A 254,932-nucleotide genomic window follows, 5' to 3' on the forward strand; every position below is an offset into this window, starting at 1 on the left:
AACTGAAAAAGAATAACCGCAGGATCAGAAAATTTATTGGCAACTGCACAGGGAAAGATATTTCCCTATGTTTCTTCTGGAACAAGAAAATATAGGACATGTCACTGAGCACTTGAGTATGGGACACCTGGTTTTTTTCAAAGCAATGCTGCTGATACAGACAAACGTAAGGAATAGCACCACCGAGCTAAACTATTTAGAATCTGCATTTTCCAAGCCAGCATGTATTTGCATGTAATACTGTAAGCGACAATATTTAATGTTATATGCAAAAGCAAATGAAAAAAAAAATGACAAAAAAGAACTACAAAAAAGCAAAAAGAGGTATATTTTCCTTCAGGACTTGCAATCCCCTGCAACAACAAACATCACCAAATTTAGCAAGTACCCCCCTCCCCCTGACCTGTTTCCATCCTGCAAGGGGGTAAGAAGCACTGCACATTGTAGGAGGTGGATGTATCCTAAAGGGCTTTTTCCTTCCCTGGGCATGTATCACGGATGGCGATAAGAGCGAGCCCTTTGTCCTAGAGCAAAACCCAAGAGCTTCTTGTTTGTTAAGAAAATGTTCATATGATGTGAAATAATGCAAGGGGGAAGAGTAGCTTATACTCATTGCTAATTCAAGTAGTAAATTCCAGAGGAAAAGACAGTACGAGGGCAGCAAGGCTGGCGTTTTATTATGTGGACATTGAGGAAGTAGCTTGGCGGGAATATAAAAGGCAGGAATTTGGTCAAGCTGGGAATAAGACATTGAGAAATGCTGTACTACAATCCCTTGTATATATAAAGGTGTTACCTTTAGCTGATATATATTTTAGCACAGGAATTCTGTTTCATCAGAGTGGTGTAATACCCCAAGCGGCGTGTTCCTTTTGTAGATGTTATCTTATTGGAGGCTACCAATCTTCAGTGCCTCAGCTTCCATTCAAAACCTGTTTTCCTAGCAATTAATTGTAGGAGAAAAATTAAGCACCTCAACGTGGTTCAAAACTATACACAACCAGTCTGGTTACCTTTTTTTTTTTTTAGTGAGTGATAAGATTTGCAGATTTGCACAGCTCAAGTTTTCCAATGAATGCACTTTTGAGGAATGCAAAATACCATGTTTTGCAAGATGCTCAGGACCGAAGAGGGAACTGTTAGCAGCATGTTAGTTTCTTGAAGTTTTTAAAAAGAATTTCTTAAGTCTACCCATCCTGTGGGCATAGTTCTGGAGTTGACTGTACCAACAACATATGTCACTGGCAGATTGATTACTTTGGCAGCAAAATATATCTGGCGTGTTATCAGAGTGTGAATTAAGTGGGGAGATTTGTAACTGGAGCAACATGGATCATTCCATAGGCAGTCTAAAAATGTAGCTTTCTAAGGCCAAATATCACAAGTAGCTGAAGCAATAGTTGTCCCACTATCATGTATTGTTCTGTTGCCTCTTGTTGGCAGGCTTTTCATTGACAAGCTACAAGCAATGAATGGCACAAACCAAGCTATTCTGTGAAATATGGTCAGTCAGCAGTGATCTGACTGTTTTATGTTATTGGTCCATGTAAAGTCTGTGAGCATGACTAAATGCATCACACCAACTTCAGTATCTAAATGGCTTCTTAGCAAAGGGATAGGTATCTCCATTAAGTAATTTTCTTTATGACCTTATGGTTAAAATAACCAGCACCAGTTACATACTGGTGATATTAGATACATATCATTATGCTGGGTGGGTGTTCAATGCCAGAGAGCTAAAAAAAATTATCTGAAGGACCCTCTAGAAGCATTTCTAGTATAGATTTGGTTGGTTGGTTGGTTGGTTGGTTGGTTGGTTGGTTGGTTGGTTGGTTGGTTGGTTGGTTGGTTATATTGATGATCTGCCTTTCCTTCTCTTCCATAGCATTTCCAAACACCCTACAAAAATGTGATGGTACAATTTGTAATATTCAGTAGAAAAAATAATTAAAACATAAATTGCTTTTCTTTTTTGTTAGTTGTATTAGAAAAAATATATTGTTTAGTTTAGACTAGCATTTTTTTTAAACTTGGCCATTTTAAGATGTTTAAGATGCTGACTCCCTAGTCAGCAAATCTGGCAGTTGAGGTCCATATTTAGTAAAGTTGTCTAGTTTGAAAACACTGGCTTAGAAGACCATGGGTATCTAAACTGATTTTTCTCTCTAGCTAATGGCTACTACATATTAATAGATCAAAGGAACTAACATAGTAAACAGTTGAGATAAAACAATATAGACTTTTCTGACATGCCATCAGATCAAAAGAATTCATGATCTAGATCCATTATTTCAATTGACAGTTGAAAAGGCCTTGTTTTCTTGAAATATTTGTCCTAATGCCCAATCTACATCTGCACTTGTAAAAAAAAAGTGCTAGTCTTCACTATCAGAGTGGCAAATGGTTGAATAAAACAAGGATGATTAAAAAAAACTAAAAGTGAAAAGAGGAAAGATTGAAATATTTATGGACAGAAAATAAATGGAGACAAAAAAAGTATTTGAGTAATACTGTCTCTGCTTAGTGAGATAACAAACACATAGATTCTTTTTTTCTCCTTTTTTATTGTTTCATAATACAAATGTGGAAATCTTTAACCTTCCTTCCTTCCTCCCCTCCCCTTCCCTTCCTTCCTTCCTTTTTTCTGTGAACTAGTCTCTATGGAGCAAAAGTTCCTAAATTAGTGTAGAGATGGAAATAAAAGTATATTTTGGGTTATGAAGCTATGTTTGTATGAGTGAAAAGAATAGCTAGTGTCTTTTCTTAGTCTATTTTTTTAAATTGTTCCCATTGACAATATTTTTTGACTGGTCAGATTTATGGAAGGGTTTACAATATAGTCATGGTTGCTACATTTGTGTGGGTATGGTGTTTTTATAACAATAAAATTGGTCTCCAATAGATATGAAGAATATCTGGAATTGATTCTGGATTGAAATAATTTAATATATATGAGATGCAGTGACAATTGAATGAATATCCATTAGATTCAAATGGAATAAAAACTGTTTCACCTTGCTTTGCAAATTTATAGTTGCAAAATCTTTAGGCTTGTTCGCTGATTTCCTTTCCTTTTCCTGCACATGAGGACCTCTTTAACCCACTTTTTGAAACTAACTATGGATCCCCATTATATCTCAACTTGTAAATCACAGTTGTTCTTGATAGACTTTGTTAAAAGCCTTCAGATCAATTTAGATGTGTGATAGGAAATTGTGGTTTGTTCCAAAACACGGGATCAGAGCTCCCAGAATTTACAATGCAGAATGAGGAAGAGAAATGATGCAAATCTCATTGTACACAAAATATTTTGTCATTACAACTGAATCAAGCAGGATTTTATTGAAATAAATATTTTTTAGTGTATTTTGATAGCATAGATAGATAAGGCTGCAGTTTCTACATAAGTAAGAAAACACTAAATACAGTCTTTCAGTTTCTACAATTTGTTCTTCATCCATAAAGTTATTATTCCTAGATGTAATGTATGTCAATTAATGTAGCATAATACCATAATTAAATTAGCTAAGATTTTTGGTAGAAATAGTTATTACTGTATTTTTAAACTCCCGCCACAATTTCTATTTCAGCATAATTAGAATCAAGAAATAATAAAACAATAAAATTAAATTAATTGCCCAACATAGTATATTAAAATCCCTCAATTAAGAAAAGTTATATGGCCAATTGAAACAATATTGTCCTGAAAGACAATAAAGATGAAAAGCATTTTAGTATGTTGATGAAATAACCAAAAAAAATCCTGCCACATGTATTCATTTCTCTGCTGCACATCCCCTAAATTAAATGATTTCACAGGAAACTATATCACTGAATTAATCCAATGTAATTAATACTTTAATCATAATTTGATTTAATTAATCAAAAGTCAGTTCCAAAGCCCTCTATATTTGAAGGCTGCAAGTGATATTATATGTCACCAAAATGTCATGCCAATAGCAAGCACATTTTAATTAAAAATTTTGATCCTAATATAACCAATTAAAGACTCCACTTCCTTGTTTTTGTAGTCTAGGATGCTTGTTAAGAAACACACACACACACAAACACAAACGTTTGTGTGTCTGTATGTGTGTGTGTGTGTGAAGATGTTTGGGTTTCAACTCCCAGAATTCCCCAGCCAGCCAGAATTCTGAGAATTGAAATCCACACATCTTCAAGCAGCCAAGGTTCAGAAACACTGCTCCAGAGAATTTAGAATTAGGTTCCCAAAAGAATGCAACTAGATTGAGATAAATATGGCTGCACCTCTGTTTACCAAGAAAATTGGAGTTTGAGGGAGCCAGACTGTCTTTTTCTTCTAGCAGAAAAAGAGGGTTTGTGTCTTCCAGTACAGCTAAAAACATCACAAAAAGTGTTCTGGCAATGAAAATTGCCCTTAAAATCCATGGAGGTTTTCTCACAATATTAAATACCAGCAATGACATATAAAACCTAGGTTATACTGAGGCTATAAACTTTGTCCATAGCATTCCCCTTTAGACTCTTTAGGACACCATAAAAAAAAAAGAACAAAGAAGGTTTAGCACCCAAAAGAACTAAAGCAGAATTCCTAGCCAACTACATTTTGTGCATCTTAGATTTCTATTTGCAGGGGAATGTTTCCTGTAAAAAGTAATTCTGTAGCACAAAATCAACACTGATGAAACTACCCAAAATTGGATTTGATGCTAAGAAATGAGACAATTTGCTCTGAAACGTTTCTTTTTCATTAAAGATTTATGTGTCCATACAAAAAGAGAAGGGGGAAAAAACCCCTTCAGCAGTCCACCACATCTAGTCAAACATACCCATCTTACATACTATGCAAATATTTTTGTGGGTGCCTGTTTGAGCTCACCCCCTCCCCAGACTTGCACAGTTCAAAGGATGGAAGCTCTTTATGCAATGATTTCTATGCAAAATAAACAAAATAAAAATATTAAAAAGTGGCTGGATTCAAGAGGGCAGTTGGGAGCATAGGAAAAACATGGAAAGGATGAATTAATGCGGATGACTATTTTTTTTAAAAAAAAAGGTTTCCTTTTGTGGTGCATATTCCACCAATCTGCTTCCAAAATGGGGACAGTTCAGCTGGTCATATTGACCTATATATCTCTTTGAAGGATATGTCGTTTTGTATGTATATTATAGTTAGATTGTGGAATGAAGAAGCTTTAAATTTAAGAAAGAGGTGGTCTTGACAAAAGCTGTGATTGGATGCAGTACTATCTAATATGTACTGTAAAATAAATGCATTAAGTGAACACTTATAGGATTGCATATTGTCTATTTTTTCCTTTTCCATTAATATGACCATTTTGTCTTCTCGTTATCTGGATGTTCTGAATGACTAAGAATAAAAGACATGCCAGTGGGCTTTCTAAACCAGAGATTCCAATAGCAAAGGCTTATGTACAGATCATGTTTGCATTAATTGTAGATTTTCTACCAAGAATTCTTCTGCCTTTAAAAGCTGGATGCAGAAGAGGATGGGGCAGGCTCCTTTAGGATTTCTACTCTGTTGGAATTTAAATCCCAACACAATCCCCTTCCCACCCCATTTAGTAGGGTCAAAGTGCAACTTCCTTTAGCAAGAGTTTCATTTATTTTAATTGCTTTAATTTGTATACTTTGATTTGGCTGGTTTGTCAGAGTTGATTGACGTTGATTGAGTTTGCATAGGACAGTTTGTGTGACACAGTTCTCCTGGATTGTACCATTTCAAAAGATGGGTTGGTGGAAAGGATGTTCCCCAGGCTTGTAAATTGCTAACCTCTCTGGCTTGAACAACATGGTCAGGGCAGGGGAATTTTGGAAATAGATTAAAATAAGTCCTTGATTTTTTTCCTGATTATATTAGTAATATGCATGAGAATCTTAGCTAATAATATTTGTTAGGGCTTAGTAACCTGTCTGAATTTGATCTGTGTATTTGAATTCAAGCCCATATTATAAACTATTGTTTGTAGAAAACTAGCAAGTCAGGTAAATAAACTAATCTATAAGCTTGACATTGGAAAGACAAAGTTCTTACTGCAGTCAAGAATTCTGTAGCCCTCTTTGCATTCAGAACAGGGATTGGCCCAAGAGAGTCATAATATCTGTCTTTTACAAGTAAATAATTGGCTCTGAATAAGAATCTTGAGATTACATATTTGTAGAATTGATATGGGTGAATCATAGTACCATTTAAAGATCAATATCACTTTCTCTTATGTCATTTCTTTTCACTCTTCCTTTGCAGTATTTTCTTCCTTCACAAGATGAAAAAACACCTATTTTGAATGAAAAATTATGTTAGCAACATAAACATTGCCTTGCTTTTCCATTTCAGATATTGTCATTGGAATAATGTTCTTGCTTGTGGTTTTTGTTGTTGTTGTTGTGTTCTTGAGAAGTTATTGGTCACATATGTCCATAGAAACATTTTGAGCCTTCTCAAAATGTTTGGATGTCTTTTAAATGAGGACACTTGTGGTTGCTTAATTCACTATCACTGAGGCTGAATTTTCATTAAAAAAAAAAACTAATTATATCATGCCTATTTGCAAGAAATGAAGCCAGGTTTGAGAGATTTTTTTTTAACTATTCCAAATCATGGGGGGGGGGGGGGGGAGAAACTTTTCAAAAGGAAATAATCTGGAAATGTTAAATATCAGTTATATTTTTCATGTGCGAAATACTGATATCACCTCTGACCCTCTATTACAATAGAAACATACATTTGAATTCAAATATAAGCACAAAGTAAAAAAATCATGAACTTTCTAAGTGCTTTTTCTGAGGTGTTTAGAAAATCAGTGAGTTAAATGACAGCAGCAGTTTTAATAAACCATTTTTAAACTTGCCACATCATGCTAATTTTTCCATTTTTCATCTACAAGAGACTCATTGCTGTTACAAAAATTTGCAGTTACAAATGAAGAAGATTGGATATTTAAGAATATGAAGGATGTCGCCATTCATTTGAAGAAAGCCTTGCAAGCATTTTCTCCATCCTTTTGGTTTAGAGAAAAGATGTAAGGGGGAGTGGGATGAGGAAAACTGGAATAGTACTAATGAATGAATTAGGAGGGGGTTCCAGTTATAGTGGATCTTCAGAGAAATATGCTACTATGAATTCACAATGTTTAAATCATGGATTTAATTGTACTTTGAAAAGGAGTGAATGTTCAACCTGTGCAATTTAATTTCTACTTGGATATCTGTGTAAGCAGTGGTGGGATTCAGCCAGTTCGCACCTATTCGGGAGAACCGGTTGTTAATTTTCTAAGCAGTTGGGAGAACCGGTTGTTGGAAGAAATCTCATTTTGTTTTTTTCCACTTTACAGGGCTAATCCTGTAAGGAAGGCAGGAAGGAAACATTCTGGTGTTATTTCTAGCCTAATCTTAATTGCCCTGCTTACAGAAACTGCCTCTCCAGTTAACCCTTGTTACATTGTAACAGCTAAGGCGAAGCACCCATCAACATGAGTGACGTTGAGGTGGCACGCCTACCCAGTCACATGACCACTGAGCCACGTCTACCCAACTGGTCATTAGAGCAGAGAATTCAAAATTATTTGAATCCCACCACTGTGTGTAAGTGTTTGTAATTACTGACATATCAACCATATGTTTGTGAACTGCCTTTCACTTATGAATGCATAAGTCTTCTTTTTGATCAGAGTTCGTTGCTGTTGCGTCAGAATCTCATAAATAATTCCTCTGTATAAGTACAGAGTGCACTAATAAGAATTGCCAATTTCCCGATTCTCCGTTTTCTTATAAAAAAGGGAAGTACAACCTACATTGGGTAGGCAACCATGGGCCATTTACAAGCCAGGGATTTCAATTCCCAAAATTCCTGAACCAGCCAGGAATTCTGGGAGTTAAAGTCCACAGGTTGTAAAGGGGCCATAGTTGCCCATCCCTCTCCTATATGATGAACCTGTAAGTTGTAAGGTTGGACAATCTGGCTGAAGTAATTATGTTTAGGTATATGCAGATGTTTTAAGTCTGGAAGAATGTCAGTTTTCTCCCCAGGCTCCAATTTAAGATAAATACCTAGAAAGTGTGTGTCATATTGAACATACAGAAAATGACAGTGACAGATTTTCCCCTTTTTACATAGATGGATAAATAAATGGGGAAGTAGCTAAAGTCTGAGCCAGAGTGAAAGCAGATGTCATTTTCTAGAAATTTGTCTTATTCCAAATTATGATTGCAAGAACAGAAATCTGCAAGGGAAATGCATTCTGCACACATTCAGAGGTATTCTTTATTCCAGTGATCTTGCAAGAGAATAAAGAATTGGATTTAAAAATAGAGAAGCACCTACTTAGGCAAAATAGAGCTCCAGGAAAGCCCTCGTGTGAGTTGTTTACATTCCTTTGTCCATTTTTATCCTCAAAAATCATCAGATAGTCAGTCTGAAAACAGCCTAACGGTTGAAGCCTAGAACTTTGATCTTTGAACGATATTTCCTCCAATCGAAAACTTCTAGAAGAACCAATTCAATCCAAAATTTATTTTTTCCACTTGAACTTCTTTTTATTTTCACCAGAGATAATGTTCAAACCAAGAGATGCCCTTCACAGTCACTGATGTAACCCATGGTCCTCTTGCACAATCTTTCATTCACACGTAGCGTTCAGATGGCATTGCAGCTGTTAAATGGGATGATAATGTAAGGTGGGTACTAAAGGATCTGTCCATGCATATTTGGATCTTCCACAGGTCTGCATTTTCCAGCTAGCACTTTGTGGCTCAATATCTCTGAATCCATGCATTTCTAGCCATTTCCCACCCAGTCGAAAATCTGTTGGTGTTGAAGCAGGAAGAATTGTAGTGATCTTTATTGTATGCTTGAATGTGCTGCCAGAGAAACTGGGCTCCAGCTAACTGATAACATGTAAGGTAAAATCAAGCCTTCTAGGGTGCAATAGCTGGCCATGAATGACTAAATTTTCCATACAAATCAATATTTATGAATGTCTTAGATGTATATGTCATCTGAGAATGGAAGTGTTTTGCTAAATTCCATCCCTTTGTAGCCAGATTAGCCCTAGCTTTCATTTTACCTGATGGGTAACATTTACGCCTAGTACTGTAGTAAATTAAAGTCACAACCAGAATCTGTACATGTAAAAGCCAGGCTGTTTTCTTTAGCTCTGTCAATTGCCTGCTACATGGGGGGTGGGGGGGTGGGGGGGGAACCCTGTATTTGTGTGTCTGTGGAAGTGACTGGCTGGCTGTGTCTGCTACAAGACAATCTCCTCCTCACCTTTTCTTGATGCCTGCCGTTAGAAGCATTCCCACAAAACAGATAGTAGGAAGTAGACGTTAAGTGATGAATGCCCTGCTCTTGCAATCTTTAGGGATAATGTGAGAAGGAAGGATAGAGGATATGGTTAGAAGAAATGTGATGTATTCTAGCAATGTCTTTCCAGCAATGCTTCTCCCCATTGTTGTATGAAATTAGGAGCAAGGGTGGGAAAAAGGTAGAGGAAAGACGGGTGATTTTTGACTCAGGAAAGATTGGGTTTGGGTGGGTGGGAAGTGAAAATGTGATTTTTGGCCCACTGCTGGTAGGGCGGTGAGGCGTAGATTTGGCAAATGTTGCTGCCAAAAGTTGTTGATGAGGGGTAGGCTCAGGGACGATGGGGGAGGGACACAGAACTATTTTTTCAAAACAGATGTATTATAGTGATTATAATTTTAAAAAATGGAAATTGATGCTATTTTTTCATAAATCCCTTTCCCCCTGTCCAGTTACCAGAGAAATATTTTTAAAAAAACAAAAAACCCTGTAATGGAGGCAAAAGGATTTTCGATGGGGGGCAGTCAAGGGGAGGAGAACCATGAAGGATACAGGTGGTGAAAGCACAGAGTGGTCTTTTTTTGCATATATATATGAGATAGTTTGCATATATATATATATATATATATATATATATATATATATATATATATATATATATATATATATATATATATATATATATATATATATATATATATATATATATATATGAGATAGTTTTCTTTGTGATTTCCGCGGTGTTTTTCTCCCAAATGAAATTATATCTTCTGCTCACAATGAGCAAAAATATTAAACTGGGTCAAGAGGACAAAAATGTTTTATAGTTTTTCTAATTCAAGAAAAAAAATGAAACTATTAACTTTTACTCCCTGAAAATGTACAATTTAAATAATACTTATCTATGTTTCATTCCCTATCAGAAGCTTTAATACAGAAAGCTCTATTTTAATGCCTTGAAACTTGAATGTACATTTTACTTCCTTATTCAATGTAGGTGATACAGAATCCTCCAAAATAAATCATGTTCCAATCATTCAATTTCCAGAAATGTCAACCTTTTTAAAAGGAAGAATTTCTTTCATTATTCTAAAAAGAAATTGGGCGGGAGGGAAATTAAATATGGGGATAGTTAATTGGGACAATTAATGTTTTTTCTTCTAGAGATGCAAATGTCTGCTTGATATCCCATGGTATTTTCTTCCTTCAAATAGAATTGATGTACCAAAAATGTTTAGAATTCTTAAATGTTAAATTATTAATTGTTGGGGAGGGGATTGGTGAGTCAAAAGAACAAAATTCAAGTTTGTATTAATGTATTGGATCCTCTGTTTTGTCCCCCACATCCTATTATCTGTTCACCCCTCACATACCCCATAACCCAGTATCCATTTTTCTTCATCCTAGAGAAGTAACCATGTTCAATTTTTTTGCTAAACAGAATCTCATTTTTATGCCTTTAATATCATATCATAATTTAAAGTGAAGATAATTGCAAATTCATATTGGTTATATTTATGGTGATTTAGAAGATTGGCTTCCCTAAATGTATTATAGTTTGGTATAGATTGTATGTTTCCACTTTTAGAGGATTACAAATTCCCTGCTAAATATTTAACTTTTTTAAATATCTGATCTGGATATGATCAAACAATGTTATTGTAGCAGTGGCTTTCGGGGGTAGTAGATTATCACTTCAATAAAATCGTTTAACCTTCAGGGTGTCAGGTGAACAATTTCCATCATTGCTGTACAGAAGTCCTTACCATCTACTCTCAGCTTCTATCAGCTTCTTGAGGAGACTTCATACACTCTCAAATCATTCCAGGTTCCAAAAAGAGGTACAACATATGTTCTTTCCTGCATATTCCAGTTTGCCTTGAAGATTAAAAAGAGAATGGCCAGAATATCTTTTTTTTTAAAAGATAGAAAGAAGTTGATGAGATCCAGTTAGATACTATGCAGCTTCAGTCCAATTCATTTCAAAGAATATACTTCTCAGAAGATATATCAGAGAAACAAGACATGTTTCATCGGACTAAGAACATACCTATCTTCTGTCATGTTCAAACTGAGTCAATTTAGTTCCTTCTAAGCATCTGCTCCATGTGTTTAGTACCATTGCCTGCAAGAGACCTCTTAATAACAACTTCTTGGTGCTCTCTGAGCTTGTTTGTTCTCTTGCAGACATTTCATTACCAAACTAAGTAATCTCATCAGCACACTGATAGTTCTTCTTTCATGACTTCCAACAGTTTAAAATAGTGCTGAGAATTATAGATCAAGCATAGCAAAATAGAGTCTCCTTAGGAGAAGCATGTCTCTTAACACATTACTGGCTTGGGTTTATGATGCATTAATTTCTGGGTAATATTAATTATCCCAGTCATTGTTCCATAATCACCACTCAAACTTGAGGCAATACCCAGAGCCCATGCATTTACGCACAGTTCAACACATCTATGCAAAGCCTGGGCTGATGACTCATACATTTGCCCACATAATATTGAATTACATCATCAGGACCTATTCACACTCTAAACTTAACTTGTGTTATGCAGAGATTTGCTGTCACAGCATCTTTCAAAGAATTCTGGGAGTTATGACCTTATACGAATGCTAATCATGTTTTGTTCAAAATCTTACCATTCATAGTGCTACCATTCTCCAATTTCTCTAGAGAAAAGTAATGACTATTGAATTAGGCTTCAATTCTCGGATGTTGAGCGTGCCCTTGTTTTGCACATACATGATCAAATGGAGGAATGGAGACGTATGTGTATCTGCATGTATACACAGAGTAAAAATCAAAGAGAGTAGGAAGCTATCTTAGGTTGACTTTGTCAATGCTTTGTTAATGCTTCTCAATCAGTGTTGTTGACCTTGGATGATAACCCAGAATTTGCAGCAAGGGTTCTCTCACACTGCTTATAGCTGTAGGAAGTGGATATGGATTCTCCTGCATCACAATGTTGCGCTCAATCACTGAGCTCTAAGCTTCACAAAAGCACACATGTTCAAAATGTAAATTATATAAGTCGATGCATATTCATACAATTCAGGCCATCAGTTCCCTATTTTGCTATTGTCATCAACCATTTAATGTTCCCGGCTGCTGGGCTATAAGGACAGGAAGGCAGCCATTTTGGGCTGCATTTCAAGAAGTTGCTTTTGGCCTTCTTTCAAAGACATTTATACAGCCTGTTATTTGCCAAACTCTGCACTTGCTCTCTTAAAAGGAGAAATACCTCTAGGTCAATCTCATACAGAAAGCAATAAAATCAGTCCCCATCATCAGCCCCTCCAGATAATAGAGAAGCTTCCGGAATGCAAATGTGGATTCACATGTTTTGCCTTGTGGTGACAGGACACATGGGGCACCAATCTTTCAAAAGCCAGCTAATCGTCTTTCACCTTAGCCAACTCTCTTCCTACTTCTCTCCCTCCATTGTAATTTAAAGCCAGAGAAGCTAGTCATTCTAAGTAAAAACTACTCCTTATTCTCTTCTTTCCTCTCATTCCAACAAACACATTTTCCTGTATCTTGGCGACCAATCCGTCAAAAAATTTTATTCTCCATCAATCCCTTCTATATTTCATAACAGTGTTCTTTATCTTTTAGTTAACATACATCAGCATATTGAGATGAAATGTACCTGTTAAGCAATAGTAAGAGATGCAGATATCACTAATTTAAGTAGGGAGGCCATGAGGGTAATGTTTGATAATTTACCACATTATTTTAGAAATGCAGATAATAATTTCTATCTATCCACGCTAATATTCTCTAAAGCTTATCAGTTTATGATCTCCAAATCCAGATATCAATGGACATGCAGGGCAGATCAACATTTATTTATGTTTTCATTGTGCTCTTTTTCCATCCTGCTTCATCAGCCTGTGATGCCAGCATGAAGCAATAATCCATCCACTGTATAATGTATACTGTAAAAGATCCATTTTTCTTTTGCCGCTTTTCTGGTTTTTCATCACCATCTGCCTCTTCCCACCTGGATGCCTCATTGGTCTTCAACTTCAATTTGCCCAGAGAGGAAGGAGAGATTAACCAGCAAAATCCAGACCTCTTGAAACAAGAAAACATTGGGCCACTTGGTTTTAGCTGCTCGCCGTCACCAACAACCCTTCCATCTTTTCATTGCCACTCAACTCTGGTGCTACAAGGGATTCCTGGATGAGGGTTGGGGCTACGTTCTTCTGAAAACTTCTTAAGATCTGGCCCTACTCCCATTCCTTTGCCTCTCCCCTTGAAGGTCATTGAGAAGGAGGTGCAGTTCAGATTCTTGTTAATTTTGCAAAGAACTTTGTTATATATCTCATTGTTCTGTTCCACTCACTCTGCTTTCTTCCTTCTTAGCACATCATCTTCTCCTCCCATGTCTCCCATGTCCTCTGGTCTTCAATCCTGGGACATAGTAGTGTCTGCATGAGCTGACATGCCGAGGTTACCGCATGTAATAAAATTATTTCCTTTTCATTTAAAACTTTCAAAAAAAAAAAAACCCAATCAACTACCAGATGTATTCAGAGTGTTATTCATTGGCTGAAGGTGGGAGGGAGGGACACTGGGCTTACCTGATGGAACAATGAAGCTACTCTCTAACTCAAGAACAAATCTTAAGCAGCTGGAATTGCCAACCATCTGTTTGTCCACAGAGGATAACATGCATCACTGTATTCAGCCATTTCTCTGGAATGTATGGAGGGAAAGAAGTCAAGGAAAAGGAGCAAAAGACTTGGTGCCTACATATGTCATCATTAAATTTTCTTGCCTTAATGATGATACTCAAGCTACTACTTCCAGGGAAAGGCTGAATATTAGCGCATTTGAAACAAATGGTATTGGAAGGGAAGACCCTTGAGCCTTTCCCCCCCAGTAGGATTAAAAAATGGAGTTGGACTGCACCTGCTGTGAGTCTTGAGGCCCTTCTGGGCAGGGGGAAAATGTTCGTTATGTGCTGTTACATCTATTACCAATTCAGTATCTGTGGCATTATACAAATCTTAATGAAAACAGTTTTGCTACTAAGGAGACCAAATTGTGTTTGTAGAAGGGCGGGGGGGGGGGGGAATGAGGGCTGTGAGGAAAGCATAAGGCAAAATGGCAACTCTGTTCCTTTTTTCCTTTTTCAATCTGACCAAACTGGCAAACTACGATGGAAGGTTTTCCTATCTCAATTTGTAAGGCAAGTGCAAAGTCAGAGAAGCCAGCCAATTCATACCAGGAGAATTGAGTCAGACATGGAAAAGAGGACATTTTCAGAAAAGAGACTTTCCATAGGGCCACTGTACAAGGGCACAGCAAGCGATTCAAGCTGACCTGCTCACATCTCAGCACTGCTGACTTTAAAATGCAGAGGATGCCCCAGGAGACAATCAGTGCCCCTTCCTGACCCTAAATAGACAAACACAAAAAGCAGCATCCAGTTACTGCTGCCCTCCTCCCTCTCTCTTGATTGGCATTTCAAAGGTCTGAGGTTTCACATTCAGATATCAGCTGCAAAGCTACTAAGGCTCCATTTATTAAAACAGCAAATTAAATCCCATTAAACTATAATACAGATAGTCCTCGACTTACAATCACAGCTGCGCCCAAAATTTCTGTTGCTAACTAAGACATTTATTAAGAAAATTTTGCTCCATTTTATGATATTTCTTACCACAGTTGTTAAGTGAATCACTGCAATTATTAAATTAGTAACATGGTTATTAATTGAATCTGGCTTCCCCATTGACTTTGCTGGCCAGATGGTCACAAAAAGTGATCACATAATCCAGGGACATTGCAACCATCATAAATATGAATCTGTTGCCAAGCATCTGAATTTTGATCGCATGACCATGGGGAAGTTGTGTGAAAAACAATCATAAGTCCCTTTTTTCAGTGCTGTTGTAACTTTGAACAGTCACTAAATGAACTGTTGTAAATCGAGGATTATCTGTAGCTTAACATCTGAGGGGAAAAGACAAAGTCCAAAAACAGGAGCAGATAAAGCAAAGTTCTTGACAATGTGAAATGCCCCATCTCCAAGATTTGCAGAATTTCAGCATTTCTACTAGGAAACTGAAATCGGTCCAAGGGAACTGGGAAATCATTTGGCTCCATTATGAAGGAAAAATGAAGTTATGCGACTACATGAGTACAAACACAATCTTGGAACAGTGCAATGCCATACATGTCTTGAGTCTGAAACATATAACATTATCCCTGATTTATCAAAGATTCTGCCTTTCTTAAGCTTGGGTTTTTCTTCATTGTAACAGCTCAGAAATGTCACCAGTATTTAGATCACTATTTCTCAAGTTTTAAGACGTCTGGACTTCAACTCACAGAATTCCATAGCCAGAAGTTGAGGTCTACACATCTTAAAGTTGAGAAACACTGATCTAGAATTGACAATAATCAATTCAAACAATGTGCAAGAACCCCAGCTCACGTGTAAATGAATAGTGACAAAGCTGGCTTGTTAGAACAGGATTCCAACATATTTTAATACCACCCACATTTTCCAGGCACAATAAAAATTTCAGTGAAACTTTGTGTCCTTGTTTCCACACAGCATGTGTCATACTGTAAGTCCTCGATTTACAACAGTTCATTTAGTGACCATTCAAAGTTACAAAGGCACTGAAAAAAGTGACTTATGACCATTTTGCAAATGATCGTTGCATCAAAATCAAAATGTGATCAAAATTCAGATGCCTGGCAACTAACGCATACTTATAACATGTTTTTTTTGCGACCCTCTGACAATGTCAATAGAGAAGCCAGATTCATTTAACAATTGTATTCCTGACTTAACTCTTAAGCGTGGCAAGAAAGATTGTAAAATGGGGCAAAACTCACTGACCAAATGTCTCTCTTAAGAACAGAAATTTTGGACTCAATTGTGTTTGTAAGTTGATGACTACCTATATTTGAGAATCTAGGATTACCCCATGTGCCCCTTGGACTGAGAATATTCCAATTCTGCACTGTGACCCAGGCAGCCTGGCTCGTTTACCCCATCCTACACCACCACCCCCGCCAAAAATAAGAATTCCAGAAAGAAGTTTGTCCAGATTGAGAAAGGAGAAGTGTGCAGTTAACCACTTGACACAACTCACTCCCCCTTCTTTCTTTGCGCAGGGGAGGGGGCAAAGGGAGCAGGTTTGTCAAATGGCTAGGTCTGTGCTCTCCTTTTGCCTCAGGGAGCGCAGGAAACCATCTGGCCAAATTCCCTCCCCTTTCTCTGTGGAAGCTGCACAGGCAGAGGGAGGACAAATGTTGAGAGAGGACTAAAGTGAGCTTCCCTATCATCGCCTGGGCAAACCTGATAATCATGACTTTGGTCTAGTTTAATTGCTTGAAAATATGGTACCCACTGGTTGCTGATATCCTCACTAGGAGTGATGCCCGCAGAGAAATGCTAAGCAGGCCCGAAAAACTGCACACATGTATTTTTAGCAATATCATCCTACCCCCTAAATTTGAGAGGTCTACGAATGGCAGAATTCGGACAACTGCTCGCAAGACTTTTGATCTGAATTGTCATCAAAAACAGCAGAACATGGTCCTACTTACATTAAAAAAAACAAAAAACCAGCCTTTAGCCATGGATGGCTGGTTATGAACTCAATAAACCTCCTTTGTGGGGATTATGGCAGGAGAAACCAGAGGCTGTCAAGAAGCTAGCAGGCCATAACACATGTCTCGCGGGAATGAATAGCTTTTAATCAGTTCTGATTTGAGCAAACTACAAATAGCTTTTGCCTCATCTCTATGTCACTTTCAGCCGACTGATTGCACATAATTGTGAAGTTCCAGATCAGGCTGGTTTTGCACTATCTCGCTTGATTGCCTGAACTGAGCAATGAAAAAAAAAGCCAGAAAGCTTTCTTACTAGTGTTTTCGTTGGCTCGCATAGAAAGCTGATAAGACATTTTACAAAAATAATAATAATAATGATATCTTCTTATTCACCATGACTGTTAAGCATCTCACATTACTAATATTCTCTTAGTCAACATTCTATTCCAATTATTCCTGCCTTTGTTATCCTGCAACCTGTCTGTATCTCTGCAACTACTTATCCCTGCTTCCTACTGATCAGGGACCACTAAACTGCCTGCCATCTGAGGCTACACCCATAAATACATGATCAATTGCTTTAATTGGTGTGACTCCTTTCCAACGCCATCATAGACTTCTGAGATACATAATTTGGTGAAAATATGGAAGAGAATTTAGATACATCAGCACAACCCACTAGCTTCTGTTTGAGGTTGCTTGGATAACTGTTCTTGAAGGGCATGCCTACCTGCCATAAAATTCCTTACACACACACACACACACACACACACACACACAAACACACACACGAAGGCTAACTAATTTTATATTTTTCTAAACTGAAATTCAAGTGTTCTCTCCATCTTCTCTCAACACAGGCCTTACTACAGACTTACAACCACAACTGAGCCCCGCATTTCTGTTGTTAGGTGAAACATTTGTTAAGTGAATTTTGCCCCATCTAACGACTTTTCTTGCCACAGTTGTTGAGTGAAACACTTAACTTGTTACGTTAGTAACACAGTTGTTAAGTGAATCTGGCTTCCCCGTTGACTTTGCTTGTCAGAAGGTCACAAAAGATGATCCCATGACCCCAGAACACTGCAACCATCGTATGAATCAGTTCCCAAGCAACTGAATTTGGATCACGTGACCATGGAGATGCTGCAGTCATAAGTGTGGCTGTAACTTCGAATAGTCACCAAATGAACTGTTGCAAGTAGAGATCTACCTGAATTTGCATGATGTGTGGCACATGATAACTAGGTTCCTGATCAGACAAGACTAGGATCAGTCCAGTTCCTACAAACTAATTTCAGTTATTCCAACCCGTCTTTCTGGCCCTCCAATTGCCTATTTCAAGTCAAGCTCACTTCCTACTTACTCCTACTCCCTCAGAACTTATAAATATCCAAATTAATAGCATTCGTGGATGTCTGCCCCTTGGTTTGGACAAGTGGGCTTTGGTTTCATTGTCATTCATGCTCTCCCCACCATCCCCCTGCACATACAGATACATTTTGAATTATAACAACTGTTCTCCCAGACAAGATGACACTCTTGTGTCGAACCAGGTACAGGTGGCCATTTAAAGTTTCAGCCAAGAGCTTGTTGGCATTTGGTGAAAGAAGTCAACTGGTCAAAGCAAGAGTGTCCACCTGTATTGGCCAGTGGCACTTCATACAGGGTGGAGATACAAGTCTTCTCAGGAAAGACTGCAGATGGAGATGGAAAGAGCACTTAAATGTCCCTCTGACCAACCAGCGATGCATCCTCAGATGGCATCTTTGCGTGATGGAAGGCAAATCCGTTGTCCCTTTTTGTTCCTGAGCCAGCTTGTTTTATGCCTTAATGAATCGGCACCCCTGTTAAATGGACTCTGTGTCCTTTCAAGGAGCCCTGATGGGATTTTGATGCCTCAGTGGTTAGCAAAGAGGCTGGCAGGAAGAGAGAACTGGATGCTTTCCAAATCCCTATCTCTGTGCCAGAGATGCTCCCTCAGCACTGGCCTGCACAAGGATGCTGGCCAAGAAAAGAGCAGACAGATTGTGGGGGAAACAGCAAGGATGAGGGGGGCGGATGGAATGGATGCCCTCCAAGGAAGGGAAATGCAATAGGTTGTTATTGACCAGACTTAACTATTTCTGGGTGACTAAGAACATGTGCGAACATGTAAACAAGATATTTAAAGGTCCCTGAAGCGACTTTACTTTTATTGACAACTGTCAAGCAGGGGACTCTTAGCTATTCTGTGAAGAAATCAGAAGATTCACACTCCATCACGCTCAAGTAACATATTCTATTGATTAATTCCTGTACAAAATTTAAGTTAATTCCACTTTGATTCTCTTTGAAATAAGATTTCAAGGGTCTCACATCAGTGCTTATATCAATAAGTAGAGTTCCAGGATTTCTTGTAGAGTTCATTTGTAGACCTGGCTGCTTTTGGAAGGCTGATCTCAGTCTAGACCAGTGTTTCTCAGTCTTGGCAATTTTAAGATACATGGACTTCAATTCCCGGAAATCCCCAGTCAGTGAATGCTGGAGAATTCTGGGAGTCAATGTCCATATATCTTAAAAGTTGCCAAGGTTGACAAACAGTAATAATCTAGAAAGCCTGACAATGTTTTGACTTCCCTTTCCCTTATATCAAAGAAAGTAAATCTTTAGTTTGTTGTGTCTTGCTCATTTATTCTTTTCTCTGATGGTCTTCACATTCTTTCTCCAAGGAATTCCTGTAGTTCTCGGCATGAGCCTACCAGCTCATATATCTGACCAAGGGCCAGGGGGAAACATAGAAATAAACCAGCACTGAAATCCGCTTTTGTCCTCCTACATTGGCAGTATCCCATGGATTAAAAATAACATCCAATGATGTTATTTTGTGATGTGATGCTGAGCTTGTAACCTATCTGCTCCTTTTAGAAAGAAGAAAGGAAAAGTAACTTGGTGCCATGGTGCCTGAACCTTAGCAAGTAAAGAGCAGGGATATGATATGTGGTTGAACTGTATTCCATTGGATACTGACCAACCTAAAACTCTTGAGTTATGCTTTCTAAACTGAATTTTCATCCTCCTGAGCTGTACCAAAACCAGATGTTAATAGGCCCAAATGCCCAACGAAGTATGACGGTCAAGAATATCTGTCCATTTGGAGGGGCCAGGTGCCCAGAATCTGGAATAGCTGCTTTGAATGCAAAGGGAAAAAATGCATCTTAAACCTGTGTCATATGCCCACCATGGTCATGCCCACCCCTGGCCAAGGCCACCTTCTGGCCATGCCATGCTCCCCCCACAGCCCTCCAAGGTCAAACACAACTCTGATGCAGTCCTCAATGAAATCGAGTTTGACACCCCTGCCCTACAGCATATATAACACTTTTGTCCTCTGTAGCTGCTTATTAAACAGGTTGCCTCTCAAACTGATCCCTTTGTGAGATGATCTGATTTTTATTATCCAATACATTATCACACGACAAAAAGAGACAGAGTCCAACTTATATGCTCATAATCCAGCTTCGGACGACTTTTCCAGGCTCTCGCAGAATGCCAGATGAGACATAAACAGGCAACTGTTTGTCATGGGGACGGCAAAGTGTTATTGAAGTCTGCAAGGAGTATAAATCCTTTCACTCCCCATCATCCTGTCAGAGACGAAGAAGCTTCTTGGAGAAGAAGAGAAACATCTTCAAAGAAAACCCAAAAAGTCCAGTTTCCTCTTGAAAAAGCACCTTTGGGACAACCATGACCTGGATGACTTAGAATCTCGGTAGACAAATTGCTAGGCATCTTTTAAGAACAATAAAGAACTCCATCCCTAAATAGCTTTGTTTTCAAACTGAATAAGACAGAGATGAAAGCTATAGAAGAGCTATAGAATAATAATTCCAGTGAACAAAAACATTAACATTCAGTAAGGGAGCTGAGGTATAACATTCATTCAATGATGTGGCAACTTGTTAATTTATAGGGGAAAAGTATTTGTGAGAACACTTTAACTGGCTTTCTGGCTACAGCTCAACTGCATCACATTGAAACGTCTGCCTATATAGCAAAATGTGGCTGAGCTGTAGGGGAAAGAAACATGGGGAGAACAAATTTTTCTCCCTGATCAACAAATCTTCCATCTTCCTGGAGGCAGAAAACAGGAAAGCAGTTTATAGCTTCCTCATTTTATAGCTTCCTTTCTTCTCCTTTATAGCTAATTAAATGCCTTCACCCTGAGAGGTTGAGTTAATGAGAGTTGAGTGCACCGATTCCCTAGAGCACTGTTTTTCAACCTTGGCAACTTTAAGTTGTGTGGAATTCAGCACCCAGAATTCTCTAGTTTGCCTGGAGAATTCTGGGAGTTGAAGTCCACACAGCTTAACATTGCCAAGGTTGAGAAACAGTGCTCTTGGAGCATCCTGGCTGGGGAATTCTGGGAGTTGAAGTCCACATCAGGGGTGGTTTGCAGCCGGTTTTACTACAGGATTACAACATGTGTGTAAAGCATACACGCATGAGCAAAGCGAAAGCATATGCGCTGTTCAATGTAAATTGTTCTTTGCTCGTGCGCAAAACAATTTACAGTGAACTGCGCACGTGCAGTCACAAAACCAAAATGGTGGAGGCCCAGTGGCAACGAAGGAACCCGTTCGGGGACATGGTAGGCCTGGGGCGTTGCCAGTTCTGTGATCGAGGTCTGAATTCCAGTACTGGTTCAGCCAAACCAAGCCAAACTGAGAGCAACCTGCCTCTGGTCCACAGAGCTTAAAATTGCTAGGGTTAAGAAACACTATCCTAAAGCATGCTGGCTGGAGAATTATGGAGGTTGAAGTCCACACATCATCACATTACCAAGGTTGAGAAACATTGCCCTAAAAAGGAATCCTGATAAGAGTTTTCTCTTTGTATTTTGCACACCTAGCCAATACTGTCAGTTGAAATCTATTTTACATTACAAGAAAAAGTTGATATTTATTATAATTAGGTACTCTTGTACTTTTCTTCCAAACTTTTTCTTCCCATGTATTGGGTTGCTATAGATGCCCAGTCTTTTTATTTCAAAATTCAGGGCTTCATTTTACCTCTTAATGGAGATGCCAATTCTATGAATGCCACCATTTTGAATAGACCGCATTAAGATCTGTTTGGAGCTTGATTCTTCCTTCCCTAGTTTGACCTGGTGTTTCTGTCAGTCAAAGATAGTTTAAGAAATTGAGGATCTCAACCACACTTGGAGCCTATCCCCACCTCCAATATACAATCTTAGATTAATATGGTATTAGAGATAGTTTCCTGCAAAATGAGATGGAGGAGAGGACAGTGGGTTTTTTAGAAAAAACAATCCTCTGTATTGACTAATCTGAGAAGAGCAAAGCACAATTCACCACACAACCTTAAAAGCTAGTATGAAGAGTGAAACACTGGCAGCTATGTGCCTCTTCGTTTGAACTTGTCATTAGAGTAAGGGATGGGGGAGGTGTTGATTATGAATGTGTTAGTTGGAGAAACGAAACTTCTACAGTTTCATTGAAGCTTGTGAGAGTCTGGAAATTTTTCAAGGATGTCTTAATATGTGTGAAAAAGAAGGCAGATGGTTCCCATGAACATGGTCTACATGTTTAATACTGTGAACAGGTGCCTGAGAATTTTAGAATTAGTATTACACCACCACCACCCATTACCATGCAATGCATTCAATAAACAGTAAGCTGTCAGAGTTCCAAATATCATGCAGAAATAAATTAGAGTCCAAGGCAAAGCTTTCATCAAAGTTCCAGTTTAATAAGACAGACATGTTGGCACATCTGTGGAAAATCCCAAATCTCAGAACTTCCTGGGATTTCACCCAGTTGAAAGTTCATGATCTTATCCCCACACCCATAAATCCATCACATGGTCCAATCTTCTTCAGCCACGCTGGCATTTCCACCCATCTAGTTCCGGTCAGATGCAGAGGTGCTGAGACAAAAGATGACCTTGGGCTTCTATAAAAGAATGACAACAACACATTCCACAATTGTAGCAGGCCAAAGATCCTAAAAAGGAATATAACTGCAGGCCTGACAGGCGGCCTCTCCTCAGAAGAAAAACATTTCTTGAAAAGAAAATAACATAAAAGTTAACATAACACAATTAACCTTCCCCCTCAGGGGGAGCCTCAGGGGGACTCTTTGGCTTATCGGGAAACTTCTCATGGAATTGTTCTACTAACGTCTTCACTTTTAGGTTCCAGCTTTTCATCTAAGTGGCTTCAGATAAAGGGTGACCCTTCCAATGCACTAAATACTGTAAGCGACCCCTATTCAGCCCGGAGTCTACGATTTTTTTCACCTCAGATTGTTTCCCCTTCTATCACTATAGGAGGAGAGAAAGCTTGGGTGGATGGTCTTATGCTAGACCCAATTACTGGTTTCAACAAGCTACAATGAAATTATGGGCCAATTTTCCCTAGACTTCTGGGTAGATTGAGTTGAACTGTAACTGGGTTAACTATCTTCACTATTGGGAATAGACCTAGAAATTTTGGGGCCAATTCCTTACTAGGCATTCTTAATCTTATGTATTTGGTAGATACAAAAACTTTGTCCCCCACACGAAAGGGCTTTTGGAGCGAGCGGCGTTTATCAGCTTGCTTCTTGTAGACATCTGCCACATCTGCTAGAGCTTTCTTTGTATTCTCCCATCATTTTTTAGTGTGTCCATCCATTCATTCAAAGACATGGAGGAGGGAGGTTTTCTAGGCAGCTTAGGCATGGCAACAAATTCCATGCCACTGGTAATCTGGAAAGCCGTTAATCCCGTGCTTCTGTGGACCGCATGGTTGTACACCACTTTGGCGAAGGGTAGCAAGTCCGACCAGTTGTCTTACTGATAGTCCACATAACACTGGATGTATTGTTCCACCACCGCATTGCTGCTCTCTGCTGCACAGTTCATGCCAGGATGAACCTCTGAGCTCAGTTTTTGTGTGGACCCAATGGATCCCAGGATGTTTCTCCAGAATTTGGCTGTGAACTGGACCCCGCAGTCTGAAATGATCCTCTTGGGTACTTCGTGCAGGTGATAAATGTGTTTCACGAACATTTTCACTAATTTCTTTGCAGACGGCAACCCTGAGCAAGCGATGAAGTGCACCTGCTTGGAAACCAAATCAATAACTGTCCAGATTACTCTGTTCCCACTGCTGTCTGGGAGTTCGACGATGAAGTCCATTGCAACCTCTTCCCATGGTCGGTTAGGGCTGGCCACTCGTTGTAGCAGTCCATGGGACTTCTCCGGCAGTGGTTTCATCGTTGTGCAAGTAGCACAGCTTTTTACGTAATCCTCCACCTCCGATTCCATTCCACAATTCTACTCCTTTCTATTCCCCCTCCCAATTATTACACTAATGAAACAGTATAATGAAATAATAGAGAGTGTGGCAGGCCAAAGATCCTAAAAAGGAATATAACTGCAGGCCTGACATAAGCTTTTTCAGAACTGAAATGATCCTGGAGTTTTATTAAAATACTAAAGCTGGATATTGACAGCCACACAATGCTGTCATTTGAAACTACCTATTGGTTAACCCAAAAGTGTCTTAGCCCATAATTGGAATTTGTGCTCCATGAAAATCCCATCAGCCCAGTCAACCTGCCAGTTAACATAGACCTGTGTTGATCAAGGAGTAGACCAGCTCACTGAGAGCCAGTTTGGTGTAGCAGTTAAGGCATCAGATGGAGGTTATGTGTTCTAATCCTGCCTTATGCATGAGTGACTTTGAGCCAGTTACTTTCTCTCAGCCCTAAGAAGAAGGCAGCGGCAAGCCACATCTGGAAAACCTCGCCAAGAAGACTGAAGCGACTTGTCCGAGCAGTCTCCGAGAATCAGACATAATTGAACGGAAGAGGAGGGAGTGGAGACCAATCCATGAAGACATTTCCCTTTAGGTACCTTGCAACTCAGTTAGTGTGTGAGATTTGAAGTAAACATGAGTTCTTCTTCTCTCTGGAGCAAAGTGGTAAAGGCGGAACACAAAGCCTCTTCATTTGCTGACCTCCAGATTGCTTCCCAGAAGCCACACTGCTCTTCTGCAGCTACAGTATGATGCCAATCGAAAGGCAGAAAAATCCGGACAATTAAAATTATATTTCTATTCCATGGACAATGATATCCTTAACAACATTTTGCTTTCTTTTCAGGGCACCCATGTCCAACTGCAAGAATCTTCTTTCTCCTTTGCCCAGAGTGTCTATGAGGAATCAAAAAAGTCAAGACATTTTGCCACACCACCCCTTCCCTGCAGCCCACCATATCTCTGCCTGTTTGATGGTTTTCTTTATATATATAGGATTGTGCTGTCATTTAGTTGGACACTAAGAAATCGGCAGCAAGTACGTGTCAATCTAACTGGTAGAGCACTTAATAATTTCTAGCAGGTCAGCAGAGACCTCAAACTTCTAATTGCTTAGTTATAGTCGTAACAAAAATTATTCTTTCCCTGGCCCTAAAGCACACAGACACAAAAGAAGCAATTCCAATTATTCAAATGACATGAAAAATCCTTGGAGAAATAAATGGGTATATTTCTAGGTATGAAAAAAAAAATCTATGAGCTTCATTCAGTTTCATTACTCAATGTAATGTTGTACAGATATATATTCTAAATATACCTTTTGGTAGCAGGCTGTAGTCAGTAGCTGCCGGGGAACCCATTAAAAAAGTAGGTCCCGTAACTTTGAAGAACATTCTCCCCTGTTAAATGGTACAAACAAGAACCAAGATAGTTTAGCGGTTAAAGCAGTTCTTACCCAAATGGCTGTCCTTCCAACATGTTCAGGATGTCAACGTTTTTCAGTGTCCTGAGAGTTGAAATCTGTTTGGACAGCACTATAGTGTGGAAGGCTGGTTTAGGCAAATGGACTGCGCCAGAGGGGAGACAGGATCAAATCTGTTTGAATTAGTCACTATCATTCAGTCCAACATACCCCAGAGGTTTATACTGAAAATAAAAAGGGACACGAATTATTATATATGCCTTGATTTCCGAGGATAAAACTTGAGAATAAATAAATACGGGCCATTCCATATTATTAACATTAATAATTGTTATTAATATTAATTAGTAATATATTGATGACAATCCAAATATGGATTATTTAAATTCACATTAAATAAACAGAGAGACAAAACCTGCAAAAACCTAATGACTCTTGCACCAAATCCTTTCCTTTAGGCTTAGAGCTTTCCCTTTTAATAAACAAATGTTGTTCATTCTTTTACATTGTTTTATTTCTAGTTCTAAGTTTTTTTTAGTCTTCGAAATCAGTGTTTTTCAACCTTAGGAACTTCATTTCATTTCATTTCATTTATTTCATTTGTATGAGGACTCAGGGCGGCTCACAACTTGACCAAGGGAAAGGGGATACAGACAGTTTGACACCAACACAAAACAATACATAATTTAAAAAGCGCAACAATCATACCATTCGAGATAGGGGCAACAGTTGTTTAGCCCCAGGCCTGTTGGAACAGCCAGGTTTTAAGGGCTTTGCGGAAGGCCTGGAGGGTGGTGAGGGTGCGAATCTCCACGGGGAGTTCATTCCAGAGGGTCGGAGCAGCCACAGAGAAGGCCCTCCTCCGGGTAGTCGCCAGTCGACACTGGCCAGCGGATGGAATTCGGAGGAGGCCTACTCTGTGGGATCTAATCGGTCTGGTGGAGGTAATTTGAATATATGTGTGCTGGGGAATTCTAGGAATTGAAGCCCACACATCTTAAAACATCTCAGGTTGAGAAATACTGTTCTAGAGGAAAACGATAAAGAAGAATAAATATATGAGATATATAACATCTAATATAGATAGATTTATGAGGGATTACATCCTGAGCATATGCAGAATGCCCCCAAGGGAACACTTTTTTATTTATAAAGGTAAAATGAAACTTATGAAATGTAATGAATTGTCAACCCTGAAGATGACATATGTGTAGCCATATTTTATTGTAGCCTTTGTCTATTTTCTCTTAGCTTTTAGGTTTGCAAGTAAAGGAACTTAATGGTGTTTCAGGCTCCCCACTCTCTAACTGTTGAAAGGCGGGTTATAGAGATAAAGGGGGAATGTTATGTCTAGGAGGCATTCCTTCCCATGGGAACAGAGAAGATGTCTGCACCTGGAGGAAGGTGGAGTTTTGGAATCACCAGACTGGTGGACTGAGAATTGATTGGAAATTGTCACTCGGGGGAAAGTTTCAAACTTTTGCTTTTATTGGGTGTAATTCCAGATCCTGGCCAGAATCGGAATTACATTAAGTCCTTCCCAATTTGATATGTTCCTAATAAACAGACCCTAATGGAAAATGGATGCCTTGGATTTTATTTCAGGGGACATATTATTTGGAAGCTTGACATGAATAATGACAATACGAATGTCCAAATGCACTTTCTCTGCCAACCCAACTTGCCACAATTTGTGCAGTCAACATCTGGAGCTTAGCATGATTGGTAGCACCGACGGAAAGCAACAACAGAAGACTTGGCTGTCAAGGTCAATTTTTAGTGCTCTTGACAAACACATGATGGAAGTCATCTTCCCTTACATTCTTGACTCCCAATCCAGTCTACAGCTCCAGAATTTCCTAGTCATCTCCCATCCATGAATTAGCTGTGGTGGTGCAGTGGTTAGAATACAGTACTGCAGGCTACTTCTGCTGACTTCCAGCTACCTGCAGTTTGGCAGTTTTATTCTCACCAGCTCAAGGTTGACTCAGCCTTCCATCCTTCCGAAGTTGGTAAAATGAGGAAGCAGATTGTTGGCAGAAATAGGCTGACTCTGTAAACCACTTAGAGAGGGCTGTAAAAGCACTGTAAAGCAGTATATAAGTCTAAGTGCTATTCCTATTGCTAATTGGGCAGGAAAGATCCTGCTTAGCTTTGAGGGTTGAACCATAGTCATCTAGGTACACACTGTACATGTTCCCAGCTTGGATAAAAATATATTTTTCTCCTGAGACTCATAAAAGGACCATGGATTCAGAAATAAAACCCTTCTGTTAGGATAGTGATGAAAGGGGAGGTTCAAATAGTGTAATGCAGTTTGCTCGGCTGACCTAGATTTCCTCTAGAAAGACCTCAATGCAATTTCTTAAAGAAAACATAAGTGTTTTTTTGAGGCAGGAAAGAAAGTCTCCCTTCTCAACCTAGGAGTTTTCTATGCCAGAATCACCGTTTCCTTTACCATTTTAGGAGCAAGATGGAAGGCACTCAAGAATCCATGTCAACCGGCTCACAACAGCCTCCTAAGAGTATGTCACCACTGTACACACATTTTATATAAGGAACAACTGAGGCAGAAGGCCAAGGCTGAGCACCATTTAAAAATCACTGCTGCTTATATCAGAGATATAAGCATTGCCACTCTGCTCAGAAATTGCCCCATAGAATTCAATACTGCTCAGAATTCAATATAGGTAGTCCTTGACTTACCACCATTCTTTTAACAACCATTTGAAGTTACAATGGTGCTGAAAAAAAGTGACTTACAGCCGATCCTCACACTTATGTCACAGAATCCCCATGGTCAAGTGGTCAAAATTTGGGGGCTTAGCAACTGACATGTGTTTACAACGGTTACGGCATCTTGGGTGTATGTAATCACCATCTACAACCTTCCCAACCAGCGAAGTCAATGGGGGAAGCCAGATTCACTTAATGATAGTGTGATTCACTTAACAGTCATGGTGATTTGCTTAATGATGTCCACGACAAAAAGAAAAGGATTGTAATACTGGATCCCATTCACTTAATCACCATCTTGCTTAGCAGCAGATGTTCCAGTCCCAATTGTGGTTGAAAATCAAGGGCTACCGATAAGTTAAATCTCCCTATAAAGATGTCAACAACCTAAAGAGAATTTTCCCATTTCAGACAACTCATACGAGTTAAGATATATATTTTTGAACTGAAAGATCTCTTGATGGAAAGAACATCAAGTAATATAGACATGCCATGTGTTTGAAACTGTATCTTAATATGGCCTATAGGCTAATCAATCAATATATATATTAGGAGCAATTAGGATTATAGCCATCACCGTCCTAAAACCTACTTTAAGAGTAGAGGGGTTATATTTCAGAAACCATCTATTTGTTTAAGTAATAGTTGACTGCTAATATTGTCTTTCCCCCACCCTAATTGTCTAAACAGGTGTTCAAGTCATCTGTCTTATTTCATGCTCTACATACCCTAAGCAAGAGACTTCGGACAAAAACCAAACTTTGCCACCTCATATTTCTAAATATTTGTCCCTTCTTCATTTCTGACTCATTTTTTTTCAGGATGGACACAATAAAGGATCCCTGGTCAGAAGATTTAGCAGGCCGCCTTCCCTGAAAGAGAGTGAGACTAACTAACCCTCTTTTGAAGGCAGTGAATGAATAATATACCTTACTAGCTGAATACCCATGCTTTCTAATCCTTTCTAAACGAGAACCTAGAAGCCAAGAAGAACATACTTGCCATGCTCCACAGAAACCTTCATATCTTACATCCTTCTCTTCCTCAGGCTCCTCTCCAAACTCCCAGCCAGCAGGCCAGATGAGTCACGTGCTGGCCACGCCCAAGTGGCAGTTTGAACAGAAATATTTTCAGGTGGGGAAGGGGGAGTAGAACTCCTTAGCATCAAAGTGTGTTAATAATAATAATATAAGGTTAGGTTAGGTTTATTGGACTTATATGCCGCCGCCCTTCTCCCAAAGGACTCAGGGCGGCATACAACATAAAAACACAAATTACAAAAGTTAAAAGAAAGATTAAATAGAATATCTCAAAAACCCAATAGACATTTACAATGAGATTTAGAAATTAACAATTAAAATTAATAATTTCTTTTATTCCGGCCAGGCTGGCTTGCTGGAAAAGCCAACTTTTTAGGGCGCGCCGGAAGTACTGGAGGTTGGGAATTATGCGAAACTCCAGGGGCAGCTCATTCCAAAGGGAAGGCGCTCCCACAGAGAAGGCTCTCTCCCTGGGGGTTGCCAGCCGACACTGCCTAGCCGATGGGACCCTGAGGAGACCAACTCTGTGGGATCGTACTGGACGGTGGGAAGCTACCGGTGGCAGTAGTAGGTGGTCTCGCAAGTACCTGGGCCTAAGCCATGGAGCGCTTTAAAGATGATAATTAACACCTTGAATCACACCCGGAAAACAACCGACAACCAGTGCAGGCCGCCTAAAAGGGGTGTAACACGGGAGCACCTAGGTACCCCCATGATAACCCGCAAAGCCGCATTCTGGACCATCTGAAGCCTCTGGGTGCTCTTCAAGGGCAGCCCCATGCAGAGAGTGTTACAGTAGTCCAGGTGAGAAAGGATGAGGGTGTGAGTGACTGTGCACAGGGCATCCCGATCCAGGAAGGGGCGCAACTGGCATACCAGGCGAACCTGGTAAAAGGCCCCCCTGGTCACGGCTGTCAGGCATTCTTCTAAATTAAGCCGCGTATCCAGGAGGACTCCCAGATTGCGGGCCCTCTCTGAGGGGGGTAAAATTTCTCCCCCTATCATCAAAGATGGAACAAGATGCACAAATCGGGATGACGGGAACCACAGACATTCAGTCTTGGAGGGATTGATCTTGAGCCTGTTTGTCCCCATCCAAATCTGTACAGCCTCCAGGTATCGGAACATCACATCGAGGGCATTGTTTGGGTGGTTTGTGGTAAAGATGAAAAGTTGGGTATCATCAGCATATTGATGATACCGTACCCCAAAATCACAGATGATCTCATCCAGTGGTTTCATGTACACGTTGAACAGAAGGGGTGAGAGAACCGACCCCTGGGGCACTCCACAAGTGAGGCATCTCAGGGTCGATCTCTGCCCTCCAGTCAACATGAACTGCAATCGATCCAACAGGTAGGAGAACCACCGCAAAACAGTGCCCCCTACTCCCAATCCCCCGAGTTGTTGCAGTAGAATACCATGGTCAATGGTATCGAAAGCTGCCGAGAGGTCTAATAGGACCAGGACAGAGGAACAACCCCTGTTCCGTGCCCGCCAGAGATCATCAACCAACATGACCAATGCCGTCCCTGTGCTATACCCGGGCCTGAAACCCGAAACTCGTCCAGGTACTAGGGAAGCTGACGTGCTACCACATTCTCAACAATCTTCGCTACAAAGCGAAGGTTGGAGACCAGACGATAGTTGGCTAAAGAGGCTGGGTCCAGGGAAGGCTTCTTAAGGAGGGGCCTCACCACCGCCTCCTTCAAGACGGTGGGAAAGAACCCCTTTCTCAATGAAGCATTGGTAATCGCCTGGAGCCAGTCTCGTGTCACCTCCCGGGAATCCAAAACTAACCAAGAGAGACAAAGATCCAGCATTTTTTTATTTTTTTTTGACATTTTATTAAGATTTATAGGCCGCCCTTCTCCCTAAGGGGACTCAGGGCGGCTTACAATCACAGGGAAAGGGGTGCAATACCAAAAGACAAACAGTAAGTGAACAAAATAAAATAATAAAACACAACTTGCATTCAACAGTCAACACTCGGGCGGGTAAATTGGGAACCTATCCCCAGGCCTGCTGGGAGAGCCAGATCTTAAGGGCCGTGCGGAAGGTCTGGATGGTGGTGAGGGTACGAATCTCGACGGGGAGATCGTTCCACAGGGTCGGAGCTGCAACAGAAAAGGCTCTCCTCCGTGTAGTCGCCAGTCGACAATGACTGGCAGATGGGATCCGGAGGAGGCCCAGTCTGTGCGATCTAATCGGTCGGAGGGAGGTAATCGGCAGAAGGCGGTCTCTCAAGTACCCAGATCCACTACCATGGAGTGCTTTAAAGGTGGTCATCAGTACCCTGAAGCGCACCCGGAGATCGACAGGTAGCCAGTGCAGCTCGCGGAGGATGGGTGTAATGTGGGCGAACCGCGGTGCGCCCACTATCACTCGCGCGGCTGCATTCTGGACTAACTGCAGTCGCCGGATGCACTTCAAGGGCAACCCTATGTAGAGCCCATTGCAGTATTCCAGCCTAGAGATCACAAGGGCTCGAGTGACTGTTGCGAGAGCCTCCCGGTTCAGGTAGGGCCGTAACTGATGGACCAGGCGAACCTGGGCAAATGCCCCCCTGGTCACAGCCGACAACTGATGGTCAAAAGTCAGCTGTGGATCCAGGAGGACTCCTAGGTTACGGACCCTATCTGAGGGGTATAAAATTTGACCCCCCAGCCTGAGTGTTGGAATATCGGCCAAATTGTTGGGAGGGAAACACAACAGCCACTCGGTCTTGTCCGGGTTGAGTACCAGTTTGTTAGCGCTCATCCAGTTCTTAACGGCCTCAAGACCCTGGCTCATCACGTCCACCGCTTCATTGAGTTGGCACGGGGCGGACAGATACAGTTGCGTATCGTCCGCGTATTGATGGTATTTTATCCCGTGCCTCCGAATGATCTCGCCCAGCGGTTTCATGTATATGTTAAATAGTAGGGGGGATAAGACTGAACCCTGCGGCACCCCGTATGTTAGGGGCCTCAGGGACGATCTCTGCCCCCCGACCAACACCGACTGCGACCTGTCCGAGAGGTAGGAGGAGAACCACTGCAAAACAGTGCCTCCCACCCCCACCTCCCGCAGTCGTCAGCACACAAGTAGCAGCACTAAGTCTCCCCATAACCCTATCCATGCCCTCGGGAGTCACAGGGTCAAACTCATTCCAGATAGTTTCCACAAGATTCATCCCCATCAACTTGCTCGAATCTACCCAGTCAGAGTCCAAGCCTATCCGAATCGGAGCAATTTTATCCTGCAGATACTGAACAAATTCCTCAGCCCTACTATGCAGGGGTCTTCCCGAGTTCCTTGGTTAAGTAAGGAGCGGGTCACCCTAAACAGGGCGGCTGGGCAGTTATCTGCGGACATGATAAAAGTGGGGAAATGTTGCCATTTTGCCACTTTTATCACCACTAAGCAGGATTTAATATGAATACTTATTAGTATTCAGTTGGATTCGGACTGGATGGCCCTCCAATCACTCTCTAGGCATCTTTTCCAGTGTTTCATCTCCCGGAACTCGTCAGTAAACCAGGGAGCTACCTAGGATCAGCACTGGGTCAGAGGCCGCAAAGGCACAACAAGGTCCAAGGCCCTAGTGCCGTCCTATCCCAGGCTTCCGCTAGGGCTTCGGTCGAACAATGAGCAAGGGATTCAGGAAAAATCCCAAGCTCCATCAGGAACCTTTCAGGGTCCATTAGCGCCTGGGGGAGGGGGGGAACAAGCTAATCAGTTCCACCTCCCTGCAGCGAGGGGTGGCAGTATGGAAGTCAAGCCTAAGGAGGAAATGATCCGCCCATGACACGGGTTGGATAGAAATATCCTCTAAATCTAGATCATTAATCCACTGTCCAGAGATGAAAATCAGGTCGAACTTGTGTCCCCCGTTATGAGTGGGATCTTAAATTAAGTGAGTTAGGTCCATAGTCGTCATGGAAGCCATGAACTCCTGAGCTGACTCAGATGTCTCGCCAATGGAAGGCAGATTGAAATCCCCCAGGACCAAAAGCCTGGGGAAATCAACCGCCAATCCGGCTAACACATCCAGCAACTCCAGCAGGACCGATGAAACGTAGCAGGGAGACAGGTACATAACAAAAAGGCTCACCTGGACTCCAAGGCCCCACTTCACAAAAAGGGACTCACACCTGCCTATCTGAGGCACAGTGACCTGGTTGGGCCATGAGGGGGGGACTTTCCCTAATAACCACCGCCACCCCCTGGACCCTGCCCTGGACTCTCGGCTGGTGAAACACCCGGAAGCCTGGTGGGCGTAATTCAATGAGGGGAACACCCCCCTCATGGCTCAACCAGGTCTCCGTAATGCATGCCAGGTCCGCTCTCTCCTCATGTATGAGGTCGTAAATGAGGGGAGCCTTATGTACCACGGACCTGGCGTTAAGCAATACCAGCCAGAGACCCGGGGTGCGAGTGGGGCAATGAGGGTTGGAGCGCGCAATCGCTCTTAAATAGCAAACCCAAATCCCCCAGACATAATTTGGCCCTAGGTCCTCACCATATCTGCCCCTCCCACATATAGTAGAGATGGCAAACCCTACCCCCCAATGGAATGGTTTAATGTCTGATGGTCGTTTCGAAAAACCTTTCTAAGCGAGCACCTAGAAGCTAAGAGGAACATACTTGCCACATTTCAAGTTTGTAGGCTTTACAGTTTTGGAGATTTCGTGATCCAGCATAAGTGGTTTTCACTTTTATATATATAGTCTTTACAGATAGCAATCTAAAGAGGGGGAACTGTATCAGAATTTTAAACAAAGAATGAGGGAGCCATTTCAGGCAACAAAGGTGTAGGAGGTCAAAAAAGGCAAGATGTCAGTTTTGGTGCTGTAATTGGAGCTCTATTTCATTTAAAGGTGCAATGTATTTTAAAACAGGCAGAGCTACATTGAGGCCTCCATCTTGACTTTTTTTTAAATCTGACTCGATAGACAAGATGGCCCCTCTTTCCAACTATTGTTGCCATATGAATATGCCAACTGAGGAATTCTTCTTATTCAGTGGCAAACCTTGTTTGCAGAAAGGAAGGCCTGCTGGTTGTTTCCTTCCGCATTTCATAAACAATTTTGGGACAAGGCCTTGAAAAGGCAGCATGGAGGGAAACTGCCCTTTTGTAAGCCACCTGAGCGTAATAACTGATGTGCCCAGGACACAAAACCCCTATGCTAGCTGTAAATTTTGGTAAAATTCATTAATCCAGTGTGCCTTGCCCAAATAGTCCAAAAGGTAGATTAATATCTCTTTATCCATGCATCAACAAGGGGAGGAATCCCAAACATAAAAGCTAAGGAGAAAAGTAGGATGTCACTTTACATATAGTTTATATACAGTCCAAACATATTCAGTTTGGAATGAATTCCTTTATTGGTTAGCATCATTTAACATGCTCTGTAGCTTTATATGTACCTGTAACATTTTATAGCATCTCATAATATTCTTAATGTGGTTTTATTAATGCTCATCCTCAGTTTCAGTGGTGTGATTTTTACATTATAATGGGGCATAATGAGTTTGCAGTTCACTAGGACTCACATTTTTGAACTGCCACAAAAAAAAGAGGGGGTCAAGCTATTCTCCAAAGCACCTGAAGGCAGGACAAGAAGCAGTGCATTGCTGATTTCCTGACAGTGAGAATGGAAGTCAGTGGAATGACTTGCCTCAAGAAATTGCAGGTGTTCCAACACTGGAAGTTTTTAAGAAGGGATTGGACAACCTATTTGTCTGAAATGGAATAGGGTTTCCTTCTTGAGTAAGGGGTTGGATTAGAAGACCTCCAAGGTCCTTCCCAACACTTTTATTTTGCCCAGTCCTTGATTTTAGCAAGTTATCAGAATCCAAATTCCACATGGAGAATGTTGTGTTGCTTGAAAGAACTGGAAACCCTAATCAAAGACACTGAAAACTGTTCTGGCTCCCCTCCGTCCAGTAATGAACACAGCCACAGGCTTAGCTGTTTGCCATTCTTTATTCACAGCAATTATAATCCTGTTGGCTGAAAGCCCAGACACGATTCACTGGCAAGATGTTGGCAGCAACCCAGACTCCAACAGACATGGGAACACAAGGCAGACCAGACAAGGAATTCTCCAGATTACTACAAAAGGTTGTGTCCTGCAAAAGGACTCCTCCCAAAGTCTCTTCTTATATACTCTCTTGGGAGGGGCCAAGCCACAACCACCTGGGCTTGATTATCTCTTATGAGTCTGTCTCTGTAACTGCTGCCTCTGTTTCTCCGCCCTTCGTTGCCTGGCTTCAGGGACAAATTCCCTTTGATCTTCCCCACTGCTCCATGCCTCAGGCGCCACCTGGTGACCAACCAGTCTCTCTGGTCCCTGCTCTGAGTCTGAACCCTGCCCAGGGTCCTCCACATCTTCCATAACAGATTCAGAGGGTTCCTCGCTATCGGAGTCCATCAGCAGCTTCAACGGCTCCTGCTGGGCCACAACAGAAAACTATTACTCCAAGTGGGCATTCTCTCCTCCTCCCATCACCTGTGCCCCTAACTGGCAGTGGCTGCACCTCTGTGTGCCAGCATTTACTTCAGCAGGCTCTAAACAGAGTGGAGTACCTCAAAGAAACTGGGATGCCCATAGCAAAATAGGATCTCCCTTCCCGCAGAGTACAGTCATCTTGATATAGGATTCCCCCCCCCCTTACCTCTTGTAGCAAAGGGCCTTGGATTGAGCCCTGCCCAAAAGGCCAAGGAACATGTTGCTCTTGGAGGCGTATTTGTCCTTTAAAGATTTCAGCATCAAAGCATGGCTTACTAGGGCATGTCGAATTGTTCAACTTTTTACTTCCAAACATTAGGGGTGCTCAAAGGTTGTGACATGCCTTGGGGGTTGTAAAGATATTTTTGTTTCTTTAATAAAATCTAGATGTGTTTGGTAAGTAACTATATAAATATCATAACTTTTTAATATTTTGTTTGTTTCATTTGGTTTACATAAGTGAGGCAACACATATCCAGGACCAAAGGACCAATTGAAAAGTTGTTGCAAAGAATCAGCTATGCAGCATTATGTTCCTGTATTATTGAAAGATAAACTAGAATAATTTTAGTATAAAAGAACGTCTGTTGCTAAATAGATCACTTGTTCTTATTGTATAAGGTTCTAGATCTGTTGTTCCCATCTTGATTTAAAGCAGAAGTAGCAATTTGTAGCCCCTAAAATTCTTATTTTGAAATCTCTGAAACCCTTTTATGTCACTACAGATGAATCTGGTGGCATGACTTCCTGTCATTTTGAAGCAGGAAATTTTGAAGCAGGCAATGAAAAAATATCCACACACCCCTAACTCCAGATGAGAATTAAAGTCTTGAAAATTGAAGACCCACCAGTTTGTGATTCAGCCCCCATTCACTTGGCATCATTGCACCAAGCAGTGTGACCCTTAGTGCTCACCTATGAAAAAATGCCAGACCCCGAATCAAAGATTCCCATTTAAATTGCTGGAGAAAAAAAGTCTCACTGTGTCTGCAGCCAGGAAGGACAACATGGGAGAAGTTGTAGGAGAAGGAGATCCATGTTCATCTCTAGTACCAAAACATCAGGAGGCGTTTGATAGCACCTTTTCCCATTAAATAATTTAGTACCTTATGCCTTTTAATGAAATGTGTCAGTCAAAAAAGGAAGGGATGAGCGAACCACACAGTTTAATCTTCCTCTATTCTGCCCCCAAGTAGCTGAACTTGGAAATTCCCCTGCTTTCATAGGCTACTATATCCTCCACACTTCAATCTGCAAAATACAGTATAACAGTTCTCAGAGCCACTTGTGTTCTTGCTCTCTGGTTTGTGTGCTTTGAACAAAACTGCAATAAATAACACAAATGCACTTCCCATTGCTTAGCACCCATAGAAAAACCATAAAGTAGAACCTTGGACCTCACAATCATGCTTATACCTGTTTTATTTTTATCCTGCTTTTCTTCCTTCCATCCCATTTTTTTCCTTGCGGGAATCTATGTGAACACAAAAATAAGCTGACCATGATTTAACTCTAGAAGAACCCATGATGCATTTATTTATTTATTTTGCCTATCACATTCTAAAAATAAATAATCCTTTCCACCAGCCACTTATATTGTTTGCATAAGCCGGCCTGAATCTCTTTAAGTGTGCAGTAAGCAGATAATACAGTACTGTATATACAAGTGTGAACTGGTCTAGCTTCTCAACCTAATCAGACCGTTTTTGTTCTTTCTATCAATATGCTAATCAGGGACATCTGCAGGGGGTCAAAAAATAGTCAAGATGCCAGGCTTTTGACTGCACAGATGTAGCAACCATCTTGACTTTTTTAAATCCTCCTTCATGTCCTTGCTGTAAATCTTAATAGCTTTGCTCATATAATTTTATTCCTCAGCTATTTCAAGGAAGAACTTTGTGTATCTTAAGGATTTGCTTCTGCCATTTTAAATACCACCTTGACCCATAAAGATTATGTTCCATTTATAATTAGGTTTGCATAGATGTTAATGTATATATTCTGCCACAATAATATTTTTTTAATCATTGCAAGGCAAGCTGGTTTCATTAATGTACTTTCAATGGGTTGAGAAAGTAGGAAAATGTGGAAACCAGGGAAAGGAAAACTAAGGTTTTCTTTGATCTTTGTACCAAATGTTATAATTTTTTTTAAGATAACAGAATGACAGAATAATAGAGTTGGGAAGGGACCTTGGAGGTCTTCTAGTCCAGTGGTCACCAACTGGTGGTCCGTGAGAAAATTTTAGTTGTCCGCAGAAAAATTGTTTGCATTTTTATACTGCACTAAATACTATTTACCTTTTTAAAAAAATTATATTAATGGTCTGCAGGATTTAAAATTATGAATTTAGTGGTCCCTGAGGTCCAAAAGGTTGGTGACTTCTGTTCTAGTCGAACAAATAGCCGAAACCAATTTTAATTCTGAAAAGGCACGTAACAGCTTACTGCTTTCCCTGAATTTGGAGAGATAACAACTCCCATCATTATTAGACTGGAGATCAGATTCAAACTGTCACATAGCAATTACAATTGAATTTACACACAGTGCTAAAGTTAAAAATAGAGCTTAAGGTTGATTTTATATATGGTCTGTTGTGAGATTCTTCCCCCCCCCAAAAAAAAACTAATAAATCCTGATTTATAGTTTAATGCACTATCTATTCTAAACCCAGACAGTTGTGGTTCCTGAACAAACCAGATTTCCAATGGTACATGAATTCAATAATTGTATTCAAGGGAATGCTTTCAGTTTACTCTTCAGGGTGAAGAGGATTTTAAAAAGGGGAGAAGCACCATATATAATGCCAGGAATATCTTGAAGAAAAAGCAGGAGTGGAAGGCTAAAATAAATTATTCAGTGCATCTGGAACCAGCGTTTCCCAACCTCAATAAGATGTGTGGATTTTAAGTGGCTGGGGAATTCTGGGAGTTGAAGTCTGAACATCTTTAAAGTTGCTGTGGTTGAGAAGCACTGATCTAGACTACAAGAAGATCTATCGCCCTCAAACTGGTGCAACGCAGAAAGTAAGACTGAAGGTTTGAACGTTCCCCTTTAAGAAAGCTCTCAGTCTCACTGCAGTTCAGTCTGATAGAGCCTAAGATAAATACATTTGGCTTCCTTCAATTTCTGTTGTGCTAGATGAGAGGCAAGAAGATCTCTATAGTTACTAAAGCTGGGCTGCGCCTTCATCTAGTGACTATTTGGATTTTTGCAGCCCAATTACCTTAGCTGTAGGTTTATATCCGTTCCTGGAACTGAAATGAGGTATTTGTACCATTTACTCCTGATTCCCGGTATTTACAGGAACGGCAAAGCAGCTGGGAGCATTTGCTGAGGAAAATTGTACTTTTGACTGCTGGTTAGGGAGGGCGAACGGGGACGTTACTGTGGAAACACTTTGAAGAGAGAAAATAATTTATTGGATGATGGCTAGCAGTATCGGACAGGAAGGAAAAAAGGCGGCAAGATTCCCTAATATTGTTCAGGAGAGAAATTGAGTATCCTATTCTCTGGCGTTCTGGAGAGAATACTCTCTCCTGTAACATACGTGCAGGAAGCTATGGTATTTTTAAAAAAATGGTCTAATAGCTTATACCTTTTAATAAGATTTGTTAATCAGAAAGGGTGCTATCAGAGTCCTCCTATAATATATAAGAAAACAGGTTGATGTAACCCAGGATTTTTTTTTTTTCAAATGCAACAGCAAGCACTAGAGGAGCACAGGAAGAGAAGCCAAAAGATAGCCCATCTGCAGGGTTGTAGAGATGCTTTTATTCCCAACTAACTGCCTCCTGATTCTCCATCCTCCTCCACCCCCCCCACACCTTAAAAATCCCAGTGCCCACTGCTAGGTATTTCAGCAAGAGGAAGGCATAGAAGCGCAAGAAAAACACAGCAGCCAGCCAAGCTTCGTGATCCTGGACAAATTGCCATTTAGTACTGCATCACCAGCTCCCTGCATTGCTCTCCTGCAGTGCTTGTGGGCGGGGGGGGGGGGGGGGGGGAGCAGATAGAAGCAAGGAGAGCAATGCTGCATTCACTGCAGTGGAATCTGGTTTGCTGCAGAGAAGCTGGAAAATGTACGCTCCTGTGGCCGTTATCCTTCGCTCATGGTGGGGGGGGGGAAGGGTCAGCAGTAATACATAATGATTTTGCAGAGACCCAGGTTTTCACTCTCTGTAGTACAATTGGGCTACATCAAGAGACTGCAGACATCTCCCCCCCCCCACAGCATCAGGGGAGAACACCCCCTGAAATCAGCCCCCTAAGGGGATATATCCCCTACACTTCATTCCATCGGTAACACCTGTAACTTAGGCAATGAAAACCCACACGATCAATGCTTGTTGACTTGTCAAGTATGAAAATGGGGTGAATGTTTCTTATCACAGCATGCCACAAGTGCCTAGCTTCCTCTAGATCAGTTTTCTGGAGCCATTTGGCTTTCTGTTCCTCCAAGCTCTGTCTTGGCCCACTGCTGTGCTCCATCTGAGGGAAATAGGTGTTTTAGAAACATGAAGTATAAATAACAACAAAATAGACCTTAACAGGTAAGTGTACCAGAGACTGAGAATCTAAGTATGATCTGACTTGGAATGTACTGGGGTGGTGGACCACCTTACCATCCCAACAAGACTGCTGACTGGAGTAAGTATTTAAAAATTCCCAGAAGGCAGCTGTGGCCTACTATATTCTGCACCATTGTCCAATAACTCCAAGGGACAGGCTTTCAAAGTTCAACATTGCTTTTCTGAGCAAAGTTGAGAATTCTCGAGATTCTTCTAAATAATCAGAAAACTCTTGATTTTCCTGCAAGATCCAACTCATTATCCCACAAAGCTAGGAATTAAATTCTTCCTCCATATTTCAAGGCAACATTAAAAAAAAAAACCAATAGGAACTTCCATCCCTATCTTACTCAATGGTAGATACCAGACTCAAAATCTGGGTAGAACCAGGGAAGATTTTTGAAATTTTGGATAGCCGCTAAACCCAGACAACTTGTAGTCTGCCATGAATTCTACCCAGATTGACAATATTAATGTGAATTGTAATTCAACATCTGGAGCATTCTCTTTAAACAATGCTGTTTGATGGATCGATGATCTGACCAGATATGTCAATCACTGCTTTATCTTTTGAAGATAATTCATAATGGAAGCTGCCCCAGTGAATCTATTACTTCTAAATATAGCAGCCTAATAAAATGATTTAATTAAATTGGTAGTGGATTCCTCATTGGGGGAAGAAAGCAATATGGAGACAGAAGTCAGCAATGATGGAATTACATGTCAAGGTCATAAAGTCTCCTCTGCAAACTATCAATTACACCTTAAATATAAGATGATCAAACCACTATGGCTCCCATCAATGACTTTTACTCCAAGAGGACAGAGTTAATGAAATGTGTCAATCCCCTACCTTTGGATTGGCTTCATGTTGAGAAAGAGCTAGATCAAAAAATACAATAATCATGATTTAAAAACTCCAGCTACTGTAGTTTGTATTAAGATGTCACTAATCCTTTTGTATTGTAGAAAATACATCAACCTGATCATCCTTTTGTTTACAGTTTTATTCTCTATTTGCTTTCTTTTGTATCTATGTCTGTTCCTAGTTTGTGTTTACATTTCATGCATAGATAGTTTGGATTGAATTGCTGACAGGCTGTGTTTGCAAGATCTACTTTTCATTTTAAAAAAAAACTTAAGGGAGACAGTTGATGAGGCTGTGAATCTCACAATCTTCTTTACAGTAATCCATAATCACACTGGTTTAAAAAGAGCAGCGCAGAAAGATAAGAATGAATAACTGTCTGTTCTGGAAAGGCCTTGCACCATTCTGGTAAAGGGTGGCCTCCGAAGACTCTTTCTTTTTATTCCTCCTCTCTCCAGTCTCAGCCCACCCAGGAAAAATAGCTCAGGCCAAGCAATGTTCGCCCCCCCCAAAGAGCTGCACACTCAAAAGAATGACATAATACTTTTAATGTGTTTTATAAAGGGGGAGGGAAGCAAGATAAGGACCAAGAAAGACTGTTTGGTGGGAAGGAGAATAGTCTGCGTATGCACACAAAGCTTCAGATCCATGTGCCTGCTGGATTAGAGAGGCACTGAAGAACGAAGTCTGACATCCTTCCTCAATGTATTGCAGTTAGTTTATAATCATGTTTTAAAGAGAAAGCAGCAAGCAGGGCATGAGATGAACCTCCAGCCGTGGGAAGGAAGCACAAGGCAGCATATCAATAGGAATTCCTTGGCAAAATACTAAATAACTTAGGAGTTGGGCCTTCTAGCCTCAGTCCTAGAAATCACTGATTCTGCGTTTTGCCCAGAGAGAATATCTCTGCAATATTCAGTTCTCCACTGTTCTAATCAGCTTTCCTGCATTTTTGTTTAGCGTATAACTTGGGCATCTCCCAACTAAATTCTGTAAGTCAAGGCAGAGGCTTCAAATCGGCAGAAACAATAGCTGCTGCCAAAAAAACTGAATCTCAACATCTAAAACTGGGGGGGAAAGGGAAGATAAAATGTTGCAAGACAGGCAGCAAAAACAGAAATTAGGAGGTTTGGAATACAAATCACTGGGACAACAGCTAACTAGTCTGCTCCTTTCTATCCTTTTATACAAACCAAAGCGAAAATCAACTTCGGGCGAAGACCTGGGACTCTTCAAGGAAGCCTTATGTTACGGATAAAGGCACACTGTGCACACTAAGCCCACTGGCTGTGATTGAGACTTGATATTCCTACAACTATTTGAACTCTAGGAAGAAAATAACTTTGCAAGGCCCCCTGACCTGCCTCCCTCCTAGCCCACCCCCTGCTCTGATTAAAGTGCTTGTGTTAAGAAGATGGTTGTGGCGGTGTGAGTTTTTCACGGAGACAGGCTCTGAGAGGTGGGGGCATCCTCCGCAGGCAGGATTTCGATGCTGCTGTCCGGCTGGCTTGGGGAGATGCTGTCGGTCAAGTCCATCTCCTGCACCTGACTGGGCGACAGTGGCTGTGGGGAGCTGGCTGTGTCAGTGCTGGAGGTGGGAGATTTGCTCTCGGAGAGGCCCAGCAGCTCCTGGACATTACGTGGTAAATCCTGGCAGAGAGAAAACCCAAGACTTTAATAGGTAGATTTTTCCTGATCAGACCTCCCCTAGTCTAGTATGCTTAGGTTCTATACAGCTTCCACGGCATATAAATACCCCAAAAAGGTCAGTGGCAAAGGCCCTGCTTGAAATGTATAAATTCTAAGCTTCAAATCTTGGCTCTCCCATAAAAGGGTCAAGTAGGCTGTCTTTTGTGTGCTTAAATTTTAGGCTGGCACGTAATGAATTAATACAATGCTACATAAGCCACCATTCACAGTCACCAGGTATGTATGTAATCGCCATTAGATTTGACAGCCCTAAAAAGGGATTGAAGTATATTTTTATGTATTACTTCAGGATGCTATAAACAGAGATTAAGGTATCAGACTAGAAACCTGGAGACTGGGACTTCTGGTCCTATCTTGGGTCAGTCACTTTCTTTCAACCCAAGAAAGGCAATGGAAAACCAATTCTGAAAATCCTTGCCAAGAAAAACACAGGGATTTGTCCCTGAAGGCGCCAGGAGTCAATAGACTCAAAGACACAAGTTATCTATGTGTGTTGGGTTAAATACATAACATCTTGATTTGTACTAAACATCTACCTATCCCAGATCCTTGGGAAGGACTCAAATAAAAGGGAGATAAAATGCCAAATACAGTCTGAACATCTGGTTGACTGTGCAATAAACAACAACAACAAAGATGATGATGATGTGCCATTTGCAGACAAAGCAAACAATCACCTGCTTATAAGAACTTGGAAAAAACACTCAAGCAGCACAAGGGCAACTGAGGATATTCAGTGTCCACGTAATTCAGACCCTGAACAGAAATTCTCCTTCTTGCAATATTTTGCAATTAGATCTTGCAAGCACTATTGTTTTTTTTTTTTTTTTGTATTTCAACTTTTTTATTTTTCTTTAAAAAAAAAAAAAACACAAATATGTCATCATTTGTCAATCATTAAGACATTGAAGTACAATTTTTTTTTTTGTTGTGTGTATCCCTCCCTCCCTCCACCCCCCCACCCCCCTCCTCCTTCCCCCCCCCCCCCGACTTCCCAGAACCCGTACACGGTATGGATTTTTAACTAACACAGTCTAAAATCTATTGAGAAAAAAGAAATAAAGAAATTAATGACATTCTAGATTGACCTTAGCTTCTTCTTACTGAACTGACTTTTAACAGTTTAAATCATTTCTGATCTTAAGCATAGGCTAACTGGAATTTCTTAGTCCCGTATTTATTTTGTATATAGTCAATCCATTTTTTCCAGTCTCGTTTATATCTCTCATTTGAATGATCTTTGAGATATGCCGATATTTTAGCCATTTCAGCTAAGTTTGTTACTTTCAATGTCCATTCTTGGATTGTAGGCAAGTCTTCCTTCTTCCAATATTGCGCCACCAACAGTCTTGCTGCAGTTATCAGGTGCAGAATCAAATTGGTCTCTACCACTGTAAAATCAGTACATATACCTAGTAAAAATAACTGAGGACTAAACTTTATCCTTCTTTTAAAAACATTTTGCATGACCCACCATATTTTTATCCAAAATGCCTTAACCTTTTGGCAGGTCCACCATAGACAAGCACTATTGTTAATAACCACACACGTTAACTACATATGACAGATGGAGCACTTCTTTTGTGTTTTTGGGAGGGCAACACTCCACCTAGCCATTTCAACCTCCCAATTAACATCAGGGGGTTCTTCATTTTGCTCAGCATGAATCTCAAATATAGGAAATGCTCAAAGTGAAAACCAACAGCTATGCTAGCTAGAAATATGGGGCCAGTATTTAAGACATCCAGTTGGGGAACATTTTTTTCAATCCAGTGAAAGTTGGATCATTATTTCAGCAGCGTTTTACACATTCCTCTTTTTGAGAATGTCTTGACTATTGACTACAGAAAGGAGTCTGCAGTAGGAAAGCATCATGCCTCGTTGGCAAAAACTCACTGGAGTAGAAACAAGTTGCCTGTAGATTGCCTCAGCCCGGCATAAAATGTCCTCCACGCTCATCTTCATGGTCAGTTCATTAATATGCTTTGGGAAGACACAAACAAAAAGAACACACTCTGCTAAACATGAATGTAAAATTCAACTAGACAGAAGGGAACGGAGTGGACGGTGTGAAAAATGTTACAGAAGAAGGTATTTTCCTGTAAACCAGAACGTATATTCTGAGTTTGGGGAACTGTTATAAATGACATGTAAGAATTATGGATGTAAAAGCCAAAGTGAGAAACTTCTAGAAAATGAGTGAGATATAGTGAAATAAATACATTACTCCTTAGCCACACAAAGCAGCAAAAACTTTGCATAACAGCAGGGGGCACAATGACAATCTGAGCAGAAAAAAATATTAATTGTTCCCCAGAATATACCATTCACATTTCAGAACCAAGCCACAAGCATAATTCAGTATTTGTTCCTGTAAACGTGAAACTCTGAATGGTACATGTTTAGAGTTCAAACACATACCTATCTTTATGCGTGAGAGGTATGAGAAAGCATTCACCTGCTTGGCCCTCACCTTGAGAATCTCGTTAAAGCCAAAACCAGAGTTCATAAGAGCCTGTCTCTCTGCATCCAGAATGGCACAACCCACCAGCAGGTGAAAATTGGGGCAAGGCAATTCTGTCCATAACACCTGGAATGAGAGGTACAAAAACAATTTAGACCGGTATCAACTAGCAGTATTATTTATCATATTGCCTGATTAAGCACAATATTCTGTCTTTTCCAACCATCAGCTGGACCATCCTATTCCTGAGATGAACCTTGTTCGGTGAAAAACTAGATGTAGCTTGGCTGGTTCTATCATTTGATCTTCCCAAATCACTCTGAATTTATTGTCACTTTTACTCAACTCCTCAGGAACTTTGCACAGTTCTCTCCTTGCTAAGTTATTTTATTTTATTGTTTACCAAGCGAATTCATTTGAGTGAATTCAAATTCACTCACACAGGTGAGTCCAGGCAGCTTACAACATTAAAAATCCACAAGATGAAAACCGTAAAACTCTTCCACCATCATCCCCATTCACATGGCAGCAGCAACCCAATGAGGCTGATCAAGTGGTTGGACTTATCTAAGATCAATCTAAATGCGGATCTTTATTATGGTCAGATCACTGCCTGGTCATTTTTTATGCAGATCTCCAATTAAAATACTCCAGCCTAGAAATCTTACAAATCAAGTAATTTCCTGCAGATGCTTGGGGTATTTATGGAGTGATCTACTACAGCAGGTAGTTCCAATGTACATTCATCCTTGGAACTAAGGAAATAAGGGGGCCACTGGACATGACTGCTTCTGAGAATCAGTTCTGAGGATCCTTTTGGCTTATGAAGAAGCTCTGGTAGGAAATACAGGTAGCCCTTGGGTTATCGCCCTTTGTTCAGCAACTGTTCAATGCTACGATGGCACTGAATGAGGGAAATTTATGTTAGGTCCATGAAGTGGCAGCCATTGCAGCATCCCTGCAGTCATGTGATCGCAAGCTAGGCGCCAGGTACCCAGATCACAATTACAGCATCACAGAGCTGCAGTCATTATCAGCCTCCTCCACCAGCCTACCTTTTTGTAGTGCCCAACTGCATCTCTTTAATTGCCAACCTGCTTGCCTAGGATTCTAGCCACATGAGCTCCAAGATTGCCAATTGCTAAGCAATGCAGTCACATGACAGTATGCTTTATGACTGCATTGCTTAACCATTTCAATCCCAGTTGCCATCATAATCCCGAGAACTACCTTTACACTTAGAGAAGTGTAGAGAAGTGATGGTGAAAGGAAAAGACCTACTGTATTTTTCGGACTATAAGGCACACTTTTTTCCCTCAAAAAAGAGGCTGAAAATCTAGGTGTATCTTATATACTGAATACAGCATTTTTGCCTCCCAAAACCTCGCCCCCTTCACCAAAATGGCCGTGCAGAGTTAGGAGGTTTCCAGATTGCTATTGGGGGCTGGGGAGAGCAGAAATGAGCAAAAAATGGGCCATTCTTTGGTCAATTTTGTCTCCCCCCCCAGCCCCCAGAATTTGCTCACGTTTGCCCCCCCCCCAGCCTACAAACCTCCTAAAGGCTATTCACGCCCTCTTTTTTTTGGAAAAAAAACAGGCCCATTTTTGCGAAAAACAGGCCATTTTTGGGATTTCTGCAGAGTGCAAAAACTTTTGTTTTTAATTTACCTCTTCAAAATCTTGGTGCTTCTTATACTCCTGTGCATCTTATACTCCAAAAATACGGTAAGCCAAGTACAGATGCATATGTGGTGATAGGAAGAGAAACACCGTTTCTCCAATGATAGAATAGTACATTGCAAGAATTACAGCAATAGCACTTATATACCGCTTCATGGTGCTTTACAGCAGGGGTCCCCAACCTGTGGCCACAGCCAAGGGGTTTGCAACTGGGCGGAGGAAACAGCTGACGGGTGTGTGCACATGCGCATCCTTACTTGCACAAGCAGCAGGCAAGAGAATGTATGGGCTTCATTTGCGGGAGCAGCAGGCACGAACGCACGGATGCCGTTTGCACAAATGGAGCTGCATGCACAGGTGCACGTTTACCAGCCACTTGTGTGAACTATCCCCTCCCCATCCCTGCCAGCCAGCAAAGCCAGAAATCTTGGGGAATTCTACTTTACAGCCCTCTCTAAGCGGTTTACAGAGTCAGCATATTTGCCCTCAACAATCTGGGTCCTCATTTTACCCACCTCGGAAGGATGCAAGGCTGAGTCAACCTAGAGCCAAGATGGCGAACCTATGACACGTATGACACAGGTGGCACGCGGAGCCATTTCTGAGTGCATGTGAGGCGTTGCTCTGTCAGCTCCAGGGTGCATGCGCCTGCTGGCCAGCTGATTTTGGCCTTGATTTTTGGCTGTTTTTCGCCTGCCGGAAGCTTCCTGAAGCCTCTGGAGGGCAAAAAAAGGCCCAAAGCGCAAACTGAAAATCAGAAAACAGGCAGTTTCTGACCTCTGGGGGGCCTTCGGAAGAGAAGGGGAGGCCATTTCCACCCTCCCCAGGCCCCAAGAAAGCCATGCACGCATGCACGGGGCAGCAGGGCGGGTGGTGTCATACACATATGCACAGGGGCACAGCACCAGGGGGGAGGGTTAGCAATAGCAATAGCAGTTAGACTTATATTCAGCTTCATAGGGTTTTCAGCCCTCTCTAAGCGGTTTACAGAGTCAGCATATTGCCCCCAACAACAATCCGGGTCCTCATTTTACCCACCTCGGAAGGATGGAAGGCTGAGTCAACCCTGAGCCAGTGAGATTTGAACAGCTGAACTGCAGAACTGCAGTCAGCTGAAGTAGCCTGCAGTGCTGCATTTAACCACTGCGCCACCTCGGGTTAAATTATGGGATGGGCACACAAGCGCACGCAATAGCACCAGTGCATACTTTTGGCACCTGAGGCAAAAAAAGGTTCGCCATCACTGACCTAGAGCCTGGTGAGAATCAAACTGCTGTTATGGGCAGAGTTAGCCTGCAATAATTACATCCAGTGGCCTAATTCAAAAGGGCTCATTTCTCATTGGAGAGGAATGACCAAGGGGACTTTCATGCAGGCCACATCTGCCAATAAAACTGCTCACTCTGCACTTAGATTTAGACTCCAAATGAGCAGATCCAGGCACTGCTGTACTGTCTTGCAATGTGTATTTGGGATTCGGTTCGGCTTATCACGTTCCTCCAAGGAAGGGTTCTCTGCAGCACGAGGACAGACAGCTGCATGTTGAGATACCATCTGGGAATGGTATACATGAAAATCTAAACTTGTTGAAGGAATGGCTGGGAAGCATTCCCACAAGTCTGTCTTTCTAACTCTTTTTGCATCTGTAAATCTCCCTCAGACCTCAACATAATGCAGTCCCAAAACTCTACTTTTCACCGGTCTATTTTCTCTGCTCCTTCCACCAGTCCCCAAAAGGAAATGAATTATTGCCCAGGTCTCCTCTAACCCTCCTGACATGAGTAAGAATTATTTTTTTCCCAATCTCACCTCCCAAAGCTGTAGAATTTCAGAGAAGGGAAATTCTCTCTTGAACCAGATCAAGATCCATCGGAAACAGAAACATAAGCTGCCAGATTCCTTCGAGTCTTTGGGAACCAGGAAAAACAGGGCAGAAGCAAAAGAGAAAAGACGGAATTATGTGGATAGGTATTCACTGGTGTAAAATATGTTCAAAAAGTTTGAGTATTTGTAGGTCAAATTAAGGAAAAAAGCCCCTGAATAATGAGACTTAATAATGACACTTTTTGTTCTTAAAGAACAAAAACATAGACATCTCCACAGAAGTGGAATCCCTTAATTTTTAACTTCCCTACACCTGTAACACCTGTAATACACCTGTACCTAGGAAGTCACAGAGTGGGGGATCCAGCACTCTAAGAAGCAAGGTGAGCTGGGAAAGCTGGCGTTTCATGGACTCCTGGCTTTCTTCAAAATTGTGGTGCTGCAAGCAGAAAACAGAAGACCATGAAAAAACCGGTGGGGAGAAGTAATTATTGTTAAGTAAATGTATACAGCTAGTCCTCGATTTACAACAGTTCATTTTAGTGACTGTTCAAAGTTACAATAATACTGAAAATATGATTTATGACCATTTTGCACAGATATGATTGCTACGGCATTTCCATGGCCACATGGTCGGAATTCAGACACTTGGCAACTGACTCATATTTATGACGATTGCAATGTCCCAGGATCGTAGGGTCATCTTTTCTGACTTTCTAACAAGCAAAATAAACAAAGTCAGATTCACTTAACAACTGTGTTCCTAAACTAATTGCAGTGATTCACTTAACAACTGTGGCAAGTAAGGTTGTACAATGGGGAAAAACTCTCTTAATAAATTTCTCACTTAGCAACGGAAATCTTGGGCGATATTGTGGTCGTAAGCCAAAGACAACCTGTATGTCAGCCTCTTCCCTAAAAGTAGTCTTCAAGGCACTTGTTAAAATACAAAAGAAAAGTTTATAATCCAAACACATGATTTTTTTAAAAAAATGAAACTAGTAGCAAGTCAGGTCAAAGATCCACAGCTTCCTTGAATTTCATGCTGTAACTTCGTTTGAGAAATGTTTTAAAATGAGGCTGAGGATATATTAATTAATTAATTACGGTTAGAAAGAGTAACCGTAATTTTGATCCAGACAGCATACTCACCACCAGTTCCATAAAACCACAGAAGCACCAGAAGGCGTCGACTTCATTCTGGGTGATATAGAGAATGGGGGACAGCAGATCACTCATTCCTTGTACATACCCTGTTCAGGCAAGCAAAAGAAATAATGAATGAGACTGTTAATTTCTTAATTCGAGGTGATTTTTTTTTTCAAGCTTCAAGTTACTGCTTGGTCTTTTCTGTGATGACTCTTTAAAAGAACATGCACCTTTTCCTGGGCTCAGGCGGTTCCAGGAAACACGTTGAGAAGATAGTGATGAACACAAAGACACATAGTCTTGGCAGTGCCTCATTCAATCATGTCCTAAGCCACATGGCTGTTGCCTCAGCTTCCCAGGTTTGTGCCTTGTTTACAGAAACACTGACAGTTATAATAAGATGCTCATATTCCCTCTGAAGCACTCTTTTTACATCCATGTGGCTCAGTGAGTAAGACACTGAGCTTGTCGATCAGGTCGGCAATTCAGCAGTTCAAATCCGTAGTGCCGCATAACGCGGAGAGCTCCCATTACTTATCCCAGCTTCTGCCAACCTAGCAGTTCGAAAGCACATAAAAAATGCAAGTAGAAAAATAAGAACCACCTTTGGTGGGAAGGTAACAGTGTTCCATGCACCTACGGTGTTTAGTCATGCTGGCCACATGGCCACGGAGACGTCTTCAGACAGTGCTGGTTCTTCAGCTTTGAAACAGAGATGAGCACCGCCCCCTAGAGTTGGGAACGACTAGCACATATGTCCGAGGGGAACCTACCGTTACAGTAGCTGCACATCATTACATTGTATCTATTCCTTTCTACCAATTCTTCTGCCTCCTTCTATCTTTGTCCACTAACAAGAAGGCAATAGTTTCAATATGAAGCAAAAACCAAGAACATGGGGGCATGACCTCAAACAGACAGGAGGGATGTTCAAAAGTAATGGTAGAAAGTATTACTTCATAGAAAGAGTAGTAGAAGCTTGCAACCAACTTTCAGCCGAGGTAGTAGGTCAATCATCAGTAACTGAATTTAAACATGCTTGGAATAAACACACGTCTATCATCTGACAAAAATAAAGATAAATAAAATAAATAGAAGTAAAACATGACTACAAATAAAAATAAATCAATGATGGACCATTTAGTGTTTTTCTGGCATCAGTTTTCCACGGTTCTAAGAGCTCCCTCTTAAGCCATGACGATTTGGACTGGTGTCCTTCCTTGGAACTCACCTAGATCAAAGTTGTACATGCAGTATGTCATCAGCACATCATTCAAGAGTACCAGTCCTGGATTCTCACTGCCCTCATAGAATTTGTTGTTTCTATCTGTGCGGCTGACATCTCTTTCTGCAAAGGCACAAATACAAGCTTCTAAAACTCACCTGTACTGCCCCCTTGCAAGGGACATTCAGAAGGATGACTTAGGGAAGGAATTCATTTTTTTAAAAAAGGGCAAACTAAATCAGGAAAGTAAAACAACAAGGAAAAGTGGAGGCATTGTATCCCAAGGAAAGAATAAATGCATACGCACAGCTTAGACAATTTAGATGAGAAAAAGAGTGTTCTAAAACATTAGGACAAGCACTCCCTGGAGGGATTCAATAGAAATCAATAATCAATCATCTTGTGAATGAGGGTGCTGAGAAAACAGAAATAGAGTTGAGACTCATTGTCTTATAGTGAGCTATGGTGGCACAAAGGTTAGAATGCCATTATGTAGGCTGACTCTGCTCACTGCCAAGAGTTCAATCCGGACCAGCTCAAGACTGACTCAACCTTCCATCTTTCCAAAGTTGGTAAAACGAGGACCCAGATTATTGGGGCAATATGCTGATTCTGTAACCACTTAAGAGAGTATTGCAAAGCACTATGGAGCGGCATATAAGTAAGTGCTATAATGCAGCACAAGGATCCTCTAACCCAGGTCCATGGACCGGCACGGGTCCAAGGCATGCCAGAAACAGGGCCGTGCAAACAAGCTAAGCCCCATCCATGGGGTGTATGCAGAAAACGAAACCAAGCCCCCTCCAGACCGTGGAAAAAGCTCTCTCCACGGAACCAGTACCTGGTGCCCAAAAGGTTGGGGGCCGCTGATGAAGCATAAAAAACTTGGAAATCGCTCACTGAATCTGATTGGCAACAGATTCAGGTCACATTCAAGAAAGCACTTATTTATATAATGCATAATTAATTCATACAATGTACTGTCGGAAGTAGTGGTGATGGCTGCTGTCTGGGAAAGCTTTAAAAGATTCTGTCTTCTGTGCACTGATTATTAACTATTAACCAGAGCAGATAATGGGAGGAACCTCCACATTAAAGGGGAGGCATGGTTTGCAATATTAGATACTGGGAAACAATAAAGGAAGAAAGGATTGTCTTTGGAAGCATATGGCTGTAATAGGAGGGTGGCAGTAGCTCAGCATGGCTAAGAATTCCAGGAGTTGTGAATCCAGCCATTGGCAAAAAAAAATGGACAAAAACAAATCAGCCAGGTGCTGTTACAGAATGAGAGTAAACCTCAAAACCAGGGGTGGGTTCCAGCTGTTGCTACTGCCTGTTTGCTCAGGGACATGCTGTGTGCGCGCTTGATACATGCTACGGACGCATGCGCAGTACTAAAAAAATTGTTTCTGTGCATGCACAGAAGCAAAAAAGAGAATCGGTTCAGGGGTGTGACGAGCCAAGTTCCTATCTATTTGGCCAAACTGGTCCAAACTGGTAGGAACCCACCTCTGCTCAAAACCAACAAGTAGAATTTATACAAACCAATAAGGCTGCGATAACCCCGCAGTAAAGAGTTCCGCAGTTCCTGTTCTTCGCTGACCGACTTCCACTGTAACTTCATGCGGAAGTACTCATCTCTGAGGAGAAGGTAGAAGAATGGATGGAAAAAGGCTCTGACTCAGGTCCCCTCTGCAGACCCAACAGTCCTTGCCAAGCCCCAGGACTAGCTCCCCTTCAAACAGGCCCTGATGAAGAATTAGGCTTACGTTTTCCGTCTCACTTGCGCCTTGTTCTCTTCATTGCTGTTGCCCCAGGAATAATAGCTCAAAAGGTACTTCCACACTTCCTTACGTAATGACATGCTGAGTCCCTGAAAGGGACAAATACATAAATAGTTCAAAGAAAGGAAGCAAGTTATTATAGAACAAAGCACCTACCTTGCTTCAATTCCAGGGCTTAAATCTGTGGTAGGAAACACAGTTATAGGTGGACCTCAACTTATAAATGTTTGATGTTATGACAGACCCGCAATTCAAAGTTCAGACAGCCTGGCAGCCCTTGCAGTCACATAATCACATTTTAGGCCCTGGCAACCAGCCTGCATTTACGGCTGTTTGCATTGTCCTGCAGTCACATGACCAGGATTTGTGAAGAGATTTGGGGGTTGTTGTTTTTTTTGCCAGAAACTGGCATTTACTTTTATGTTTCCGGCAAAGTAAGGCCAAATATGGACAACGGGTTTTCTATACAACAGTGCTCACTTCACAACCATCAGATTCATTTTACGACCATCATAAAAAAGTTGAGCACTATCCAATATCGTATTACTCTGTCCAATTCATATGGACATTCCGATAAACAGCCATAATAATTTCCTCTTGTTTTCTATCCCAGAAACACAAGGCATGTGCTGGTCCAGCTGCCCTCCGCCCCACAAATCTCACCCCAGCAAAGATCCTCTTCCTCAATCCAATGGGATCCAGTACACGTCCATCGGGATCCAGATGCTGTTCCCATTCCTGCTCCGAAACTGGGCTCTCCCTTTGAACAGAGGGCCGTTCTCCTAGTTGTGCCTGCTGCTAAGAACAAAGTAAGCTAAAATATCAATTGTATCTAAAAAAGAAAAGTTCCTTAAGAGGAAGGAGGAAGAAAGGACAATGATAAAAACTTTCCTTCTTTTGAATTAGAGGGACACTGTGAAGCTGAAGAGCCTAAAGAATTCTTCCTATAGTCAAATGTGCCTACATATTGCAAATTCTTTTCACACTGAAAAGTTCTAGAAGCAACTTCCCAGTTTCTTTGCAGTAGATCTAGCAAACAAAGGAGAAATTATGTTGTGAATCTGTTAACTACTGTGGTGGTTACCTCAGTACTCATCATTAACTGGTTCCAAGAGGTGCAACAAATACTAAAAACAACAAGTTCCCAACAAACCACAAAATTAACATGTGATCCTTTGTTTCAGTTGGAAAGGGTTGTGACTCACAAGACAGCTGACACCGACAAGTTCTAGCTTGCACGAGTACAAAACAAATGATAAGCACTGGAACAAAATGTTCGTGTCAAAATGCATTGAGTACCAAATTCGATGAGTTTTAAAGGAGTAGAGAAACGAGGTACCACTATATCTTCATTTATTAGATCATTTTAAGTTGCTTTTAAGAGCATAATCTTTTGAAGGAAGCTTATAAACATATTAGCATAATATAACTAATATTCAACATAGTTAGCTCTTCAAACCAGTTCCAAGTATGACACCCTTTTAAAACACCCTCAACAAATATCATTCAGTTAAAATTCAGAAAGCACAAATGTAAGGTTTAAAATCCTCTTAAGATCAACCGCAGCTGCCATTTTTGCTGGAAGAAATCTGTAAGTTAAGGTTTATCACTCAGAAGCTGAATCAGATCCTCAGTCCTACAAAACTTTGTGACTTGGAATCTCCAATAAGTTCCCATAAAAAATGTCAAGATACCTTGGACGTCAGCTACTACTACAGCAGTTTCACACTGGGGCTGAAGTTTTTTTTTAGTCCTCATGAATCATTTGTGTAGTCACTTTACTGATGGGAAGACCAGATACACAAATATATGAAACTGACAGATGCGTGTTTAAACATGAAAAGGCAGTACAAGCCACGCTAATGAAGTAGCTGCCACTCCTCCTACATATCATTTCGCCAGATTTGTTCTAAGACTGACATAGGTCCATTTAAGTTTCTGTGTTTAAAGACTGGCTGGCTGCTCTTTGATCAAGGGAGAAGGATTTCCTTCAAAGAGTTCGCTTGAAATCTGCTCCTTCTACAGTGTCCTACTTGTTGCATTTCTACAAGCCCCCCTCACAATATGACCGCATCTTCAGTAACTCTACGACAGTTGGAGAAAATGGGTGGCAGAAGGGATAACCAGCCATTTCTTGAGCCTGAAAAACACCTCTTCCCACTTGGACTGGTTGCCATCTCTGCCAGCTTTCAAAATTGCCTATTTCAACACTCACACAGGTGATGACTTCAAAGCCTGTCTCTTCCTCCACATTGGCAGCCGCTGAATCACCAAGGGAATGGTGGGTGAGTCCATCTTCCTGGTGCAGAGCCCCACGGAAGAAATTGGTAACTTTGGAGAAGCCACCAAAGGTGGCAGCATAAGGATCCTGCAGGAATCGCTAGGAGGAAAAACCACCACAACATGTTTATAGTTACAGGTAGTCCTCACTTGCTGTCTCATTTAGCAACCGTTCAAAGTACAAAAATAAAAAAAAGCTTTGCAGCCAACAAGCATTTACAATCACTGTAGCATACCAGTCATGTGATCACCATTTGTGTGCTTCACAACTGGCCTGCAATAAGCACATTTAATAGAGAAGGTAGAAGTAAAATAGTTAAGTCACAGTCACATGATGCTTTGCTTAGCAACAGTGCCCCTTGGCAATAGAGCTGTCAATCCAATTTTGGGTCGCTAAGGAAGGACTACTGGTTAAACCTCACTGCATCAAATGCATATTGCCCATTATTCATAGCTCCTAATTCATCTGTGGTCTAGGAGTGTCCAACAGTACGCACGTGTCCTAAACTCTGCAGTTAGTACTCAGGATATAATTGCAGCCCTCTCCAATCTAGTTTACTTTCTTCCAGTGTAAATAGCTGCTAGTGGTGTGAATAGCTGATGAAGTAGCTAAACCTCTTTTTCAACTATCAGTCTATAATCCGCTTCTTGAAACCTGAACTCAAATCATGTTTGCCCAGAAACTGATGGTGCAGCTTTACACTCTCAATTATTGCTGGGAGAAAATGGCAAGACGGTGACAAGCAACAGGGAGAAAGCAGAACTATTTATTTTTTGCATCTGTCTTTACACAAAGAGATAAAACAGTCCAACCTATCAAAAACAGCACCACAAAAACCAGATTAGGAACACAAATTGAAATAGGGAAGAAAATGGTAAGTGAGCACCTGCCTACCCTAGACAAGTTCAAATCATCAGGACCAGACGGATTACACCCCAGGGTTCTGAAGGAATTGGCAGGTGAGATCTCAGAACCACTGAACTATATATTTCAGAGATCCTGGAGCACCAGGGAACTGCCAGAGGACTGGAAAAGAGCTGATGTGATTCCCATCTTCAAAAAAGGAAAAAAAATACATCCAGGAAACTACAGACCTATCAGCCTGACCTCAATACCAGGAAAAATTCTGGAAAAGATAATCAAGGAACGAATTAGCAAACACCTAGAAGTAAACAAAGTAATAGACAAAAGCCAACGTGGGTTTGTCAAAAACAGATCATGCCAGACTAATCTTATTGCATTATTTGACAAAGTGACAAAATTAGTGGACCAGAGGAATGCCATCGATATAGTTTACTTGGACTTCACTAAGGCATTTGATAAGGTAGACCATAACCTACTACTAGATAAAGTAGAAGAATGTGGGTTGGACAGCATCATCACCAGATGGATTCGTAACTGGCTCACCAACCGTGCTCAATGTGTAGTTCTCAATGGAACTGCATCTACCTGGAGGGAATTATGTAGTGGAGTACCCCAAGGCTCTGTTTTAGGCCCAGTACTCTTCAACATCTTCATCAATGATTTGGATGAGGGAATAAATGGGGAACTCATCAAATTTGCAGATGACACCAAGCTAGCAGGAATAGCCAACATTCCAGAAGACAGGCTTAAGATACAGAAGGATCTTGACAAACTTGAACATTGGGCACTATCTAATAAAATGAAATTCAATGGTGAAAATAGTAAGGTTCTACATTTAGGCAAGAAAAATGAAATGCACAGGTACAGTATAGGTGGTACCTTGCTCAATAGAGACTCGGTGCTGCCACTTGTGTGCTGACCCATGTCTCTCCCGGGAGGTGACATGAGGCTGGCTCCAGGCAATTATCAATGCTTCATTGAGAGAGGGGTTCTTTCCCACTGCCTTGAAGGAGGCGGTGGTGAAGCCCCTCCTTAAGAAGCCTTCCCTGGACCCAGCCTCTTTAGCCAACTACCATCCGATCTCCAACCTTTGCTTTGTAGCGAAGGTTGTTGAGAGTGTGGTAGCATGTCAGCTTCCCCAGTACCTGGATGAAGCTGCCTACCTGGATCCGTTTCAGTCGGGTTTCAGACCTGGGTACAGCACTGAGACGGCGTTGGTCGCATTGGTTGATGATCTCTGGCGGGCCCGGGACAGGGGCTGCTCCTCTGTCCTGCTCCTATTACACCTCTCGGCGGCTTTCAATACCATCGACCATGGTATCCTACTGCGACGACTCAGGGGGTTGGGAGTGGAGGGGCACCGTTTTACGATGGTTCTCCTCCTACCTGTCGAATCGGTCGCAGTTCGTGTTGATGGGATGACAGGGATCGATCCCGAGGCGCCTCACTTGTGGGGTGCCCCAGGGGTCAGTTCTCTCACCCCTCCTGTTCAACATATATATGAAACCGCTGAGTGAGATCATCCGTGGTTTTGGGGTACGGTATCATCAATACACTGATGATACCCAACTTTTCATCGCTACCCCTAACCACCCAAACAATGCCCTCGACGTGATGTTCCAATGCTTGGATGCTGTACAGATCTGGATGGGGACAAACAGGCTCAAGCTCAATCCCTCCAAGACTGAGTGGCTGTGGTTCCCGTCATCCCGATTTGTGCATCTTGTATTAACTTTGATGATAGGGGGAGAAATTTTAGCCCCCTCAGAGAGGGCCCACAATCTGGGAGTCCTCCTGGATACGCGGCTTAGTTTAGAAGAATACCTGATGGCCGTGACTAGGGGGACCTTTTACCAGGTTCGCCTGGTATGCAAGTTGCGTCCCTTTCTGGATCAGGATGCCCTGTGCACAGTTATTCATGCCCTCGTCCTTTCTCACCTGGACTACTGTAACGCTCTCTACATGGGGCTGCCCTTGAAAGCACCCAGAGGCTTCAGCTGGTCCAGAATGCGGTTGCGCGGGTTGTCATGGGGATACCTAAGTGGTCCCATGTTACACCCCTTTTAGGTGGCCTGCACTGGTTGCCTGTTGTTTTCTGGGTGCGATTCAAGGTGTTAATTATGACCTTTAAAGCGCTCCATGACTTAGGCCCAGGATACCTGCGAGACCACCTACTGCCACCAGTAGCCTCCCACCGTCCAGTGCGATCCCACAGAGTTGGCCTCCTCAGGGTGCCGTCGGCCAGACAGTATCAGCTAGCGATCCCCAGGGGGAGAGCCTTCTCTGTGGGAGCGCCTTCCCTCTGGAATGAGCTGCCCCGAGAGCTTCGCATAATCCCCGACCTCCGGTCTTTCCGACGCGCCCTAAAAAGTTGGCTTCTCCAGCAAACCAGCCTGGCCTGAACAAAATAAAATAAATGATTAATTGTTAATTTTAATCTAATTTTTAAATTTTTGTTGTTAATATTAATTGGGTTTGTTTTGATACTTTATTTAATTTTCTTTTTAACTTTTGTAATATGTGAGGTTTTTTTATGTTGTATGCCGCCTTGAGTCCTTCGGGAGAAGGGTGGCATATAAATCCAATAAACAACAACAACAAAAAATACAATAGTAGTAACTGTGAGAAGGATATTGGAGTCCTAGTGGACAACCATTTAAATTTGAGCCAGCAGTGTGCAGCAGCTGCCAAAAAAGCCAAAACAGTTCTAGGCTGCATAAACAAAGGGATAGAATCAAGATCATGTGAAGTATTAATACCACTTTATAATGCCTTGGAATACTGCATTTAGTTTTGATCGCCATGATGTAGAAAAGATGTGGAGACTCTAAAAAGAATGTGGAGAAGAGCAACAAAGATGATTAGGGGACTGGAGACTAAAACATACGAACAACGGTTGCAGGAACTGGGTATGTCTAGTCTAATGAAAAGAAGGACTAGGGGAGACATGATAGCAGTGTTCCAATATCTCAGGGGTTGCCACAAAGAAGAGGGAGTCAAACTATTCTCCAAAGCACCTGGGGGCAGAACAAGAAGCAATGGATGGAAACTAATCAAGGAGAGAAGCAACTTAGAACTGAGGAGAAATTTCCTGACAGTTAGAACAATTAATCAGTGGAACAGCTTGCCTCCAGAAGTTGTGAATGCCCCAACACTGGTATAGATCTGTTTGAAGAGGGGGTTGAACTAGAAGACTTTCAATTCTGATGATGTTCTATGTTCTATATATAATTTCTAGTTCTGTGAAATCTTTGTAGATATTCTTCTTATATACCATTTTTGGATGCAGGGGTTGAAAAGCATAGTACAAATAAAAATATCCAGTCTACTTGAGTTTTCAAAAGATCAAAGACCCAATTCTGGATTCTCACTTGCTGGCTTATCATTCTAACCCAAGTGTTTCTCAACCTGGGCAACTTTAAGATATCTGCACTTCAGAAAACAGTCTTACCGATACTAGATTTGATGAACTGTCATCAAACAGTTGAAGCTCATCAAAGGAATGAGAAAGGGCATCTGAGTCATGTGTATAAACCAGGTAGAGCCGAGAATCTTTGGGGGAGCTATAAGAAAGAAAACAAAAGGAAATAAAAATGATTTTTTTAAAAAAAATGGAAGAGGGTTTCAACACCGCGATAAATTGTAGGGCACATTTTTTATTGTTTACAACAATTAAAATCATCATAGTATAGAAACAAAGATGAAAATAAAGATGACAGGAAAATTTGGAAGAAAAAGGGAAAGAAAGCTGTAGGGCAAAGGAAAATGAAAACATTGACTTCCAACTTTTTACAGTACAGGAAAGTAGACCTCGACTTATGATTACAATTGAACCCAAATTTTCTGTTGTTAAATGAAACATTTGTTAAATGAGTTCTCGATCACACAATCATAGGGATGCTAGAAAGGTTGTAAGTGTGAAAAATGGACATAAATCACTTTTTTCAGTGCTGTGCTAACTTTGAATGGTCACTAAATGAACTGTTGTAAGTCGAGGGCTACCTATGCAGTATAGAATTACAGTCTCAACTTTTTACTTTACCAACTTAACAGGCCATTTCTATAAAAACGAACTATATTAACTGGCACCAAGAGTTCTTTTTTTTTCTGTCTTGAGCACAAACTCTAGATGCAGTTTCCAAGTAGGAACAACACTGGATATGTTTATTAAAATAGTCAGTTTTGCCATCTCTGCAAGCACCATAATTTTTCCATCCATTCTTCAGTTTTGGGATTGGTGCATCTTTCCGTTTCTGTGCATACTGTCAAACAAATATTCCAAATCTTTTCTTCTAACCACTGTTGTGTCCATAATATAGTATAAAGTCCTTCTGGAACTATTCTGCTTCTAACTACAGCTGGAGATTCCTATATTTTAACTGCTCTTTGCAACCACAAAGAGAACTAGCACATTGGAGAAATTACTTTTGCTTTAATATTACCCTTAAATACTATAGAGCAAGGTCACTTTAGTTTAAACGCAGGAACAAAACTTTATGTAATTAGATGCTTAGAAACTGCATTTTTCTTGTTAAAAATTCCATAAAGTGTGTAGCATGCTATCTTCTCTACTGATCCGGAGCTACATAGAATGGTCTGTACAATCTAAGACTACTTCTTATTCAATTGTGAAGAAAGCATAGTCACCAAAGCATGGCAACTTAATGATGCCCATCAGATAACTAAAAGAAATCTCGAACAAACCAGGTTAATCAGATTTCTCTTGCTGTTGCTAGATATCTGGGCCTTACATGAAACTTAGCCAGAAATTTGCTCAAAGCATCTAATGAGACAAAGAATAATGTTGACCTTGACTCCCAGTAACTTCAGGGACAAATTCAAATAATTTCCTTGCTAACAATGTAAAGATGATTTACTACTGCTTTCCTCCTGGATTTTTTCCCCTCACTTCCTAAATTAATCTACAGCCTTGGAATATCTAACAAAGGCTTTCAAAATTCGCTTTCAGAAGACAACATTAGAAAATATTCCCCTATTCCACGCAACAAGTTTAAACTAGATGGAATGACTGCATCTTATTTCTTTAATGTAACAGAGGTTGTGATGTAATCTCACTCACGTGGCTAATATAACATATTTGCAAAGAGCTTTGAGAAGGGCCTTCGTGCCTCCACGGTGGAAATGCAGAGCTTGAATGGAAATGCCTTCTTTGGTGATGAAGATGAGATATGACCAGCCGAGGCCTGGTTTACTCTTACGGATGGATTTCAGCTCAGACAAGCTGAGAGAGAAGGCCCACTGACCACGAGGGACTGGAGATTTTGACCCAGAAACTGGTAGGGGAAACACAGGAAAAGCATAGTAACAAAGGCAAAGGAAACAAAACCCCACAATTTCTAGCTACTCTCTTTTTCTCATCCCCATGTTTCATTCCTTATTGCAACTTCATCAGTAAACCTAAATGTACAATACTGAAATTCATAAAAGGAAACTAGTGCTTCCTTTTTCAATTCACCAGCTGTTTCCTCCTGAACCCGAGACCTTGTCCCCACTGTACTGATTACGGCCCAATCTGGTTCATATCCTGGATCAAAATGTTCTTCCTCAGCTTGGGAGCCAATGGTATCCTAGTAAAGAGAAAACAAGATTAGAGGACATTTCAATGTTTTTAAATACGTCCCTCATAGTGTCTTTAAGGCAATGCTCCTTTAGGTCCTGTTCCAAATTGCATCCATAGCAAACTATTGATTTGCTTAATGACTGCTGGAAAAAGGTTGTAAAATCATGAATTTTGTGTGACTGACCCATTTTACAACTCTCACAAGTTACAACCATGATGGGCAGGCTCCATTACAGTCATAACTCAAGGACTACCTGTACAATAATACTAGGAGAATTTAAGACATGTACAATTGAAACTCTAGCATTGTTCTTTATTCTTGTAACTATTTTCTTCAAGAGACTGAAGGTTTTTTTTAACTTGTATATAAACTACAAGGATATTACTCTGCAAAGAACAAGCAACTTGATTAAACAAGAAAACTACTAATCTAAAGAAATGTATTTTTGCTTCTGCCAAAATATAGAGAGCAAATATACCACAGAATTTAATACATATAGGTTGATGATTAAATCAGCAGAAAGCCTTACCTTTTTAGTGTACATGATTTGAGCAGTATCTGAAGAGTCGTCCACAGGGGTCCATTGTAGTAAAGTATCTGAACCCTGAATAAAAAGGAAGCAACATTACAATAAAATATTCCAACAAAATCCCTCATCCCAAGAATTGGTTTTTAAATTTTGAAATTTAAGTGATCAAATGAGTACTGAATTTCACGTTTCCTTCTTGAAAAGCAGCTGATGAAATACTACTCATTCCCCACTTTGTTATCTAAAATATCATCACAACCTGCCTAATGCTTTTTGATGTGCACTTCTTAAATCATAAATTATGGGAAACTTAAAATTTCTTCTGAAATATTTAAAATGTTTATGTACTACATAAACTACTACTTGTGCACATGCATTAAGCTAGCATACAGATAGTCCTCATTTAACAACTGCCTCATTTAGTTATTGCAATTACAATAGTGATAAAAAAGTAACTTTACAACCAGACCACACATTTATAGCTTTCTCAGGTCTGCAAAGCAAAGGAAAACTGAAGCAAGATCATAAACATTGCAATGTTTACTTAGCTTAACGGCCGAGTTGCCAGTCCCAACTGTGGTCATTTAATGAGGACAACTTGTATTATGAACAAACTGTAGAAACTCTTGGACTCAAATACAAAGCTTCTGCTATTCTGACCAGTTTTGTTCAAATTAATGCTAATTACCTTTAACCATAATGTCACAATTAGACAATATTACAAAGCTACAAAAACCTCAAATTCTTCCTCCAGCATCCAAAAAGCAAGAGAAGGGGAAAAAATCTTGAGCCTGTTTGGCTCATTCATTTAATGGTAAATAAGACTGAACAGGATTTCCCCCCCCCCAAATGTAACCAATACAATACTCCAACACCCAGATTTTCTCACCACGACCACATAGCCTCCTGCTTCAACCCAATGGACAATCTATCTTGACCCACCTTCTCAATGATGCGGATAACTCCAGGTATGAGGGAATCCTGGTCAGGATGCCGCTTTGCACTGGTGTGTAAATAGACCCCATCTTTCTCAAAAGCAATCTGAAAAAAGTCAGAAGAAAAGAAATGGAAGGGGCAAGAAAAGGACCAGTATCCCACTCCTCCAGTTCCCCCACCCCCCAAAGTGCAGCTCAAGTAACAAGATCCAAACTTCTTTAATGGTTTATTGTCAAAGCCTCCAAACAAGTCCAAAACAAAAGGGGAAAGAAACCCATTTTACATAACCATAACGCTGGTAACCAACTTCTACATACTACCAGGGGAAGGATTCTCAATGTACGCCTCCCTGTAACTTCCAGGGCGGAAGAAAGCACATTTCCCCATTTCTGCCAAACCAGTTTCCATACGGAATGACACAGCCGGCCGTCGGCTCCCGGGGAATCATTTTCGGCTCATGCTGGGGAAAAAAACCCTCAACCCTCTTTCCTTTGAGAGCCCATTTTTGCTCTAGGGAGCCCAAGGAGGATCACCCTGGAGGATAAAAGGCCTCTCTTACCCTGCAGCCCCCTAACTCCATTCTGCCTGACAGCTACTTCCTGAAAAACAAATACGTCATTTCCTGCTCCGATCGACCCCGCCCTTTTCATAGAGCAGTTTTCTCTGTTTTTAATGTTTCGTGAAGCCACCATCATTGTTTCTGGCGCGGGGGGAAAAAAACTCAAGCTGGAATGGTTGGATGTCTTGTTTGGACACCCAGGTGAAGCTTTTGGCGACATCTTTGGAAAGGTCAAAATGACTAGATCTTTAAACATGACATTCTCGCCAGTGTGCAAGCAATGTTAAATAATTATGCACCGGTTAAGCAATGTTTACACATTCGGATAACTTAATAAGGCATGAAACAGAAAACATATTTTATGATTTAACTAGGGAGGCTGGCACGTGGAAACATCTGGATGATTTTGGCCTCGGAAACTAAGCTGGATGAATTATATATTATATAATTATATAGTCCAGGATTAATTATAATATGGTTGGGAGACTTTTAAACAATATCAATACTGGATATCGGGTGCGGGGGATTAATGCCAATAAATTATTACCAAGAAAATTATGTCCATTAAATATTTGAAGCTCATCTAAAGTTTCTTGCAATTATTACCAAGGGATCCCTCTCTTGGTGCGGGAAAAGTGAGGGAATTTTATTGAATGAAATAATATATGAAATTAATCTTGCAGCAGAAAGAAAGTGAATCCTTTCCCCATCTTTATATATATGGGGGGGGGGTTTCTATCAATAGACAAATAACTTACAAACTTTAGAGCAGTTTCCGAGTGGGATGCTTCCTGAGACTTCAACTCCCAGAATTCATAGCAAAGTGGCCATGTTGGCTGGGGTGTTCATACAATACTTAGAAGTTGATAGGCTGTAAAACTCTGCTTAATAATATCGTATTTTAGCAATATAAGTGTTTGATGTTAATGATTATATATATATATGTTATATTTGTGCTGATAAATAAATAAAGGGAGACTAGTATAGATCTAAATCTTCCTCCCATATTTGGGCATACCAGGGGTTGTGACTTTAAATATATGTATGTATGTATGTATGTATGATGTATGCATGTGTGTGTGTGTGTGTGTGTGTGTGTGTGTATATATATATACACACACACACACACACACACACATTATATATATTATATATATACATACATACATACATACATATATTTAAATATTTATATATTAATTAAATTTATATATATATAAATCTTTTCTGCTAAGCACCATCAAACAAGACACACCTATCTTAGGTCCTAGTGAAGAGCTAGATAAAAATGCCAAATCCAGTCTAAACATCTGGCTGGCTGTACAATGTACCCTAAGAAATGCCTCCCAGCTCCAGGGATTATGGACAGCTCACACAACCAAGCAAATAAATCAGAATAATATCAATAATACAGTAGAAAAATTATAGCAAGCATGGTGAAGTGAGGGATCTCAGAGACTCCAGACTTCCAGGTCTGACCAGGCGATGGCAGCAAATAGCTTAGAGCACGTTTTATCAACCTTAACTATTTTAAATTGTGTGGCATTCTGGGAGTTGAAGTCCACAAATCCTCAAGTAGCCAAGATTGATAAACGCTGGCTTAGAAGCTTCTGCCTCTCTTTGCTGCCATCTGCTGTTCTGTAGAATATCTGCAGCATAGCAACATTTTGCTTTAGGGACGTGAAGGGTTTTAGTCATCCTGCCTGTAGCAACCCGCTAGTGACTCCTGGCGGATATGGTTTAAATCGCGGGCGGAAATTCTCAGCCGAGAATTTGCCATGTTTTAAACAGAGATTCTTTTAAACTTGAGGTTCTTCAACTTTCACGTGGGTACCTTGAGATACTCTCTCGCCTCTTCCTTATAGAAGTTCGGCGGGTTTCCTACTAAGTTCATAGTCACATGTAGCTTTTCCCCCACTCTCTTTTAATATGCTATCTCTAGAATGATAGGTATCTCCTCTCCGCCATTCGGATTTTGGTAAGCCCTCAGAATTTAAACATAAATAATCGAATGAATTTAATATTTAATGTGAACTGGGTTCCCATAAACAACCACCACGCATGCGTCTGAGAAATCGCTCACCCTTGCGATGCCATCTTTGGGTAGGGTAAAAGAAAACCAATGGACGTTCTCGACTCCTCCCCACCCCCGCGACGCCCTCCTTTGTTCCCCGCCCTCCATCTTTGAAAAGGGCAGCGTGTGGGCGCTGCTCTCATGTCTTATAAGGGCGGTCGGAGGAGGCGGAGCCTTGGGGGTGGGTAAGGGGAGGTGGCGGTTGTTGTTTAGAAGAGGAGGAGGAGGAGGGGGCGGCATAAGTGTCCTGGGAAGGGTTAAAGGTGAGAGGTCAGGATTCCAGCTGCTGGACCCCCAAGGGGGCTGGGAGGGGACGGGTCTCCGGTGCTTAAGCGAGGAGAAGGGGGGGGAAAGGAATAAGAGGTAGGAGAAGGTAATATGCGTCACCCTCCCCTCTCGCCGCTTCCTTTCGGAGCCCTGCTTGGGGAGGGGAGGGGGTGCTGGGGAGAGAAAGGAAAGGTTTGTGCCGTGGGGGGGGGGGTTTCTCTTCTTCCAGTGCTGTCTGTCTGTCGGTATGTGTCCACCCACCCCCCTTTGCTTTTATTCTAGGGCTGTGTCCTTTGCTTTGGCTGTGCCCCTCTTTGGCTGTGCCCTGTTGAAAAAGGGGGCTTTCCCCCCTGCATAGCCTTCCCTGCATCCCACCACCACCACCACACCCGGTGCATGCTCTTTCCAGAGCAGCCTTTATCCCGAACCCCACTTTCTGCCCTGCAAGCTATGGTGGTTTGTTTGACTTTTGCAAGCCCTTGCTCTGGCTGCTGCTCTCCAAGAACCCAGAGGGCTCCAGCTTCTTTGGCTCCTCCAGGTGTGCTTGTGGCTTCTCTTGGTTTCCATGCAGGCTGTTGGTGGTGGCTTCTTAACTTTTTCTTTTCAACTCCTGCTCAGTGCCAGGTGTTATGAATTCAGGCTCCGGTTACGCTGCTAAACTGAACTCCCTCTCGGAGGCAGACCAGGTTCCCTCTCTGAGACAGACCAAGTTTCTTGGCCTTCTGGCCATTCCTGGTCTCTCCTAAAAGTGGCCCAGGTTGAACCTGGGCTGTGACATTAATTGGTTAGGCAAATTGACTCAAAGTATTTTGCTTTTCGACTGGGCAAAAACCACCATAAGTGGCAGAAGCTGTCTTTAAAAATAATAAAAAGAGTCATAGTGTGAATCTGAATGCCTGTTGCAGTGCGGTATTTGTGTCGCTTAGAAACAGGTGTTTGTTTTCTTCCTGTGAATATTTAATATTTTCATCAGCTCAGCTTTTTAACTATGGATGAGTTCTGTTCCACTGTGCAATGGTTTAACCTCAGTGTCCTTCTTGTTTTGTTTGCCTGCAGAATGACAGATATGGCAGATAATCATAAAGAAAATTGGGTAGCCCTGGTGGCTGCAGCAGAACAGTACCGGCGTCAAACAGGCAACGAAATTGTTTTGCTCACAGCCTTCCGGGCACCACCCCCTGGCAACTACAGCTATGTGCAGCATGGGAGTGGGGCTCTAGCAGATGCTGTTCAGCGCTACCTCGAAGATATTGCAGTGGTTCATAAAACCACTGCTTTCACCTATATTGCCCGCCCTCCCTCAAACCCTCATCCACCTCCCCCACAAGGATCCTATTCCCAAAATTACCTTCCTACTTATGCTCCAGATGAACCTGCCCCACACAGGACGCCTGCCTCCCAGGGAGGCCTGCCTCAGGCTTCGGGAGGCCAAGAAAACGAACATGAAGATGAAGATGACGAAGGTGACAGAAACACATTGACCGAACTGGAACAACCGGGTGGGAGAAACCTTCCTAGTGACGCTACTGGTATGTCTCTGTGCAACAAGCTTGCATTTATAGCTTGTTTTTCTATAAATTGTTTCAATTAGCCTGCAATAAATATATGTCAGATATCAACCCAGTAGGCTGCTCATCCCAAACCTTTACTTGAAAAGCCAGGCTTGGACAATACTGTGGCAATTACTGCGTAGAGGTAGAGAGAGACCTATGCCTGTAGATATGCACTGCTTTTAAAAAAAAAAAGTTCTCTAACAGAGGTCAACCTTCCCCAGTCAGGTGTTCTCCAGATGTGTCAGACTTTAATTCCCAGGACCTGCCAGCCAGCATCTGGATAGAAGGCCCAGGCATGTTAAAATCCAACCCCTGGATGCCTGAATGTAGGTCCACAATAAATATTAAGAGTGTAGTGGACTACACTATACAGGTAGTCCTCAACTTATGATCACAATTGAGCCCAAAAGGTTTTGTTGTTAAGTGAGAGATTTAAGTGAGTTTTGTTCCATTTTACGACCTTACATGCCACAATTGTTAAGTGAATCACTGCAGTTCTTAACTAGTAACCTGGTTGTTAAGTGAATCTTGTTTCCCCATTGACTTTGCTTGTCAGAAGGTCGCCAAAGGTGATCACATGACCTTGGGACATAGCAACAGTCATAAATTTGAACCAGTTGCCAAGCATCTGAATTTTGATTGCATGATCGTGAGGATGCTACATAGATTGTAACTATGAAAAATGGTCTTAAGTCAGATTTTTCAGTGCCGTTGTAACTTTGAAAGGTCACTAAACAAACTGTGATAATTCAAAAACTACCTGTATTTTAACTGGATCTGTTCAGAAAAGCAACCTGATTCACACATTGTGCCAAACCTTGACTGGCTTAAACATAGTTTTAGAAGAAACAGTATAGACTTGTACAATAAGAAAAGCCACATTGAGTTAAGGCTTAGTAAGATGCCTGAAGGCACTAGCTTCTCATCACATTCTTTAGCAGGATAAACACTTAACTCTGCACTAGTAGCACTTTTCCTTTCCTACCGTTACAGTTGTGACAAAACTTGCCTCTGTTGAAGTGAGAAGGCACATCCCAAGGTATTAGGCTTGACAGAACAGAGGGTAGCAGTTTGGGAATGAAGTGAATACATGATTATGCATGGTCCCTTTCATTCATTGCTCCCTCCCTTTTGGCCTTTATATTTTATTTTTCTGTTAAAAAGGACTTGCAAATCAGCAAAAAAATTTAATAGGGTAACTTTATTATGACTAATAAGCCAATGGAAGGGAAGCAGAGTAACAAATTGTTGGGGTGTTAGAGTTTGAAAGGGAAAAAAATGAAGTCATATCATTTTTTTTAAATGAAAAGCAATTTCTTAATAATAATGGAGAGCAATTTCATTTTGGGAACAAAATGAAACTCTGGATGAATGGGTTTTCTGGAATTGGGTATCTTCTGCCAAAAAGCCCCAATTATTTATCTGCTGCAGCTCACAGCCAAGTCTCAGCTGATAGGATCTCACATTGATAGGTTGATATATAGAAGTATAAAATTTGAAATTGGTTTTGTTTTTTGAAAGACACAGTACAGCTATTTTAAGTCTGTGAATTTATCTAGTCACAATAATTTGTATCAGATTTATAGATGTAATAAATTACATTTAGATATCACTTTTTCAGGTGATGAGAACCATTTCATGTAGCTTAATTTAAGAATCCTCAGAATTCTTAAAGGCATTTCACTCATATTTCAGAAAGGGATTGGAGTAAAAGCCACTTGTGAGCACATGGCTGAAAAAGGAGATGGAATCCTTCCGTGGCTTCTAGTCTTAGCTACTGCTTCCAGTGGCTCTTTGTTGGGTGTTTCTTTGTACCTTGCCCTTTGAACCTTTAGCCTCTCTTGCTGTGTGTTTAATGCACACAACTGTCCCAAATGAGGCCTGAAGGATACAGAAATATATATTTTAGCTTCATGGCTTAGGAGAACCCATTTGATACTAGCTTGGATTGTTGGGTTGTGTGAAGAGATGTGTTGGCCTGCAAAGTACATTGTCCCATGTCTCCTAGGCTCCATTTTGAGTCACTGAATCTATCTTGTGGAGCACAGCTAATTTCCTGCAGGCTGCAGCCAGGTTTCAAGTCTTCTTCAGTTGGCCTGAATGCTCTTAGCAGTGCCAGCAGTGGAGGTCCTCCATATGTGCTGGATGGCAAGAAGGAAAGTTTATCATATACATGATTACAAGTAATCTGGAGGACATAGAGCAAGACACTCTGAATTAAATAGCTCTGCTATGTGTCTCTGCCCTGTCATATTCCTGCCTTCCCTCAGGAGTGATCTAAAAGTATCTGGTGTAGTTTCATCTCTCAGCAAAACAAACATGAGTGTAATGAATGCTTGCCTGGATACATATGTAAAATTATTTCAAGGGAAGTTTTTCCTCATGCTGCTGGTGTGGGCATGGTTTTATTCTGTCCTTCTTTCAAGCCAATTTGGTGTCCTCCTTCTACCATTTGTTTCGATTTATATTTTACATTTCCTCTCATAAAGCACTCAAAAGGCCAGAACACCTTAAAAATCTCATAAAAACAATTACAAGAATTATTTTTAAAAAAATCTGAAGGGAAAGTTCTGGATTCCTTTCATAAAAGTGGAAAGAGCAGGAGTTGAGTGTGATTTTCTTTGAAGTGCTTTCTACAGTTTGGAAATAAGATAGAATGGAGCTTGGAAAACGAGGCCAGAGGGATATCTTTAAGAAGGCCTCTTCTGTTGACCTTAATGTTCAAACAGAAACATGTGGCATTGGGAGTGTGTGAGATATTAGGACCATAATTTGTTTAGAAAACAATCTACCGCAGCGGCTGTTGTTATCTTCATTGCACTCCTTTGAGATAGGCTAAAAGGCAATAACTGAGCTAAACAAGATTTGTGACTGAGGGATGAAACTATAGTCTCTCTAGAATTAGATCTAACAATACAGTCACACTGGTTGACAGTATATTTTGACTTGCTTGAAAAGTAGGTCATTATGTGTACAAAGGCTAACGTCCCAAAATATTCTGTTCCTCCTCCAAACGATGCTGATTCTGGTTGTTCAGCAAGTAGCTGTGGAGCAATCCAGAATAGCCAAAGTCCAGACAAGGAACAGAACGTTTACTGCCTGAGAACATTAGGTTGTGCATGTATATATCATATGTGAAAGGCTATCCCCAAGGAAGCCTCTCTGGCCTCCCCTCTTCTTTTAGAGTTTAAGTAAGAATTAAAAAAAGAATCTTTTTGCTAAGCCTTTTAACTATAGATTTTGATTTTATTGTTTTCATATTTATTCAGTGGCTAAGACGCTGAGCTTGTCGATCAGAAAGGTCGGTAGGTCGGTGGTTCGAATCCCTAATGCCACAAATGCCCCGCTTCTGGCAACCTAGCAATTCGAACGCACATAAAAAAATGCAAATAGAAAAGTAGGGACCACCTTTGGTGGGAAGGTAAACGGCATTCTGTGCACCTTTGGTGTTTAGTCATGTCGGCCACATGACCATGGAGACGTCTTTGGACAGCACTGGCTCTCCAGTTTTGAAACGGAGATGAGCATCGCCCTCTAGAGTCGGGAAGAACTAGCACATATGTGCGAGGGGAACCTTTACCTTATAGCTTTATAAGCTGCATTTAGGGGTTATAATGGATAGTCCTCAACATATGACCACAATTGGAACCAGAATTTATATTGCTAAGCAAGGTGGTTATTGAGTCATGCCTGTATTTATGATTTTTTTTTTGCCATAGTTGTTAAATGAATGCAACTTCTCCCATTTATTTTGCTTGTCAGAAGTGCTCTGGGAAGATTGCAAACAGCAATCACAGGATCCCAAGACACTGCGAGCATCATAAATACCTGTTGCCAAGTGCCCAAATTTTGATAACATGACTGTGGAGATGCTGTGACCGTTTTAAGTGAGTGCATTGGTCATAAATCATTTTTTTAGTGCCATTCAAATTTTAGAATTCTTTATTGGCCAAGTGTGATTACACACACAAAGAATTTGTCTCCAGTGCATAAACTCTCAGTGTACAATAGTGATAGATCATTATTATAGTCATTGTAAAATGGTTCCTAAATGGATGGTTGTGAGTCAAGAGCTACTTGTATAAGCAGGAATATATGCTATAACATTATTTGACATAAGTTAAAGGTAAAGGTTTCCCTTCCACATATGTGCTAGTCGTTCCTGACTCTAAGGGGCAGTGCTTATCTCCATTTCTAAGCCAAAAAGCCAGCACTGTCCAAAGACATCTCCATGGTCATATGGCTAGCATGACTAAACGGCCTGAAGGCACACAGAAAGCTGTTACCTTCCCACCAAAGGTGGTTCCTATTTTTCTACTTGCATTTTTTACATGCTTTCGAACTGCTAGGTTGGCAGAAGCTGGGACAAGTAACGGGAGCTCACTCCAATATGCGGCATTAGGGATTCGAACCACCGACCTACCGACCTTTCTGATCGACAAGCTCAGCGTCTTAGCCACTGAGCCTTAAAGGTGGGATATTTGACATATTCCATCTTTATTTTACACGTAATATAAAATACATTGATATAGCATGCATAATTCTCCCATTTACCATTTCCCCACCACAACAATCTTGTAAGGTAGGTTAGGCTGAAGAGATCGTCTAACTCAAAATCCTCCAGCTGACTTGCATGCCTAAGGGAGGACTAGAATTCATGACTTAACACTTTCTGGTTTAGTATCTTAGCCACTGCATTATCCTGGCTCTCTTTAATACCCTCTAATTAATACCTTCCTTTTAAAATTCGATTCTCATATCTGAAGTGAATTCCTTTCAGATGTCTTATTGTCATTTGCTGATATGAAAGAAGTCTGTGTGAAGGAGAGGTCTGCAGACTCATTTAGTTGCGATAATGTAAACGTTAATCCACATTTACTAACCAGAGCAGACCTATTCAGCTATTAAGACATCTTGTTCACAGTGTACTTATTTTTCTTCTCAATACAATACATAGCAGAGTTAGAAGGGACCTTGGAGGTCTTCTAGTCCAACCCCCTGCCTAGGCAGGAAACCCTATACAATTCCAGACAAAGGGCTATCCAACATCTTCTTAAAGACTTCCAGTGTTGGGGCATTCACAACTTCTGGAGGCAAGTTGTTCCACTGATTAATTGTTCTAACTGTCAGGAAATTTCTCCTCAGTTCTAGGTTGCTTCTCTCCTTGATTAGTTTCCACCCATTGCTTCTTGTTCTACCCTCAGGTGCCTTGGAGAATAGTTTGATTCCCTCTTCTTTGTGGCAACCCCTGAGATATTGGAACACTGCTATCATGTCTCCCCTAGTCCTTCTTTTCATTAGACTAGATATACCCAGTTCCTGCAACCATTCTTTATATGCTTTAGTCTCCAGACTAAAACATCAATTCTATATTGCTCTTGCCTGGAAATTTATAAATTAAAATAAAAGGTAGGACCTTCAAGCAGCCATTGATGTAGGCTGTGTTTCTGGTTCCAAGTCAGTTGCTGAAATCTATTGAGCATGATTGGTTCTAACTGGTTTTAGTTTTACACACACACACACACTTGAGCTGTATTTAGAAAACCTTGGTATTCATCCAAGCTTGTTGATATCTTCCAATTGTGATGGCATTATTTTTGAATACAAAAAGATTAATTCTAAAATAAAAATGGTGGTATGAGAAAGACAGCATTTCCATTCACCTGGTATGATAATCAGCATTTATGTGGAGGGACGGGGGTGTATCATGAGGGATCTTGTATGGACAGCCACTGTCACTCTATATTTTAAGATAACTATCAATTTCTAGGTCTGTTTGTGATGGATGAAGATTCTCCAAGCCAAGATTATGAGCCTTTTTTTGATTCTGATGTGGAAAGCACTGACGGTGAGTGGAGTAGCACTGTGTAAGAGAGACAATACTGAACCCAGATAATCCTTTGAGTTACTCCCTATTCTTCCTGTGGAGTCCATCCTTCTCAGACTGATCAGTCCAAATTTTTGATTTCAGCTTTTTCCATTAAGTCCTCTTTTGTTGTAACGATCTTCTTGATAAGCCCAGTGAGGTTCAATTACAGGTAGTCCTCGACTTACAATCACAATTGCGCCCAAAATGTATGTTACTAAATGAGACAGTTGTTAAGTGAATTTTGACCCATTTTATGACCTTTCTTGCCACCATTGTTAAGTGAATCACTGCAGTTGTTAAGGTAGTGTGACATGGTTGTTAAGTGAAACTGGCTCACCCATTGAGTTTGTGTGTCAGAAGGTCGCAAAAGGGGATCCCATGACCCCGGGATACTGCAAACGGCATAAGTATGAGTCAGTTGCCAAGGGTCTGAATTTTGATCACATGACCATGGGGATGCTGCAATGGTCGTAAGTGTGAAAAACAGTCGTAAGTCATTTTTTCCGTGCTGTTGTAAGTTTGAACAATCACTAAATGAATTGTAAATCGAGAACTACCTGTACTCACGAAGGAAGGCAAATATATGATAAAATAGAAGACAGAACCTTTGATCCTGGTGACCGACCCAGATTGGATCCTGCAACTACCTGTAATGTAACCAGCATAGTTTTAGTGGCTGAGAGAATAAAAAGGAAATTTGCTCAGCCATTCACTGGATGACTTCGGCTAGTCTAGCATACTTTGCAAATTTATTGAGAGAAGAGAAAGAAAGGCGGGGGGGGGGGGACTCCTTTGTCTGTTCCTTGGAGAAAAGATACAAATGTGAGGGATAATTAAAAAGAGATCCACCTAATACGTGTGGCTTTGTCTCTTCTACCCAGTAGGCTCCCTTAATTGCTTGGTCTAATTAGTTTTTAATGAGAGTGCTAGGCATGGTTAAGTGGATCCAATTTTCTTTGTTGGAAAAGCTTGTTCTCAATTTTTTTCCCTTCTGTTTAATGTCATTCACTACAGTTTGTATATTACACATTATAACTCCTCGCTATTTATACTTTTGACACTTTTGTAAATAATCTGTATATTATCACTTGAGGTTTTATCTTGAGTTTTCAAAAACTAGAAACTTTACGACAGCCATCTCCCAACTTAACAATATTCAATCCAGCAACCAGGATTTCCTATCTTTGGCCATGCAAGCTGGGAATTCTGGGAATTGTAGTTGCAATATGATTGGAAGATGCCAGATTAAGGGAGGCTGCTATAAATGGAAACTTTATTAATTGACTATAGTGGTATTTGAAACCCCAAGGAGTTGCTTCATTTCATTTGTCTTTTCTAGCTCTTCCATATTTTCTTTGGAATTGACACTGTTACAGGGAGAGAGGAAGTTTTAAATTATAGATTAAAGGTTACTTTACTGATGAATCAATCTCTGGCTTTCTGGGATTTTCAGGAAACGGAATATGGAGAAGTGCTGAATGGGAGTAGCCTCGGCCAGGTCTCAAAATGAGCATTTCGGGTATTACTTGATAAAAAATATCCTCAAGAACATATAATCTATGCCAATATAATCTATACACTTGGAAATTTTTTTGAATAAAGTTTAGAGAGAGATGGAGGATCTGAGGTAGCTTGCAGTCATGGGTGTGTTGCTAGACCCCTCCGTTGTTAGACCCCTCCTTCGCTACCCACTTTTTGAAAGAGGCTTGTCCTAAGAAAAAAGGAAGGCAACATGCTGCACAACGACGCACTTGCCTTCTGCTTTGTATCTATTTGCAGGAATCCCCTTGAGCTTATCAAGCCGTGATAGAGAACATCCTAGTAAATGAGTGTTTTGTGACGGGCCATGAAAGTAAATCTACCACATTCTGCCAAAACCCCAGATGTGCCTTTGTTTTAAGAGGTTGCCCACCTCTGCTCTAAATATTGTCGAATCGTAACTCCCGGTAGCCTCAGCCAAACGTGACCAAAGATTAATGATTCTGGGAGGTGTAATTCAACAAAATGAAAGGGGTTAATCTAAACCAGGCAGCTCCTGCTTTTGATCAGGCTTTGGATGCTCACAGCTCGCTGTTTTTTTCATGCTGCACAGTTGGTCTAAGCTGCTTCTTCCCCCCCCCCCACCCCGAATTTCTCCATTTTCTCTCAGATGGAAGTCTAAGTGAGGAGGCTCCAGGACAGACAGCTCCTCCACCCCCAAGCCATCAGTATGCCAAATCCCTCCCTGTCTCCGTGCCCATCTGGGGCTTTAAAGAACAACGCCAAGAGATGCGATCCTCCGATGAAGAGAACAGTAAGGTGGGTCAAAGTTAAGGACGTGCACCTTGAGAGGCCGTCCTCTGCGGAAGCGAAACGGCTCTTGGGGCTCTTTCCTTCTCCTTGGGTGTCATTGGAGCCTTGCTGACGAAGTACGGGTGGTCCTCGAGTTATAGCCATTCATTTAAAGACTGTTCAGAGCTACAACAGCACTGAAAAATACGGCTTATGGCTGGTCCTCGCGCTTATAACTTCCCCAACATTCCCATGGTTAGTGATCCAAATTCTGGCTACCGGCATGTATTTACAATCATTGTAATGTCCCGGGGTCATATGATCCCCATTTACTCCTTTCCCAGCCGGCTTCCAACAGACAAAATCAGTAAAGAGAGCTGGATTTATTTAACAACCACAAGTTGCACTTAACAGCAGTGATTTGCTTAACAACAATGTGGTCAGGAAAAAAAGGTCATAAATCAGGCACATTTCATTTCACCACCTCTCTGCTTAGCAATCCTTGAGGGAGAGTTGTTGTGACTGAGCCGGTCTCAGTCTGCCAACTGAAAGTAGAGAACAAAATGCTTAAATGCTTTTAAGGAAGACTTAGAATTTGCAATACACATTAAAGGAGGTTGTTCAGCCACTAAATTACATATTTGGAGAGAAACTGGAGGAACATTGTATATTTGTGAAAGAACCTAAAAGAATATTTCACAAAAAAAAAGATTAAAAATCTGTTCTTCATCTCCCAAGGATGGAACCCAAGAAAATGCTCTCAGGTTACAGGAAGACAGATCAAAGCAGGCAGACTGAATTGTGTAGAAGATTTTCTAAAAATAAGAGCAATTCAAGCCAAATACCCAGAGATGTTGTGGGCTCCCTGCATTAGATATGTGTAAAGAAAAGTCAGGCAGCAATTTTGTCAGCCATGCTTTAACTTGGGTTCCTGGACTGAGCAGGGCATTGGGCCCCATCAAACTCTCTATTTTTCATAGTCCATTGAAGTTTGGAATAGCAGACACACAGAAATTCAACATGCTACTGAAAAGTTTTCCAATCTTGGCAATTTCCAAGTTTATAGACGTCAACTCCCAAAAATTTCACAGCCACCGCATTTTTGAGAATTCTGGGAGTTGAAGTCCACTCCTCTTCAGTTTGAAAGGTTGGCAAATGCTGATCTAAGGTTTGGCTCTTTCTCCACTGTTTTTTTTGGCAGCTGCTGCACACAGCTGGCTCATATTTAAATGTTATCCACTAGGACTCCAAGATCCCTTTCACAGTTACTACTGTTCAGCAAGGTACCACCTATACTGTACCTGTGCATTTGTTTTTCTTCCCTAAATGTAGAACCTTACTCTTTTCACCATTGAATTTCATTTTATTAGCTAGTGCCCAATGTTCAAGTTTGAATATTGGGCACTATCTAATAAAATGAAATGAGTCTATCTTCTGGAGTGTTGGCTAGTAGTAGGTTATGGTCTACCTTATCAAATGCCTTACTGAAGTCCAAGTAAACTATATCAATGGCATTCCTCTGGTCCGCTAATTTTGTCACTTTGTCAAAGAATGCAATAAGATTAGTCTGGCATGATCTGTTTTTGACAAACCCATGTTGGCTTTTGGCTATTACTTTGTTTACTTCTAGGTGTTCACTAATTCGTTGCTTGATTATCTTTTCCAGAATTTTTCCTGGTATTGAGGTCAGGCTGATAGGTCTGTAGTTTCCTGGATCTTTTTTTTTTTTTTTTTTTTTTTTTTTTTTTTCGTTTTTTGAAAATGGGAATCCCATCAGCTCTTTTCCAGTCCCCGGTGGCAGTTCCCCGGTGCTCCGGGATCTCTGAAAGATATAATTCAGTGGTTCTGAGATCTCATCTGCCAATTCCTTCAGAACCCTGAGGATCCGTCCGGTCCTGGTGATTTGAACTTGTCTAGGGTAGGCAGGTGCTCACTTACCAATTTCTTCCCTTTTTCAATTTGGGTTCCTAATCTGATTTTTGTGGTGCTGTTTTTGATAGGTTGGACTGTTTTATCCCTTTGTGTAAAGACAGATGCAAAAAATGAGTTAAATAGTTCTGCTTTCTCCCTGTTGCTTGTCACTTTCTTGCCACTTTCTCCCAGCAATGGACCAATTGTTTTCCTTAACCTTTTTCTTGTTTTTAACATGTTGGAAGAAGCTTTTTTTGTTATTTTTTACTTTTGTGGCAAGCCTTTCTTCATTGTGAGCCTTAGCTTTCCTTACTTCATCTTTACAGGCTCAGGCTATTTGCTGATATTCTGCCTTAGTTATGTCCCCCTCTTTCCACTTTTTATACTTAACGTTTTTGTCTTTCAGTTTGTCAGAGTTTTTTATGCAGCCATGCTGGTTTCTTTTGGGAGCTGCTATTTTACTTCTTCATTGGTATTGTGCTAGACTGGGCTTTTGTAATCTCATTTTTTCAAATTTCCCAAGCTTGAGTTGTTTTCCCCTTGAGGATTCTCATCCATGGAATTCTTCCCAAGTTCTCTCTAAGTTTTGAAATTAGCTCTCTTAAAATCCAAGATTCTAGTTTGACTTTGCTCTATTACTTGTGTTTGCATAATGTTGAATTCCAATATTGCATGGTTACTTGCCCCCAGGGTTCCTATGGCTTCAACACCTTCTATCATTTCCTCTCTGTTAGTGAGAATTAAGTCTAATATGGCCGATCCCCTTGTTCCCTTCTCTACTTTTTGGGAAACAAAGTTGTCTGCTAGGTTCATTAGGAACCTGTTGGATCTTCCACTTGGTGCAGAGTTTGTTTCCCAGTTGATGTCAGGGTAGTTAAAATCCCCCATTACTATTGTGGTGTGCTTCCTACATATCTTAGTTAGCTGACTAGCAAAAAGTTCATCTACTTCCTCTGCTTGGTTGGGTGGCCTGTAGTATAGACCTATGGCAATGTCATCCCCCCCCCCCCAATCTTTAATATTGACCCAAATGCATTCAAGATAGTTCTCATCATTGTTGGGCTCTATTTCTGTAGAGATGTAGTTATTTCTTATATATAGTGCACCTCCACCTCCTCTTTTATTTGGTCTATTTCTTTTAAACAATTTAAATCCTTCTAGCTGTCTTGGCCATTTAACTATGCCTCATTCAGTTGTGACTTTTGGCTTTGTTTGTTCTTTCTAAACTCATCCCTACATTGTTTACCCATAAAGCACTTAGGTAGGTATAATGATGAAAAGGGAAATCTTACAGTTAGATACTTCAGAAGAAAAGAGTTTACAAAAATGGGTTTGAAACCAGTTTCTGGAGAAAAATCAGAAGTGGCATCCAGTTCCTTAAACACATTAGAGCTTTCATCCTTCTGAGCAGATAATGGAAAATGGCATATTTTGATTTACAATCACATTTAAGACCAGAATTCCCATTGCTAAGCAAGGCAATCAAAAACTCACACCCAATCTCACAACCTTTTTTGCCATGGTTATGCAAGTCACTGAAGTTGTTAAGTGAATTGCACAGTTGTTAAATGATTCAAGCTTTTCCCACTGTTGGAAGCCAGCTGAGATCGTCACAACTGGCAATCAGATGACACATACACACACCCAGCTATAACTATCTGTTGAATAGCAACCAACTTTTGATGATGTGACGTTGGGGTGCTGCAACCGTTATAAGTGCGAAAACCAGTCATAAGTCACTTTTTTCAATGCTGTTGTAACTTTAAACGGTCACTAAACTGATGGTTGCAAATTGAGGACTACCTGCAAGGAGCATGTTGTGTAGCAAACCAGCTTTCCAGATTGGTTCTCCTTACCTTCTTAATTGAGAGTATAAACAGGTATAGAAGGAATACAGGGAGTCCTCGACATACGACCACAATTTAGCCCAAAATTTCTGTTGCTAAGGGAGAGATTTGCTAAGTGTCCCATTTCTTTCTTGTCACAGTTGTTAAGTGAATCACTGCTGTTGTGAAGTTAGTGATACAGTTGTTAAGCAAATCTGGCTTTCCCCATTGACTTTGCTTAACAGGTTGCAAAACATGGTCACATTACCCCTGACACTGCAAACGTCATAAATACGAGTCAGTTGCCAAGCGTCTGAATTTTGCTCATGTGACCATAGGAATGCTGCAACGGTCATAAGTGTGAAAAATGGTCACACATCCCTTTTTTCCAGTGCCTTTGGAACTTCGAACGGCCACTAAATGAACTGTTGTAAGTCGAGGACTACCTGTAATGGTGGAAGAGAAGTCAAATTCATAGGGGTAGCTTCTCATGATCAGAGACAGCAGGAACAAGGGAAGGAGTCGAAGGAATTTGGGGAGGCGGGAGGGAAAGCGAACGAGTTCTCCGTTCTCTCACTTCCCTTCCTCTTTTTGCAGCATTCGTCTCCCGACCTGGAGAAGATTGCCGCCAGCATGAAAGCTCTGGTGCTGCGGGTTTCAGACGGCACAGAGATGTTTGGAGACCTGCCTCGGCCACGCCTGAATACGAGTGACTTCCAGAAGCTGCATCGGAAATATTAATAGATCTGGCCATTGGTCCTACCGCCTCGGCGCCGTTTTTCTCCACTACCAAAAATCGGTAGACAGGGTTCAGAGCCCCTCTCAAGCCATACTGTTCAAATTCTGTCCTCCAGCCTTTGCTCCCACAAGCTTTAATTTAAAATGAGTAACCTCAGTTTCACACTACAGATGGGCTGGAGGGGTTAATTACCTCTCTCTCTCTGTCTCTCTCTTTTTTTTTTCCAAAGGGAAGCCTCCTCTTCTTTGATTTGACTACTGAGATCAGTGTTTCTCAACCGTGGCAACTTGTAAGGTGTGCAGACTTCAACTCCCAGAATCCCCCAGCCAGCTGCGGTTGTAGGAGTTGAAGTCCGCACACCTTGAAGTTGCCATGGTTGAGAAACACTTCCTCAGCTGTAACAGCCCTTCTGAGAGGGGCTTCTTGTCAAGGGACACCTTGACAAAAACACACCCACGTGCACACACACACACAGGAAGACTAGAGACACCCTGACAAAAGAAGTTCTACCACCATGCCCTGCCTCTGCCGCGCCAACCCACTCCGATTGATCTTTCTTCAACAAGCTGTTGGAAATTCTCCGCCTCCATGTTTTCATCCCCAATTAAGTGTCTTAAAGGAAGATCCTTTGCACACAAAGTGGGCTTGTTTATACTTTGGTTTAAATTAACTTTCCCTTGGAGGAACAGTAAATGGAAGGAGGGTTCTATGCCATTTTGCTGTTCTTCGTTTGTTTTTTTCCTCCCAGATGTAAATCTCCCCCTATTTCCAGGAGTAGAATTTCAGGGTCCTTTTTACTTTCGGAGAGTTGGTGCAAACGTGCCCTTCCACCCTGTGGCAGGTGGGATGCGAAAGTGGGTCTAGGGGCCATGTACAGCCTCGGACTGATCCCACACCACCCCAGCCTACTTTTGTATCAGATTTTCAAGAGCTGTTTCTGGCTCAAACCCTCTATTTTTGTCCAAAGACGATTGGTGAATTGGAAGAGAGAGGATATTTTGTGGTCCTTCCTGCCAGCCTATAAGCCAATAAAAATAATAAAAGTTGTCTTTTACAAGCTCCTTTTGCTGTATTGTCTGAGTTTTTAGGGTGGAAATCAGCTATCTTGGCTGAAGTTCTGAAGTGCAAGTTGGAGAAAGATAATTTAAATAGAAAAAACACCAGGGAAGTTTCCAGAAATTTAAAACACTGAAACTGCACCCCAAGTAATGTAGTCCTCAACTTACAACAGTTCATTTAATAACCACTTGCATTTACAACGTATGGCCATTTTTCACTCTTACAACCATTTCAGCATCTCCATGGACACATGATCAAAATTCAAATGCTTAACAACTGACTCATATTTATGACGGTTGCACTGTTCCCGGAATCATATGATCCCCTTTTGTGACATTCTGAGGAGCAAAGTCAATTGGGACGCCAGACTCACTCAACTATGTTACTAACTTAACAGCTGCAGTGATTCACTTAACAACTGTGGCAAGAAAGGTCTTAAAATGGCAAAAATCACTTAACTGTCTTGCTTAGCAACAGAAATTTTGGGCTCAATTGTGTTCATAAGTCGAGGACTACCCATAATATGAAAAGACAAGAGAGTGACTTCTTACAACTGCCTAACATTCAACAAGAATTTTGTTCAATGAAATACTGCCACTTTTCCCATTATTTTTAAAATCTTCAATGGGAACATTGCTTTGTCATTAAATTCATTTGTGATGTCAAGGAAAATGGGATATGAATAATTCTTAAGAAGTTTTTACCTTCCAAATCTCCAGTTTTTATTTTCTCAACCTCCCAGACTTTTTAAAATCCAGTTATAAGTACGACTAGATCATAACACAAACCAGAAATAAAAGATACCAAATGCAGATTCTAAAAGATAAATACTGTTTTATTGGTGCTTGTTATACTTTTGTTATATACAAGGCAGGCAATTGGAGGGGCTACATAATAAAATATAGAAGTCAAGATGTAAAGAAGAGATTTGCTTAGGAGTTAAACTTATGGACAATAGAAACAGAGATGAAGTTCTTCAGGAGAACTGGTTATTCTGGGAAGAGAAGGCCCCTCCTGCATGCATGGTATGAACCTACCAAGCATCAGAACTGGCTTTCGCCTGAATAAGAGAAACGGAAAAAAAGATGTGGGAAGAGACCAATGCAAAAAAAAAACAACCTCCAGAGGAGCAAAAATGCTCTTGATCCACCTGCATCTCATGTCCCCAAAATTGAAAGGACAAAGGAGGGACTTGGATGGAGTCAGTCGTAGTATTTCTCTACCCTCCGAACTTGGCAGTACATCAGCATGGAGAACACGATGCCCAAGACCTAAAGGAATAGAGAAAGATTTACTCAGAAAAAGTACAAAGGCACGCACACACACGCACGCTCACATTTTTGGCACCTAACAACAAAAAGGTTAGCCATCATTGATCTAGGGGAAGACTGCAAGCCCATTTTTTGCTTGTTCCTCATTCAACTGAAAATAGTGTACTCAGATTTGCAGATGTAATTTTGAGAAATTCAACGGGGAGAGTGGGGGGGGGGGGAGCTTCCTAAGCGGTTGGGAGAGATGCTTGCATTCCCTTGTTGTATGTAAGAGGTGAGGAACGATGGCCTCTTTTATGACTTGTGGACCAACTCCCAGAATTCCTGAGTCAGCCACCTCCCCCACACCTACTCACTTTATGTGGTTAGAATAGAGATCTTCCAAGGAAATCTTGCTAGATATCTAGTACAGTGTTTCTTAAGCATGGTGATTTTAAGATGTTTGAACTCCCAACTCCCAGATTTCCTCAGCCAACATGCTGGCTGAGAAATTCTGGGAGTTGAAGTCCACATATTTGAAATTTACCAAAGCACTGGTCTAGGGTACGCCATCAGCCATTGCTGCTTTGACCATCTTACCTGGACAACAATGATACAGGCAGAAAAAATGCCCATTGCAAAGATGTTCTCTGCTAGCCAACGTTTCACCTTCTCGTAGCAAGGCTGCAAGAAAAAGGACAAAATAAACAGAAGCACGTGAAATAGTGGTTAGGAAACCTTGGGAGGAATGTCCCATGCAGTTAATTCTCGATTTACAGTCATTCATTTAGTCCCTGTCCAAATTAAAGAGCCAACGTGGTGCAGTGGTAAGAATGCAATACTGCAGGCTACTTCTGCTGACTGCCAGTTGCTTGCAATTTGGCAGTTCGAATCTCACCAGGCTCACGGTTGACTCAGCCTTCAATCCTTCCAAAAATTGGTTAAATGAAGACCCAGATTGTTGGGGGCGAGAGGCTGACTCTGTAAACCGCTTAGGACTGTAAAAGCACTGTGAAGCGGTATGTAAGTCTAAATGCTATTGCTATTGCTACAGCAGCACTGGAAAAAGTGACTTACAACCAATCCTCACACGTAACACCGCATCCCCATGGTCACATGATCAACATTCAGGCATGTGGAAACCAACATGTATTCACAATTTTTGCAGTACCCCAGGATCATGTGATTGCCATTTGTGAGCTTTCCAGCTGGGTTTCAATAGGCAAAAGTCAAGCAGAATTCACTTAACAGCTGCAGAGATTCACTTCACTGCAGTGATTCATTTAACAACTGTGGCAAAAAAAGGTCATACATCAGGCGTGACTCACCTAACAACCGTACTGCTTAGCATTAAAACTTCTGGTCCCCTTTGTGGTTAAAAGTTGTGGACTGCTTATATACGGGTAGTCCTCGACGTACAACCACAATTGAGCCCCAAGTTTCTGTTGGTAAGTGAGATGGTTGATGTGCATTTTGCCCCATTTTATGACCTTTCTTGTTAAGTGAATCACTGCAATTGTTAAGTTAGTAACACAGTTGTTAAGCGGAACTGCCTTGCCCCTTGACTTTACCTACCAGAAGGTCTGAAAAAAAATGATCACGTGACTCTGGGACACTGCAACCATCATAAATATGAGTCAGCTGCTAAGTATCATGCGGTCAAGGGGAGGCTGCAAGGGTCGTTAAATGTGAAAAATGGTTATGTCATTTTTTTTCAGTGCTGTAGTTACTTTAAACAGTCATTAAATGAACTGTTGTTAGTTGAGGACTAACTGTACTATAGTATTGCCATTAACTCTGCTCCTGGAAAAGATCAGCAAATAATTTCCACTAATGTTTTTCAGGTCTTCCTTGAACATAGAGGAATTCTACTTTGGAAACCACTGCAGGAAAGGGAATTCCCAATAATCGCCACGCACTGATGACGTTACCTAGTTTGGTAATGAAACGCCTGCAAGAAAACTAACAAGCTCAGAGAGCGCCAAGGACTCCGCCATTCAAGCCTAAACTACAAATATTCTCTTCTATCAGTATAAATAATCTTCAGCACAATCCTTTGTTGCCATCTCACCTCTTTCCACCAGCTGGTACTGTCCCTTTGACAATCATCGCTTCGCTGTAAGCAGCACGACTCAGGAACCCAAGTGCTATTCCGCACGTCAAACCAATCGGTGTAGTTCCGTACCCCGCAACAACGGAACTGCAAAGCAAAAAGATAAGAAGGAAGGGGGAGGTGTATGTGTGTGTTTGTGCCTGATGTTAGGAAAAAAATTCTCAATGGTTTCAAACCAGGTAGGTACCATACAGGACAGGTTTTGTTTTACGCACTCACCTCATTTTGCGCCAGGTCCCATGCTTTGGTTAACCCCATGTTGTCATCTGTGCCATAGAGCTTGAGTCCTTCCTTGAGGTTAGACTGGGCATATTGATCAAACTGGAAGAAAAACATACTACATGCACCAATGGATTTATTTAGTGTCACAAGTAAATGTTTCTGGGTAGGGGGAGTATCAATGAACCAAGTTTTCCTTCCTTACAGTGGTGATTAAGAAGCCTTCCCCCTCCAAAATGGAGGGAAGTTAGAATGCTTCATGCCAGTGACGGCTAACCTTTTTGTCGTTGGGTGCCAAAAATGCAAGCACGTGCGTGCGATAGCACATGCATGTGCCGGCAACAATAATGCAAAGCACGCCCCCACATGCCCATGCACGCACAACCTCCCCCAGGGTCCTCCCCCCACTGCACTGCTGGTGCGCTGCTTGCCGCCAAGCTGAGGTTAGTATTTCCTCTGAGGGGGCGGGGAAGGCCATTTTTGTCTTCCCAGGCTCCAGGAAAGCCACCGGAGTTTGGAGAGGACGAAAAACGGGTCTATGGAAGTTTGGAAACGGACTGTTTCTGGCTTCTGGAGGGCCTCCAGAGGGGGGGAGCAGTGGAGGGCAAAAATGGCCTCCCCCTGCCATCGGATCAATCAAAGCTGATTCATGCAACTGTCATGAATATGAATCCGTTGCCAAGTGTCTGAATTTTGATCATGTGACCACGAGGATACTGCAATGGTCTTAAGTGTGAAAAATGGCCATAAGTCACTTTTTTTCAGTGCCATTGTAACTTTGAACTGTCATTAAATGAAGAGTTGTAAGTCAAGGACTAGCTATACTTAACACTTCGGTCGGTTTTTTTAATGTCACCTTTTACATTACTAAAATTCCATTACCCAGGAACACAAACATCATGTAATTTGATCAATGGGAACTTTTATAGGATAGGGAACTCCAGCAAGTTTGTGTATGGACATGGAATGGAGTATCCCATAAAAGGGCACCTTTGCTGGCTGGGACATCCTACAACAATGGGTACCTGGCTGGCTGAGAGAATTCTGGGAGTTGAAGTCCACATACTGTTGAATTTGAGAAACCCTAATCTATACTCAGATGCAAATATTCCAGTTTCTTAACTGATTTCTTAGACCCACAATTGGAAAATAGGAGAGGTTGAAAGTAAACCTGCATTTTTTTTCTCTCTCTCTCTTAATATCATTATCATCAACAGTTCTGGACACATTAAGATAGGAATGGATGGCTAGTATGACTACATTGGAGCACGACTGTTAAATATTGTATTTTCTGACAGATGGCATCAAACTATGTATGACTGACATGCTCTCTTGATCACGTAGAAGCAAAGAAGGTGACTTAGCCTGTACAAAATTGTTTCTCCCCCAATTATTTTATTTTTTTTTAAAAAGAATATATGCCCTAATTCTTCAAAGGAAATTTTTTGAGGGTTGCCTAGTGCCAGAATTTTGATTATGTGACTGTGGATGCTGCAATGGTTGTAAGTCTAAGGACTAGTCGTAAGTCACTGTAACTACAAACAGTCTCTAAAGAATGCTTGTAAGTCAAGGACTATCTGTGTAATTGAGATAGACGTTCAGTCTGTATTACATACCTCTCTTTGGATACTTGGAATTCATATTATGATACACATTTCTGATATTGGTGATGTCATAATAAGCAGTAATGCAGAACACTGAGAATTTTCTTTAAGCAATCTCCTTAGCAGTTTACCCCATTCCTTCTAAAAAATTTTTTTTAAAATATATATGGAAATAAAGATCCTTACCTTATCCCGGCAAGTGAAAAAAACTAGCAACCCAACTAGTTCCAGCAGAAAGAGGGTAGAAAGCACCACGAAGAACTAAAGATAAACAGACAAGATGATCAATCCAGGATGAAAAGGTTTATGATTAAATCCAAGTTTTATATTTTTACAGGAACTCCTTGACTTACGACTGTGACTTATGAGCTCAAAATTCCTGTGGCTAAGCAAGAAATTTGTGAAATGAATTTGCCCCATTTTACGACCTTTCTTGCCACGACTGTCAAGCGAATCACTGCATTGTTGTTAAGCAGATCTGGCTTCCCCATCGACTTGGCTTGTCAGAGGGTTGTAAAAGCTGATCCCATGACCTTGGACACTGCAACCATCATTAATGACTCAGTTGTCAGGAATTTGAATTTTCATCACATGATCATGAGGCTGCCACAACAGTTGCATGTGTGAAAGTCATAAGTCATTATTTTCAATGTTGTTGTAACTTTGAATAGCCACTTAATGAACTATTGTATGTTGAGGACTACCTATGTACACTTACGTACTTATCTCAGCTACAGTGATGGGTTCCTACCAGTTTGGACCGGTTCAGCCGAACCAGTAGTGGTTTGGCAGCTTGAGTTGCTGGAAATGGCAGCCATGGCCCCAGTGGTGGGTTTCAAAAATTTTTTGAACCTACTCTGTGGGTGTGGCCTCCTTTGTGGGAGTGGCTTGCCGGCCATGTGACCTGGTGGGAGTGGCTTGCCGGCCATGTCTTTTCTCTCTCTCTCTCTCTCTCTCCTTCCTTTTGTCTCTCTGTCCCTTTTTCCTTTTTTTCTTTCATCTCTCTCTCACTTTTTCTTTTTTATTTATTTCTTTCTTCCTTTCTTTCTCTTTCTCTCTCTGTGTGAGTCTGTGTGTGTGTGGTGGGTTTCAAAAACTTTTGGAACCTCTTCTGTAGGTGTGGCCTGCTTTCCGTGTCCACTGGTGGAACCTCTTCTAACCGGTTCGGTAGATTTGACGAACCGGTTCTACCGAACTGGTGCGAACTGGCAGGAACCCACCTCTGCATGGCCCCGAACAGATTCTCCGGGTGGCACCGTAGGTGGCGCCATCTTGTTTTTTGCTTCTGCACATGTTCAGAACAATACACTACAATAGCAGAGTTGGGAGGGACCTTGGAGGTCTTCTAGTCCAACCCCCTGTCTATGCAGGAAACCCTATACTGTTTCAGACAAATGGCTATCCAACATTTTCTTAAAGATTTCCAGTGTTGGGGCATTCACAACTTCTGGAGGCAAGCTGTTCCACTGATTAATTGTTCTAACTGTCAGGAAATTTCTCCTCAGTTCTAAGTTGCTTCTCTCCTTGGTTAGTTTCCACCCATTGCTTCTTGTTCTGCCCTCAGGTGCCTTGGAGAATAGTTTGACTCCCCCTTCTTTGTGGCAGCCCCTGAGATATCGGAACACTGCTAAACTAGACATACCCAGTTCCTGCAACCGTTCTTCACATGTTTTCGTCTCCAGTCCCCTAATCATCCTTGTTGCTCTTCTCTGCACATTTTATTGTACTGCGCATGCAGCATAGCATGCATCAAGCACATGAGCAGCCCACAAGCAAACCGGCAGTAGTGACTGCCAGAACCCACCCCTGCTCAGCTAGGATTGTTTCCATCATGTGAACTTTTCTGCTCAATATTTTCAATGGATTCACAGGATTTTTCTGTTAGAAAAATACCTTGGAACATAACCTTCCTCAACCTGATGCTCTCCAGATGTGCTCCCTACCTGCCAATTACATCCAGACTTCCTTGCACATAACCAACATCCCAAAAGGGCACATTTTTAAATTCTTTTATTAATTTATTTCATTAAAGCCTTTACACCCATTTTCTACTTGAAACAATCCCTACTGTATCAGGAGGCAACTAGACTTTCTGGTTTTTCTATGAAGATGTTTCACTTCTCAACCAAGAAGCTTCTTCAGAAGCTTCACAGTATTCCACAAGGGGGTTCCCTCTGGTAAGAGGGAAAATCCAACATTAGAAATTACATTTGGTCCGGACACCACTACCCCAATAAATAAATACTCAGGCAACGCCAGGTTCTGAGCTAGTATTATGGAAAAAGATCCAGCACAAAGGAATAAACATTTCAAAAAAAAAAAGAAAACAAGTAAAGTCTTGCATCCAAAAGACTGAAAGCAATTTTTAGGAAGATTGTCTGAAATGTACTCAATTTGTGGAAGCAAAAAAAACCAGGGGAGTGTTGATCACATGGTTGGGGGTCGCCATCTTGATTTTTTGATTCTCTTCTTGGAGATATCCCTGCTCAGAAATTTATTGCTTATGAATTTTATTCTAAGACCGAGGATGCCTGGTCTTTAAATAGGTCCTGTAGACTAATCTTGCTTCAGATTAACTCCTGGAGATACCCCCTTCCCTGTCCAGAAGTAGTTCTTGTTTCTGCCAACAGCCTTATTTGACATTCATTTCATCTGATCGTGTTCGTGCACAAAGTATGGTCCACATAGATGCTACTTACTGTCAGCAGGAGACATCGATGCTCTGTGGCTGCTCCCAAGCAACCGAGGAACCCCACCACCATGATGATGGCACCTGTTGCCATGAAGAGTCCTGCTGCTGACAGCGATGGGAAGGAGAAGGATAAGGTAGCAAAGCGACCCTGCGTAGCAGCCAGCCATATGCCCACGCCGAGCACCCCACAGCCACCCAGCTAAAGGGAGAGACAAAGGGAGAAGAACATTCACATGATCAAGAATGGAAGCTCAACTCTTCTCATTGTGTCCCAGGATATCGTTGCAGGAGAAATAATTAGCTCAATTCCCAAACAATTAATTTTTGCCTTTCCAGTCTATCAAACTCCCTCCCACCACCTCAAAGGATCTTCCACTTCCACAATGGAAACTACTCTAATGTTCAATTGTTCTGGACATTGTGGAGTCCCAATGTTTATAAATGTTCCATGCAGTGGTGGGATTCAGTTTTTTTTAATTACTACCGGTTCTGTGGGCATGGCTTGATGGGCATGACATGGCTTGGTGGGCGTGGCTTGGTGAGCGTGGCAAGGGAAGGATCCTGTAAAATCTCCATTCCCTCCCCACTCCAGGGGAAGGTTACTGCAAAATCCCCATTCCCTCCCAATCAGCTGGGACTCGGGAGGCAGAGAATAGATGGGGGCGGGGGCCAGTCAGAGGCGGTTTTTACCGGTTCTCCGAACTACTCAAAATTTCTGCTGTCGGTTCTCCAGAATTGGCCAGAACCTGCTGGATACCACTTCTGGTTCCATGACAACAGAGGAGTTCAGCCAATGAGGAGCACAGGGAAATAAAAACCAGGTTTTAAGGTTTTTTTTTCATGGAATCAGTAAATAGACACTGCACTGTACTTCATTTAATCTCACATCACTCCTACAAGACAAGAGTTTATAACTCTGCTGTTGTTTAGAAGACCCATTAACCCTGCCTTTGAGCAAGGGAAAATGAGACACTTCACCATATTGTGCTTGCCATCCTTTATCTTTATTGATTTATTGTAATTTTTTAATTATTCTGAACTGCCCAGAGCTCTTGAGAGTTGGGTGGCCTATAAGTTTCATAAATTATAATTAAAGTTATTATAATAGTAAGTTCCCATCCAGGAGACAATATGAAAGTGAACCACATCATCTTTTGTTATTATTATCATTCATTGCTGATTGTTGTTTATAGCTTGCTTGTTTCTCATAATTTCCCCTCAGTCACCTGAATTGTTAAATTAGAAAGAGTGAGAGAGGGAGGGAGGGGTGATAGATACATAGGGAGATACATAGATGATAGAACAGTAATTAATAGAAAATATTCCCGATCTAGAATAGATCCGCTCACTTGTAAGGGATGAAGATAGCCTGTCGTATAGGAAGGCGCTCTGATGCATTATTTCAGCTTTAAAATATTTTAATTCAACTTTAAAACTACCCAAATTCATTATAGAGATACAGACTTGCCATACCTACCCAGAAGATGAGATTGAACAGAAACATTTTTATTTTAACACAAAGTAAACATCCTCGGCTCACTCCCATGGTGCACAAAGATAAACCTAGAAAGAGATGTGGGTGAAACTTAATAACACCTAATATTTCCATACTTTGTTCAAGACATAGCTTGATTTGCCAGTATAATAGCACGGCTTAGACAACAGACTTAATAAATCCAAAATCTATTGTGGATAGTGCAAAGATTGAATTCTCCAAAGTAATTTGTCATGTTAGTAGGTAAGGGACAGGGAAATAACAGTAAAAATTTAAGGAACATATTGTATCACATCACTACCTGTAAAGAAACAGCAATATATATTGGGGGGAACAGTTATTATAACTAGTATTTTTTGCAAGAGAACTAACAGAAGTTATATTATAATAAAAACACTGATGTTTGGGAAGGAATCACTTGTACCACCTTATGAAAACAACAAGTTCGAGATTTTTGTTATGAGAAGTATTTTCTAGGTTTAAAACTTTGGACTTTTTCTAATTACTGAAAATTAAGCCTTCTGTCTCCAAGCAGAAAAGGAAATCCTGAAAGAAAATTAACAGGAATCAAAAAATGTAAAAGAAAGTACAGGTAGTCCATGACCTACAATTAGTAACCCTTTGGTTGTACACCCCCCCCCCCCAAGCTAGTTTCAAAGTTACAGCCACTGAAGCCGTACACCCCCACAGTCATGTGCACAACATTTGAGCAGATTCACTCTTATGACAGATTGCAGGGACACTAGCAGTGGTGGGTTCCAATTCATTTTACTACCGTTTTGCTTGTGCAAAGGTCTTCAATCTCTGTCTTCTTAATGGCTGGTTTGGTTCTATGCCTACGCAATTCAGGCAGTATCCTAGGGCACCACATTTTAGAGAATGACAATATTGAAAAGACTTCCAAAATACACAAGTATAAAATCTGATAATCTCTGCTTTTAGAGATCAACCCTGACTGTTCTTTAGAAGGCCAGATTCTGAAGATGAAGCTCAAATACTTTGGCCACCTAATGAGAAGGAAGGACTCACTGGAGAAGAGCCTAATGCTGGGAAAGATTGAGGGCAAAAGAAGAAGGGGACGTCAGAGAATGAGGTGGCTGGATGGAGTCACTGAAGCAGTAGGCGTGAGCTTAAATGGACTCCAGAGGATGGTAGAGGACTGAAGGCCTGGAGGAATGTTGTCCATGGGGTTGCAATGGGTCGGACATGGCTTCGCAACTAACAACAATATCTGCTTATGGCTTTAGAATATTTTCTTTCTTTCTTCCATACTTTTTGAAAATACCTACAAAGTCAGATAAGTGATAGTAAATAGCACACTAACCAGAGGTTGCAAGTCCTGAGAAATTATTACTACAGCTAGGGACTTCAGGAAGCTGATAATATTAGACAAAGTGTTGACATTAAATTGCTGAATAAAATCCCAGGACCAGACAGAATACCAGTGGAGCTATACAAATATAATAAAATAATATTGGAAGAGCTAGGAGTGGAAATGTTTAACGAAGTTTTAGGAAAAGCCAAGATACCTGAATCATGGACAGAAGCAATAATATCACTAATACCAAAAGAAGAAACCAACCTACAAGAAATTCAAAATTACAGGCCAATTTCATTACTAAACTCTGATTATAAAATATTTGCAGCAATTATGGCAGGAAGAATTAAACAGGTTTTAAATGAACATACCCGGACCAAAATGAATTTTTAACTCACAGACACATTAAAAGTAATATGAGTCATCTTAGACATAATAGAGTATTACGAGGCGCATCCAGAAATACAAATGGTACTGGTTTTCCTTGATGCACAAAAAGCATTTGGCAACATATTCTGGAAATTTATAATAACACTATTGGACGAGATGAAATTCGAAGAAAAATTTATAAAAATGATAGAAGGATTTTATAACAGTCAGACAGCCGAAGTTCTGATGAATGGAGATCTAACAGAGAAGATTGGATTTTAATGGATTCTCTAGAACAAATGCTAAGTCATCGGCAAAGCTTGGACCTTATATTCTTCATTTTTGAGTTTTAGACCTTTTATTCCCTGGTCCTTCCAAATTTCATTTAATAAAATTTCCAAAGTTAATATAAATAACAAAGGAGAGAGGGGGTATCCCTATCTGACTCCTTTTTTATTTCAAGTTTTGTGTGTGTGTATTTTACATGTTTGTTAATTTAAATTTTTTTTAAAAAATGCTGAATGCGAGAATCACACAATGAGAAAGTCATGTGACCAACAGCTTATTAAAGTTATAAGTGGTAGTAGCGCATACTCCATGCCAGTGGTCCACTCAAGGGTTAAATATAATTTCACAGAACAGCTGCCTGTTATATGATCACAATGAGTGCTGATGTAATTAAAATTATTTACTGTAATTCAGAGTAAATAGGGAAAAATGTCCAAGAAAAGAAAAAAAAGGAGTAGGAAACCCTAAAGCTAAAAAACATTTAGAAAATTGTCATTTCTAAGAAAATTGGATGAACAAAACTACAGGAGAGCCCAGAATATGCCAAAGGCATCAACATATCTAGAGTTGGGCCTGATAATGGACTACAGTCTCTTGCAGTTTCATCTAGGGTAGTGTTGCGCTCTACTTGGGGCTGCCCCTGAAAAGTGTTCGGAGACTACAGTTGGTCCAGAATGCAGCTGCGCGAGCGATATTGGGTGTACCTAGGTACACCCATGTTACACCTATCCTCCCAACGACCAATAAGATCTCACAGGTTGGGCCTTCTCGGAAGTGCCATTGACCGGACAATGCCAGCTGGCGGCCCCTCGTGGGAGGACCTTCTCTGTAGCTGCTCCGGCCCTGTGGAACGATCTACCCGTAGAGATCCGGACCCTTCCCACTCTCTCGGCCTTCCGAAAAGCCATTAAAACCTGGCTGTTCCGGCAGGCATGGGGCTGTTGAACAAAGTCCAGCCCCACTTAAACGGAATGTCTGGTGTGTTGTTTTTTAATTGTATCTCTTTTATTTTTAATTTTAATTTTTATCTTTCTGTAAGCCGCCCAGAGTCCTACGGGATTGGGCAGCATACAAATTTATTAAATTGCTAAATTGTTTTTCAAACATGGCAACTTTAAGGTGTGTGGAATTCAACTCCCAGAATTCCCAAGCCACCTATCTTAAAGTTGTCAAGTTTGAAAAATAGTGATCCAGGAGGTGATTATTCTTGTAATCACTTGATCTCGGTGAGACTTGGGACTCTTCATATATAGGACCCATTGTTAAATGAAGAGCAAATAATTTTTATGGTCTTACTTGAACAACATGCTCAATTGAATTAAGAGGGAGACTTGCATGCAAACATGAAAAACAAACTGTATTGGAGCATAAAAGGACACATTTTAACCCAAAACAATGCTGGGCTTGTTCCATCTTAAATTATCCTATCCTGGCGAAGTAAGCCAATAAACTGTTGTAATTAAGTAGGAATTTGAATTTGGTCTGTTTTCTCCCAAAGTCCCACCAAAAAATGTCATTTTACTATACATTTGCCAGCTTTCCATTGTTCCCATTGAATTATATATTAAAAATGATGGGGCCTCAATTGCACTATCACAGCCACGATGTTGACTTTTTAAACACACAGAGCCCCATTTGGTTTGGTGTTTCTCCTCTTAAGGACATACAGGTAGTCCTTGACTTATAACAGTTCATTTAGTGACCTTTAGAAATTACAATGGCATTGAAAAAAGTGACTTATGACCATTTTTCACCCAGACTACCATTACAGCATTTCCATGGTCATGTGATCAAAATTCAGACCCTTGGCAATTGACTCATACTTACGATGGTTGCAATCTCCCCTTTTGCGACCTTCTGATAAGCAGTCAATGAGGAAGCCAGATTCACTTAACAATAGTGTTACTAATTTAACAACTGCAGTGATTCACTTAACAACTGTGGTAAGAAATGTGGTAAAATGGGGAAAAATTCACTTAACAAATGTTTCACTTAGCAAAATAAATTTCAGACTCAAATGGGGTTGTAAGTTGAGGACTATCTGTATCCATCCTCCTTCACCCATCTGATGCCATCCAGATTGCAGGATTGCAATTCTCATACCAGCTGTTAATAGTCACATTTATAATCCCAACACAACCAGAGAGCACCAGGTTGGGGAACCTGGTGTGCGATTTTAAGAAACAGAAACCATGCAATGTAGAAACTGACCATCTTTGCACAATTGTGTGGGAAACTAAATACTCTAGATCCAGTGGTGAAATTCAAAAGTTTTAACTACCGGTTCTGTAGGCATGGCTTGTTGAACGTGGCAGGGGAAGGATACTGCAAAATCCTCATTCTCTCCCCCACTCCAGGGGAAGGATACTGTAAAATCTCCATTCCCACCCCACTCTGGGACTAGCCAGAGAGATGATATTTGCCGGTTCTCCGAACTACTCAAAATGTCTGCTACCAGTTCTCCAGAACTTGTCAGGGGAAGGATTGAAAGAGAGCAATGTTTACTATAGAGTAAAACATTTTTTTCCATCACCTTTTCAGTTAGTGACCTTTGAAAATCGAAGCTCTTCAATTTTAGAAGAATTATCTGACATTATCTATAAGGTACAAATAAGCATGTTGTCAATGCAAGTTAAGATGTTTAATTTCCTTTTACTAAAATGGAAGAAATTAATGACTTGAGCATCTAAACGGGGTAACTACGTTCACTTAATTGCTCATGGTCTTATACCATATCCTGCTTCTGAGATTCTCACCAATCTTCAGAGACAAGTCATCTTAAGTACTGCATGTTCTTGCAGTTCACTAGATGGCTGAATTAAGAACCTCAGTCTTTCCATAGTCCAACTTTCTATACCAGTGTTGGAAGAAATGCCCTTCTGGGTTCAGTCCCAAGTAGGGAAAAAGACACCGGAAACGTGGAGTTGCTTGGAAAGATGGTTTAATGGTGGATAGGACCACATGGTTTGAGATCCTGAACAGAAAAGGGGATCACATGCTTCCAGATGTTGGGTAAAGAAGAGAGAGAGAGATGCTGAAAGTTCCTGGCTTTATACTCTCTGTTCAGCCCCACCTCTCTGTTTCCTGTGTAAGAAATGTATTCTGATTGGTTGTCAGACTCGCATGCCATGCAGGGGCAACTCTCTAGGCTGTGTTTTGAGTCCAAGTTTGGTTGAGTTCCCAGATGCCATGTGGTGAGTTTCTGTAGAAAGCTAATCCTATCTTTGTTATGTGAGTAAACTAGCTCAGGGACCCTAATGGTCCGTTGAGAAAGGTGGGGACTATTAAGAGTGAGTCTGTTTCCTGCCTAAAAACATGTTTCTCCATTTCTTATCCGGGGAAATATAATATTCTGCCTTTTCAATATTTCCTAGGATATTTCATTCTTCTAGGAGAGGGGTGGGTGCTAACTTCTTACACTAGAAAATCTGTTTTTCTAAATTGTTGAATCAAATCAGATTGAGACCGTGCATGAAGAGCCAACGTGATGTGATGGTTCAGGAGCTGGACCAGGAATAGGGAGACCATGATTCTGGTCAAGACTGGCTAGTGAATTCTGGGACTTGTAGTCTACCCATTTTAAAGCTGAGAAACTTGAAAAACACCGCAGTCCACTCTCAGGCCTGGACCAATTATTCTCAATCAGCCCAATCTGTTGTTGTTGTTGTTATGGAAAAAATAGCTCTCGTATAAGCACACTTCAAATAAAACCATGAGAAATGTTAAACGGTATCTAAAAATGTGAGTTAAAAATAAGGGATCTGAAATCAGAAAAATTATTTAGAGCAGGGGTGTCAAACACGATTTCATTGAGGCCTGCATCGTGGTTGTGTTTGACTTCCGGGGGGGGGGGCATGGTGGGTGTGGCCAGCTCAACATCACTCAAGTCGGGGGGGGGGGCGCCTAGGGTGGTTTGAGTGCTCTGTCAGCAAAAACAGAGCTCAGCCCTCCTGTACTCTGTTTTTGCTGGCAGAGGGTTGCAGGAGTATGTCGCAGCCGAAAATGGAGCTCAGAGAGGGCCACACACAGCTCTCCTGAGCTCCGTTTTCTCTGGCAGAGGCACCGCGGGCTGGTCCTTTGCTGTTTCCAGGGGGGGCTCTGCGGGTCAGATCTAAGCACTCTGCGGGCTGGATCTGCCCCCAGGGCCTTGAGTTTGATACCCCTGCTTTAGAAAGAAAAGACAGAACAGAATGGCAGAGTGTCTATAAAAACAAAACAGAGAACACCCCTTACTCATAACTTCCCCGTGTGGATGATACAATCTTGGGTTTTGATAACCATGTATTTTCTCTTTTTTAAACATTGTATTTATATCTTTCTAAATTTCTTCTTGAAAACTGATCACTTATCATAAAAGGACTGCAAAACCTAAACGGCAAACCACTTATTTTGTCTTTCAATGTTGCGAGGAATATATAAGTAATATTTCAAAGTTACAAACGTAATTATGTTATCTTTCAAAAAAAGCAGAAATACATACTATTTAACATTTTAAAAATAGAACCTGCTGCATTAACTGTTACATGCACATACATGTGAGAAGACCTGATAAAATCTTGATATTTTCCCCTAATTTCTATACTTGGTTTTGTTTACTTGTTTTGTTTAATCAAAAACCCCTCCAGTTAAAAAATAGAAACACATACAAAATGTAGTGAAGCAATTAAAAAAAAAAATCATCCAGTGGAAGTCACATGAGACTAATCTTAGTTCTGCCAGAAGTGGAGAAACTGAGACTCCATCCTTATTCAAAACCATATAAAACAGCCACATTTTGGCTCAAGCTCCCTCCATTTTATGATTCTCCCCCTGCCATATTTCTTGCCATACATTTCAGTTTCTCTTCTCTCTCCCTCTCTTGGCATTATGGAGAAACATACTCCTCCACTTTAGACAGACCAAATAGGCTGCTCTCTTAATTGTAACTTTAGTTGAACAGAAATCTCAGATTTTTGACATCTGGTAAATCTCTATCAGATGTTTGTTTTAATCAAATATAGCCCATTTTTATTTAATGGATAGACCTACCCTCTCTCTGCCCCTTTGGATAACATCTCAGAAAAGAGAGATTAAATAAAGAATATAAAAATATAAAACAAATTATTTTTTAAAGTCTTTAAGACAAGGCCAACTTTTAAAACAGCACATATACTTACAGTAAGTATATATATTTCCTACCACATATAAAGAAAAAAAATATATGGTTTTAGGTTTTCCAGTGCTGATGGCTTTTATGATAAGTGTTATCAATTTTCAAGAATAAATTTGGAAAGACATAAATACAGTATTTTAAAACAAGGATCAATCCCTTCCAAAAGGAACATAAAGGGCAGAATTACCTCGACCCTGGGAAAGTTTCTTCTATTTATTTTTAGAGCATCTTTCCAGCCTTACTGAAAAAACTCCTTCTCTCGCTCAACCCCCTGGTTTATCCCCCCTCCCCCAACATAAAAACTATCAGATGCGCCCCTCACCTTGACTTTGGCTCAAATCAGTTTGGAAAAAAGAGTGGATTTGGAGCACCGTCCCGTCCCAGGTACCTCTGAATCTGAATGTGGCTCCTTCGGAGGGCGAGATGCAGGATGGAAAGGGAGGGGGAGTGAATTCCAGGCATGGGACAGGGGAAAGGAAATGGGGGAGGAGGGGGCAGCCATGGGGGGCGGGTTTGAGGATCTGGGGAGGAGTCCAAGGGGCTCTGGCAAGGGACTTTTGCTAATCCCAGCGAAACTTGGGTCATCTACACTAGTCTCAATCCGCTCCCAATCTAAAAATAATACTGTAGTATAATAGTTTTTTCTGGATTCACGTCAATGCCGTTCTGTGGAATCCTTTTGGGTGAGCAGAAGGGAGAGATAGTGGGATTTTCCTGCCCCTCCTGCTTTCCTTCAATTGTTTCACCGTTCTGCTACACACACAAGCACACAAACATTTTGTGTGTCCAAGTGCAAAGGAAGGCTTCGTGGAGAAAAACAGGGAGTTTTGAGGTTAAAGGATCCCATTCTTTCAAGAGTTGGGGGTGCAGATACAGTGTGCCTCACCTGAGTGAATGCAGGCAGAAGGGGGAAAGAGCTAAGCCCCCAATTCTGGGTGCCCATATTCACACGATCACACCAGAGGCAAAACAAAACAGAAAGTTACAAAACAAAAAAGTGCCACTACTTCTCTGCCGCACGGAGTCCTTCGGGATTGGGCGGCATAGAAATTTAATAAATTCAATTCAATAAATTCAATTCAATTCTGCAAATCACCTCACAAATGAATTGAGGAATTTGCCTTGCCACCAGTAACTCAACTTTACACAGCCTTTCCCTAACATTTTTAAGGCAGAAAGTCCTCGATTTATTACCATTCATTTAGTGACCATTCAAAGTTAGAAAGCCCTGAAAAAAGTGACCATTTTTCACACTTATGACCATTGTAGCACACACACACCCCATAGTCACGTGGTCAGAATTCAGTCACTTGACAATTGGTTCATACTTATGACTGTTGCTGCGTCCCAAGGTCATGTGATCATCTATTGTGACTTTCTGACAAGCAAAGGCAAATGGAGAAGCCAGATTCACTTAACAACCGGGTTACTAACGTAACAATTTCAGGTTGTAAAAAAAGGGCAGAATTCACTTAACAACCGTCTTGCTTAGCAGTAGAAATTTTGGCCTCAGTTGATTAGCTTATGCACCCGACACAAATTCCTTGTGTCCAATCACATTTGGCCAGTTATTGTAGTAGTCATATATTGAGGTCTAACTGCAGATTTCCCCCCTTTCTCCATAGTAAAAACGCTTCCCTGCTGCCTCTCTCTTGGCCAACTTTCGAGAGCTTTTCCTAAAAATCCTCAAGGCAAGAGGTGTGGGGAGCAACCAACAACGTTGCCCCACCTGGAGTTACTCAAGAGGAGACCCATTACCACCCTCCACGTGATTAAAACAGCCACAGAAACTTAATGGGAGTGTGTGTGTGCAAGACAAGCAAAGTGATCTGCACACAACTGCAAAACCCGTTAACTATATTACAGGCGGTCCTCGACTTACGACCACAATTGGGCCCCAATTTTCTGTTGTTAGGCAAGGCATTTGGTGAGTATTCTCCCATTTTACGACCTCTCTTGTCGCAGTTGTGGAGCAGATTGCTACAGTTGTTAAATTAGTAACAAAGTTGTGAAGTGAGCCTGTCTTCCCCGCTTGACTTTGCTTGTCAGAAGGTCAAAAAATTTGATCCAGGATATTGCAACGGTGATAAACAGTTGCCAGGGGTCTGAATTTGCTGCAGGCGTCGTAAGTGTGAAAAATGGCCATAAGCCACTGCAACATCAAACAGTCACTGAATGAACTGTTGTAAGTCGATGACAACCTGTATTCCTAGGAACGAAAGACAGAAAAGATAAGCCTGCCAAGAACAAAACAAAAACAAAACAGCCCCGGGTTAACGAGATGGATCGTTCAGACGAGCAAAAGGGAGGAAAGGGAGGAGCTTCCCCCCACCCCCACCCCGCGCAGCTTTGCCTGTTGCGGAGATTCCGCCGCTCTGCAGCGCCCTCTAGCGAGCTTTTCTTCGGGAAGTGACCGCGCGGTTGCCTGCGCCACACCATTTGGACCGCGACTCTAGAGAAAAGCTCCGAGAAAGGTGGGAGCGGAGACGGGGGCGGGCTGGCGAAGGGAAGGGTTGTTCCACCCTGCGACGGAAGGGCAGAGAGAGGGCTCGATCGGTGCACGGGGCCGGCTGGTTCCTGCCGGGGAAGAGGGAGAAAGGATCTGCCGGAAAGAAAGGGCCGACTTAAGGGAGGGGGGGACGCGGGACTTGAGAGTTGGCCAGGGCGGGAGCCATGCTGAGCTTTCGTCACCTCGAAGCTAGAGTCCTTTAAGGGTCCAAGAGAGAGTGGAGAGAGGGAGAGGGAAAGGGGGAGAGAAAGAGAAAAAGAAAGAAATAGAAGGAAGGAAAAGAAGAAAGAAAATTGAACATTATGTAGGTCAGGCACTTCTCTCCCATTATAGGCAACAATTAAACTGGTAAAGCTTTTCCCCCTTCTTCCCTCTAAAAGCAGGGGTGTCCAACCTTTAAGACTTAGGGACTTCAACTCCCAGAATTCCCCAACCAGCATGTGACTTGAATTCATAGGAGTTGAATTCTGGGAGTTGGAGTCCACAAATCTTAAAGTTGCTGAGGTTTGAATACCCCTACTCTAAAGCGAATTGACACAATACTGTGATGGGAATGAGTTGTAAGACTGGCATGCAGGTTTTAACAAGCAGGAAAAAGAGGGGTGAGGTTTTCTGCTCCTCAAGGTAATTTGTGATAAGTCATATTTTATCTTTCTGATTAAAATAGAGGAGGGGGAAAATCTAATAAGAGAAACAGGAAGAAGGACTTTCCATTGACGTGGAAGCATAATATGAATGATTTAATCACTGTTTACTAAATTGTTGCAAGGCTGCACACACACCCTTGCTTGCCATTTCTACGGAATCTTCTCTCACCCCTATTCCTGTCCCCACTAATCCGCAAAACCAGAAAGTTTGAGGAATTCTGTCTTAAAAGAAAACGAATCTTCTTGGGCTGCATAGATCACAGAAACTTTTATCTCTTGTGCAGGACTTGGATATGCTGCCTGATGTGCCAAATAATGGCAAATAATGTTGGCGCAAGCTGACCAGATATGGGCTACAAAAATCTGTATGACCAGATGATCTGATTGGCAGCAAAAACCCCAGCAAAAAATTTAGAGCTTCCTCTAATCTTGATGCAGCACAACGCTGTTTTAATCTCTATTCTTAATGATAGGCCATGTGGTTGAGAAAGATTAGAGAAAATAAATTGGATCCCATTAGAGGCCTGATTGCAGTGGTGTATTAACCATTAAGCAGACTAAGCAGGTGCTTAGGGCACCAGGCCCAAAGGGGGCACCACAAAGCTGAGAAAGAAATAAAAAATGATTTGTACAGTATGTACAAATAAAGGGGGCACCAAGATTTGTCAGTGCTTAGGGCACCAGTGAGCCTTAATCCGCCACTACCTGATTGACTCACAGATTCCTCTTTCTTTCCAGGCTGGTTCACCATGATCATCCCTGTACGATGCTTCACTTGCGGCAAAGTTGTGGGGAACAAATGGGAAGCATACCTGGGCCTCTTGCAGGCCGAATACACAGAAGGGTGAGTTTGGAGAAGGTTTTGATATTTGCTGGCATGTACATGTAAGTAGTCCCCTACTTACAATAATTCATTTAGTAACCAAAGTTAAGACACTGGAAAAAATGTGACTTATGACCGTTTTTCACAGTTATGAATTCTGCACATCCCCATAACCATGTGACCAAAATTCAGACGCTTGGCAACGGGTTCCTATTTATGACTGTTGCTGTGTCCCATGGTCGTGTGATCATCTTTTGTGACCTGACAAGAAAAATCAATGAAGAAACCAGATCCACTTAACAATCGGATTACTAACTTATCAACTGCAGTGATTCACTGTGACAAGGAAGATCATTAAATGAGGGGAAAACTCATTTAACAAATGTCTCACTTAACAACACAAATTTTGGCCTCCACTATGATCGTAAGTTGAGGACTATCTGTAATGATGATATGCTATCAAGTTGGCCTTGATTTAGCAACCACATTGATAGATTTTTCTCCAGGTGGATCTGTCCCAAGTCTGGCCCCTTCAGATCTTCCAAAGGTGCAGTCATAGCTTCTAATTGAGTTGATGGAACTCAACTTGATTACGGTGGTCCTCGACTTACAACAGTTCATTTAGTGACCTTTTAAAGTCGCAACAGCACTAAAAAAGTGACTTATGACCATTTTTCACACATGACCATTGGAGCATCCCCATGCTCATGTGATTTACATTTGGACGCTTGAAAACTGACTCACATTTATGACGGTTGCAGTATCCCGGAGTCATGGGATCTCCTTTTGTAACCTTCCAACAAGCAAAATCAATGGGGAAGCCAGATTCACTTAGCGACCGTGTTACTAATGTAAGAACTGTAGTGATTCACTTTACAAAAGTAGCTAGAAAAGTCCTAACATGGGGCAAAACCTAACAAAGATCTCACTTAATACCATAAAGTTTGGACTCAATTGTGGTTGTAAGTTGAGAACTACTTGTACTGGTTATCCTTGTCTCTTTCCACCCATCTTTCCCGGTATTAGAACTATCTCCAGAGAAGTAAGTCTTCACCTAATGTGTCCAAAGTAGGATAATTTGAATCTGGTAATTTGTGTCTTGAGTAAGGACTATTTTTTCAAGGAACCATTGATTTGTTTCCTTGGCTTTCCATAGTATTATTTCCAGGAGCCCTTCTCCAGCACCAAACATTAATACTCTTTCTAATATGCTTCATAGAAGTCCAGCTTTATTTCCATTGGTGTCACAGGAATATTACAGCTTATGCTACTAATGAACTTTCTAGGTAGATATCTTGCGGCATCTGAATATCTTTTCTAAGGCCTTCATGACTGATCTAGCATGGCAGCTTTCTCTGTGGTATATTTTTCACTGCTGGTTCCTTTACCATTGATAATGGATCCACCATTTCATTAGCTTTATTGTAAGCTGTAAGGTTGGTTACTGAACCTGTTTCCGCTAGTTTGGTCTGTATTTGATCTTAAGCCTTGAACATTACTAGCACATTATATAAAATGCTATAAGGATATGGTAGTACCCGACTTTCAGCCATAATTGATCCCAGAATTACGGTCATAAGTCTTGCTGTTGAAGCAGCTCATGTGACCATTTATTATATTTTTCACGGCAGTCATTAAGTGAATCCGCGGTCTAAAATGGGTGTTTTTTGGCTGGAAAGAGAAATAAACACTAGTTTCCAGCAAAAACCATCATGTTGCAATCATGTGACTGTAGAACGCTGCAAATACCAAATTGCCAGATGTCCAAAATGTGATCACGAGACTACAAGTGGAAGGTAGCTGTCAGGTAGCTTATATCAGGGTTATAAGTAGCCCTGGGGAGGTCTATTGTGACTTTGAACAGTCACTAAGCAACCAGTCACAAGTTGAGGACTTCCTGTATGCATAACTGTTGGTAGTGTGCACGCAAGCGTGCACAAAAGGCTTCAAGTTCTGCATAATTTTATCTAATGAAAACGTTGAAGCCTTTAAGAGCCAGTGCGCACCCATTAACTGAATATACAGGTAATCAATAAGTAAACCTTTGTAAACATTGGCATTCCATATCTTCTGTTGTTCCTAAATCAGGCTGCAGGGTAGCAATAGCGACAGGGTTGCAACCTAACACAGCCTTACACAAAGAAAACAGAGTCATCAAAATTGCACTGTACAAAGATGAGATACATAATTTCTTATTTCTCCTTTCATTTCCCCAGAGATGCGTTGGACGCTCTTGGTCTGAAGCGCTACTGTTGTCGCCGGATGCTTCTATCCCACGTGGATTTGATTGAGAAGCTGCTGAATTATGCGCCTTTGGAGAAGTAGCATTAGTAAATTGAACCGTGCTCAATGGAAATGGGCTATAAACCTGTGCATCCCTTAGCTTGTGCTAAAATGGTCACCACCTACCACCAGATGGCTAACATCAGCAGTAGAAAAAGTTCACTTCAGTGATGGATAATAAAAAAATACTGTGTGTGTAAAGTTGTTGCAAGAGTTCATCATTGCGAGAAAGTCGACACTCAGAGCTGTTTTGAAAGAATCTTGTAGACGGTCCACAACCTTTGTGGCTTGGCCGCCCAGTGGGGGAAGGGAGGGGAACCAGTCCACGTGCGCAGCGGTCCAGCATTCACACATGCATGCAGTTCAACTTGCACAAGTGGCGGGGCTGGTGCACATGCACACGCATGCGCAAGTTGAGCTGCACGTACACTGCACATGTCCATGTGTGCCGGCCCACCATTCACACATGAGCTTGCATGCCGCTCACGTGAGCTGGTTCCAAAGAGGCCACACAGGCTTGTAGTGGGCCATGGGCCAAGAGTTGGGAATTCCTGTTGTAGAACTCATGAAGGGGACTTCTTAAGTCAGTTTTGCCATGGTGGGCACCACCTTTGGGAGAGCATTCAAAAGCTTCCCTTTTCTTTGCGCCCCTCGTTGCTCATAGAGTGAAAGAATAAAGCAAATGCAACGACAGAACAGAAAAGGCTGAGCTGCCCCTTCCCTGTTACCATCAGCAACGCCTCTTGCAGGGTCCCAGAATATAGCATGTAGCTCTGGAGGTAAAGACACTAAATAGAGCTAGTCCTTGACTTACAGCCACAATTCAGCCCAAAGTTTCTGTTGCTAAGTGAGACATTGAGTGAGTTTTGCCTCATTTTGCAACCTTCCTTGCCAGTTAAATGAATCCATGCAGTTGTCAGTAACACAAGTGAATCTGATCTCCCCATTGACTGCTTGTCAGAAGGTTGCAAAAGGTGATTACCTGACCCCAGGACACTGCAACCGTCATAAATATGAACCAGTTGCCAAGTGTCCAAATTTTGATCCCATGTGCGTAGGGATGCTGCTACGGTGGCAAGTGTGGAAAACGGTCGCAGTGACTTGCGGCCTTTTTCCACACTTGCCACCGTAGCAACATCCCCATAGTCATGCAACCAGAATTGAGACCCTTGGTAACTGACTCATATTTATGACAATTGCAATATCCTGGGGTCATGTGATCAGCTTTTATGACCTTTTGACAAAACAGTCAACGGGGAGATCAGATTCACTTAACCGTGTAACTGACAACTGCACGGATTCATTTAACTGGCAAGGAAGGTTGTAAAGTGAGGCAAAAGTCACTTAAATGTCTCACTTGGCAACAGAAATTGTGGTGATTGTAAGTCAAGGACTTCCTGTACAATCTCATCAGTTGTGACGATTCTAAAGTGGGTCACTGTGACCAGACCCATTTTTGCAGTGGTTGTTAGGCAAACCCATTGTTGTTTGCTATGGGGCATTTTTTACCAGAAACCAGAAGCAAACACTGCCAAAATGTCAGAAATCGCAGTCACCTGCTGTGGAGGTGCCACAAACAGCCATAAATATGGGCCAATTATCAAGTACTCAAAATGCAGTAATGTGCTTGGGGAAGGCAGAGGGGGTGAACGTTGGAACTGGTCATCTTTTGTGGGAGGGGGTCTCTCATAATTTCAAGCAATCACTGACTGGTTGCCAAGTTGAGGATTTGCAAGCCCCTAGGCTGATTCCCTGTTGCAATCCAAATTTTTTTTTTTAGAGGTTTTAGAGGTTTTATTTGCATTTGTAGGCCGCCCTTTTCCCTGAGGGGACTCAGGGCGGCTCACAGAAAACCAGGGAAAGGGGAAATACAACATTGAGACAACAACACATAATAAAATAATGAGCAACATGCATACAACATTCGGGCGGGGTAGAAATCCTTATCCCCAGGCCTGACGGGCGAGCCAGTTCTTCAAGGCAGTGCGGAAGGCCTGGACGGTGGAGAGGGTACGAATCTCCACGGGGAGCTCGTTCCAAAGGGTCGGGGCTACTGCTGAGAAGGCCCTCCTCCTTGTGGTTGCCAGCCGACACTGGCTGGCCGATGGAATGCGGAGGAGGCCTAATCTATGGGATCTTATAGGTCGTAGGGAGGTAATTGGCAGAAGGCGGTCTCTCAAGTATCCAGATCCACTGCCATGTAGGGCTTTATGGGTGATCAATAGCACCTTGAAGCGCATCCGGAGATCGACAGGTAGCCAGCGCAACTCGCGGAGGATAGGTGTAATGCGGGTGAATCGGGGTGCACCCGCAATCACTCGCGCGGCTGCGTTCTGTACTAGCTGAAGTCGCCGGATGCTCCTCAAGGGCAGCCCCATGTAGAGCACGTTGCAGTATTCCAGCCTAGAGGTCACAAGGGCCCGAGTGACTGTTGTGAGGGCCTCCCGGTTCAGGTAGGGTCGCAACTGGCGCACCAGGCGTACCTGGGCGAATGCCCCCCTGGTCACAGCCGCTATATGATGGTCGAATGACAGCTGTGGATCCAGGAGGACTCCCAAGTTGCGGACCCTCTCTGAGGGGTGTAAAATTTGACCCCCCAGCCTGAGTGTTGGATTATTGGCCAAATCTTTGGGAGGAAAACACAACAGCCACTCGGTCTTTTCCGGGTTGAGCACAAGCTTGTTAATCCTCATCCAGTCCATGACGGCTTCAAGCCCCCGGTCCATCACGTCAACCGCTTCATTGATTTGGCACGGGGCGGACAGATACAATTGAGTATCGTCCGCATATTGATGGTATCTGATCCCGTGCCTACGGATGATCTCTCCCAGCGGTTTCATGTAGATGTTAAATAGTAGGGGGGATAAGACCGAACCCTGCGGCACCCCATATTTTAGGGGCCTTGGGGACGATCTCTGCCCTCCCACTAACACCGACTGCGACCTGTCCGAGAGGTAGGAGGAGAACCACCGTAACACGGTGCCCCCCACTCCCACCTCCCGCAGTCGTCGCAGAAGGATACCATGGTCGATGGTATCGAAAGCCGCTGAGAGGTCAAGGAGGACCAGGATGGAGGGATGTCCTTCATCTCTGGCTCTCCAAAAATCATCCATCAATGCGACCAAAGCGGTTTCCGTGCTGTAACCGGGTCTGAAGCCTGACTGGAAGGGGTCTAGATAGTCTGCTTCCTCCAAGGACCGTTGGAGCTGGAAGGCCACCACCTTCTCAACAACCTTCCCCAGAAAGGGGAGGTTGGAGACCGGGCGATAGTTGTTAAGGACAGCTGGATCCAAGGATGGTTTCTTCAGGAGGGGTCTCACCACCGCCGCTTTCAGTGCGGCGGGGAAGTTCCCCTCCCGAAGGGAGGCGGTTACAACCGCCTGGATCCAGCCTCGTGTCACCTCACTGCAGTTAGAAACCAGCCATGAGGGACACGGATCCAGGACACAGGTGGAGGAACTCACAGCTCTCATGGCCTTGTCCACATCCCCGGGGGTAACCTCCTGAAACTCAACCCAGAGCTGTTCTACTTGGTCCCCCTGTGCCTCGGCTGGAACTGCAGGTGTGGAGTCCAAGTCCGTCCGAAACCGAGCAATTTTGTCCGCTAAGAATTGGGCATATTCTTCAGCTCTGCCCTGCAAGGGTTCCCCCGTCTCCCTTTTGTTCAATAGGGAGCGGGTTATCCTAAACAGGGCGGCTGGACGGGACTCAGCGGATGCGACCAGGGAGGCTATGTGTGATCTTTTAGCTGCCCTAAGTGCCCTAGTATATTCCCTGGTGCAGGTGGTTACCATTGCTCGGTTCGATGCGGACTTATCGGACCTCCAACGGTGCTCTAGGCATCTCCTCCGGCGCTTCATCTCCCGGAGCTCCTTGGTGAACCAAGGGGGTCTCCGGGATCCGCCGCCTCGGAGGGGCCGCAGTGGCGCAATCCGGTCGAGGGCCTCTGACGCTGCCAAGTGCCACGCAGCAGCCAGAGTCTCTGCCGGACTGTGGGCGAAAGTGTCAGGAATAACCCCAAGCTCTGTCTGGAACCTTGCTGGCTCCATAAGACGCCTGGGGCGGAACCACCTGGTCGGTTCCTCCTCCCTACAGTGGGGGTTTGGCCTCCGGAAGTCGAGCCTCAGTAGGCAATGGTCTGACCACGACAGGGGTATGATGTCACTCCCCCTCAGACCAAGATCACACATCCACTGCTCCGAGAGAAATACGAGGTCAAGCATGTGTCCCGCTGAATGGGTTGGGCCTCGGATTACTTGAGCCAAGCCCATGGCTGTCATGGAAGCCATGAACTCCTGCGCCCCATCAGAGTTTTCACCGAGCGACGGCAAATTAAAGTCCCCCAGGACCATCAACCTAGGGAACTCAATTGCCAGCTCGGCTACCGACTCGAGGAGCGAGGGGAGGGCTGCTGCAACGCTGTTGGGAGGCAGGTACGTTAGCAGCAAACCCACTTGACCCTTGAGGTCCAACTTTAACAGCAAGGACTCACACCCGACAATCTCCGGAGCAGGGACCCTACGAGGAACTAACGACTCCCGGATAACAACGGCCACACCCCCACCCCTTCCCTGGGCTCTCGGCTGATGTAGCACCTGAAATCCTTCTGGGCACAGTTCTACAAGGGGGACTCCTCCCTCTGGGCCCAGCCAGGTCTCAGTAATACATGCCAGGTCTGCCCTCTCGTCTAAAATTAAGTCCCGGACGAGAGGTGCTTTATGTACAACAGACCTGGCATTTAGCGACAACAGCCTGAGACCAGGGTCCTGACTACTTGCGCCATCTGGTCTTGGAGTGGGACTCCTAGGGCCGGAAGGAGGGATCTCTGTGATGTAGCGAACCCTCCTTCCCCGGTAATGGCCTGCCCTAAAGTCCCCGCCGTATCTGCCCCTCCCTGTTACGACCGCAATACCCCGACCCTCTCCCGTGTCTTTAGTCCCCTCAACCACCCCCATAGCCCCCGCAATTCCCGGCAGGTCCTCCGAATCAAGCACACTCATTTATACACTCAAGCAATCCCCACGTAATAATTAAAAACACATAAAAAATACAACAATCATGGAATAATAAAAGTGGGATCATCCAGTTCACACATACAGTCACATGCACTCACCATACCATTTAAAAATTTGCGCAGCGTGCGTAGATCTTATAAAAGAATATATATAGAAGGGGAGGTAGCATTTCTTCCCTTCTTACGTAGTTGGGAAGGTCCCAAAAGTCCAGGCGATTAAAAGAAATCGTCAAAGATGTTAAAGTCCGGTTTGTCAATAATGTCAGTGAAGGCAGAGTCTGGGTAGTTGAGATGGTTTCCCTGGGACGACGAGGGGCAATATTAACCAGATGGGTACAATTTGTTCGTACGTAAAGAAGCCCAACAGATGTAATTGTAGATGTAATTATAGGAGGGGTGGGTAGATGTTAATTAAAGAGGCGGTAAAGATGATAAAGATGGTAAAAATGATGAGACCAGCCAAAGGATGGAGGAAGTGCCAGTAATGGCCACTGGGGGGAGTCTGAGGTCCACATACGCTGCCTTTCCGGAGCAATGGCGTCCAATACAGAATGGTCCGGTGGACGATTTTGCCTAACGTGGCCCTCCTGAGGCAGCAGCAGCAACAGATGATACCCAACACAACAAAGAGCCTGTCGTTGAAATCCTGGGATCCTGGGATCACAGTCCAGGTGGACAGATGATAAATAAAACGTTGCAGAGCCCAGTGGAAGCAACGGCAAAACACAAAAAGGATGCCGTGCCAGGGGGAAAGGAAGCAATCAGCAGGGCCGCAGTACAGAGCAACAAAGTTGCGGTGGGGGTAGAGAGCCAGTCCTCCAGTCCAAACAGGCACTTCCATACAGTTCCCTACCCTCTGTTCAGGGCACAAATCAAGCCTCCCAGGGTAGCGGGGCAGCCTCCTAAGGCAGCGGGGCCGAAGCCGCCGCCGCTCGCGCAACGCCGCCACTGCCGCCGCCCAGCTGTTCGAAAAAATCACCGAGGGAGGTAATACCGTCCAGGGGCCACCCGAAGGCAGCCCCCTCCTCAAATAATTACCTCCCCGGGAAGCCCGAATGTTGATCTCTTGCAAGGACCCCTCCGTTGTCATGTTCGGGGTCCTAGTCGCCTGGAATCTATCGCTATTATTTCTCAATAGCCGGAGCGTTGAAACTCGGCGGCCATTCCCAATTCTCACGCATGCGCGAGAATAAATCCAAGTTTATATCCAATCAACCCTTTTTTTTCCCTTTGCTTTTGTTAAATCAACAGTGAGATATTAGCATCTTGGGAAAACAGGGGTTCCTTTAATATAACTCTTGGTATCCAGGTTTTACGGTAAAAGGAATCAATGATCCCTACTCCAGAGACTGTGGGGTGTGAGTCTCTGCTCTTGAAGTTGGACCTAGGGGTTCAAGTGGGCTTGTTTTTGACGTATCTACCTCCCAACTGCGTCTCAACAGCCCTTCCTGCGCTCCTAGAATCAGTAGCCGGGTTGGCAGTTGAGTTCCCCAGACTAATAGTACTGGGGGACTTCAACTTGCCGTCACTGGGCAAACGCTCTGATAGAGCGCAGGAGTTCATGGCTTCCATGACAACCATGGACTTGACCCAGGTAATTCAGGGTCCGACTCAGAGCGGGACACACACTCGACCTTGTGTTTCTCTCGGGGCAGTGGAGACGTGATCTTGAACTAAGGGGGATAGAGACCTTACCCTTGTCATGGTCAGATCATGACCAGTCAAGCCTCCTGCTGAGGCTTGACTTTTGGAAGCCACTCCCCCTCCGCAGGGAGGTGGAGCTGATTAAATGGTTCCGCCCCAGGCTCCTGATGGACCCACTGAGACGGAGCTTGGGGAGATACCTGACTCTCTTGCCCACACTCCGACAGACGCCTTGGTTGCCAGCTGGAATGCAACGGCGACTGGGGCTCTGGATTGGATTGCCCCTTTGCGGCCTCTCCGCAGCAGTGGATCCAGGAGGGCACCTTGGTTTACTGAGGAACTCCGGGAGATGAAGCGCCAAAAGAGACGCCTAGAGCGATGTTGGAGGGCTAGCAACTCCGAATCCAACCGAACACTACTAAAAGCTTTTATTAGGACTTATTTACTGGCGAAAAGGGCGGCAAAATGTGCACATTTTTCCGCTCTTATTGTATCCGCAGAATCTCACCCAGCCGCCCAGTTTAGGATAACCCGCTCCCTCCTAAAAGGGGAGGATGCGAGGGAACCCTTACAGGGACGGGCTGAGGACTTTGTTCAGTTTCTGTCGGACATAATCACTCAGATTCGGACAGACCTAGACTCCAGTTGGACAGTACCAATGGAGGTGCCAAGGGAAGGTCTTGCTCAGATTTCTGGAACGAGTTCCAGCTTGTCACTCCTGAGGAAGTGGACAAGGCCATGGGAGCGATGAGTGCCTCCACCTGTTTGCTGGATCCGTGCCCCTCCTGGCTGGTCTCGACCAGCAGGGAGGTAACACGAGGCTGGCTCCAGAGGATTACTAACTCGTCTTTGCAGGAGGGATCTTTCCCGCAATCCTTGAAGGAAGCGGTGGTAAGACCCCTCCTTAAGAGGCCTTCTCTGGACACAGCTATTCTCAACAACTATTGTCCAGTCTCCAACCTCCCTTTTTTAGGGAAGGTTGTTGAGAAGGTGGTGGCCCTACAACTCTGACGGACCTTGGATGAAGCAGATTATCTAGATCCATTTCAGTCTGGATTCAGGCCTGGATACTCCACTGAAACCGCTTTGGTCGCGCTAATCAATGATCTCTGGTGGGCCAGTGATGGAGGACACGCCTCTATCCTTGTGCTCCTTGACCTCTCAGCGGCCTTCGATACCATCGAACATGTTATCCTTCTGCGATGGCTAGAAGAGGTGGGGGTGGGAGGCACCGTTTTACGGTGGTTCTCCTCTTACCTCTCCGACAGGTCGCAGTCAGTATTGGTTGGGGGATAAAGGTCGACCCCTAGGCCCCTTAAATATGGGGTGCCACAGGGCTCGGTCTTGTCCCCCCTCCTATTTAACATCTACATGAAGCCACTGGGTGAGATCATTCGTCGGCACGGGATCAAATACTATCAATATGCGGATGATACCCAGTTGTATCTCTCCACTCTGTGCCAACTCAGTGTTGCGGTGGAAGTGATGTGCCAGTGCCTGGAAGCTGTCAGGGTCTGGATGTGGGTAAACAAACTCGCACTCAATCCTGACAAGACCGAGTGGCTTTGGATGTTGCCTCCCAAGGACAGTCCAGTTAGTCCATCCTTATGCCTGGAGGGTGAAAATCTACTCCCCTCAGAGAGGGTCCGCAATTTGGGAGTCCTCCTGGATCCACAGCTGACATTAGAACATCACCTGTCGGCTGTGACCAGGGGGGTCTTCGCCCAGGTTCGCCTGGTGCACCAGTTGCGGCCCTATTTGGATCGAGAGGCACTTCACACAATCACTCATGCCCTTGTCACCTCAAGGCTTGACTACTGTAATGCACTCTATATGGGGCTGCCCCTGAAAAGTGTTCGGAGACTACAACTAGTCCAGAATGCAGCCGTGCGAGTGATATTCACACCTATCCTCCGCGAGCTGCACTGGCTTCCTATTGGTCTCCAAGCACAATTCAAGGTGCTGGTCATTACCTTTAAAGCCCTACATGGCCTAGGACCCTGATATCTGCGAGACTGTCTTCTGCCACATACCTCCCAACGACTAATAAGATTGCACAGGGTGGGCCTTCTCCGGGTGCCGTCAGCCAGACAATGTCGGCTGGCAACCACTCGGGGGAGGGCCTTCTCTGTAGCCGCTCCGACCCTATGGAATGAACTGGCCTCAGAGATCTGGACCCTACCCACTCTCATGGCCTTCCGAATGGCTATTAAGACCTGGCTATTCCGGCAGGCCCTGGGCTATTGACCTCATGACTGAGGTCCAGCCCCGATTAGACTGGGTGTATGTTGTGGCTTTTTTAATCTATGTTTCTCTGCTTTTTAACTTTTCTATTTTTAAAATGTATTTGTTGTAAGCCGCCCGGAGTCCTTCGGGATTGGGTGGCCTATAAATTCTATAAATCTAATCTAATGATGTAAATCGGGGATGGATAGTCTTTGAAAAGCTGTGAGCCACCACTCAAGCTTCCTAATTTCCTGAAAGATCAGAGAAAGTTAGCTGATAATGCTTGGATGTCACCAGGAGCCTTTTCATTTTACATTTAACCACTGGGTTTGGAGGCGATTGTATCAGCGGAGTTTCCTGAAACAGACCAGTCCCATTTCTACTTCTAAAACCATGCACAGATCCTGGGGGCCACTCCTCTGATTTAGGAAGCTGTCACATTAGACATTGCTCAAAAACTGACTCCAAGGAAAGCAAAGTAGCTGTGGCAAGCTCAAATCATTCATCATTCACAAGAATGAAATGGAGAAAACACTTCAAAATTTTGCTCAAGATTTTTGACCTTGTAATCCCTTAACTAAGGATAGAGGCGGGCATGTATGGAGCAGAGCATTTATTGATCAGATGCCCTTCCTAATGCTGCAGTCCGCAACAATTACCTTTTCATTGCACCCTACGAGAAACATCTGCTGTTACCTAGAATTGAACTCAATCTTTTGAGGGGGAGACAAGCGTCTTCAGCATTAGGTCACGCTGTACTATGTGGTTCAAATATAGCAACAAATCTGGTTCTTACTTAAAAGAATCTGCATAAAGTAGAAACACAGGCAAATAAGATGTAAGGAGCACTTTCCAATATGAGCTTTTCTTTTAGGAGTGGATAGCTACAAAGCCTAATATGAGTTCAAGATTGCCCCCTGCCATTAAATGAACTGGTTTTTCACTTCCACTTCACCAAAAAGTTCATTTTTAAATAAAATGCATCCAGTAAGCTTAATTCTGTTATACTGTAGATGCCAATGCAACTTTAAAACCCATCCTCAAAGGAAAAATGTTTTGAAAAGGCTTTCTGGAGGCTGAATGGCCACACATCTGCAACTCTGGACAAATTATTTGAAGTAATGTGAACACGTCTGCTGAATCAGTACTTCAGTTTGACTACCCTTACCTATATCAACAGAGTAGAACATGTTTTGGGATGTTCACATCCTAGTCAGATGAATATTTTTGGGGGGAAATTAATTAGGCAGATTCTTTTAGCTATCTTGTAGTATTGAAAATGAAAACGGCAAAGAATTCTACATATTGCATCTTCTGCATTAAATTTGAACACTTCAGCCGCACTTGTTGAATGTCAGCATCATCTTCCATCTTAAGTTATGCCAAGTTTGGTTTTCCATTTTGAGACAGAATGTGAAGAATTGAGGTTAATACACTTGAGCTGTGTTAAGGATGATTGAATCCACATTTGTAGTGAGTGTAACGTGGGAAATGCTCTTGGTTCAGAGTTTAGGGCAGGGGTGTCCAACTTTGGCCAATTTTAAGATTGTGGACTTCAACTCCCAGAATTTTTCAGCCAGCCATGTTGGCTGAGGAATTCTGGGAGTTGAAGTTCACAGGTCTTAAAAGTAGTCAGCTGCCATCGATATTAGGGGTACAATGTGGCCTGTGTTGTTCTTCTAGGTGAAGCCTTCTTTACCTGTGTGGCTAAGGAGTCCATGCTGGAACCATTGCGGAAAATACAATTTCTCCAATTAATTTCTATACATGGAAAGGCTGGGGGTCTTTCAGGGCTGGCTTGTAAAAAAAAAATATCGACAGCTGCATCAGCAGCAGGATGGAAGTCCTTTGTGTCCTAAACCAGGGGTCCCCAACCTCTGGCCCACTATTGGTCCATGGTTTATTCGCAACAGTCATGTTAATGGCTGCCTGGTGTATGCGCCTGTGCACACACACAACGCCTCACTCGTGCAAGCATTGCAGGGGATCGCAGCCCCACTCGGCTGAGCATCGCAGGTACTTAGGACCTTACTCATGTGAGCGTTGTAAGCACTCTCGATCTTGCTCACCTGCCCCTCTCATAAAACCATCTCCCCCACCCCACCCCCCGGTGCTCTGGGCTGCCAACCAGGAAAGATTGGGGAATTCTGTACCAAACTTTGGAGTTCTCCACCGTTCAGCCCAACCCTTCATCCCATCCCCACATTTTTTTTCCTCATAGAAATACTGCACAGGAGGTTTAATAGGCAGATGCACACATTATCACATTGTCTTTTTCTATTAAAAGAAGGAGCAACTGGTTTCAACTTCTTTATTTTTTTTCCTCATGAATGTAACCATATAAAAACCATAAGTTATGAAAGTCACACTATGTCAGCTTTCCAAGGGCAAGGGATTAAAAAAAACACCATCACCCTCCACAGATCTGAACAGGAAATTTAAGAGGGAAAAGTACAAAACCGTCAGTGAAAAAACAACACCCACAAAATGGAGATGCCTTTTTCACCCATACCTCCACGTGCCCTCTTGATTTAAAAAAAACCTGTTGGGATGCCCATCCTGCTGACTGGACGCCAAATTGATGTATGTACCCCCGAAAATCAAGCAACATTTGCACTAGAGGTGGTGACAAGGAACAGTATTACACTGAAAAAAACGGGCCGGGAGGGAGAAATTTTTTAGGCAACACAGTTTGGCAGAGAAGACCAACAATGATTTAACAAAAATAAAAATCCATGATGGAAGCCTGCTGTTGGCACTCAAGCCTCAGAACAAACGGACGGACAAACCACGTGCATGTCTTCAATTGTGCTAACAGCCTCAGTTCCTGGTAGCTGGGGAAAGGGAAGCCTTTTGAAAACAAGGGGCAATGGGATTTGGGGGGGGGGGGGAGAGAATCTTGGTAATTTCCCCCTTGCCTCTAATACTGACCCTCTCCTTGCTGGCCCAGAGTGCAGCTATAGGGAACTACACAATGAAATGAATTAATGATACGTCAACGGAATAGGATGACAGAGAGGATTTGCTCTGGGTGCAAGGTTTGTTGAAGGAGGAGAAAAAAAATCTGCGGGAACAAAGGGGCTAACGCATCCGGTAATCCGTCGAACACGACAGCTCACACAACTGCCCCTTGAAGTCCAAATCAATGGTGAAGTCCAGATCTCGCTGCATACAGAAAAAGAAAATGAGTTAAAACATTTTCCCCACACACAATGTATTCCACCACATATAGGAAGTTCAACCTCATTTCCATTAAGAGACAAGGAAGATTTACTTCCCAATCCTGTGCTGAAGTTATATTCCCTTTTCAGAATGTTAGCATGCATTTTGTTGTGTTCCTTAACTCCTATATCACATAACTTGGCTATTGGGACAAATAGGACTGCATTTCAGATCCTTTCCCAATAAATTCTCCAAAACTCCTTCTTGTCTCTCGCCCTCATCAATCTATTTTTTCCAAACAAAATTAAATTTTGTTGTGCCAAACACAACACAGGATAACCACACTAAATGTTGATGGGCATACGGAAACTTCAGAATGGAAATCTCCAATCAAGAATAAACGCTTGTTAAATAACCAATAAGAACTTTAACATGAACATTGATGCAGCAAGTTATCCCCAGAATGAATATAGCAGGAGGAACAACTTGCAGTAAGGTAAAGGAGTCCCTGTGTTTTTTTAACTCCGCTAGTTGCCAACTACGGGGGCAGTGCTCATCTGTTTCAAGGCCACTGAGTCAGCACGGTCCAAAGACGTTTCCGCGGTCATGTGGCCAACATAACCCCATGGAGTGATGTTACCTTCCTACCGAAGTGGTACCTATTTATCTACTTGTATTTGCGTGCTTTTGAGCTGCAAGGTTGGTAGGAGCTGGGATAAAGATGGGAGCTCACCCTGACGCATGGAGCACAGGTCTCAAACTTGGCTGCTGACTTTCCAGCCGACAAGCCCAGTGTCTTAACCGCTAAGCCACTGCGCGGCCACTTGCTGCAGTACAAATGTTTAATTTTTGGAACCTAAATATTAAACTCAAAGTACCCTAAATTGGAACTTTCACAAGCTTGCCAAATTAGGCAAGACTTTAAGAGACCTGATCTTGCATGACCCTTTAAGCGAGAAATCCCAAGTCCCAATTTTATACAGTATTAATTTTATACAAGATCTTGCAGGTGAGTTTTTAACAGAACCATCTTTTATATATTCGCAGGTTTATACAAATTTCATCAATTATGCCCGAGTCATGACTAAACCAATTTCTTTTCTTAAAATAATAAAAGCTACAAATTAGCTGGCCTTATTCCTCAAGCTAAGTGCAGTCAGTGGTGCAGAGATGAGACGGAAAAGAAACTGGATAAACGAATATTCTAATGTCTTTTTAGGGTTGGAAAATAATAGACCAATCACATTCCTTTAAAAAAATACATCTTATTTAAACTCCCACCAATCAAAGCTTATAACAGAGGAAGAATGGGGAGATTGGGGGGTGGGTGAGAGAAAATTTTAAGGAGCGTATAAATGCAACCTGAGGGGGGGGAATCTATTTCAGATCAGCTTCTGTCCTAAATTATAGTAAGAAGCAACTAATTTACCCAAACTGAAGCTTCCTAGACTACTTGTCCCAATGGTGCTTTTTCAAGAGGCAACTGGACTTTCCAGTTATTCTTTGAAGACGTTTCGCTTCTCATCCAAGAAGCTTCTTCAATGCTGAAGAAGCTTCCTGGATGAGAAGTGAAACGTCTTCAAAGAAAAAACAGAAAGTCCAGTTGCTTCTTGAAAAACCACCTTTGGGACAACTGTGACCTGAATGACTGAGAATCTCTATAAACTTGTAGACCACTTTATTCATAACATTGCTGCTAGAGTCAAAGCCCAGCTTAAGACCTGCTATCTTTTCCATACGTGTATTTCATTCATCAGGAACCTTACTTTAATTCATGCATTGTCTACTCAGGAATATTTATAAGCTGCTCTTTAAATCCAGCTCTGCCCTGTTAATGGTTTTGGCCGTATGTGTGGAGCCTCTGGTTCTGCTGGTGGCCAAGACTGGCATCTGTGGCCGGAAAGGGCTGCCTGTGCGTACAGAGTGAAGAGCGTTGCTGCGCGTGCCCATATATTTTGGGCAAAATTTTTCTCTTGCCCCTGGTTTCTACCAGTATAGATTCTATGGACTTGCCAAATAGCTTATTCCCCTTGACTGGGGCAGAAGCTAGCTTCCATTTATGTTTTACATCCGCCTGCCAATGGTGGAGCCAAACCAAGCGCCTTACAGCTACTGAAGCTGCAATGGCTTTGGAAGCGTACTTAGCACCGTTGAGAGTGGCGTCTGCTATAAGTTCTAGTGTAGCTATTACTTTGTTAAAATAGTGTTGTGATCGCACATCACCAGGTGGTGTCCTGTCATGCATCTCACAAAGCCAGATTAGAGCAGCTCTGCTGAAAAATGAGGCGGTTGTGGTGACTTTGACTGCCCATGCTGTTGCTTGGTGGAACTTATGAAGGGTCTGCTCCATCTTCTTGTCCTCTCCTTTCAAACCTTCCTCTGCCTCATTGGCTAGGATGGTTGAGGATGTTGAGGCAGCCACTGGGCCATCAATTGTTGGAGGCTGTAGAGACTCTGCAAATTCCAGCTCTACATTATAGATCTTGTTTTCACTCCCATCTGGTATTGGGAAAATCACTGGTTAGACCCTTTGTCCATGCACCACCTCTCTGAACAATTTGGAAGAGGGAACTGTCTTGCATTCCACCGTTAGGTCTTGCAAAAGTCCTGTCCTTTGGATATGTCAAGGATGGTTTTATCCTGGTTGTCATGGGGTCAGTGCCCAGGTCAGTTGCTGCCTTGGCCTTGCTTAGCAATAGCTTGAATAGGCTTGTTCAAAAAATACCATTAAATGCTGGAGTATCTTCCAGAATTTCCTCTTCATCTGAGAATTCTGTCTCCCTTTGTTCCCCCTCTCCTGAAATTGAAGGCTCACTTGGAGTGGATGAAATGTAGGAGTTAAACCTGTGTGACGCCAGTTCCCCTTTTGGCCTCCTTGCTGGTAAAGGGTGATCCCGCTCTGATATTCTCTCAACGTTTGCAATGCTGTTCTGATTCTCTTGCACAGACATGACCTGCGTTAAAGCCTCTGATATCAGAGCTTTCATTTTATTCGTAAGTGCAGGTGACCCAGCTCCCACAATTGTGGGAGTGTATGTAGCCACTGGTGCCAGCCGCCTCCTGTTATTTCTGAAGTCCTGAAGCTCTTCTTGCAATTCAGGCAAGGATTCATCCTCTCCCAAACAAAGGATTGCTTGGTTTTATTGCTCACCAGCTCCCTCTGGTGCTGCAGCTCTGGTACTAATTCCTTGCTGCTTCATCTCTATTGGCTGAAATACTGAAACGCGGGATATTCCATTCTGCTCCGCCTCCTTTTCAGCTCTTGCAAAGCTTTTATCAATGGCTTTCTGCCTCCTCAAAGCGTCTTTCTCTTCAGCTTTGGAGGGCTTGCTGGAAATTAGCAGCTTCCTTCTCATCTCAAGTGTTGCTGCTCTTGCAGCCCCTCTGAGCTGTTTCTCTGGCTGGGCTTAAGGCAGGGAGTTCTTGCTCCTCCCCAGTCGAAACTGAGCAGTGACTCTAGCCCTGTGATGGTGAACCTGTGGCACGCGGAGCAATTTGTTAGGAAATGCAAGGCGTTGCCCTGCCAGCTTCAGCGCTGCACTGTCAGCTTCAGTGTGCATTGGCCAGCTGACTTTGAATTTCATTTTTGGCTGTTTTTTGCCCTCTGGAGGTTTCAGGGAAGCCTCTTGAAGGCCTCTGGGATGGGCAGATGAGGCCATTTTAGCCTTCCCCAGGCTCCTAGAAAGCCTCTAGAGCCTGGGGAGAGCAAAAAACAGATCCATCATGCGTCAAAAGTGGGGGGGGGGGCAGGGGTCACGCACACATGTGCAGGGGGGGGTGGTCGCACGCATAGATGTATGGCACCACAAACTCTGATCCATTCGTTACGGATGGTGAGCTGGTGCCTTTAAGGGTTCGCTGCCAGTCAGCTTCCCACTCTCCTGCAGCTGCTCTATCGCCCACAGAGCCAGCCGGTTTTTACTCACGGTTCTGCCACCGTTAATTTCCCTTCTATTAGTTGGATCCTGTGGTCCCAAGCAATTATTCCCCTCTGGAGCACCTCTCCGTGCCTCTTTTTTGCATGAAGGCTGAGTCAAAACTGGGCATGCGCAGTAGAAGGCAGGACTAAAGAAATGACTGACTCAGCCTCAAAGCAAGAAAGCAGAGGGACACCTATGAATTGTATTATCCTGTCAGCACGACGAAGAATAACAAATATTACGAGGACCAAAACTAAACACAAATTTATTTCATTAAAATCTAAGGGTCTCTGGTCCCCCCACTGTCACATTAAAATTATATTTGGGTAATAGCTTACACAAGAGCCTGTGGAGTTGCACACACAACTGAGGAATTTCAGGTTATGAATATTTATCCCAAACTAGTACTGTGTCACAAGTGTTATTACACAATAGCATTTTGGACAAATGTTCCATTCCAGAACAGAATGTTTCTCTGCTAGTCCATCTACCACATGCACAGATAAATTAACCTAGACCAGAGGAACAGAACATTTCACGCTTCCCCACTTAATAGGAGTAAGTGCATGTTAATCAGAATTCCAGCCAACCGTAGCCTTCTCCAGCCAACCATTCCATCTCTCTCCATCACTGACAACACATCCAACACTCTCCATGGCCATCGCTATGCTTGTTCCTTGCTGGATTGTTTCTGGTTAGACTTACGTTTTGCCTAATATGGCCTTAAGAAAAGAAGCATTTGTATTTTTGCAAATCTAAGAAACAAAGAAGCTTCTATACACTCGATTTCTATTTGACATTGGAGGAAACGATGTCAATTTTCCAGAAAAAACATTGCAGGAAAAGAACCACCCTCCTGACTCACATTGTTCTTGGCGTTGGGCTTCATGCCGATGGTGCCAAATATCTCCTCTCCTGTCTTCACTGTTAGATAGTCTTCCATGTAAAAGACTGTCTGTTTCCAGTGGGTGTAGGGAGATTCAGGACCTGAAGGGAATAAGAAAATGAAACTGAGCAGAGGAGACAGCCAGGAGGAATAAAAGATGTACCCAAATGTGTCTCTAACCATGTGCTTGACTTAGTTGACTTTAGATATTTTCCTCCAGGTAAATTGAAGTCCTCCAATAATTCTACTTTTCAATTTCTCAATTAGTAAAATCTACAAGAATGCTACAGTGGGAGGATACCCAAGCTCCTAAAAAACCAGACTAAATTAGCCTACATCAATAGACCTATCTTTCAGCAATAGTTTAGTTCAGTGTTAATTAACCTTAGCCACTTTGAGACATGTGGACTTCAATTCCCAGAATTCCCAGCCGGTATGGCTGGTTGGGGAATTGAAGCCAACTCAATTTACACTAAGGTTAAGAAACACTAATCTAGCCTTTCCAGTAGTGCTGCATTACTTTAAATAGTAACTAGTCATATTTTAAAACTGAATATTCCATTGGTTTAATTCTATCCTTTACCAGAATATTAACATTTTAACATCCAAACTCCCCACACTGGATCGAAGTCCCCCCTTGCCGATTTCCCACACAGAGGCAACGAATGTCCTTACTGGTAGAGAATCCAGTTCGTTTGTGGCATCGGGTAAACTCTATGTTGAAATAGGCGACCAAGGCATGGATGTAGTCATTGCGCTTCACTTGGAGACAGAAGGGGGATGTGAAGGTGAGATCCTCCACCTTCACTGTGTAGATGTCTACCTCCTGCCACAGGTGAAGAAGGAGAGAGAAAACAAGACAGGTTGAAAAAAGTCAACATACCTTCGTTATCCTCACAAAACAATATCTATCATTCTTTCTAATAGCAAATTCCTGCAGATTGCAAAAGTAGCAGTCCTTTAGTGCCCAAACAGTAACATCTGAAAGCCAAATATTTGGAGGCATCTTGAAATAAACTAACATTTGACACAAAAAGTGAGCAATTTGTAAATTTTTAAAGTGTTTATGCATCTGTGTAACCTCACTGGTAGTCTACTCTAATCTGGGCCATACGGTGACGTATATCGAATCTGATTGTTTCTCCCTTTTTTCTCTGGGGAACAGAAGAGAACACTCCCCTGCTGCTCTTCAGTAAAGCAATCTAGCATTTGTTCTTAATCTCCATTTTCCTATTTCCATCATCTTCTCTTGGTTATATGCCAGGGCTCTTCTCTCTTGCCTACAAAGTTCCCAAAAGGGTCATTTGCATGCATAATCCAAACCAGCAAGTGTTGCAGAAAGAAAATGCATAGAGAGGGGCCTGCCAAAAAAAACAGGTGAAGCAAAAGGAAAAAAAAAAGATAATGTTCTTAATGCAGTGACAGGCACTTACAATCTTTATCCACATGACATCTAAATACCCAGTAAGATTAAGAAAGATTTAAAATGCTTCATAGTAAATCCTCTGGGCTGGCACTATATTTCCTCTAAGTTCTGAAAAGTTCCTGGCATGCCGCTATGAGTGGCCTTCTTTGGGGATAGCTCAATGTTCCCCTTAATCGAAATGATTGTGCTCAATATTGTTCAATGGTTTTTATTGACTGGTCTGAAGACCTCCCACAACAGAGTCTAGTGATCAATGGTAGAAGCAACGTATGACCAGTGAACACCTAAATGCCATTTTAGGCAGGCGTTCGTAGCAATGGCGATTAAGAAAATCAAAGGCAGAAAAAGAGAATAACCCAGCCCATCATACCTTGATGAGACAGGCATTAGTGACCAACTGCTTTGGGTCAACAACGTCCACCAAAGGCTCTTTGATTGCCACGTCTTTGATGCATGACATGTCAAATCCATATACATTCTCCCACCCTGCAATAAGAAACACAGAGTTTAAAAGGGGTTCAGATTCTGGAAATCCTTTGCACACTCACCCACTAACAAAGGGAACAATGAAAAAGAAGAATTTAAAAGAAGCAGAGAAAATGTTGTTCCCTCAAAAGAGTTACTAGGAAATATCTTTCCCCCATATGCATGTGGCTCCTTGTGTGCCCAAAGGGCCTGGCATCCTATTTGGGAAAGAACTTGGTACTTACAGTGGATCTTGTAATCTTTGTACTGCCGATCTTCAATAGCAGTGATGTACAGCGTAGCACGGTCTGGAAAAATAAGTCCATCTGGGGTCTGGCGCAAAATGGATGGTAAAAAAAAATTAGTCACAAAACAATATAATCCTTTTTCTTGTAGAGAATCTAATTTCTTGAGTAGAGGATGGGGCGGGGCGGGGGAGGGGACGGACAACACACAATATACATGTCAGAATTCCTGTTACTTACAATTATACCCCAACTTTCAGAATAACAATATAGTTCCAAAATACCCAAATAGCTTACAAGCAGTTTAAATGATTCTAAATAAAAATAAAATAAGGACACTTCTAGGAACCTTCTCATAGTATCATGAGTACTAAGGACTCTGTAATGAGGAGTTGGTAACTTAAAGAGATATTAACACAAGTGTTAATTATGAAAAGTAAAAATGGGTAATCAGGATTCAAACATCAAATTGTGACCTGCACAAATTACAAAAAGCAATGTATAATTACTGATACATGTCTGTAGTTTGAAACCATAATACATTAAGAGTCTTTAAATGCAAAACAGGTAACATTCATTCTCAGAGCTTGTCATCCTCATAGGTGCTTAAACTGGGGGTCAGGAATCTGTAGCCCTCCAGATGTTACTTAAATTCAACCCTTGTTTCCATCCCTATTGACACTGTAATTAGACCTTCATCAACTTCAGAGGGCTACAGATACTGCAGCGCGTCCGAGTGTAATAATGATATTAGCATCGATATAAAAACAATTTGCACTGAAAGAAGCTCCTGAATAAGCTGGTTTCAGAATGAACGCCAAAGGGGCTGCCATCATATCCTGAGTGGCTTAAATACTCAATCGGATACTTTTGCTCAATGAAGAGGAATGTTTCATTTGCCTTACTTTGAGACAGTCTTTACTTCAGATCATATCAAATTCTGTATTACAGCCCAAACCAAATAAACTTATTAAATAAAATGTATACAGCTGCAAGGTATAAAGAGTAAATTAAAGTATACCAGATAAAGTATTAAGTCATGTTAGCACTACTCTGCTATCGGCAACAAACTGGTGTGGGGGAAAAAAGTTTGCAACTTTTACTTGTGCTTCCCTACTATTCCATTAAGAATGAAATTCTAATTCTGTTTTATGTGACTTATGTGATTAATAGCCAAGGATAGATTTTTCATGAAGCATAAATGTACTTGGGAGACCCATAAGGCATAGTACTTTTGAAAAATAAATACCAGGAAAGAGTATGGTTTACAAGGACAGATTTTTTTTTCTGTTAAAGACTACAGAAGGGGTGGCGGTGTGGCTATTGTAGTCCGGGAGTCTTTAGTACCTCGTAGGATCCCTGCTCCGGAGCTTGTCGGGTGTGAGTCCCTGCTGGTGAAGCTGGACCTCAAGGGTCAAGTGGGTCTGCTGCTTACGTACCTGCCTCCCAACTGCGTTGCAGCAGCCCTCCCCTCGCTCCTCGAGTCAGTAGCCGAGCTAGCAGTTGAGTTCCCTAGACTTATAGTTCTGGGGGACTTCAACTTGCCTTCGCTCGGTGAACGCTCTGATGGAGCGCAGGAGTTCATGGCTTCCATGACAGCCATGGGCTTGACCCAGGTAATTCGAGGCCCAACCCACTCAGCGGGTCACACGCTCGACCTCGTATTCCTCTCGGAGCAGTGGAGTTATGATCTTGGTCTGAGGGGTAATGAGATCATACCCCTGTCGTGGTCAGACCACTGCCTACTGAGGCTAGACTTCCGGAGGCCAAACCCCCACCGTAGGGAGGAGGAACCGACCAGGTGGTTCCGCCCCAAGCGACTGATGGACCCTGTTAGGTTCCAGACGGAGCTTGGGGTTATTCCAGATACTCTCGCCCACAGTTCGGTGGAGACCCTTGTCGCTGCCTGGCACTCGGCAGCTTCGGGGTCTCTAAACCGGATTGCGCCACTACGGCCCCTCCGGGTCAGCGGCCCCCGGAGGCCTCCTTGGTTTACCGAGGAGCTCCGGGAGATAAAGCGCCGGAGGAGACGCCTAGAGCACCTGTGGAGATCAGACAGGTCCGAATTGAACCGGGCACTTGTAACAGCATGCACCAAGGAGTATACTCGCGCTTTAAGATCGGCAAAAAGAACACACATTGCCTCCTTGGTAGCGTCTGCCGAGTGCCGCCCAGCCGCCCTGTTTAGGATAACCCGCTCCCTCCTAAATAGGAGGGAGACGGGGGACCCCTTACAGGGTAAGGCTGAGGAGTATGTTCAGTTCTTGGCGGACAAAGTTGCCCGGTTTCGAGCGGACCTGGACTCCACTCTTGCAGAGCCAGCTGAGACACAGGGGAAAGACTTGGCAAACCATCTCTGGGTTGAGTTTCAGGAAGTTGCCTCTGGGGATGTGGACAAGGCTATGCGAGCTGTGAGTGCCTCCACTTGTGTACTGGACCCGTGCCCCTCCTGGCTGGTTGCCAACAGCAGTGAGGTGACACGAGGCTGGATCCAAGCGGTTGTTGTGGCATCTCTTCGGGAGGGGCACTTCCCCACCGAGCTTAAGGCAGCGGTGGTGAGACCCCTTCTGAAGAAACCGTTTTTGGATCCAGCTGTTCTTAATAACTACCGTCCAGTCTCCAACCTTCCCTATGGGGAAGGTTGTTGAGAAAGTGGTGGCCCTCCAGCTTCAGCGTACCTTGGAGGAAGCAAACTATCTTGACCCCTTCCAGTCCGGCTTCAGACCAGGTTACAGCACAGAAACCGCTTTGGTCCCATTGACCGATGATCTCTGGAGAGCTAGGGATGGAGGCTTTGCGTCCATCCTGGTTCTCCTTGACCTCTCAGCGGCTTTCGATACCATCGACCATGGTATCCTTCTGCGACGACTGCGGGAGGTGGGAGTGGGCGGCACTGTCTTGCAGTGGTTCTCCTCCTACCTCTCGGACAGGTCACAGTCGGTGTTGGTGGGTGGGCAGAGATCGTCCCCGAGGCCCCTAACATATGGGGTGCCACAGGGGTCGGTCTTGTCCCCCCTCCTATTTAACATATACATGAAACCGCTGGGCGAGATCATCCGGAGGCACGGGATAAAGTATCACCAATATGCGGACGATACACAATTGTATCTGTCCGCCCCGTGCCAACTCAATGAAACGGTGGACGTGATGAACCAGGGTCTGGAAGCTGTTAAGGACTGGATGAGAGCAAACAAACTGGTGCTCAACCCAGACAAGACCGAGTGGCTGTTGTGTTTTCCTCCCAATAATTTGACCACCGTACCATCAATCAGGCTGGGGGGACAAAACTTATACCCCTCAGATAGGGTCCGCAACTTGGGAGTCCTCCTGGATCCACAGCTGAGTTTTGATCACCATCTATCGGCTGTGACCAGGGGGGCATTTGCCCAGGTTCGCCTGGTGCACCAGTTGCGGCCCTACCTGAATCGGGAGGCTCTCACGACAGTCACTTGAGCCCTTGTGATCTCTAAGCTGGAATACTGCAATGTGCTCTACATGGGGCTGCCCTTGAAGAGCACCCGGAGACTTCAGCTAGTACAGAACGCGGCCGCGCGAGTGATTGTGGGCGCACCTCGGTTCGCCCACATAACACCTATCCTCCACGAGCTGCGCTGGCTGCCTGTAGATCTCCGGGTGCAATTCAAGGTCTTACTTACCACCCATAAAGCGCTCCATGGTAGTGGATCTGACTATCTGAGACCGCCTCCTGCCAATAATCTCCCTGCGTCCCATCAGATCGCATAGAGCGGGCCTCCTCCGTATTCCATCCGCCAGTCAGTGCCGACTGGCGACCACCCGGAGGAGAGCCTTCTCAGTTGCTGCTCCGACGCTATGGAACAATCTCCCCGTGGAGATTCGTACCCTGACCACAGTCCAGGCCTTCCGTACAGCCCTCAAGATCTGGCTAGCCCGTCAGGCCTGGGGATAAACTCTTCTGCCCCTCCCGAATGCTGAGTGAATGTTGTGTTTTAGTACTTTTTAGTTATTTCACATTTTTTTTTCTGTATTTTGTCTTTCACTCCCCTTCCCTTACTATTGTAAGCCGCCCTGAGTCCCCTCAGGGAAAAGGGCGGCCTATAAATGCTAAATAAAATCTAAAATAAATAAATCTAAAATAAATCTTAGGAACATACCGCATTTTTCGGAGTATAAACTGCACCTAGATTTTGGGGAGGAAAACAAGGGAAAAATATCTGCCTCTGCCTCTCAGCAACTTGTCTCCTTGCAACAAAGAGTACAGAAAATATACACTGTTTGTAGTGTTATATTTCAGACTATACTTGCACAGATGCTGTTAAAATTGATGTGCTTTCTGGAAGTATAGTTATTCTTTGCTATTTAAAGGAATAGCACTTTTTAAAACAATAGCACGGTGCCTCTTCAGGTCAAGCATTTATTTTAAAAGGCTTCTTCATTTTGTTTTGTCTAAAATAATAATAAAGCATTCTTTAAAAAATAAGTCTAATAATTTGAACATTCTATAGGCATTTATAGTTGTTGACTTACCTCCTTGCAGCAAACAATTTGCCAGGAGGAACAAACAGCAAGTTTCACTTTCAATTTCTCCCCATCATCAGCTGTTACAAGCTGCAGGGATTGGTATAGCTTATTGAAGCCTCCGTGAATCCTGTTTGCTGCAAAGAGACTAGAGGCAGAGGCCAAAGGGTTGGGGCCAGTGGGCGGGGCTATGTTCAGTGTATAAGACGCACCCAAATTTTCACCCACTTTAAGGGGGAGAAAGGTGTGTCTTATACTCTGAAAAATACGGTAGCTCAGCTTGGGAACAAAACATGTTATTATTCTCTTTCCCCATTTTTAGCCAAGAAACTGCAGGTGAGCTTTTGCCAGAGGCACAAATAATTATTTCTAATGGGGTTTTGAAAATGAATCAAGAGCTGAACAAACCCCCTGCTATTATAAATGGTGCCCTTCAGTCTTATTGCATTTTTAAAGGAATTAGTACTGTACTGTTCTGAAAGATTAGATGATTTAGATACTGGAATGAGTCTAATGAATCTGACTATAATCCTGAGACTTTACAGGGACAAGGTCACTCTGAAATGTTCTTTTGGTCAAGAAGCTGATAGCTATTATTAGTGATGTGCAAATTTCTGAAACCGAAATATCTTCTTGTGACCTTGAAATAGCTGCTGGGAGATCAAAACGGCTATTCAGTGTGCAAAATGGTCTTCTCCAATTATTCTGGAAGTTTTTTTAGTTCAAAATTCATTTCAAACTAGAAATGCTTCCTAGACTACCAAATAGTTCTTTTGCATTCAAAATGGGATGCTTCAATTTAAAATAAGTTTAAAATCAAAACCTTTGAACAAATTTCATCACCATTATCCCACTACACCTTGTCTTTTTTGTCAAATGGAATTTTCCATAATTGAGATTTGAAAATAAGGTAGGATAGAGCCACCTTAGATCTAAGCACCATTGGCAGAAATCAAGGATTGAGACTTACCAACCACTTATCCCGGGCATAGATGACAGTATTGAGCATTGACTCATAGAAGAGACAATAGCCCATCCACTCACTGATAATGATGTCCACTTTTTCCACAGGCAACTCCACTTCCTCCACTTTGCCCTTGATGATGGACACCACTTTTGTGGAGGAAAACCACATTTTTAAATTATATTTCAGCAAAAAAGACAGATGGATATCAGTTTGACAAAGATGATTTCTTCATATTATAAACTCAGTCAAACCCAGCACTTCTAGTTGTAAACTGTTAAACAATCTCACAGGTTGCTAAGTGGATGGAGTCCCAGGTAAGAAACAGTTACTTCATTGAAGTGGGGGAGACCCTGGGACACCTGGCGGAGGCTGTGGGCAGGTCTCTTCCTACTCGGGAGCTGAAAATCCTTCCTGTTGAAATCCAAGCAGGACTTTAAGCTCCAAACCAAGAGTCACGTGGCCTGCACCGTGCCTTCTCCACCTCCCTGAGGCACCCTGTATTCCGCATCTTACCAGGCTGACCTTCTGCTCGGGGACTGAAAATCCTGCTTGGATTTCAGCTTCTTCTTGTTTCTGGGGGTTGGCTGAAAAATTATTTGGCTAAGGATTTCAGCTCCATGCCAAAATCTAAGCAGGAATGGAGCTGAAATTCTTTTGCAAGCTCTTTTATCCAGCCCTCAGAAAAGTAAGAATCCCCTTGGTAGGTGGCAGCATCTTGCAACCTTCCCTATCAACTTCCCCACTGACTTTCTGGAAAAGCCAGCAGAGAAGACAGCAAATCAGGCCCAAAAACAAAGAATGACCCATAGTCATTCTTTCAAGATGAGTTCTTTTTTGCGTACACATGTATAGACAGAATTTTGCCAAACTAAGCATTTTACTATCTGCATCTACCATACATTCTGGGAATTATTAGGGAGGGGGATGGTTTCATCTTCTTTCTCGCACACAAAGTAACAGGACTGACTTGTCTCTTATTTCCCCTCCCTGCTCCCCTGGGAATCCACCTAACTACATCCCATTGCAAGCACCAACAGGTTGTCACACATTCAGACTGAGCCCATATGACCACAGTGTTTTTAAAAAAAAATATTTTGCAAGAGTCAGAAGTGCTTTATATGAGCTCATTGTTAATTTGAACCATTGTTAAGTATGATCTTAAGTTGAGGACTGCCTCTAAACATCTTCTGCAAAACAGTGGTTTTTTTGGATACCCAGATAAGTGACTCGGAAATTGAGGACATTTTAAAAAAGGAATTTACTTACCATGGTCAAGTTTGTTGGCTTTGACAATTTTAACAGCATAATCAGAGATACTGGAGCATTCGATCTATTAGTTGTGGGCATAAGTGGAGAACAGGATGGGAGAATAAAGAGAGATGTTTTGTAAGATAATGCATTTTTTCTTCCTAAATTAGTAAAAAACATTACTGGAAATACATATGATGAAATGGCACTAAAATGCCAAGTGTTAATATAAAATCAAATGGTGTCTCTCTCTTGCCTGTCATCCCAAATCTTCATAGAATAAGTGATATTTGTACAACTTTAATAGCACTAATTTTTAACATAGAACTCTTAATCTCTGTCTATCAGAGATTACCGTTCAGGATTCCATCAAATCCTTTCATTTATTTTGTATCCAATAGACTCCATCACAGAACAGGGACCAATAGCATAATATGAGCATTACACTTACCCCAATGACCCGCTTGGCACCAGCCTTGGCTGCAAACATGCAAAGTATTCCTGTGCCACTGCCAACATCCAGGACTATTTTGTCCTTAAAGAGGTGCCGATTGTGAAACATGGAATTTCTGTAGGTCAGTGTGCGGACCTCATCTTTCAGCATTTCCTAAGATGCAGAAAAAGGGCACATCAGGGAACTCCCTAAAAATCTATTTAGACCCTCCCCACAAAACAGATAAGACTGCTTCTCATTTTTCATACCCTGCGGCAAACAAATTTAATAATAAATAACCACATCCCACCAATTCTCTCACCTCATGGATCCCAAAATGAGCGTAGGAATCAAAGTAGTAATCCTTTGAAGTCATCTCTTCTGCTGTTGGTTTGCTGCTTTCTGGCTGGGTGCACGAGACCTGGTGAAAATACAGAAAGGTCCAAGTCATCCCAAGACCTCTAATATAACTTACAATTTCCCCACTTAATTTCATATTTTTTAAAGTAAATATTTAAATTTGTACTGCTCAGCTAATAATTTCATATCAGTCAATATGATCTATAGATGCCTGACTAAATGGATTTTTAAAACATTGATACAACAATGTGCTTTCTTAACAAAGTTGTGTGTGGTGTCAATGTATATATACTTTATAGAAACAAGTATGCTGCTTCTTTTAGAATTACAATTTTTTACTGTTAGGAAATTCATGCAACTATTACTTAGATGATGGCCATAAAGAAAAAAGGAGTATTAGTACCTTAGCTTGTAGAAATTCACACTCATATCATCCTTTCACAAAATATTTGCAGTTTCTGAAGTAACCCTTTATTCAATTCAATGGTTTGTTTGTTTTTTATTTATTTCATCAAGGGAAAACCAGAGTTTCAATGTCCATTAGAAAATGTTGCTGATACTCTTCTTCTGAACATGTCACTGTACATCTATTTTAATGAGGTTAAACAGTCTACAGATATTGCAACAATTCTTTCTTCCCAAGAAACCAAATCACTCTGCTTGTATCCTGGTTGGTTGTAACACTTTGAGGAGATACAAGTGAGGGTGGGCTCTTGGCAGATTCACAGGCTGACAATGCAAAGGGTTAAGTGGGACTCGTGTCAGAAAGGTGGCGTATGACCCTGCCATTATAATGAGAATTGTAATAGACATGTTGGAGGGTAAGGATCCCGTTCTATGCTTGGGGTGGTTTCAAGATGCTATTCTATACTTACTGATTTTAGGAAATGTTCTTTGTGCATGCACTGGCTCTAATTATCATGTTTAATTTGGTTTACACATGTTCTACTAAGTGGCATTAAGTCTGTTCTGACTAATGGTAGCATTTTAGGCAGAAGCCTGAACCCAAGACCAGTTATCCAGACATTGTAATCAAACATGCAATGGAAATTCTTGGACATTTATTTATTTTTGCAATTTTGCAGATGGTGGTTGGTGGAACTGACAAGTAAAATGAGAGGCTAATTCTAAAAATTCTAAGCAAACTGATTGATTTCCAATGTAAGGGAATTTTAAAGGGGGGAATTAATCCCTTTTAACTTCTGGTAAACCAAGTTGAAATTGTTTAGTGGAATTAACTATTTTATCTTCCTCTAATTAAGATTTCTTAGTCAGAAGAACAGAGAAAGCAGGAAAAAAAATATAGCTCAAGGGTAAGACAGGCCATATATCACTTAAACGGGACACATTTTCACAAGTTGCATTTTCAAGCATGTGAGTCTTAAAACAGGTTGTAAATTTGGAGGTGGAATTTGAGCCTTGTTAAAAACAAACTTCTAGGGAGAGAAAACTGTATCATGGACTTGGATTAATACCTTTCACTTATTACTTAAGATTTCAGTGCTAGATAATTGCAACATACTTTAGCTTCTCCCAGTATTGAGTGACCGAAAGCTATAGCTGACGCAGAGAGCAGATGGCTGAATTCAAGGAAATAGGTCGTCACGTAGGCGCTAGCAAAGGGTATCAGCATTCAAAATGGGAGGTGTGACTGGATGATCAAAATCCTGCCTCTTTTAATATGCATTGCAAATATATTTGTCTCTCATACACACAAGTAAAATGAAGAGGGTCTTTAATTGCCCCAGCCATGTCCATGATTTTTATTTTGTCAACATTGCCCCACAGCCTCTACAGAGTGCATCAATATCAATGGAGATCCTCTTTTTTCGGGGAAACCATTAAAAGCCATATAAAGTCACACTGAATTATCACCGAAATTTTCTGGATTAGAACTCAGTCCTTACTACAGTCTTTTCCAACATGGTGCCTTCCAGGTATATCTATATATAGTCCTCAATTTACAGCTATATTACAGGTTGCCTTTATTTGTGGCAGTCATTAAGAAAACCCATAATGTTCACTATAGGGCATTTTTGCCAAACAATGGAAATAAACACAAGTTCTTGGCCAAAATGTGAATATGGGATGCTATAAAAGTGGACCAGTTGCTGAATGCCCGAAATGCAATCACATTAAAGGGGAGGGGGAGGCATTGGAACTTCAGAACTGGGTCATAAGTAGCTTTTGGGAGGAGGGGTCCATGGTGATTTCAAACAGTCACTAAGCGACTGATTGTAAGTCAAGGACTACCTGTATTTACAACTCCCAGTGTTTCTACCCCACCTGTCCAATAGGGAAGTTGCAATCCAGCCAGGTTTGAAGGAAGTTATCACTGGGGAAAGGCTATTTTATTATCACTCAGTCAGAAGATCCCATCTTAAACAAGATCCAGTCATCCGCCGCCCACTTCAATTAACTGTGGCTCTTAAATTATTCCTGCTAAGATATTACCTTTTTCATGACCAGAACCCTGCATTTGAAAAGAAGGTGAATCCAATTTTTTCTCTGCATCTAGAAAGGTGTCCGAAATTCACAAATCTCCTACAGATAGCCTACAAACAATTCATACCATCTTTTCTGTGTTCCCTGTTCTGTCCTGGCCGCAATATTGCCCACTGAGGTTGTCCCGTTGTGTATAAATATTTCAGAATGTAGAGTCATTGCCTAGCAGAGTGATATAGCAACCCCAGATGATTTAAACCATCTTATAACTAATCCTATACATGTTACTAGACTGCTGGGGGCTACAGATTATACAGGGCAGCATTTCTAAACTAAGATATAGATAATACTAAGTAGCTTCCTCTTTCTATTGCTAGCTTGGTTCAATCACCTGCATGGTGTTCTGGAGCACACATGACTACCAAGATATAGTGCCTTATAATTGATGGGGGACTGAGTCAAGTTATACAAAGTCCTTGGCTGATGTCAGAAAGCTGAACAGAATTAGTTCGATGGGATGCATTGACAAAATCCTGCAGGTACAACTGGAAGTAGAGGTAGTATTTTTGCGGAAGACAATGGCAAGCCATGTCTATACTGTTACCAAAACATCTACACAGGTTCTCTGTGTAATCTCCAAGAGTTGAGCTCAGCTCAAAGAGGACCCTGGTCCTTTTACAGGCAAATCCTAGACCAGTGATGGCTAACCATTTTTCCCCTCGGGTGCCAAATGCATGCGCACTCGTACCCACACCCATAGTGCAATGTCCCCATATGCCCCGCCCCTTGCGTATGCAAATGCAATCCTTGTGCATGCGCACAAAACCCCACCCCACCCCGTTTTGGGTCTAGCAAGCCTCCTTGAAGCTGTTACAGGTGTTATGTCTGCTTTGCATGCAGCTTTATTCCTCTTTAGCATTCATCTACTCTACTTTGTTTTGTGATGTATTTCCTGCCTCTCCAGAATTTACCTCTATCTGCTCCTGTGAGGCACTTCCTATTCCTGTTGTATGTATATATATATATATATATATATTCTTGATGGCTTGTATAGTGTTTTAACTGCATTTTCATTAAACTACTTGAAACAGAAGCCTCCTGGAACCAGATCTGGGAAGCTCGGCCTGTTTTTGTTCCCAGGAGGCTTCAGAGATGCCTGCTAGGCCCAAAACGAGGAAAAAGGGGGCACTACATACCCCTGCCCCCCCACATGCATGCACGTCTCCCACATGTGCGGTAGAGACCTGAAAAATCAGCTGGCCGGCAGGAGGCGCACTGCATGCGTAGTGGGGCTGGGCAACGGCAGCAACGGCTCTGCATGCCACCTGTGGCACATGCCCTAGGTTTGCCATCACGGTCCTAAACCTACGATCACAATTGAGCCCAAAATGTCACTTGTAAAGTGAGACATTTGTTAAATGCATTTTACCCCACTTTATAACCTTTGTGGCCTCAGTTGTTAGGTGAACCACCGGAGCTGATAAGTTATATGCCAGTTGTTAAGTGAATCTGGCTTCCCCTTTGGCTTTGCTTGTCAGAAGATTGCAAAAAGTAATTCACATGACCTTGGGACACAGCCATAGTCATAAATATGAACTAGTTGCCAAGCAACTGAATTTGATCACATGATCATTGGGGTGTTGGAAAGATTGTAACTGTGATAAGTCAATTGTTTCAGTGTTCTGGTAACTATGAACAATCACTAAATGAACTGTCGTAAGTCGAGGACTGCCTGTATTAAAACCTAACAAGCCATAAGAGCACAATATTCCTTTCACCCAGGTTGCTCAAACCCATCTGGAGGGCATCAGATTGGAGAATTTTGTTTTCAAGGATAAATCCTTAAGGAAGTCAAATTGTTCCCATATTTCAAAGCTTTAGGCAACCATAGAGATTGCTTTTAATGGAGAAGTTTTATCCTGCTCTTTTGATATTTTATGCTATCCTTAATTGAGTTTTTCAAAGTTAATACGGCTTTGGACAAAAAGGGATTTGATAAATATTATAATAACAGAAAAATGACAACTTGAAATGCATCTCAACAAACAAGCAATATAGTTCACATATGTCACAACATATCTGCTCCTCTGAGGTTGTTGTAAGACCTCAGCTGTATGGATTCTTTACCCCAAAAGGAGGGGGGGAAATGGGGAGTTAAAAGATCAAGTGCCTATCCATTTGGCTAATCAGATGCTGCAGATTGAAGTTCAAAATAAAGTGCACCAGCTCCATTTGATAGGAAAAAATTTCTGGCTGAAATGGTTAAAGTTTTGCCATTTCAGTCTTCTTGCTACCACCATATCTAGATCAGCTCTTTGTCTCTCCCCTGCCCCCTCCCCCCAATGCTCCCAGGGCAATTCTGTCTCATATTCCCACAATGCACAGGAACGTTTGGCAGGCTTTATCATTAATGGCCTACCTCCTGAGCTGCTCTACCCCCTGAATGTCCCCAGGAGCGGGGAGCTGCAATAAAAGTTAAGGAAAGAATGATCAAGTGCTCCCAACGCAACCAACACCCTGGTTTAGAACCTCCAGCTTGCCCCACAAACTCTCTCCAGTATGTCAATGTTGGGCAGTTAACGTTTTGTTTAAACTGACCTACATTAGAAAAAAGTGCAGAGGGGCCGATATATAAACCCTTTACTGATACATCAAGCAGAAAATAAGTTTGGTTTATAATAATTCGTTATGTCTGACATAAATGCTAAAACTTGAAAAGTGGTTATTTAGGAACAGACGCTCATGAAACCTCAGCAGCACATCAAAAGTAGCAGCTATGTCCAAAAGGCAGCTGAGCTAAGTGCAATGAGTCTCTTTTCTGATCTAACATCCACAACTCTCCCCTCCCAAAATATCAAGGAATACCTAAACATTTTCTACCAACACCCTGAGAAAACAGTAGGAACTGTTTTCCACTTCCAAAGATAAAGTAGCAAAATACTATTATTTATTTGTAGCTTTATCAATGGATCAAAAGAGGATCGACTCTAGTCAGTTTCCACTAAGACATAAATATATGTCCTTTATGTGGGCAGCAGGATGAACAATTTGAAATAAATTACCTGGTCCATATTTTCAACCAGTATGGTTTAATATTCACTGCACACACAAAAACGGTATGGTCATGAACCCCATTCTTTTTTCATCCTGCACTGTTTAGCCACTCAGACTGAACAGGCACTGCATCACAGGATTAACTGAAGGATATGGACTAAAAGATGCATACAGAAGCAAGAAAGAAGAAACAAGAATGTAAACTAATTCTGTGAAGGGGGCAAAGAACCAGAAAGTAGGTATAGTCTACATCTAGAACTTATGGGAAATGATGTTTAGTTAGTCCTAGCAGTGTGAGAGAAGGGCAGTACATCTAAGCAAGAGCTACAAAAGCAAGGGGATAACTATAGATGCAATTTTAGGAAAAGGCAGGTGCGAGGGGGACTAATGAATGATGCATCACCAAGCCGGCTACACAGTAAGGAAAGATTTGGCCTGAGCTCAACCACATCCAGGGTTGAGCGCTAGCCTAGTGTTCATGTACTTAAAGGATATTTACATCTTCTAGCGGAGTCTGCAGGCTCATCCCATTAGCCAGCGTGGTTACAAAATTCTAGGAGAGAGAGAGTAACAAGGGAAAGAATGTCAATTCGGAGCTCAACGGGAACTGATCCGGAGCCTGGATCATTTTAACAACTAAGATTTGGAGAGGGAGTAAGGCAAATAATAAACTGATAAAAGTTGACCAACAAACAAGGAAGCAATTCTGGGATGTCTTTCTATGTGACAGGTTAATGGTAGTTTCCTGCTAGGCTTGCCTATGGTATCCAGCAAGAACAATGTCCAGAACTGGAAACCAGCATTTAGGATTGCAACAATCCACCTGGAATTACATATGTGAGATGAGCAGATGTATGAATTGAATAAATAACAGGGCGGACAAATGCAAGATCGGAGAGGAAGTCTTCAGCAGTATGTCCTCTATGGTAAAAATAGGCTAGCACCCCCCTTCACCCAATAATGTATGGACTTTCTATTCAGCCATAGCACACAGAGCAGGGTTGCCTCCAATCACAAAGAGGCTTTTTATAGGATTATCACAATCCCATGCCAGGAATAGAAAAAAGTCATCTGAAATGCCAGCAGAGTTGCTATGCCAGACATCAAGGTTTCAGTTATACATCTACCAAATGGCAGCTCTTTCCACCACCTATTCCCCTTCAGTATGTTCAGATACAGCATTCCAAGAGGAATTGATAAACACAACTGTATTGGAAATAGCTACTTAAACATTCAGAAGGTGAAACAGAATGCAAAATTTGCATGGGTACTTAAGAAATTGCATGAGACACATCCATTAGATGATAGGGCCTCCTCATGCAATATTCCTGGTTTGGAATCACCTTGTTCCCCACATCCTTAGTACTCTGCCATTTGGATTAGCTTTTATTAATTATTTCCATAATACTCTTGTAAATTGTCATCTGACATATGCAGCAGTTACACCACAAGATGTCAGTACTAGCCTACTCCTCAAAGGGTAGGGTTTCTTTTGGAAGCTCAGTGTGAGTTACCTGTGTGCCAAAGCCATGCATCATCACTACATGCTTTCTAGCTGCAACTATTCTTACATTTGGTTGAAGGAGAATTAAGGCAACCAATTATTTATTGAGATGATAATCTTCTTTAACAAATGAAGGCAAATATATGTGTCCCAGGATGTTGCAGGATCCAATCTAGCCTAGAAAGAAGTTCCCTGAAGATGGGCTCCAGCCCTAATTCGAAAGCTCGGAAGACAAAACCCTCTGGTCCCGATGACTGACCCAGATTAGATCCTGCAATCTTCTTTAAATTGAAGGAATTGAAAAAGAAGCTAGTAAGTCACTTATTACAGTTGATTTGGATTCCTACATCAAGCAAGGGGTTAAACTCAGTGGCGTAAATCAGCTCTCAACTCATGAACTTCCAAAGTACTCAAGAAGCTTGGTCTAAATGGATCATTTCAATTATATTAGCTCTATTAAACAAAAAACTAAAGGGCAGGTGGGATTGGGGAACATCTAAAATGGGATGAGCTGGAAGATGGTAACAAGGATACCTTCCTCAGTCAACTATTGGACCCCGTCATTCCCATTCTAGGAAGAAAACTAGCAAATGAAAAGGATCCCCAACAATGGTGTTTCTGTGACAATGTGAGTAGGAGATACTTCAATTTCTCATTTAGGTATATAGTACATACCAGTAATTCTTTCTTTCCAACCTTTTTCAACCTCTGTCATCTGCCAATTTAAATAATTCATCCACTCCTCCTCAGTCTTTTCCCAAAATTTGCAGCCCCCTGAAGTCTATAGACATTGTAACCTCTGATATCCTAACCTCCCAAATTCAGTTCCTACTCACTATGAGCTTTGCCTTTCACCCAAATCTTACCCCAGCCTCATCCAAGCTTTCTCTGGATACCCTGGAATCTTAACTGCCCTCAAAAGATCATTTGTGCAAATCGTAACACATCAAAGCAGTTCCCCATAAACACTTGCTCATTTTATTTATTAGTGAGGCTTAGTCTCAGAAACATTTTCCCATCCATAGTAAACCTATAAAGTGTTAGGCTACCTTAAGATGCAAGAACCCTAACATAAGGGAACAATGAGCCAGAAGGCACCAGAGATTTTAAGAAAAGATTGGGCATTGCCAATTATCTGAAACGATACAGGGTTTCCTGCCTGAGCAAGAGGTTGGACTGGAAGACCTCCCAGATCCCTTTTCCCACTCTCTTATTCTATATTCTAAATAGAAAAGAGCCTCCTTAGGACAATGAGCACAATGGGCCTGTCAAACTAAAGAGCAACCATCCCGAGGGAAGCAAAGGCATGAAGGCCCACCGTTTCCTTTTCGAAAGAAGGGGCAAAATTAAGAGGGAAGGGACCCCTTCCCACAAAATCATGGTGGAAACAGGCACCCTTTTACAGGCAAATTATGAGGCTGGAAAATGGGGGGGAGGGAGGGAAGAGGAGCAGATGGGACTAGGAGGAGAATGGCCGGGGGGGGGAATTGATTCTCTATTTCCACGAGTGGGAAGCATTCGGCGATCCGTAATAGTCGTAATATTACGAGGGTAACCAGAAAGGTTTTCCCAAGGAAGGAAACGCCAAGAAAGGCGCCAAGGAGGCAGCGGGGCAGCCCGTCGAAAAAGCCGGGAGCGTCAGCGAACAAAGAGTTCACTATCTGCGGCAGCGACGGGGGTCTCTTTCCAGCAGAAGGGAGCGCAACTTACTTGGGGGGAGGAGGAGAGGGAAGCTGCTGCTGCACCGAAGGGCCGCGGCGGGAAAAGCCAAAACACTCGGGGAAAAGGAACCCCACGCGGACCCACGGCAGAAAGGGGCGGGGCTCCAGGGGCCTCCCCCGGGCCATGGAGGGGGGCGGGGCCCAGCGGGGCAGGCTTGCCATGCGGCTCCCATGAGGAAAGAACCACGTTAACATGGGCGGGGGGGGGCACAAAAGCGTGCGGGGCTTTTCCGCGGAAAGGGAATCGGAAGGGGAGCCTATCCGATTTGAAACGGCCGAAGCTTTCCCGCCTAAGAGAGCCAGCAACAGCGCCACACACTAATCGCGAGGGGGGAGACGGGGGGAGAAAACGCCTTTTGCCCTGACCTCCCCCCTCATCTCTCCTATGTAGGACGATCCGGAATGGGGTGGGGGGGGATGGAAGGCGGCGGCGAAGAAAATGGAACCACTATTGGGGGGGGGGAGAAAATGGCGGGGATGGTTATTTAAGGGGCCGCCAGGAGGGGAGAGGCATCGAGGGGTAGAAAGTAAAGGGGGCTCGATCACTCAGGCGGCGGAGGGGGGGCAAACGCCCCCCGGGAGCCCCGTCAAACCTGGGGGAGGGGCTCCGGAGGGGATCTCGGTTGAGCAATCCTTCCCGTTCCTATAGCCTCATGAGGTTCTGGGAGAGACTCGGTGGGTGAAGGATTAGGGCCCCCTCGAAGGGGATCAGGAGCAGCCTCCGGCTCCCCCCTTCTTTCTCTCCCCCCCCCACTCCCTCACCTCCATGATGCAGTTTGCAGCCTCCGCCATCTTGCGAATGAGACAGAAAAAGAGAACCGCTGGCCGGACTCCCCCAGCCTCGTTCAGTCGAGGGGAGGGGACCAGCCGTCCCATTGGACGGCCTCGCCATCACTCAAAAGAGGAGGCGGGAGGGGAAGGAGGGCAGCCCCGCCTCCCGAGTTTTCATTGGTCGGCGGGTTCTCCGTCAGTCATCCAGGAAGGAAAAGGGCCCTCCCTCACAATATTTCAAACCGTATTGGGCACATTTAGAGGAAAGGCTCGGCGCGCGCAGGCTCCCACCCTTTTTTTTGTGCGGACTATAGACACAAGTGAGGAATGTCGGGGAACGCCTCCTCATCATGATCGTGAATTGTCATTGGTGAAATAAGGAAACCTTTCACCAATAAGAATTAGAGTAGTTTCTCGGATAATTTATTGGGGGGACGCAGATATCAGTCACGGCAAAGTATTACGTTTCTCCGTGTCTTTGGTGTCATAACTTTTAAGGGGCGGGAAGAAGCAGTGCATTGATTACCTGAAGTGGCTGTCAAAGAAGTGCGTTCGCATTCAAACCTCGTATTGCAACCCCTATGAGAGACGTGCAATATGACAAAGGAAGAGGAAGCGCCATTTATTTTGAAAGGGAAGGAGCAGTGGCTAAGACCGGAAACTCTTGAGTCCCACAAATTATTCAAGCTATGCTCCTTGCAACCGCCTTCAAAGATGAATATGCCCATCCTAAAACTAGGGGAAACACGATTGGTTATCGAGGTGCTATTCAACAGCAAAACGTCGCTTATTAAACCATTTTTTTTTTGCCTTAGGGGGTCGAATTAACCCACCTCTTACAATATAGTTCATTCGCTTTTCAGCGATTTGTTTGCCATTTTAGATACGTCATTGGTAGAAAATCAAATATAGCAGTAGTAGTTATTAGTATACAAAGGTCTTCAAACTTGGCAACTTTAAGAGTTGTGGACTTCAACTCCCAGAATTTTCCATCCAACTCTGCTGGCTGGAGAATTCTGAGAGTTGAAGTCTATAAGTCTTAAAAGTTGCCAAGTTAGGGGACTCCTACCTCATCATCCACGTTCTACTGGAAAGACTGAAGTCCTTTTTTACTCATAAAGATAATTGGTTGACATTAAGATCAATTAAGAAACTAAAAGATATCACTGGCTGCTCTTGTGATCATTCATGGGGCACGAACCGTCTCCACCAATGAATGAAAGCTTCCTGGAAAATAAGGGCGGGCTTTTTAAATTCTCTCGTGGAAGCTGGTTGGTAGAAGTTTGACTCTTTCCTATTGGTCCGACGTGAGGCCATTGACAAAAACGTGTTAGACGAAGTTGGGAAAACTTCGGGTGAAAGGTGCTGGGTGGCTTCACGGTCATCGCGGAGATTATTTTTTTTTAAAGCAAGGTTGGCAAACGAAAAAAGTAATAAAATAAAAATATAATGCAACTAAATCTCAGTTATAAGTTCCATAAAACCTCACGCATGGGATCACAGCCCTTAGGTTTTGTATAAGTAAACTATCTGTCTATCCTTTTTTTCTTACATATTTTCCCCCTAGAAACCTGCCCATTCAGTGGCTGTTTTGAAACCAGTTAATTTTGCCTTTTGAATAAAGCTAACGTGTGGGTGAATAACACAGAGAATATAAATCAGGAAAATTTTATAACGTTTATCTCTTAATTGCTTCTCATTGAGGGCCTTGGAATAAGCAGAGGTAAAATAGTACCTAAATACAGGTAATGCTTGACTTACTGTGGGAAGTTATCATCCAGCCCTCTCCCAGAAAAATGAAATATCCTAGGAAATATTGAAAAGGCAGAATATTTCTCTGGATGTGAAAAGAAACATGTTTTAAAAGACAGAATAGTTGCCTATAGCTTTCTGCCCATCCCCAGCTAATGGGCCATTAAGATGGCCCGGCTAGCCCACTTTACATAATAAAGACTTCTCACTGCAGCTGTAGGGGGAAGGGATATTACTCAACTGACCACAACTGAGAACTCATCACAGCCTAGAGAGTAGCCCCCTGCATAGCACCATGGGAGTCCGACAACCAGTCAGAACACATTTCTTACACAGGAACAGGAAACAGAGAGGTGGGACTGAACAGGGTATAAAAGCCTAGCAAGCCCCTTCCTCAGCCTTCTCTTCTTCTCCATCAACATTGAAACATATGATCAATTTTTCTGTACAGGGCTCAAGCCATGTGGCCCTGTCCAACAATAAACCATCTTTCCAAGCAGCCTCCATGCCTCCAGTGTCTTCTTCCCCACTTGGAGCTGAACCCAGAAGGACATTTCTTTCAACATTACCACCACAATTGAGCCCAAAGTTTCTGTTGCTAAGCAAGACAGTTTTTAAGTGAGTTTTACCCCATTCTACAACTTTTTTTATCAGTTGTTAAGTGAATCACTGTAGCTGTTAAGTTAATAGTATGGTTGTTAAGTGAATCTGGCTTCCCCATTGTCTTTGCTTTGTCAGAAGGTCACCAAAGTTGATTACGTGACTTTGGGACACTGCAACCGTCATGTATATTATGAGTCAGTTGCCAAGTGGCCATGTTTTGATCGCATGTCCAAGGGAATGCTGCAGTGGTTGTAAGCATGAAAAATAGTCATGTCATTTTTTTCAGTGCCATTGTAACATTGAACAGTCATTAAATAAACTACAGTCGCTAAATAAACAGGTACTGCGAGGTACAAGGTACTACAAAGACTACCTGTAGTACAATTTGTTCTTCATTTAAGATTTAAGATCTGCATAGTTTATAACTCAGCTTACCATCATACCAATCATTTCAGCTCTGATGTCCTGCCTATGCTGTCTTTAGCCCCTGCTATATAGGTTAATATTTTGTAGCCCGGTTTATCTGTTCTATCTTGTGACTATTAATATCCCAACAATCAAAAGATTAGAAAACCTCCAAGGTTCCTTTCAAGCCTGTATTTTTGTCAGAGTCTCCTGCTGGAGCAGGGAGTTGGACTAGATGACCTCCAAGATCTCTCCCAATTCTCATTCTATGATTCTGTAAGATTATTTCCCTGGCAATCTTCATCTATTTGTGATTTTACATCATTCTCTAGTCTCCCCAATTCTTTTTAATTGGTTTTTTTTTTCAGTTACTTCCTTTTATCCCATAATCTCCTTTCCCTTCAAACTTTATGCCGCAGTCTTCACAACAATTCTTCACATCATTACCCCATTGTTCAGCTACAATCTTTTTTTTTATCAACTGTTCTGTCCCTGATGTTTTTATTCTTGGTTTTCTTTCATTACAGGTAGTCCTCAACTTATGATCACTACTGAACCTAATATTTCTGTTGCTAAGTGAGAAATTTATTTAAATTAATTTTGCCCCATTTTATTTGTATTTGTATTTTGTATTTTATTGGTCTTGTATGCCGCCCACTCCCGAAGGACTCCGGGCGGCTTACAATAAACAAGGGAAGGGGATATATAAATAGACAAATAGACAAACAACAATTTAAAATACACAACATTCATAGTTACCATGGGGCTGGCTATTTCAACAGCCCCCCAGCCTGCCGGAGCAGCCAGGTCTTCATGGCTTTGCGGAAGGCCGGGAGAGTAGTAAGGGTCCGGATCTCCATGGGGAGCTCGTTCCAGAGGGCTGGAGCTGCAACAGAGAAGGCTCTCCCCAGAGAAGTCGCCAGCCAACATTGGCTGGCAGATGGAATCTGGAGGAGGCCTCGTCTGTGCAATCTGATCGGTCTATGGGAAGTAATTGGCAGGAGGCGGTCTCTCAGGTACCCAGGTCCGATGCCATGTAGGGCTTTATAAGTAACGACTAGCACCTTGAAGCAAGTTCGGAGACTAATGGGTAGCCAGTGCAGCTCGCGGAGGATAGGTGTAACGTGGGTGTACCTGGGTGCATCCATGATCGCTCGCGCAGCTGCGTTCTGGACTAGCTGAAGTCTTCGAACACTCTTCAAGGGCAGCCCCATGTAGAGCGCATTACAGTAATCCAGTCTTGAGGTCACAAGTGCGTGAGTGACTATCTGAAGGGCCTCCCGATCCGGGTAGGGTTGCAATTGGTGCACCAGGTGAATCTGGGCAAAGGTCCCCCTGGTCACAGCCAATAAATGGTGTTCTAAAGTCAGCTGCGGATCCAGGAGGACTCCCAAATTGCGAACCCTCTCTGAGGGGCATATAATTTCACCCCCCAGCCTGAGAGGTGGAATACTTGGCCAATCTTTGGGAGGGAACATCAATAGCCACTCAGTCTTGTCTGGATTGAGTGCCAACTTGTTTACTCCCATCCAGACCCTAACAGCCTCCAGGCACTGGCACATCACTTCCGCTGCTTCGCTGAGTTGGCATGGGGCGGACAGCTGCGTATTGTCCGCATATTGGTGGTACTTAATCCCATGCCGGCGTATGATCTCACCCAGCGGCTTCATGTAGATGTTAAATAGGAGGGGGGACAGGACCGAACCCTGCAGCACCCCATAATTGAGGGGCCTTGGGGTCGACCTCTGCCCTCCGACCAACACCGACTGCGACCTGTCCGAGGTAGGAGGAGAACCACCGAAGGATGGTGCCTCCCACTCCCACCTCTCGCAACCATCGCAGAAGGATACCATGGTCGATGGTATCGAAGGCCGCTGAGAGGTCAAGGAGCACAAGGATAGAGGGGTGACCCCTATCCCTGGCTTGCCAGAGATCATCGATCAGCGCGACCAAAGCAGTTTCCGTGCTGTAACCAGGCCTGAAACCTGACTGAAAGGGATCCAGATAATCGGTTTCATCCAAGGACCGTCGGAGTTGAGAGGCCACTACTTTCTCAACAATCTTCCCTACAAAGGGCAGGTTGGAGACTGGACGATAGTTGCTCAAAATGGCTGGGTCCAGAGATGGTTTCTTCAGGAGGGGTCTCACCACCGCATCCTTTAAGAGGAGCGGGAAAATTCCGTACCGGAGAGAGGTGTTAACTATCGTCCGGATCCAGCCGCGTGTCACCTCCCTGCTGGTCGAGACCAGCCAGGAGGGGCACGGGTCCAGTATACAAGTGGAGGCACTCACAGCTCCCATGGCCTTGTCCACTTCCTCAGGAGAGACAAGTTGAAACTCGATCCATGAAATATGCTCAAGACCTTCCCCTGGTACCTCGGCTGGTACCGTGCAATTGGAGTCCAGCTCTGTCCGAATCCGAGCAACTTTATCCGTTAAATACTGAACAAATTCCTCAGCTCTACCTTGTAAACAGTCATCCGCATCCCTCCCTTTCAAGAGGGAGTGGGTTATTCTAAACAAGGTGGCTGGGCGCGATTCAGCGGATGCAATAAATGCGAACATTTCGCCGCCCGTATTGCCACAAGATAGGCTATGGTAAAGGCTCTCATCAGTGCTCGGCCTACAACTTTTCTTGCCACATGTGTTAAGTGAATCACTGTGGTTGTTAAATGACTGCATCTCAAACAATCCATCTGTTAAACTACTGAAGTTTGCAGATGATACAACAGTAATTGGTCTCATTCCAGATAACGATGAAACTGCATACAGATGGGAGGTTGAAGAAGTAGCCTTGTGGTGCAACCAGAACAATCTGGAACTGAACACACTTAAAACCGTAGAAATGGTGGTAGACTTTAGAAGAAACCCTACCATACTACCATCTCTTACAATACTAGACAACACAGTATCAACAGTAGAGACCTTCAAATTTCTAGGTTGTATCATATCTCAAGATCTAAAATGGACACCTAACATCAAAAACATCATCAAAAAAGCACAACAAAGAATGTTCTTTCTGCGCCAACTCAGGAAGCACAGACTGCCCAAGGAGCTGCTGATGCAGTTCTACAGAGGAATTATTGAGTCTGTCATCTGCACCTCTATAACTGTCTGGTTTGTTCTGCAACCCAACAAGACAGACACAGACTTCAGAGGATAATCAGAAATGCAGAAAAAGCAATTACTGCCAACCTGCCTTCCATTGAGGACCTGTACACTGCATGAGTCAAAAAGAGGGCTGTGAAAATATCTACAGACCCCCTCACATCCTAGACATAAATTGTTTCAACTCCTACCCTCAAAACACCCCTATAGAGCACTGCTCACCAAGACAACTAGACACAATAACAGGTTTTTTTTCCCAAACGCCACCACTCTGCTAAACAAATAATTCCCTCACCACTGTCAAACCATTCAGTAAGGCTGCATTAGTATTACTATTAGTCTTCTCATCGTTCCTATCACGCATTTCATCCCACTTATGACTGCAGGACTGTAACTTTGCTGCTTAAATCCTTACGATTTATATTGATATTGATTGTTTCCTGATTGCTTATTTGTACCCTATGACTATCATTAAGTGTTGTACCTTATGATTCTTGATGAATGTATCTTTTTATGTACACTGAGAGCATATGCCCCAAAGACAAATTCCTTGAATGTCCAATCATACTTGGCCAATAAAGAATTCTATTCTATCCTATTCGTGACACCGTTGTTAAGTGAATCTGGTTTCCCCATTCCCCACCTAAGAGCCAAGGTGGCGCAGTGGTTAAATGCAGCACTGCAGGCTACTGCTAGATCAGCAGGTCAGCGGTTCAAATCTCACCGGCTCAGGGTTGACTCAGCCTTCCATCCTTCCGAGGTGGGTAAAATGAGGACCCAGATTGTTGGGGGCAATATGCTGACTCTCTGTAAACCGCTTAGAGAGACCTGAAAGGCCTATGAAGCGGTATATAAGTCTACTGCTATTGCTATATTGCTATTCCCCATTGACTTTCCTTGTCAGAAGATGGCAAAAGGGGATCGCATGATCCCGGGGCCATTGCAACCGTCATAATTGCAAGTCAGTTCTCAAGTGATCTGAAAGTAAATCACATGACCAACAGGGATACTGCAACGGCCGTCAGTATGGAAAATGGTCATAAATCAATTTTTTCATTGTTGCAACTTTGAACAGTCACTAAGTGAACTGTTGTAAGTTGAGGACTATCTGTACTTCCCATCTACCACGTTTTCTTTTTACCTCCGGACCTCACTGTGCATTTATTTATTTTATTTTATTTTATTTAGTTTGTCGAACATGTACAAGATAACAGGTACAAGTATAAACATGGATCTGAACAAGGAAATGAGTACAAATAAATGGGGACAGTAGGACAGGGACGGCAGGCACGCTGGTGCTCTTATGCACACCCCACTTTTACGGACCTCTTAGGAAGCGGGTCCACTGTAGACAATTTGAGGATGAAGCTGTGGGGTTTTTTTGAGGATGTAACAAGGGAATCAGGTAGGGCATTCCAGGCGTTGACCACTCTGTTGCTGCAGTTGTACTGTTATATTATTAATAATTAAATAAGATATATTTATATTAGTTATATCCCACCTGTTTATTTTTATTTTTGGGGCTCCCTTTCGAGTTCCCCTCTACCGAAAGCAATTTTCAGGAAGCCTCAATTCTCTACCCGCTCCCCACCCTCGCGCGTCTTCCTACGCTTCTCCTTTAAGTCCTTGGAACATCCTCCTGGGCGTGGCTTCGGGGTCTGCGAGGTCTTAGCGGTAGAGCTGGTTGTGGGGGGGATTGGGAGTCCTTAGACTTCGGCTCCCGAGAGGTAAGTGCGAGCGGGATTGCCCAGACTTCGCCAAGAGATCGGGGTTTCTGCATCCCTTTTACAGGCCCAGAGAATCTTGCTGGTTATTTGTTTTCTAACACATACAACCTTTTATTCATTCCCAGCTCCTTCCTGCATCCCCGATTTCTCACGGGACTGAATGCTTCAATGCTCCTCTGCAAATCTTGCGACGTTGATCTCTCCCCCCCACCCCCCACCCCCGTTGTCATTAGTGTAAAATTCCCCCTCGCAAAACCCTCCGTCCCCAACGGGCAACTTAGAGACCTAAATTTGGTCTGCCCAAATCTGAGATTTCCCCCCCCCTCAATTCCTCCCCCCGCTCCCGTCCCTGCTTCCTGCAGCCCCTGAAAGGAACTTAGTTTGCCTCTTCTTTCCTTTTTGCACGTCACCCTGTCCAAATAAGGGACCCAGTGTGTCAAACGGGGATGGGACTGGGAGGCCACCGTTTCTTTCAGCCCATTGTCTTAAAAGAGTTGCTTTTAATGATTTAGCATTCTTCTTTCCTGGCTGCATCCAGGAATCATACGGAGTCTCTTGGCTAACTCCCAAATGAACCCCCCCTTTGGAAAGCTCCGGGACATAAATCTGTTGCAACCTTCTCCCTGCCAGGCGATTTCCACCATCTTACCCTATTCCTTCCCTCAGCTGTTGCTGCTACTCCAGACTAAAAAGACAAGCATCTCAAAGATCAGGGGTTGGAAGAGCCAGAAGGAAAAGGGGGGGGGGGGAATTGGCTTATAATGGTTTAGAACAAGGTAGGCCGGCAGCTGGCTGGGCAAGGTTGCAAAAGAGACACATGACGTATTTAGGAGGGGGGAAGTTTAGGTAAAACTAGGAACTAAGATGCAGAGAAGCTCTAAAATGCTACCTTCTGCAATGTCCTGAGCAGATGTTGGCCTATCTTTTGACCACATCTTCCTTTCTCTTTCTCCAGGTTAGGCACTGAAACCCCCTCCCTAGTCCCAAGTCCTCTTGCCCTTGCTTTCGTCCTCTAGAGGCCATGCCATTGACCCGCAGCCTGTCCGTGACCTCCCTCTCTGGGTTGGAGGACTGGGAAGATGAACTTGACCTTGATAATGCCATTCTTTTCGAAGTGGCTTGGGAGGTAGCCAATAAAGGTATGTGATGACTATTTTTAAAGAAGATCTTGGGGAAATGATCAGGTTTCCAAAGCTGGTGGAGGAGAGTGTTTGGGATTTGGAAGGCCTGCATTTCCAGCCTGCATTTCTTGTTGGGAATGTGGCTGGAAACAGGTTTTACAGAGCTATTTGCAAGCCAAAGCATGAGCAGTATTGAAAGAACTGAGACCAGAATTCAAGTATCACCTGGGAATGGAGTCTCTACAGATAGTCCTCAAGTTATGACCACAATTGAACCCCTTCTTGCCACAGTTGGTAAGAGAATCATTGCATTTGTTAAGTTAGTAACATGGTTGTTAAGTGAATCTGGCTTCCAAATCAACTTTGCTGATCAAAGGTTGCAAGAGGATCATCTGACCTCCAGGACAGTGCAACCGTTGTAAATATGAACCACTTATCAAGCATTCAATTTTTAATCATATGACCATGGGGATGCTGCAACAGTTGTAAGTGTGAAAAACGGTCATAAGTCACTTTTTTCAGTGCCATTGTAATTTTGAATGGTCACTAAATGAACTGTTGTAAGTTGAAGACTACCTGTAGAAACGAAGACTTATCTGATTGCTGGTCAAAGACCCTTGGATGAGCAGGTAGTAAAGGATAAGGCCTAATTGACCAGTATGTGGGTCTTTGGGAAACTGGCTGTCTGGGTCTCTTTTTAAACATGATTGACTGGCATGCTGAATGTTAAAGCAAAATGATTGTATTTTTTAAAAACACCCATTTTGGGGGAAAGGAAGTTCATGTAACGTTGCAGTTCCTTCCAAGCAACATTGCTCAGCACTTTAGGAGATCCCTTAGGCCTTTCCCCTCCCTTTGCTGTTCTCATATCCTCCCATCCATAATTTTTTCATTTGTGGGTTAGTGCTGCCTGAGATGACAGTAGCCTATTATAGTGAACATTTCCAAGGAAGTCCAGTTCAGCAAGCTGCTTGTCACTGTGTGTTCATTGAGAAGATCCCCTTCTGGAATCAGCTGCTACACATCTGGAAGTTTAAGGCACTGAGATCCCAAGGGCAGCGTTCCCTGTAGTAAAGAGACTGGGTCAAAAAACTAGAATAGCACTATGTTCTTTTAAAAAGGAAAAGGATTCCCAGTAAATCTGAATATCTGTCAATGTTACTATAAAAACTAGTCTCATGCGCTTGCTTTAGGAATAACCAATTTTGAAGTTAATTAAAGATCTGGCTTAAATTTTGAGCTTCAGCTATGCATATTCTTGATGTGTACTCAATAATATATTTGTATATTACATATACAAATATATACATATACATATATTACATATACAATATATTTGTACATACAACCCTCACCACCACAACCTCCCCTGCACAATAAACTTTTTGAAATGTTGTTCATTCCTTGAGAAACTGCATCCCTGTTTAGATACTCAACTTTGGGCCAGGATAACCAAAGATGGCCAGTTCGCAGAATCTTCCCTACCATCCCAGCCATATAATGATTTTTTTTAATGTATTAAAGATTATTCTACCTGGATTATTTTACCAAGCTCTCTAGAGTAGATCATGCTACCGAACATATGGAGGATGTAGGAGACCCAGGATCCTCTTTAAACAGTCCTGCTTCTAATTCTAGCAAAAAGGGGCTTTTGCCTGTATACCTTTGAGTAACTCTTGATTCCTGGTGAATACCTGCACTTGGCAACATTTTTGGAAGTGATTTACTATTGCTTTTGTCTTGGGGCTGAAAGAATGACTGGCCTAGTGGCCTATATCAACCACCTAACTTCATGCCTAAAACAGGATTAGAACTCATGGTCTACAACAAACCTACAGAATTGTTGGTGCACGCAGGGACTCTGGTGAACAACAGTTGTAAACGAGAATCTGTTTAATGCAGTGAATCCTCCTGAATGGAATTTGTACTGTCATTTTTGCAAAAGGATTGGCTTATAAGTCTTTTTATGAATGTACATACCTATATGTAAAGAAACCTATTAGATTTTTTAAATGCCACATTTCACCTTAAATATTTTATCAGGGAATTCACCAAGAATGTCAGAAAAATATTTTAGTCAACCACTTGTATTTTCAACGAAATGTTGCAGCATGAAATGCTGCTAGTCAAGCTTTTTGCCTCTATATTTCATACATTTCCTCTGTTTTTAATGTCTTCACAACAAACTATTAATAGAATGACTTTGTGATCTTTCCCCACAAAATGATGTTTTACGTACAGTTTTTTTTTTTAAATCTGCATAGGGCAGATTTTTCCCAGAATTTACCACAGATATGGCCTTTTTCTTCTCAATGAGTGGCATCATTTTGCTACTAAAGATGATAGTCTTTGTTATAATAAAAAGATGAGGGCCATCTCGGCCTTTGAATAAGGTAGATTCCTTGGTTGTGGGGTTGTTCCCTCAGATAAGGCTACCTGCATATTTTGTGGCCTATCTCTGTCCTTCGCCCTATGATCATTTTACAGAACTCTCTCATCGCTTATGTCCAAGTAAGCAAGTAAGAATAAAGAGGCATAGGGGGTTTCTTTGCTTCAGACAAGGACCTTTTTGGAGAAGCCTTGGATCTTCTGAACAGATTGCAAATACATTCAGTATAGACTACATTCATCATGGAATGCAGGATACAGAATCCTGGGTTTGTGATGCAGGTACCCAGTGGAGAAATGGGACGGAGTTCAACTTATTGCTCATTTCCCCCCCCTCTGGACCTTTGATTGACAACCTGACTGCAGCTCCAAGATGAGACTTGGCCTAGAGCTATAGCAAGAGAAGCAATGCCCTGTCGTGTCTGTGTGAGTGGCCTTCATTTACCTCCTTCTAAAATGCCTTAGAAGAGCATGTCATGTAATTGATATGTGGTAGGAAGGCCAGCCAGAGCTGGTGGGACAATCACTTGATTATTGAAGGAAGCATTGAAGACGACTATCCTTTTTGGTGGTTTCTGGTAACATCTTTCTTTCAAAGCCTCAGGATATGAATTATGGATCTGTACAACGTATCTGGTTGTCCAAAGGTGATTATTGGACAGTATTCGTTTTTTGGAAAAGAAGAGACAGGGAAAAAAGTGTTGATCTGCACACTAACTTTTTCCCTTGTAGGAATGCTATTCCCAATTCACTTTTTTCCCCATTTTTTTTCCAGAAGTTGCTTTCTGCTTGTCACCAGCACTCCCAACAATCTCATTTGCTCCTAAGGACAGGAGTAGAGAAAAGTCCCTACATCAATTTAAACAAATAAGAATATTTTTTATTTTTATTATGTGTATTTCAACTTTCCCCAGGTTCTCAAAAGAGCTTCCTTCCTTAATTTTGTGCCCACATCAAGAACCCTGTAAAGTAGGCTGGCTGGGTCATATAAATGCAATTCCAGCCAAGGAGATATGGCAACAAAACCTGGATTATTGATGAATGTTTTATCTAGATCAATCTGGATAAAGGTCTCATAAAATCTTGAAGGATAGCATACGAGGTGAACGATCAATTTGTCTGGAAGAGAGAATTGTTTCATTTGAGGGCAACGGGTTTCTGATGTTTGGGGGCAGATGCTCAAGAAAGGTGTCTGAAAAAGAATTTAATCTGGTCTTACAAATGAAGATGAATGTATGTATGTGTCCCAGGATAATATTGTAGAATCCAATCTGGGTCGGGGACCAGCGGTTTTGTCTTCTGAGCTTTCGGACTCCTACTGGAGTCCATCTTCAAGGAACTTCTCTCTAGCAGAGTATGTGTTAGTTAATCTGGACTTGTTCATTGTTCTGCTGTGAGAGTGTTTGGCATCTTGTGGACTTTGAGAGGGCGGGTTCCTGCCTTGCATTGCTTACCACATAAAATCTAGTATACTGAACCAACAGAGGAAGCAGAGAGTAGTGAGGCAATCAGGAAGCAAGATATGATTGTTTCCAAGCCATGTGCTTACTTTTTGTTACAGAGTGAGTAAAAGAATTGGGAGCGCTGCTTAACATTTTAGTAGAGAGTTTAGGGTTGTAGGTATGGGTAGGACAGGGATGGCGAAACTTTTCAGCACCAAGTGCCAAAAAGGACCCACGGAAATGTTGCGTGCGCACGCACTCGTCGGGCCCAAACTCCAGAAAAGTCGAATTTCCATGCCCAACAATCAAATGGCTGGCACACATGCGCAGGGTAGGTTTCAGCACTGCTGTGTGCAAAGGAATCTTGCTCTGGAAAAGTCTGGGTTCTGGCACACCCAACAATCAGCTGGCCGGCACTGGCATGCGCATGAAGAACAGCTGATTGTTGCACGCACATGTACGCCAGAAACCCAGAAAACAAACAGGCAAGGCCATACATGCTGGGCATGCATTCCACAGATTCTCTATCATGGGGGTAGGGGAGCAATGTGCTATTAGGAATTTGAGAGTTTAAGATATTCTTGGATTCTTTTTCCCCTAGGAGAGTTGCAGAATATTTCTTCTCAATGATTCATTTCAGAGAAGTTTATAGGGGCCCAGAAAATGATTTCAGAAGCTATCGGCTGTCATTCTTTCAAGAAAATGTCAAGGTTAAAGGATTGGGCCGAGGACTTCACGGAAAATATTTCATTTTTCATTTTCTTGCTTCTGAGAGCAAATCCATTGCAAAATGCCCATTCTCTTTCTAGCTGTTCTGCTATGATACAGAAAAGATCTCACAAAGAGAATCAATTGTGTCCATTAAAGAAGTCTTCCCCAGCCTAAGTATGCTCCAGACTTCAATTCCTAAGTTTTCCAGAGAGTATGGTGACTGTTAAAATCTGGGAGAAGTGGACACATATAAGGCACGAAAGGCCGCTTTAAGGATTATTTGGGCAAACCTTTCTAAATGCACACAGTTCCTCAGCAATAAGACATTACTGTTTATTCACGATTCGAAACCTTCATCTCTAGGCACAATCCAGGCTCTGTTTGGTTCCATTGCAACGTTTCAGGTTCTTGTATTCTGCAGAGCTATTTCCTAATCACTCTTCCCTCATAGAATATTCATGTGGGTGCTTTTATTGCTTTTCCTGTAAAACTCCCTGTTTGGAAGAGGAAGCAAAGAGCCAAGATTCTTAGGCTCCTCAAGAGGGGAGGAGAATTTAGTTGAGGGAGCCAGGGTCCTTGAGAGTAAAGTAAATACAGTGGTTTGTAAGTGATGGCTGGGTTTGCCTGCTTCCCAGGAAGGGGGTTGGAATCCAGCCACTTAGAGGAGATTGAATATATGAAGAAAGGTCTTTTGGCCGAATTGTATAGCATAACACACACACACACACACACACACACACACACATGGAGAGGGAGAGACAAAGGGCTAAGAACTCAATTCTTCTTTCAGCAATCGTCTCTGTTAGAATAACAGCTTGCCTGCTTCCATAATCCATTTTTATGCTTTTATGTGGGGTGACAAAACCATGGTTTGTTTAAGGGAATTGAACATCAAGATCATAACATTTAATTTTTGCTTTCTGGTGAAGAATTGGTCATTTTAGCTGGATCTTCAAGTGTCTCAAAAATACAAAGTATAAAATAACAGTATGAAGCATTTGCACCTGAAGCACAGGTCTAAAAATGTGAGATCTAGACTAGAGAGAAAGCATTGTAAAGGTTTGAATGAATAATCAAGATCTTTATCGGGACCAAAAATATCATAAATATGATATTAAGTTAACTTCTTTGGGAAATCTATTTCATAATTTATTTATTTATTGAATTTATATTGCCTCCTATTCGCCCATGGCGACTCGAGGCATCTTACAGAATATAAGATCACATTTAAAACAATAAAAACTAACAAAAAGAATCAAATAAAGTAATATGGCCCAATATAACAAAATTACCTCCCACCCACCCTGCCCCAGCGACAGCAGCTCACATGAGGCATTTAATGGGCTCCATCCTGCCCTGGGTTGCCCAGGCTTGATGGCAGTACAGGTCTTCAGCGCCTCCCGGACGCGTATTTTATAGCAATAGCAGTAGACTTATATACCGCTTCATAGGGCTTTCAGCCCTCTCTAAGCGGTTTACAGAGAGTCAGCATATTGCCCCCAACAATCCGGGTCCTCATTTTACCCACCTCGGAAGGATGGAAGGCTGAGTCAACCCTGAGCCGGTGAGATTTGAACCGGTGAACTGCTGATCTAGCAGTAGCCTGCAGTGCTGCATTTAACCACTGCGCCACCTCGGCTCTTACGTATTAGAGTGGGGGCCGTTCTAATCTCTGGGGGAATGATGTTCCAGAGAGAGGGAATCGCCACGGAGAAGGCCCTTCTTCTGGGTCCCACTAGGTACGTCTCCCTCAGAAAGGGACCCACAACATTCCCTGGCTCCCTGCTCTGATGGGTCGGGTAGATGTGACTGACAAGAGATGGTCCCTCAGACAAACTGGTCTCAAGCCATGAAGGGCTTTAAAGGTGACAACAAGCACCTTGAATTGCACCCAGAAGCAAACCGGCAACCAATGCAGCTCCCACAGGAGAGGTGATACATCTGCACACCGGGGTCTGCACAAATCCATGTGTTTCCTGCATTTTGCACCAACGGGAGCTTCCAGATGCTCTTCAGGGGCAGCCCCATGTAGAGCGCATTGCAATAATCAAAATGGGAAGTGACTAGGGCCGTGATGGAGCCATTTGTTAGAGTATGCAAGGAGTTACCCTGTCAGCTGACTTTGGCGTTCTTTTAAGGCCGTTTTTCGCCCTCTGGAGGTTTCCTTGAAGCCTCCAGAGCACAAAAAACCGGCCCTACGGGCAAATTGAAACTTCGCAAATGGACTTCCAATTTACTAGTAGGCCGCTTTTTGCCCTCCAGAGCCTTCAGGAGGCTTCCATGAGACTCCAGAGGGCAAAAAACACCTATGAGCAAACTGGAAGTGACTTCCGGTTTGGCCATAGGTCTGTTTTTTGCCCTCTGGAGCCTTATGGACAAACCAGAAGTCACAGTTCCTGAACTTTCGGGTTTCCTGTAGGGCCATTTTTCGCACTCTGGAGCCTCCCGGAAAGCTACTAAAGCCTCCAGGGCGGTGAGGGGGGCTCTTTTCATCCTCCTCAGGCTCCTAGAAAGCCTCTGGAGCCTGAGGAGGGCAAAAAAAGTCCACCAAAAGTGGGGGGAGTGCTGGTTGTGCATGCATGCGTAGGGGGGCACATGAGCACTGGCGGTGCACGCATAGCATTATGTGTGTGGGCACGCCTGCGCTCCCCCCACTTTTGGCACATGATCCAAAAAAGATTAGCCATCACTGGACTAGGGCATGAGTGACTGTGAGTAGGGACTGTTGGTCCAGGAAAGGGCATAACTGGCACAGAAGCCCAAAGATGGCAATTTTCTCTGAGCCAACGAACCCCAAACCCAGAGCCACTTGGTCTTGCAAGGGTTTAGTTTCAACCCGTTGCCCCCCATCCAACCCCCAACAGCCTCCAGGCGTTGCGAGAGAGGGGACACGGCATCACTTAACTCATCATGGGCCGAGACATACAGATGAGTATCGTCAGCCTATTGGTGATACCTCAGTCCATGGTGACGGATGATCTCACCCAGCGGCTTCATATAAATGTTGAACAGGAGCGGAGAGAGTACCGAGCCCTGCGGAAGCTCACAAAGCAGTGGGAGAGGGCTGGATATCTCCCCTCCTATCAACACACACTGAGAGCGGCCATAGAGGAAGGAAGTGAACCAGGATATCACAAGGTTCCCACTCCCATCTCCTGAAGCCGCCCCAGGGGAATACCATGGTCGATGGTATCAAAAGCCGCAGAGAGGTCAAGTAGAGCAAGAAGAGCAAGGATGGATGCACTACCCTCATCCCACTCGCGCCAGAGATCATCCAGAAATGCAACCAATGCCATTTCTGTCCCAAATCCAGGCCTGAATCCTGACTGGTAGAGGTTGAGATAATCCATTTCATCCAGAAACCTTTGGAGCTGTCCGCGCAATCGCCTTCACAACAACCTTCGCCAAAAATGGAAGATTGGAGACAAGTTGGAAATTATCCAACCGGGTGGAGTCTAGCGATGGCTTCTTAAGAAGAGGGTTCTTTAAAGTGCTAGGGCTCTCTGTAGGAAAACATTAATCACCTCCAGAGTCCACCCGCCTGTCATAAGTCACTAAAAGACCAAATCAATCTCCCTGATACTCTCTACCACTTTGCTCATTTGGGAAGGTCTCACAGAAATATGAGACCTTTAAAAAGAATCTGTAAACAGACAATAGGCAGAGATTTTAACAAAGACCCCTCAGTACAATGGGAGAAAAATGGAATGCAAACATAAAGGCTCACCAACAACTTGTACAAATTACATGCAACTTCCAAATTATTTTTAGAAGGTCTCTAAATTTAGCTCATTTCAGTTACTGAAACAGCTATTGGGGCTAATAGCCAACAGCAGGCCAATTTTCCATGCATTAATCAAAGTTACTATACTTTTAAAGCCATATTTAGATTGTTAAGAATGCTGTAATTCAGCTTTGATCAGATTATCTCGATCTTCATCTGATAAGTGATTGACTACAATTCCCAGAATTCCTCAGCAGCATGGTTATAAACATTGCATTAGCAAAATCTCCAGTAATTTAAGAGGGATTGTATGAAAAAAATATGCTTCTTTGTCCTGGAGCCACAATGAATTTCACATTTAAAGTCAAGTGAGCGTAGACTGATCAGATACTGAAATCTCTACTTTCTTAGATTTATTTTAAACAGGTTTATATTGCTTGTCACATATTCAGGATGAGTTAGCACATCCATACAATGTAGAAGAATAAATTACGTTAAATAAATCTATTAGAGCAGATTTTCCCAACTTTGGCAACAACTTTTGCTTATGCACCAAAGACAAATTCCTTGTGTGTCCAGTCACACTGGGCCAATAAAGGATTCTATTCTATTCTATTTCAGTTTCCAGAATTTCCCAGCCAGCTAAGCTTTTTTACAGCAAATTTACATTGCTCGAAAGCTTCTTGGCTAAAGTGGGTGCTTAAAAACATGTAAGGAGAAAACAAATACTTTATTCTTTTTTCTTTTAGTTGGTGGGATCTACACTGTTATCCAAACAAAAGCCAAGATTACACTGGATGAATGGGGCGAGAATTACTTCCTGATTGGGCCTTACCTGGAATTGAATGTGCGCACACAGGTGGAGCTGATAGAACCTCCCAACCCTGCCATTCGTCGAACCATGGACTCCATGAATTCAAAAGGATGTAAAGTAAGAGACTGCAGGAGGTGGGGGTGAAGAAGAAGGTGTTGGGCTTGGGCCTCAGCGAGGTTAATTCTCATAAACAATTCCTTGCCTCTATTGGGGAGAAATGTTTGTGGTTGCAATGGTACATCAATAATATTCAGTTCAGTTCATTGTAAGTCTAGTTTAAAAGGGATGTCAGATAGCGGGTGATAGGTAAATGCTCTACTTTTAGGCTGCAAAGAAAGAATTTCAAGTCAGAAGAGACTAGAAGTTGATAACTTTGTCTCTGAGGAATCTACATAGATGCATATCCAGCTTGCTGTTTCGTCTTGGACTAACCAATGCCAAGCGTAGAAAAAGTGTACAAATTATAAGCTGGAGAAATGAAGCATTGTAAGAAATGTACAGATAGACTTACGACCACAATTGAGGCTAGAATTTCTGTTGCTAATTGAAACATTTGTTTAGTGAATTTTGCCCCATTTTGCGACCTTTCTTGCCACAGTTGTTAAGTGAAATTGCATTTGTTAAGTTAGCAACAAGGTTGTTAAGTGAATCTGGCTTCCCCATTGACTTTGCTTGTCGGAAAATTGCAAAATATGATCACATGACTCCAGGACACTGCAACCATCGTAAATGTGAGTTACTTTGCTAAGGGTCTGAATTTTGATCAAGTGCAATGGTTGTAAGTATGAAAAACGGTCATAAGTCACTTTTTTCAGTGCCGTTATAACTTTGAATGGTCACTAAATGAACTGTTATAAGTCAAGGACTATCTGTAGTTCTTAATACCATCGCTACATTTTTATATTCTCACCAACAGCCCTTGCAAATTATATGCATACATAATTTTATACGTTTTCTTTTGTTCTTTAAACTTCTTGCTCTTTTTGAGAATCTCATTAACTCCATCCAACCGCATCTTTCTTGGTCTTCTTGTCATTCCATTCACTCTTTTTTCATTTCTTTGTTTGGCAATGTGACCCCTACTGTGTTTCTTTTGACCCACAAAATATGGCTTGGGCCTTATTATGAGGGGAGGGCTTATTGTTTTAGGGTTGCCAGGGTGCCGCCACTGCTGCCATCCCAGCATGGCTTTTTCAGCGGCTTCCAAACCCAGTCTTCTGGCAGTGGCCGCTCTGGCCGTATGCTTTATGGTTGTGGACCGGCTGCCGGCAGAGTGTACTCCTAGAGTGTACAACCATAGAGCGTACAACTATAGAGCGTACATCCAGAGCAACCAGTGCCAGAAGACTCGGTTTGGAAGCCGCCGAAAAAGCCATGCTGGGACGGCAGCGGCAGCAGGCGGAGGTGCCCTGGCTCTGCAGAGAGAGTGGACCAGGGCATCATGAGGCTGGGAGGAGCACTAGCGGGAGCGGAACAGATGCTCAAGCAACCCCCCCCCCTCTCTCCAGCCTTGCAGAACGCCATTCACTGGCATTTCGAAGGTACCAGCCGTGGAAGGCGGACAGCAGAGAACAGGCACTCAGGTGGCTTGGCAATACCCCTAGGTCAGTGAATGGTGCTGTGCCTGACTGGAAAGGGGGTTTGCCGGATGGCTGCTCGTGAGTGTGGTCACTTCATGGCTGCTGTGTTGAACTGCTGTGACAGCACAACACAGCCGTTTGCCCCTGAGGCTCTGCCCGGCTCTTCAGGAGCCTGGTCGCAAAAGAGCAGCCACCCGGCAACCCCCCTCTCCAGCTGGGCGCAGCGCCGCTCATCAATCTAGTGGTATCCCAAAGGCGCCAAGCAACGCGAGCGCCTTTGCCTCCCCCTCATTCCCACGGCTTGGCACCTTCAGGATACTGCTAGATTGGTGAGCGGCACTCTGCCTGGCGAGGGGGGGGAGTTGTCCAGGGGGCTTATTTTCGGGAGAGGGATTATATTTTTGCCCACCCGAAAAATGTGGCATGGCCTTATTTTCAGGACATGTCATATTTTCGGGGAAACACGATATTAATTTCTCCTATATGACCAAAGTATTTCAATGTGTATTTTTCCTAGAAGTCTCTCTTATATTTGATTCATCCATTCAGCACTGATTGAATCTTGACTATTAAGAACTCCATTCTCATCCTGCTTCTTTCCTTCTGACATACTCAACTTTCATTTCCATGTAAAATGTAGGCAGAAATCTATATTAATATGCATCCATTTTCTCTTTTTCAATAGACATTCTCATAATAGACCATATACTAGTGTATTTTTTTCAACATTTGCACATCTTAAAATTTGTCCATTTCTTTATATTTAATAACCATCATGGATGCAAATTCATCTATTTTTGCTCTTTGTGAATAATTTACAATTGTTCATTTTTGTTGTCAAATGTAAGAACTTTGATTTCTGATAGCAATAGCAATACCACTTAGATTTATATACTGTTTCACAGTTTCACATATTGCCCCCAACAATCTGGGTTCTCATTTTACCAACCTGGGAACGATGGAAGGCTGAGACAATCTTGAGCTGGTGGGAATCGAACTGCCAAATTTCACACAGCTGGCAGTCAGCAGAATTAGCCTGCAGTATTGACCACTGCACCACCTCAGCTCTAATAGAGTGTTTAGAGCCGTAGTTCTTAGTGCATCATATAATGCACTAAGTGCATCTGTCTAATATTTGTTGGAAATCATTTATGCACACAAAAATGCACATATATTAATGTCCCCAAACTACACAACTGTAATAATTTCAAGCATTATCCATGAATGCATTAAGCAATCAAGGGGAGGTCACCCATTCTTGTCTTACTTCCTGTTTAGTGTTGAACAATTATAAAACAGTTTATAAAATGGCAGTTGGGCAATAACCCTTCCTATCATAATTTCATGTTTCTTTACTATTTGCTCTCGTTGCATTCCAAGTTATAGTGTTTCGTAACCACCATTGGATGAACCCATGCATATTGCTCTCCACCATTCAGGTTTTGATGAATCCTGGTTTTTAGATACAGTAATATTTTTTAATAAGTTGAAAAAGATGTAGACCATATTTCCTTGTGAGTCACACCATGCCACATGCTCATAGTATAGAAACATATGTTTTGTAATACGTTGGCCAGTCCAACATAGAGACTTCCTTGTAAACCAATGCAGGAAGTCCTCAACTTATGGCCACAACTGAGCCCAAAAATTCGGTTGTTAAGTGAAATATTGGTTAAATGAGTTTTGCCCCATTTTGCAACCTTTCTTGCCACAGTTGTTAAGTGAATCACTGCAATTCTTAAATTAGCAACACAGTTGTTAAGCGAATCTGACTTTCTCATTGACTTTGCTTGCCAGAAAGTCACAAAAGGGGATCACATGCTCCTGGGATACTGCAACAGTCATAAATATGAGTCAGTTGCCAAATGTCTGAATTTTGACCATGTAACCATGAGGTGCAATGGTCGTAAGTGTGAACAACAGTGATAAGTCATTTTTTTCAGTGCCATTTTTTCATTGTAATTTTGATCCGTCACCAAATGAACTAAGTCATGGATTTATTGTATAATGTTGCCTAAATTCCATGAAACAGAAGATTCTTACAGCACACTGACACTTATACAAATCCTGAGTTATTATAAGGTTTCCAAAAGTCATAGAGCTTGAATCCCAGCAATCTCACTCTGAAATCTTGTGAAGTCTTCCATGAGAATGCTGAAATTGTACAAGATTTATTCAATATTTAAAATTATTATTTTAATTCACTAATGGAAGATCTGTGGACAATATTTGAGATACTACTGTACTTTCAGGGATCCACAATTTTTGTGTAATAAATAATTGGACTACGTGAACATTTTGAAACAACTCTTCTAAATTCGTTTGTTCCTTTTTAAAATTAGTTATCCTTTTTTTCCTTTGTATACTTTTGATACATTAAAAAGGACAAGGAAACAAAAAGAAATGAGTCTTATCGTAGTTAAATAAATTAGAATCAAGATGACATGAAGTGTTAATACCACTTTATAATGACTTGGTAAGAGCCAAGGTGGCGCAGTGGTTAAATGCAGCACTGCAGGCTACTGCTAGATCAGCAGGTCAGCGGTTCAAATCTCACCGGCTCAGGGTTGACTCAGCCTTCCATCCTTCCGAGGTGGGTAAAATGAGGACCCAGATTGTTGGGGGCAATATGCTGACTCTCTGTAAACCGCTTAGAGAGGCCTGAAAGGCCTATGAAGCGGTATATAAGTCTACTGCTATTGCTATTGCTATTGGTAAGGCCACACTTGGAATAACACATCCAGTTTTGGTCGCCACAATGTAAAAAGGATGTTGAGATTCTAGAAAGAGTGCAGAGAAGAGCAACAATAATGATTAGGGGACTGAGGCTAAAACATATAAAGAACAGTTGCTGGAATTGGGTATAGCTACCAATTTTTCAGAGTATAAGACGCACCAAGATTTTGAAGAGGCAAATTAAAAAAAAAGTTTTTGCGCTCTGCAGACCTCTCAAAAACAGCCCATTTTTTGTGAAAATGCCCCTGTTTTTTGTCCAAAAAAGGACATGAATAGCCTTTAGGAGGCTTGTAGAGTGCTCCTGGAGGCTGGGGGGGGAGGCAAAATCGAGCAAAAAATGGCCTGTTTTTCATTCATTTTTGCCCTCTCCAGCACGCAGGAGCACTCTGGAAACCACCTAAAGGCTATGCACGGTCATTTTTGCAAAGGGGGTGGGGTTTCAGGAGGCCAAAAATGCTGTATTCAGTGTATAAGATGTACCCAGATTTTCACCCACTTTTTTGAGGGAAAAAGGAGCATCTTATACTCCAAAAATACAGTAGTTTAGTGAAACGGAGGACTAGTGGTGACACGATAGTAGTGTTCCAATATCTCAGGGGTTGCCACAAAGAAAAGGGGAGTCAAGCTATTCTCCAAAGCTCCTGAAGGCAAGATAAGAATCAGTGGATGGAAACTAATCAAAGGGAGAAGCAACCTAGAACTAAGAAGAAATTTCCTGACAGAACAATTAAGAGCCGTGGTGGTGCAGTAGTTAGAATGCAGTACTGCAAGCTATTTCTGCTGACTGCCGTCTGCCTGCAATTTGGCAGTTCGAATCTCATCAGGCTCAAGGTTAACTCAGCCTTCCATCCTTCCGAGGCGGCTAAAATGAGGACCCAGATTGCTGGGGGCAATATGCTGACTCTGTAAAACCACTTAGAGAGGGCTGTAAAAGCACTGTTGAAGCAGTATATGAATCTAATCTAATTAATCAGTGGGATAACTTGCCTCCAGAAGTTGTGAATGTGCCAATACTGGAAGTTTTTAAGTAGAGATTGGACAATCATTTATCTGAAATAGTATAAGGTTTCTTGAGCAGTGGGACACCAGGTTTCCTGAGCAGGGAGTTGGACTAGAGGACCTCCAAGGTCCCTTCCAACTCTGTTATTCTGTTAATTAAATGGGTCTACTACCATCAATGGGAGAAATGGGACCAGATTATGAGGGTGTTGGAAACTTTGCTTAAAGAATGTTTAGAAGCCTCAATCTTCCTTCAGCCAGCAAAGATGCCTTCATCTTTTGCAATCGGACTATTTTGCACCTGAATACCTTAAAAAGAAGCTGTGGAAGTCACAATCACCCTACTAATTCTTTTTGCAGGTCTAGAATTGTGGAGGTTCTGTCCAGGTAAAGGCATCCTGCAGATATTTTATTCATCTTCCTCAAAGTAAAAAGAACATTCTCCATCTCCAGACCATTGGAGTGTCTCTAAATATTTCTACCCGTTGGTGGACCAATATTTTTCATCTTTACATCAAGAGAAGTTTGGGGTTCCCACATGGGAGGATTAGAAAGAAATGTTAGTTGCTGTTGAAGATCTTTCTAATGCAAGGCATTTACTTTTACTTCTTCTCAACTTCCAAATCCATGAAGATATGGCATGAATATGGAGATCCCATCCAAATCCCTAGATCTTGAAAGTCTGCAAAATGTTTTTAGGAAATTTGAGGTAGATTTATGTTACAGGCCATTATGCTACAGACCTCAAAATTGCATCACCGTGATGCAACCCACAAGTATGGGGAATATTTGCATGGGAGAGCATCTTCTTTCAAGGTACAGGTGTAGAAGAAGGAGGAATCTATAATTTTCTAACATTACAATACAATAGCAGAGTTGGAAGGGACCTTGGAGGTCTTCTAGTTCCTCTTCTAAGAAGAGCCGAGGTGGCGCAGTGGTTAGGGTGCAGTACTGCAGGCCACTTCAACTGACTGTTATCTGCAGTTCAGTGGTTCTAATCTCACCGGCTCAAGGTTGACTCAGCCTTCCATCCTTCCGAGGTGGGTGAAATGAGGACCCAGACTGTGGGGCGATATGCTGACTCTGTAAACCGCTTAGAGACAGCTGAAAGCCCTAGGAAGCGGTATATTAAGTCTAACTGCTATTGCTATTGCTAACCCCCTGCCTAGGCAGGAAACCCTATACCATTCCAGACAGATGGCTATCTAACATCTTCTTAAAGACTTCCAGTGTTGGAGCATTGTTGTTGGGACGTTGTTGAACTCCAGTTTCACCTTGTCAGTGAGTATCACCACAAAGATTGAAATGAGGAGTATTGTGGTCCCACAACTGCTAAAGGAACCAGGGAGTTTCATGTCAGCTTTATAGTCACTAGAACATTGCTAAGCAAAAGATTTGTATTGTGGGATTTTGTGCCACCGCACATCTGTATGAAAGTCTTGCCAGAAATACTTTAAAATATTAAGATAATGCCCAGTTATCTTCTCACTGTTGGTTATTGTACAAATGCAAATAGCCACACTTGCTGGTATTCCTTTAGTACAAGAAGGTAAAACCAATCACAGGAAAAATGTATTGGTATGTTCTATGTATATTTGGCTTAATGTGTGTGTGTTTGTGTGATACATACATACATACATCCAACTATATAAAGCTGGTTAAACCATGTTTTATGGCTTATACAAGTCCCTTTCATTAATAAACTGTGGTTAAACAATGGCAGAGCCCACCCACTCTGATAAAACTCAGGGTGATGGTTTTCAGCTCTCAAAACTTGGATTATAAATCCAGCACAGGTTTGTATATTGTTCATCCAGTTAGCCAGAAATTTTGGCTTATCTTTGCATCATTTAAACACTGGTTCCAAATTGGATATGATAACAAAGATATTATTGATCAGCTCCCTGATGAAACAGTTACAAGTGGGGAGGAGAAAACTGGTGTAAAAAACAAACTGAAATTGTATGCTGGAACTATTGAATATAGATATTAACGATTTCAAGTATGGAAGGTTCATATATGATATATTCAGTATCCCTCTTGTTTACTTGATTTTTCTAGTTCGTAACCTCATTTCAGAGCAAGAGGTTATTTTGGGTTGCCTAGCAAAAAAACAACCCCAGGCAAGCGACCTTTTATAAAATGGAGATGAGGTAACATGAACCAGAGACTAAATTTAGAGATCTAAACACACTAGATGCATACTTTGGTATGTGAAATGAGTGGACAAGGGATGATGATATCATGGGTTAAAGCAGGTGTGAGAGATGAAGGAAAAAAAGAGTGTTATGGATTAAAATCTTAATTTGCAGGGTCTACTGAAAACAATGATAATTTGGCAGTTAAAAATAAATTACTGGGATATTCTCATCAGATTTGGAAATATACATAGTAAATAGTTTTAAGAAGTTTATTTTATAATTCCATTGATAAATCTAATGGATATAAATTGGGCTATTTCAACTTCTGCAGGAAAACGGGGATTATGCTTCTAGCACATAAAACACAAAAACAAGGTTTGAACCTGTAAATGGGCAGAGCTGAAAATTCAGTTGATTTAAAGTAGGAGTATATAGATAACTTCCTTATATAGGATTCCCCTTCTTTTTTATTCCTCGCTCTGATCCTTATCTTTTTTTGCTGTGTGCAGTGTGGTGATTCACCAATATTGTTTTTTCTGAAATTGTAAAATGTACGTTCTGAGAGGCGAAATGCTTGTTCATCTAGAATATAACTTCATGAGTGTGGATATTATTAAGTTGATGATAAAGCTTGCTCAACTGAGCACTGACCTTTATGATTGATGCTTTGTTGGTTGTGCTTTACAGAATATCTCTGGATTAGATACGAAAATGTCAGTTCATACCTCTCCTATTCACTAATCTGATGTCTCTAACATCTTTGTAGGTTTACTTTGGCCGCTGGCTGATTGAGGGGGGTCCATATGTGATTCTCATCGACATTGGGGCAACCGCTTGGAGCTTGGATCGCTGGAAGACTGAATTGTGGGAAAGCTGCTCCATTGGGATTCCCTGGTACGACCGAGAGGCCAATGACGCTGTCCTCTTTGGCTTCCTCACAGCCTGGTTCCTAGGGGAGGTAAGGGAACATGTTTCTATCAGAAAATTTCTTCTCTTCCTCTCTTTGAACATCTTTCTCGTCACTCTCTTTTTGTGCTTTTTGAACAGTTTTCTGCACAGTGTGAAGAAAAGCCATTCATCATTGGTCATTTCCATGAGTGGTTGTCTGGTGTTGGGCTCTTCCTCTGTCGGATCCGGAAACTTCCAATAGCTACCATCTTCACCACCCATGCTACCCTGCTTGGCCGCTACCTGTGTGCAGGCAGTGTGGACTTCTACAACAATCTGCAGAATGTGAGTCTTCTAATCGCTAGGATTGAAAATCAATTGGTGGGTGGGGTGTGAAACTATGGGATCCAAGAACAAGGGGAAGAAATAGGAATTTATGGAAGTGTGGCACTCAGACAAATCAGCCATCAACAGGCACATAGATATAAACAACATCTACATATCATTCAAAAGAGGCAGTCAAAAAGCTAAAAAGAAAACAAAATGACCAAAACAGCTCTTTGCTACTATCAGTACTTGGATAAGTATTGGTATTGGTATTTATTCAATTTGTAAGCCGCCCTATTCCCCGAAGGGACTCAGGGCGGCTGAACAAAAACCAGGAGAAGGGGAAAAACAAATACAGAAAGTAAGACAAACAGGACAGTAATACAACAGTTTAAAATTCCCTGTAGATGTCCAAGGATAGCTCTTCCAATTAAATGGATATTAAAAAACAGCTGTAGTCTCACAAAGATTCTGTTCTTATAGAAGACCAGAGTGCAAGATTTCAAAGTGTTTTAATTTTAAGAGAGAAATTATTGCCTAAAGTTGTGCCTAAAGAGATTACTGACCCTTGCCCTCCTAGCTTTTCATTCAAGTCTTTAGTGCATAAATGAAGCAGTTCTAGGAAACAGGAACCATTTTCCCTTAAGGAAGCAGTGGTCAAAGAAATCACACTTAACCATCCTTTAAACAGTATTTTTACTGCACAGAAAATATGATTCATCTTTACAGCTTTACTGATAGTAATCTAAATATACCTACCAAATAGACTGGAGATGTTATCGTATCTAGTCTTTGAGCAAAGATGCCTACAGTAATTACATCTGTGTAAAGATGTGAGGATCAAAATTTGGGCAGAACAGAAATAAAATACAGGTAGTCCTCAATTTACAACAGTTCACTTAGTGACAATGGCACTGAAAAATGCAACCATTATTCACAGTTTGCAGCATCCCCATGATCTTGTGATCAAAATTCAGATGCTTGGCAACTGGTTCATATTTATGACCATTGCTGTGTCCCAAGATCATGTGATCAACTTTGGTGACCTTCTGACAAGCAAAGTTAGTGGGAAGCCAGATTCACTTAACAATTGTGTTACTAACTTATCGACTGCAGTAATTCACTTAACAACTGAGGCAAGAAAGTTCATTAAAATGAGGCAAAACTCAATGAATGTCGCACTCAACAACATAAATTTTGGGCTCAATGAGGACTACCTGTAGTTGGAACTGGATTAATGAGAGAAAACATTTTTTTAAAAAGCTACCTTGGTTTTTCAGTCTAAGAATCCATGTTACTTGTGAGAGGATTACAGAAGAGTTTTCACAAAGGAAAAATGTAGAATTAAGTTCTTAGAATCTTGGAAATCTGACCACTGGATTACAATCTTCTTTGTTCAACTTTCAACATACTACAGGTAGCCCTTGACTTACAAAAGTTCATTTAGTGACAGTTCAAAGTTATAACTTTACTAAAAAGAAGTGTCTTGTGACCATTTTTTACACTTAACGACCATTGCAGCATCTTCATGAGCATGTGATCAAAATTTGGGTGCTGGGCAACTGATTCATATTTAAGACGGTTGAAGTGTCCCAGGGTCATGTGATCACCTTTTGCAACCTTTCTGACATGCAGAGTCAATGAGGAAGCCAGTTTCACTTAACAACCATGTTATTAATATAAAACTGCAGTGATTCACTTAACAAGGGTGATAAAAGGTCATAAAATGGGACAAAATTCACTTAACTGCTTCACTTAGCAACAGACATTTTGGGCTCAATTGGGGTCGTAAATTGAGAACTACCTGTACTGTAATTTAATCATAAAGTTGTATTCTTTCCTGCTTTTACTCCGTGCAATATGCATGTTTCAGGATTTTTAATACACTTTGTCTTGTCCCCAGTTTAATGTGGATAAGGAGGCTGGAGACCGGCAAATTTACCATCGTTATTGTATGGAGAGAGCTGCTGTCCACTGCACACATGTTTTTAGTACAGTTTCTCAGATCACAGCAGTAGAAGCTGAACATCTGTTAAAACGGAAACCTGGTGAGTTGCCTTAAAAGCGAAAAGATTGCTCTGTGTGACAAGATCCTATCCAGTTTAAGTCTTCTTTGGATTTATGAATGTACCGAATAATATTACAAGGAAATCAGTTGCTTTGCATAGAATGCAGAATCTCAAGTGTTGTAGTTTTTGATGAAATTTTATAATCCTTAAACAATACCAATCAGACTGTTGGTGCGTATCGTGCATTGAAGGTTGATGTTTAATCTTAGTTTCTTTCTTAGATAGAAAGAATGTCCCAATATAAAATAAGCCATTTTAAAATTCATTTTTAAAGTTCTGTAAAATATTTTTTAATCTTAATAGGCACTGTGAGTTTTTTATTGCATCCAATGATTTTTAAAAAAATATCAGCCTGCTTTATTCTTTTTCAGACGAAAGAGTAGGATGTGGAGGAGGAGAATTTCTATTCTTGTTTGCAGCTAAGGCTATTAGTTCTGATTGGCTTGCTCCTTATGATATCACAAGACCACTCCCATTCCTTCTCCTTGGAGTCTGTTTTACCCCATCCATTCCTATACATTGAATCAGTTGCTGTCAAATGCATTGATCAATTGTATTTCCAAGGATATTTGAAAGCATCTGAGAAAACACCTGCTGTGACTTACAGTTGCTATTTTTCTGCATAGATATGTTCTATCAAATTCAGAAACTTAAAAGTTCTAAAACTCTCCCCACTTTTTACAAAACCCATCTCCATATGCATTCCATATCCAGATATTGTGACTCCCAATGGTTTGAACGTCAAGAAGTTCTCTGCTATGCACGAATTCCAAAACCTCCATGCCCAGAGCAAAGCTCGTATCCAGGAGTTTGTCCGAGGCCATTTCTATGGGTGAGTTATCATGAGCTTCACTTGTATCATATCAATTATAGCAGTTTGCCCTATGAAGTTGAAGTTTCCTAAGAAAAAAACCTGAAGCTAGTAGTACAAGCGTCGTAAGAATATGTATTAATTAAAAGCAAATGACCATGCTCCATTCATCTTTCACAATGCTGTTATCAAAGCACACCTTCAAGTGTAAAGTGAAAGCTTAGAGTTCTTCCTTTTAAAAGAGCCCATGTGACTGTAGAAGAAGATGCAGAGACGGGGTGGTGGTGGAGTCAAGAGAGGAATTAGTGTGGAGTCATGTTGCCACAAATGATCCAAGTCCGCCCCCCCCCCCTTGAATTCTGTTGATTCTTGTGTAGCACCAATTTAGGCCTGACTGTTAGTTGATTAGATTCTTGTGTATAGGCATGAGCAATAAATCTTAGCTGAAATTTAACGCGTGGGTCTGATTTTCTCACCTCACAATGACTCAGTTTTCCTCTCCATTTTTTAGGCGAAATAAGTTTCCTTTCTGTTTGTGGAGACAGAAATGCCACTTTGATAGCATGCAAAAAGGGAAAATTGGATGAGAGAGGAGATCTAACAGGAAAGGCAGGATATAAATTAATGAAATAATTGACAATAAATAATTTTATTTATTCAAAGAAGATTAGGGGGGAATGAACAGATGTTTTCCTCAAGGCTGGCAAAGTCAGATATTGAAGTACAGAAAAAAATTTCCAGGGTTCATATGGGAGAAAAATCATCATAAAGAATAAGTTTATAAATGACTAAATCAAAAACTACTGCTTTCCTATTCAGCTTATAGGCATCTGTACATTAATGGAAACGAGACTGCATTAGAAATACAGCTAATCCTCGATTTACAACAGGGGAAAATTTTTCGGTTCGGGCCATTTCGCCCTAACTGGTAGTAAAAAAATGCTACTGGTTCACCTGAACCGGTAATAAAAAAATGCTACAGATTTGGGCAAACTGGTAGTTCCGACGATCAGCTGTGCAACAATCAACTATGCTGTGCAATTTATATTCACTAGAAATCACGTGGCACAACTGATTGTCACACAGCTGATTGTCAGAAATTTTTAAAAACTTTTTATAGCATTTCTTTTACTACCGGTTTGACTGGTAATTAAAAAAAATGCTTAAAAAATGCTTTAAAAAAAGTTCCCACGATCGCGCGGCAAAGCTGATTGTCGCACAGCTGATTGTTGAAACTTTTTAAAAACTTTTTGTAGCATTTTTTTTTACCATCGGTTCAGGCAAACTGCTAGTTAAAAAATGCTTTTAAAAGGTTTTTTAAAAAATTTCCCCACAATCAGCTCTATGACAATCAGCTCTGCCACAGATTTATATTCGCTAGAAAGCAGGAAATCCTGCATTTAGCTAATCTAAATTGTGCAGCACAGCTGTTCCCCCCCCCTTGCTGTTCTACTTACCTTTGCAGATTCAGAAAAGGCTTCTTAGCGCCTGTGGTATGCATGCACACAAAGCATGTGTTTTGGCGCACGGTCGTACATGAAGCAATCCAGTAGCAGACTTCAGAGCATTTCACCCCTGATTTACGGCAACAATTTAGTCCAAAATTTATGTTGCTAAGTGAAACAATTGCTAAGTGCCCAATTTTACAACTTTTCTTGCCACAGATATTAAATGAATCATTGCGGTTGTTAAATTAGTAACACAGTTGTTAAGTGAATCTGGCCTCCTCATTGAATTTGCTGTCTAAAGGTTGCAAAAGGTCACATGACCCTGGGACATTGCAACCACCATAAATATGAATCAGTTGCCAAGTGCCCAAATTTTGATTATGTGACCAGGGGGAGTTCTGCAATGGCTATAAGCATGGAAACTAGTCACAAGTCACTTGATGAATGGTTATAAGTTGAGTGGTGGCCTATAGAAATGATTTCAGAAGTGAAGTTTCACAGTCATTATTCCTGTATTTTAACCTTGCATTTTCATGCATATGTTCCCAAGGCAGTTGACTGTGGATCTGTATATGCTTCTGTTTTGTTCCCTTCATCTGTCACAGCTCTGACATTTTCCCTGTTCTTTTTGCTTTTTTTCTTGTCCGCCATCCTTTCTATTTTTATTGCACTGAAAACCTACAGAAGAGGCTCCATCTCTTTTTTTGTTTGTTTTTCCATTTTGCATTCATATTTTGCATGATGACTAATGTTACTAAATAATACCATTGCAATTGGAATTCAGGGAATTATTAAGACGTTCAAAAAAAGGATTTCAGCCAGCTGTGCAGAGTGTATGTGTGTGTGTGTATGTGTGTACATATATATATATACGCAGGTCTTGGCGTATTCGGGTCTTTTCCCGTGTAAGGTTGGAGTATCTTGGCGACGTTTCGTCACCAAGATACTCTCAACCTTACAGGGAAAAGACCAGAATACGCCAAGACCTGCATACCTGTACCTGTGAAAATCTACGAAAACATACACATATACATATGTACATACCAGTATACACACGCACACACCCGAGCCATTTTGAAATACACACATACACACACACACACTTCATTTTAAAACAATTGATTTTGCTGCATGTTTCTAGGGAAGACTCACAACTATTTAAGTATTCACATTGATCCCATCCATTTAAAAAAAAAAAGGCATTTCCCAACAGTTTATTGGGAGGATTGCGTGATATTACCAGAAATTTATAAACATTGAAGGATGATTATATTCTGGTTCATACAGATTTGGAAAGTGCAAATTTAAACATCACACCCAACTTAATTTTGATTTCTTCTCACGTACAATAATTTCTGTTGAACATAGCAGTACTTGTTTCTCCATCTTGGGTGGGGTGATGTTCCTCCACTCCCTATGGATTCCCCGAACTATTTTTGCACTGTTGTGGTTATTGATATAAGCAGTGTTAATATTTCTAATGTACTAGTGCGCCTTTTGTATTTATTTAGCCAATTTATTTGGTCTTGGCTGTCAGATTCACCATCACTGCGTGTTATTTTTCTAGGCACCTGGACTTCAACCTTGACAAAACTATTTTCTTCTTCATCGCTGGACGCTATGAATACTCCAACAAAGGAGCTGACATTTTCTTGGAAGCCCTAGCCAGGCTCAACTACCTACTAAGGGTGATTAGTTAAAATGGGTGCTAAAAAAGAACATAGATGTGAGAGATGGTGGGTAGACAATTAGGTGTGGCTGTGTTGAGATGGTGTGGCCTACAGCAACGCTAGTTCTGACTAGAACAACTGTGTGTCTGAAGAATTAAATAGCCGTAGCCCAAATAATTTAGAGGTTGTTTTGGGATTTCTCTTCATGCTTACATTGTCGTGCAGATGAAAGACAATGGAAGGAATGACTACACAGGATACATGATATATGAAAGCAGGAATAATATATTGGAACTATTTCATATTACAAGCTGGCAGGAATGCTAATTGAATCATATCCCAAGAATACTCCACGAAAAGATATTTATAATAGGCAACGCCTAGTCTGGCCAACATCTTCCAATCTGGACAGCTGAGATATTCTTTCACGGACATCTCCCTTCAATCAAGCTCTAGGAAAATGGAAAGGAAGAGAGAGGATATACTGAATTTCAGATCTATATTAGGTGTAGATGTTCATGCCATCTTTACTATCACTTAGCTGCATCCTTTCCTGGGGTTGCATCAGTGGAGAAATTCAATTTTTTTTACTATCAGTTCTGTGGCTTAGTGGGCGTGGCTTGCTGGGGAAGAATACTGCAAAATCCCCATTCCCTCCCCACTCCTGGGGGAAGGATATTGCAAAATCTCCATTCCGTCCCTATTCTGGGGCCAGTCAGAGGTGGTATTTGCCAGTTCTCCAAAGTACTCAAAATTTCCACTACTGGTTCTCCAGAACCTGTCAGAACCTGCTGAATTTCACCCCTGGGTTGCATGATAGTTTCATGATTCTTGGAGATCCGTGAAGCTGTTAAAAGGACATCCCAGGAACATCCCTGATTTATCACTGTGTTCGCCTACTTTTCCTCATCTTGCCAAACATAGTCAGTTTTTACACCACTGTTCATTTATCAGCCTGGAACATGTGAGTGTCTGCTTTCTAACAAGCACCTCAAGACTCCTTAGGCTGTAAGACTAATGCAGATGACTCATGGGAAACCAGCCACATAGTAGAAGGGAGTTGGGGGAGATGCTAAAAAGCAAACTATGAATTCAATTGATTAAACTCTCTTAACATGGGTCAGCTTATCCATTTCATACCCGGTTTTTGTTGGCTTCTCTCTCTGCAGGTGAATGGAAGCCAGATTACAGTGGTAGCATTTTTTATCATGCCAGCTAGGACAAACAATTTCAACGTGGAGACCCTAAAAGGCCAAGCCGTCCGGAAGCAGCTCTGGTGAGTTTGTGTCAGGTTCTGGATCTCATAAATCTGTCCTCTTAACAGGCTTCCTTAGGAATCAGGCAGTGTATTCAATGAAATAAGGATCCATTACACTGACCTTCCTGAGCAGGAAAATAAAATTGTCCGTACAAGTTCAGTGGATTTGGAAAGGATGTGCTGATACAAGGAACATCACTCAAATGTTATAGTTTTTTCTCTACACCAGTGGTCTCCAACCAGAGGTGGGTTTCTACTCATTTGGACTAGTTCGGCCAAATAGGTAGTAACTCGGCTGGACACGCACCCGAACTGGTTCTATCAGTGACGCTGTAGGCGCCGCCATCTTGTCTTTTGCTTCTGCGCCTATGCAGAAGCAAATTTTTACTTTTGTGCATGCGCATGTAGCACACAACAAGTAAGTGTGCGCACGAAGCGCGTCCTTGAGCAAACTGGCAGTAAAAGAAGCCAGAACCCACCCTTGGCTTGGATGCTTCTGTGCATGCGTGAACTAGCATAAGCAAACTGGTAGCGCAGGGATTTGCAACCCACCTCTGTCTCCAACCTTGGCAACTTTAAGCCTGGCAGACTTCAAGTCCGCCAAGCTTAAAGTTGCCAAGGTTGGAGATCCCTGCACTATACAGATAGTTCTCAATTTACAACATTCATTTTGTGATCATTCAAAGTTACAATAGCACTGAAATGTGCAACATATAGCCAGTCTTTGCACTTAAAACGATCATAGCATTCCCCACAGACACGGTATGAAAATTTGGGCATATGGCAACTGGAACAAATTTACAATGGTTGCAGCATCCTGTGATGGCTATTTGCTATCTTCCTAGCAGGCTTCTGACCAGCAAAGTCAATAGGGGAACCAGGATTCACTTAACGACTGATTTACTAACAACTATAGTTATTAGCTTAATAACCATGGCAAAAAACAGTCATAAATTGGGCACAACTGGCTTAATGCCACCTTGTTTATCAATGGAAATTCTGGTCCCAATTGTGGTCGAGGACTACCTGCATGCAAATTAGAGGATTGCAAAGGTAAAATGGAGAATAGAATTGTTCTTAGGCTTTGTTTCACAAGTCCTTGACTTACAACCACAATTGAGCCCAAAATTTATGTTGCTAAGTGAAACGTTTGCTAAGTGAGTTTTATGACTTTTCTTGCCACAGTTGTTAAGTGAATCACTGCAGTTGTTAAGTTAGTAGATTGTTGTGAATCTGGCTTTCCTATTGACTTTACTTGTCAGAAGGTCGCAAAAGGTGATCACTTGATTCCATGACCCTGCAACCATCATAAATATGAGTCAGTTGCTAAGCGTCTAGATATTGATCATTTGACCTTGGGCATGCTGCAACAATTGTAAGTATGAAAAACAGTCTTATTTCCCTTTTTTCAGTGCCATTGTAACTTTGAACAGCCGCTAAATGAATTTTATAAGTTGACTGCTACCTGTATACAGTCCAAACTATCACAAAGAGTACCGTATTTTTCAGAGTATAAGACGCACCTTTTTCCCTCAAAAAAGAGGCTGAAAATCTGGGTGCGTCTTATACACTGAATATAGCATTTTTTGCCTCCTGAAACCCCACCCCCTTCACCAAAATGGCCATGCATAGCTTGTAGGAGGTTTTCAGAGTGCTTCTGGGGGCTGGAGAGGGCAGAAATGCGCAAAAAATGGGCCATTTTTTGCTCAATTTTGCCCACCAGCCGCCAGGAGCACTCTATAAGCCTCCTAAAGGCTATTCATGGCCTTTTTTGACAAAAAACAGGCCATTTTGCAAAAAAAAAAATGGGCTGTTTTGTGCTTGTTTTTTGTTTCCCCCCCCTGCCCCCGAGGAGCAGTCTACAAGCTTCCTAAAGGCTATTCATGGCCTTTTTTGGAAAAAAGAAAATGGGCCATTTTGGGGAGGTTTGAAGAGTGCAAACCCCTTTTTTTTTAATTTGATTCTTCAAAACTTGGTGGGTCTTATACTCCAAAAAATACAGTAAATGTTATGGGGCTAAAGCTAGTGGGTGAGACCCCTCCCTGTAAATTGCTGTGAGATTTTTTTTAAAAAAAGGCTGGATAAAAATGCACAACATAGTAATGAAAGATTTCCATAATTCTCACCCATTTCGGCCTTCAGCTGTGCAGTTTATGAGTTACAGTAAAGTCCGTTTTTTTCCTGAAGAAATAGTAATATTGACATAGTCTTCCTCTTTTCTCCAGTCTGTTAGATCTGACTTAGCTCTTCTAGAGAGAAAATCCCACAGCCAGTGGAAGCCATTTTTCCTAATCCTTGATTCAGAAGCGTTCAAGGAATCCTAGGTTCCGTCACAAATCATAATTTCGTCCTCCCTTACCCTTCCCCCTTTTTCTCTCTCCTTTTTTTAACTCTAGGGACACAGCCAATGCAGTGAAGGAGAAGTTTGGCAAAAAGCTGTATGAATCCCTCCTCGTGTAAGTCTCCTAGGCGAAGGCGAGAAGAAATATGATAAAGTGCTGAGCATCTGAGAATGGGCTGCTGGGTTGCCATGGTTACAGAGAATGGGAACTTAAGATACCTTCTCTTTCTCTTTGTGTTGTCTCTTCTAAGAAAAATGGATTTGATAGAAACCTATTTCAGAAATCTTGGTTCTGATATAAAAACCTGAATGCGCGTCCAAGTGTAAAGCAGTATTGTAAATGTTATTCTTTAATTTCCACATTATTCACTGCCTGCCTGCCTGCTTTTCCAATTCAGGGGGAACCTTCCCGACATGAACAAAATGTTGGACAAAGAAGATTTCACAATGATGAAGAGGGCCATCTTTGCCACTCAGGTTTGGGACATGAAGAAAATGAGCCTTGAAAAAAAAATTGGTCAGAGTATTTGCACATGAAAAATGAATTTATTTCACATTAATAACACAGGTACTCCTCGACTTACAACCATTCATTTGGAGACAGTTCAAAGTTACAACACTGAGACTTCATACATATGATCTCTGATCAAAATTCAGGCACTTACCGTAATTTTCGGAGTATGAGACGCACCTTTTCCCCCTAAAAAAGAGGGTGAAAATCTGGGTGCATCTTATTATACTGAATACAGCATTTTTTGGCCTCCTGAAACCCTGCCCCCTTTGCAAAAGTGGATGTGCAGAGGGTTTGGGAGGCTTCCAAAGTGCTCCTGGGGGTTGGGGAGGTCAAAACGGCCCGTTTTTTGCTCGTTTTTGTCCCTCACTCATCCCAGCCCCCAGGAGCACTCTACAAGCCACCCAAAACTCTGCATGCTCTTGTTTCGTTGGGTTTTTTTTTTTTTTTTTTTTGCAAAAAATAAGGCTTACAGAGGGTTTGGGAGGCCTGCAGAGTGAAAAAAACTTTTTTTAAATTTACCTCTTCAAAACGATGGTGCGTCTTATACTCCAGTGCGTCTTACAATCCGAAAAATACGGTAACAACTGGCACTTAACAATAGTTGCAGCATCCTGGAATTGTGTGATGGCCATTTTCAACTTTCCCAGCCAGCTTCCAATAAAAGTCAATGAGGGAAGCCAGATTTGTTGTAACAGCTACACAATTCACTTAACAATTGCTGAGCTCTGCTTTACAACTGTAGCCAAAGAAAAAAAGGTTGTACAATTGGGCACAACTCATAACCCCTTTGATTAGCGATTGGTCGTAAGTTGAGGACTACCTGTAACCATTTATTTATAAGACTGCTCATCTCACGCAAAGATTCAGGGCAACCAAGAGGCTGAGCTCTCTTAGAAGGACATCTTGCTAGATGAGTGCTAGGTAATTCCTGGATTATATAGGTTGCTTTCATTCAGCCTCCCCATATTGGCTGTGTGGACTTCTGATTCTCAGGATTGTCAACAATGACCATTTTGGCTCTGGGGATAAAAAACATTCTTATGATTGAAGCAATATTAGAACAGAGATGAAAAGAAGGATATTGTGCTACTTAATTAAGATTCCTTGGTTTAAGATACCTTGGTTTCTAAACTTGTCTTAGAAAAAAGAAAAAGATGAATAATGTTTGGGTTTGAGGAAGGATTTTGTGTTTTGTATAAAATAACATTTAATCCTACCTGTCCTTCCTCTCTCTAGTTTAGAATAGAGTAGAATAAAGTAGAGTAAAATAGAATAGAATTTTTTATTGGCCAAGTGTGATTGGACACTTACAGCTCAGCCTCTGGTTTACCATCTCTACACTTAGCAGAGAATATTCCAATAAAAAGTCAATATAAACTAGAATATTCCAATATAAGGTCAAAAACACCACATTGATATGTGTGGAGCGGGGAGAGCTGATTTTCTTTCCTGGGTTTCTAAATGAGAAATAAGATCCCCCAGAAATATGGATGTCACCTGTTGTCCTGGGGTTCCAGAAGGCCCTTAAAATCTAGTTAGTTCTCAGGCCTGGATTCGCGTGTCTGGGAAACCCCTATAATGTTTTGCATTCTGCTTTTATTGGTATGGTTGTTTCTAATCTGGGCTTTCATGTATTTCTTTTGTGTGTTTCTTAACCCTTTTCAACTGTTTTTTAATATATTATAACACCATCCAGAATCAGCTAGAGTGAGTGGCAATAAGAAATATGATTAATTAAATAAACACTGATATATGTAAGATTCCTAGTGATAAATTCTGCACAGGCCCTAAATACACTTCATATAATCTGTGATTAGACAGGAAATCCAGTCTTCACTTTTCTAACATAAGAGGAAAGAGAAAGAGAGAGATTACCTTTAAATATAAAGTGATTCCTTCAGGTAACTGTAATATGTTGTCCTGCCAGATTTACTCAGAAGGAGAAGCAGAAAAACATAGAAGCCATCTTGGATTCAATTTAATGTGTGAATTACAGGCTTTGTTTCTCTTCCAGACTTAAGGCTTTAAATCTGAGCTGTTAACATCTGTCTGGGTTTTTTTTTTTCTCCTTTTCAATCAGCGTCATTCTTTCCCCCCAATCTGTACTCACAACATGCTGGATGATTCTACCGATCCTATTCTCAACACCATCAGGCGCATTGGTCTCTTCAATAGCAGTGCCGACCGTGTCAAGGTGAGTAACAGATGCCTGTCCATGCCAGGTGAGGGGAGATATTTGCCATATTGCATTTTTAGAAGAGTTTTAAAATATTATAATTTTTTACCATTTTTAAGAAGATGCTGGAATATTTAGTGCCTGGTTTTATCTATTAATTTTTGTCTCTTAATTGTCCTGCCCCATATTTTATTTATTCTTGCAAATCTAGAAGTTCAGACTTTTAATAAGCCAAAATGATTGAATGGTAAAGTCTATTCCGAATTTCCTGTGCTATCATTTTTAAAATTCAGACTCTTTTCTTTTAGTCTTGGTGTCTATAGTCGTTGTAAATAATACTAAGAATTTTTAGTAGTTGCAGTTTAGATATATGTCCAATGTATTTTAAATGTTTTATTGTAATTGTGGTATATGGCCATATTTTACTATGTTTTATAGTTGCTGTGATGTTATTTTTCCTTTTCATCTTTTGCCCTTATTCCTAAAACAAAAGTTAAGTTTAGCAGAATCTTTGTACTTTCAGTTTTGTTTTTAACTATTTATTTCCATGAAATATATTATTTTTTAAAAGGATCCTGCTTAATCCCCTACAGACTCATGAATTGAATCCTAGGTAGCAGCGTAAATTTGAATCAGCTAATATGAACAGACATAAAAATACACATGGACAAAATGGTATAGAATTTTAAGGATAGCTCTGCTTACAAAGGCAGATTTCCAAATGTATCCTCACTATACCACTACTGTGTTTTATGGCTTTTTTATAATTATTCATAATAGTATTGCATGTAGTTCTTGACTTATAACCACAATTGAAGCTACCACCTCTATTGCTAAGCAAGATAGTTGAGCTTTACCTCATTTTATAGCCTTTCTTACAGCAGTTGTTAAGTGAATCACTGCAGTTGTTAGAGACATGTTTGTTAAGTGAATCCGGCTTCCCCATTGACTTTGATTGTCAGAATTCACAAAAGGTGATCACATGACCTTGCGCAACTGTCATAAATAGGAATCAGTTGCCCAGCATCTGAATTTTGATCATGTGACCATGGGGATGCTTCAGTGGTCGTGTGAAAAATAATCATGTCACATTTTTCACTGTTGTTGTAACATCGAACAGTCACTAAACATACTGTTGTAAGTCAACACTGTATTACATTATATTAAATCACTAGAAGTTGGTTCCTGAGTTTGAAAGTATATAAATAAATTATATACCTGTGATGGCGAACCTATGGCATGCAAGTTGTCACCCCAGTTCACCTTCTCCGCGCATGCATGCGTACCTCCTGCCAGCCAGCTGGTCTTTGGGTCTCTGCTGTGCATGCATCGGAGGCGGGGTACATGCGGGGGGTCACGCATGCATGCGTGCAGGGGGAAGGGTGTGCGTGGATGCACAGGGGGTGTGGGGCATGTGGGGAGGTCATGTGCACATGCGCAAGGGGCGGGGCACATGCATTGAGGGGTGCACGTATTGCATTTGGGGGGTTTGGATGCACATATGCGCACTTTGGACACTGATTGAAAAAGGATAGCCATCACTGTTTTATACTCTTCTTTTTTTACCTTTCTTCTCCCTAGGTCATTTTCCATCCAGAATTTCTGTCTTCCACTAGTCCGTTGCTTCCTGTTGATTATGAAGAATTCGTTAGAGGCTGCCATTTGGGGGTGTTCCCTTCCTATTATGAACCATGGGGCTACACACCAGGTAGGTGGGTTGTAAGGGCAGATTTGTGGGTATTCACTCAACCCTTGTTCAAAATTACAACAGCATTGAAAAAAGTGACTTACCATTTTTTACACTTACGGCTGTTGCAATATCCCCATCGTCACATGGTCAAAATTAAAGGGCTTGCCAACTGCACTTTATGTGTTTATGACAATTGCATTTTAAGTCGAGGACTCCCTGTATATGAATACAGGATTGTATTTTTTGCACAATTAAATGGTGTATAGTAGTGATCAGTTTTAACTGTCAGAAAAGAAGAAATACGAAAAATTGAAGGAGCAGTTGGAAATGAGAACAACTAGGAAAGTATTCAGAGAAAAGGGCAAAATTAGATTTTGACAACCTGATTTTTTCCCCGCAACAAAACTGAAATTTCCAGGCAATCTCCCCAACTATAGCCTCTTTGGAATAAGGGAAATACGTATTTTAGCTGTACTTCAATTTTTCAATTTCTCTTTATAAAAAGAGATTTTAAAAAAATCTACCTTCTACTAAAGGTGTGGTTGATATAACCTTTCACTAGGTGAAATGGTGCATCATAGGGCAACATTTTTAAAACAAGGTATGGGTTCAGAATGGGCAAATGTTATAAAATGTTTTATGACAAAAATGATCATAAAACAGTGTATGACATAATACAAAATGTCTTGCAACATTTCCTGTGCTGTTTGACTGTGGGCTATTTTCAAGACAGATACCTCAATGAATGTATCCCAACTTTTCCAGTGAAGGCAATACATTAGAAACTCACTCACTGTTAAAGGCATTGAGGAATCTGGTAAGGCAATATCTCTAAAAGGACAAACAAACAAGCACAGATTGTCAGTGGATACTACAGTAACACAAGATTGCACCAGGTATGTTTTGCAAATAATTATGTGTGCATCTTGTTAGCCTTGAGACCCGATAACTTTGCTTTCCAAAAGTGATAGAAGAGAAAAAGCCAATATGGTCTTGAATTTTTTACCTGAAATTCGTTTCTTTTAGTGTATTTTATCATTGTTCTGGTCCACTGCAATCAATAAGGCCTTTTTCAGCCATTCACACATGTTTTTCCACTTAATTCTGCAAGTATTTTCCTAAATGATGGCTTTTCCTTCATTTTTCAATTTCAATAGCTCGAAGGAACTATTAAGAATAATGGAAGTGTGGTTTATATACAATTAATTAGAAAACCTTTTCCAGAATAACTAATATGGCATCAAAATACATTAGAATTTTCCAAGTGGGGATGATAATAAAACACTTCAGTAGATTGCTAATGTTTTTAGCCATGTGCCTTATTCCAGGTTATTGTTTCCTTCTCCCCCAGTAGCCAATCAGCTTTTTATATAACTATGCAGTACTCCTATCATATCATATATCATGTAAATGGTCTTGAGCGGAGTTTATGGAGCAAGTTTCAACTTGTCGCTCCTGAGGAAGTGGACAAGGCCATGGGAGCGGTGAGTGCCTCCACCTGTATGTTGGATCCGTGCCCCTCCTGGCTGGTCTCGACCAGCAGGGAGGTGACATGTGGCTGGATCCAGATGATAGTTAACACCTCTCTCCTGGAGGGAACCTTCCTGCTCCTCCTAAAGGATGCTGTGGTGAGACCCCTCCTGAAGAAACCTTCTCTGGACCCAGCCATTTTGAGGGAACCTTCCCGCTCCTCCTAAAGGATGCGGTGGTGAGACCCCTCCTGAAGAAACCTTCTCTGGACCCAGCCATTTTGAGCAACTATCGTCCAGTCTCCAACCTTCCCTTTGTGGGGAAGGTTGTTGAGAAAGTGGTGGCCTCTCAACTCCGACGGTCCTTGGATGAACCGATTATCTGGACGCCTTTTAGTCTGGTTTCAGGCCTGGTTACAGCACGGAAACTGTTTTGGTCGCACTGATCGATGATCTCTGGCGAGCCAGGGATAGGGATCACTCCTCTATCCTTGTGCTCCTTGACCTCTCAGCAGCCTTCGATACCATCGACCATGGTATCCTTCTGCGACGGTTACGGGAGGTGGGAGTGGGAGGCACCGTCCTACGGTGGTTCTCCTCCTACCTCTTGGACAGGTCGCAGTCAGTGTTGGTCGGAGGGCAGAGGTTGACCCCTAGGCCCCTCAACTATGGGGTGCCGCAGGGGTCGGTCCTGTCCCCCCCCTCCTATTTAACGTCTACATGAAGCCCCTGGGTGAGATCATACGACGGCACGGGATTAAATATCACCAATATGCGGACGATACACAAATGTATCTGTCCACCCTGTGCCAACTCAGTGAAGCAGTGGAAGTGATGTGCCAGTGCCTGGAGGCTATTAGGATATGGATGGGAACGAACAAGCTTGCACTCAATCCCGACAAGACCGAGTGGCTATTGATGCTCCCTCCCAAAAATGGTCCAGCTATTCCATCCCTTAGCCTGGGGGGGTGAAACCATACACCCCTCAGAGGGTGTTCGCAATCTGGGAGTACTGGATCCACAGCTGACATTAGAACATCATTTGTCAGCTGTGACCAGGGGGACCTTTGCCCAGGTTCGCCTGGTGCACCAATTGCGACACTACCTGGACCGGGAGGCCCTTCGGATAGTCACTCACGCCCTCATGACCTCAAGACTGGATTACTGTAACGCACTCTACATGGGGCTGCCCTTGAAGAGTGTCCAAAGACTTCAGTTAGTCCAGAACGCAGCCGCGCGAGCGATTGTGGGTGCACCTAGGTACACCCACGTTACACCTATCCTCTGCGAGCTGCACTGGCTGCCCATTGGTCTCCGGACACTCTTCAAGGTGCTAGTCGTTACTTATAAAGCCCTTCATGGCATCGGACCTGGGTACCTGAGAGACCGCCTCCTGCCAATTACCTCCCAAAGACTGATTCGATCGCACAGACTAGGCCTTCTCCAGATTCCATCTGCCAGCCAATGTCGGCTGGCGACCCCCCGGGGGAGAGCCTTCTCTGTTGCAGCTCCCGCCCTCTGGAACGAGCTCCCCATGGAGATCCGGACCCTTACGACCCTCCAGGCCTTCCGTAAAGCCACTAAGTCTTGGCTGCTCCGGCAGGCCGGGGGGCTGTTGAAGTATCCAGCCCCACGGTAACTATGAATGTTGTGTGTATTTTAAACTGTTGTTTGTCTTATTTATTCCTTCCCCTTTGTATTGTAAGCTGCCCGGAGTCCTTCGGGAGTGGGCGGCATACAAGGTTAATAAACTATAACTAAACTAATAAACTAAATCAGCCAGAGTCACTTACAGCTTGGTGGCCCGGTGAAGGGGAGAGGCGAACTGGGCATGTGTGCCAACCCACCACTTGCCCAAGTTAAGCTGCACGCTCATGTGCATTGGCCCACTGTTCACCAGCCCACCAACTTACACAAGTTGAGCTGTGTGGTGCATATGCCAGCCTCCTCCTCACACTGCCAGTTACGAACAAGCCACAGCCTAGTAGTGGGCCAGGGGTTGGGGACCCCTAATCTAGATAATGAGATAGGTGGTGTATAAATTTGATCAATCAATAAATAAATAAAATATGTGAACAATGATGCTTTGGCTAGAAAAGGATGAAAACTCAGAACCTCATTAATTGAAGAGACAATAGAAACAAGTTTGCATTGTGAATTGTGGCTGAAGTGAAAAGAGGGAGAGATAAGTGTATGTAAATTGTGAGGAAAGCACAGGTTCTTGTAATGCCTAAAACAAAATTTTCATGATAATAAAATAGCTGTTTACTATTCTTAACATGTACATAAAATCTGTAGGGACTGGAAAGTTTAGTAAACTCAAGTGACCAAACTGAACAGGCTGCAAGGTAAATTTTGAGATAGTGCATATCCTTGGGATTTAATCCCTCTGTTTCCTCCGATGACCTCTTTCTTATTCTCCAGCTGAGTGCACCGTGATGGGGATTCCCAGCATTTCCACCAATCTCTCTGGCTTTGGCTGCTTCATGGAGGAACACATAGCAGATCCATCTGCCTACGGTTGGTATCATTTCGGGACCTCTGGGAACAGTTTTGGCACAAGGGGAGCATATAATGCAACCAACCCTTACTCGACCATAGGATAATTCCTTCAGGTGGATCTGGGGGGAATAATTGGGTGGGTAGATTAATTTATATATTTCTGGAGGGGAAAAATGGGTGAAATAGCAATAATAGCAGTTGGATTTATATACTACTTCATAGTGCTTTACAGCCCTCTCTAAGTAGTTTACAGAGTCAGCATATTGCCCCCAATAATCTCGGTCCTCATTTTACCAGTCTCGGAAGCATGGAAGGCTGAGTCAACTTTGACCTGGTCAGGATCAAACTGCTGGCAGTCGGCAGAATTAGCCTGCAATACTGCATTCTAGCCACTGCGCCACCACAGCTCAGTTGGCGATTTGGATGATTCTGTTCTGCCTGTACTATCCCAAACCTAGCTGATTAAAGCTACATGTGCTGGGACACACAATAGAGCAAGAATTCAAAGATTAATGAAATTAAGCCATTTCAAACTACTGTATATGGCAGAGCCTCATAAAGGCAAGTGTGCACTGTATATATATAAAACATTTTTCATTACAGGCAATCCTTGACTTTGGACCATTCACTTAGTGTTCAAAGTTACAACAACACTGAAAAAAATGATTTACCATCAGTCCTTGCACTTACAACCATCGCAGTGTTCCACAGTCACATGATCAAAATTTGGGCACTTGGCAACTGACAAGTATTTATGACAATTGTAGCGTCTCGGGCTCACATGATCACCATTTGCAATTTTCCCAGCCGGCTTCCAACAAGCAAAGTCAGTGGGGAAAGCCAGATTCACTTAAGAAAACATATGATTCAATTAACAGCCACAGCAAAATAGAGTGGGAGTGATTTACTTAACAACCTCTCACTTAGTGATGGAAGTTCCGTCCCAATTTTGGTTATAATTTGAAGACTGTGTATATTATTCTCTAGCATCTCAGGCAACATCCATTCAGTTGGGCAGAAGAGAGTCAGCCTTGTCTTACTTTGGTGAATTGTCAACTGGTTTGCCAATTGCACAGTGACAGATCGGACAGCACTTCAGAGGGTCAACGTCATTGCCCAGAGGATCATTGGTTGCCCTCTCCTCTCTTTGAAAGAGCTTTATAGCTCCCGCTGTCTTAAGGAAGTTCAAAACATTCTTAAAGATCCATCTCATCCATTTTTTTAAACTATTACCATCTGGAAGACGGTACAGGATAATACAAGGACAAATAGGCTGAAAAACAGCTTCTATTTCAGGGCAGTAACCATATTGAATCCTATGGTATAGTGCAATATTGGTTTTTAATTTCACTTATATAGAAAGGATGTACAGTATGTTTATGTTTTTATTTTTATAGTTATAATGTACACCGAAGACAGCATTTAATTTCATTGCACCATGTGTAATGACAATAAAGTAAACTAAACTAAACTCTCTGTATTGAATCAAGGTGAAGCTGCTCCTTTGACATCTTTTTGGTTCCCCCCAGGCATCTACATCTTAGATAGGCGTTTCCGGGCCTTGGATGAGTCGTGCACGCAGTTGACCTCCTTCCTCTACAGCTTCTGCCAGCAGTCACGGCGACAGCGCATTATACAGAGAAACCGCACCGAGAGGCTTTCTGATCTCCTGGATTGGAAATATCTAGGAAGGGTGAGCTTTTTTTTTCACTGTGACATGCACGTGCCATTGTGATAGTCCTTTTCCTCTACTCTTTGCATTTCATTTGCTTGTCGTCTTCCTGTGTTGTAATCCCCATTTTTGCCTCCAGAGGGTGTATAGTCCAAATACTACGTTATCCATTTTTTCATTGAGGGACCTTTCGGGCTCAACCAGTCCTTTAATAGGATGGTAACTTGTCTTCTCTGCTCCATACAATTTCCTGGAAGCAGAAATAAATTTGAGGACGGATCAAGAATATAACCAGTTTTTTTTGGGGGGGGAGGGTTAAGTAAAAGCACATGTCAGGAGATTATGGGAAGTTAGTACAAACAATTATGGGCATAATTATTTATTTACAATTTATAAAGTCTCCAAGAAATTTTTTTCCCCATCTATAACAAGGCTAGTGTCAAATTATTCTCATCAACACATCTTTGAAAAGTTGGGTAAAAGCTCCTTGAAAGGGTTTTGTTCATGGTTCTGGTTCATGTCAAAACGCAACTCTGCATTTGAAGGGATTGGATGATTTTCCTTTCTTAAAGTAAAAATTAATCCAGAAAGGAAAAATGTCTACTTTATAAACTATCATTATTAAATATTTTTTTACCTAAAGAGTAAATTTTATATACAGGTCCTGAGTTTCTAATTTAGAAAAAAATCTAGTACAAATGAGAAAGAAAAATTCTTGTTCAACTTAACTTGATAAATGAAGTCGTTAAAACAAATGAGCATGGTAGATGCATATTCCTGTGGCAACTGCTATTCACACCAGTGGCAAGCCTGTGCATGTACTCCCTAAATGAGAACTTAATAACTGGAAATTTCCTCATACAATAATATAAATAGTCCTCGACTTAGGACTATTCATTTAGCAACCATTTGAAATTATGAAGGGGGTGAAAACTTACAACCACATTTTACAGTTATGACCATCAAAATATCCCTGTGGTCACATGATCAGAAATTGAGGAGCACTTGGCAACTGGCATGGTTTTGTGTGTCAGTTGCAGCATTGTGAGTGGGAAACAGGATTCATTTAGCAACCACGAGATTCACTTAACAAGTGTGGTCATTCACTTAGGGACCATGGCCAAAAAGGACATAAAATTGGACACAGTGCACTTAACATCACATGGCTTAGTGACAGAAGTTCTGGTGCCAATTGTGGTCACAACCCTCGGTCTACCCATGTTTTCATTATAAGAAAAAGGTTACTGTAAATCTACTGATCTAGTATATTCTTCAAAATAATTCATTTTTTAAATGGAAAGATATATTTCTATAGGAAAGCATTCCAGTGCACAAGCTGCGATATAAATTGCTGCAAACATGAATTAATTTCATTTATTCAGAAGTAGGCAACATCTTATTGTTTTGATGTGGTTATGAGGTCTTCATTATGGGGCGCAAAGTTCATTCATTCCTAAAATCAAAAGGAAGTTAAACAAACCGTTAAAATATCGTAACTTGCCCTTATCCCTCACCTGTCTCTTTTCTACAATCGTGCAGTTCAGGAAGTAATATGGCATTTGCCAATTTGCTGGATTTTTTTTTTCGTAGGCTGACAAAAATGCCTCTTCTTCACCACCTACAGAAAAGAAAGTTGGTTGGGGAAGATGGGGACCATGTTTTGATCTCACCCAGTTGATATGGCTCATTTGTTTTGAGCCATATCAACTCACGTTAGTCATGGATTTCAAACAAGGTTACAGTCCAGAGGCCCCCAACCTTTTGAGAGTACCAGGGACCAGTTCCGTGGAGAGAAGTTTTCCAAGGACATACTGTCTACGTTCGGTGGATGGGGCTTTGCTTGTTTGTGCAGCCCAGTTTCTGGCATGCCGCAGCCCGATGCCAGTTGACAGATCAAGAGACGGGGACCACTTTGTTACACAGATGAAAATGTCCCAAAGGTGTTTTTTCAGGAGGTAACTGGACTTCCTTGGTTTTTTTTCTTTGAAGACATTTCGCTTCTCATCCAAGAAGCTTCTTCAGCTATGATTGGACGGTGGGGAATGGAAGGGTTTATATTCCTTGCAGACAGCTGGTCATTTGCATTCTTTTAGAGAATTGTTGAAGCCAGTTGGAGGTTTATCTCTGTCCTCGGGTCACCTGAGTTGTGCAAATACGTATGGAACCTTCTTGGCTGCAGGATGTTTTCTGCCCTGTGTCCCTTCACTATTGAAGACAGGTGCAAGTCTCTGTTGACTGCATCTCAGACTGAAGTGCAAATGGTTCCTGTAGTCTGCATTTTTTTCTAGAAAACCATTCATACTCCACACCATTCAAGAAAAAACAAGGAAGTCCAGTTCCTCTTAAAAAAGCACCTTTGGGACAACCATGACCTGGATGACTGAGAATCTCCATAGACAGAGGCAAAAGCAACGTAAGAATTGAGCTGCCCAGGGCAAAGTATGCCACACTTACAGTGCCGCACATACAGAGAAAGCTCCCCTGCTTATCCACATCAGACACCCCCCCCTCCCCAATCGCCTTCTACCCATCAAAGAACCTGAATGTAGACAAACCTGATCCCATCAATTCTTGAAGACGGAAAATAATTGTTCTAGAACCAAGCAGATGATTTTGCAGTTCTGGGACCAGGGGAATATTTTCCACATGTTTTGGAAACCAGAAGTGTGTTGACTGCCTGAATGAAAACAAATTCCGATGCTTGCAGTGGGAATGGGAAGAAATTCAGCGGTGGGGGCAGAATGCCAGCATTCATTTTCTCTTTTCTCCCACCATTCTCTTCTTTGCAGTATTACATGTATGCCCGGCATATGGCCCTCGCAAAGGCATTCCCTGATAACTTCACCTATGAGCCACACGAAACAACTGCGGTAAGTGAGGTCCCTCATGGGAGAGGAAAGAGACATAATAAGCCTTATATGGGGTCCCTTCAGGGGTGGTATTCACTTACTTTCCCTACCGGTTCACAAATGTGAACTGTGGGCGCGCTCCCACCTCTGCACATGCGCTTCTGGCAAAAAAAAGGGCCTAAATGGGATGCCATAGAGCCAGGGTAGGTGGGCGGAGCCACCCTCGATTTCCACTACCAGTTCGGGCGAACCGGTCTGAACTGGTAGAATAACACCTCTGATCCAGAGGTAGGTTCTTACCTATCCAGTCAGGTTCGGCCAAATAGGTAGTAACTCTGGGGGAGCGGGAACATGATCGTACCGGTTCTATCCTCGGCAGCGCCATCTTGATTTAATGTTCTGCACATGTGCAGAACAAGATTCATTGAATAAATTTAATTTTTATTCCTTTTTTAATGTTCTGCACATGCGCAGATCATTTTAAGTGCAAACGTGCATGCACGTCCACAAATGTTTTTTTACTACCAAACCGGTAGTAATGGCAGCCGGAAGCCCACCCCTGCTTTGGCCCCCCTTACAACTTGATTTACAACTGTTCATTTAATAACCATTCAAAGTTACAATGGCATTGGGAAAAAGTGACTAAGACCAATCGCCGCACTTAGAACGGATGGCAGCATCTCTGCAGTCACATGATCAAAATTTGAGTGCTTGGCAACTGGCATGTGTTTACCAGAGTTGCAGCATCCCAGGGTCATGTGAATGCCATTTGGGACCTTCCCCACTAGCATCTGGCAAGCAAAATCAATGAGGGAAGCTAGATTTGTTTAACAACCACAGGATTCACTTAACAACTACAGGTTTTGGTTAAAAACGTGGCAGAAAAAGGCTGTGGAATTAGCTGTGACTCACTTAACAATCCCCTTGCTTAATTCTGGTCTCAATTGTGGTTGTAAGCTGAGGACTTTAAAATCCGGCATTAGCTCAGATGATAGCCCACTACAGGTAGTGACTGTTCAAAGTTACAATGGCACTGAAATATATGACTTATGACCATTTTTCACACTTAAGACCATTGTAGCATCCTCGTCACATGATCAAGAATCAGATGGCATCGGACTCATATTTATGACCATTGCTGTGTCCCAAGATCATGTGATCCCGTTTTGGGACCTTCTGTCAAAATTAATGGGGAAGCCAGATTCACTTAACAACCATGTTACTAACTTAACAACTGCAGTGATTCATTTAACAACTGTGGCAAGAAAGGTCGTAAAATGGGGCAAGGCTCACTTAATAACTTTCTTGCTTAATGTTTTGACTGCGGCTTCCTAAGAGCAGAAGCAAACTCCTTGTGCCGACAAAAAAACCTTTTATTAATTGACTGAATTCTGCTCATTCACATCCAGCGAAGTCTTTCAAGGGAGGATTCACAGTCACAGACCTTATCTGGCGTGGAGAGCTGACAGGCCGATATCTGCAGAACTTGGCAAGGCGTCTCTGAGAGTCACCAACAATGTTCCCTCTAATTTTTTTTCAGTGTGTGCGGAAAAGTATAGTGTTTGAGCGGCACGTTTTCATGCCTGAGCACCTGAATTTTTTTAGCCATAATTGCCATCAGAGCAGATGTTGGGGAAGGGGGCAAAGAGGAAAAGGGTCCCCTCCCCCTCCCTCAGACTCCCAGGAAGGAAGGAAGGAAGGAAGGAAGGAAGGAAGGAAGGAAGGAAGGGAAGGGGGAGAAGAGAAAGGAAAGGAAATTGGAAAAAAGAAAGGAAAGGATAAAGAAGGGGAAAGAGAAGGGAAAAGAAAAAACGAAGGGAAAAGGAAATAAGGAAAGGAAATGGAAAAGAAGGAAAGGAAAAAGGAAAGGAAATGGGAAAGAAGAAAGGAAAGGATGAAGAAGGGAAGAGAAGGTAAAGGAAAAGAAAAAAGGGAAAAAGAAATAAGGAAAAGAAAAGAGAAAGGAAAAGGAAGATAGAAGAAGGACAGAAAGGGAAAGGAAAGAGTGGAATGGATCAGTACTGCTCAAAAATCAGGTCTCAAGATCCTGTGGACCCCTTTGGCTCAGGCAGTCCAACTCCACGCTGCTTCCCTCTCTCCGCAAAGCGAAGGGATCGCAGAAAGGCTGCCAAGCCCAGAACGGGGCTTCAGACGATGCAATGCCTGAGAAACACCGGTTGTGTAGAGAAATGCAGGCTACAACCAGCATTGAGGAGATTAGTGTGTGATTTTGTTCTACTATTGATCACAAACTCGTAGCTGAGCAAATTTTCAGTGGAGCCCTGCCTCAAATTTGTAGGATCTGTCCATTTATTTGAACCAGTTCCAGTTGGTGAACATCAAAGTTCTAATAAAAGGGCAAAATAGATTCTACTTTGGGACATGGTGGCTCAATGGCTAAGACACTGAGCTTGTCAATCAGAAAGGTCGGCAGTTTGGTGGTTCGAATCCCTAGCGCCGTGTAACGGAGGGAGCTTCCTTTACTTGTCCCATCTTCTGCCAAACCTAGCAATTCGAAAGCATGTAAAAATGCAAGTAGAAAAATAGGAACCACCTTTGGTGGGAAGGTAACAGCGCTCCGTGCACCTTCGGTGTTAAGTCATGCCAGCCACATGACCCCGGAGATGTCTTTGGGCAGCATTGGATCTTCGGCTTTGAAACGGAGATGAGCACCGCCCCCTAGAATCGGGAACGACTAGCAAATATGTGCAAGGGGGATCTTTGCATACCCTGAGATAGAAGTCCATGATGCAGGTCCTAGTAACCCTCTTTTCAATATTATCTCTGTGATCCAAACTGTGCTAGAATGGGGGGGGGGGAGTTAATACAAGTGGCTAATGAAAGAGAATGCTATTTTATTGATGGCATTTCATAACAATGGTTTTAATTTTGACCTGGCCACTCTTTGTCCTGGCCCTCTCTCTGTTGCCCGGAATGCGCTTGTCAAAGGCCAGGTATTGTTCTCATCTTGGAAAAATGAACTAGAAGCGGAGATGCTAGAAAGGGTGATTTGGGAAAAAAAAGTGTTCCAGGGTCCTAGAAAGTGGTGGAAGGCAGGGGGGAGGGGGATGCTATGTGACATTGATTGATTCTTCGCCATTCTTTCCCCTCCCCCTTCCATTCCCTCTGTTCCCCTGTCCTCAACCTTGCAGGCTCAGGGCTTCCGCTACCCCCGCCCAGCCTCCGTCCCACCCTCTCCTTCCATCTCCCGCCATTCCAGCCCCCATCACAGCGAGACCGAAGAGGATGACGAACGGTACGACGAGGAAGAAGAGGCAGAAAAAGACAGACAGAACATCAAACCCCCATCCATGATGGGTCCAGTCCCCGAGTGGCGAAAGCGCTCCAAGAAGGGGTCTAGCGAGGCTAGCAACTCCTCCAATGCTAGCACCCCCACCATCCCCAGCAGCCCCAGCGACCTGAGCAGCCCCACCAATTCTCTGATCGAAGAGAAGAATTAGGTGGGTAGGATGGTTGTCTTGACTCGCCCGCCTGCTATTTTTTCCCACGCCTCCCCCTATCCTCAAGAGCTTGCTACCTAGCGCTGCATTCTGAAATAAGTCTAGAGTTGTAAGTTCTAGGGTGCTCCAGGCAGAAGTGTTGGGTTCTCACACTCGACATAGTTCGGTTAAAGGACAGTAAGACAGTCTTCTCTGGATCACAGAATGCCAAGGGTGGAGGACTTCTTCCTCGGGAAGGAGTCAGGAAGTGACCCATTGGCTCTTTTTTCAGAACACAAGACAACATCCTTGTGTTGAGCAAGAGTAAGAGTGTACCTTCCTGCGTTCTCCTCCCCAAACACACTCCATATGCTGCTGATGTTTTGGAAGGCGTTCTCCAGGTCTTAAGAACCTTGCTGATTTCTTTAAAAAATAATAATAATAATGGGAGAAAAGGGAAAAGGGGAGGCCTTCATGAGAAGGACACAGGGAAGATATTATGTTACCCAACTCCCCCCCCCCCTTCCCTACCAACAAAGGTTTCATTGAACCAGAAACAGAGCAGGCCTTTTAAACGATGCTCATAAAATGAATGCATCTAATATTATTATTCTGTTGCGTAACCCTAGAGGGTTGGCATGGAGGCCCAGGGAGGATGTATGCTCAGCAGGATTTTAGGGAGTTTGGAAACTTCCTTTAAAAGCCATGACTCGGCTCTTCTTTAAGCAGAGCCTTTTTTTTTTAAGAAAAGAAAAGAAAAAAAAAAGAGGATGTTTCATAATATGTCCAGACAATCTCAATTCATACTTTGGGACTGTTTGTCAGTCAGCTCTGTCTGTTTCTGGAAAGGAATTTGCAAAGCTATTTAGAGCAAAGATTCTAACAAAAAGGTTTTCTGAAAAGGGCGGGAGGCAGGGCGCATGCACAGGGGACGTGCACCCATGCGCATTGCATTTTGGGAACTCGGTGCCAAACAGTTTAGCCATCACTGTTCTAGCACATCCCGAGCATAAGCTAGTGTAAAACCCATCAGCTCTCCAGCTCACATCTTTAATCTTCATGAGAGAAAGAGAGCGTTCTGGATAATCACATTGCCCATTAGGTTAAACTCCCTTAGCGGTTTCTGTTAGAACGATGCAAGCCGTTGATGCTCTAGATCAGTGGTTCTCAACCTTCCCAATGCCACAACCCTTTAATACAGTTCCTCGTGTTGGGGTGACCCCCCCAACCATAAAATTATTTTCATTGCTACTTCATAACTGTAATTTTGCTACTGTTATGAATTTTTAAGCCTGATTCACTTAACAATAGTGTTACTAACTTAATTTGCACTGATTCACTTGACAGATGTGGCAAGAAAAATGGTAAAACAGGGCAAAACCCACAACAAACTTCTCACTTAGCAACATAAATGTTGGGCTCAAGTGTGGGCTGGTAAGTTGAGAACTACCTGTATATTAGGCTTAAAAAAAAACAGGCCAAGAAGCGCCTATTCTAGCAGGGCAATGTTTGCTTCTTAAGGAAGGCAGAGAGATCCCTGCTGGATCTCTCACCAGTGGGGCAGCTCAATTGGGTCTGCCGACTGTCGGTCTTTCAAAGGCTCCAGAGGATAGCGCCCAACCCCGGACTCCCAGGAAGCTGCAGGCTGGGCCATAAGGGCAAGGCGCCCACAGGGTCGTCAGAGAATTAAGCCGGCTGTCACTCAATGCACTGCCCGGCTCGTTCGCCTCCTGGCTTTCCTGTCTCCTTACTAGGCCCAGGAAAGCAGCGCAAAAAGCAGCTGAAATGCACCATTTCAGTGCCCGCCAGGAAGCTGCCGCTGCCAGTTTTCCTGTGCCAAGGCCGCCACCTGCCCAACTCCTTTGCCTGCTGCCATTGGCCACCTTTATGACTGGCTGAAGGGTGAGTGGTGCTAAGCTTCCAGTTGGCGACTCTCCGGTGACCGCATCCTCCCCACCTGCTTCTTCGTGCCCCCCGCCACCATATGTCTACTACACCTGAGGGCCGCCACTGACTAATCCCGGAGCCAGTGGCATCTTGGCAGGTGAAAAGAGCGCCTTAAGACCACATTTCCCAGAAGGCACCGGAAACCAGCTGTTTACGGTGCAGAGGCTGTCGCTCCAAAACGCCTCCCTTTCTACACCGAGGTTGGTAAATGCTCCCGTTGGCTAACATCAGGCAAATTAATTCCCCTCTCCAGTTATTGACTCTAGGCCCTAGAGGTCTTAGGCGACCACTGTGAAAGGGTCGTTCGGCCCCCTAAGGGGTCGTGACCCACAGGTTGAGAACCGCTGCTCTAGATGGATTTGGTTGGTTGCATCTGAGAATCAGCCAGAGCTGTTGAACTGTCCCTATCCTATACTGTAATGTTTGCGATGAGGGCTTTGCTGACGACGCAGTACAGAATGGTGTGACCCTGTACCAAGGACGACATAGCTATGACCAAAGCAGGTATTATAGTGCAGACATGCAGCAAAGAAGTATTCCTTGAGTCTGGGAGACTTAATTACCTGTTATGTGGGTATTATCCACATAATACCCACCCTTAGCATGAGAGGCAACTACCTCAAAAGGCAAAGCAGATGCCAACACACTCAAGAACGCTTTCTGTTCTGCTTCTGCCAATTTTATTGATCAATACGGAAAACCAGTTTTTTTTTTAAAATCATGTGGACTTCCTTTCTCATAATTCTGTGATGCAATCATGTGTGAAGAACCAGGTGTTTTGGGATACAGCCCTGCAAATTCCCGACCTACTTGGCACTAAATTTGGGAAGACAATTTTAACGGAGCGCAGAACATTGGTTGGGCCTTAAACCCCTTTTCTCTTTTCTCCAACTTTTCCCCATCTAGATTTTTATTTATAGATGTCAAAAAAAATGCTTGAATTTTGTTGTATCTCTTTCTCCTTCCCCCTTTGTGTGGAAAAACAGACAATGAAAAAAACAAATTTCAGAATAAAGTTTGCTTTGGAAATTGTTTTGGAAAATGGGAAGTGTGCCTTGTGCTGTAGAAAAGACTCTTCTGAATCTGCTGGCTTTCATATCCTCCTTGGGACTTCGCCCTTATCCTAGGCAGAAATAGCCGTTGAAAATAATAGGCACTAAATGTTAAAGCCTGCTGGATTGCTGATGATAGCACTGGAAAAGCAGCCCCTTCATAGGAAGGGATGGCCATGATGCAAAAGGGTGTATCTCAGAGTTAAAACAATTGATTTATGTATTGCAGGCTCAAGGTTCTGCCTTCACCTCTAATTCCATGTGTCTTGTTGAGAACACAGTACACAAGTTAACTTTCTGATGGGTGCATTAACTATGATTTTTTAATATGCAGATAGGGCAACTACAGGTACAATTCTATATGCTTAATGCTTAGGCGCAAAACATATTTGCCCATTAAAATTAACTCAAATCGTAAGCTTCATTGTAATTTCAAATCCTGCAATCAGAATTGATAGCAGTCTTCTAAGAGCACTACTTCACACAGAAATGTGCGTGGGGAGGGGGTGTGAGCCTATTCTCCAAAGCACCTGAGGGCAGGGCACGAAGTAAAGAGAGATCCAACCTAGAACCAAGGATAAATTTCCTGGCAGTGAGAATTAATCAGTGAAATAGCTTGCCTCCAGAAATTGTGTGTGCTCAGTCATGGGTGGTTTGCAATAAGAGATTGTCAGGAATGATCTAAGATCTCTTGCTTGAGCAGGGTGTTGGATGAGAAGGCCTCGTCCAACCCCATTACTCTCTGTTCTTCCATTAGATAAGCAGAATTGGGATTGAGTTTGCAAAATGCATCAAGCATAGACACTAGGAAGCTGCCGACTACAATCACACAGCCTCCTTCGTGAACACTTTCTAATTATATCAGCATCTACGAGTCGATTCTGCATTGAGTTGGCAACAGGATCCCTTCTGACTACCTTTGGTGTAAATTAGCAATGTCATTTCTTGCAACTTAGTGGGCAGCAGTATACAGATGCCACATTAAGTGAAAGAAATTTAAAATCCTCACTAAAAGCAAGCAAAAAAAATTGTCCTACCAGCATTTGTGGTACAGTCCTGTTAAATTTTTTTTCTGTATTCCTTACCTAGAACTTCCAATTCCATATGACTCCTATTTCAAACCTTCCATCAGCACTAAATGGAGTTTATATTAGGAGGATTGTTTGTTTGGCCTTGGTTATGTGTGTTCACTGGTCATTATTTCTGACCGGATCCTGAATTAAACAAACATTTGCTCTAAACTAATGCAACAGTCGCCAAAACATTATGAAGGACAGCCATATCCACTATACATTCTCCCAATTACATACACATACACAGGACATAGTGCTTAATGCCAAGTTTATTTAATGCCAGTTACAGACTCAGCTCCTTCCCTCCCCCTCCCCCCAAAAATGGATAGGGGTACAGAGGCCATATTTATTGAGCAGCCAGCTTTTAATACATTTAAGGCTGTAGGAGCTGGGAGGGAGTCAACACCTCTGGGCTCAGTCGCTGGATTCGCCCAGAGTGAGACGGTCAAACAGGTATTCCCCAAGGCCATCCTCCTGGGCACGCACACGCTTCAGGTTGGTCACATGGTCTCCCAGCTTCTTGATCAACTTCACCTCCTCATCCAAATAGTGAGTCTCCAAGAAGTCACAAAGCTTAGGAAAAGAAAGGAGTTTTAATTCAAGGATGCCACAGAAAAAGCTTGCCTATCTTAAATAGTCCAAGGATTAGAAGGACTAATGCCTGCCAATCATCCAATCTATCAGGAACTAGGAGCCTCAAAATCAGCTGAGCCTATCTTCTACCAATAAAAAAAAAACACCCACTGCATTCTTGATAGTTGGCCAGGTGGGATCCATTTAACCTTGTTTTAGGGCAATAGGAATGCAGAAAAGTGATACACCATGCAAAGAACTCAACCATAACACCATTAAAAATTGAAAGCAGATGTTGAGTTCTTTGGAGGATGGTTCCTCCAAGGTGTGTCAATCACAATTCACTTAATCATCAACCACCTAAGCTGGGTGGTTTAGAGTGAATTTAATGGGGAACTCATGATGTTCAGATTTGCTGAATCTTAACTGCCCAGCTTAACCAATGAGGAAAACTGCAAGTTCTCCATCCTCCTTTCCCTAACTAACCCTCTGTGAATGTGCCAAAACAAAGTTTGACAAGTGTAATTAAAGAACATATTATTCCAGGATACCTTGATGGGCATTACTGTAATAGAAAAATGGGACTGAACCTAACCCTGCAAACCTTCTCCTGTCAACTTACATGGGGATCTGTATTGTGTGAGGCAGTTCGATGCAAATCCAGCAGAGCCTGGTTCAGGCTCTTCTCCACCTTCAGGGCAGCTTCCATGGCAGTGATTCCATTCTTCCATTCATCTTGTTCTGGTTTCTGGAGCATCAGAAAGCGTTAATCATGTCTCAGTAGCACTACACTTATATGTATGTCCCCTATCTGCCAACCACTGGTTTCATTCAACCCCTGTGTGCCCAGGGATGGGCTGCTGGGGGTTCGCATGGATTTGGGTGATCCTCTAGCTAGGATTCTGCCCAGTTCAATGAACCCCCAAATGCCACCCCTGGCTGGCCAAGCCTGCTCCGCCCCTCCTCTCCCAGGAGTCTCCATGCGACCAGTACATCATGCCAGATAAGTGAAAGGCCTGCACGGAGGCTTGGGGAGGGGGGGAAAATGGGCCTACTGGAGGTTTCGGAAGTCCAGAAACGGGGCTGTTTCCAGCCTCCGGAGGGTCTCGGGAGCCCAGGGGAAGCAGTTTTCGCCCTCCCAGAGGCTCAAAGAAAACTTCTATAGCCTGGGGAAGACAAAAAACTGCCCTTCCCCACCATGGTGCAGGACGCTGGCTAGACAACACCCATCCAGCAACGGGGCAGTGAACCCGTTGCTGCAATTTTTGAAGCCCAGCCCTGTGTGTGGCCCAATGTACTTCCACATCCTCACCTTGACATCCTGCAGGACAACTCTGCCCCCACGGCGGTTCTGGAAAGTCAAGAACTTCTCCGCTTGTTCATGCTTCTCTTCAGATAGGTGGTGGAAAAAGGAAGCGAACTTGGACAGTGCCACATCATCCCGGGTGTAGTAAAAACTCTGGGCAGAAGAAAGAAAGCGTTTAGAATTGGCAGAGGTTTAAATTGCCTTTACACCCAAGCTTCTGTAGGATTATCGCTCAGTCGCTATTGCCTACTTACACAAAAAGAGCCCAGCAGCCTCCCTTTAATTTAATCCACATATTGTGCTATGTTATAATATAGTTTGTTTAGGCTTGGTTTTATTGTGTGAATAAATCACTAAGTGAAGAAATCTTTTAGCAGGCTGCATTCCCAACTGCTGGCAGTTTTAATCCAGCGTACTTCTCACATCATGGATTGGAATCAATACTGTAATTACAGTTTGATAAGACCCCAAAATAGAATAATAGATTTGTAACTAATCTGCAAAGCCAAAAAGCCTATGATTTGAAATGTAGTACATAACCATATTTTGCTGCTATATCTTATTTTGGAAGTGGCATGAACTACGCTATCTAGAATCATTAATATACTTTTTTTTTTTAATGGCATTGTTTTACATGCTGGTTTGCAGCCAATCCACAGTAATGGTTTGTACTGTGCTTTCCCCCCTTCCATCAATCTGGAGAAGACCAAAAGCTAGAACAAATAAATAAATATAGCTTGACTTCCAGATTCAATGTAGTAATCCATTTTTATGATTACAGCAAATCTTCAGTTTGATGCAAGGCATAACTGAGCAGTTTCTTGTGTGTGTATTTTTAACAGTCACTTTAGCAAGAAAATTGGATATACATCTGGAAAAGCATTAATAAAGCAGTGGTTATGGGTACATGAACCCTATGTAAGAATTGCCTAATTCAACCCTGACCAGCAGCATTCCTAACTTCTTTGAAAGTTTTTTCTAAGTCTCTACATATTCAAAGAAAATCTCCCTGATACCTACCATATGGATGGGCCACAAGTGCTAAAAATAAGAGACTTATGGGTAGCTGCAAAAAATGTTTATTTGCTTCTAAAATATGGTAATTTAAATTTTATTACCAATAACCAAAACATTCCATTTATGGCTTAACATATTGTGAAAATCTGCCCGATGAGGTTTATAAACTATAGTTCATGGCTAACCAAACTTAACTGCTGTCATACTCAACAAATCATAGTTAAACCTTAGCCAAAATGCCCATCGCCCCTTCCTGAGTTTATCAGTCCAGCCTTTGTTTCTAGTTTATGTACTGATAAAGAAGTTTGACATAATTAAATCATTAACCTCATCTTGTGTCTCCCTTAAAACCATTCTAGAGGATGCAATAATTGGTAAACATGAAGAGGTGGACTTTGTATCAAAACATAAATTGTGTAGAGCTCTTTCCTTGCCAAAACCAAGTACACAGCAAGGACAAACAACAGGTATCTTATTTACAGGGCAAAAGGGATTATTTGCCATGGCACCTTTCCTAACCAGAATGGGATACGATCTCCATCATCCCCAACCAGAACAGCCTGGTGAACTAGACAAGCTCTTTTTAATAATTTGATTAAGGGCTAAATTGAGTGTGTGTCTGTGTGTACATACATACATACATATACATACACATACATATTATACATACATACACACACATATTTTATTCATATATACATACATGCATACATACACAGGATTTGGAATAAATAAAGACAACCTGAGGGCGCATTTAAAAACAGGACTATGTGTATATAATTAATGGGGCTTATCAAGAATCTCAAAGGGAGCTGTTGGTGGTATGATAAAACTGGAGAAGCTGATGTGTAAAAGAGTTCACACAGAATCAGAATACTAAAAAGATCAAAAGCAGAGGACAAAGAAACCTACAGGGCTAGTATAGCCCCCCCCCCCAAAAAATATATGAGGATGATGGAGCCTGAAGTCCCACACATTCAGAGATGCAGGGTGGGGAAGATTAGCTTCATGGCTCAATAAGCTACCCCGTGAAGAAAGACCTTTTCTCTTTCTCCTCTAATGCCAAGTGAACAGAAAAGCAGAGCTGATGGAAAACTGTGCTTAGGTCTCCATGGTTACAGCAGGAAAAGAAAAAAGCGGAGGGGTGAATTTTCTGAAGGAAGGAAGGGAGAGGCCCGTCTAAAACCAGAGCCTACGGTGGGGGAAGGATGGGGAGGGGGGGTGCGAGGGCAGTGTTTTTCTTACGCATTTTATAAACAGAAGCAGCCAGAGTCGACGGATTAAAAAAAAAAAGGACTCGCTGGGTGGGGCTGTGGTACACAGTAGCACATCACAACAACCCACGCAACAGTCCGCCATCCTGGACTACAGGAAAGCGCAGTATTTTTGCTAGTTTCTTCCAATAAAGCAATCGGGCCCCTCCAATCACCTAAGTGTATAGCCACCACTTAAGAGGAGAGAAAAATGTTTTCTTGGCTTTGCACACACACACGGAGAGCGGCTTTTTGGAAAAACGGGGGAGGGGGGCGAAGCAACCTGAGGCTTTCCAGAAACACCGGTCTCCAACTCCCATCATATATGTACCAAGTGATGGGTACGGATGGTGGGAGCGGTATTCCAAGATCAATGCAGGGCGCCGGGTTAGGCAAAGCCAGGAAAACATCAGAGGAAGAGAGGAGAAAAAGGGGCGATTTCTACCTTTTGATACTCACCAAGGACAAATAGGTGTAGCTGGACTGAAGGAATTGATTGACCAAGCGGTTCACGCCTGCTTCGTTTTCGGCTTGGTAGTTCTGGCGGATCTGAGAGGTCATGGTGCAAGTCGAGGTTGGTTGGACTGGCTGGCAAAAGTACTTAAGGACGGGGTGGCTGCGATCCTGCTCCGTTCAAGCACTGTTGAAGCAAGAGCGAAGGAACGAAAGCCAAAAGCGAGGTCTGGACTGAGCGCAGCGATCCCGGGAGGAGCCTTTTATAGGCAGTCGGAGGCTCTTCCACAAACCCTCCCTCCGCGCCGACTGCAAACGCGAGGCTCCGCCCCCCCTGGGCTACATGGGAGGGGGTGCTGGGCGTAGGGGGGTGTGTGAGTTGAGATTGGGCGAAATCTGGTTGCGAACGAGTCTTTGGCTTCCCTTCCAGCTCCGGAGCGCTGGAAATGTTATCGGGGTATTGTTGCTCTTCTGAGGTATAGGATCAGAAAGTGACCACAGTAGCAGCATTAATTAGGGCTGATTCTAACTTGGAGGGCAGATAAACAGATTAACAGAGTTGGAAGGGACCCTATAGGTTATCTAGTCCAGCCCACCCTTTCCCCACTCAAGCAGGAGACCCTACATTATTTCTGCCAAATGGCAGTCCAATCTCTTCTTGAAAGTCTCCAGTGATGAAGCTCCCACCACTTCTGAAGGCAACTTTGGTTGATTGTTCTCATTGTTAGAAAGTTCCTCCTTATTTCTAGGTTGAATTTCTCCTTGGTCAGTGTCCATCCATTATTCCTTGTTTGGCCTTCAGGTGCTTTGGAAAATAGCTTGACCCCCTCCTCTCTGTGGCAGCCCCTCAAATATTGGAAGACTGCTACCATGTCTCCTCTGGTCCTTCTCTTCCCTAGACTAGCCATGCCCAGTTCCTGCAACCGTTCTTCATATGTTTTAGTCTCCAGTCCCCTAATCATCCTGGTTGCTTTTCTCCGCACTTTCTCCAAAGTCTCAACATATTTTTTGTAGTGTGGTGACCAAAACTGGATGCAGTATTCCTGATATGATTTTACTAAGGCTTTATAGAGGGGTATTAGTAGCTCACTTAATCTTGATTGTATCCCTTTGTTAATGCAATTTAGCATTGGCTTTTTTTGGTTCCCGCTGCACACTGCATTGATTTCAGAACCAGTATGCACCGGTTCAGGTGAACCGGTAGTGGAATATTAGCCTGGGTCACAGAACTGGCAGTAACCCAGGCAGGCCACGTCTCCAAACCAGGGCCCCGTTCACTGCAGCATGTTTTTTTTTTGTCATTTTTTTAATGTTCTGCCCATGCACAGACCTATTTACGGGCAACTGCGCACACACGCAGAGCACGCATCAGGCACGTGTGCAAAGTGTGCGTGCAGCGAGCCAGCAGTAATACTGGCAGCAACTCACCCCTGGTTGGTTTGAACTAGGCCAGTATTACTCAACCTCTGTCCCTTGAAGATGTGCAGACTTCACGTTGTCAAGGGGCAAAAGTTGAGAAACGCTGTGCATAGGTCACCTCTATAGGTAGCAGCATCTGGGTGGGCTGAAGCCCAGTTGGATGAAGTCTGGAAGGTAGATGAGAGACCACGAGGAGATCCTAAGCTGAAGGATGGACTGTGTAGTTGAAAAAGTCCTCTGTGGAAAAGATAGCAGCAGACCTGTTGCAAATTGTTGCCAAGTCAATGACATGGACATACGCATTGCCACCAGGACTCAGGTTTGACTTGGAAGCACCTTTAAAGTATTTCATTTTATTAACTCCAATTACAGGATTACATTAATGCGTTGTGTGAATCAGCAAAGAGCATACCAGGCCATGATCCTTTTCCTCGTAATATCCTTTCTTTCTTTGTTTCTTTTGCAACATGTGATTAACAATAGAAGGGTGCAAATGCTCGTTTAATTTCTAAAACATTCATATTACTTTATCTTAAACAAAGTGATTCAGCCCATAAGACCACTAAGTCCATCCATCGTATTTTTTTTTAAAGTGCTTGCACCACTCATAATGTCTTTAAAAAAGACAGCATTGCCTGGAGAGGAAGTTCAACAGCCTGGAGTATCATATTACCCCTCCCCTCTGTGTACTTCCCTCATTAAAGTGACTCAGCAAAAAGAGCTCCTACATAATCTGACCCCCAAAAGAAACCAGCTCAGGATGATTCAGCAAAAAAATACTTTGTTCCTCTGCTTTGTGAACATTTAAGGCTGTTTTGTCCATTAATCCTTGATCTCAGGGGTGGGGGGACTTCACTGGAATGGTACATGGGGGTGGGGAACCAAATATCAAAGGTTTTTTGTTTGTTTTTTAAGCAAAACTAGGCTACCCCACTTCTATAGACTAATTCCTCCAACAAGGTAACCCCAAGTGAGCTGGATGTTGTGAAGGAAAAAATAAGAAAAACAAGAGAATTATAGACCCACCATCCAGATTAACGTCAAGCACCAGGGAAATTGGGAGATCCGGGCAGTTCAAATGTGTATAAAGATTTGTTGTAAACTTAAGCTCTCTATAAGAATCTGAGCTACTAATGGTCAAAGGAAATTAGGGGAAGTTAAGAATAGAAAGGAATTCAAGGTGGGCTCTTATAGGTATGCAAGGACTCATGACTGATGATGTGTTTCACGCCCTCCCTCGTACTCAGCTTGGTCATCTCCTACAGCATGACTCGCATAACAACCACCTTGCTTAGTGTTGAATACTAGCGCGGGAAATACAAGCGCGGGGATAAAGGACTCCCCTTCTGATTGGTTCCCGGGCGGAGCCGGTTCAATCCTCGCCCCGATTGGTCGAGCTAATCGACGCCCCATTGGCTCCTCGTTCAAACCGGGGGTATAAATGTTTGGCGCGAACCACGCCACGTTGAATCGTAGTCACTCTGTTCTCAATAAAGGTTGCTGTTGCATACCCGCTTGTCGCGTCCCTTTCCCTTCGCTCCAAGATGCAAAACTGGCGACGAGGGTGGGATTCCGATTCCCGCGACCACGGAGTAGAACAAGCCAGCTGCCACCGCGTCTGAATCAGCACGAACGTTATCTCAGGCTGAGAACTCCGGCAGCGAACGCAAAATTTTCTCCGCCCTCTTCCTCCCACCTCTCTGGCTCCACACCACGATGGCATCAGCGCTTCCTCCTTTCGCGCCATTCGGATCCGCCGGAGAATCATGGGACGGCTTCATGGAGCGTTTCGAGTGCTACTTAATCGCATCGAGGAACCAGGCACAGACCGACGAGGAGAAATGCAGTTTCTTCTTGTCTTGCTGTGAGCCTTCCATGTTCGCCTCTGCGAGAGCCCTGGCCGCCCCGAGGCCAGCCTACAAACTCGGGTGGGACGAGCTGATGTCCAGGCTGAGGAACCACTACGCTCCCTCACCCTCTCTGATCGCACGCCGCTTCACCTTCCGCCGCCGAGTGCAGAAGCCCAACGAATCCATCAGCCAGTTTCTAGAGGCTTTGCGCACCGTGGCCGCCCAGTGCGATTTTGCAGACCTGGAGGAGAACCTCGTAGAGCAGTTTGTATGCGGGGTCCGCGACGCGCATTTGCGCAGCCGAATGCTCCGGAACCACAAAATCACCTTGGTGCAAGCCGTGGAGACCGCGCGAGCAGCGGAGCTCTCCGAACAATCCACGGCCGACATCGAACGCCTCCAGCTGAAAACCCCCGCGCAAACCGCCGCGGGGCCTTCCACCCAGACGAACCTCGTCGACGACCTCTCTCCTGCTGAAGACGAGGAGGAGGAAACCGTCGGACAAATGAGGACGCAGCCGAAGCGGAGGCCACACCAGCAACCACCGACGCCAGCTCAGCCAGCCTCAAACGCACCTTGCCGCGGATGCGGCGGCCGCCACAGCCGCACATCCTGCCCGTTCCGTTCTGCCGTCTGCCGCCGCTGCCGAGGAGAAGGACACCTCGCCAGGGTCTGCCGGGCTCTCGTGCCAGCCCCATCGTTCATGCAGCCCAGCGACCAACGCCAGGCACCGCAACGCCGCCAACAGCCACGTCCTGCGAGGCGAGCTGAGGACTGCCACTCAACCTACCAGCCCTCCAGCGCCGACTGCGTGGTCTACCAGGCTTCCCACGTTCCCGCTGGCGATCGCAAAATCAGCACCGCCGTCCGTCTCGAAGGTCAGCTTTGTCGAATGGAGGTGGACTCCGGGTCTTCCCGTTCTCTCCTATCTTGGGCCCTGTTTTCCCGCCTTTGTCCCGGGGTTCCCCAGAGCAAATTGCGCCCCGTCGGGGTCTCCCTCCTAGACTACCAGGGAAAGGGGATTCCCACGGCAGGAATATTCCACATCCGAGTGGAATACGGAGACTTTAAGGGGAAACTCCCAGTTCTAATCGTCAAGAACGATCTGCCCGCTCTCCTTGGGTTGGATTGGTTTCCCGCCTTGGGCCTCACCATAGAGGGGGTGCACAGGGTAGTTCCCCTCACCGTAGATAGCGTTCTAGACGAGTTCGCAGATGTGTTCGATGGGAAATTGGGCTGTTATAAGGGCACCCCCATTTCCCTCTGCCTCGATCCCCAGGTCGCTCCCATTAGGCTGAAGGCACGCAGGGTTCCCTTCGCATTGAGAGCAAAGGTAGACGCTGAACTTGATAAGCTTATAGAGCAGGGGGTAATCGAGCCCGTAGATCACGCCCGTTGGGAAACCCCCATAGTCCTCCTGGTCAAACCCGACGGATCGGTGAGAATATGTGCCGACTATAAGTTGACCATCAATTTGGCCCTGCAGGCAAATCCATATCCGGTCCCCGTAGTGCAACACCTACTCCACTCCTTAGGGCAAGGCCGCATTTTCGCCAAGCTAGATATGGCACAGGCCTACCAGCAGCTTCCCGTAGACGACGATGCGGCTACAGCCCAGACCATCGTCACCCACCGCGGGGCCTTCCGTTGCCGCCGCCTCCAATTCGGCGTTTCGGTTGCCCCGGGGATTTTTCAGAGCCTCATGGAGCGGTTGCTCCACGGGCTCCCAGGCGTCGTTCCCTACTTCGACGACGTCCTGGTCGCAGCCCCCAGCCACTCGGAACTCCTGAAAATACTGCGGGAGGTCCTCACACGTTTTAGGGAGGCAGGACTGAAACTAAAGCGCAGCAAATGCGAAATTGCTGTTCCCAAAGTAGAATTCTTGGGTTTCCTCATTGATGCCCAAGGCATCCACCCCACTCCTTCCAAAGTTGCCGCCATCAAAAACGCACCTGCACCCACCTCTAGGGCGGAATTGCAGGCGTTCCTGGGGCTTTTAAATTTCTACGCCCCGTTTATTCCCCACAAGGCGTCGCTAGCTGAGCCGCTACACCGACTGCTTGACCGGTCAGCGGCCTGGCAATGGGGTAGCCGTGAAGCGCACGCGTTCGCGGCTATAAAAGACATTTTGACCTCGTCGGCAGTCCTAATTCAATATAGTGACAGGATGCCCCTAGTTCTGACTTGCGACGCCTCTCCCTATGGCATAGGGGCGGTCCTGAGCCATGCCCTCCCGAACGGCTCAGAGGCCCCCATAGCCTTCTATTCCCGGACACTCTCCTCCACGGAGCGGAACTACAGCCAAATCGATAAAGAAGCCCTGGCTGCAGTGTCCGGCATTAAGCGGTTCCATGACTACCTCTATGGTAGGAATTTCACCCTTGTCACGGATCACAAGCCACTCCTGGGGCTACTGGCAGGCGACAAGCCAACCCCCCCCATTTTGTCTCCCCGCATGACACGCTGGACGGAGTTCCTAACGGCGTATTCGTATACGCTGTTATACCGTCCGGGTAAGCAGCTAGGGCACGCAGACGCCCTGAGCCGTTGCCCCTTGCCAGAGACGGACACAGCCCACGTGCCCGCTCTCTCTATTTTGTCCATCGCCGAATCCGACCTCCCCGTCTCTGCCGCGGACGTCGCAGCTTGCACAAAGGCCGACCCCGTCCTATCCCAAGTAGCTTCATGGGTCTTGAGGGGGTGGCCCACGGAAAAGGTAGCGGAAGGATTCCGACCATTTAAAGCACGACAAGCAGAACTCGCCCTACACGGGGGTTGTCTTGTCTGGGGGGACAGGGTAGTGATCCCCACAGCCCTGCGGGCACGAATCCTGCCCGCACTCCACAAAAACCACCCAGGCATAGCGCGAATGAAAGCCTTAGCCCGTAGCTATGTGTGGTGGCCCTTGCTAGATTCAGAAATTGCAGACTACGTAGGCCGCTGCAGGATCTGCCAAAACTCTAGGCCGAATCCCCCCACAGCCGCCCCCCGGGAGTGGGAAATCCCTAGAGGCCCATGGTCCCGTTTACACATTGACTTCGCCGGCCCCTTCCACGGCCGAAACTTCATGATAGTAGTCGATGCTTACTCCAAGTGGGTGGAGCTGGTAATCATGACCTCCACCACAGCAGAGAGTACAGTGAGGGCCCTTCGTAAGATGTTCGCCACCCATGGGTTACCGGATGTGATAGTCTCAGATAATGGGCCCCAGTTTACCTCCACCACGTTCCAAGAATTCCTGGCCGAACAAGGAATCAGACACGCAGCCACAGCCCCTTATCACCCAGCTAGTAACGGCCGGGCGGAGCTGCTGCCCCCCCCCTCCTGTTGCTGCTGCTGTTGCTTGCCTGTGCTTCCACTTGTTCCCTTGCTTAGCATGGGCTCTCCACTATCCTGGCCTGTGACCATCTGATTTTGGCCTTTCAACATCCGACCTCCTCTGACCACATTGCCACCCGTCACTGCCCCTGGAATACCAACTCGGACAGCGCCCACTTAATTACAACTCTCAGGACGCCATGGACTGTGCTTTTGTGGTGCATATGTTTTATGAAAGGAGAGATAGAGGATGGCAGAAATATGGAGGGGGAGTTGGCGTCCTAACAACCAACATACCCCCCCTTTCTTCTTCAACCTGTTCCAGCCACCACCAGACTTTGGACCCTTTCAGGCCTATCGGCGAGGGGGAAGACAAGACATTCCCCTGCATACTATCTATATATCTTCTATGGACCGTTGTTGGCTTCTGTTTTGGATTTTATCCAGCCATTCCAACTCTGAACATTGAGAGCCGACTTTTACCACCTGAACTCGCACTTTAACTTAATTAATTGCGCAATTTTTAATTTCTCCCTTTTCTTTCATCTTTCTCTTCTTTCTTTGTATGGGATATGTATGAGATATGTGTGAGATGAATGAATGGCCCACTTTTATAACCATATTGTTGTAAAATTTTGTGTTTTTTAACTTTCACGTGGGGACTGCTTGGAAGAGTGTATGAGTACGCATGATTCGGAGGACCTGCCGGGAGATGCGGGGGCCACGGGGGTGGTTGAGGGGACTAGAGACACGGGAGAGGGTCGGGGTATTACGGTCGTAACAGGGAGAGGCAGATACGGCGGGGACTTTAGGGCAGGCCATTACCGGGGAAGGAGGGTTCGCTACATTACAGAGATCCCTCCTTCCGGCCCTAGGAGTCCCACTCCGAGACCAGATGGCGTAAGCAGTCAGGACCCTGGTCTCAGGCTGTTGTCGCTAAATGCCAGGTCTGTTGTACATAAAGCTCCTCTCGTCCGGGACTTAATTTTAGATGAGAGGGCAGACCTGGCATGTATTACTGAAACCTGGCTGGGCCCAGAGGGAGGAGTCCCCCTTGTAGAACTGTGCCCAGAAGGATTTCAGGTGCTACATCAGCCGAGAGCCCAGGGAAGGGGTGGGGGTGTGGCCGCTGTTATCCGAGAGTCGTTAGTTCCTCGTAGGGTCCCTGCTCCGGAGATTGTCGGGTGTGAGTCTTTGCTGTTAAAGTTGGACCTCAAGGGTCAAGTGGGTCTGCTGTTAACGTACCTGCCTCCCAACAGCGTTGCAGCAGCCCTCCCCTCGCTCCTCGAGTCGGTAGCCGAGCTGGCAGTTGAGTTCCCTAGGCTGATGGTCCTGGGGGACTTTAATTTGCCGTCGCTCGGTGAAAACTCGGAGGGGGCGCAGGAGTTCATGGCTTCCATGACAGCCATGGGCTTGACCCAAGTAATTCGAGGCCCAACCCATTCGGCGGGACACATGCTTGACCTTGTATTTCTCTCGGAGCAGTGGATTTGTGATCTTGGTCTGAGGGGGAACGACATCATACCCCTGTCGTGGTCAGACCACTGCCTACTGAGGCTCGACTTTCGGAGACCAAACCCCCACTGTAGGGAGGAGGAACCGACCAGGTGGTTCCGCCCCAGGCGTCTTATGGAACCGTCAAGGTTCCAGACAGAGCTTGGGGTTATTCCTGACACTTTCGCCCACAGTCCGGTGGAGACTCTGGTTGCTGCGTGGCACTCGGCAGCATCGGAGACCCTCGACCGGATTGCGCCACTGCGGCCCCTCCGAGGCGGCGGATCCCGGAGACCTCCTTGGTTCACCGAGGAACTCCGGGAGATGAAGCGCCGGAGGAGATGCCTAGAGCACCGTTGGAGGTCCGATAAGTCCGAAGCGAACCGAGCAATGGTAACCACCTGCACCAAGGAATACACCAGGGCACTTAGGGCTGCAAAAAGATCCCATATAGCCACCTTGGTTGCGTCCGCTGAGTCCCGCCCGGCCACCCTGTTTAGGATAACCCGCTCCCTACTGAACAAAAGGGAAGCGGGGGAACCCTTGCAGGGCAGAGCCGAAGAGTATGCCCAATTCTTAGCGGACAAAATTGCTCGGTTTCGGTCGGACTTGGACTCCACCCCTGCAGCTCCAGCCGAGGCACAGGAGGATCAATTTGAACAACTCTGGGTTGAGTTTCAAGACGTTACCCCCGGGGATGTGGACAAGGCCATGAGGGCTGTAAGTACCTCCACCTGTGTACTGGATCCGTGTCCCTCATGGTTAGTTACTAACTGCAGTGAGGTGACACGAGGCTGGATCCAGGCGGTTGTCACCGCCTCACTTCGGGAGGGGAACTTCCCCGCCGCACTGAAAGCGGCGGTGGTGAGACCCCTCCTGAAGAAGCCATCTTTGGATCCAGCTATCCTTAATAATTATCGTCCAGTCTCCAACCTCCCCTTTCTGGGGAAGGTTGTTGAGAAGGTGGTGGCCTTCCAGCTCCAGCGGTCCTTGGAGGAAGCAAACTATCTAGACCCCTTCCAGTCAGGCTTCAGACCCGGTTACAGCACAGAAACCGCTTTGGTCGCATTGACCGATGATCTCTGGAGGGCCAGAGATGGAGGACATTCCTCCATCCTGGTTCTCCTCGACCTCAGCGGCTTTCGATACCATCGACCATGGTATCCTTCTGCGACGACTGCGGGAGGTGGGAGTGGGAGGCGCCGTGTTGCGGTGGTTCTCCTCCTACCTCTCGGACAGGTCGCAGTCGGTGTTAGTGGGGGGGCAGAGATCGTCCCCTAGGCCCCTAACTTATGGGGTGCCTCAGGGCTCGGTCTTATCCCCCCTACTATTCAACATCTACATGAAACCGCTGGGTGAGATCATTCGCAGGCACGGGATTAGATACCATCAATATGCGGACGATACTCAACTGTATCTGTCCGCCCCGTGCCAACTCAATGAAGCGGCAGACGTGATGAACCGCGGCCTCGAAGCTGTTATGGACTGGATGAGGGTTAACAAGCTCGTGCTCAACCCAGAAAAGACCGAGTGGCTGTTGTGTTTCCCTCCCAGAGATTCGACCAATATTCCATCACTCAGGCTGGGGGGTCAAATTCTACACCCCTCAGAGAGGGTTCGCAACTTGGGAGTCCTCCTGGACTCACAGCTATCGTTTGACCACCATTTAATGGCTGTGACCAGGGGGGCATTCGCCCAGGTTCGCCTGGTGCGCCAGTTGCGACCCTACCTGAATCGGGAGGCTCTCACAACAGTCACCCGGGCCCTTGTGACCTCTAGGCTGGAATACTGCAACGTGCTCTACATGGGGCTGCCCTTGAAGAGCATCCGGCGACTTCAGCTAGTACAGAATGCGGCCGCGCGAGTGATTGTGGGTGCACCTCGGTTCACCCGCATAACACCTATCCTCCGCGAGCTGCGCTGGCTACCTGTCGATCTCCGGATGCGCTTCAAGGTGCTATTAGTCACCCATAAAGCCCTACATGGCAGTGGATCTGGATACTTGAGAGACCGCCTTCTGCCAATTACATCCCTGCGACCAATAAGATCACATAGATTAGGCCTCCTCCGTATACCATCGGCCAGCCAGTGTCGGCTGGCAACTACAAGGAGGAGGGCCTTCTCAGTAGTAGCCCCGACCCTTTGGAACGAGCTCCCCGTAGAGATTCGCACCCTCGCCACCGTCCAGGCCTTCCACACAGCCTTGAAGAACTGGCTCGCCCGTCAGGCCTGGGGACAAGGATAGTTCCCCTCCCGAATGATGAATGTATGTTGTTTATTATTTTATTATATGTCTTATCTTAATGTCTGTATCTCCCCTTCCCCGATTTTATGTGAGCCGCCCTGAGTCCCCTCAGGGAAAAGGGCGGCCTACAAATATTAATAAAAAAAAAAAAAAAAAAACTCTAGGCCGAATCCCCCCACAGCCGCCCCCCGGGAGTGGGAAATCCCTAGAGGCCCATGGTCCCGTTTACACATTGACTTCGCCGGCCCCTTCCACGGCCGAAACTTCATGATAGTAGTCGATGCTTACTCCAAGTGGGTGGAGCTGGTAATCATGACCTCCACCACAGCAGAGAGTACAGTGAGGGCCCTTCGTAAGATGTTCGCCACCCATGGGTTACCGGATGTGATAGTCTCAGATAATGGGCCCCAGTTTACCTCCACCACGTTCCAAGAATTCCTGGCCGAACAAGGAATCAGACACGCAGCCACAGCCCCTTATCACCCAGCTAGTAACGGCCGGGCGGAGCGCGCAGTGCGCTCAGCCAAAGAAGCCTTGGGCCGCATGGACCAGGGCGACTGGCAAGAAAGAGTGGCAGCTTACCTCTTGAGCCAGCACTCCATACCCTGCCCAACGACTAATAAAAGTCCCGCGGAGCTCTTGATGGGTAGGAGATTGCGTACCTCCCTAGACAGGCTCCATCCACTTTACGCAGGGGATCTGCCGAGCAACCTGGGGGCCCTCCCTTCCCACGCGTTTAAGTTAGGGGATCCTGTATGGGCCCGCTCCTTTTCTGGGGATCCACGGTGGGTTCCCGCAACCATCACAGCTCTGACCGGCCCCTGTTCCTTCAGGGTCGGTCTGGCCGACGGAACACAATGGAGGCGCCACGTGGACCAATTAAGGCGACGCCTCCCCACGGAAACAGACGGCCCGAGCCTCTCAGACACCCACTCTCAGCACGAGCCACCCTCGATGACCCCCCCCCCAACGGACCGCCTCCACCCGGGGAACGGGGGACCAGCCGATACGAACCTTTCGGACAGACGCGCCTCACCCGGCTACTCGAAGCCCTTATCGAGACTCTGAACCTACACCCCAACCAGACGGCGCGGGGCCGCTGTCGGACACTCCTGTTGCCACGGAGACGCCACCCCGGACAAATGGACATTGGGCACGGGGCCGGGGGCCAGCGCCATCTCACGAGGCCGCATCGCAGATTCACCGCCCCGCCACAGACACACCTCCGCCGGCGCCCCCCCCCGACGACAACCGCCGGGGAGCTACGAAGGTCGGGACGAGAACGTCGCCGTCCCACCTATTTACAAGACTATGTTTGCCCTTCCTAAGGGAACTCTTTGACTAGGGGGGGAGGGGTGTTGAATACTAGCGCGGGAAATACAAGCGCGGGGATAAAGGACTCCCCTTCTGATTGGTTCCCGGGCGGAGCCGGTTCAATCCTCGCCCCGATTGGTCGAGCTAATCGACGCCCCATTGGCTCCTCGTTCAAACCGGGGGTATAAATGTTTGGCGCGAACCACGCCACGTTGAATCGTAGTCACTCTGTTCTCAATAAAGGTTGCTGTTGCATACCCGCTTGTCGCGTCCCTTTCCCTTCGCTCCAAGATGCAAAACTTAGCAACAGAAATTCTGTTCTGAATTGTGGCTGTTAGTTGAGGTCTACCAGTACTTTGCTGTAATATTATAATATGCTATGTATACTTAAAAAAAAACAAAATATGGTTACAGATAGTCCTCGACTTACAGACATAATTGAGCCCAAATTTTTTGTTGCTAAGCAAGAAACTAGTTAAGTTAGTTTCGCTCCATTTTATGACCTTTCTTGCCACAGTTGTTAAGTGAATCACTGCAGTTGTTAATAGCAATAGCGTGTATTTACCACTTTATGGTGCTTTACAGGCCTCTCTAAGAGTCGTCATATTGGCCCCAATAATCTGGCTCCTCATTTTACCCACCTTGGAAGGATGGAAGGCTGAGTCAACCTTGAGCCAATCAGAATTGAACCTCTGGGATGAGCAGTGAGTTAGCCTGTAGTACAGTACTGCATTCTAACCACTGTGCTGCCAGGGCTAACATGGTTAAGTTAGTAACATGTTGTTAAGTGAACCTGGTTTCCCCATTGACTTTGCTTGTCAGAAGGTTGCAAAAGGTGTTCATATGACCCTGGGACACTGCAACTGAAATGTGACTCAGTTTTCAAGCATCTGAATGTAAATTGTGTGACGATGGGGATGCTGCAACAATCATAAATGTGAAAAATGGTCATAAGGTAGAAGATTTAGAAAGAATTCAAATGGGGCCTTTATGAAATAAATGGAAAGGCTGATTATTAAGATTGGCAAGCTTTAATTTGTTATTTAAAAACAGAGTTGCTTATAATGAGTTTTTTATTATTATTATTTTTGTGCCCTTCAGAATATTTTCACTTTTTCATGCATTTGGCTCTATTTTGCTATATTTGCATTTTCCTTTTTCTTTGTAGATTATGGAAACAAAAATTAAACAAAAAGAGATGAGTATACTTTTACACTGAAAATTGAATTTTCCATCTTTGTAGAATTGTAGCAGTCAAAGACAGGTGTCTGGTAGATCTTTCCCCCCCTCCGATTTTTTTTCAGTAGATTGGAATGTTTAACCTCATATAATTATAGACGATGGAAAATTTATGCTGGAAAAAAACTGCATCTGCTAAATTGTATCCTACCAAAACAACGTTTGCCTCTCTATTAAATTTACTTGCTAATGTCTTTGGGTGTTGTGACGCACTTTTTAGAAAACATGAGTAGTTTGTGATGAAGACAAACCAAAATATTTGTATACTACTAAAACTCTCCTGATTATCTGTTACAAACCTTTGATTAGGCAAAATGATGCATCATAGGGCAACAATCTAAAATGGGCTAACTTAAACAATGTGTCCAAAATTCAGGACACATTACTCCAGTGGGATTGAAACCTGGCAAAGCTGTGTCTGTTTAATGCCACTATGCCATTGGGATACCATAAGTAGTTATATCCATGTAGTCATTTCCGATGTTCCCTGCCAGTTTCCCACAAGGAAAGCCGTTGGAGGATTTGGCAAGAAGTCAGAAGTCATTCCCACTGCATTTTTGCCCACCTGTGGTCATTCTGTTTCTCAGTTTGGATGAGGACATATATCTGAAACAATGACCCAAAGAGTCAGGGGTTGTCCATGTATTTATCTTCTCATATTAGAACATGTATATAGATTTTTGACTTCTAACCTCCCCATTTTCTTGAATACAAAATCTCTAAGTTACCTCTCCACTAACTGTCATGGGCCACATGATGATGACCTTGGCAGAAACATTGCACAACCCAAAATCCTTAAACAAGCAAATAGAGAAGCAAGACAGATTGTTGTTCCCCACTATTCTCCTCTTGGTCAGTTTATTGATGCCTTATTTCCATGAACCTTTATTTTCCTGGTGTCTTCCAGAGGTTCACACTCTTATGTTCTGCAGTTGTTGATTGAGAATTCTGCAAATTGTGGTAGGCAATTGGGGAAGCCACTATATAATCTTGATCTCTTTTAAACCTATCTCTCCCAATCTCATGTGACTAAGCTATCCATTTGTGACAGTGCACTTTTCCCCCGCCTGACCTGTTTTTTTTTTTTAAGATGACAACATTAAACTCATGATGAGTTATTGTGAAAGAATCAGATCTGCAAAGAAGTCATGAAAAGAGGAAATTAAATTCTTTGTTTTGCTGGCTCCAGGAAGAAGAAGATTTAAAAAAAATGGATTTATAATAGGTCTGCATAAAATTTAAGGATGTGAATAAATTACATTTTCATTAGGGCTAACTTGCTAAGGAAGTTAGCTTGTGGCCTAGCTTGCTAGATGAACTTAATCAAATGAAGAGATGTGAAATCTGGTTGCATGGGAGGAAGAGATATCAGATCCTGAGCTGGCATAAAAATGGATGCTATTGCTGTGATCCGCCAGCAACCAGCAGAGCTGGCAGTAGATTCGGACAGTGAGGAGGTTGAGGAGGAACATGGGCCTGTCCTGGAGTCTGGGAAAGACTCTGATGAGGGCTCGGTGTCGAGGGCAGAGAGAGAGCCAGAGCCGTATGCCAGTTATCAGCTGCCTTCTGAGTCAGACATCAGTGAGGCAGACGAACAGTTGGAGCCTGTTCCCAGTCTGTGCATGCGCAGAGTTGCCAGACAAAGCTAACAGTTAAAGAACAGGGTTTGACTTGGGAGTAAGACCACAGGTGGACGATGAATGGCCCCTCCCAGAAGAAATAAAAGAGGAGCGAAAGGGGAGTGGAGTTTGCAGGAGGTAATTAGTTTGCTTAATTGGTTCATGACTCTCTGAGATTCCTTGCCAGGTTTTGCAGATATCGGCCTGTCAGCTCTCCAAGCCAGATAAGGTCTGTGACTGTAAATCCTCCCTTGAAACACTTTGTTGGATGTGAATGAGCAAAATTCACAGTAAATTAATAAAATGGGTTTTTGTTGGGACAAGGAGTTTGCTTCATGCTCTTGGGAAGCCTGGGTCAATACAGGTATCACAGGAACACCCTTTGGAAGAGGAGTCAAAATTTACAAGATGGTGGGCAGTGGCACAGTCCAGCCCTCTTCCCCTTTTGTATGGACATGATGTCTTAAGGCCAATACTAAAGCACCTACTTTGCAGTGCCACAGATTTTGACACATTTTTTTCCCTTTGGCCTTGCAAAGTCCTCCCAAGTGCCAGTGTATTTGCCCAAGAGAGAGGGAGAGAGCGGCCCATTATCCAATCACATTATGGCCTTTGGCTTTAAGATGCATAGGTTGCCACCACCCGTGCTAGAGGATATAACAACATTTATACCCCACAATTGAGCATCATCAAGTCCTAAGCTATACAGACATCACCCCTCCTCAATTTGTGAGATGCCCTAGTTACAGAGAATGAGGTTGGTAATTTTCTTTGGACTGGAATGAAAACTATGTGATAAAGATCACATAGTTCTAAAGTAGCTTCTTGGCTGAAACAAAGTATTGAGTCAAGGATTTTGTGGTGTAGCTATGAGGAATGTTAGTCTTGGGCAACTGTATGGAGTTAGTTAAAACAGGACATAGATGGGAAATATGTCTCCCCAACATTCCATTTTGAAAACCCAACAATGATTTCATATAGTTTCGCAAATTCTATCAACAATTTCCAAGCACTATTTTCTCCCTACCAAATAAGACTGCCCAGTTTAACTGTGAATAGTAATTATGTTTCAAAATCATTTCAAAGTTTTGAATAAAATGTTGCATGTACAGGTTAATGTTACCAAATTTACAAGGACCACGGATTGTTATTATTTCTTTCTTTAGTTCATCTGTAAACAAGTAGGAGAAGTAGCTTTCTTTCCCAGCCTAGTCCATCAGAAATACTAATAAAAAGAGGGGAAAAAATTGAACTGGTAATGTGATAGGTGCGCACGCTTGTGGTTTTTCTGGCTTCCTCCGAATTCCAAATCCCGAATTTCCAATCCCAAACATATCACAGGCATTGAGATTTGAGGAAGGGGTGGTCATACTGGAGGTGGTTGATGGGGTAAGAAGACTTAATCCCTGTGCTTCTTTGTCTCTTAGTCCTGGGTTTTTGTTTATTTTTAGATTTTTAATTTGCATAGTTTTAATATTTTAATTACTTTTCTGTTTATAATCTGTAAACCACCAAGAGCCATTTTATAGGGGAGGTGGGTGGCATAATCAATGAATGAATCAATGAATGAATCAATGAATCAATCAATGAATCAATCAATGAATCAATCAATGAATCAATCAATGAATCAATCAATGAATCAATCAATGAATCAATCAATGAATCAATAAATCAATCAAAATTGAGGCAGAACCTTCCATTCAAGTGCTCATCATGCCAAATCCTACTTAGCTTATATTGTAAGACCAAATAAGGTCACTCAAGCCTTGCTAAGCATTATGGTTTTAAAGTTTAAAAAGCCCTATACTATATACTCACCAAAGCAATATAAAAACATTAAGAGTTGCAGTGGCGCATGGTTAGACTGCAGTACTGCAGGCTATTCTGCTTCCTGCAATTTGGCAGTTTGAATCTCACCAGGCTCAAGGTCTTCCATCCTTGTCAAAAACCAGCTAGAAATGTTGTAGTCACATAACCATAGGCACTCCAGTTGTAAATCTGTTGCCAAGAACCCAAAATTTAATAGCAGTAGACTCAATAGCAGTAGACTTATATACCGCTTCATAGGCCTTTCAGGCCTCTCTAAGCGGTTTACAGAGAGTCAGCATATTGCCCCCAACAATCTGGGTCCTCATTTTACCCACCTCGGAAGGATGGAAGGCTGAGTCAACTCTGAGCCGGTGAGATTTGAACCGCTGACCTGCTGATCTAGCAGTAGCCTGCAGTGCTGCATAACCACTGCGCCACCTTGGCTCTTAATCATGTGACTACAAGGATGCTGTAATGATCATAGCTGGTAAGAATCTGCCGTAAGTTTTTTTTTCAGTTCCATTCTAACTTTGAATGGTTGCCACATTCGAAGACTACCTGTATTATATATATTTACTTCCTTTCTCTCACTGTCTTTCATGCTGAAAATTAAAATGTAAACTCTTTGGAAGATTGGTTTACGTTAAGCAAAGTTTGGTACTAGTCACAAAATTTGCATAATTCACAATTCACAAAAGCCCCCTTCTTCAGCAGAAAACTGCATCTTTTTCAAATATACATTTTGGAGTAGGAAAAACCCATATAAATTTTTAGAGCAGTGCATTCGTTTTTTTTTAAATGTTTGCATATATAAGGTATCCTGAAATTGGATTTCTTTTTAGAAAGTTTAACCTAGGCCAAGGGATAAGGCTGCTATCTGATAGCTATTCAAAGGACTCTTTTTATATGAAGTATTTATAGTTAATGGAAATTTTGAACAATGTCACCTGTAATAAAAGAATACTGAGATAGTTAATATTCACCACATATATTGATTCTGCAATTATAATAATATGAGAACCAGTAATTATCCAACCTTTTATGACTGTTCTGTTCCAGATGCATAATGATCTATAACACATCAGGAAGGTATTTGTGCTGTAAATTTACAGTTATTATAACCATGTAAGTGGATTACAGTTAGTCCTCAACTTACAATCAAAATTGACCCCCCAAATTTCTGTTGCTAAGCAAGACATGTGTTAAGTGAATTTTGACCCATTTTACAACCTTTCTTGCCACAGTTGCTAAGTGAATCACTGCAGTTGTTAAGTTAGTGACACAGTTGTTAAGTGAATCTGACTTTCCGATTGATTTTGCTTGTCAGAAGGATGCAGGAAGTGATCACATGACTCCTGGACACTGCAACTGACATAAATATGAGTCAATTGCCAAGCGTCTGAATTTTGATGATATGACCATAGGGATGCGGCAATGGTCATAAGTGTGAAAAATTGTCATAACTCACTTTTTCAGTGCTGTTGTACCTTTGAACAGTCATTAAATGAACTGTTGTTAAGTCGAGGACCACCTGTACTGATTTGTGCAATTACATTTGCAAACAATCAAAGAATATACAGTAGTTTACAAGTTTAGTTTAATGGAGGGGTGTTTTTTTTATAGAGTTGAGTAAGTTTGTATATCAGACTCTGGAAGAGACTGTCAATAAAATATTGGCAAATATCTTTTCCTTTTGCTCTTCTTAAATTCCATGAGTTTCCCTGACAAAGCAAACTAAAAAGCAGTGGCTGTGACTTCACATGTTCCTGTACGAGACAAATGGAAACATAAAAGCTAGTGAAGGAGGAGAGAAATGGGAGGGAAGGCTTTGTAATTGGTTTAGGGGCGGCAATATAATACACGTATTGTTCTCCAGCTGATAAAGTCCAAGGAGATAAGCTTGATACATTGCGCAAAGAATAGTAATTCCAGGGTTTTTATCACTGACACACCTCTTGTCATGCAAGCTAGAATTTGCTATTAAGTTGTTAACCCAACTTGTCTAAAGGGGAAAGGTTTATGGGGAGGCTTTTAACAGTGTGTTTTTGAGGACACAGTTGAATGAGTGTTTTGCTATCTAGCAATAACTGCCAATCATTTGACTCTACAATTTTTTGTTCCTTTAGATTCAGTGCTGTCTAGCTCTGAACGTCAGCTGCATTTAAGGGTTTCAGGCAATTTTTTTTTCCACATCACACCTTACCTGTTTTCTTTTAATTGGAAGAGATGCAGGGTTCTTTGAGGATCCCAGTGGGGTGATTTATTATTGATATATGGATCCATAGAATAGGTTAAATGACCAATTCTTTAAAAGCCTGAATGTAAGAGCCCTCTGGCCTGCATAGTGGACTGCATCTCTAGCCCTAGTGGACTGGGGGCATCTCTAGAAAGTGAACTGGGGGCAGACTAGGGGTGGTATGATAGCAGTGTTCCAATATCTCAGGGGCTGCCACAAAGAAGAGCGTGTCAAGCTATTCTCCAAAGCACCTGAGGGTAGGACAAGAGGCAATGGATGGAAATTAATCAAGGACAGAAGCAACCTAGAATTAAGGAGAAATTTCTTGACAGTTAGAACAATTAATCAGTTGAAGGATTTGCCTCCAAAAGAGATTGGATAACCATTTGACTGAAATGATATAGATTCTGTTCTGTTCTGTTCTGTTCTGTTCTGTTCTACTCTCTACTCTACTCTACTCTACTCTACTCTACTCTACTCTACTCTACTCTACTCTACTCTACTCTACTCCACTCCACTCCACTCCACTGCACTCCACTGCACTCCACTCCACTCCACTCTAATACTCTACTCTACTCTACTCTACTCCACTCCACTCCACTCCACTCCACTCCACTCCACTCCACACTACTCCATTCTATTACTCTACTCTACTCTACTCTACTCTACTCTACTCTACTCTACTCTACTCTACTCTACTCTACTCTACTCTCTACTACAATATATGGGAAGAGCTACCGATTCCTCTTAGCCTTTCTCTGATTGCCCCTGTCTTGAAGAACAATGGTTTGTGTACATGTACAGTAGTCCATGTGCACATGCTCGCAGACATATCCTGAGGCCTATTCTACATTAAATATGATCCAGTCACCAATGGTGAACCAACAACCAGCCGATCAGATTCTGCAGGTGGGGTGAGTAAGATGAGCACATCTGGTCTTTCACATGATGTGGGGAATGTTTTTGGCTAATCCTGCTCCTTATAACTGGGAACCAGGTTTGGCATCAACTTCCACAATCTTTAGGCCAATGTTTCTGAACTCTGTGAGCTTTAAAATATGTGGACTTCAACTCCCAGAATTCCCTAGCAGAACTACCCCAAGAAGCCCACATACCTGAAAGTTGCCAAGGTTGAAAAACACTGCTTTAGGCAGTTTTAAGGCTCAAGCAATCCAGATCAAGAATCCTTGACTTTCAACCATTCTTTTAGTGGCCATTTGAAGTTACAGTGGCATTGGAAAAAGTGACTTATGACTGTTTTTCACACCTATTACCATGGCAGTATCTCCATGGTCACGTGATTAAAATTCAGATGCTTGGTAACTGGATCATAATTATCATACTTGCAGTATCCCAGAATCATGTGACACCCTTTTGTGACTTCATACAAGCAAAGTCAATGGGGAAGCCAGATTCACTGTATAACTGTGTTACTAATTTTACAACTGCAGTAATTCACTTAACAACTGAGGCAAGAAAGATCATAAAATGGGGTAAAATCGCTTAACAGCAGTCTCACTTAGCAACAGAAATGTTAGGCTCAAGTTTGGTTGTAAATCGAGGACTCCCTATATCCAGCAGTGGGATTCAGACTTACCTCCCCCTACTGGTTCGCAAATGTGAATATGCATTCTCACTTCACTTGCATGCACCGTGCATGTGCATCACCTTCTGTGCTTGTGCAATGCTCGCACATTACATCGTGGCAGGTGGGTGGATCCTCCCGCAGCCACCACTACTGGTTTGCTTGAACCAGAGGTAACCGGCTGAATACCACCTCTGCCTATAACCATTGTCTTTTCTTCAGTCATTAATTATAGTCTTTCAGAGATGGAGTTCAGCATCCATTGTTTTTTTGTTTACAGCCCTGCTGGCTGGTGATGAGAGATGAACATTAGGTTGAAAGTCACACGTTTGTCACTGACATGGCTGAGATTATTCAATACAGTGCCTTTGGTTAAGTTCATGCACTTTGTCAGTTCTTTCATGCATTCTGCTTGTTTCATATTTTTCCATGGGACACAATTTAAAATGTTTTTAAAAATTAATCTGATAATTGTAATGACATCGTATTTCTCTTTTCTTCCCCTGAGCCTTCTAAAAATACAATTTATTATTTGAAATACAGTTAGGTTAGCAGCAATTTTGCCACCAAGCCATGTCATGACAGCCAGGAATAAGGGACAAGCTGCATTTGATTCAGCAAACAAGGTCTCAAAAGTTTCCTTTCATTTCCAGAATTCAAGAGTGAGTTTTTGTGGTTGTTCAGTTGCTAAATCATGTCCAACTCTTCGCAACTCCATGGACCATAGGGTCATCATTCCAAATATCATCTAGAATTAAATCAGAGTCCAGGGCAGAGCTTTCATCACAGTTCCAATTTAATAAGAGAGACATGGTGGCACATTTGTGGAAAACCCGAATCTGAAAGCTTCCTGGGTTTTCCATCCAGTTGAAAGTTCAAGACCTTGCCCCCGTACCCACAAGTTCATCACATGATCCAATCTTCCTCTGCCATGCTGGCATTTCCACCCATCTAGTTCTAGTCAGGTGCGGAGGTGCAGAGAGAAAGAATGACCTTGGCTTCTAGAATGTGTTGACAACAATACATTCTACTCCTTACTATTCCCCCTCCCAATTACCCCACTAATGAAACAGCATAGTAAAATAATAGAGAGTGTGGCAGGCCAAAGATCCTAAAAGGAATATAACTGCATGCCTGACACATAGAATGCCAGACCCCCAAGTCCTCCATTGTCTGCCTGAGTTTGCCCAAACTCACACCCACAGTGTCAATGACACTGCCTAACCATCTTGTCCTCTGCTATCCCTTTGACCTTTTGCCTTCAATTTTTCCCTACTGCAGGGTGAATAGAGAACATTAAATAGTCAGAATGGCTCATTGGTACATAAATGTACATAAGGAAGTAACAATGATTTTCAGGAACTGAAAGAGTGGTTTAAGTACAGAAGTACATTTATGTATTAAAAAACAAAACTAGCAGGACCACAAACCACCCATTTAAGTCTGAACATCTTACAGCAGGGCCCCCCCAACTCCCCCGCCCCCAGTCTATGGATCGGCACTGGTCCGTGGCATGTCAGAAACTTGGCCACGCAAACAAGCAATGCCTTATCTGTGGGATGCAGGCAGCATGTGAAACAACAGCCACTCTGGTCTGCAGAAAAATCTCTCTCCATGGAACTGGTCCCTGATGCCCAAAAGGTTGGGGGCCACTGTCTTCCAGTGTGTATCTACAAAAGGGACCATACGAGAAGGAGGAAACAATGGAGTATTCTGAAACTGATACTCTGTAGAGATTCTCAGTCATCTGGATCATAGTTGCACCCAAGGTGTTTTTTTCAGGACTTTCTTGTTTTTTCTTTTTAAGACGTTTCGCTTCTCATCCAAGAAGCTTCTTCAGCTTCTTCTTCTTCAGGTGACCCTGAGGACAAAGATAAACTTCCAAGTGCTTCAAGGACCCTCTAAAGGATGCAAATTGCCAGCTGTCTGCAAGGAATATACATCCTTCCATTCCCCACTATTCTGTCAGAGTTGAAGAAGCTTCAAAAGAAAAAAAACAAGAAAGTCCAGTTGCCTCCTGAAAAAAGCAACTTTAGAGCTGAAACTGATTGTGCTTTGAGTGGAAAATAAGAAGGGAACTAACCCAAGGCTGGGCTTCATACCCACATATCTAGTCTAGCATACTATCCCTGACTGCACCTGGCTTTATCTGGAACAGCAAAAGCAGAATATGAAAACAGTCCAGTATTCATTTTTGAATAGAAAGCCTAGGTAGGCCTAATGAATGAGCAACATATCTCACTTCCTCAAATGTTACCTAAACCTCCTCTCTTTGCTTTCTGAAATGGTAGCAGAGCCCCCTCAAAACAGGGACTTCTTTGAAAATCCAGGCATTAAATAATAAATGGGCTCCCTTGTGATTTGTCTTCAGTCTGTGGTATTCAGTTACATTTCTCCTGTCTGTGGATGTGGCAATCAGCCTATTAACCAATAGTATGCTCATTCTTCATTTCTTCTAAGGTAGTTTAAGGCCTTGTATAATTGCGAAATGTAACCGCTGGGTAAATGTGCCTTGTTTGAAGATGTTTTTGATCCTACACTTACTGCCAATCAGCTCAAGTTCTAATAAGAGAAAATTGTGCTCCCTACAGTTTGGCATTGCATAAACTTCAACTAGGGCACAGTTTAATTTATTTTTTTATTTTTTAATTACTAGAACAGACATGTGTTGTTGTTGTTAGTTGTGAAGTCATGTCTGACCCATCATGACCCCATGGACAATGTTCCTCCAGGCCTTCTTGTCCTCTACCATCCTCTGGAGTCCATTTAAGCTCATGCTGACTGCTTCGGTGACTCCATTCAGCCACCTCACTCTCTGTTGTCTTTCTTCTTTTGCCCTCAATCTTTCCCAGCATTAGGCTCTTCTCCAGTGAATCCTTCTTTCTCATTAGGTGGCCAAAGCATTTGAGTTTCATCTTCAGGATCTGGCCTTCTAAAGAGCAGTCAGGGTTGATCTCCTCTAGGTCTGACTGGTTTGATCGCCTTGCAGTCCAAGGGACTTGCAGAACAGACATGTATCATACCACAATTCCTTGAAGTTTGCTTTAATTTATAATAAAATCTTAACATGCCCTTGTGATGGTGATTATTCTTTTTTGTTGTTCAATTACAGTATTTCAGTAATTAAACTACAATCAAGAGCATAATTAAAGCTCTATAGACAATATAAAGAAGCCCTTTGTTTGGGCCAATTATTAAATCTGTTCCATTGAGTTAAAGTCTAAACTTCGGTCCAGATGTAGAAAAAAAATGGATGGATGGTTTTCATAGCAAAGGCACACAAGCTGTCCTAGGAACTTTTGTATTCTTTAATGGAATGGGAGAAGGGATTGAAGCAGTCATAGAACATCAAAATAGCTTGAGAAGTTCAATATTTTCCACCTCATTTAATTTACTTGATTTTTCTATGTATTGGATCACATGAACTAGCTTTATATCTGGGCTGTCTATACATCTATTGTGATGGTATTGTCTGGAGTAGACTTCAAGCATTTGCTTTGCACAATGTGGGTTAAAACTTGTCTTAATTTGCCAGTCATGTTTAGAATTATTTAAGGAAAGGGAACCTTAAGGGGTTTGTGGCGAGAGAATTTGAACAGCATTAGGAATGCTGCAGACGGCAATATACCAGCTGATTTACATACATTTGTTTTCCTTCTTCCTCCCACTAAACTAAAGTATGTGATCCAGTAAAAGGCACACATTATGGATTTATAGTTTAGCCCAAAGAATTAGAAAATAGAATGGGGACAATTTGATACCTAACAGCTGCAATATAAAATAAGCTACTATACAAACACATCCCATTGTGTAGAAGACAAGAAATCATTGCAGCCTAGGGCTGTATTGGCAGCAAGAGAAAACAAACAGTTTCAGTATATAATACAGGCCAGGAACAAAGCATCTGCCGATCACCTAGTAAGTTATAAACCACATTTTAACTCATGAAGGTTTCAAGCAACATAACTTCATTATTACTGGAGGCCACCCTCCATGAACCTCCATCTAAAGAAAATAATATTTATTTAGTTTATCTATTTTGTTAGATTTTTATTACTGCCTTTATTACTTTATAAGTAACTCAAGGTAAGAAATAATAATGAATATACTGTCCCTTCCTTCATTTTCCCCACCATTATAGTCCCATGAGGTTGTTTGGGCTGAGAGAGTGACTGGCCCATAGTCACCCAGCCAACTTTCTACGTACAAGTACACACACAGACACAAATGTAAAACAGATGAACCCTTGTTTATTGGAAGCATGCCAACTGTGAGATGGCAGGTAGGAGCCCTCCTTGACCGGGGCACAGCAAAAGTGATGGATGTGGGCTGGTTTTTGTGGGTTCATGGGAAGTGACTCCCAGGAATTGGGGGGAAGGTGAAATCAGCTGCTGCTGCTCTGTCCAAGGGTGTGCTTGTCAAAGAGATAATCGCCAAGCCCTCCCTGGGATGTACCCAAGCGCCGGAGATTGGTAACGTAGTCACCCAGGACTTTGATAGCTTTGACTTGCTCATCGAGGTAATGAGATTCCAAGAAGTCACACAGCTGGAAAGAAATGCAGACAATAGAGTTATGCACGGCTTGCAGTCTCAGTGTTTAGGACATGGTTTTTCAACCTTGGCAACTTTCAAGATACGTGGACTTCAATTCCCAGAATTCTCCATGCTGTCAAGGGAATTCTGGAAGTTGAAGTCCACCTATTTTTAAGTTGCCATGGTTGGAAAACCTTGTTCTAGGGTCAGCATCATTCTAACCACACATCCGTTGATTAACTTTGATCATTTACTTCTACAAAAATGCACATGATATTCTAGCACAGGACTCAAATTGGACTGGTGCCAAGTCTCAGATTTACTGCTTCGAAGGCACCTTTATGGATCTCCTTTAAATCACTGAATAGGGTTTTACTGCTAATTTGCTCTCTTATCTCCACTGCCATCAACACAGCTACATTACAGTGGCTCTTCTATTTTTCCTTTGCATGAAGTAAAAGACAATTTCAGTCCACTTTTTTTGTGTGTGTGCAAAGGAATCTTACTTAGACTGGGGACACTAGTGGGAATTTGGTGGTGAGGGTGAAGAATTCTGATCATACCCCCCAATCATAAGACTCACATGTGGGTCTCCCTGATCGCTCGCCAAACGGTGCAAATCCAGAAGGGCCTGGTTAACGCTCTTCTCCAGCTGGAGTGCTGCTTCCATGGCATTCAGGATGTTTCCCCAAGAATCCTTCTCGGGCTTCTGTGGAGGGAAAGCACTTTGTTTAGGTCTTGTGGCTCCTCTTTTTAATGGCTGGATAGTTTGGTCCCACAATAGCAACTTTGGCAAGGCTAATTGCTATTTACCTATTATGCTAGACCAGAGCTCACATACCAAAGTTGCATAGTACATAGACAACAATGCCTAGTTTGGTGTAATGGCTAAGGCACCAGGCTAGAAACTGGGAGACCGCGAGTTCAAGACCTGTTTTAGCCAAGAAAGCCAACTGGGTGGCTTTGGGCCAGTCAGTCTCTCTCAGCTCCACAAACATCACAAGCTTGTTTTGTTGGGTAAACTAAAGAGGAGGAAGGTATGCTAGCTATGCTCGTCACCTTGGGTTATTTGTAAGAATAATAAAGGGGGGATACAAATAGATAATACTAAGCCAACCCCAATAATGGCTGAGTTTGCATGACTAGCCAAATGCACATTAATTAATGCATGGCCTGATCAAACCCAAATTGCATTGTCAGTTGATGGTCAAATGTGTTTATTAAATTTAGAAGTCTGTGTGACTGCCTGATGATTCTGAGAAGATTGCATAAATAAAGCAACTTTCTTTCTTTTTTTAAAGAAAGGAATGTGTGCAAACAGGCTTAACACACATTCCCTTCCCCCACCCAAAAAGCTCCAGGGGCTAAAACAAAAGCAAATTCCAGAGCTTTTTAAGGATCTGCAGAACCTTGTAGGTCTCTTGCATTGTGGATATCAATATCAATAGTAATTAACTGAATCACCATAGTTAAGTTATTCAAGGATGATTGGATTTTATGAATACAGCCATTATGGCTCAGTCAGTGTGATATAGAAAGCCAGATTCAGGGAGGCCTGCCAATCTTGCTATAGGCACCCTATAACACCCCCTTCCCCAAATCTGCTGCGATTACAATTTCCATCAAACTCAGCAGAGCCACACTAAATAAGGAGCATAGGCTTAAAACAGCTGGCAAATCAGAAATGACACTAAATTCAGAAAGGGATAAATACAGATAGTCCTCAACTTACAACAGTTCATTTAGGGACCATTTGAAGTTACAATGGCATTGGGAAAAAGTGACTTTTGACTGCTTTTCACACTTATGACCATTGCAGCATCCCCATAGTCATGTGACCAAAATCCAGATGCTTGGCAACTGACTCATCGGTTGCAGGGTCTCGGGATCACATGATCAGCTTTTGCAACCTTCTGACAAGCAAAGTCAATGGGAAAACCAGATTCACTTAACAACCTTGTTACTTAATTTAACAACTGCAGTGATTCACTTAACAAAGTTGTGAAATGGGCAAAACTCATCTAGAACTGTCTCGCTTAGCAACAGAAATTTGGGGTTCAATTGTGATCCTAAGTCAAGGACTAACTGTACAGATGTTTGAAAAATATAAGAGGAAATTCTCTGTTGTACCTCTGATGAGTTAATGGAGATAGAATCTCTTTGAAGCATTTCCCCCTAATCTCTAAGCACCTGGACATAGTTGCCATTTCTGGGACATTCTTCCAAGCCTAAACTTGCCCCAATGTCGCCCCCACCCAATAGTGTTTCATTGAGTGATAGGATTTTTAATTCTAAAACATCTGGAGGGCAGCCAGACTAAAAAATACTATTTTCTCAACATCTCTTAGAGAAGCAGAAATTTGGGCTACACTTATTATACCTTGACATCTTGTAGGAGGACCCGGCCCCCACGCTGGCTCTGAAATTTCAGCAACTTGTCAGCATGCTCCCGCTCCTCATGTGACTGAGACCGAAAGAAGCTGGAGACGTTCGCAAGAGCCACATCATCCCGGTCAAAATACGAAGCCTGCAGAAAGAAACAGAAATCTTGTCTTTGTGCTCCAGTAGGCTTATCTCTATATTTCTGGTGTAGATCTATCCAACGGCTCCTTGGACAAATGAGAAAAGATAGCAGGACTGGAACAAGAAGAATAGTAGCCGCAGGGTTAATCTGTAGTCCACACCAGTGTTTTTTTTTCCAAACTTGGCAATGTTAAGATAAGTGGACTTCAACTTTCAGAATTCCCAAGTCAGCATGGAGATGGTCTAAAGAAACTGATGTTCTTCAAACTTGACGTGCCTGAAGAACATTTCTCAAAGTTAAATGAAACAAAGGAATAAAGATCTTAACATTTTATGATTATAAACTGTCATGTTGAACCACTAGATTCTCCCAGAACTCTGGAGGTTGCAGGCTGCATAGTTGGTCTAGATCAGCGTTTCTCAACTTTTTAGATATGTTGGACCTCAGCCCCCAGAATTCCTCAGCCCCCAGATCTTAAAAGTTGTTAGAGGATTGAGAAAGACTGGTCTACAACCATGGCAATTTTAAGATGTGTGGACTTCACTGCTGGCTGGAAAATTCTGAGAGCTGGAAGTCCACACATCTTAAAATTGGCAAGGTTGAAAGACAATGCCCCTGCGTGTGCAAAGTAAATTACCGCGTGTGCAGAAATTAGCTCCCGTGCTGTTTACCTCTTCCCCGAATCTGGCCACTCTGAGCCTTCCTGGTTGCCACCATTTCTTTTCCTAGAGAACAATTCTCTGATAATTTCCCTAGAGAAAAAGTTACTCAGTGAAAGAAAGGCGCCCTTAGGTTACTTAGCCAAGAAAAGGGATTATGCACTAACCGCCCAAGGTGGAGCCACAACTACGCCTTTCTTTATCAGCCTTGCACAGACTTCCAGATGGGGAAGAGGATAAACTCCCATCACCCTAAGCTAGGCTGGGGATAAGGGGTGCAGAGGCAGGCTGCCCTAGATTCCTTTTTTTTTATAACTAAGAGCAGAACATACCTAATATTTGCTATAGGGGGTTGGACTAGAAGACCTCCAAAGTCCCTTCTAACTTTGTTGTTCTATTCTATTAATTCTATTCTAATGGACTTCTCTTCCTACCTTCCCATAACAACTATTCTATTAATTCTATTCTAATTCTCTTCCTATCTTCCCATAACAACTACCCTGTGAGTTAGGTCAAATTAGAAAGGGGCTGGCCCAAAGTCTCCCAACTGACTTGCATGCTGAAGTGGGACTACAACTCAGGCTCTTAGCTAACTATCTGACCAAACTGCCTCTACGCAAACTGCCCCATTTACCCACCATGGAGAGATAGACGTAGCTGGCATACAGCTCCATGTTGACCATGCGGTTGATGGCAGCTTCGCAGTCGCGGTGGTAGTTCTGGCGGATCTGGGAGTCCATTTCTGCGGTGGTCTGGAAGAAGGTAGAGAAAGAGGCGTCCGGCCCAAGGAGATCCTGCTGGAGGCGGAAGATCAGCAAGCAGCGAGTCGCTCCCTCGACTGTTTTCTACTCAAGGAAGGAAGGAAGAGGCGATCCAAGACGGAGGGAAAAAAGGAGAGAAAAGGCGGTGGAACCAGTTCCGTTCAAGCACTGTTGAAGCAGGAACCAAGCTCTGCCGGACAAAGAGATTCGCGCCCCTTTTATAAAGCTGCTGAGCGATCCAGAAGGACGTGCGCAGCCGCCGCCGACCACTCGATTTCGCCAGCTCAGGCCGGAGGTTTGCTGAAGGCGGAGTCTGGGCGGAGAAAGCCCCAGAGTCCTAGAGGCCCCCCTTCTCGATTCACGTGACGCAGCATGCAGACGGTCTCCTTCCCGCTGGCTGCTGGGGTGGGTGGGGGGATACGGTTAATGTCGTTCATCACTCTTAACCTGGTAGGATAGCAGTATTCCAATATTTCAGGGGATGCCACAAAATACAGGGGGTCAACTTATTTTCCAAAGCACAGAAGGCAAGAAACAATGGATGGGAACTAATCAAGAAGAGAAGCAACCTAGAATTATTAAGGAGAAACTTCCTAACAGTGAGAACAATCAACCAGTGCAACGGGCTTACGTTCAGAAGTTGTGGGTGCTTCATCACTGGAGGTTTTTAAGAAGAGACTGGACAACGGTCTCCTGCTTGAGCAGGGGGCTGGACTACAAGACCTCCAAGGTCTCTTCCAGCTCTGCTCTGCTCTGATTGGATTGGATCTGGGAACTTGCTCATCTGGATAGAATTTCATTTGCATGGAGCAAATGAAGACAACTGTTAAGGCATCTTGAGGACTTGAAGTTTTCTTGCAATTAGACGAAGGTCCACTAGAAGTTGAGAAACAAAATCCTTATTGCCGCAGTTCTATAGTAATCAAAGAACTTTAACCGGTTGGATTTATTTGCTTGTTTGCTAGACTTCCCTGACTGCCTATCTCACAGCATAATTCTAGGCTGGTTGCAGCAGTCCATAAAAAGAGAAATAATCCAGGCACCAGACCAAACAGCCTCCCAGCTCAAGGCTCATGCTAATCCAATGTTTGAGGGGAGAGCCACATCTTCATGACCTTTCAGAAGGTAAAATGGATACAGATCCCTCCAATCTTAGATGGGAGGCTGTTCCGAAAGTCGGGTGGCCACCGAGGTGTCAACAGGTGATATATAAGGAAGGGGACCCTTTTTTTACCTATCAGAGTGTCTTATACACTTTCCATCCTTAAAAATCCCACAAAGACTATAGCCCATTGCAAAATGGTTTTGTCTTGCCAACAGGATGACTTGTGATATTTATCTGCCGTGGGATCAGACCAGCTTCCTGCCATTGCTTGACCCTCTTCAAGAAACAAGAACAGGGTTTGAGTGATGTGATGGGATCTACCTTGGTGGATCCCTTTTTGAAAGACATCAACTTGGTGTTTTTCGAAAAGGCCATGGAAGAACATAAATCAGGGTTGGAATTTTGCTTACTGAATGTATTCCCAAATGATTTCTTCATGTTTCTTGTTAGAGAAGGTCTTGTGAATTTTGGTTGGCAACCTTTCAAGCATTGTTAAGCAGGCCTTTCACATAATGATCAATCAATCAGAATAGAGCTGTAAGGAACCTTGGAGGTCTTCTAGTCCAACCTCTTACTCAAGCAGGAGACCCTGTACTCTTTCAAGAAAGAAAGATCAATTAATAAAATATGTTTAGTGTAGTGCTACTTCTCTTGTGTTAAAAATAAAATATCTATGTTTACATGTGTGGTACAATACCGAAGGGGTTTGTTTTGTTTTCATTTTTTATCCAGAAACATTCAAAATGGGTCTTCCATCTGTAGTCTAAGGGTGACCATTTATTTCCAGGTTTACTATTTTTAAACTAGGGTCCTCCAGGTGGCTGCAGCTACAACTTCCATCCTAAACCAATAAAGAATTTATAATCCCACTCACTTTTAGGGCACCAGCTTAGGCAAGAATATGTATTAATCAAGGAGTCCTGTCTTAAAACAAATATACAAGCTTCATATTAGATAACTGCAGTGTCTAAACCAAGTCACAATACCTTCTGCTTTTCAGACTTCTCTGTTTTATTAATACAGGTAGTCCTCAACTTATGACAATTGAGCCCAACATTTATGTTATTAAGTGAGACATTGAGTTTTGCCCCATTTTACAACCTTTCCTGCTACAGTTGTTAAGTTAGTGACTGCTGTTGTTAAGTTAGTAACACAATTAAGGGAATCCAGCTTCCCCGTTAACCTTACTTTTTAGAAGATCACAAAAAGTTATCACATGACCCAGGACCCAGCAACTGTCATAAGTAAGTAAGAGTCAATTGCCAGGCATCTGGATTTTGATTACATGACCATGAGGATGCCACAACAGTCGTATGAAAAATGGTCATAACACACTTTTTCCATTGCCATTGTAGAATAGAATAGAATAGAATAGAATAGAATAGAATAGAATTCTTTATTGGCCAAGTGTGATTGGACGCAGAAGAAATTTGTCTTTGGTGCATATGATCTCAGTGTACATAAAAAGAAAAGATACATTCATCACGAATCATAAGATACAACACTTAATGATAGTCATAAGGTACAAATAAGCAATCAAATCATACTAGGAAACTATAAATCATAAGGACACCAGCTACAAAGTTACAGTCATACAATCGTAAGTGGGAGGAGATAGGTGAAAGGAACGATGAGAAGATAAATAGTAATAGTAATGCAGACTTAATAAATAGTTTGACAATGTTGAGGGAATTATTTGTTTAGCAGAGTGATGACGTTCGAGGAAAACTTTATAACTTTGAACAGTCACTAAATCAACTTTTATAAATCGAGGACTATTGTAATCTATGTTTCCAGCATAGTATTGAAAGAATAGTGTGGCCATACCAAGATGTTAAGGCAATCTTAAGCCTTTTTTTCAGGAAAAAAACAACATTCTTCTGAAAGAGCGTAGCTTAGGAACGGGGAAGGAATAGTGGACCATTAAGGAAGGAGTTTCAGAAAAAAAACTGCTCATTCCTGAGAAAGTGGAAAACACGAGAAGCAACTGCAAAATAAAACTCTCTTGATTTTGCTTGGTGAAAGATAGAAAGAAGCATTCAAGGTTTTCCTACTCTACCTTGCTACAAAAAAAAGAGGTTTTCTAACACACCTATTTATTAATCTTAAAAAGCCTGGTGGTCCCCACCCCAAATACAGCTGGGGTGATTTGCCCCATATATCAAATAATACGCATTGCTGTTTAAAGAGAGAGACCCTGGATATCCTCCTCTTGAGTGCAAAAGTCCTGAGCTATAACCTCAAAATGACACATGTCCTCTGACATCTTTGTGTAAAAGAAGCACCTCGAATCTGTGCATTGCAGTGTACATGAATGACACTATTCACATTGTGAGGGACTCGTTGGTCCACACTACAAATATCTATGACTACTGATCAGGAAGAGAAATTCATTTTGAAAGGACCTCTGAGTGAACATGGAAAGAAACTGCAACAGTTGTTTGCAGGAAGTTTTCAAAAAAGTCAAGCTGTGATGTTAGGTTTTTTTGGGGGGGGGGGGAGTGAGGCCTTCACAGCCAGCTTCTTGACTAATTTAACACATCCTGCATTCATTCCTGGACTGTAGTCTTACTGGAGATGGATTGTTTGAACATAGAAAAGAAGCCCCAGCTTCAGGACTTAACAGCTCCTCAGTAGACAAACTACTTGTAAAGTTGGAGAGTTGCTATCAGCAAGTGTGTTTACAGGTACTCCTCGACTTACAGCCATTTGTTTAGCAACTGTTCAAAGTTACAACATCCAAAAAAGTGACTTTTAACAACATATTCACCCAACCATCATAGGATCCCTAAATCATGTGATTAAAATTTGGGTGCTTGGCAACCAGCATGTATTTACAATGGCTGCAATGTCCCGGGATCACATGATCACCATTTACAATCTTCTCAGTTGGTTTCCAACAAGCAAACTCAATGGGGGAATCCAGATTCATCCTTAATTTTAAAGGGCCTGGTTCCCACCCCCAAGTACAGTGCTGTTGATTTGCATGATTCGCTTAGAAGCTCTGACAAAAGAGGTAAAATTGAGTGCAAAGTCATTTAATAACTGCCTTGCTCAGCAATGGAAATTCCCATCTTGTGTAGGTTTGTAAGTTGAGGACTTCCTGTACTTACCAACCACGTGCATCTCACTTATTTTGGCTGTTATGGGAAGAATTCATTTGAGAAAGCAATTATGCTTGCAAGAGTTAGGAGTAAAAGGAAACCAGGCTGCCAAAGAACACAGTGGATGGACACCATCAACCATGGTGACCAGCCAAGTTAGTGCAAGCTCAGAAGACATGGAAAGACAGGGCTCATTGAATCGGCCAAGAGTCGGACACAGCTGAATGAATAATATCATCATTATTATCAACCATTATTACCATCATTCATGTAAAATCATAATATGTTTTGTAGTGTTTCTGGCTTAGACCCAGTCACTGGGATTTGCTCAACAAACCATAGCATGTTACTGAAACTTAGCCACCATCAACAATACTGCATAGTTGAACTGCCTTGCCATGAAACTTTCCCCCTATTTTAGAAAAAGTCCCAGAATCTTGTAACTAACATCCACCCAGGCCCACCTTCTCATTTATCCCCCTTTCCCTGTTGACACCCCCCAAAAAAATTTCTGTCTTTTAAAATCCCAAAAGAATCCATGTTGTTTTTGATGACAAAAATTACTTGTTGGAATGTTTCTTAAGTTCAGCAACATTAAGTGATGGGGACTTCAACTCCCAGAATTCCCCAGCCAGCATGAGAGTCCTTTGCTGAGGTTGAAAAACACTGGATTAGAAAAAGATCAAAAACTACATTTTTTTTTGTTTTGCTTAAAAAGAGAAAAAATAACTTGTGACTTATGGGTTTGAAGGTTAGAAAGGACAGCTTATGGAAAGGAGAAAATTATGACACATCTTTAGAGAGAGGGGGGGACAAAACATAAATGTGTTTATAAGCGTTGAAGATCAGAAGCCACTTGTTTAAATTTTTTTTCCACTACTTGCTATTTTTCTTTATTATCTTTCCTTTCTTATACGGTTCTACTTTGAATCCATGTTGTTTTTCTGATAGGCTTTGCATGTTGTGCTGGACATGAAGCTGTGGTGTTTCATCACCATGAGTCAGCATCAAGCAGAGCTGTAAAATGAGGGGGGGGCTAAGAAGATCTACGTGCAAAACTCTCCGTCCTCCCATTCAATCGGGAAACTTGTTCGGACTAGATTAACTGGCGTCAACACATTTGAGGAAACCAGCTCCGTCTTCAATTAGTGCCTCTCCCTAAGATCCTGTATCAGCCTGCTCTCCATCAGTAGCTAGTCTCCATTTAATTTCCAGAGCCTGGGAAACTACAGGAGACTGGAGGAGAAGCCCTTAACAACAGTATGGGACAGTCAACTCACCATGGCCAATTCACTGCGGCCAAATCACCACAGCCAACTTGCCATAGGACAACTCGCTGTGGGACAATTCAACAATTCAATTTAATTATTTAAAATAATTTTAAAAATATTTTAATTTTTGTCATTCACATTTCACTTTGTCCCTCCTTTGGCATCCTTTCTTTAATGATTATGTTCAGTTATTTCTTCAATACAAGCGCAAGTCTTATCCTGTGGAAAACTGTTCTGCAGTGAGTTGGCCACACCAAGTTGGATGCACATTGACCCTTGAGGGAATGTAATTTCTCCTCCTCCTCCCACCCTCAGCAGACATGTGTACATATTAACCCTTTCTGTCTATAAATTGATCCGTCAGCAAAGGCCAAAACCTGGGGCCCAAGGCGTGGAAGTTATTAATTGGTAATTAAAAGCCACTAATGGCCCTGCAGCTTGCTGAATTAAGAGTTTTTCACTCTCGTGGTTAGGCCTCTATGGCCTTAATTAGACTTCTTAACCGATGACATCGTTTTGAGTTGCAACCCGTTATCTCCCCACCCTTTTGGTTTTAATCTCCAAGGACCGGCTATTTTGCTGAGGGTGGCAATGAAAAAAACTCAGCTGACAGCAGTTTGGCTTTCGCGGATTGCAAATGGCACATTCAGCCAATGGATTTGCTGAGCCAACTGGTGGCACTGAAGAGAGATACGAGGTCTTTCCACCGCCTTTATGTCTATCTTTGCATGTCCTAAAGATCTTAGAAGTCTATTTGTTGGGGAAAAAAGGCAGCTTCTTCAGATAATAAAGACAGCTTTCTCTTTTCCTTAAACTAGTTTTTAAAGGAGAAGACAAATTATGTTTACGGAATATCCTGAAACAAAAATCAACAAGCCACATTTTAGCTAAGCCTCTTGCAAGGACTTAAATGCCAGGCGTTTCATGATTCAAAAAATTAGGTTGAATAAACCTTGTGTAAACTGATCGGGTGTTGTAAGCAGGATATGCAAACTCAGCCAAAGGAGACCAGTTACCAGCTTGGACCTTGTGTTTTAGTTGCTAATCATTTTGGTGAAAGGTGAAGATTTGCTATAAATCTTTGTTTATATTCTGTAGCTGACTGCAGAACTTTTCATCTTATTGAAGTCATTGAAATTATGCCAGATAAGCCTTTCTTACACAGCTCTTTGGTATATTTTTACTACTTTCTACTCAACCAGGGGGGCCCCACCCATGCAGAGAAAAGATAGTGACCAAGAAAACAGTGAGCCGTAAGTTGGCTAAGGTGTTGTGGAAGTAGCATCAGTGTATCTTCTCCCAAGTGAGATCCACTTTAATTCCAATTGTGGCATTGTTCACATCCAGAATTCTGATGTCTCTTCCAATTGAAGACTAGCATACAGAATCTCTTAGAGGATATTCAGAAAGACAGCATGGAGAAAATAGGGAAGAGCATAGGCCATAAATTAATTATGGCAGGATACGGAACAATGGTCAGAGCTAGTTTATCAGCAAGGTAAACCAAATGGGAGTGGAGGGCTGGATCTTTGCATTGCCCAGATTACTCTTCATTCAAACCATCTGTCTTGACACATCTTCTGGCCACTGAAGTTCAAGGAATCAATAATTAGATTTGAGGCTTGAAGTCTTTCAGGTTCTGTATCAGGTGGGAAGCACCTGGCCTGTAAAATTAATCTTGTTGGCCTCTTCCCAACAAGTCTTAATTGTAAAGAAGCATAAGTGAAGTAAAATAATGCTATCACTTAAATCTCAGGATACGCTGCTCAATACAGAACGGAAAACAATCAAATGCCTAGAGTGTGCAAAATAGCAATGTTTAAGAAGACTGAATGTACATAGGATATAGCTTTTCTTTGTTGCTTAGTGAATAGTCAACAGCAGTCTTCCAATACGTGTAGGGCTGCCAAAGGAAAGAAGGCATCAATTTATCCTCCAAAGCACCTGAGGGCAGGATAAGAAGCAAAGCGTGGAAGCTCATCATAAGGAGATTCAACCTGGAAATAAGGAGGAATTTCCTGATAGTAAGAACTATTAAGCAATAGTTTGCCTCATGGAGTTTTGGGTGCTCCATCACTGGGTGTTTTCATGAAAGACTGGACAACCATTTGTCTGAGATGATATCAAGACTTTGGGCAGGAGGTTGGAGTAGAAGACCTCCAGGATCCCTTCTAGCCCCCTTATTCTATGATTCTATGAAATTAGAAGTTTCTTCTTTCAATTGCTATTATTTCTTTCTTTCTGTACTTTTGTTTTTCACTTTCACATTCTTTGTTCTCTTTATTCTGTATTCATGGGGCGTGATGGCTCAGCAGCTAAATAGCAATAGCAGTTAGACTTATATACCACTTCATAGGGCTTTCAGCCCTCTCTAAGCGGTTTACAGAGTCAGCATATTGCCCCCACAGTCTGGGTCCTTATTTTACCCACCTCAGAAGGATGGAAGGCTGAGTCAACCCTGAGTCGGTGAGATTTGAACCACAGAACTGCAGAACTGCAGTCAGCTGAAGTAGCCTGCAGTGCTGCATTTAACCACTGCGCCACCTCGGCTCCTCGCTCCTCGACACTGATCTTGTCAGCTGGAAAGGGGAAAGACCGAGTTCGAGATCTCAGCATGTCTGATGGGGTGAGCTTCCATTATTACCCATCTCCTGCCCACCTAGAGTTCGAAAGCCTGCAAAATGTAGAGAAATAAATAAGTGGAAGGTAACAGTGCTCCATGCACTCGGCACATAGTCATGCTGGCCACATGGCCATGGAAGTGTCTTCGGGCAAAATGCTGGTTCCCTTGGCTAAAAAACAGAGACAAGCACTGCCCCCTAGAGTCAGACACAAGTCAAAAAATCTTTACCTTTATATTTTTACTCTGTATTCATTAGTATTATCTTTGTGCTCTCTTTAAAACTGTCTAATAAAAATTTATATATAAAAAACAAGGAGGAAAATTCAGGTAGTCCTTGACTTACAATCACACTTGAACTCCCAATTTCTGTTGCTAAGTGTAACATTTGTTAAATGAGTTTTGCCCCATTTTACGACCTTTCTTGCTACAGTTCTTAAGTGAATCACGGCAATTGTTAAGGTAGTCACACAGTTGTTAAGTGAATCTGGCTCGCCCCTTTGACTTTACTTGTCAAGAGGTCGCAAAAATGGATCGCATAATTCTGTGACACTGCAACTGTCATAAATATGAATCAGTTGCCAAGTGCCTGAATTTTGATCGCGTGACTAGGGAGATGCTGCAACAGTCATTAAGTGTGAAAAAACAGTCATGTCACTTTTTTCCAGTGCTATTGTAACTTTGAACAGTTGCTAAATGAACTGTTGTAAGTCAAGGACTACCTATATTTACAGGCCACAGATATTCCAGCAAGTTTTCTGACATGACAGTTTTTGAAATATCCTGTCTTCAACTGAAGTCTGTCTTGTAGTGACTCACAAGGAAAGTAAGCAAGCAACAGTTTCATTTTATTATTATTTTTGGTCAGGATGAAATCCAAGGTTTCCCAAGAGGAATCAATAATTTTCTTATACTTCCACACAGCAGGAATGAGAAATACCAATCTCTCTAGATTTCTACTGCGATGATGGGAAAAAATTTAGTAGACCATTCTGAAAAGAAAAAAGAAAGAATGGAAACATTTTGAATGCTAAAGGTAGCAAAAATATTTAACCTGGCAAGAGGAAAAGTCAACAAATGTTTCTCAAGCCATATTTTGTTGCCACAGAGTTTCTATTGTTTGTTCTATAACCTTTGCAGTTTCACCTCTGCAACTTTTCACAGCAGAAAAGTATCATCACATTTGGGGGGCGTTTTTTTTTACCTCATCGCTTAGGAAAAATTGCATCTGTGCTATCATTTAAATACTGTTTTGTAGAATTAAGGAAAAAAGTTGGGACATGAAATAGTTCAATAACACTTTTGCAATGCCTGACATGGCTCTCAATGTAGCCTGCGGTAAAATTTATCCTAATTTGTGGGTTGGCAACCTGTAATTTCGAGGCTACAAAAAGTGTAGCTCTTGCAAGTGTAGGGAACTCAACCCATTTTTACCCCATGACCAGCTGGCTGGCAGGCAGCAAACAGAGCTGTTTTCTCCCTGCTACAATAAGGAGAAAAAGAGAGGGAGAAGGGAGGATGTTGACAAGTGGTAGATTAATTCAAGAGCATCTCCAGTCAGATCTGTATGGTTTATATGGTCTGTAAATGCTTCTCATTCTTGACCTACTCAGGGGGAGCAATAGGCACCAGGGACACACATATAAATGAGTCATATTTGGTGGGATATGGTAGTCCTCGATATACAACCAAAACTGAGACCAGAATTTCCATTGCAAAGTAAGGTGGTTGTTAAGTGAGTGACTGCAGGTGTAATGTGAATCAAGCAGTCATTTCACATATCTGGCCTCTCCCATGGACTTTGCTCATTGGAAGGTTGCAAATGGCAATTATACTGCAACTAGTATAAATACATTGCCAAGCACCCAAATTTTGATCATGTGTCTTTAGGGATCCTGCAATGGTCGTAACCTGTGAGGACTGGTCATAAGTTACTTGAGTAGTTGCAACAACGAATGGCTGTCAGTTGTGCACTACCTGCATTGCATGGGAGGGAATAGGAACAACCTTTATCTCAGAATGAAGATAGCATTGCAGCTTCCAATGATGGGGGGTATGTGTCCAAACTCACATTCAAAAAGATGTGAGCAAGACCAGGAAAAAAATGTTGGACTGTTGTCATTTATAACAACATGAGTTAAAAAATATAACTACTTGATATAATTACTTTCCAGACACATTTTCAATTTCACACTTTTTCCCATGTCACATTCATAACAAAACCTCAGTAGCAAATTTTGGAAGTATCCATACAAGGATTTGGGGATTCCTTGCGCAGCAAACTCTCTAGTGAAACAGGAAAATGTAGCAGCGTAATATATGAATCTACTGCATAAACATTAAATTAACAGTATCTTTAAAAATCTGTATTAACATTTTACCATTTGGAAGAAAATGTGTTGCATCTCTTTACAGTTGAGTTTTGGATCACTAACAAAGTAGTAATTTTTGTTTAAAAATCAAGCTATTTTTTTAAAAAAAAGATGAATTCTTTTTTTCCTAAATTCTAAAGAAAAATTAAATTGTATGCCTATTTTATTTTCCCCCGCTTTCCTAAGTAGCTATAGAATCACATGGACCCCCACAAAAAAATCTTATTACTAATTCCTACTTTTAGATAATTCATCCAATTGGCTTTTACTGTCTTAGGGACTAGCAACATTTCTTTAAAAGACAACCGGTAGTTTTTAGGATTCAGAGCCCAGTTTTGGGGTGCACAAACTGGCTTCATGGAACACAAATTCTTCAGGAAACTATATTCCTATATTCTTTTGAACTGGACGACACTTTCCACAAACCATGCAGCTGCCTGGAGTCAGGTTTAATTCAATAACACTTTTAAGTTGGGTTTAGCTTGACATGGTGTGTCTGCCCCCTGTTGGACTTCTTGGGAAGAACCAGCGCCAAACAGTTTCAAGACTATGAACTATGAATTTTCCAATCATTCAACAGAGAATTAAAAAAAACCCACGCAAATACAATTATTAAAAAGGAAGATCAGCTAAGAGGATTTGGTTCTTATGAGCCCAAGGGTCAGCTACACTAGCCAGGTTGTGCATCATAGCTTAGTGAACAAAGCACAATTCTTGGGATCCCACAACACATTCGGGTAAAATGAATGAAACAGCATTGCACCTTTGTTTAAGGTTGCTCTACTTTTTCTGATCAGGAGCCGAACTCTTCTAGGTCGTGGGATCTTCTGGAGCTGCTGTGGCTTTCCAGATATTGCTAGAGGATAATGCCTATTAGTGAGGATTCATACCAGCGGTGAAATACTACCGGTTCACCGAACCAGTAGTAAAAATGCTATTGGTTCACCCGAACTGGTAGTAAAAAAATGGTAAAAAAAAATCCAGATCATCAGCTGTGCAATAATCAGCTGTGCCGCATGATCTTTGGAACTTTTTTTTCTCCCGAACTGGTAGTTAAAAAATGCTTTAAAAAGTGGAAAAAAAGTTCTGATGATCAGCTGTGCCGCACAATTTATATTCACTAAAAAGCAGGAAATCCTGCTTTTATATTCGCTAGAAAGCAGGAAATCCTGCTATCTAGCGAATATTAATTGTGCGGCACCGCTGTTCCTCCCCTGTTCTACTTACCTTTGCAGACTCAGAAAAGGCTTCTTAGTGCCTGCGCAAAGTGAATCAGTAGCAGACTTCAGAGCATTTCACCCCTGATTCATACTAATTGGGGTTGATGCATCTTGAGGTCCAATACCTGAACCAGGTTTTTAGTGCATGTGTTCTACAGCCAACTTAAGTCTACATTTTTAATAATATCTTTTCAAATCTTGGCTATAAGAGATCCTCAAAGGATCCTCAACCATGCCACTCACCCAGCCACCTTGCTGTTCAATCCAGAGAGCCAGCCGGTCCCTTAAAAACCTCATGGCCCAGTCCATCACATCTCTGAATAAACTGGAGGCAGACTGTGGGTGTTGAAAAGAAGAAACACAAAAAATGATTCAAAACAGAACCTAAAATTTATAAGTTTTGGTGATCTTTTTTACTCAAAATATTGAGGAGAGAGAAATTGGGAAAGAATGGCTAGAAAAATCAGATTCACAGATTAGGAGTTTCTTGGCTATGAATTAAATCTACTTGTCAAAAGTTCAATAGAATGTTCTCCAAGGTTTGTGAATTCACTAGCTCATTTCAACCTGGTGATCAATAAATTTGGACTTCCTAATTTGCAGTAATCATGGACATTTCAAAGGAATCAACTGTATGCACGTATTAATTCAGAAGTAAATCAACAGATTTACTTAGTGATTTAGGGGCCTATTTCTTTCCTAAATAGGTGGGCAAAAAGTGAAGGATAAATGGGATGAGTGAAAACAGAGGTGAATTGCACCTGAAAGATCTGAAGAACACAATCCATAAGACAAAACAGGCAGGCACCTTAAATCTTGCAGAGGTTTCAAACATACAAAGCATCCCAGGCAAAACAAAAACAAAAAGGCTCAGGTATCCTTTCTGTTTGTTTTTCCTTTAAAATGGGTATACAACGGCTTGACCAGAATAAATTATCAGAATATTCATGAACTGGCAGAGACATGGTAACAAGGTCAGCCAATGAATAGGCATGGTAACAGGTCATCCAATGAGGCTTATTTGGAAACAGAAACTTAAGTAAGAAGTCTGGGCTTGTCTGCAACTCTGAATTGAAACAAAACTGTTCTCTCCTCTGCCTGTGATTTAATTTTTGCAACAAACTCTGACATAACTGTGAATGTGGATAGGAGATAGAAAGACTACCCTTTTCCCCATATTATTTCTTTTTAACTCTCCATTGGCTTGTTGGTATAAAAGAAATGTAGAGAGTCATTTGGCATTTGTAGAAGGGAAAATAACATAATGTGTGTCATCAAACACCTCAAAACAGATGGCCCTTTAAATATCATGATGGAAGCCTACAATTGCATCATTTGCAGGATGGTGATTTACATGTCATCGTTTTGATGTCATGACTAGTAATGAATAAAGACCACCCAACTACCCTTTTCCCTGGAAAACTAATGGTTCCTTAATTAAAAACTAGCCAGTAATTTGGATTTTGCTAGCACACCATGCCATGAATAAGGTGAACTAGCCAAAGTCAAATCATAGCTATCAAACATGGTAAACAGAATATCTGACCCAGAAATAATAAGTAAGAACTATATTATCTCTTAGTGAGGCATGCAAGCAAGATGAGAAGATTACCAATAAGGAGAGATGAAAGATTTTAATTAAGAGAAGCTTCATCCTTATAAAACCTCTCTTTCAGGCAAGGGAGAGTAATTTATGGCAAAAGGGCTTATGTGTTTGCCAAGTTGCTTTTCTGTAGCACAGTGAGTAGTCCTCACCATATCTGCTAAAAAGCTACATCAAACCTATCATTCCGGGGTAGAAAAATAAAATAAAATAATGCTGTTTCCTTAAAATAACGTTTAAAATACAAAAATAACTCCCAATTTTCCTTTCTCCCAACCCTGCCACCTGCATCCATGTGATAGGTTGCTCTCCTATTCAGCCCACTTAAAAGTTTTAAGACTGTCCTCCCCCAAAAAGTCTCTCCATTCCAAAGCAACCTTGCCTTATGCAGGCACTGATCACTATATTTTTCAGAGTATAAGACGTTCCAGAGGATAAGACGCTCCGGAGTATAAGATGCATATTAGTTTTTGGGGAGCAAAACAAGAAAAAAAATTCTGCCAATGCCTACCAGCATCCATTGGTACTCATTTGGCTAGCATCCTTGCAGCAAATAGCAAACAGTCTGGTCAGCTTCAGCACATTATCGCAGCCTGATTCAGCACGAGCCGCCACCGATTCCTGCTGCCTGGAACCTCCTAAAAGCACAATGCGCGGAAGCCAAAATTGGGATGTGTGGAGGCTGAAAACATGACGTGCGGAGGCGGTGATCAGTGGCGATGCACTGTGACGATCCCCACAGCCCGGAATGGATCTAAAACAGAGTGTGCAGAGGCTGAAAATGCAACACGTGGAGGCCGAAAATGAGACACCCGGAGGCAGCGATTGGTGGCAATGTGCTGTGGCGATTCCTGCAGCCTGGAACTAAAACGGAAGGGTGGGAGCTGGTGGGTGGGCAGGGCTTCAGCAACATTTGGTATATAAGACACACCCAAATTTTCACCCCCTTTTAGGGAGAGAAAACATGCGTCTTATACTCTGAAAAATACGGTATATGGGTCTTACTATAACCCTACTGATTTCAGCCTATATTGCTTTTCCTGTCCCCTTCTTGAGGATGTTGCGACAACAGACATTATGCCTTCAGGTTTCTACCTCTCTGAAAACTTCGTATGTAAAGTAGAAGAAGACAACAATCCGCCCCCAGTTGACTCCAGTAGCAAACATCTCCTCTGATACTTCGGCCAGACTGCGGAGTGGATTTTCACTGCTGATGCTTTTTGCCATTCTGCAATAGAAAAAGGACATCTCCGGGCAGTACAGGTAGTCCTCAACTTACAACCACAATTGAGCCAAGAATTTATGTTGCTAAGTGAGAAATTTGTGGTGAGTTTTGCTCCATTTTATGACTTTTCTTGCCACATTTGTTAAGTGAATCACTACAGTTATTAAATTACTAACACGGTTGTTAAGTGAATCTGGCTTCTCCATTGACTTTGCTTGTCAGTAGGTGGTGAAAGGGGATCCCATGAGCCCCGGGGACACTGCAACCGTCATAAATTTGCTATGGCGATCATAAATAGTCACAAGTCACTTTTTTCGGTGCCACTGCAATTTCAAATGGTCACTAAACAAACTGTTATAAGTTGAGGACTACCTGTACAATAAAAAGATAATTTTGGAAAATAAAGCAAAATCATGTAAAAAGTAGCAGATACAACAGGTCAAATCAGGTTTCATTTAAAATTTTAAAAAAGCTTTCATGGACCCTGAATATCATTAGAAGCCCAGGGCAGGAAAATGTATTTTACTAGAAGCAATAGAAACAATTTGAATCTCACTACCTTTTACCAGAAGCAGCTGGTGCATCTTATATCAGAACTGGTAAGATGTCCCACTATATTCCATATGCAGCTTATTTTTTCATCTTATTAGGAACTGTATCATCAAATACAGCTGAAAATACACTCATGAAATAGACTGGATATATTCATCTGTGGTAATAATCCAGAATATGCTTTTTTAGGCAAGTAACAAACACTACACAAGGATAGTGTTAACCTCACTTCAGTGGGATTGGCTGCTCCATTCACTCCAGCAGAAGGATCCTATTGGCCAAGGAATTTTGGCAGTCAGAGTCCAGAATAGCCTTTTCTACTGTGATTCCTGTGGAACAATATGCCCCTTGGGGTAAGATTTACCCCTAATCCAGGTTCTGGAGAACCGGTAGCGGAAATTTTGAGTAGTTCAGAGAACCGGCCACCTCTGGCTGGCCCCAGAGTAGGGTGGGAATGGAGATTTTGCACTATCCTTCTCTTGCCATGCCCATCAAGCCATGCCCACCAAGCCACACCCATAGAACTGGTAGTAAAAAAATTTGAATTTCACCACTGCTTTCCAAAAGGGCCTGAAAACCTGGCTCTGCCAATTGACCTTGGAGCCCTAATGGAAGTGATTCCCACATTGGAAGTGGTTACTAGGATGATAGAATCATAGGGCTGAAGGACCTTAAGAGATCTTTTCATCCAACCCTCTGGCCAAAGCAGCAGTCCTTATGCCATCCCAAATGATTGTCCAATCTTTTCTTGAAAACCATCAAAGATGGTGGGGGCTATGGAATTCCCACAACTGTTTCATTTATTAATTGCTCTCACTTTCAGGAAGTTTCTCCTTAGCTCCAGGATCACCCTCTGACTAGCTGCCTCTTACCTTGCCCTCAGGTGCTATGGAAAATAAATCAACCCCCCCCCTTCCCTGTGAGAGCCTTTTATGTATTTGAAGACAGCTATCGTGTTACCCCTAAGCCTTCTCTTGCTTAGGCTAAACATATCTAGTTCCTTTAGCCATTTATTGTATGGTTTAACCTCCATCCCCCTTATCATCTTTGTTGCTCTTCTTTATGATGTTAGTTGTTCAAAATCCCTCAATAGTGACATGGAGACATATAAATTTAATAAGCAAACAAATAAAAGGCAACCAATCAGAGGTTCATTGGAAATTGGTCTTCTCCCCAAAGGGGGAATCAGAGTAGCCCACATATGTGGGCTGGGTCCAATTGGTTTGTATCTTCCTACCTGGTGATATCTGCATTACTTCTGAGTTCCTGTAATATGCGGAGCATGTGCTCTTGCAATGAATACACCTGGGCAGCATCTGGCTCATCGTCTTCCCCACTTGCTTGCTCCTCCGGCAAGCTGTCTCCACCAAGCTGATCCAAGGAGGCCAGGTGGGGAAAGCAAGCTTCAAATCGCTGCGCGAGAGTCTTAATCAATCTGCCAGAGAAAAAGGCATGAACAGATGTGGCATCTGAGCCTGGCACTTGAAGAAGATGGAGATTTAGCACTCTCCTACATTGCTTACCATCACTGGGCTCTGGATGGGAGATTCAAGATCACCGGCAGAGATGCTAAGAAGGAGCAGTGAAAAGACTCCTTAAAAAGCACAGAGCAGCTTTACTGACAAAGTGATGCTCTTGAATGAGTTCATTTGATGTTTTTGATCTTCCCTTTATTACTTTATGAGTGATTCAAGGTGGTGAAGAAGATACACAATACTCCTTCCTTCTCTTTTCCCCACAACAACTTCTAGGAGGACAGTTCTCTGAAACCTCTCCCCCACAAATCAATTTACCCTGCAGTTGGACCTTCTGTGAGGCCCAAATTCAGCACATCTGGACTCCGCTCTATACAAGTAAGAGAAAGCTCGGAGAACATTCATTTATGCTCAAAATGTACTCATCATGTCACTTGTAAGGTCATAAGGTCATTGTTCACCAGAACAACTAGACAAAAGGAGAGTTTTTCCCTGAATGCCATCATTCTGCTTAACAACTATTTCCCACAACACTGTGAAATAATTTACTATTTCTATTTGCTATTCTTTTTCTCTTCCTTAGTACTATCTATCTCTTCCAACATTACTATAACCATGTTGCTTGTATCCTTCAATTTATATTGTTTTTAATTGTTTCCTAATACATTTTGATAATTAGTAACCTTGACTATTACTAAGTGTTGTATCTTTTTATTCTTGATGACTGTATTTTATTCTCCTTATGTGCACTGAGAGCATATACACCAAAGACAAATTTCTTGTATATCCAATCACACTTGGCCAATAAAGAATTCTCTTCTCATTCTATATGGGAGCTGCTTGAAGTTGGTTATGAGCGTGACCCGTCAAAACCGCGGTCCACAAAAGCGCGATTGACGAAAGTGCGCATTTGACGTCATCACAACGCGATGAAAAAAATTAAAAATTGAAATAAAAATTAAATTAAAGCAAGCCGATTCACATAAAGGTAAAGGTTAGGTTTAGGGTTAGGGTTAGGGTTAGGTTAAGGGTTAGGGTTAGGTTTAGAGCGTTAGGGTTACGTTTAGCGTTAGGTTAAGGGTTAGCGTTAGGTTTAGTGTTACGTTAACGGTTAGGTTTAGGGTTAGATTTAGGGTTAGGTTAAGGGTTAGGGTTAGGGTTAGGTTTAGGGTTAGGTTTGGGGGGGTTAGGGTAAGGTTTTCGCTTTATTTTTACATTTTTCGATCACAGCGTGATGTTTTCGTCGCGCTGTGATGACGTCAAATGCGCGCTTTCGTCGACCGCGATTTTGTCATCCGCGGTTTTGTGGTGGAACCGGTTATGAGATGAGCAGCTATATAAACATTATAAACAAACAAACAAACAAATTCTTGCCTACCCCAACAACAAGGCTTTCCCAATTCGAAGGATATATGAAATGCTGCCAGAAAGTCCTTGGGAGAAAGAGAGAAAAGATTTCAGTTGTTTACCTTCCATTTGTGTCGGACTGATCTCTAATTCATTCTCCTGCAAACTTGCTAAATTGGCTTCTGGTTTACTGAGAATTTAAGGAAAATAGACAGCAAGTTCCCTCTGGAGAAGCTGTCTTCCTAGGCTGGTGAATCTGACACTCATATTAAGAAATATCTTATTGGGGAAAAGATGGATGGTTACATGTACATAGTAATTAAGATTTCTCAGTCCAAATTCAGGGGTTAGCTGTTGTGTGGACTTAGCCAAGAAATTGTTTAGTTCCTATTTTAAGGAACCACAAGAGCATTTGGACTGACTGACTAAAGAACCTGTATAAGGAGTCTTCCCTCCTTAAATAATGCATGGATTACACATTTAACGCTGAACTGTTCACATATCCTGTTTAAAGTACAGGTAGCCCTCAACTTACGACCACAATTTTGCCCAAAATTTCTGTTTTAAGTGACACATTTGTTAAGTGAGGTTTGCCCCATTTTATGACCTTTCCACAGTTGTTAAGGGAATCACTGCAGTTAGTAACATGGTTGTGAATCTGGCCTCCCAACTGATTTTGCTTGTCAAAAGGTTGCAAAAGGTGAGATCACATGATCTCGGGACACAGCAGTGGTCATGAACCAGTTGCCAAGCATCTGCATTTTGATCACATGATCATGGGGATGCTTCAAAAAGGGCCATAGCTTACTTTTTTTTTTAGGGCTGTTGTAAGTTTGAACGGCCACTAAACGAACTGTGATAAACTGAAGTCTACCTGTACATGTTGTGTTAGAACAGTGTTTCTCAACCTTGGTGACTTTAAGTCCTGTGGACTTCAACTCCCACAATCCCCCAGCACCAAGGTCACCAAGGTTGAGAAACTGTGTTAGAAGCACGTTCCATTCCCCAGTGGAATCCTATAGCCCGGGATTATGTATACTCGTTGAATACGCTGACTGTGGTTGCCCGATGCGCCGATCCCTGGTTAAATTAACTATTTTTCTCAATTTATCTGAGTGCAGCACCATAAAGTCTGAAGCAGCAGCACGGACCGCCTATGTTCGAACCCCCCTCTGCCTGTACCGAGGGGTGAAGCTGGCTGAAAAAGCCTCGGAATCCGGAACTTCCAACTCCATCCTTCGTTCCCTCCCATTCTCCACTGGGGGCATAAATCGGCTGCTCTTTTGCCCAACTTTCTTACTCGATTCCCCGGGAGTTGTAACTGAGGCCATTGGCCGGTTCCTCCCGCTTCCCTCAGCAGCCATGTCGAATTCCAGACGATGACGATCGGCTCCCTTTGTAGGGTAACTTCCTCTGCCGGTGAAAATGAAAGGGAGCCAATTAAAGGCGTTTCCCCTGAGGGGATTTCCACTCCGTTCCCGAAATGTGGAAGAATTGCAAAAAGTCGGATGTGGTTCTTAACTTAACTGCACGCACACACACGCCTGCATTTAACTTCTGAGGAGGCGCGAGGTTTGCACCTGAAGCTTGGATCACGCCTTGCTTAAGCCATCATAGGCTTAATTGTGGTTTGTGAATGTCGTTATGTGCCCTCCAAAATCCACAATGAGAAAAGGGTACTTTGTGGTAATGCTTCTCAATCTTAGCAATTTTAAGAGGTGTGGACTCCAACTCCCAGAATTCCTCTCCTGTCTGAGGAACTCTGGGAGTTGGAGTCCCCATCTTTTCAAATTGCTGAGATTAACAGATTAACAGAGTTGGAAGGGACTTTATAGGTCATCTAGTAGTCCACCCCCACCCCCACCCAGTCAAGCAGAAGACCCTACACCATTTCTGTCAAATGGCAGTCCAATCTCTTCTTGAAAGTCTCAAGTGATGAAGCTCCCACAACTTCCAAAGGCAACTGCTGTTCCATTAGTTGATTGTTCTCACTGTCAGAAAATTCCTACTTATTTCTGGGTTGAATCTCTCCTTGGTCAGTTTCCATCCATTATTCCTTGTCTGCCCTTCAGGTGCTTTGGAAAGTAGCTTGACCATGACAGCCCCTCAAATATTGGAAGACTGCTACCATGTCTCCCCTGGTCCTTCTCTTCCCTAGACTAGCCATGCCCAGTTCCTGCAACTGTTCTTCATATGTTTTAGTCTCCAGTCCCCTAATCATCCTCTTTGCACTTTTTCTAGAATCTCATCTTTTTTATAGTGTAGTGACCAAACTGGATGCAGTACTCTAGGTGTGGCCTTATTAGGGCTTTATAGAGTGGTATTAGTACCTCACATGATCTTGATTATATCCCTTTATTAATGCAATTTAGAAATGCATTGGCTTTTTTGGCTACACTGCTGGCTCATATTTAGCTGGTTCTCCACTAAGACTCCAAGATCCCTCTCACAGTCACTGTTATTAAGCCTGATTTCACTCAGTTTATATGCGTACTTTTTTACCTAAGTGTAGGACTTTACTTTTCTCTACATAGAGATACACTCCTTTATGGCAAACTGTAGTTTTTGAATTCAGCCCAAGAACAATCCTATGCACCAATTCTAATTGTAATATACTGTTAGAATTGGTGCATAGGATCGTTCTTGGGCTGAGTTCACAAACTTCAGTTTGCCATAAAGGAGTGTATCTCTATGTAGAGAAAAGTAAAGTCCTATAATAACAGTAATATACTGTTAATGGGCATTCTTAACATTTTGATTATTATGTCAGATGAATCGAACTACTATTGCAGTTAGTAAATCATGATGTGGCAAATGTGGATTAACATGCCAGCATTTCATTTAAAGTTCATCACCTGCATAATTCAAGCCATGAAGGCATTTCTACCGGACTTGCCTTGCCCACCGCATACCTTTTTAGTAACTTCTTCAGGTAAGCCTGCTCTATCCTATGACCTCAATCCTTCATGGGAATGCCCACTATCTATTTTCCCCACTTATCCTAGATACTGTTATGTATGAGGCCAGACATGGGTGACTGAAGACAGATGGGTTTGACAGTGCTGTCAGCTAGAAGATATTACCAAGCAGGGAGCTGTTGAACATTTAGAAAAGGAAGTGTTTTAAAGTTGTATAAAGGAATTTCATAGGTTCGTTTAAAAAGTAAATGTAAAGAGGATACTTTTTATCATCTACGGTGAATTTGTGGCAAAGCAAAGAAACATTGGGACCAGATCTTTATTTTAATTCAGAAGATTCTGAATATAAAACTGAAACCAGATGTCTTTCTTTCAAGTTTGAAAGAAAATTTGGAATTTTGTTACTATATATGTAGACAATCACAATAATGTTACATGCACAAAGATGGATAGACACATCAACTCCTGCAATGGATGGTAAAAGCAACGGAGTTGGGGAAGATGGCAAAACTGTTTTAATTAAAGAGAATAATTTATCTAGTTTGTTTACACGTGGAAACTGCTTCTGAACTCCAAATTGGGGGGGGGGGAATGAAAATTTGACTTTAGGTTTGTATTGGATATCACTGTTGTTACATAAATGGTTTTAATTAAGCAAAAACGAGAAGCAAAAAGTTGCTAATGGCTACTGCCTGATAAACAGGTGGCAGCTCCATTTGGGGAACATTTACTCAGTTCCAGATGACGCATGGTATGGTCCTTTTTAAACCTGGAAGGTGGGCTAGATGATCTCTAGATTTGTCTACTGCAATACATTCCACAAAACTCTAATAGTGTGTGCAGATTGGAAGAAAAGTTCCCAACTTCATCTCCTTGAGTACAGGTTCTCCATAGGGTTGTGTCTTGAGTTTGTTACTGTTCACCTTGATGACCCACAACGGCTGTGCCAAATCAGCTACAGATACTTCATATTGTGAAGTATGTGGATGAACCAGCTTATCTGGGACAACAATGAAGATATTTATAAGGAAGAGGTGAAGGATCTTGTGGACTGGTGCAATAAAAGCATCCTGATTCTAAATGTTAATAAAACAAAGGAGATCATTGTAGATTTTAGAAAGAGCTGCCATAGTCATATTCAGTATCAAAGATGCATACTCAGTATCAAAGATGCAGCTGTAGAGGTGGCCAACAGTATTAAGTATCTGGGGGTTCAGATAACTAACAATCTGAACTGGTAACTTCAAACGTCATCCTTAGTGAAGTGTGCAAAGATTTGCATTACCTGCGTTGGATGAGAGCACATCTTTCTCCTTCTGTCTTGGTCACTTTTTAAAGAGGCACGATTGAGAGCATTTTAACAAACTGCATCCCTGTTTGGCTTGGTGGCAGCAGTGTGTCAGATAGAAAGTCCATCCAGAGAGTGGTAAGGACAGCTGAGAAGATTATAGGAAGCTCGCTTCCTGTCATTTAAGATACTGCTTATAAGCACTATGTGCCTAACAAAGCATTGTTAGAGACTCCACACACCCATTTCATAGTTTGTTTCTGTTGCTCCCCTTTGGGAGGAGATTTCAAAATATTTCTAGGACGACTACCAGATTCCATAACAGCTTTGTTCCGTATGGCATCCATATTGTAAACTTTCAAGATTCATTTTTCTCACCATGTACATGTATACATCAAAACTAGACTGTGTTGTTTCTGTGTCATATATGTGGATGTATACATAATTTTGTATTTATTTATTTATTCATATTCATGTAGTATATATTGGAGAGGGTGACCCTTTGAGAGCGGTATGCAATGAGATTTCATTTTAATGTATGCTGATTAATGTACATTCAAAATGACAATAAAGTTGTTATTCTATATTCTATCCATCTAATGAGAAGGACGAACTCACTGGAGAAGAGCTGGGAAAGATTGAGGGCAAAAGAAGGGGATGTCAGAGAATGAGGTGAATGGATGGAGTCACTGAAGCAGTTGGTATGCGCTTAAATGGACTCCGTGGGATGGTAGAGGACAGGAAGGCCTGGAGGAACATTGTCCTTGGGGTCGTGATTGGCTGGACATGATCTTGCAACTAACAACAACAAATTCTATTCTATTCCAACTTGGAAAAAATACTTGGGAGCCACTGTTGATGAAGAACAGCAGCCCACTTGCTGATAGAGGGCAGCCATTACAATCACATTCACACCAATGTTGAGTGCTGGGTGCTAATAGGTTTCTTACCAAAATCCAGAGTGCTGGAATCAATCCATACAGCTCATCATGGCTCAGTACCCATATAATCCTAGGACTGCTCTGGAAGAATTGACCTGTTTAATTCATTTCTCCCAAGTAAGGATGTTAACAGACTTACCTTAATGAGATTATAGGGCAGAAGACAATGTTTTCTGTTATGCTTCACCCCTGTGGAATAGTTCAGGGGTTTCCAAACTTGGCAACTTGGCAAGGCTGGAAGACTTTTAACTCCCAGGATTCCACAGCCAGCACGACTGGCTAAGGAATTCTGGAAATTGAAGTCCAAAAGTTTTAAAGCTGCAAAATCTTTTTTAAATAGTGGTGACCAAAACTGGATGCAGTATTCCAAGTGTGGCCTTACCAAGGCATTATAAAGTGGTATCTGTATATTTCAATTCCCAGAATCCCCCAGTCAGCAGTGCTTTATTGAATACACCAATATTGGATGTGTAGCCTCTCTTGGCAAAAACAAGGAAAGTATGAATGAGATTGACTGGGCATTTCTTCCAACTATTCTTTGCAACAATAGACCTAGAGACGTACATTATAACTTAAGTTTTTAGTCCTTAAAAAACCCGAAGTGCATAATATGCTGAACAACATCGACATCACTGAAGACACAAAAATTACATTTTCTGAAATCTACTGAAGTGATGTCCTTGTTATCAGTTGTAGTTTCTTACACCATCATTTCTATACAAACAACTCTGGAACACGCACATTAGATTTTTTTTTTCATTTTTAATTTCCACACTAACAAAAAAAATCCATTGTAACGTCAATTGACAGATTAAAGATGAATCAAACATTTTTTTTTAAAAAAAATTATAAAATGGTAAGGTAGTTTTGAAAAAAAACTTTTTTGTTAAAAAAAGTGTAGAAACTATTGCCTAAGTAAGGGAAGGGTCAATTGCATAGAAAATACAGACATGAATAAACTTGGAACAGTAGAACAGCTAACCTGGGAGTATGTTAACAATGGCTTTACAATCAGATGTGACTGGATTCCAACCTTAAGAGGCACAGCTACTGCCATATCAGCCACTGTGTCTCAGGCCTGCAGACCTCTTGTGGTACATGTCAAACTCCAGAAATATACATAATTCAAGAATTTAATTCCTGATAAAAAAACATGACATCTTGTTAGGATATATGATTAAGCAAGCAAAGATACCAGACTGAGGCTAGCTAAGAGAATAATGTTCTGTCTAAATTGCCCACACGGTTGACAGTTCCAAATATTGTTTCCTTCCTTCATTGCCTCCTGAACAAATAAATGAAGTGAATCTGATGGCAAGGATGAAAAACTTAAAGTTGGCTGAGCAACCATCAACATTACCTCTGGCTAACCTTGGAGCTTTGGAACAGGAACTTTTGGCCAAGACTGATTCTTCTTCTCAACAGTCTACTGATGTAGCACAGGAGCCCTGTGCTGAGTTGAGGGGATATGGAGCAGGAGGGCGTCCTATGAACAGTTCCTCTGGAAAATGCCCATCCATGAAGACTGTTAGCTAAAAAAGGTGGACGCCCAGAGACAATCCACCCAGGGTTATTTGTTGCAGCTACTTGCTTCACATTGGCTACTTACCCATAGGCAAGATGTGTGTACTTTTACCACTGGGTGGCGAAAGAATAATGGAACATGCTGGTGCAATGAAAAGGGTCCCCCATACATTTGGGGAAGGGAAGCATGATGCAAAACAAGCATCTGAACAAAAACAAAGCATTGTCCATATGAAGGTACAAATCCAGTGTGACACAGCACAGATTTAGGCATAACTGAATCTCAATTGACAATTAATAGCCAACTGGCCAAAAATCCCACAGCATTGTTGCCTGCTAATCCCAAACTAATGCCATAAAACACAGCCATGCTATCTATAAGCCACACCTCCTCAAAGAGCCAGAGATCTTGAAAGAAAAAAACCCCTCACAGCTTGAAATTACAAAAAGTAAGCCAAAGATCTAGATAAACCCAAT

General features: G+C 42.6%; 9 protein-coding genes across 16 annotated transcripts; 3 read left to right on the plus strand and 6 right to left on the minus strand.

The window, feature by feature from the left end:
• Positions 1-41,859: 41,859 nt before the first annotated feature.
• On the minus strand, positions 41,860-66,114 carry TBC1D17 (TBC1 domain family member 17). 4 transcript variants are annotated; one of them, XM_032234796.1, is made up of 17 exons: positions 66,001-66,114; positions 63,365-63,463; positions 62,423-62,497; positions 61,788-61,899; positions 61,392-61,605; positions 59,763-59,874; positions 55,382-55,546; positions 53,830-53,961; positions 53,152-53,255; positions 52,928-53,022; positions 51,389-51,505; positions 50,161-50,261; positions 49,348-49,447; positions 48,994-49,091; positions 45,514-45,630; positions 44,937-45,023; positions 41,860-42,980 (listed from the first exon to the last, which is right to left on the minus strand). In XM_032234796.1, exons 1-17 carry the CDS (start codon positions 66,097-66,099, stop codon positions 42,768-42,770), a joined length of 2,040 nt encoding a protein of 679 aa, XP_032090687.1. In that variant the 5' UTR covers positions 66,100-66,114; the 3' UTR covers positions 41,860-42,767. The 4 variants fall into 4 exon arrangements, with proteins under 4 accessions (XP_032090687.1, XP_032090686.1, XP_032090689.1 ...); XM_032234795.1 differs by having other exon boundaries at positions 53,830-53,964; XM_032234798.1 differs by lacking the exon at positions 66,001-66,114 and adding an exon at positions 63,918-63,999.
• A 55-nt stretch (positions 66,115-66,169) lies between these two features.
• On the plus strand, positions 66,170-81,488 carry AKT1S1 (AKT1 substrate 1). Of its 3 annotated transcripts, none has more exons than XM_032234801.1 (5): positions 66,170-66,354; positions 67,315-67,787; positions 73,582-73,659; positions 75,830-75,978; positions 80,286-81,488. In XM_032234801.1, the coding sequence occupies exons 2-5, from the start codon at positions 67,316-67,318 to the stop codon at positions 80,427-80,429; spliced, it is 843 nt and encodes a 280-aa protein (XP_032090692.1). In that variant the 5' UTR covers positions 66,170-66,354; position 67,315; the 3' UTR covers positions 80,430-81,488. The 3 variants fall into 3 exon arrangements, with proteins under 3 accessions (XP_032090692.1, XP_032090691.1, XP_032090693.1); XM_032234800.1 differs by having other exon boundaries at positions 66,171-66,254; XM_032234802.1 differs by having other exon boundaries at positions 66,278-66,364.
• Positions 81,489-82,288: 800 nt separating this feature from the next.
• On the minus strand, positions 82,289-98,478 carry LOC116522510 (tetraspanin-4-like). The gene is made up of 8 exons (XM_032237432.1): positions 98,309-98,478; positions 90,842-90,927; positions 89,372-89,563; positions 86,859-86,933; positions 85,069-85,170; positions 84,808-84,936; positions 83,337-83,420; positions 82,289-82,757 (listed from the first exon to the last, which is right to left on the minus strand). Exons 2-8 carry the CDS (start codon positions 90,908-90,910, stop codon positions 82,689-82,691), a joined length of 720 nt encoding a protein of 239 aa, XP_032093323.1. The 5' UTR covers positions 90,911-90,927; positions 98,309-98,478; the 3' UTR covers positions 82,289-82,688.
• Positions 98,479-100,357: 1,879 nt separating this feature from the next.
• On the plus strand, positions 100,358-104,449 carry POLR2L (RNA polymerase II subunit L). Its single transcript, XM_032237433.1, has 3 exons — positions 100,358-100,460; positions 101,881-101,986; positions 104,182-104,449. The coding sequence occupies exons 2-3, from the start codon at positions 101,892-101,894 to the stop codon at positions 104,288-104,290; spliced, it is 204 nt and encodes a 67-aa protein (XP_032093324.1). The 5' UTR covers positions 100,358-100,460; positions 101,881-101,891; the 3' UTR covers positions 104,291-104,449.
• Positions 104,450-115,429: 10,980 nt separating this feature from the next.
• Positions 115,430-140,326, minus strand: PRMT1 (protein arginine methyltransferase 1). 3 transcript variants are annotated; one of them, XM_032235710.1, is made up of 12 exons: positions 140,228-140,284; positions 136,736-136,793; positions 135,606-135,649; positions 130,704-130,802; positions 130,400-130,555; positions 129,967-130,030; positions 128,704-128,846; positions 123,237-123,324; positions 122,897-123,012; positions 121,776-121,926; positions 121,080-121,201; positions 115,430-116,297 (listed from the first exon to the last, which is right to left on the minus strand). In XM_032235710.1, the coding sequence occupies exons 1-12, from the start codon at positions 140,255-140,257 to the stop codon at positions 116,214-116,216; spliced, it is 1,155 nt and encodes a 384-aa protein (XP_032091601.1). In that variant the 5' UTR covers positions 140,258-140,284; the 3' UTR covers positions 115,430-116,213. The 3 variants fall into 3 exon arrangements, with proteins under 3 accessions (XP_032091601.1, XP_032091602.1, XP_032091603.1); XM_032235711.1 differs by lacking the exon at positions 135,606-135,649 and having other exon boundaries at positions 136,740-136,793; XM_032235712.1 differs by lacking the exons at positions 135,606-135,649; positions 136,736-136,793 and having other exon boundaries at positions 140,228-140,326.
• Positions 140,327-147,753: 7,427 nt separating this feature from the next.
• GYS1 (glycogen synthase 1) lies at positions 147,754-193,834 on the plus strand. Its single transcript, XM_032237576.1, has 17 exons — positions 147,754-147,831; positions 148,787-148,970; positions 157,967-158,148; positions 166,254-166,445; positions 166,535-166,720; positions 168,606-168,750; positions 169,486-169,603; positions 172,598-172,718; positions 173,870-173,976; positions 176,355-176,414; positions 176,698-176,776; positions 178,894-179,007; positions 180,571-180,697; positions 184,573-184,668; positions 186,180-186,343; positions 189,112-189,192; positions 192,324-193,834. Exons 2-17 carry the CDS (start codon positions 148,853-148,855, stop codon positions 192,630-192,632), a joined length of 2,199 nt encoding a protein of 732 aa, XP_032093467.1. The 5' UTR covers positions 147,754-147,831; positions 148,787-148,852; the 3' UTR covers positions 192,633-193,834.
• Positions 193,835-196,934: 3,100 nt separating this feature from the next.
• LOC116521093 (ferritin light chain, oocyte isoform-like) lies at positions 196,935-201,544 on the minus strand. The gene is made up of 4 exons (XM_032235735.1): positions 201,292-201,544; positions 198,569-198,715; positions 197,879-198,004; positions 196,935-197,256 (listed from the first exon to the last, which is right to left on the minus strand). Exons 1-4 carry the CDS (start codon positions 201,391-201,393, stop codon positions 197,098-197,100), a joined length of 534 nt encoding a protein of 177 aa, XP_032091626.1. The 5' UTR covers positions 201,394-201,544; the 3' UTR covers positions 196,935-197,097.
• Positions 201,545-225,643: 24,099 nt separating this feature from the next.
• LOC116522415 (ferritin, higher subunit-like) lies at positions 225,644-230,200 on the minus strand. Its single transcript, XM_032237313.1, has 4 exons — positions 229,768-230,200; positions 228,327-228,473; positions 226,530-226,655; positions 225,644-225,959 (listed from the first exon to the last, which is right to left on the minus strand). Exons 1-4 carry the CDS (start codon positions 229,867-229,869, stop codon positions 225,798-225,800), a joined length of 537 nt encoding a protein of 178 aa, XP_032093204.1. The 5' UTR covers positions 229,870-230,200; the 3' UTR covers positions 225,644-225,797.
• An 8,590-nt stretch (positions 230,201-238,790) lies between these two features.
• LOC116523006 (apoptosis regulator BAX-like) lies at positions 238,791-249,162 on the minus strand. Its single transcript, XM_032238150.1, has 6 exons — positions 249,085-249,162; positions 247,816-247,870; positions 246,200-246,397; positions 244,281-244,413; positions 241,826-241,918; positions 238,791-238,982 (listed from the first exon to the last, which is right to left on the minus strand). Exons 1-6 carry the CDS (start codon positions 249,146-249,148, stop codon positions 238,947-238,949), a joined length of 579 nt encoding a protein of 192 aa, XP_032094041.1. The 5' UTR covers positions 249,149-249,162; the 3' UTR covers positions 238,791-238,946.
• Positions 249,163-254,932: the final 5,770 nt, after the last annotated feature.

This window comes from Thamnophis elegans, chromosome Z (assembly GCF_009769535.1).
Source record: "Thamnophis elegans isolate rThaEle1 chromosome Z, rThaEle1.pri, whole genome shotgun sequence".
In the NCBI taxonomy this organism is placed as follows: domain Eukaryota; kingdom Metazoa; phylum Chordata; class Lepidosauria; order Squamata; family Colubridae; genus Thamnophis; species Thamnophis elegans.

Coding starts and splice junctions, on each gene's coding strand:
- TBC1D17 (XM_032234795.1), bottom strand. CDS start 66,099: ATGGAGGGCGGGGAACAAAGGAGGGCGTCGCGGGGGTGGGGAGGAGTC. Junction 53,965..55,381: donor GCTTTGAAGTCATCACCTGT/GTGAGTGTTGAA, acceptor CTTTGTTCTTAG/CAGCAGGCACAACTAGGAGA. Junction 49,092..49,347: donor CCCACTCTGTGACTTCCTAG/GTACAGGTGTAT, acceptor TGGTTCCCAAAG/ACTCGAAGGAATCTGGCAGC.
- AKT1S1 (XM_032234801.1), top strand. CDS start 67,316: ATGACAGATATGGCAGATAATCATAAAGAAAATTGGGTAGCCCTGGTG. Junction 67,788..73,581: donor CCTTCCTAGTGACGCTACTG/GTATGTCTCTGT, acceptor ATCAATTTCTAG/GTCTGTTTGTGATGGATGAA. Junction 75,979..80,285: donor CCGATGAAGAGAACAGTAAG/GTGGGTCAAAGT, acceptor CTCTTTTTGCAG/CATTCGTCTCCCGACCTGGA.
- LOC116522510 (XM_032237432.1), bottom strand. CDS start 90,910: ATGGGAGTGAGCCGAGGATGTTTACTTTGTGTTAAAATAAAAATGTTT. Junction 84,937..85,068: donor GGGACCTGGCGCAAAATGAG/GTGAGTGCGTAA, acceptor TTTGCTTTGCAG/TTCCGTTGTTGCGGGGTACG. Junction 83,421..84,807: donor GTACCAGCTGGTGGAAAGAG/GTGAGATGGCAA, acceptor TTTTTCTTGCAG/CCTTGCTACGAGAAGGTGAA.
- POLR2L (XM_032237433.1), top strand. CDS start 101,892: ATGATCATCCCTGTACGATGCTTCACTTGCGGCAAAGTTGTGGGGAAC. Junction 101,987..104,181: donor CAGGCCGAATACACAGAAGG/GTGAGTTTGGAG, acceptor TCATTTCCCCAG/AGATGCGTTGGACGCTCTTG.
- PRMT1 (XM_032235710.1), bottom strand. CDS start 140,257: ATGGCGGAGGCTGCAAACTGCATCATGGAG. Junction 130,556..130,703: donor CTCATTTTGGGATCCATGAG/GTGAGAGAATTG, acceptor TCTGCATCTTAG/GAAATGCTGAAAGATGAGGT. Junction 128,847..129,966: donor AGCCAACAAACTTGACCATG/GTAAGTAAATTC, acceptor CCTCCACAAAAG/TGGTGTCCATCATCAAGGGC.
- GYS1 (XM_032237576.1), top strand. CDS start 148,853: ATGCCATTGACCCGCAGCCTGTCCGTGACCTCCCTCTCTGGGTTGGAG. Junction 168,751..169,485: donor TCTGTTAAAACGGAAACCTG/GTGAGTTGCCTT, acceptor TTCCATATCCAG/ATATTGTGACTCCCAATGGT. Junction 189,193..192,323: donor AGCCACACGAAACAACTGCG/GTAAGTGAGGTC, acceptor TCAACCTTGCAG/GCTCAGGGCTTCCGCTACCC.
- LOC116521093 (XM_032235735.1), bottom strand. CDS start 201,393: ATGACCTCTCAGATCCGCCAGAACTACCAAGCCGAAAACGAAGCAGGC. Junction 198,716..201,291: donor GCTACACCTATTTGTCCTTG/GTGAGTATCAAA, acceptor TCTTCTGCCCAG/AGTTTTTACTACACCCGGGA. Junction 197,257..197,878: donor CACACAATACAGATCCCCAT/GTAAGTTGACAG, acceptor TCTTTTCCTAAG/CTTTGTGACTTCTTGGAGAC.
- LOC116522415 (XM_032237313.1), bottom strand. CDS start 229,869: ATGGACTCCCAGATCCGCCAGAACTACCACCGCGACTGCGAAGCTGCC. Junction 228,474..229,767: donor GCTACGTCTATCTCTCCATG/GTGGGTAAATGG, acceptor TTCTTTCTGCAG/GCTTCGTATTTTGACCGGGA. Junction 226,656..228,326: donor TCCTCCTACAAGATGTCAAG/GTATAATAAGTG, acceptor TTCCCTCCACAG/AAGCCCGAGAAGGATTCTTG.
- LOC116523006 (XM_032238150.1), bottom strand. CDS start 249,148: ATGGCTGCTGAGGGAAGCGGGAGGAACCGGCCAATGGCCTCAGTTACA. Junction 247,871..249,084: donor TACAACTCCCGGGGAATCGA/GTAAGAAAGTTG, acceptor CTTTCTCCCAAG/GACTTTCTGGCAGCATTTCA. Junction 241,919..244,280: donor CATACGAAGTTTTCAGAGAG/GTAGAAACCTGA, acceptor CAACACCCACAG/TCTGCCTCCAGTTTATTCAG.